This window comes from Heptranchias perlo, chromosome 4 (assembly GCF_035084215.1).
Source record: "Heptranchias perlo isolate sHepPer1 chromosome 4, sHepPer1.hap1, whole genome shotgun sequence".
Classification (NCBI taxonomy): Eukaryota; Metazoa; Chordata; class Chondrichthyes; order Hexanchiformes; family Hexanchidae; genus Heptranchias; species Heptranchias perlo.
The window spans coordinates 97,089,783-97,378,140 of NC_090328.1; the positions used below are offsets into that span (position 1 = coordinate 97,089,783).

The window sequence follows — 288,358 nt, forward strand, 5'->3', positions numbered from 1 at the left end:
CAAGTGGTGCAAATGACGGAGGAAATTTGCGTGTAGCAAATGTTTATTACTGCTGCTGTACCTTGATGAAGGAATGTTTCATAGTTCAACGAAAGTTTTGCAAACAGTTTACTTTGCTCCCAGGCAGGGGCTAAACCATTCAATTCAAATAGGAACGTCTTTTAGACATTTGAATGGCAGTTCCTTTTTGAATTTGTGATATATTTTTAATTTACTTGGTTCCGGTCAATCTTCAAAGGATTTTGAAAGTGAGGAGTCCGATCAATCCTTCTGAAGTCATCAAAAAGAGGGGCTGGAGATGCTATAGAAAGGTAGCTGCAAAGCTCCCTTTAGGGTTATGGTCAGGGACCTTGTTTCGGGTCCAGTTTTACATTGAGTTTTAGCACAAGAGAACTGACAGTTATTTCTTATTCTGAAGAGGAATGGTTAAGTCCATATATTACTGTAAATCAGTTTGTCCTTGCTGCAGGAGGGCACATATAATCTGTATAATCGAATAGTGGGTCGATTCGACCCCCGAGCTCCCTACAACGACCTAGACATTGGCCAAGTAAAGGCACACTCCAGGTTGTAGGAAGCAAATTCTTTGGCACTGAAGTCGGGGGCGTCGGGGGGGAAGGTGGATACTTGAAGCAAAGGTCCAAAAACATCATTAATCAGGATAGCTGTTTCACAAATTTCAAGCCGATGGTCGTTGGGACCACAAACTGAAACTGATGGTTGTTGGGACCACAAACTGAGTTCAGAAACTTCTACCGAGATGCCAACAGGCTAAGATCTAATAGGTTCTCCGTTAACCTGGGACACAGGTGAATAGCTACCTCTGCATGTCAGCTTCTGCATTCATTGCCTAGAATACGATGTTACACCGTCCAGGAAGAGTATGAGGCTAGAGAAACTTGGTGAAGTATTAAGCATGAAGTACTATGCACTTTTTGGTGTGCTTAAATTAACTGGGCATTTAATGTTTATTCTCAGAATGTGGGCATCACTAGCAATTCCAGTATTCATTGCCGGTCCCTAGTTGCCCTTGAGAAGGTGGTGGTGGGTCTTCTTCTTGAACCGCTGCAGTGTAGCAGTTTTGATATAACTGAGTGGCTTGCTTGGCCACTTCAGAGGGCAGTTGAGAGTCAACCACGTTGGTGTGGGACTGGAGTCACATATAGCCCAGACCAGGTAAGGGCAGCAGATTTTTTTTCAGTTAGGTTTTTACGACAATCTGACAAGCTTCATGGTCACTTTTACTGATACCAGCTTTTTATTTCCAAATTTAAAAAAACTGAATTCAAATTCTTAAACTGCCATGGTGGAATCTGAACTTACGTTCTCTGGATTATTAGTCCAGTAACACCACCACTACCCTACTGTACCCACAATTTGAACATGCCACCTGTTTTTATATTTGGTGATGACCCCCCTTCAGAATGGCACTTGTAGTTGGTGGCATTTTCACCCATTGACACTCTACTAGTCTAGGATGAAGCAGAATATATTCCAACTCAGCCTCCGCTGTGCTGGCAGGGACCCCTTTGTGGGTCAGCCCCTGGCCATATCTGCCGCGCACAGGTCCAGGATGTGATCGATGGGGAGGGTCTCGCTGTCTACTCCCCCATGTATTGATCACCTGGATGTGCCCAGGCACTCATGGAATACGATCGTGCTGTGTCTACCAGTTCACTCAAAGCTTTCCTGACCAACGAGTGCCACAAGTCATTAGCTTTTTAACGGGCAGAACGCACCATTTGATCACTTACCAGCCCACTTTGAATTTGATCAGGCCAGCTGGTTTTTACTGATGGTTCTTTCCCTTGTAGGAATAACAATACCACCCTACTGGCTTAAGCAGAACATAATCCAACTTTCACAGTCAACTCAGTTAAGAAAAAAGTAAAATGGCCAACAGAAGCCTCAGATGTCCATTACACAAAATCCCACCAGCTTTCACAGATATTTAGGGAGGGGAAGGAACTGAAAGCAAAGTCAAAATATAGCATACATTGGCTTACAATTTAGATATATTAAAAAAGAGCAAAGCAGATAGCTGAAATTGTAAAGGAAAATGTGACGCATTTATGCAAAAAACATTTTAAAATCAGGTGTGACTTTTAAATCAGTGCAATTAACACAAGATTTCAGGGTAATCTTTAATCAGCCCAGATGAAAAATTGAAATCAAAATTGATTTAAAATAGATAATCCAATATGAGAATGTATTTAAATCTTTCTTGTGCAAAACCAATTATTAAAGCAAAATCATATAGTGAGAAAACTTCAATTAAACCCATATCACAGACAGGAAAGTATCAGTGCTCCACACCATTTCTAACATTGCACCATTCATGACTGACGGCATGAGAAGTATCTCCATTATCTTTTGGAGTCATGTACACCTTCTAGATTCAGAAGATTGGTTTTGCATCACTGAAGCACTGTTGTCAAATACTGCAATTGCTGCAGCGATTCCCCAAAAAGGAGGAAACTCAGCTGGAACATGGATCAGATTCATAAGCAGAGCAGACACCAAGTTTTGTAAACACAGGTTTGTTTGCACACTGACGTCCTTTACCCTATCAGCACACAACTAGGTATCAATGGTGTAAAATAATTACAAAAAAACTCCTTGCATGAAATAAAATGGGGAATGGTCAAGGGGAGAGAAGCATTACTCAAAATTAATCCAGTTGCACAGGCAGAACAGTTTAAAACATGATGAGGATTGACAGTTTGTCCCATAGTTGAGTCTAAAAGATCCACTCGTTAGCAGCAGTAGCATCCCCGATTGTCCATGTTCATTTTGTCACTCTGTACAAACTGAAGATCAACTATGACTTGACCGCTGTCCGGTACCATGCAAGTCCCTGTCGGCAGCAAAGTTCAGATACTATCCAGTTTCTTTAGGATAAAGGGAGCTGGAAAAGAATTAGAATGATTTAGTATAAGTTTCAGACTAAAACTGTTTGAAAAGGCCAGTATAACATGTACTAGAGGCAATTATGGCGAGAAGGTGGGTCGGTTAAGTTCAGATAAATTAAAAACAGACTTGCTAGGCCCAGTGACTTTTTCTTGTTCTTACATGAAAATAAATATCATAAAAACATCAAAAATTTGGAGGTGATGTGTCAAGGGCTGAGATAACTCAATGAGCTGTGAATCTCTGTTAGAAGATTTAATTTGCAACATTATGCAAGTGAAAACTTTGAGGCTGATCACTTTTTACACACAATACGACAGGACATCTGGTGTTTAATATTAGAAAAACGCTGATTCATGCGCTGTGCTGAGTGGTAAGAGGACAGTTCCTGGCTCCTATTGGTGAGAATCTCAATGAGCAACCTATCAACCCTTTCAGGACCATAGGAAAGAAAAAGAAACCCCAAAACATTAAATAAACTCCACCCCCACCTTTCCAGGGGACCTAAGTAAAGAATCTCTCCAGCCCCAGCGTAATTTCCAATACAGATCTCCAGATCCTTCCCAGTAAGATTCCCCCCCAATCTATCGCAATATAGAATTGCACCCACACTCTATTCCGGTAGTCTCCCCATCCCCGATCTGCCCTAATGTAGAATCTTCACTTGATCTATCCCAGTACATACTCCCCCCGATCTATCCGAGTAGACCCCCCAAATCTATCCCAGTACAGACTCCACTCCCATCTATCCCAGTACATAGTTCCCACCCCTCCCATCTATCCCAGTACATAGTTCCCACCCCTCCCATCCATCCCAGTACATAGTTCCCACCCCTCCCATCTATCCCAGTACATAGTTCCCACCCCTCCCATCTATCCCAGTACATAGTTCCCCCTCCCATCTATCCCAGTACATAGTTCCCACCCCTCCCATCTATCCCAGTACATAGTTCCCACCCCTCCCATCTATCCCAGTACATAGTTCCCCCCTCCCATCTATCCCAGTACATAGTTCCCACCCCTCCCATCTATCCCAGTACATAGTTCCCACCCCTCCCATCTATCCCAGTACACAGTTCCCACCCCTCCCATCTATCCCAGTACATAGTTCCCACCCCTCCCATCTATCCCAGTACACAGTTCCCACCCCTCCCATCTATCCCAGTACATAGTTCCCCCCTCCCATCTATCCCAGTACATAGTTCCCCCTCCCATCTATCCCAGTACATAGTTCCCACCCCTCCCATCTATCCCAGTACATAGTTCCCCCCTCCCATCTATCCCAGTACATAGTTCCCACCCCTCCCATCTATCCCAGTACACAGTTCCCACCCCTCCCATCTATCCCAGTACACAGTTCCCCCCCTCCCATCTATCCCAGTACACAGTTCCCCCCCTCCCATCTATCCCAGTACATAGTTCCCACCCCTCCCATCTATCCCAGTACATAGTTCCCACCCCTCCCATCTATCCCAGTACATAGTTCCCCCCTCCCATCTATCCCAGTACATAGTTCCCACCCCTCCCATCTATCCCAGTACACAGTTCCCACCCCTCCCATCTATCCCAGTACACAGTTCCCCCCCTCCCATCTATCCCAGTACACAGTTCCCCCCCTCCCATCTATCCCAGTACAGTCTCCATCCCCCCCGATCTATCCCAGTACACAGTCTCCACCCCCCCGATCTATCCCAGTACACAGTCTCCACTCCCCCCCCCGATCTATCCCAGTACACAGTCTCCAACCCCCCCGATCTATCCCAGTACACAGTCCTCCCCCCCCCGATCTATCCCAGTACACAGTCCTCCCCCCCGATCTATCCCAGTACACAGTCCTCCCGCCCCGATCTATCCCAGTACACAGTCCTCCCCCCCCGATCTATCCCAGCACACAGTCTCCACCCCCCCCCCCCCGATCTATCCCAGTACACAGTCTCCACCCCCCCGATCTATCCCAGTACACAGTCTCCACCCCCCCCCCGATCTATCCCAGTACACAGTCCCCCCCCCCCGATCTATCCCAGTACACAGTCCCCCCCCCCCCCGATCTATCCCAGTACACAGTCTCCACCCCCCCCCCGATCTATCCCAGCACACAGTCTCCACCCCCCCCCCCATCTATCCCAGTACACAGTCTCCACCCCCCCCCCCCGATCTATCCCAGTACACAGTCTCCACCCCCCCCCCTGATCTATCCCAGTACACAGTCCCCCCCCCCCCGATCTATCCCAGTACACAGTCCTCCCCCCCGATCTATCCCAGTACACAGTCCCCCCCCCCCGATCTATCCCAGTACACAGTCTCCACACCCCCCGATCTATCCCAGTACACAGTCCTCCCCCCCCCGATCTATCCCAGTACACAGTCCTCCCCCCCCCGATCTATCCCAGTACACAGTCTCCACCCCCCCCGATCTATCCCAGTACACAGTCTCCACCCCCCCCGATCTATCCCAGTACACAGTCCCCCCCCCCCCCGATCTATCCCAGTACACAGTCCCCCCCCCCCCCCCCGATCTATCCCAGTACACAGTCCCCCCCCGATCTATCCCAGTACACAGTCCTCCCCCCCGATCTATCCCAGTACACAGTCTCCACCCCCCCCGATCTATCCCAGTACACAGTCCTCCCCCCCGATCTATCCCAGTACACAGTCCCCCCCCCCCCCGATCTATCCCAGTACACAGTCCCCCCCCCCCCCGATCTATCCCAGTACACAGTCCCCCCCCCCCGATCTATCCCAGTACACAGTCCCCCCCCCCCCCCGATCTATCCCAGTACACAGTCCCCTCCCCCCCGATCTATCCCAGTACACAGTCCTCCCCCCCCGATCTATCCCAGTACACAGTCCTCCCCCCCCGATCTATCCCAGTACACAGTCCTCCCCCCCCGATCTATCCCAGTACACAGTCCTCCCCCCCCTGATCTATCCCAGTACACAGTCCCCCCCCCCGATCTATCCCAGTACACAGTCCCCGGGGATGGTTTACTCCGCGGGCCAGGCCACGTGCGATACCCGGAACCCCACCGCGGGTCTCCAAGTTCAAGTCTTGAGTTTGCGGCCGCGCCCTCGGTACCGGCACGGGGCACCGCCTGGGCCCAAACCCGCGGGGCGGGGAGTCGAAGGGACGGGGGTGGGGGACTCCGGCCACCGCTGGTGAATGAACGTGCAGGTGGCCTGGGCCTCGGTCACTGGCTCCAAACCCTTCCCCCTTCCCCCGGTCACTCACTCGCCCGCAGGATGGCCACGTAGATGAGGAAGTAGCGGACGGACCGCAGTACATCCGCTCTCATCTTCCTGCGCAGCTCCTCCGGGTCCATCTTCGGCCCCAGCGCCTCCATCCTGAACATGGCCCCACGCCTCTGTCACCAGGCGACCTTCTCCTGACCCCTGAACCCGCCCAGCTCCGCCCCACGTGACCACCTCGCGCCAGCGAACCAATCAGCGGACCTCCCCGTGGCGTCAATGACGCCAGCGAATGTCAACCAATAGAGGCTGCAGGCGCGGCCATGCCCCGCCCCCTGCCTGGGACATGTGACCAGCATTCGGGCGCGTGGGGGTGGGCGGGATACAGTTGCATTTCATTCATAACAATCACCACAGGTCCATACATATAGTTTGTAGTAAACAGAATCTGCAGCACAGTCACCGGCCATTCGGCCCAAGTGCTCTATGCCGGTGTCTAAACACCACATGAGTCTCCTCCCACTGGATGTAAAAGATCCAGTGGCACTCTTCAAAGAAGAGCAGGGGAGTTCTTTCTCTCTTAACCAATATCACTAAAACAGATTGGACATTTTCTCATTGCTGTTTGTGGGACCTTATGGACTGTAAATTGGCTGTCATGTTTCCTGCATTACAATAGTGACTACACTTCAAAAGTGCTTTGGGATGTCCTGAGGTGGTGAAAGGTGCTATATTAATGCAAGTTCTTACTTTTTAATTACCTCTTCCCACCCTGCTGCTGTATCCCACTATTCCCTTCTCCCTCATATATGAATCAAGCCTCCCCTTAAATACATCAATGCTATATCTATCAACCAGTGTTGCCAACCCTCACAGATTGTCTGGAAGTCTCCTGGAATGGAAGATGACTCTCCTGGGTACTCCTGCTAGCAACCCAGGAGAAAAGTAAAGGTTCGCGCCTGTATTTTGTCCCTGCGTACTTCCGATCCATACTCCCACCACTACCAACGTACAAAATTGACGGGCAGGAAAAGACCAGCTGGTCCATCAATTTTGCCCTATACCATGATAGCTGGAGCATCGTAACTAAACACTGTTTCCCTCCCCACTTCCCCGCCCCCCCCAATCCAACAGCCATATAATTTCTTGGGAGAGGCAAGAAACAGAAAAACCCAGGGCCAATAAGGGAAAAAATACATTGGAAAATTCCTCTCCAACCCCTCAGGCAATTGAAACCAGTCATGGGGATCACATGGACCAAGTGTTATCTATAAAGATACTTACTTTCTATATTATGCGATCTTTACCCCAGTCGAGAATTGGTCCAGCTCCCTCTTGAAGGCATACAGAGAGTATGCAAAATGTTAATAAGAGAATAGAACTGATCACAGAAGTTTATTTACGAACTCAATATGGTTGTACTGCAATCCTGTATGTGCTACTTTTACACAAATGTTAATGTGGTGTAGCAAATGCATTATGCATTTGTACATGAACATTCGTCGATTGGGATCTCTGTGAGTTTCTGATGAGATGGGTTTGCAGGATGGCTCAGATGCCATTGAGGAAGGAGTAGTGCCAGTGTAAAGAGCATCCTCTTAGTGAAGTGATGGCCCGAGGAGGGAGGTGTTGCGATCGCTGGGGTGCTGTTTGAGTTTCAGGTTGAATTCCTGTAATGCGTCCGCTGCATTCTGTTTGCATGTCAAGGTTGCACATAACCACCAGGAGAAGGCCACAACATGCGGGGTCCTTGCTACCATGAAGATCTCTGAACAGATCTTTTATGAACTCCTTTACAAATTCTTTCAGTGGAAATTTATCCTCCCCCACTTCCACATCCCAGCATTCGCCCCTTCCAACAGCATAATCTTTCACTCACTAAAACACAGCTCATTGTTTAGATGTTAGCAGTGGTTCACTGGTAACACTCTTGCCTCTGAGTCATGAAGGTTGTGGGTTCAAGTCCTACTCCAGAAACTAAGAGCCCAAAATTTAGGATGGCACTCTAGTGTAATACTGAGTGAGTGCAGCACTGTCAGAGGTGCTGTCTTTTGGATGAAATGTTAAACCGAGGCCTCATCTGCCCTCTCAGGTTGATGTTAAATATCCCATGGTGCTATTTGAAGAAGAGCAGGGGAGTTGCCCTGGTCAAAATTTATCCCTCAATCAACATCACTAAAAAGATTATCTGGTCATTATCACATTGCTGTTTGTGGGACCTTGCTGCGTGCAAATTGGCTGCCGGGTTTCTTACATTACAACAGTGGCTACACTTCAAAACTACTTCATTGGATGCAAGTCCTTCTTTTTACAAGTAAAGACATGGGATATCTGTTGGCATTACATAAGAATGTGCCTAGCTAATCACCTGTTAAGTCAAAATGCTCTGGTATGCCATAAACAATGATAGGAACAAAGGAACAGGAGCAGACCATTCAGCCCCTCGATCCTGAACAGCCATTTAATTAGATCATGGCATCAACTCCATTTACACGCTTTAGCTCCATATCTCTTTTTACCTTTACCCAACATAAATCTATTGATCTCAGTCTTGAAAGCTCAAATAGTTCCAGTATCTACAGCCTTTTGGGAGAGAGAGTTCCAGATTTCTATCACCCTTTGTGTGAAAAGGTGATTTCCCTCCTAAATGGCCTGGCTCTAATTTTAACATTATGTCCCCTTGTTCTTGAGTCCCCACCAGAGGAAATAGTTTCTCTGTATCCACCCTCCTGAATCCTTTTACATTTTAAACACCTTGATCAGATCACCCCTCAATCTTCTATATTTAAGGGAATACAAGACAAGTTAATCAACCTGTCCTCATAATTTAACCCTCTAAGCTCCGATATCTGTGCTGCACTCCCTCCAAGGCCAATATATCCTTCCTGAGGTGCGGTGCCCAAAACTGAAAGCAGTACTGCAGATGGAGACTGACCAAGGCTCTATACAACTGAAGTATAATTTCCTCCCTTTTATAATCTAACCCCCTTGAGATAAAAGCCAACATTCCATTAGCCTTTTTGTACCTGTCTACAAGCTTTAAATAATTTGTGAACTTGGACTCCCAAATCTCTCTGCTCCTCTACAGTTGCTAGTTTCTCACCATTTAGAAAATACTCCGATTTATCTTTTTTAAGTCCAAAGTAGATGACCTCACACTGTCATAGTTTTGCCCACTCACTTAATCTATCAATATCCCCTTGCAACTTCCTGCTCCCACCTGCATTACTTACTGTGCCTCTTAACACCGTGTCATCTGCAAACTTGGATATACAACTTTCTATTCCTTCATCTAAGTCATTAATAAATGTGGTGAAAAGTTGAGAACCCAAAACAAATCCCTGGGGAACACCACTTGTCACACCCTGTCAATCTTGGAACCTACTGTTTATCCCCGCTCTGTCACCTACCTTCCCTGCTCTGTCTCCTACCTCCCAACCAATTTCCATCCCAAATCAAAAGGCTACCTCCAATTCTGTGCACTTTCATTTTTGTCAATAATCTTTCGTGTGGAACTCTATCGAATGCCTTCTGGAAGTCCATATAGGTAACATGCAAAGACATTTCCTTTTCTATTTTACTAGTGACCTCAAAAAATTCAACTAGATTAGTCAGACGTAACTTACCTTTTAAAAAAGGAAGAAAGATATTTCTTCTTTTTGCTTGATGTTGTATTAAAAAAAATCCTGTTATTTTTAGCTAATCGCAAAAATAGTTTCTCTGGGAATGTTTATTCTCAGTAATTTTCCGTGGATACACAGGGTGTAATTGCTCTGTAATCCTGAAATTAATGGTTGGGTCAGTCATAGGTCACACTTTTTTTTAATTGTTCTGCTTGTAGGTCAAGGCTGCACAGAACCATCAGGAGAAGACCACGATAGGCTGGGCCTTGCAACCATAAAGGTCCCTTATGAATTCCATTACAAATTCTTTCAGTGGAAATTTCCCCTCCCGCCCCCACTTCCAAGTCTAAATATTAAGTAAAAAGAGGCTGAGGTGAAGCAGATCGCTCTTTGGTGGAAGAGTTATGTAGATTGAGAAGTATTTGTTTATTTTCTTGTGTGGGCCTAAACCAGCCGGTATTAAGTCAACAATTTGTTTTATTTTCTTGAAATTTAAGGGTTGCTTTTAACTTTCAATGTTGGTGGAAAACAGGCAGAAGCAGATCGGCCAACTGTTATACAACCGCCGATCAACTAGTGCCCGTTACACACCCCACCCAATCTACTACTGCCTGTAATACTCCCCACCCGATCAACTACCACCCATTACACAACCCACCCGATCGACAACTGCCCGTAATACTCCCAACCCGATCAACTACCGCCTGTTACACACCCCGCCCGATCGACAACTGCCCGTAATACTCCCAACCCGATCAACTACCGCCTGTTACATAACCCACCCAATCGACAACCGCCCGTAATACTCCCCACCCGATCAACTACCGCCTGTTACACACCCCGCCCAATCGACAACTGCCCGTAATACTCCCCACCCGATCAACTACCGCCTGTTACACACCCCGCCCAATCGACAACCGCCAGTAATACTCCCCACCCAATCAACTACCACCCATTACATAACCCACCCAATCGACAACCGCCCGTAATACTCCCCACCCGATCAACTACCACCCGTTATACAACCCGCCCAATCGACAACTGCCCGTAATACTCCCCACCCGATCAACTACCACCCGTTATACAACCCGCCTGATCGACAACCGCCTGTAATACTCCCCACCCGATCAACTACCACCCGTTATACAACCCGCCCAATCGACAACCGCCTGTAATACTCCCCACCCGATCAACTACCGCCCGTTATACAACCCGCCCAATCGACAACCGCCTGTAATACTCCCCACCCAATCAACTACCGCCCGTTATACAACCCGCCTGATCGACAACTGCCTGTAATACTCCCCACCCGATCAACTACCGCCCGTTATACAACCCGCCTGATCGACAACTGCCTGTAATACTCCCCACCCGATCAACTACCGCCCGTTATACAACCCACCCAATCGACAACCGCCCGTAATACTCCCCACCCGAACAACTACCGCCCGTTATACAACCCGCCCAATCGACAACCGCCTGTAATACTCCCCACCCGATCAACTACCGCCCGTTATACAACCCGCCCAATCGACAACCGCCTGTAATACTCCCCACCCGATCAACTACCGCCCGTTATACAACCCGCCTGATCGACAACTGCCTGTAATACTCCCCACCCGATCAACTACCGCCCGTTATACAACCCGCCTGATCGACAACCGCCTGTAATACTCCCCACTCGATCAACTACCACCCGTTATACACCATGCCTCATCGACAACTGCCTGTAATACTCCCCGCCTGATCGGCTACCGCCCGTAATACTCCCCGCCCGATGGGCTATCGCCCGTTACACACCCCGCCTGATTGACATCCGTCCGTAATACTCCCCGCCTGATCAGTTACCGTCTGTAATACTCCCCTGCCGGATCGGCTACCGCCTGTAATAATCCCCACCCGATCGGCTATCGCCCGTTACACACCCCGCCTGATTGACATCCGCCTGTAATATTCCCCGCCCAATCAGCTATCGCCCGTTACACACCCCGCCTGATTGACATCCGCTTGTAATACTCCCCGCCCAATCAGCTACCGCCCGTTATACACCGCGCCTGATTGACATCCGCCCGTAATATTCCCCACCTGATCAGCTACCGTCTGTTACACACCCCGCCCGATTAGCTTCTGCCTGTTACACACCCCTGTCGATTACTGCCTGTTATAGACTGCAACCAATTGGTTACCACCCGTTATACACCCCACCCGATCGATTACTGCCCGTTATACACCCCACCCGATCGATTACTGCCTATTATATACCCCAACCGATCGATTACCGTCAGTTATACACCCCACCTGATCGACTACCGTCAGTTATACACCCCACCTGATCGATTACCACCAGTTATACACCCCACCCGATCGATTACCGTCAGTTATACACCCCACCTGATCGACTACTGTCAGTTATACACCCCACCTGATTGACTACCGTCAGTTATACACCCCACCTGATTGACTACTGTCAGTTATACACCCCACCTGATTGACTAGCGTCAGTTATACACCCCACCTGATCGACTACTGTCAGTTATACACCCCACCTGATCGACTACTGTCAGTTATACACCCCACCCGATCGATTACCGTCAGTTATACACCCCACCTGATCGACTACTGTCAGTTATACACCCCACCTGATTGACTACCGTCAGTTATACACCCCACCTGATTGACTACCGTCAGTTATACACCCCACCTGATCGACTACTGTCAGTTATACACCCCACCTGATCGACTACTGTCAGTTATACACCCCACCTGATCGACTACTGTCAGTTATACACCCCACCTGATTGACTACCGTCAATTATACACCCCACCCGATCGATTACCGCCCATTATACACTCCACCTGATCGATTACCGTCAGTTACACATCCCACCTGATCGATTACCGCCAATTATATACCCCACCTGATCGATTACCGTCAGTTACACACCCCACCTGATCGATTACCGCCCATTATATACCCCACCCGATCGATTACTGCTAGTTACACACCCCACCCGATCGATTACCGCCCATTATATACCCCACCCGATCGATTACCGCCCATTATACACTCCACCTGATCAATTACTGGCCATTATACACCCGACCCAATCGATTACCGCCCATTATATACCCCACCTGATCGATTACTGCCAGTTACACACCCCACCCGATCGATTACCGCCCATTATACACCCCACCCGATCTCAATCATCAGCAATGTGATGGAATGTGTCGTCAACAGTGCTATCAAGCGGCACTTATTCACCAATAACCTGCTTACTGATGCTCAGTTTGGGTTCCGCCAGGACCACTCGGCTCCAGGCCTCATTACAGCCTTGGTCCAAACATGGACAAAAGAGCAGAATTCCAGAGGCGAGGTGAGAGTGACTGCCCTTGATATTAAGGCAGCATTTGACCGAGTGTGGCACCAAAGAGCCTTAGTAAAATTGAAGTCAATGGGAATCAGGGGGAAAACTCTCCAGTGGCTGGAGTCATACCGAGCACAAAGGAAAATGGTAGTGGTTGTTGGAGGCCAATCATCTCAGCCCCAAGGCATTGCTGCAGGAGTTCCTCAGGGCAGTGTCCTAGGCCCAACCATCTTCAGCTGCTTCATCAATGAACTTCCCTCCATCATAAGGTCAGAAATGGGGATGTTCGCTGCTGATTGCACAGTGTTCAGTTCCATTCACAACCCCTCAGATAATTAAGCAGTCTGAGCCCACATGCAGCAAGACCTGGACAACATCCAGGCTTGGGCTCATAAGTGGCAAGTAACATTCGCGCCAGACAAGTGCCAGGCAATGACCATCTCCATCACGAAAGAGTCTAACCACCTCCCCTTGACATTCAACGGAATTACCATCGCCGAATCCCCCACCATCAACATCCTGGGGGTCACAATTGATCAGAAACTTAACTGGACCAGCCACATAAATACTGTGGCTACAAGAGCAGGTCAGAGGCTGGGTATTCTGTGGCGAGTGACTCACCTCCGGACTCCCCAAAGCCTTTCCACTATCTACAAGGTACAAGTCAGGAGTGTGATGGAATACTCTTCACTTGCCTGGATGAGTGCAGCTCCAACAACACTTAAGAAGCTCGACACCATCCAGGACAAAGCAGCCCACTTGATTGGCACTCCATCCACCACCCTAAACATTCAATCCCTTCACCACCGGTGCACTGTGGCTGCAGTGTGTACCATCCACAGGATGCACTGCAGCAACTCGCCAAGGCTTCTTCGACAGCACCTCCCAAACCCCGACCTCTACCACCTAGAAGGACAAGAGCAGCAGGCACATGGGAACAACACCACCTGCACGTTCCCCTCCAAGTCACACACCATCCTGACTTGGAAATATATCGCCATTCCTTCATTGTCGTTGGGTCAAAATCCTGGAACTCCCTTCCTGACAGCACTGTGGGTGAACCTTCACCACACGGACTGCAGCGGTTCAAGAAGGCGGCTCACCATCACCTTCTCAAGGGCAATTAGGGATGGGCAATAAATGCTGGCCTCGCCAGCGACGCCTACATCCCATGAGCGAATAAATAAAAAAATTACACACCCCACCCGATCGATTACCGCCAGTTATACACCCCATCCGATCAATTACCGTCTGTTATACACCCCACCTGATTGATTACTACCCATTATACACCCCACCTGATCGATTACCGCCAATTATACACCCCACCTGATCGATTACTACCAGTTATATACCCCACCTGATCGATTACTGCCAGTTATACACCCCACCCGATCGATTACTACCAGTTATATACCCCACCTGATCGATTACTGCCAGTTATACACCCCACCCGATCGATTTCCGTCAGTTATACACCCCACCCGATCGATTACCTCCAGTGTTCTGCTACCACCGAATGTTAAAATCAGCCTATTGTTTTGCATTTCTAACAAAGAGCAATGTCCACAGTTTGATGTTTGCAGATGCTGATGTAATGTTTTTAACATATTTGGTAAGTAGTATATACAAATATAAATGAAAGTAGACTTGCTCGCACAGAATGCAGTTTTGTGTCTAAAGTTTGAACACACATACTGGGGATGAACACTGAAGAATGTGAAGTCTGGAAACTGGTTAGCGAGGAAGAAAACAGAGAGTCGAGGTTAAGGGCAATTACTCAGAATGGAACTAGGTAGTCCTTCAGGGTTCTGGGGTCACTGCTGTTCACTGTATATCAATGATTTGGATACGGTCCTAGAAGGGGGAAAGGAACGGCCTCCAAAACTAGAGCTCCTTGGATAACTAAATATATAAAGATTAAAATGAAACAGAAAAAATAGGCTTATGATAAATGCCTGGTTCATAATTCAGTAAAGAACAAAGCTGAATACAAAATGTACAGAGGAGAGGAGAACTGGAAAAGGAAATAAGAGGGGCAAAGACAGTATATGAGAATGGATTAGTGGGTAACATAAAAGGGTCCCAAAAAGGAGATGATCTTGTAGAGGCAGACGACTTAGCTGAGGTACTAAATGAATACCTTGCATCTGTTTTCACTAAAGAAGAGAATGCTACCATTGTAGCAGTAAAGGAGGAGGTAGTAGAGAAATTGGATAGGGTAACAATAGGTGATGAGGAGGTACTTAAAAGGTTGGCAGCGCTCAAAAAGAAAAGTCACCTGGTTCAGATGGGATGCATCCTAGGTTGCTGGGGGAAGTAATGGTGGAAATTGTGGAGGCTCTGGCCACAATCTTCCAATCCTTCTTAGATATGGGAGTGGTACCAGAGGACTGGAGGATTGCAAATGTTACACCCTGTTCAAAAAAAGGGAGAGGGGTAAACCTGGCAACTACAGGCCAGTCAGCCTAAAGTCGGTGATGGGGAAACTTTTAGAGACAATAATCCAGTACAAAATGAATTGGCACTTTGAAAAATATGGGTTCATAAATGAAAGCCAGCACGGATTTGTTAAAGGCAAATTGTGTTTGACTAACTTTGATGTAGTAACAGAAAGGGTTGATGAGGGTGGTGTGATTGATATTGTGCATATGGACTTTCAAAAGGCGTTTGATAAAGTACCACTTAATATTCTTGTTAGCAAAATTGGCTAAAGCACAGAAAACAGGGAGTAGTGATGAATGGTTGTTTTTCAGATTGGAGGGAAGTGTGCAGTGGTGTCCCCAGGGGTCGGTGTTGGAGCCACTGCTCTTTTTGATATATATTAATGGCCTGGACTTGGTATACAGGACGTCATTTCAAAGTTTGCAGATGACACGAAACTCAGAAATATAGTAAACAGCGAGGAGGATAGTAACAGACTTCAGGGGGACACAGACAGACTGGTGAAATGGGCAGACACATGGCGGATGAAATTTAACCCAGATAAGTGAGAAGTGATGCATTTTGGTAGAAAGAATGAGGAGAGGCAATGTAAACTAAATGGTACAATTTTAAAGGGAGTGCAGGAACAGAGAGACCTGGAGATTCACACACACAAATCTTTGAAGGTGGCAGGACAAGTTGAGAAGGCTATTAAAAAGGCATATGGGATCCTGGGTTTTATTAATAGAGGCATAGAGCACAAAAGCAAGGAAGTTATGCTAAATCTTTATAAAACACTGGCTAGACCCCAGCTGGAGTATTGTGTTCAATTCTGGGCACCACACTTTAGGAAGGATGACAAGGCCTTAGAGAGGATGCAGAGGAGATTTACTAGAATAGTATCAGGGATGAGGGACTTCAGTCATATGGAGAGACTGGAGAAACTGGGCTTGTTCTCCTTAGAACAGAGAAGGTTAAGGGGCGATTTGATAGAGGTGTTCAAAATCATGAAGGATTTTTATAGAGTAAATAAGGAGAAATTGTTTCCAGTGGCAGAAGGGTCGGTAAACAAAGGACATAGATTTAAGGTAATTGCAAAAGAACCAGAGGCGACATGAGGAATAGGCTTTAAAGTGGCAGATAGAATTAAATGTCAGTAACAATAAAATAACTTGTATTTATATAGCTCCTTTGATATAGTAAAACATCCCAAGGCACTTCACAGGAGCGTTATCAGACAAAATTTGACACCGAGCCACGTAAAAAGATATTAGGACAGGTGATCAAAAGCTTGGTCAAAGAGACAGGTTTTAAGGAGCGACGTAAAGGAAGAGAGAGAGGTAGAGAGGTGGAGAGGTGGAGAGGTGGAGAGGTGGAGAGGTAGAGAGGTGGAGAGGTGGAGAGGTGGAGAGGTGGAGAGGTGGAGAGGTGGAGAGGTAGAGAGGTGGAGAGGTGGAGAGGTGGAGAGGTGGAGAGGTGGAGAGGTGGAGAGGTGGAGAGGTGGAGAGGTTTCAGGAGGTGATTCCAGAGCTTAGGGCCAAGGTAGTTGAAGGCATGGCCGCCAATGGTGGAGTGATTAAAATTGGTAATGCGCAAAAGGCCAGAATTGGAGGAGCACAGAGATCTGGAGGTTTGTAGGGCTGGATGAGGTTACAAATACAGGGAGGGGCAAGGCCAAGGAGGTATTTGAACACAAGGATGAGAATTTTAAATTTGAGGCGTTCCCGGACTAGGTCAGTGAGCACAGTGGTGATGGTGAACGGGACTTGGTGGGAGTTAGGATAGGGGCAGCAGTGTTTTAGATGAGCTCAAGTTTACGGAGAGTTGAAGGTGGGAGGCTGGCTTGGAGGGCATTGGAATAGTTGAGTCTGGATGTAACCAAGGCATGGATGAGGGTTTCAGCAGCAGATGAGCTGAGGCAGGGGTGGAGTCGGGCGATGTTACGGAGGTAGAAGTAGGCAGACTTGGTGATGGAGAGGTCGGAAGCTCAGCTCAGGGTCAAATAGGATGCCAAAGTTGCAAACAGTCCAGTTCAGTCTCAGGCAATGGACAAGGAGAGGGATGGAGTCGGTGGCTAGGGAATGGAGTTTGTGGTGGGGATCAAAGACAATGACTTTGGTCTTCCCAATATTTAATTGGAGGAAATTTCTGCTTATCCAATACTGGATGTCAGACAAGCAGCCTGACAAATCAGAAGCAATGGAGAGGTCAAGAGAGATAGTGGGAAGGTAGAGCTGGGTGTCGTCAGCCTACATGTGGAATCTGATGTGGTGTTTTTGGATGATATTGCCGAGGGGTAGCATGTAGATGAGAAATAGGAGGGGGCCAAGCATTGATCCTTGGGGGATGCCAGATGTAACGGTGCGAGAGCGGGAAGGGAAGGTATTGAAGGAGATTCTCTGGCTACTATTGGATAGATAAGAATGGAACCAGTTGAGGGCAGTCCCTCCTAAATGTGTAACGGAGGTGAGGCGTGGGGGGAGGATGGTGTGGTCAACTGTGTAAAAGGCTGCAGACAGGTTGAGGAGGATGAGGAGGGATAGTGCTCCACGGTCACAGTCACAGAGAATGTCATTTGTGACTTTGATGAGGGCCGTTTCAGTATTGTGGCAGAGGCAGAAACTTGATTGGAGGGGTTCAAACATGGAGTTGCAGGAAAGATGGATACGGATTTGGGAGGCGACAATACATTCAAGGACTTTGGAGAGGAAAGGGAGGTTGGAGATGGGGTGGTAGCTTGCAAGGACCAAGGGGTCAAGGGTGGGTTTTTTGAGCATGGGGGTGTTGACAGCAGATTTGGAAGAGAGGGGGACAATATCTGAGGAGAGGAAACTGTTAACAATATCAGCTAACATGGGGGCCAGGAATGGAAGTTGGGTGGTCAGCAATTTGGCGGGAATAGGGTCAAGGGAGTAGGAGGTGGATCTTATGGACAAGATGAGCTCGGAGAGGGCATGATGGGAGATAGGAAAGAAACTAGAGAAATGTGAGATCAGGGCAAAGACAGGGGGAACTTTGAGGGAAGTTTGGCTTGGTGGCTTGGGGGAAGGGAGGGAAGCAGCAGAGGCAGCTGAACGGATGGTCTCATTCTCAGTGACAAAGAAGTCCATGAGCTCGTCTCTTGTTGTTGGAGGTGAGGGTGGAGGGGGCAGGGGAGAGGGGTTTAATAAGACGGTTGGTAGTGGAGAAGAGAAGCCGGGAGTTATCTTTGCATTCCAGGATGATCCTGGAGTACTGAGCAATTTTGGCAAAGGAGAGCAGGACCCAATAGTGCTTTATGGCTAAACCAATTGTCTGCCATAAACATTCAAGTCTACACCCTTTGGACTTAAGGGAGCGGAAATGGGGGCCGTACCAGGGCGAACGGCCAGGGTGAGAGAGAGTAAGGGTTTTACTGGGGACAGGGACATCAAAGGTGGAGGTGAGGGTGTGATTGAGCAGATCAGTATTTGCAGAAATGTCGTGCTGAATGGAGGGTCAAAGGTTAGTCTGTTGGGAATTTGAAAGTGCTGCTGTAAGTGACTTGGGGGAGAGTTTTTCCATGGGGCTGACTCAGAAGGAAGTGGGGTTGGGAGGGGGAAGGTGGATGTGACTGGAGAGGGATACAAGGAAGTGGTCAGCGATGGCCTTATCTGTGATTGACGCAATGGGAGTAGAGAAATGAGATGGCAAGTTCGAGGGGGTGCCGTGAATATGGATAGGCGAATATGTGGGAGGTGATTCATTTTGGTAAAAAAATAACAGCAGTAATTATAATCTGAACGGAAGTAGGCTCATTTCTGTGGAAGAGTAGAGGGATTTGGGGATACAGGTTCACAGAAGCATTAATGGCGGATTGAAAAGCTGTTTAAAAAAGCTAATTGAATTGTAGGTTTTGTCTCAAGAAGTATAGAATATAAAAGCCATGTGATAATGATGAGCCTTTATGAAATCCTAATAAAACCTCAGTTTTGTGTGTGCAGTTTTGAGCTCCACAATATAGGAAAGATGTTGAGGATTTAGAGAGGGTGCAACACAGATTCACTAGGAGGCTGCCTAGTTTGAGGAAATACAAATACGAAGGAAGACTCAAAAAATTGTTTTTTTTTGTTAGAACAATATAATAGAAACGTTTAAATTTATGAAAGGTTGGGATAGGGTAAATGGAAGCAGACAGTTTCCAGTAGTCTGGAATAGAATGAGGGGCCATTGATATAAGAATAAATGTGAGAGATTTAGAACAGAGAGCAGGAGAAATTTCTTCACACAGAGAGTTGTGAGGCTGTAGAGTTCACTTCCAGGGTTAGTGGTTAAGGCAGAAACTCTGCCAATATTCAAGATTAGGTTGGATAGGAACAGGGCAGATAAATGTGATTAGAACTATTTGCTCGTGTGGAGGGTTATTCACTAATGCCTTGGAGGGTAAATGCTGACATGGACTGGTTGGGATGAATGGCCTGGTTCTGTGTTGTAACTTCTGTATATTTCTGTTTAATGGACCATGGGAAGTTATAACTAAATTCCATGACTATGCAGATAAAGAAAAAGTAGGAACACTTCCAGGAAAAAAAAAATGAATCTCAATAAATGGCAGCACTACATTGTTTTTTAATGACTCACCTGCAGATTTCAACTGATGTTGAAAGTGTCCTCAGATGTGTGCACTCTGAGACCTTCTATCAATAACGCTCTGGTTCATCCTGTAAAACCCCGCGATCAATATGAGAATCAGCAAAGGGTTTTCGAGGCAACTGGACCGATTGAAGCTGTTTTGGATACCGCCCAGCTGAGCCAGGCGCGAGAAAATGAATCCTTAAAATGAGGCACAGGCTCCACAGATTACCAGTGAGATTTTTTTCCTCGTCAAGTCAACAACTTTGTGAGTTTTATTATTGAGGAGCCCTGACCTATCGCCTTTTCTTTTGTTTCCGTTCAGTTGCTAGATCAGAGGCTGATCACCAAGCTAAGGTCACCTCAGTTTAAAATAGGATGGGGGTAAAATCCAACTTTGGCGGGGATGCAAAAGTAGCGGATTGTCTGCCCGTTATACACCCTACCCAATGAAGTCAATAGAAAGGAAAATCAGGAGGGGTGTATAAGGGGCGACTGATCCGCTCCCGCTCGTTTTGCCTCCGCACCAGAGTTGAATTTCACCCCCGATGATTTCATTATAGAAAAGAACCTCTGTTCACCTCTGCAGGATGATGGAACTGGTTGTATTTCATGGTGGGAGCTGATTGGTTCACAATGATGCTCATGAACTTTAACTGAATCGGCCACATATGGTCAAGCTTACACTAACCCTGGCAAAAGAACTTTCAAAAGGGAATTGGACATGTGCCTTGTAGGGATCGATGGGAGTCATAGCCCTTTACGAGCCAATGAGGAAACTCCAGGAAACGGCAGGAGAACACCCACGGAATTGCAGGGCCTTTGGTTTGAGCCCTGGATGTGCCGCAGGAAGTGAGCCGTGGCCCATGTATAGGCAGGGGGCGGCGTTTGGACCCTGCAACCTATGCGATTGAATGGGGCCCTGATCTGATCCACTGATCAGTTTAAGGATTGAGGTAAAATGATCTCGACTTTATTGATCATTAGCAACTTCGCACCTTTATTTTATATATTACTCATTGCAATCATGCCTCGTACGTGTGTGGATCTGACACCAGATTAAGTTGGTAGAATTTAGTATCAGCGTCAAGTAAAATGTAGGGGCCCCAAACCCAACCTTTACTTGGAGCCCCCACAAGGCAAACAATGCTCCTGCATTACGGCAAGGAACTCGATGAGAGAATAGTGCATTCCCGAGGTGATTGGTGGGATGACCAAATGGTACGGATTTTGACAAACACTTTCTCCTTTCGTTTCTTTCCTGTGAGTTTACAAGAGCCACAGGCAAATGGAAGGAGGTAATAATTGAAGAGGCACTTTGCTTTCCCTGGGCTGCAGTAATATTGCAGGCACAGCAATACTTCTTTAACTGATGGATTTATTTATTTTCTTGTTCAGTGTCATTAAGGATGTGTGTGACTGACTAATTTTAATTTACCGATCATCGATTATGTTTTGCAGCATTCTTTAATGTGTTTATAATTGCATACTAAGTGCTGTTTTGAGAAGAATCATGGACCCTATCCAGAATGTATTCTCCAGCTCCTAGATCTATGTAAGAGTAGATTGGGTGACCTTTTAAAATTCATTTTCAGGATATGGGTGTTGCTGGCAAGGCCAGCATTTATTGCCCATCCCTAGTTGCTCTTGAGAAGGTGATGGTGGGCCACCTTCTTGAACCACTAAAGTCCATGTAATGAAGATACTCCCACAGTGTTGTTAGGTAGGGAGTTCCAGGTTTTTCACCCAGCAACTAAGAAGGAACAGCAATATATGTCCAAGTCAGGATGGTGTGTGACTTGGAGGGCAACTTGGAGGTGATGGTGTTCCCATCCACCTGTTACTCTTGTCCTTCTAGTTGGTGGAAGTCGCGGGTTTGAGAGTTTTTTCCTCTCCAAAGGGCAGCACAACAAGCTGTCACTCATCCTATTCAATGGCCGGAAATTTGCTGGGTTGTGGCACCATGGTAATGGTGAAATAATGGTGAGCGCCATTACTAGTGCCACTAACGTCCCAGGAAATTACTGTGTTTGTGAATAACGTCACAGTTAGAGCAGCGCCATCATTTGCAGGGACTTTAGCATCACTCCACCGGACCCATCGCTGAAACCTAGGAGGGATCATTATTCAAACTCTGCCCCAGTTCAAAACAGTGTCAGGGCCAATTTGCTGTGTTAAGGCCATTATTATTGCCGTTTGCGGGAACGCCGCTTCAGAAAGACGTTGGAAAGTTGGGCTCGATTACTTCAATACTATTGGGGCAGTTATGATGCATTGATAGTTGTGGGTATAATATCCGGGTAATAAATCAGATGCAGAAACAATTTGTAATGCAAATTTTAGTCTCATAAAAAGTTTGGCTATTGGGACAACACTGGTTTTCAAATGATGATTTTGATTTATGGACAACTGATGAAATTTAACACGTGGTGCATCAAATGTTGCCATAGCAACAATGCACGGTTCTTTCAATGATAATATCGTGCTGCATTATATAAAAGTACAAAAGTGATGCACTCTCCATGGGCTGTTAATTTATTCAGACGATGGCAACCAAGTCGCTGCGAGCAGCGGGTGTTGCTAATAATCACTGTTCAGGTTTTGGAATTAATCTGGGATTTACCATCAGAGATGTTGAACCAATAACAGAAAGATTCAGGTAAATCCTAGTTATGCTTATGATTTGGCCACGATCGTGGAGGATTTGTGAATTCTCCAAAACACCATGGAAATAAGAGCAAAGTTATTTTTGGAGAATATACAAGACAGTTTGATATGTGTTAACTTGCTGTTTTCTTCCTTTATGTCAACAGCAATTGGATCTCCATCAGCACGGCTGTCTCCAAATGAAGCTGACCCGTGTGTACAGCTGGACCATGTCTAAGCGATAACGTCGCTTCAAAGCTCTTTGGACTGCTGCCAGCATCGCTGCAGCATATCGTAATGAGTTTCCCAGCAAATTTTGGCTTTGCAGCACCGAAGTGTTATTCAATCAAGTTGCTTATGCCCTCGGTTAGCCTTTCTGAAATTATAGACCTGGCTTTTGGTCCTCCGTATTTCTGAATTCCAGATCACGTCAAATGGGGTCAGGTTCCAGTAATTGTATCTAGGCCACCCACCATTACCAAGTCAAGATGGACTGCTTGTCATGGCCTCCTCCCTGATGCACTTGGACATGAAGCAGTCATGCATCATGTTTACAAACTCAGACACTGAACTACTTCAGTATTCCCAATTTTGTATTCGATTGGTTGAAGTCTCCTATCAAAATAACCCTCCTGTTTTCACATAACCTTCTTAACTCTTCATTGAACAAACTGTTTTCCATCTCATTCTGACCTGGTGGTTTGTATTTCCTATGAAAGGAAGCCCGTTTGTGCCCTCTGTGAGTCAAGCAGCCAGCCAGTAGCGTCTATAGCACTCACCCTGCTATTTGCTCCTGCTTGGAGGAGGTGATGCTTCATTGTACAGAACCTTGGTCAGACCCCCATCTGGTGTATTGTGTTCAATTCTGGGCACCGCATCTCAGGAAGGATATATTTGTCTTGGAGGGGTTGCAGTGCAGATTCACCATAATGATACCAGGGCTTAAAGGGTTAAATCATGAGGACCACTTGCATAAATTTGGCTTGTAGTTTGTTGAGTTTAGAAGGTTGAGGGGTGATCTAATTGAGGTGTTTAAAATTATAAAAGGATTTGATAGAATAGATACAGAGAAGTTATTTCCTCGAGTGGGGGAATCCAGAACAAGAGGGCACAATCTTAAAATTGGAGCTTGGCCATTCAGGAGTGAAATCAGGAAGCACGTTTTCACACAAACAATAGTGGAAATGTGAAACTCTCTTTCCCAAAAGGCTGTGGATACCTGGACAATTGAAATTTTCAAGACTTGGATCGACAGATTTTTATTAGGTAAGGGTGTCAGGGGATATGAAGAAAAGGTGGGTAAATGGAGTTGAGGTAGAAATCAGCCATGATCTAATTGAATGGTGGAGCAGACTCGAGGGGCTGAATGGCCTCTTCCTAAACATTACACACTGAACATGTGGGGATCACAGTCCACACCTTGCACCATGCACCTTGCCCCCTCACCTTGGTTTCTGAATAATAAAGAGAAACCCCGATTACCCTACTTCAAATACATCCTTTTCCAATAAATTAAAATATATTACATCTTTTCTCACACTGAAAATCATGTGGCGAATAAGCAGTCATATTTTGATGGTGTTGGTGGTAATTTCACAGGTGTGAAATGGGCAGAAATTAACATCACTTAACATTGTACAAGGACCAACAGGTTGAAGCATTGCTCAAAGTGTATCGCAAACACAGGCACAGACGAGCTTTCACTGCTAGTGATTTATTGGTCTTTGACACTTATGGAAGAAGTTTTGTGATGCTTTGTCACAGGTTTGTTACCCAAAATTCAATTGGTGTCACATTGTAGGACTTACGAGTCCATGCACTTCTCAGTGGTATGGCCAATAGATGGTGATCGATGGTGATCGATGTATGATCATGGCCAATTGCTGGTGATCGATGTATGATCATAGATTCATAGAATCATAGAATGGTTACAGCACGGAAGGATGGCCAATCGATGCTGACTGGCGTACGATTATGGCCAATCGATGCTGACTGGCGTATGATTATGGCCAATCGATGCTGACTGATGTACGATTATGGCCAATCGATGGTGACTGGTATATGATTATGGGCAATCTATTGCGACCAGTGTATTATTATGGCCAATCAATTGTGACCGGTGTACGATTATGGCCAATCGATTGCGACCAGTTTATGATTATAGCCAATCGATGTTGACTGGTGTATGATTTTGGCCAATCAATAGTGACCAGTGTATGATTTTGGCCAATCGATGCTGACTGATGTACGATTATGGCCAATCGATGGTGATTGGTATATGATTATGGCCAATCGATTGCGACCAGTGTATTATTATGGCCAATCGATTGCGACCGGTGTACGATTATGGCCAATCGATTGCGACCAGTTTATGATTATGGCCAATCGAAGTTGACTGGTGTATGATTTTGGCCAATCAATGGTGACTGGATTATGATTTTGGCCAATCGATTGCAACTGGTGTATGATTATGGCCAATCGATGGTGACCGGTGTAGATTATGGCCAATCGATGGTGATCGGTGTACGATTAGTGGAAGGGGCAGTCAAATGTTCAATGTGAAGTGATTCATCATGACGTTTCAGACAGGGGTTTGGGATAACAGCACTTAAATCCCAAGAATTGGGCTAAGTAAATGTGATGTATTTGTAATTTACAACTCGGTCCTACAATCAGTGCACAGTACTCTGCAAGTCAGCAAAAAGGTCGAAATTTGATATTGTTCAGGCAGAAGTGTTAAGTAATATTGGCCCAGAGTTTCCTGTAAATTTACACTCAAACAAATACGTATTCACAGCATAATGCCAATTTCCGGTGTAAAAGATTGACGAAATTTGGGTATAAGCGATTTATGCCCGTTCTTGTGCTACGCCCAAATTTCCTTGATGTTTTATGTTGGTCCTGCACCAGACCCTTCGTGGCTCATTAACCTGGCTCCGCCCCCATGGAAAGAGCAGAAAATATGGATTTCCTATGATAGGGCTGGTTCAAAACGGGTATAAAGGTGCAAAGCTTCAGGTGCTCAGGGACCTGTAGTCACCTGATACCGGCACAAGTCAGCAGTTCAGGAAGTATTCAGGCTTCACTCGTTCTGTGCATATTCACATCCATTTCCCAGTCTTTTGTTTTGGCATTAAAATATCTCATCTGTTGGCATTGCATAATAATGAAGGAGGAAGATGAACAGCAGAGGCAGGAGATCCAGAGAGTAAAGCAGCATGGGCGAAGGCAGCAGGCCATGCGGCATCATCACCTCCCTCGGACAGTGGAGAAGCCGCGATTGTCACACGAGGCAATGTCGGAGGAGCTGAGCATCCAACGGCTGTGGTTTACTAAGGAAGCCATCGGTCAACCCTGTGACTTGCTCTGCAATGACCTCTAGCCATGGGTGAAACGCTGCAGGTCGATAGCGATCTTGCCTCTGATTCAGAATGCCGTTGGTTCAAATCCCACCCTCAGAGATTTGAGTACAAAACCTAGGCTGACAAAATCTACTGAGGGAATGCTGCACTGTTGGAGGTGCCGTCTTTCGGATGAGACGTTAGACTGAGGCCCCATCTGCCCTCTCAGGTGGAATATCCAGTTGTCGTGGTCCATGTCGGGAACAATGACATAGGAAAAAAAAGGAGGAGGTTCTGCTAAGGGAATACCACAAGTTATGAACTAAATTTAAAAAAAAGACCTCACGGGTGGTGAGGAGGAAAGCTGTAGACTGCAGGAAGATATCAATGGACTGGTCATATGGGCAGAAAAGTGACAAATGGAATTCAATCCAGAGAAGTGTGAGGTAATGCATTTGGGGAAGGCAAACAAGGCAAGGGAGTACACAATAAATGGGAGGATATGGAGAGGTGTAGAGGAAGTGAGGGACCTTGGAGTGCATGTCCACTGATCCCTGAAGGTAGCAGGACAGGTAGATAAGGTGGGTAAAAAGGCACACGGGACACTTTCCTTTCTTAGCCGAGGCATAGAATATAAGAGCAGGGAGGTTATGCTAGAACTGTATAAAACATTGGTTAGGCCACAGCTTGAGTACTGCGTACAGTTCTGGTCACCACATTACAGGAAACATGTGATTGTACTAGAGAGGGTACAGAGGAGATTTACAAGGATGTTGCCAGGGCAGGAGAATTTTAGCTATGATGACAGATTGGATAGGCTGGGGTTGTTTTCTTTGGAACAAAGGAGGCTGAGGGGAGATTTAATTGAGGTATATAAAATTATGACGCGACTAGACAGAGTGGATAGGGAGGACCTATTTCCCTTAGCAGAAGGGTCTGTGACCAGGGGGCATAGATTTAAAGTAATTGGTAGAAGGATTAGAGGGGAGCTGAGGAAAACATTTTGCACCTAGAGGATGATGGGGGTCTGGAACTCACTGCCTGAAAGGGTGGTAGAGGCAGAAACACTCAATTCATTTAAAAAGTACTTGGATGTGCACTTGAAGTACCGTAACCTACAGGGCTATGGACCAAGTGCTGGAAAGTGGGATTAAGCTGGATAGCTCTTTTTTAGCCGGCACGGACACGGTGGGCCGAATGGCCTCTGTGCCATAACTTTCTATGATTCTATGATTCTATACTACTCGAGCCACGTGCTAATTGGCATAGGGATAAACAGATCAGGAAGGTGAATGTGTGGCTGAAAGATTGGTGTGGGAAGGAGAGGGTTCCATTTCATGGGACATTGGCACCAGTACTGGGATAGAAAGGAGCTGTGCTGCTGGGACGGACTCCACTTGAACCGGAATGGGACCAGTGTCCTGGTGGAAAAGATAAACAAGGCTGTGGATAGGACTTTAAACTTGTAAATCAGGGGCGGGGGGGGGGGGGGGGGATCTGGTGAAAATAACATAAACCTGAAGGTAAAAGAAATAGGAGATGAGAGTAAAGGTCAGACTAAGGTGAAGAATAAGGGTAACATAAACAGTCAGGGAACAGACACAGTTATGGAACATAAGTATAAAATGATTGTTAAAAATAGAGTGGAACAATTAATAGAAATAAATTAAATTGCCTGTACAGCAATGTCCAAAACAAAATGGGGGAACTGGAGGCAATAATTTGTGGTGAGGAGCCAGATATAGTAGGTATAACTGAAACATGGCGAAATAAAGAACAGGACTGGCAGTTAAATATCACAGGATGTAATGTATTTAGAAAGGATATGGGGGGAAGGGGGTAGCTATACTATTTAGAGAAAACCTAACGGCAATAGAAAAAAGGGACATCAGCAACATTAAGATAGAAACAGAATCCATATAGATTGAGCCAAATGATAAGAAGGGATCGATCACGGTAATAGGTATATTCTACAGACCACCTAATAGTGGAAGGGAAGTGGAGGAAGAAATATGTAGACAAATCTATGAAATGAGTAAAAGACATAGAATAATAATCACGGGAGATTTCAACTACCCCCAAATAAACTGGCAAGAAGGGGTAGGGAAAGGGGAAAAGGGAATGGAGTTTTTCAGTATGTTCAGGACCCCTTTCTTACCTAGTACGTAAGAAGCCAACAAGAGAGGAATCACTACTTGATCTAGTAATGGGAAATGAACCAGAGCAGATAAGAAAAGTAAGTGCAGGGAAACATCTAGGCGGTAGCTATCATGGCATAATAAGGTTTAAAATAATGATTGAGAAAGACATAAGTAAGACAAAGATTGGAAAAAAGTTAATTTTGAGGGGATGAGAATGGAACTAGGGAAGGTAAACTGGAAAAAAAATTGATAAACAAATAGAACAGCAGTGGGAAATATTTAAAACACAATCAATAGAGTTCAGGAGAAATATATTCCCCTAAAAACAAGATCAAACTAGCCAATAATGCAATACCATGGATGAATAAAGAGATAAGGGTAAAATTGAAACATAGACAATAAAGGAGAGGATGACAAAAGAGAAGATGAAGAGGTTAGGAAAGGAGTAAAAAAAAATTAGGAAAAGAAGAGCTACAAAATTAAATTAAATTATCGAGGCATATAAAAAGAAATAGTAAAATATTCTACAGACACATAAATAACAAAAGATAAAATCAGAATAGGGATAGGGCCAATAAGGGTTGCATAAAATACACTCACCAAGTAATGATAGCGAAATGGCAGAAATATTGAATAGTTCTTTTGCCTCAGTATTTACCAGGGAGACTAACAAAGTGGGTATGACATTAGAAGAAGAGAACAAAAAAGACATAAAGACATTTAAGATGGAAAGGAGGGAGATAGTTGATAAACTAATCATACTTAGAGAGGTTAAAACCCATGGTCCGTGATTGCATCCACGGATATTAAAATAAATTAGGGAAAAGATAGCAGAGGCACTATTACTTATATATAAAAAATCATTGGAAAAGAGAAAAGTGCCAGAGGACTAGTGGACAGCTAATGTGATTCCTATATTTAAAAAAGGAGTTAAAACAGGTCCAGGGAACTATGGACCAGTTAGCCTAACGTCGATGGTAGGAAAGATAATGGAATCTTTACTCAAAGAAGCAATAGAAAAACATCCAGAAACTGAAAATATACTAAAAAGTAGTCAGCACCGATTTCAAAAGGGAAAGTCATGCTTTACCAACCTTATTGAATCCTTTGAAGAAGTAACAGAAAGAGTAGACAAGGGTAATGTAGTAGATGTAATATATTTGGATTTTCAAAAGGCATACGATAAGGCCTTAGTAGACTCATGACTAAGGTCAGAGCGTATGGAGTCAGAGGACAGGTAGCAGAATGGATAGCAAGCTGGCTACAAAACAGAAAATGGAGAGCAGTGTTTAAGGGTAGCTACTCAGACTGACAAAAGGTGGAAAGTGGTGTTCCACAGGTATCAGTGCTGGGACCACAATTGTTCACAATTTATATTAATGATTTGGACTCAGGAATGAGAAGTACAATTTCAAAATTTGCAGACAATACCATATTGGGAGGTGTAGTTAATACAAAGGAAGAACGCAACAAAATACAAGAAGACATTAATAAACTTACAGAATGGGTGTATAAATGGCAAATGATTTTCAATATAGATAAGTGTGAGGTACTGCATTTTGGTAGGAAAAATAAGGAGGCCGCATACTGCTTGGATAATAAGAGTCTAAATGGGGTAGAGGAGCAAAGGGATCTAGGGATACAGTTACATAAATCACTAAAAGTAGTGATGCAGGTTAATAAGTCCATAAAAAAGCAAACCAAGCACTGGAGTTCATTTCTAGAGGGATATAATTGAAAAGCAGAGAAGTTATGTTAAACTTGTATAGAACCTTGGTTAGATCACACTTGGAGTACTCCATATTATAAAAAGGATATAGGGGCACTGGAGAAGGTGCAAAAAAGATTCACAAGGATGATACCAGAACTGAGAGGATATACTTAACAGGAAAGGCTGAACAGGCTGGAAAAGAGAAGGCTGAGGGGTGACCTGTTAGAGGTCGTTAAGATAATGAAAGGGTTTGATGGGGTAGACGTAGAGAAAAGGCTTCCATTTGTGCAGGTGTCCAAAACTAGAGGTCATAAATATAAGATAGTCACTAATAAAGCCAATAGGGAATTCAGAAGAAACAACTTTACCCAAAGAATGGTAAGAATGTGGAACACGCTACCACAAGGAGTAGTTGAGGCATAAATGCCGGCATAGACCAGTTGGGCCGAATGGCCTGCTTCTGCGCTGTAGACTCTGTAACTCTATGTAAAAGACCCCACGGCACTATTTGAAGATCAGCAGGGAAGTTCTCCCTGGTGTTCTGGCCAATAAATCCCTCAACCAATATCACTAAAACAGATTATCTGGTCATTTATCTCTATGCTCTTTGTGGGATCCTGCTGTGCACAAATTGGCTGCCGGATTTCCCTACCTTACAACAGTGACTATATTGCAAAAGTATTTCATTGGCTGTAAAGCGCTTTGGGAAGTCCTGAGGTTGTGAAAGGCGCTATATAAATGCATGTTCTTTCTTTAACTGTTGAAATGAAGGTCGCCACAGTCCTGAACTTTCACAGCTCTGAATCCTTCCAGGCAGTGATGGGGGACCTGTGCAGTATTAGTTAGGGAGCGGTAAGGACCTGCACTCGGCAGGTCACTTGACGCCCGGCTCTGAAGGACTGCGGAGTTCATGACATGAGGATGTCTGTGACAGGGTGATACATTTCTACAGGATTGCTGGCTGCTCAAGAGTGCAGGGCAGTGATTGATGGCATGGACATCGCACTCAAGACTCCCAAGGAGAAGCCAGTCAGCTACATGAATAGAAAGGGTTTCCATTCATCGACCCCTGGCAGCACACTTTGCACGTGAACGCCCAGCACGTGGGGATCTGGCATCATTCGTGATTTGGTCATTCCATGTATGTGCGGGCAGTAGAGGCCAGTTGAAGGATGGATCTTGGGCCATCAGGCACAACCCTTGATGCCGTGGCTCCTGACGCCAGTTCCCATCAGAAACCCACCAGAGGAGAGGTACAACCACGTCCATGCAGGCAGGTGGTTGAGAGGACCCATGGGGTTCACAGGAGCTGCTTCGGGTACCTGGATAGCTCTGGGGGCATCCTGCAATACTCCCCGGAAAGGGTTCTGAGGATTGCCGTCGTCCATTGTGCTCTGCACAACCATAGCCTGAGGGAAGGTTGGAGCCTGATCTATTGGGGGGAGGTGCATGTCCAAGCAGAAGATCTGAGTTGTGGGTGCCAGAGCCAAGGGGCAGTCGACGTTCACACAAGGCATCGCTTCGGGTTGCCAGGGCGGTCCAAGGGCAGGTCCTGGCAGGGGTTTCCACAAGGTCCGAACGTGAAAAAAGAGTCACGCTGAATGTGAAACTGCTTTATTACAACCGTAAACTTCAAAGCAGTGCAGTTAATTCACCTTTTGTCTCATCTTCCCGTATTCACTTACTCTGTAAAAGGGATTTTAGTGTTAAGCTCGGTTTGCACTATTCACAATTATTTACAATTGTACATTTTAACATTACAGTTTAATAAACTTTCAAAAAAACTTCAATGGACTTGAATAAAGAGCAAAACTGGCATAACAAGGTCAAATTTCTGATCCGTTTCCTTTAGCTCCTTTCGGTCTCAGGGAAATACAACGCCATTTGTATTCACCCTTCCAAAACTTTAGCACAAATACAAAGAATTGCTTGGCAAGTAAAAGCACTGAAAGATTTTTTAAAAATTATTAGAGGCATTTAGCTTGTAGGGATGTTGCTGATCACTGTACCGGTACTGTGTTATTAGCCAGCACTTTACATAATGGAACAAAAGGTTCCCATAATTGAATCATTTCTTTGCTGTTGTTTTGTTTAAGAGTACTTCTCCATTCCCTTCTCAGCCTAGTGTTACAGTACATGCAGTTACGAAGCTGCTCTCTTCAGCTCACTAGAGTTTGTCGTCTTCTCGCTCGTTAAGCAATGTGCCAAGCCCTGGAGTCCTCCTGCGATATTTGCAACGCACATTATTGAAAGATATATAGATTTTGTTTTAGATCGTAAAACTGCCCTGGAACTTTTGAAGATCTGCGGAGTGATCAGCACTGATGCCTGTGTAAAGGCAGTTCCGGAGTGAGGATCTGTCAACGTGCTTGCTGACCTTGCAAGGACGAAGGTCCCTAAGAGCCAATAATCAGAGTCTCAGCCGTGGAGATTACTCAGAGAGGTACAGGGTACCCTGCTCGACAGCTGGATCTACACGGAGCCGATGGACTGTCTGCCCCCACACACAGCAGGTGAGACCATTTCATTTCAGTGCTAAAGGGTGCAAAATAAACCATGCCAATAAGTTATTCAGGGCACTAATTGCTAAAGTCTGTCTGATTTTAGTATTGACTGACTGGTTAATATTGCCGGTAAGGCTTGTGTACTGCAGCTCAAAAGCTTTTCATTTCTAAGTTTACATGTACAGCCATCAAATTACTTTGAAAAAATGATTTAGGAATACAGATAGTGAATTCTGCCTTGTGTTAACGGTTTGGGCTGAATTGTACCATGTCATTTTAACGTCTGCGGCAAAGTCATTAACACAGTTGAAAACCTTTTGATTTTTGCATACAATGATGGCACAGTGCAATGGTTAAAAGGGAACTAAAACTGGCTTGGTCACATTTTAAGGGAGGCTCAGTGTACGTCTAGCACATTGTCAGATCTTGCTTGCTGTCAAATGCTGGAGGCTGTGAGGGGAGAATGCATTCATGTAAATGGAACAGGAAAGTGCACTGGGTTACACTCTTACTATATGACTTGAAGTGGAAAGATAAGGCTGCAGAATAAATGGAAGAAATTTCAGGAATCTATTTGATTTACAGCAGCAGTTAGAATGGAAAAGATGTGAAGCTTGAAGTAACTTAATATTTTAAAATTTTATTTCTTTAAAATTATTTATCATTTCAAATGCTTAAATTATTAATGCAGGAGACTATTTGGCTGTTGCATAATTTGACAATTGACAGTGCATTACATAGGAACAGGAGTAGGCCATTCAGCCCCGTGAGCCTGTTCCGCCATTCAATCAGATCATGGCTGATCTGTACCTCAACCCCTTCACCCGCCTTTGGTCCATATCCCTTGATACCCTTATCCAACAAAAATATATTGACGTCAGTCTTGAAAGCTTCAATTGTCCCAGCATTACTTGCTGCCTAAACATAGCACTTATAACAGACTCCAATTCAAGTGTAAAGTTTGCTGCTTATTTTTGGTTTGGTGTCCCCAGGGGGTTTTCATGTTACCAGTGGGTCAGAACATTAACTGGCTCTTTCCTGCGAGACGAACACATGACTTTCAGATTCTGTGGCTTTGTGTTGAAAAGGATCCTCATCCGCCTCGCGCTGTGCTCAAAGCCCAAGAGAACCTGGCAGGGGAAAAAAAAAATCAATGGTTGAATTATTAAATTATAGCAGTATTTATTTTCAAAGCTGAGTGCTGCTTTTTGACAACAGTTAGGTAAGGAGATGTTGATATGTACTGCAGATCTACAGAACATAATAGGCCAGATTTTGCTGTGAGTGTGGCCATTCGTTAGACTTGCTCTTGTCCATAGACTTTCTATGAGTTTTTGCACAGCAAGTTGCTGTCAACCAAATATCCGAACAGTACATCTGGGACCTGTGTGAACAAGGCAAGCAACTGTGTATCTCCTTAACCAATCAGATTGAAGAATCGTTAATGAACAGCTCAGAGTCTGAACCAGGAAGTGTAAGTTAGACTAGTGAATTCAACGTCAAATCAGGTACAGAAAGCAAAATAAATAGAGGGTAAGAAGGATCGAATTAAGAGAGGGAGATAAAAGAGACAAAGGAAAAGTAAAAAAAAGTTACTTAAATTTAAAAAAAACTCCAACAATAATTAAAAGCTGAAGGAATGAGACTCCAACCTATAAGTTAATTTTCAGTGCCAGAGAGGTTGTTTGGCAGTAATTAAAACTTACAGCGCCATCAAAAGGGTACTTAGACTGGAATGGACAAGACCTAACTTGTGGCGAGCTTAGTCCATATCTATGACGTCAGTACAGGAGCTTCACGCCGTGCAATACATTTTAATGGGGAGCCAGATGACGAGATGTCGTTTTCGCACAGCTTACGGAGGGGCAGCGCATCCCGGACAGTAACTTCTGGATTTAAACGTTTAACTGTGCATGAGCGCTTGCTGGAAGTTGCTGTCAGATTTGTGCATAAATAACGGTGAGTGCTGTTAGCATCACCGTTATTTTCACAGCAAAATCCGGCCCATTATAAATATACCCACTGTGAGATTAATATAAATAACATTGAACACCTTTCGAAGCACTCAACTCAGCCCATAATGCTAATCCACCTGGCTTTGAAGGGAATAGATTAAATATTTATGACAGGGGTCAGGAGCTCTTGTGTATTACTACACTGCACATTTGAAGTGTCCTCCAATTGGCTTTGATCCTGTGAAATGTTTACTTTAAATTTTAGACAAAACTCACAGTGAGAATATTCACAAGACAAAGAGTCTTTTGTTCCGTACTTGATAAAAAATGCATTAAACGGCTTTCATTTTGTAACTAACAAATTAAATCCACGCCATATGCAATGATCCAGATAAATACTTTAGACCATTGAGGTCAAGCCATATCAAGGAAGCCTGTAATCTTATTACTGGAAGTTTGAGTCATCAGACTATATATTCATCGTTCCGAAAGGTCATCCAGAGTGGTGAGGTTTACAGATTAAATGAGACGTCAGTAATGAAATAAATGCCAAATGAGTGCGGATTCTCATGATTTTCTTTTCATCTTATAACTTGTGCTAAGGGTGATAGTCTCTGTTATTAAACAATGGGGTTGAATGAACCCAAACTGCAACATCTAGTTTGAGTACCTACACATATCTCAAAGAAAAATAAATTGACTGACATTAGGTAGGTTTGGTTGGGCAACGTTGACCCACACGTTACAGACTCTACGGGGATAGATTTTTAACATGCGGCCCGGGCGTAGAGGATCGAGCAATGTCACCCAGGCCTAGCGGATCGAGCAATGTCACCCCGGCCTAACAGATCGAGCAATGCCGTCCAGGCCTAGCGGATCGAGCAATGATGCCCGGGCCTAGCGAATCGAGCAATGCCGCCTGGGCCTAGCGGATCGAGCAATGCTGCCCGGGCCTAGCGGATCGAGCGATGCCATCCTGGCCTAGAGGATCGAGCAATGTTGCCCTGGCCTAGAGGATCGAGCAATGTTGCCCTGGCCTAGCGGATCGAGCAATGTCACCCAGGCCTAGCCAATCGAGCAATGCTGCCCGGGCCTAACAGATCGAGCAATGTCGCCCAGGCCTAGCAGATCGAGCAATGTTGCCCGGGCCTAACAGATCGAGCAATGTCGCCCAGGCCTAGCGGATCGAGCAATGCCGACCATGCCTAGTGGATCTAACGGTTACTTACTCAATTACTCTGGTAATTCTGCCGCACTCCAATTAAAAATCAACCGATAAAAACGGTTTGATATTACACTAAGCCCCTGAGTTTAAACGGGAAGAATAGCGCAGAATTAGCTTGTGTTCTGCCCAGTGTACAGTTGGACTAAATATTATCAGATGAAGGGGGAGAAAAGATTTTTCCCTTGTACTAATTTAATTTACTTTTTGTCACTCTGAACTCCAAAGCAAAACCACAAACAATGATTCCTTCTCCCTACTTAGGTTTTATTTATTTTTTCAGAATCAATGCAAAGCATGCTGGGTAAAATTTAAATAGAATTATATTGAAAGATTAAATAATTACCTGATTAAAAAAGACTAACAATTATTCAACGACAGAGAATTCAATCCTCCAATAAAATCCAATAAAATAAATGTGTTACCTGGTGTTAAAATAGCACCAAGTGGAATGATACAGCAGTGAGTCCTCCAGTAATCTGATTTACACCACGGGCTGCATCGTTAAACTTCTAAGATCAGACGTATTGGAAAGGATCTTTACAGAACTACTTTTCTTCTTCAGAGATGTCTTAGAGCACATTGAATATATATGTATAAAAAAAATTGTTCACCATAACCAACCATATACTACAGAAGAGCAACCCATGGCAATTTCCTTAACGCCAATGGATGCACAAAGAATGGGGCTTCATCCAACCAATAAACCCGAACTCTATTCGGACAATAAAATCTAATACTGGTCTTATAAATAATCCAATTTAAATAAACAGCTTCCAAAATGATAGTATGAAAGTAAAATTAATAAAAACAACCTTCAAATATGTCACGCACAATTCTGCTGGGTAAATGGGGTTGAGGTACAGATCAGCCATGATCTGATTGGATGGCGTAACAGGCTCGAGGGGCTGAATGGCCTATTCCTGTTCCTATATTCCTATGCTTCTGGCATCTTGCAGTAATAAGAGGAACCTGCTACAATCTATAAAGGGAGCTGAAGAGACTACCTCAGACAGGATGGGTGACTAGGAATTTGGAGGAGCCAAATAGCAAGCAAGCAAGCACTATTACAGGACACAATAGCCTAGTGGTTATAACCCAGAGGTTGTGAGTTCAAATCCCACCTTGGTAAAATTATGAAACTGAATCCAATCAATCTGGTAATTTGTAGAATCTGAAAATGACCATGGAAGCTGCTGAATTGTCATCAAAACCCAATGCGTTGACTAAAGTCCTTCAACGAGGAAGCTGGAACTCCTATCTGGTCTGGCCTAGCCTACATGTGACTCCAGTTCCACACTACATGGTTGATTCTTACTGCCCTCAAGGCAACTAGGGATGGGCAATAAAATCTGCCTTGCTGGCGTCCACATTCCAAGAACAAACAATAAAAAAAGCATGGATGTGCTGCCTAGGTACTGCATTATCAAATACCCAGATTAAAAAAGTACCAGTTACCTTTTAAAAAATATAAAGGAAATAAAAAATTATTTCAGAAGATTAAAAATGGTATATAATGGGGGTGGGCTCTATCACATGCTGTAGGGTAGGCTCTGTCCTTTGTTCTCTGGTGCAGGTCTTGTCTCTGTCTCTGGCTTTTTGCTCACCAGATCGTTCTGTTTTTTTTTGATCAAGTTCAGATAGAGTTCAGAACACAATTCTAATAAAAGTTTAATATCCCACATACTCCAAACCACTGTCACATCTGAATCCCTAAAATATTACTTAAAGCTTAAGTGAAGAAAGTCCAGTGACGAGTGGAAAATAAAGCCTAGAAAATACTCTTGAAGTTAGGGCGATGAAAAAAATAATAAGTGGTCCAGGTAGAGCCATAGAACCACAGGGGTTCATGGGAGAGAAACAGGCCATTCGACCCATTGTGCCTGTGCTGGCTCTTTGCGAGAGCAATCCAAAACTAATCCCACTGACCCTACTCGCCACCAAAGACCCATATCTTCCTCTGCATCAAATATTTATAATTTTTCCCCTTAAAAGATGCGATGGTTTCTGCCTCAGCCATTCCACCTGTAAAGTATCCCATCCTCTATCAACCCTTTGTGTAAAGAAATTTCTCCTACCCACTCTCCTCACTCCCTTAGTAACAATTTTAAATTGATAACCCTTCGTCACTGACTTCCCAATCAAAAGAAATAGTCTTTCCTTAGTCAGCCTATCAAAATCTTTTATAATTTTCAAAACCTCTATTAATTCTCCTCCTAGCCTTTTCTGCTTGAGTGAAATACTCTCAGGCTGTGATAGCCTAGCAGTTATGGTACTGGACCAGCAACCTATAATGAGTTCAAATCCCTCCATTGAATAAATGTGGTAATTTGTGGGCTGGCACCAGAACAAATGACCATGAAAGTTTCATAAATATTGTACATCAAGTGCAGGTTTGGGTCATTTTCTAAGACAAACTCTGTGTTGCAGGCACCAGGTACAGGATCTAGAGCTGTGTAGGGTAGAGCAAACAGAACTGCTGACACCATTTCCTCTCCAGCTTGGACGTAGAATGTCACCTTGTCAGCAGATGGCTTCAACATCATCACTTGGATTGTCATAAAAAAAACCAATTGATTCACTGTCCTTCAAGGAGAGTTAGTGGCACCTGCAGGTTAGATCTCAGTTACAAGCACAAGAAGGAGCATCTCCCTGCTACATCTGAGGTAGTGGAGGACAAAGACCAAGGCTCTATAGTGGTCAGCTTAGTGAGCATGGAAATAAGGTAACAACTATCAGCCAGTGATTGAGAGACCCTCGTGTAAGTTCAGTATCTGCTGCTAGCACAGAACACTGGGCAGTGGGAATAGCGTGCGTGCATGCACCAGCAGAAGAACAGCTGTCTGTCTCTCATGCTACTGCCAGGACCGTGCCATAGTGAGCCTAGTTCCCAGGACCCAGCAGGCCTGGAGAGATTACCTGCAACAGCTGACGAGAAGACTGTTACCAGATCTGTCCAGTTACCAGATCTGCCCAATTATGAATGAACAGTTGTCTGCACTACAGACTACCATGGAACACATGGCAATTCCTGTGACAACTGCAGCTTAATTTTGAACACCTCTATCAGATCTCTTCTTAACTTCCTTTGTTCTAATAAAAACAGCCCCAGTTTCTTTAGTCTCTCCTCATAACTAAAGCCTCGCATCCCTGGTATCTTAGAGTCTCTTCTGTATCCTCTCTATGGCCTTGATATTCTTCCTAAATTAAGGCACCCAAATATTCTAATTATAAAATTCCAATTACAGCCAATCAATGATTGATTAGGTTTGATTAGGATTGATTAGGTTTAGCATTATCTTTTTGATTTTGTACTTGTGCTCCTGGTTTTACAGCTTTATCAACTTGTCCTCCCACTTTTAAAGAGTTTTGTACCTCAAACCCTAAGTATTTGTGCTCCTCTACTCCTTTTAAAGTTTTACCATCTAGTGATGCAGTGCAGCCTCACTATTCAAAGGTCTCAACACAGTGACTATGTATAAAAAACAGAAAACACCTGAATGGGTATGTACGCAGATTTATGTAAATAGCTTGTAGCCAAAACAATGTTTGCAATTATCAGCACTAATGCTCAGAATATGAATGTTATGTATCCATGAAATGGTTCAAAACTAGGCTTGCCAACCCTACAGGATTGTCCTGGATTTTCCAGGAGTTAAAATTTAATCCCCAGGACACTGCTGCAAGTAACCTGGGAGAAAAATCAAAAATTGTGTGTTTTTTTAATTCATAAATTTAGTTATAAAAGTATTAGAAATGGGGAAAAAGTCAAGTGTCATCCAATGGGGTAACAAAAAGTCTGTTCACTTTCCAATTGGCGTGGGAAGGCAGTGCGCTGTGAGAATAGACGTATCAGGTGATCAAAGGCGCGGGGGCAGGGCAGTTGGAGGCAGGAGGTCATGTGATGGAACCTCTGGGAATATGTCCAACCAGAGTTGGCAACTCTACTTCAAAACAGAAGCTGTGATCTAGTATTGCTTCCAAGGTCTCAGCGCCTAGAATGTCCATAATCACCTCCTGATAGGGGCTACTGCATGTACTATCCTCATACTGCCCCTAGTTTGATGGGCGCTGTTTCCTATTGGAGCTCAGCTTCACTCCGGGGGTTGTGAATCTTTGGAATTCTCTACCCCGGAGGCTGTGGAAGCTGAGTCATTGAGTATATTCAAGGCTGAGATAGATAGATTTTTGGACTCTAGGGGAATCAAGGGATATGGGGATCGGGCGGGAAAGTGGAGTTGAGGTCGAAGATCAGCCATGATCTTATTGAATGGCGGAGCAGGCTCAAGGGGCCGTATGGCCTACTCCTGCTCCTATTTCTTATGTTCTTATGTTCTCCCACAAAGAGCCAGCAGCTTGCCATGGTCATGGAGGGCACCAACCTTGTGCTCTTGCCAGCATGTCTGCTCCTGTGCACTTATTCTTGTCTTACTATCCTCATCTGCTCCTGGACCTTGTCTAGGCCCCTTCTCTATGTAGCTCCAATGCATCGTGAAACTCATGTGTTCACCGTGGCATCTTTGAAAGGATCATATAGCTTGCATGTCTATAGTGCTTCACGCCACCGTGTGTCACAGGCAACTGTTATTCTGACTAAGGTTCTTCAACAAAGAATAATGGACATCCCGCGGATTGGGAGAGATATGAAGAAATGCAAAGGGATACAAAGAAAGTAGTAAGAGTTGATAAAAGGAATACAGGAAAAGACTTGCGAGGGATATCAAGGACAACACTGAAAGGTTTTACAAGTATATTAAGAGAAAGAAGGTAGCTAAGGGTAATGTGGGCCTCTCAAAGACAGACGCAGGTGATATTGTAATTGAAAATAAGGAAATGGCAGACTTGCTAAATAATTTTTTTTTTATTCGTTCACGGGATGTGGGCGTCGCTGGCGAGGCCGGCATTTATTGCCCATCTCCAATTACCCTTGAGAAGGTGGTGGTGAGCCGCCGCCTTGAACCGCTGCAGTCCGTGTGGTGACGGTTCTCCCACAGTGCTGTTAGGAAGGGAGTTCCAGGATTTTGACTATCCAGGATAATTACTTTGTATCGGTCTTCACAGTAGAGGAAGAGGATAAAGTACCAGAGATACGAGGAAAACTAAAAATAAATCAAGTAGAGGGTCTTACTAGATTTAATATAAGTTAAAAAAATGTAATGGAGAAAATAATGAAACTGACGATTGATAAATCTGTAAGACCTGATGGTTTCATCTTTAGGGTATTAAAAGAAGTAGCTGAGGAAACTACAAATGCTTTATTCATGATCATCCAAAACTCTCTTGATTCAGGAATTGTCCCTTTGGCTGGGAAACTTGCCAATGTCACTCCATTACTTAAGAATGGTGGGAGAGAGAAACCAGGAAATTAAAGACCTACTAGTCTAATGTCTGTTGTGGGGAAGTTACTAGAATCTGTTATTAGGGACAGAATTGCTGAGTACTTGGATAAATAAGAACTGATCAGAGAGAGCCAGCATGGATTTGTAACGGGTAAGTCATGTCTAACTAACCTAGTTGAATTTTTTGAGGAGGTAACTGATGTGGTAGGTAAGGGAGTGTCTATGGATGCTATTTATATGGACTTCCAGAAGGCATTCAACGAGGTTCCACACAAGAGACTGTTAGCAAAAAAAAAAATGCATGGAATTGGAGGTAACCTATTGACATCGGTAGGGAATTGGTTAAATGGTAGGAGAGAGAGAATAAGGATAAGGGGTATGTGCCCCAATTGGCAGGATGTGATTAGTGGTGTCCCCCAGGGATCTGTACTGGGACCTCAACTTTTCACTATATTTATCAATGACTTTGATGAAGAAATAGAAAGCCGTAGATCCAAGTTTGCTGACAAGATTAAGTTCGGTGGCACAGTAAGTAGTGTAGTTGGGAATAGAAAGTTGAAACGGGACATTGATAGATTAAGTGAGTGGAAAAACTGTGGCAGATGGAGTTCAATGTGGGGAAGTGTGAGGTCATCCACTTTGGACCTAAGAAAGATAGATCAGAGTGGTTTCTAAATGTCACGAAGCTAGGAACTGTGGAGGAGCAGAGAGATTTAGGGGTCTATGTACAGAAATCACTAATAGTTAGTGGACAGGTACAAAAAATAATTTCAAAGGCCAATGGGCTGTTAGCCTTTATCTCAAGTGGGCTGGAATATAAAGGGGTGGAAGTTATGCTTTAATTGCATAAAGCTCTGGATAGATCACATCTGGAGTACTGCATTCAGTTCTAGGCACCGCACCTCAGGAAGGATATATTGCCCTTGGACGGGGTACAGCGCAGATTCACCAGAATGATACCGGGTCTAAAAGGGTTAAATTATGAGGGCAGGTTGCATAGATTAGGCTTGTATTCCTTTGAGTATAGAATATTACAGGGTGATCTAATTGAGGTGTTTAAGATGATTAATAGATGTGATAGGGTAGATAGAAACTATTTCCTCTGGTGGGGGAGTCCAGAACAAGGAGGCATAATCTTAAAATTAGAGCTAGGCTGCTGGGGCTGATGTCAAGAAACACTTTTTCACACAAAGGGTAGTGGAAATCTGAAACTTGCTCCCCCAAAAAGCTGTTGAGGCTAGGTCAATTGAAAATTCCAAGACCGAGATTGATAGAATTTTGTTAGGTAAGTGTTTTGGGGTTGTATTCTCTAGAGTTTAGAAGGTTAAGGGGTGATCTGATCGAAGTTTATAAGATATTAAGGGGAACGGATAGGGTGGATAGAGAGAAACTACTTCCACTGGTTGGGCATTCTAGGAGTAGGGGGCACAGTCTAAAAATTAGAGCCAGACCTTTCAGGAGTGAGATTAGAAAACATTTCTACACACAAAGGGTGGTAGAAGTTTGGAACTCTCTTCCGCAAACGGCAATTGATGCTAGCTCAATTGCTAAATTTAAATGTGAGATCGATAGCTTTTTGGCAACCAAAGGTATTAAGGGATATGGGCCAAAGGCAGGTATATGGCGTTAGATCACAGATCAGCCATGATCTTATTAAATGGCGGAGCAGGCACGAGGGGCTGAATGGCCTACTCCTGTTCCTATGTTCCTATGTTTTAAGGGATGTGGAACCAAGGTGGGTAGATGGAGTTAGGATAAAGATCAGTCAGATCGAACTGAATGGCGGAATAGGCTCCAGGGGCTGATTAGCCTACTCCTCTTCCTATGTTCCTAATAGTTTCCAGAGTTGGACTCTTGCTTTGCCTACAGCGAATCATTCCTGACCCTTTAAGAAAGAATGCACTTGCATTTATATAGCACCTTTCAGCTCCTCAGGACTTGTCAAAGTGTTTTACACCAATTAAGTACTTTTGAAGTACGGTGACTGTTGTAATGTAGGGAAACTTGGCAGCCAATTTATGCCTAGCAGGTTCCCACAAATAGCAATGAGATAAATGACCAGTTAATATGTTTTTGTTGTTCTTGGTTGAGGGATAAATATTGACCTTGACACCGACAGAACTCCCTAGCTCTTCTTCAAATAGTGCCATGGGATCTTTTCCACCCACTTGAGAAAACAGACGGGGCCTTGATTTAGTGTCTCATCCAAAAAATGACACCTCCGACCAAGTCTCTGGAATGGACTTGAACCCATAACTTTCATGACCAAGATGTGAAAATGCTACCACTGAACCAAGACTGACCCTTTAACAGCTCATGGCGCATTGTTAGCATTTATTTTACAACACACCCCTTTAAATCTTACCTTGGTGCATTCTTTTCAAGTCAAAGAACCTCTTCAGGACTTCATCAGGTTCACCAGGTCCTTAGCACAGTAGTCAGACTATCAGTAGCAGCCTCCTACGTCTGCTCTCCATGCTGTGGCGTTATCCAGCTGCTCGCACCCAAAACGGTTGTCTTATTCCGACTTAACAAGTCTATGCGAGTCTGCACGGGCTTAACCTTTGAACCGCGTTTGGCGTTATCGCCATTGCAAATAGAAATCGTTCAGTCCTCAGCCACTGTACTGGAATTTCAGCCTTTAATTACTGGTCAGATGCCTGATAATTGTTTCAATGCCTAGTAAGGAGGCCTTAATGCAGTCACATGTACATTGGCCACAGTAAAAATCAGGAGGCAACTGCTCATGTTGCTTTGCTACACACAAAAGTTATATATTTTTCATGGGCTAAGGCTGGACAATCTACAGGCTCTGAGCACGGACATTCCAGCCCTGAAAACCCAGGTAATTCAGTCCTATTTGTGTTTGTATTTCTTACTCTCTGGTTTGTCCTGTTTGAATTTTGTAGGCCCGAAGGTTTGGAAAGGACTGTTCTTGGTGCTATTGCCTCATTGATAGATAAATCCTAAATCAGAACCCCAAGACTGGTTAGTATCAGCAACTGGGGATTACTGGGAATGAATGGAAACAGGGATTAAACCAAGGCTCCAGCTATGTGGCCCATAGACATAAAACTTGGATGCCCCACTGAGGCCTGTTTCTGTAGATAGGTTGAAGAAGTAAAGGGAGAACACAAAATCTTTAAAAAAAACAATCTCTGTAAAATCGAGTTGTGGCTGCATGGGATTTAGAGTCCATTCCTATACTTATCAGCCACACAAGATGAATGTGAGTCTTTGTTAAAGTCAACAAAGACAAAAAATGTAAAAGGGTTTGGTGAAAGGGCAAGAGAATGGGTCTGAGGGGATAGCTCTGACAAAGAGTGGCATCCACATCCACTGGCATGATGGACTGAATGGGGAATGGGACTGAGGGGAACATAGTAACATAGGAACAGGAGTAGGCCATTCAGCCCCTCAAGCCTGTTTCACCATTCAATTAGATCTGTATCTTAACTCCATCTACCTGCCTTGGTTCCGTAGCCCTTTAATATGCTTACCTAACAAAAATCCATCAATCTCAGTTTTGACATTTTCAATTAACCTAGCCTCAACAGCTTTTTGGGGGAGAATATTCCAGATTTCCAATACCCTTTGTGTGAAGAAATGCTTCCTGACATCACCGTAGCTCTAATTTTAAGGTTATACTCCCTTGTTCTGGACACCCCACCAGAGGAAATAGTTTATCTCTATCTACACTATCAATTCTTTTAATCATTTTAAACACCTCTTTTAGATCACCGCTTAATCTTGTATATTCAAGGGAATACAAACCTACTCTATGCAACCTGTCCTCATAATTTAACACCTTTAGCTCAGGTATTATTCTGGTGAATCTGCGCTGCACCGCCTCCAAGGCCAATATGTCCTTCCTGAGGTGCAGTGCCCAGAACTGAGTGCAGTGCTCTAAATGGGGTCTAACCAGAGCTTTATTTAACTGTAACATAATTTCCACCCCTTTGTGTTCCAACCCTTGAGATAATGGTAGGGCATTGGGGAGAGTTATAGAACAAAGAGATCTAGGAGTACAGGTTCATAGCTCCTTGAAAGTGGAGTCACAGGTGGATAGGGTGGTGAAGAAGGCATTCAGCATGCTTGGTTTCATTGGTCAGAACATTGAATACAGGAGTTGGGATGTCTTGTTGAAGTTGTACAAGACATTAGTAAGGCCACACTTGGAATACTGTGTACAGTTCTGGTCACCCTATTATAGAAAGGATATTATTAAACTAGAAAGAGTGCAGAAAAGATTTACTAGGATGCTACCGGGACTTGATGGTTTGACTTATAGGGAGAGGTTGGATAGACTGAGACTTTTTTCCCTGGAGAGTAGGAGGTTTCGGGGTGATCTTATAGAAGTCTATAAAATAATGAGGGGCATAGATAAGGTAGATAGTCAAAATCTTTTCCCAAAGGTAGGGGAGTCTATAACGAGGGGGCATAGATTTAAGGTGAGAGGGGAGAGATACAAAAGGGTCCAGAGGGGCAATTTTTTCACTCAAAGGGTGGTGAGTGTCTGGAACGAGCTGCCAGAGGCAGTAGTAGAGGCGGATACAATTTTGTCTTTTAAAAAGCATTTGGACAGTTACATGGATAAGATGGGTATAGAGGGATATGGGCCAAGTGCAGGCAACTGGGACTAGCTTAGTGGTATAAACTGGGCGACATGGACATGTTGGGCCGAAGGGCCTGTTTCCATGTTGTAAACTTCTATGATTCTATGATTCTAAAAGCCAACATTCCATTGTTCTCTAGTCCTTCATAAAAATCATTTATAAATATAGTGAAAAGCTGAGGCCCCAGTACAGATCCTTGGGGGATACCACTTGTCACATTCTGCCAATTGGAATACATACCCATTATCCCTACACTCTGTATCCTACCTCCTAACCAATTCCTTATCCACATCAATAGGTTGCCTCCAATTACATGAGTCTCATTTTTATTAACAGTCTCTTATGTAGAACCTTATCAAATGCTTTTTGGAAGTCCATATAAATAACATCCATAGATACTCCCTTATCTACCACATCAGTTACCTCCTCAAAAAATTCAACTAGGTTAGTTAGACATGACTTACCCATTACAAATCTATGCTGGCTCTCTCTGATCAGTTCTTATTTGTCCAAGTGTTCAGTCACTCTGTCCCTAATAACAGATTCTAGTAACTTCCCCACAACAGACGTTAGACTAATAGGCCTGTAATTTCCTAGTTTATCTTCTCAAATAATGGAGTGACAGCGGCAATTTTCCAATCCAATGGGACAATTCCTGAATCAAGAGAGTTTTAGAAGATCTTGAATAAAGCAGCTACAATTTCCTCACCTACTTCTTTTAATGCCCTGGGTGAAAACCATCAGGTCCTGGAGATTTGTCAATCTTTAGTCTCATGATTTTTTCCATTACCATTTTTAACTTATATTAAATCTAGTAAGTTTCTCTACTTAATTTATTTTTAGTTTCCTCATATCACTGGCACTTTAGCCTCATCCTCTACTGTGAAGATACAAAGTAAGTGTTTAGCAAGTCTGCCATTTCCTTACTTTCAATTACAATATCTCCTGCGTCTGTCTTTAAGGGGCCCACATTACATTTAGCCACCCTCTTTCTCTTAACATGCTTGTAAAAACTTTAGTGTTGTCCTTGATAACCCTCATAAGTTTTTTTCTTGTATTCCCATTTTGCAGCTCTTACTACTTTCTTTTTATCCCTTTGCTGTTCTTTATATCTCACCCAGTCCGCGGGATCTCTACTGTTCTTTGCATTCGTATAAGCCCTTTCTTCTAGTTTTCTATTATCTCTCACTTCTCTTGTTAACCAAGGTTGTTTAATCACACAAGTAGAACTCATGCCCTTTAGGGGTATGTACAGGTCTTATATTCCACCAAATGCTCCTTTGAACAGCTCCCACTGTTCATCTGTAGTTTTACCTGTTAATGGTACTGCCCAGTCTGCTGTGGTCAATTTCTGCCTCATCCATCCAAATTCTGCTTTACCTAAATGTAAAACCTTAGTTCGTGACTCACTCTTCTCCCCCTTAAACCAAAAATCAAATTCAATCATGTTATGGTTAATATTAGCTAGGTGTTCCCTTACCGTTAGAGGGAATGAGACTAAGAGTATGGGACTAAGGGGATAGCTCTTTTAGCGTGCTGATGGCTTGCTCCTGTGCTGTAAAATTCTATGATTAAAATGGACTGTTAGATTGAAAAAAAGAGAACAATTGTGTTGTGATGCAATAGCAGTAAGAGAAGCCAATACACATCAGATTATTTCATTACATTGCAGTACTCACTGCTCAAATAAAAGCCTTAATGGAAAGCTACACCCTGTTTATTTCAAAGATTCCAATAACAATATACTATATCCAGTGTTCTGACCCATGGGCGGTAGCACAAAGTGGGCAATAGTGAATCTGCAGTCTGTTTTACATAGAATTACATAGAATGTTACAGCACAGAAACAGGCCATTCGGCCCAACAGGTCTACGCAGGTGTTTTTGCTCCACACGAGCCTCCTCTCCCATTATTTCATCTCACCCTATCAACATATCCTTCTAGTCTGTTCTCCCGAAATGCATCTAAGCTAATCGCCTCAACCATTCCATTTTACATTCTCACCACTCTGAGTAAAGACGTTTCTCCTGAATTCCTTATTGGATTTATTAGTGACTATCTAATATTTATGGTCCCTAGTTTTGGACACTCCCACAAGTGGAAACATTGTCGCTGTGTCTACCCAATCGAACACCTCATAATTTTAAAGACATCTACCAGGTCATCTCTCAGTCTTCTCTTTTCTGGAGAAAAGAGTCCCAGCCTGTTTAATCTTACCTGACAGTTGTAGCCTCTCAGTTCTAGTATCATTCTTGTAAATCTTTTTTGCACTTTCTCCAGTACTTCTTTATCCTTTTTGTAATATGGAGGCCAGAACTGTTCACAGCACTCTAAGTTCCATATAAGTTTAACATAACTTCTCTGCTTTTGAATTCTATTCCTCTAGAAATGAACCCCAGTGCTTTCTTTGTACTTTTTATGGTTTTGTTAACCTCCGTTGCTGCTTTTAATGATTTGTGAATTTGTACTCCTAGATCCCTTTGCTCCTCTACCCCATTTAGACTCTGATTTTCTAAGGGGTAGGTGGTCTCCTTTTATCTCCTACCAAAATGCACCACCTCATATTTATCTATATTGAAATTAATTTGCCGTTTACACACCCATTCTGCAAGTTTGTTGATTTCTTGCATTTTGTCGCAGTCTTCCTTGTTGTTAAATATACCTCCCAATTTGATTTTATCCGCAAATTTTGAAATTGTACTTCCGATTCCCGAGTCCAAATCATTTATGTAAGTAGTGAACAACAGTGGTCCCAGTACTGATTCCTGTGGAACACCACTTCCGATCTTCCACCAGCCTGAGTATCTACCATACTCTCAGATTTAGAGCTAGTTTGCCATCCATTCTGCTACTTGTCCCCTGAGTTCATGCTCAGGCCTTAGTCATGAGTCTACTATGTGGTACCTTACTGAAGGCCTTTTGAAAGTCCATGGACATAGAATTACACAGAATGTACAGCACAGAGACAGGCCATTCGGTCTATCAGGTCCATGCTGGTTTATGCTCCACACGAGCCTCCTCCCTCATTACTTCATCTAACCCTATCAGCAGTTCCTTCTATTCCTTTCTTTCTCATGTATTTATCTAGCTTCCCCTTCAATGCATCTATGCTAGTCGCCTCAACTACTCCTTGTGTTAGCGAGTTCCACATTCTAACCACTCTTTGGGTAAAGAAATTTCTCCTGAATTCCCTATTGGATTTATTAGTGACTATCTTATATTTATGGCCCCTAGTACTGGTCTCCCCCTTAAGTGGAAACATTTTCTCTATGTCTACCCTATCAAACCCTTTCATAATCTGAAAGACCTCTATCAGGTCACCCCCCAGCCTTCTCTTTTCTAGAGAAAAGAGTCCCAGCCTGTTCAGCCTTTCCCGATAAATATATCCTCTCAGTTCTGGTATCATCCTAGTAAATCATTTTTGTACTTTCTCCAGTGTCTCTTTATCTTTTTTATAATATGAAGACCAGAACTGTTCACAGTGCTCCAAGTGTGGTCTAACCAACGTTCTATACAAGGTTAACATAACTTCTCTGCTTTTCAATTCTATCCCTCTAGAAACGAACCCCAGTGCTTGGTTCGCCTTTTTTATGGCCTTATTAACCTGTGTCGCTACTTTTAGTAATCTGTGTATCTGTACTCCAGGATCCCGGATCCCTCTGCTCCTCTACCCCATTTAGACTCTTAGGGCGCTAAATTGGGCCGTGCAGCACCCATTGTTTCGGCGCTACACGGCCTCTCTGATATCCAAGGTGGCGTCATGGATGTACACGCACGTTTCCAGTGTGACGTGCGCGGACGCCATCTTGGTATAGGAGTTAACGCAGGCGCAAATACCGAATGCTGGAAGCATGTAAAGTAGGGAGAAAATGCGTGCAATCAGTGTGCAATGCTGATTTAAAGTGATATACACCATTTTCAACCATAGCACTCAACTCAACACACAGTCTTAACCCCGACCATCTAAACGTGTCTTACAGTGCCTGAAGGACCCCCCACCAGCGCTATTTAAAGGGGCTATGCAGGTGTTGCTGGATTATTGCTTCTGGCTGCTGGAAGAGTAGGAAGTGTTTTTTGAAGCTCCCTACTCTTACTGAGAGTTCCTAGACTATTTTTGAGAGTGCTTTGGCAGTTACTGCCTTATGGGTTGGAAAGTTACAACCGTGGTTGAACAACATTCCTGCCAACCATGGGTGGTCTGCTAGGGCTCCCGGTGGGCATTGAGCATGACTGGGAGCATGCAGAGAGGCCACGCATAGCAGGTCAAGCTGCAAGGAGATGGAGGACAAGGAGGCTCAGGGCACTGAGCAGGAAGCCCTACCCAATGAGGGCCTTCCGGGATCAATTCTATTACCTCAACATGGCCGAGGAGGATTGCATCCGACGCCTGAGGTTCACCAAGGAAGCCGTCACCGAGATCTGTCAACTGGTGCGGCCATAACTGCAGCCTCAGAGCAGGGTGAGGTCAGCATTGCCTGTGGCTGTGAAGGTCACTGTGGCGCTGAATTTCTATGGCTCAGGAGCATTTCAGGCCTGTGCTGGCTACATGTGCAACATCTCACAGTATGCCGTGCACTGCTGTATAAGGGAGGTCACAGACTCACTGTACCACATGAGGAACAGGTTCATCACCTTCCCTCTACACAGAAACAATCAGAATGAGTGAGCATGCATTGCTGGCTTCCCCATGGTGCAGGGTGCCATTAACTGCACGCATATTGCCCTGCATGCTCCGCACATCAACTCAGCCGTCTTCATCAACCGATAGGGCTTCCACTCCCTCAATGTGCAGCTGGTGTACGACCACACACATCGAATCTTGGAGGTCGATGCCCGCTACCCTGGGAGCAGTCACGACGCCTTCGTCATGCGGCAGTCCAACGTGCCAGCTATCTTTCACCCGACTCGACAAGTCAAAGGCTGGCTATGGGCTACAAGGGCTATCCCCTCACGCTGTGGCTCATGACACCGGTCAGGAACCCATGCACACGTGCACAGTAGGCCTATAATGAGAGCAATGCTGCCACCGCAACATCGTGGAGCACACCATAGGCCTCCTCAAACAATGCTTCCGCTGCCTGGACTGGTCTGGAGGAGCCCTGCAGTACTCCCCTGAGTGGGTGGGCAGATTTGTGGTGGTATGCTGCATGCTGCACAACCTCGCTATCATGATTGGAGAAGATCCTGAGCCAGAGGTGAAGGAATCTGAGGAGGAGGAGGCGGAGGAGCAGGAGGAAGAAGAGGCTGAGGAGGAGGAGGAGGAGGAAGGGTGGAGCCAGAAGAGGAAGTGGAGGAAGACGCAAGGGTGCAACAGGAACCATACGCCTTGTCTGCAAGGGCTCTGCGTATTCGCCTGATCCGTGCCCACTATCAATAATTTGAACTACATCCCCCAACTCACCAACAGTCCTACACTCCCCACCTTTCTGCTCCCACAAGGCAATCAAATTGCCCTCCATCTGATTACACATTGGTGTCCCTTTCATTACATAAATAAAAACCACCACCAAATGCAAAATCAAAGTCTCTATCAATGAATAAATGAAATTATGCAAACATAACAGAACTATTCACCCTTTTGCATTCCCTTAGTGCCTTTTGTTCATGTGCCTTTACCTATCCAAGTGCTCCTATGAGGTGCTTCCCCAGTGGCTGGAGCATGGGGGGTGGGAGGCTGCTGGCCTTCAATGGAGGAGCGTGCAGATGGCCTGGGAGGACTACCTTGAGCAGCTCTGGGCCGGGAGGGCCTGGCTTCAGACTGTACTATCGCAGCATGGGCTGCAGCAGTCTGGCCTGGCTGGCCGATAAGAAACAACAGGGGCACTGGCAGAGTGGCAGGGGTGGGAGCAGGAAGGCTGTTGTCCTGAGAGAGTACAGCAGGTCCGACTGCCATGGCACCACTGCCACTCTCCCGGGGTGGCGTTTCAGCAATCTGGTGCTCAGCTGGAGAACGGATTGCTGGAGTGCTGTGACGCTCTGGAAGCCCCGTTCCACAGTGGTCCCCAGAGCCATGATAGCAGCAGTCTGAGCTTCCAAGGCAGCAGTCTGAGCTGCAAATGCAGCAGTCAGACCTTGGATGGCAGATGTTTGTGCTGCAATGGAAGCTGTGACATCAGTCATCAGATGCTGCATCATGGTGGGTTCCACCGGTGCGCTGATGGAGGTGACCACCCGTTTCATATTGGAAAGGATGGACTCCAAGCTCTGCGCAAAGCTCTGTGCCAAGTTGGAGTTGGACTCCTCCATGCCCCTTCTCATTGTGCGCAGGCTTTCTGGCAGGTTTTCCAGTGCCCCAAGCATTTGGTTGTGTGCGCCCATCAGCTGTTTTCTGTAGCCTGGCCCATTGAAGTCCTCATCTGACTCCTCTGCAGCAGAACTAGTGAGCGACCTCGCCCTCCGGCGAGCTGGCACCTGAGGGATCCGTTCCTCCCGCCCCGGTTCCTGCGGACTTGTGATCGGTGTCTCACCATGTGCAGATCCCTCCTCTAACCTAACCTCTAAAGGACGCGCAGTGTCAGTCTCTGAGCTGGTGAAAGCAAGTGTCAGATCGAGTGATGGTGTGGCTTCAGTGTCCTCCTCCTCCTCCTTGGGTGCTGTCATGTGTTCTTGGGTATCTTCAATGATAAAGGTAAACAGGTTGAGTTGTAGAGCGGGGAGAGGAGCAAGTAAGACATGTGTACTGACGGCACGTGCAGCACGTGAGTCAGTAAAAATTATGGGAGGAGGGAGATGTGGAAAAGGAGAAGGAGCATTAGATATGCAGAGACCCCCCCCCCCACTTAATCGGGATCTCCAGCGTGGCATGTTGTGACGGCTGCAGCGACGGCCCACCCAATGATCCGAAGCACTGTCTCCTCTAGGGGGGTGAGGACGTGTAAGCGTCCCCATCCACCCTCAGGTCCCTCCTGCTGCCTGCTGTTATGCGCCACCTTCTCCTGCAAGACAGAGGACAATGTGTCAGCGAGTATCCTGCAAGGTGTCTGGGTGATGTGCCTGTAATGGTCGAATAGCTGCCAGTTTGTGTGACTTGTGAGTGGTGATTGTGTGGCCTGCAAGTGTGGTACTATGTGCGGGTGAGATGCAGCATGCCGAGTGCAGCATTGCGTATGGATGGGCAGTGTTTGTTGGTGGGTGGGTGACAGGGAGTGTGATGCATGGAGCAGTGGTGCAGTTGGTTGGATGTGCCACTTGACACTTGCATTCGCTCACCTTGACCACTCATGTCAAATCATTGAACTTCTTTCGGCACCGCACCCACATGCATGGTGCCATGCTCCTGGCGTTTACTTCCTGCACCACAGCCTGCCAATGCCTGTGGATCTGCAGTCTGGAGGGTCTCCAGCCACCCTGCGGGTACATGTTGGCCCTTCTTTCATCCATGCCTTCCACCAGGGCCTCCAGAGCATCATCAGAGAAGTGTGGAGCCCTCTCTCTTGCCAGCTGTTCTCGTAGCCATCTTTCCCTCCTCCAAGTAAGCTGTGTACCTGCCGTTTGAAATGTACACCTGCACCTTTAAGAGGTGCAGGCTGCTGATGACGTGCGCTCCATGCCCCATTTCCAACTTCCTCATTCTCTGTGAACCTCTCAGCAGCACGGGTTGTGCTGGCTGCACGGAGATATCATGGTAACTAGCAGGCAGCACAAAGTTCACGTGCTGCCTGCGTAGGGTCCATCGGGCGTGGGGCGGGGGGGTGGGGTATAGCGCATCACGCTACCCCTGCCCGAAACGGACCGTTATCCAATTTTTCCCCATTACCATTCAAGCAATATGTGGCCCCTTTATTCTTCCTACCAAAATGTAATACCTCACACTGATCTATATTGAAATTCATTTGCCCATTACACGCATATTCTGCAAGTTTATTGTCTTCCTGTATTTTGTCACATTCTACCGTTGTATTAACTACACGTCCTAATTTGATGTTGTCTGCTAATTTTAAAATTGTACTTCTGATTCCCGAGTCCAAATCGTTTATGTAAATGGTGGTCCCAGCACTGATCCCTGTGGAACATCACTTCCCACCTTTGCTAGACTGAGTAACTACCATTAACTCCTAATCTCTGTTTTCTGTTTTGTAGCCAGCTTGCTATCCATTCTGCTACTTGTCCCCTGACTCCACATGCTCTAACATTAGTCATGATTCTACTATGTAATACCTTATCGAAGGCCTTTTGAAAATCCAAATATATTACATCTACTGCATTACCCTTGTCTATCCTTTCTGTTACTTATTCATAGAATTCAATAAGGTTGGTCAAGCATGACCGTCCCTCTTGAAATCTGTGCTGACTATTTATTATATTTTCGGTTTCTAGATGTTTTTCTATTACAACTTTGAGTAAGGATTCCATTATCATTCCTACCACTGACTTCAAGCTAATTATTTACTTCCCTGGACTTGTTCTTTATCTCTTTTTAAACATAGGAATAAGATTAGCTGTTCACCAGTCCTCTGGCACTATTCCCTTTTCTAATGAATTTTTATTAAATATGTAATAGTGCTTCTGCTAGCTCTTCCCTAACTTCTTTTAATATGCATGGATGCAATCCATCCGGGCCAGGGGTTTTATCCTCTCTAAGTTTGATTAGTTTATCAATTATCTCCCCCCTTTCTATCTTAAATATCTTTATATCTTTTTCAATCTCTTCTTCTAATGTCATGCCCACCATGTTAGTCTCCTTGGTAAATACTGAGGCAAGGTAATTATTTAACATTTCTTCCATTTCGCTATAATTACCTGTGAGTTTATCATGTGTATCCCTTAGTGGCCCCATCCCTATCCTAATTTTTCTTCTGTTATTTATGTGTCTGTAGAATACTTTACTATTTCTTTTTATATTCCTTGATAAATTAATTTTGTAGTTTCTCTTTGCCTTCCTAATTTTTTTAAAACTTCTTTCCTAACCTTTTCATATTCCCTTTTGTCATCCTCTCCTTTGCTGTCTATGTACTTAGTGTATGCCTTTTCTTTAGTTTCAATTTTGCCCTCATTTCTTTATTCATCCATGGTGTGTCATTACTGGCTATTTTGTTCTTGCTTTTTAGTGGGACATATTTCTCCTGGACACTATTGATCACTGTTTTAAATGTTTCCCACTGCTGTTCTATTTCTTTGTTTATCAGTAAATTTTTCGAGTTTATTTTCCCTAGTTCCATTCACATCCCCTGAAAATCAGCTTTTTTCCAATTTATTACTTTGGTCTTTGTCTTGCTTATGTCCTTCTCAATCTTTAGCTTAAACCTTATTATGTTGTGATCGCTATTGCCTAGATGTTCCCCTTATGTACCATCCTATTTGTGCTTTCCACTAGGACTCTGGTCCCATTCCGGTTCAGATGGAGCCCATCCCAACGGTACAGCTCCTTCCGGTCCCAGTACTGGTGCCAGTGTCCCATGAAATGGAACCCCCTCCTCCCCACACCACTCTTTCAGCCACGCATTTGCCTTTCTGATCTGCCTATCCCTATGCTAATTAGCACATGGCTCGGTAGTAAATCTGAGATTACCATCCATGAGGTCCTGCTTTTTAATTTAGTTCCTAGCTTCTGATATTCCCTTAGCAGGACCTCCCCCTTGTTGTTCCTTATGATGATGCCGACATGGACCACAACAACTGCATCCTCCCCGTTCCTTTTCAATTTCCTCTCCAGTTGCTCCGAGATGTCCTTTACCCTTGCACCAGGTAGGCAACACACCCTCCTGGACTCTCAGTTGCGACTGCAGAGGATGCTATCCATCCCCCTGATTAAAGATTTCCCAAGACTACAGCCTTTCTATTCTGATCCTACCCCACTTTGGACTGTTTCATGCTCCACGGTGCCATGCTTACCATTCTGGGCATCCTCCCTTCAACCTTCATTGTTATCATCACAGGTATCAACTACCTCATATCTGTTGGATAGGACCAGTGTCTGCAGGACCTCTTGCTCTACCTCTCCCTTCCTTATATGTCGGAGTGTCTCTAACTCGCACTCCAGCTCAAAGACTCTGGGCTCGATTTTGCAATGGTAGTGGATTGGCAGGGGGGGGGGTGGGGGGGCGTGGGTGGTGGTGAAGGTGCGTGTGGCAAACCCGCATGAACAAAACTTACCATTTCTGCCGCCATCGCATGTCGATTGCTGATAATTAACGTCCTCACCGGGTTTCGGGGCCCGGCAGCCAGCCTGATTGACAGACTGGCTGCCGTCAGGAGCTGCGATACAAGGGGGCGGGGGGCGAGAAAGAGAGAGAGCGAGATGCATCTGGCACTGGAACGGAAGACCGGGGGGTGGGGGAGAATGGAAGATCCGGCGCTGGACTGGAAAACCTGGGGGGAGGGGGAAGATCGGGAGGACATCGGGGGAAGATAGGGAGGGGGCAGATCAGGTGTACATCGGGGAGGGTGAAGAGGGGGGCATCGGAGCGGGAGACATCGGACATCGGAGCAGGGTGCAAAGGCGCGAATCAGAAGCGGTGGGCAAGCTGCCCAGGTAAGTTAAAAATCTTTCTAAGTACTTAATCTGCCACAGGTAAAATGCCTTAAGTACCGAGGTACATTTGGCTCCTTAACTGCCATCCCACCGGCTTTAATTGCCGGTGGGACTTCCGTTTACGGGTTGCCCGTGCGCACACAGGTGGGTGCCTGGGAAATTCGGAAGTCGGCGGGTTGGAGCTGGCTTCCGAACCGAAACAGGGTTTCCATGATTTTCGGAGCCCCCCCCGCCCCCAATGCATCCACAATTGTCTCCTAAAATCACCCCCTCTGAGCCGGAGTGTCTCAAGCCAGAGACATTTACTGCAGATGTGGAAATCTGGGACAGTCTCACTGTCCACAAACATCCACATATTACAGTCCCGACACAGATCCTGTGCTGCCATTTCTAATTTATATTTATTTAATCAGTAGTTTATTGCGAGGACTAATAGAACCACTTGAGATCTAGATTATATTTAGTAAATGAATTTTGCTTGATTTCAAAATAATTAGTAATTACTTTTTAAAAAAGTTTAAGTATTTTTAATTTAAGTTTTAAACTAGTACATGCACTGCATTATCTTTGTCTACTCTTTCTGTTACTTCTTCAAAGAATTCAGTAATGCTGGTCATGCATGACTTTCCCTTCTGAAATCCGTGCTGACTATTCTTGATTATATTTTCAGTTTCTAGATGTTTTTCTATTACATCTTTGAGTAGAGATTCCAATATCTTTCTACCACCGATGTTAAGCTAATTGGTCCATAGTCCCTGGGATTTGTTTTATCTCCATTTTTGAATATAGGAATAACATTAGTTGTCTGCCAGTCCTCTGGCACTATTCCCTTTCCTATTGAATTTTTATGTATATATATCATTAGCATCACTGAGAGTAAATAATTTATCATAGAGTAATATTTATTTTTAATTCGTTAAATCCTGGTTATGGAAATGGAAAGAGATGGTTTCATATCGATCCAAGCCGTCGGCCACCTTTGTAATTAGGGAGGATGATTTTTGGTGTTCAGTTTATAAAAACTCCTTTCATTCTGAAGCATATCTGATGCTGCGGCTGCTGATTGATTCCCTGCTCAGATACTTGGAGGCCATCAGAAGTGCATTTAGCACTTATAAAATATATATAGTATATATATATGTATGTGAATAATATATATTTGTATATTATGTAGTGAAAGTATACATGTGGGTCTGCTCGTCCTCGGACAATACTGAAACGCTGGTGTATTATTTTAGGATCTGGAACTGGTGTAGTATTTTAGGATCTGGAACTGGTGTAGCATTTTAGGATCTGGAACTGGTGTAGCATTTTAGGATCTGGAACTGGTGTAGCATTTTAGGATCTGGAACTGGTGTATTATTTTATGATCTGGAACTCATGGGTTATTTTATCAACTGGAATCGGTGTATTACTTTAGAATCGGGAACCAGTGTATTATTTGAGAACCTGGAACCTGTGTATTATTTTATGATCTGGAACAGGTGTAGTATTTTATGTTGTGGAACTGGTGTAGTATTTTATGATCTGGATCAGGTGTAGTATTTTATGATCTGAATCAGGTGTAGTATTTTAGGATCTGGAACTGGTGTATTATTTTAGGATCTGGAACCAGTGTAGCATTTTATGATCTGGAACTGGTGTAGTATTTTAGGATCTGGAACCGGTGTAGTATTTTAGGATCTGGAGCCACTGTAGTATTTTAGGATCTGGAACTGGTGTAATATTTTAGGATCTGGAACTGGTGTTGTATTTTATGGTGTAGTATTTTGTGGAGTCATCTTATAGGAAGACGGCTCCCTAGAGAAAGATTAAGGGGTGAACTAATTGAGGTGTTTAAGATGATTAAAAGATTTAATAGGGTAGATTGAGAGAAACTATTTTCTCTGGTGAGGGAATCCAGAACAATGGGGCATAACCTTAAAATTAGAGCTAAGCCGTCCAGGGGTGATGTCAAGAAGCACTTCTTCACACAAAGGGTAGTGGAAATCTGGAACTCTCTCCCCCAAAAAACATGTTGAGGCTAGGTCAATTGAAAATTTAAAAACTGAGGTTGATAGATTTTTTGTTACGCAAGGGTTTTAATGATTATGGAACCAAGGTGGGTAGGTGGAGTTAAGATACAGATCAGCCATGATCTAATTGAATGGCAGAACAGGCTTGAGGGGCTGAATGGCCTACTCCTGTTCCTATATTCCTACGTTCCTATGTTCCTCCATTCCATGAGGACTGCTGTGACCAGTGAAAGTGGACCTTTGAATGAATCACTATCTTGGGAGAAAATTGGGAAAAGTTAACAGGAAAAAAAGAGGGATGTGAAATCTCACAAATCTAATTTAATCAAAATGACCTTTGTGTTTCTTCCCCATGGACAAGTTACCGACCCTGTCCAGTTCAGTTACTTCTATATTTTTTCAGAATTTTTTTATTACCAAACACAAACATATCAGCCAACGCCACCATATGGTAAGCTGTGCCGTTTAAGCTGGTTAAACTCCAGCAGTACCACTGCACATACTTGGTGGGGGTGGGGGGGGCGGGGGAGGCAGGGGGATCCTGAGTATGGGCTCTGCCAAACTACACCTAAGGGAGGTGAAATTGGTCTTGGGGCGACACCTATTTTACACCCCGTCCAATTTTCTTTCCCATTGAAGTCAATGAAGACCAATTTCATCCCTAAGGTCTCTGGATGTGTAAGTGGATGTGTCACTTCAGGGAGAGTGAGCGAACTCCGTATCATTAAAACAGAAACCATACAAGTTGCTATAGATTTTCCAGTAGCTTGACTCTTAAACAGATGATGCATGTCCACACTTCAGACACTTGACTGACCCGACCTACATTGGCTCCCGAATAACTCAATTTTAAAATTCTCATCCTCATGTTCAAATCCCTCCATGGCCTCGCCCCTCCCTATTCTTGTAAACTTTTCCAGCTCTGCAACTCTGAGAACATTGTTCCTCCAACTCTGGCCTCTTGTCCATCCCCCACTTCCTTCACCGCACTATTGGTGGCAGTGCCTTATGCTGCTAGGTGCAAAGTTCTGGAATTCCCTCCCTAAATCTCTCCACTACTCTACCTCTCTCTCCTCCTTTAGTACCGTCCTTAAAACCCACCTCTTTGACCAATCTTTTGGTCACCTGTCCTAATGTCTCCTTCTCCAGATTGGTATCAATTTTTGTCTGATTACGTTCCTGTGAAGCACTGTGGGACATTTTACTACGTTAAAGGCACTATATAAATGCAAGTTGTTGTTGTTGTTGTTGTTGTTGTAAAAATGATTGGGTCTCCCAATATTTCCTGGCAAGATGGAAGCTCAGATACATCTTGAGTTTTCTGGAGGTGTAGGAAATGGAATCATTCCTGCTGATGCAGTTGGAGAGTCTCTCCCGAGGCTGGGGTTACATTGTTGGGTGGGAGTAGGAGAGCTTTACTTTGTGACTGTCTATGCTATACCTGACCTGACAGTGCTCAGTGCCAACACTGGGAGTGCCCAGAATAGAAATATGGAAGAGAGTGTGAATCCTGTTTATGAAGGACTATAAACTGAAGCAGCTCCCAAGTGGAGCAGAGCCCTGTTGGTGAGCAGCGAAACCATCATAGAGCTGTGGATATTGAATTGATAATCAGCTATAGTATTCTAACCTCCATACAGAGTAATCTTTGCAAATCCTGTTGAAATCAAGCAGATGAACTTACAAAGTTGGAAAACCCAGCAGAGACTGCGCTACAACCGGCTTCTAGTTTACAACGACGAGGAGGAGTTTACGATTCTTTAGTTAGCTTCAGAATTATTTAATGAAGCACTGATGCGTTTAAGCGAAAGCTTGATGCATACCTGAGGGAGAAGGGCATAGAGGGATACAGGGGCAGGGTGAGAAGAGGTAATTAGAGTGGGAAGAGGCTCTTGTGGAGTATAAACACTGGCATAGACCAGTTGGGCCGAATGGCCTGTTTCCGTGCCGTAGATTCTATGGCCGGGATTTTAACCCCCAGTGAGAATGATGGGGTTAAAATTTGAAAATTTTACCTCCCGTCTCTAGTTCGCTGCGTTTCCAGCCGCCGTGATTTTTATGACAGCAAATTGTGCCATCAACGATGCTCCTGTTAATGGCAGGCAGGGACTTACTTAATAGTCAAAACTTGTGGCCCGATGACATCATTGGCGCTGCAGCATAATATTAACTTGAAGTCAGGGGAATTCAGCGCTGTCTGCAGCCCGGCAGCAGAACCATGGTGGGAGGTGCCAACTAGTTAGAAGAGTCCATGGTTAGTCTTTAAAAATTACTTCTGTTAGAACTCCTAGTGGGCCACCAGGAGCAGGCGTGCTCCCCCCAGGCCCCGCAACAAGTCCTTGGACCTCCCCAGCACTGGCCTCCCCTGATCTCTGATCGCCCTCAAAATCCCAGTCGCAGTATCCTCCCGATCTCTGATTGCCCTCAAGATGCCTCCTCCCAGTGACTACAAGGATGATACCAGAACTGAGAGGATATCCTTATCAGGAAAGATTGAACAGGCTGGGGCTCTTTTCTCTAGAAAAGAGAAGGCTGAGGGGTGACCTGATAAAGGTCTTTAAGATAATGAAAGAGTTTGATAGGGTAGACATAGAGAAAATGTTTCCACTTGTGGGAGAGTCTAGAACTAGAGGTCATAAAAATAGTCACTAATAAATCCTATAGGGAATTCAGGAGAAACTTCTATACCCAAAAGAGTGGTAAGAATGTAGAACGTGCTACCACAAGGAGTGGCTGACGCGAATAGCATAGATATATTTAAGGGGAAGCTAGAAGAGCACATGGGGGGAGAAAGGAATAGAAGGATATGCTGTGGAACATAATGCCGACATAGACTAGTTGGACCAAATGGTGCTGTAGACTCGATTTAACTCAATGTAACAATGTAACTGCAGAGGACCATTTCCACAGGTCTCGGCTGTAGCCTCCTGCTGCAAAATTCCCGCTCCTGCCCACTGGCCAGGTAGTGAATCTGGCCGGGTGTGTGGCGGTTCTCTGGGATCTTTTATTTAACTGAAGCCGTGCCGTTAAGATCGGCAGGGCCTCCACGTCCCTGAACTCTCTGGGTTCGTCGTCCACTAATGGGCTTGTGTGCACCATTCCCCCCACCACCACCCCCACCCCCACCGTAAAAATCGAGACCTGTATAATTCGATGTCAAGTCTTTGGAATAATTGCCTTAAAATATCTCTACTTGTGTATAACACAAACTGGGCTGTAACTAGTGTTCCTTTCTCAACAGACCTGCCAGAAATTGATACAGATTTAATGAGATCACAAAATGGTTTGAATGTCCTCAACCCTTTTTGTAATGTTCATTGTGTGTATTCTGTCAAGCACACGCTCAATGTGCTGTGCTTGCCGGGGCCTTCTGTGTCCCTGGTTTGTATACTGCTAGAGGAGAGAGAGGTATTTACAAATCCATGTTGAGAGATGTGAGCTGGCACTGATAGATTGGATAGTGCCAAATACTGTTGCCTACACCTCATAGACTGTAATCACCTCTGCCATCTCCCTGGAGGTTCCAACTAAAAATGCACAAGACTCTGTTGAGCTGCCGGACAGTTGGTATGAGTCTGAGTGAGGTCTTGGAAAAGCTGCAAGCAGTGAAGGCTACACTTTACCCCTAATGTCAGCTGTGGCTCTGTGGTAGCATTCTCGTCCCTGAGTCAGAAGGTTGTGGGTTCAAGCCTTATTCCTGAGACTTGAGCATATAATCTCAGCTGACACTTCAGTGTATTACCGAGGGACAGCTGAACTGTTGGAGGTGCCATCGTTTGCATGAGACGTTAAACCGAGGCCTTATCTGCCCTTTCAGATCCCATGGCACCATTTGAAGAAGAGCAGGGAAATTCTCCAGGTTTCTTGGCCAATATTTATCCCTCAACCAATGTCACTAAAAAACAGATTATCTGGTCATTTATCTCATTGCTGTTTGTGGGGCCTTGCTGTATACAAATTAGCTGCCACATTTCCCTGCATTACAACAGTGACTACACTTCAAAAGTGCAGTCTTTGCTGTAGAACGCTTTTGGAAACCCTGAGGTTATGAAAGGCGCTGTATAAATGCAAGATCTTTCTTGTTTTTCAAAGCAACACTCAGCGAGCAGAACTTACGGGAGCCCATAATAGCAGAAAAGCCCAGACACAGATTATACTTCAGGCCAGAGGCCAGTGAAGAAAGCACTGAGTGCAGATAGCAAACCAACCTTACTGACTGTTCCATTAACCTATGTAGCCATGCTACATTCCTGTTGGCTGCCAAGATCTGAATAGTGTTTTGATCTCTAGCCAAATGTGAATCTAACGCACCACGCTGTGTGCTAAGGCCTGTCTGCATTAGTTTTGCACTTTGATCGTAATGTTATATCAGGTAGAACGCAGCGTCCTGCACCTCTTGCTACATTGAATCATGCTAGTCTCTGATACCCTCTCTGACATCACGTCTATGCAGCAGGATTCTTTCCCTGATTGTGGGCCCAACATGTCAACTTGCTCACCCTGTATCCACGGTCTCTGTTACTGAAATCTCAAGGAGGAACCAATAGTGCTTTTCTTTCTGGCAGTGTCACAACTGGTGAGTACACATCTTTTTGGTAGTGCTTTAGACTGGTGATAATGTCGATTCTGTAGGTTATGGGATGCATCCTAGGTTGCTGAGGGAAGTAAAGGTGGAAATTGCAGAGGCACTGGCCATAACCTTCCAAACATCCGTGGATACCAGGGTGATGCCAGAGGACTGGAGAATTGCAAATGTTACACCCTTGTTCAAAAAAGGGTGTAAGGATAAACCCAGCAACTATAGCCCAGTCAGTTTAACCTCAGTGGTGGGGAAACTTTTAGAAACGATAATCCGGGACAGAATTAACAGTCACTCGGATGAGGGTGGATTGATTAGGGAAAGCCAGCATGGATTTAAAGGCAAATTGTGTTTAACTAACCTGATAGAGTTTTTTGATGAGGTAACAGAGAGGGTAGATGAGGTCAATGCGATTGATGTGGTGTATATGGACTTTCAAAAGGTGTTTGATAAAGTGCCGCATGGTAGGCTTATCATCAAGATTGCGGCCCATGGAATAAAGGGGGCAGTGGCAAAATGGATACAGAATTGGCTAAGTGACAGGGAACAGAGAGTCGTGGTGAATGGTTGTTTTTCGGACTGGAGGGAGGTGTACAGTGGTGTTCCCCAGGGGTCGGTGCTGGGACTACTGCTTTTCTTGATGTATATTAATGACTTGGACTTGGGTGTACAGGGCATAATTTCAAAATTTGCAGATGACACAAAACTGGAAGGGTCATAAACAGTAAGGAGGATAGTGATTGACTTCAAGAGGATATAGACAGGCTGGTGTCATGGGCAGACACATGGCAGATGAAATTTAACGCAGAAAAATGCAAAGTGATACATTTTGGTAGGAAGAACGAGGAGAGGCAATATAAACCCTAAAAGGGGTACAGGAACAGAGAAATCTGGGGGTATATGTGCACAAATCGTTGAAGGTGGCAGGGCGGGTTGAGAAAGCGGTTAAAAAAGTATGTGGGATCCTGGGCTTTATAAATAGAGGCATAGAGTACAAAAGTATGGAAGTCATGATGAACCTTTACAAAACACTGGTTCAACCACAACTGGAGTATTGTGTCCAGTTCTGGGCACTGCACTTTAGGAAAGATGTGAAGGCCTTAGAGAGGGTGCAGAAGAGATTTATTGGAATGATTCCAGGGATGAGGGACTTTAGTTACGTGGATAGACTGGAAAAGCTGGGGTTGTTCTCCTTGGAACAGAGGCGGTTGCGAGGAGATTTGATAGAGGTATTCAAAATCATGAAGGGTCTAGACAGAGTAGATAGAGAGAAACTGTTCCCTTTGGTGGAAGGGTCAAGAACCAGAGGACATAGATTTAAGGTGATTGGCAAAAGAACCAATGGTGGCACGAGGAAAAACTTTTTTACAAAGCAAGTGGTTAGGATCTGGGATGCACTGCCTGAGGGGGTGGTGGAGGCAGATTCAATCATGGCCTTCAAAAGGGAACTGGATAAGTACTTGAAAGGAAAAAATTTGCAGAGCTACAGGGATAGGGCAGGGGAGTGGGACCAGCTGGATTGCTCTTGCATAGAGCTGGCACGGACTTGATGGGCCGAATGGCCTCCTTCTGTGCTGTAATCTTTCTATGATTCTAGTGGGGCAGATCTTTCAGCTTATGCCAATACTGGTGCAGCCAACTGTTAAGTACTTGTGTGAGAGTCTACACCTGCCTGTGGTTGTAGATAACTGCATAAGTGTGAGTCAGCAATAGAATAACGGAGACTTTTATCTTGACCATGTTTTTGAGGAGAATTAAAAGGGGTTTAATCAGTCATCACTCCACTTTCCCCAGGTACAAGCCTGATTTTGTCCTTGATATTACATTGATCTGCTCAATTAGCTCATCGTGTATCTCTCCGTGTAATCATGGCTGATTGGAGGATTAATGAAAGTGCCAGGTGTGAAAGCCTTCCTGTTGATTACTTCACCCACTACGCCTTCTGTGCATTTTGGCTTCCTTAATCCTTCTCCAAAGTTAGTTAGTTACAGTTGTGATACGTTGATGTTTACAGCAGGTCAAAGGTTACACTTTGACCTCAGTGAGCTTGTTAACATTATGACTTCAGTCATTTTCTGAATTGTGTTGACCTCTAGTACACCGTAATGGGGAAATAGAAGCATAGAATGATAGAATGATACAGTATTCACTCCTTGTTACTAGGGAATTTCATAACTTCCATACCAAATTACATAAATTTATTGCATGGATATCTCAAGTGTTGGCACTTTAAGACACAATACTGGCATTCTGTCACTAGGTGTCAGTTGTGTAATTATTTACAAAGTATCATAGTATGTTATAGCACAGAAAGAGGCCATTCGACCCATCATGCTTGTGCCAGCTCTTTGAAAGAGCTATCCAATTAGTCCCATTCCCCTACTGTTTTCCCATAGCCCTGTAATTTTTTTCCCTTCAAGTATTTATCCAATTCCCTTTTGAAAGTTATTATTGAATCTGCTTCCACCACCCTTTCAGGCAGACAATTTCCAGATCATAACAACTCTCTGTGTAAAAAAAAGTCTCCTCATGTCACCTTTGGTTCTTTTGCCAATTACCTTAAATCTATGTCCTCTGGTTACCGACCCTTCTGTCACTGGAAACAGTTTCTCCTTATTTATTCTATCAAAACCCTTCACGATTTTAAACATCTCTAAATGGTACAATTTTAAAGGGAGTGCTGGAAGAGAGACCTGGGGGTGTACGTATACAAATCTTTGAAGGTGGAAGGACAAGTAGAGAAGCCTGTTAAAAAGGCATATGGGATCCTTGGCTTGATAAATAGAGGAGTACAAAAGGAAGGAAGTTATGCTAAACCTTTATAAAACACTGGATGCAGGACTTAACCTTCCCTGCTCTAAGGAGAACAATCCCAGGTTCTCTAGTCTCTGCACATAACTGAAGTCCTGCATCCCTGGCACAATTCTAGTAAATCACCTCTGCACCCTTTCTGAGATCTTGACTTCCTTCCTAAAGTGTGGTGCCCAGAATTGGCCACAATACTCCAGCTGAGGCCTAACCAGTGTTTTATAAAGGTTTAGCATAACTTCCTTCCTTTTGTACTCTATGTCTCTATTTATCAAACCAAGGATCCCCTATGCCTTTTTAACAGGCTTCTCAACTTGTCCTTCCACCTTCAAAGATTTGTTTCCGTACACCCCCAGGTCTCTCTTCCAGCACTCCCTTTAAAATTGTACTATTTAGATTATATTGCTTCTCCTCATTCTTCCTACCAAAACTCATCACTTTACACTTCTCTGTGTTAAATTTTATCTGCCATGTGTCTGTCCATTTCACCAGTCTATCTATGTCCTCCTGAAGTCTGTTAGTATCCACCTCACTGTTTACTACATTTCTGAGTTGCGTGTCATCTGCAAACTTTGAAATTATGCCCTTTATACCTAAATCCAAGTCATTAATATATATCAAAAAGAGCAGTGGACCTAATACTGACCCCTGGGGAACACCAATGTACACTTCCTTCCAGTCTCCAAAACTACCGTTCACCACCACTCTCTACTTTATGTCCCTTAGCTAATTTCATATCCATGCTGCCACTGTCACTTTTATCCCATGGGCTTCAATTTTGCTAACAAGTCTATTATGTCGTATTTTATCAAATGCCTTTTGAAAGTCCATATGCACAACATCAACCACACTACCCTCATCAACCCTCTCCGTTATTTCATCAAAGAACTCAATCAAGCTAATCAAACACTATTTGCCTTTAACAAATCCATGCTGGCTTACATTTATGAATCCATATTTTTCCAAATGCTAATTAATTTTGTCCCGGATTATTGTCTCTAAAAGTTTTCCCACCATAGACATTAGGTTGACTGGCCTGAAGTTGCTGGGTTTATCCCTCTCCCCTTTCTTGAACAAGGGTGTACCATTTACAATCCTCCAGTCCTCTGGCACCACTCCCATATCTAAGGAGGATTGAAAGATTGTGGCCAGAGCCTCCACAATTCCTACCCTTACTTCCCTTAGCAACCTAGGATGCATCCCATCTGGACCGGGTGACTTTTCTACTTTGAATGCTGGTTTCCTTTTAAGTACTTTCTCTTTATCTACTTTTATCCTTCCCTATTTCTCTACTGCTTCCTCTTTTACAGTAACATCGGCAGCTTCCTCTTCTTTAGTGAAGAGAGATGCAAAATACTCATTTAGCACCTCGGCCATGCCCTCTGCCTCCGTAAAAAGATCTCCTTTTTGGTCCCTAATCGGCCCCACCCTCCCTTTAACTACACTTTTACTATTTATGTGATTAGAAAAGACTTTTGGGTTCCTTTTTATGTTATCCGCTTATATATTCTCATACACTCACTTTGCCCCTCTTATTTCCTTTTTCAATTCTCCAATGTACTTCCTGTATTCAGCTTGGTTCTCTACTGAATTATGAACCTGTCATCTATCATAAGCTTCCTTTTTCTGTTTCATTTTAATCTCTATGTCTTTAGTCATGTAGGGAGCTCCAGCTTTGGATGCCCTTCCTTTCTCCCTTGTGGGAATGTGTCTAGTCTGACCCGAACTATCTCCTCTTTGAAGGCCTCCCATTGCTCATTTACTCTTTTACCTGGCCCAATCCACCTGGGTGAGATCCCTTTTCAACTCACTGAAATTAGCCCTCCTCCAGTTGACTATTTTCATATTTGAATTTTCCTTGTCCTTTTCCATAACTACTCTAAACCTAATGATATTGTGATCACTGTTTCCCAAATGCTCCCTCACGGAAATATGCTCCAGTTGCCCCACAAATAAGGCAGAACAATAACCACCTGCTATGTGTGAACAACAACTGGTGAAAGTGCCGTAAATAACCCACACAGGGCAGTTCCCCAACAAGCCGTGACCCAGAAAGAACACTAATCCTATTTGTAGCAAGCAATTTAATAAAATTGTCGAAAACTGAAGAGGAAAAATGATCCCTTCAGTTACCTGGGGTTTTTGAAGGCCATTTTCCCTGGCAGCAAATGGCAGCTTCTGTGTTTATGTAACCATTCAAATTCCCCAAACTATTGTAGCACCAAAAAAAATATTAATCCTAAGCTAAGGCAATCTGACTCTCCCAACTGCACCTAGGAACAGAGGAATATAGGAACATTATGAACAGAAGAGGCCATTCAGCCCCTCGAGCCTGCTCCGCCATTCAATTAGCTCATAGCTGATCTGCACCTCAACTCCATTTACCCACCTTAGCTCCATATCTCTTCTTACCCTTACCTAACAAAAATCTATCAATCTCAGTCTTGAAAGTGCCAACTGTCCCAGCATCCACAGCCTTTTGGGGGACAGAATTACAGATTTCAGCTACCCTTTGTGTGAAAAAGTGCTTCCTGATCTGTACCAGGAAAATAGAGTTTTAAGGAGTGCATGTCAGCATCAGCACTGGACAAGACTATCACATTAATGCAGGGCTCCACCAATAGCAGTGGCAAATTTTAATATGCTGGCAGTACAAAATATTTGTGAATATTCAGACTTAGCACTGACAACAAACACTTCCCATCTACTCACCGGAAAGTGCAGTCCACCACCGATACAGCTGAAGATAATTATTGGTAGCTGTCCAATTTTTAGAAACATTTCTAAATGCGAGAGTTGCTTGTTAGGAACATAGGGACATAAGAACTTAGGAACAGGAGTAGGCAATTCAATGAGATCATGGCTGATCTGTGTTCTAACTCTATCCACATGCCTTGGCTCCATATCCCTTAATACCCTTGACTAGCAAAAATCTTATCGATCTCAGATTTAAAATTATTAATTGAGCTAGCATCTACTGTTTATTGTGAGAGAGAGTTCCACACTTCTACTACCTTTTGCGTGAACTTCTCTCCTGAATGCCCCGGCTCTGATTTTAAGGTTATGTCCCCTTGTCCTAGATTTCCCCACCAGCCGAAAAAATCTCTCTCTATCTACCCTGTCAATTCCTTTCAAAATCCTGAAAACCTCAATCAAATCACCCCTTTACCTTTCATATTCTAGGGAATACAAGCCAAGTTTACGTAATCTCCCCTCATAATTTAACCCTTGGAGCCCTGGTAAATTTCTGGTGAATCTGCACCGCACTCCAAGGCCAATATATCCTTTCTAAGGTGCGGTGCCCAGAACTGTACACAGTATTCCAGATGTGGTCTAACCAGGGCTTTGTACAGCTGTAGCAAAACTTCCTCCCCTTTACATTCTAGCCCACAAGTTATAAAGGCTAACAGTCCATTCACCTTTTTGATTTTTTTTTGTACCTGACTATATTTTAATGATCTGTGTACATGGACCCCTAAATCTCTTTGGACCTCCACTGTTCCTAGCTTTTAAGAAATACTCAGATCTATTCTTTTTTGGTCCAAAATGGATAACCTCACACTTACCTGCAATGAAATCCATCTGCCACAGTTTTTCCCACTCACTTAATCTATCAATGTCTCTTTGTAATTTTATGCTCCCGTCTACACTACTTACTGTGTCACCAATCTTTGTGTCATCGGCAAACTTGGATATATGGATCTCTATTGTGTTATCTAAGTCATTAATAAATATAGTAAGTAGTTGAGAAACCAGCACTGACCCTTGTGGGACACCACTAGTCACATCCAATTCGAGTACATACCCATTATCCCTACACTCTGTCTTCTTCCATTGTCTAACCAACGTCCTAACCAGGTCAATAATTTGTCTTCAATTCCACGAGCTTTAATTTTAGCTAACAGTCTCCTATGTGAACGTAATACTTAGTAGAGAAAAGTTACTGGTGAATTTATTCTGGCAAGAACATTTTTCTTGCCAGCTGTTGTGGTACCAGATGATGACTGTGTAAATCTCATTTCATAATTTTTTTTGCTATTGTAATCGGAAGTGTTTCAGTAAGTTTTCCTTCGACTGAGATCGTAATTCAGTGCTGCAAAGTACGTGCCAGCAGCTAAAGGCTGCCATTAGCTCTCAGCCTTGGTTTCATCTAGGAACATAACAATATACAACAGCTGTTGTTGTTCTAATTGAAGACAGACTGCTACATTAAGGGAAAATCCACAGTGTAAATCAAAACGTGTGAGAAAAAGACCAGCAGGAGATATAGGCAGGGTGGTACAGTTACCCCAGATAAGAGTTCTGCACATGAATGCACGTAGCATAAGAAATAAAACAACTGAGTTTGAAGGACAAATTCAGCTTAAAGTGTATGATGTAGCAGCCATTACAGAGACCTGGGCCTGGATTTTAACTTGAAGCCGGGAAGAGAGCCGGGGGGATGTTAATCCAACGCGAAACCCGGAAGTGAAGTTGTTGGGTCAGAATCTGCGATCGCAACTTAATTGAAGGATAAAAATTTTACTTCCAGTTTTCGTGCCCCCTCAGACAGGCAGATTGACAGGCTGGCTTCCTGTTGGCCGATGAGAGATCAGTGTCTTCGGGGTTTGTATGGGGGAGGCAGTGGTGGTGGGGCGGGGGGGAGGGATCAAGATCTTTGGGGGTTGGATGGAGGGAGGGGCGATTACGGGGCAGTGGAAGGTGAGTAGTCGACCATCACTGGAAAGGTGAGAAGTTGGCCATTGCTGACGAGGTGAGAGATCGGACATCGAGGGGATTCTCGGACATCGGGTGGGGGGGGGGTTTGCCGGACATTGGGGGGGAAGCTCGGACATTGGGAGAAGGTCTCGGACATTGGTGGGGGCCTCGGATATTGGTGGGGGGTCTTGGATATCGGGAAGTGGTCTCAAACATCAGGAGGGTTCTCGGACGTTGGGAGGGGGTCTCGGACATCAGGGTGGCCTTGGACATCGGGAGATTTTTGGACATCGGATGGGAGTGTCGGACATCAGGGACTTTCGGACATTGGGTGGGGGCGTTGGACATCGTGGGGGGGGCCTCGGACAACGTGCTCCTTGTGGCCCACAAGCAGTGCAATAAAGGCACTTACTTCATGATCTGGCCCTTCTCACCTCCCTTTCACTGGCGAGATTCACAAGCCTCGGTAAACCCGTGCTGGAGACATTAAATTTAAAGTTATGTCAAATTCAATTTAAAAAGACCTACTTAACATCTCACAAGGAGATTAATTGATGATATAAGTACCGGCCTGCCAGAACAAATTAAAGTCCTGACTGCGGTCAATAGGTTACTCGCACGCATCCAAACGGGCCTGGGTTAAACCCAGAAGTGGGCCCTTTGGAGTCGGCTTGCGGTCATGCTCCAAAAATCAAATAATTTAACTAACCACCCGCCCCCCAATCCACCCGTTCTTGGGGGTTAAGATTCCTCCCTCCCCCCCCCCAACCCCCCTCCAGCTACAACCTGAGCATGGTTCGGAGCTGAATCTTCTAGGTTATAGGCTCTTTAGAAAGGACAGGGAAATTGGGAAAGGTGGGGGAGTAGCAATATTTATAAAAGACACAATTATAGCAGTGGAATGATAGGATTTCAGTAAGGGTGATCGAGCAGTGGAAACACTATAGGGTCTAAATTGGGCTGTATAGCGCCCATTGTGTAGGCACTACGGGGACTCCTGAGGACACAAAATGGTGTCCGGAATGCGCGCACGCACACTTCTAGCATGAAGTGTGCCAGACGCCATATTGGTAAAGGCGTTCGCGCACACGCAGATAACGAACAGCGGCACCTTGTAAAGTAGGGAGAATATGCGGTAGATCAGTGTGCAGTTCTGATTTAAAGACACAGATGTGATTTTGGAACTCTACGTTCCAGCCAACGCACTGTCTTAACCTCGCACAGCTGAACAGGTCTTAAACAGCATGGAGGACCCCCCAACCAGTGCTATTTAAAGGGATCATGCAGGAGTTACAGGTTGGTTGCTGGATTATTGCTTCTGGTTACTGATGCATTTGTACCTGTTTTTGGAGGTCTCCTATACTTGAATACTGGGATTAGGGGACATAGCCTAAAAATTAGAGCTGGGACTTGAAGGAGTGAAGTTAGGAAACGCTTCTACACACAAAGGGTGGGAGAAGTTTGGAACGCTCTTCCACAAATGGCGGTTGATGTTGCTCAATTGTTAATTTTAAATCTGAGATTGATAGATTTTTGTTAACCAAAGGTAATAAGGGATATGGGGCGAAGGTAGGTATATGGAGTTAGGTCACAGATCAACCATGATCTCATTGAATGGCAGAACAGGCTCAAGGGGCTAAATAGCCTACTCCTGTTCCTATCTTTCTATGTTCCTATAATAAAGTTTCAACACTCTACAGAGAGTGGGCTAGCTAGCTGACAGGTAACTAAAGGGAGAGTGACAGGGGTGGGACAGAAATGCTGTCCTCCTGAGAGAGGACAGTAGGTTCATGGTCCATGGAGCCACTGCCACTTGCTGCCTCCTGTTATGCGCCACCTTACTCGCAAGAAAGCGGGACGTGTGTCGGTGAGTGTCCTGCAAGATGTTTGGGTGATGTGTCTGTCATGGTTGAATAGCTGCCAGTGTGTGTGACCTGTGAGATGTAGGTGTGCGGCTTACAACAGTGGTAATGTGTGCAGGTGAGAGGAAGCATCTGTTTGGAAGAGTTGAGTACCGATTGAGTTTGTTGGTAGGTGGGTGATGGGAGGTATAGTACGTGGAGCAGTGGATGCGGCTAATGGGGCAGTTGGTAGGAGATGCCACTTGACAATTAACTTCAGTCACCTTGACCACTCGTGTCAAAGCATTGAACTTCTTCCTACACTGCATCCACAATCGTGGTGCTATGCACCTGTCATTGACTTCGTCCCCTACTGCCCCACTGGCTCTGGAGCATAAGTCTGGAGGGCCTCTTGTCCCTCCCCCCACCTGCAGATATAGGATGCCCCTCCTTCTATCCACCCTTTGCACCAAGGTCTCTAGTGCATCATCAGAGAACCTTGGTGCACACTGTCTCGCAGGTCCGGTATAAACTCAGATCGGCAGATTGTTGGGGTCTGGCGTGCAGATTGGAGGATGTGGCATATAATAGTGCACAACCTTTATTCAATGTTTTAAAATAACTCAACAGTTTGTAACCATAGGGATGGGACCTGCATCTGTGTTTCATGCATGCGATGTCTAATCTCCATTCAGACTCTGTGCGGACCTGTATCTTATATTTTGTGAATATCAGAGTCCTGCAAATGTTGAGCAGCCCAGTTGTTGCTCATTAAAAATGTAGCAGTCTCATCATCACCATACTGCATATATTCAGCACAGATTCACTCCTCAATTGTCTTCCACCACTTCCTGCAGCCACAATGCACTTCCCTTTAAGAGGTGCAGGCTGCCTTTAAGTGGTGTTAGCCACTTGCTGGTGAGCAGCCACTCAACAGCGCAGGTAGGGCTGGCTGCATGCAGCAATCAGGTAAATAACCAGGTAGCACAAATGTCACATGCTGCCTGCATCTCAACGACCGGGCGCAGGATAATTGTGACCCCCACGCCCGGTTTTGGGGGTTATCCAATATAACCCCTATAGGTAGAGTTAAGGAACAGCAAAGGATGCAAGACTTTGGTGGGAGTTGTCTACAGACCTCCTGACAGTAGTAATGTAGTGGGGTGGGGGTGGGAGTGGGGGTGCGGGTGTATAAATACAGAAATCAGAGAATCATGTAGCAAAAACAATGCAGTTATAATGGGAGATTTTAATTTTCACATAGACTGGGAGAAGCAGAAGAGCTCAAGTTGTAAAGGCAATGAATTTCTAAAATGTATTTAGGACAGTTTTGTGGAGCATGGCCTAGAAATTCGATGATGGTGTGCCCATTTCATAGGCGTAAAACGGATTCCAAAGTGTCCAATATGGTTTGCACCTGTTTGAGGACCCTGTGCAAAATTGGTCTGCCTGGAATGCAGCCGGTGCTGGGTTGGCTGCATTCGGGAAAACCAAGTACAAAGTGATTCATTTTGGCAGGAAAAACGAGGAGAGGCAATATAGACTAAATGGTACAATTCTAAAGGGGGTGCAGGAACACAGAGACCTGGGGTTATAAGTGCACAAATCATTGAAGGTGGCAGGACTGGTTGAGAAAGCGGTTAAAAAAGCATACGGGATCCTGGGCTTTACAAATAGTGGCATAGAGTACAAAAGCAAGGAAGTTATGTTGAACCTTTATAAAACACTGGTTCGGCCACAACTGGAGTATTGTGTCCTATTCTAGGCACCACACTTTAGGAAGGATGTGAACGCCTTAGAGGGTGCAGAAAAGATTTACTAGAATGGTTCCAGGGATGAGGGACTTCAGTTATGTGGATAGACTGGAGAAGCTGGGGTTGTTCTCTTTAGAGCGGAGAAGGTTGAGAGGAGATTTGATAGAAGTGTTCAAAATCACGACGGGTTTAGATAAAGTAAATAAAGGGAATCTGTTCCTATTGGCGGAAGGGTCGAGAACCAGAGGACACAGATTTAAGGTGATTGGCACAGGCTCGATGGGCCGAATGACCTCTTTCTGTGCTGTAACCATTCTATGATTCCATGAACATGCGGCACAACCAAAACTAAAAGCTACCACCAAAAAGGCAAGTTTGTATAATATACTTACCTGAATGTGGAGCTGAGGGGTGCAGGAGTGCACCTCCTGGCTCCACATTAAAACCTCGGGCCACTGCCGGCCATTATTCGCCTTCATTTTGGATTACTGCCTCGATTTCCTCATGTTAACCCACTCTCTTTCCCTGTATCCCCTCCCCATTACCCCTCCCTCTCCTGGTCGCCCTCTCCCAGTTACCCCCTCCCTCTCCCTGTCTCCCACCTCCCCCTCCCGGTCGCCTCCCTCTCCTGGACGCCCCCTCCCAGTCGCGCCCCCTGTCTCCCGGTCACCCCCCTGCCCTCTCCCTGTCACCCCCTTCCCTCTACCTGTCTCCCACCTCCCCCTCCCAGTGATTCTCGCCCTCTCCTGGTCGCCTCCGCCCTCTCCCGGTCACCCCCCATCCCTCTCCCTGTCCCACCCCTCCCTCTCCCTGTTGCCCCATCCCTTTCTCGGTCGACCCCGCTCCCTCTTCGGGTCACCCCCTCCCTCTCCCCGTCTCCCTCTTCCCTCTCCCAGTCGACCCCTCCCTCTCCCGGTTGCCCCCTCCATCTCCTGATCAACTCCCTCCCTCTCTCGATCACCCCCATCCCTGTCCCTGTAGCCTATCTTCCTCTCCCCGCCGCCCATTTCCCTCTCCCGGTCAGTCCTCTCCCTCTCCCAGTTGCCCCCTCCCTCTCCCGGTCACCCCCTCCCTCTCCCGGTCACCCCCACCATCTCCTGATTGCTCCCCTCCCTCTCCTGATCACCCTCTTCCCTCTCCCTGTTGCCCATCTCCCTCTCCCTGGCAACCCTTCCCACTCCCGGTCTTCCCCTCCCTCCCACTCCCGGTCTTCCCCTCCCTCCCACTCCCGGTCTTCCCCTCCCTCCCCCTGTCGGTCACCCCCTCCCCCTGTCGGTCACCCCCTCCCCCTGTCGGTCACCCCCTCCCCCTGTCGGTCACCCCCTCCCCCTGTCGGTCACCCTCTCCCCCTGTCGGTCACCCTCTCCCCCTGTCGGTCACCCTCTCCCCCTGTCGGTCACCCTCTCCCCCTGTCGGTCACCCCCTCCCACTTCCGGTCGGCCCCTCCCTCTCCCGGTTGCCCACTCGCTCTCCTGGTCGCCCCCTCCCTCTCCCTGTCACCCCCCTCCACCTTCCCTCTATCATAAGGTCAGAAGTGGGGCTGTTCACTGATGATTGCACAGTGTTCAGCTCTATTTGCAACCCCTCAGATAATGAAGCAGTCCATTGCCTGCCTGCATGCAGCAAGACCCGGACAACATCTAGGCTTGGGCTGATAACTGGCAAGTAACATTTGCGTCACACAGGAGAGAGTCTAACTATCTTCCCTTGACATTTAATGGCATTACCATCGCCGAATCCCCACTATCAACATCCCGAGGGTCACCATTGACCACAAGCTCAATTGGACCAGCCACATAAATGCTGTGACTACAAGAGCAGGTCAGATGCTGGGCATTCTGGGGTGAGTGACTCACCTCCTGACTCCCCAAAGCCTCTCCACCACCTACAAGGCACGGGTATGGTAGCATAGTGGTTATGTTACTGGACTAGTAATCCAGAGGCCTGGACTACCATTCTGGAGTCATGAGTTTAAATTCCGCCACGGCAGCTGGGGAATTTAAATTCAATTAATTAAATAAAATCTGGAATTTAAAAAAAGCTAGTATCAGTAATGGTGGCCTTGAAACTACCGGATTGTCGTAAAAACCCATCTGGTTCACTAATATCCTTTAGGGAAGGAAACCTGCCGTCCTTACCCATTCTGGCCTATATGTGACTCCAGACCCACAGCAATGTGGTCAATTCTTAATCGCCCTCTGAAATGGCCTAGCAAGTCACTCAGTTGTTCAAGAAGGTGGCTCACCATCACCTTCTCAAGGGCAATTAGGGATGGGCAATAAATGCTGGCCTTGCCAGAGACGCCCACATCCCATGGAATATTCTCCACTTTGCCTGGATGGTGCAGCTCCAACAACACTGAAGAAGCTCGACACCATCCAGGACAAAGCAGTCCGATTGATCGGCAGCTCATCCACCATCTCATATATCTACTCCCTCCACAAATGGCACACCGTGGCTATACTATGTACTATCTACAGGATACACTGCAGCAACTTGCCAAGGGTTCTTTGACAGCACCTCCCAAAACCGTGACCTCTACCACCAAGAAGTACAAGGGCAGCAGGTGCACAGGAACATTACCACTTCCAAATTCCCCAACAAGTCACACACCATCCAGACTTGAGCATGTATCGCCATTCCTTCATCGTCGCTGGGTCAAAATCCTGGAACTCCCTACCTTACTGCATTGTGGGAGTAACTTCACCACACGGACTGCAACGGTTCAAGAAGGCGGCTCACCGGCAACTAGGGATGGGCAGTAAATGCTGGCTTTGCCAGCGATGTCCACATCTGAGAATGATTTTTTTAAAAAGTAACAAACCAAAGTTAGTTAGCAATCTGACGGTAAAGAAACATCTTGTAAATAATGACCGTATTATGATCGAATGATATTAGGTTTGAGAGGGAGAAGGGAGGATCACAAACCAAGGTTTTCAATTTAAGAAAGGCAAACTTCAAAGGGATGAGAGATGAATTGACCACAGTGAACTGGGCTGAACTGGTAATAGGGAAACCTACAGACAAACAGTGGGAAGTATTCAGTAAGATATTTGGCACAATACAAAGCCAGTAACATAGCACTAAAAGGCAAAGGCTCCACTTGTGTAGTTTAGCAACCATGGTCAGCAAATGAGGTAAGAGACCTAGAATATCAAGCTAGAAGGAAATGCAAGGAAAAGTGGAAATCCAGCAGACTGGGAGAGCTATAAAAAACAACAAAGAGATAAAAAGAAAGAAATAAGAGGTGCAAAAAGGGAATATGAAAAACCATGCAAGAGATATCAAAGCTAACAGCAAAATTAAAAAAACATATATTAAGGAATGGTAAAGGTGAACGTGGGCCCATTAAATACGGATGCAGGTGAGACTATAATGGACGATAAGGAAATGGCAGACTTTTTAAATGAGTATTTTGTATCTATTTTCACAGTAGAGGAAGAGGACAAACTACCAGCAGTATAAGGGAACTTAAAAATAAATCAAAGGGATGAACTTATTGGATTTAATATAAGTAAAAAAAAATGCTATTGGAGATAACATTGGAATTACGATGGACAAATCTCCAGGGCCTGCTGGTTTCCACTCCAGGGTATTAAAAGAAATAGATGAGGAAATTGCAGATGTGTTAGTCCTAATTTTCCAAACCTCTCGAGATTCAGAAATTGTGCCTTTGGATTGGAAAATTGCAAATGTCACTTCATTATTTAAGAAGGAAGTAAGGGAGAAACCAGGGGCTCGATTTTACCAGGCCTGCGGGTTTCCGGCGGGTTAGATTTCGGGAGCGTGGTCAACACGCTCGGCGAAATTAGTGGGTTGCCCGCGCGATCGTAGCAGGCAACACACTAATAGGAATCAATTACCTGCTCCTCCGGGGTCCGCGCTGCTGGTCTGCGCGTCGGGCGGGCTGCGCATGCGCAGTACGATCTGTCAGCTGGAGGCTCTCTAGTTAAAGGGGCAGTCCTCCACTGACAGATGCTACAACCAATGGAACAAATTGCAGCATGGAGCAGCCCAGGGGGAAGGCTGCTCCCAGTTTAATGATGCCTCACCCAGGTATCATCAGATGGGGTGAGGAGGAGGGGGAGGACAGAGATCTTCCCCCCGGCGGGCGGGAGGAAGCGGCCTGCCTCTGCCACCAAGAAGGCCTGGCTCGAGGTGGCAGAGGGGGTCACCTGCGCCACCAACATCTCGCCCACCTGCATACAGTGCAGGAGGCGCTGCAATGACCGCAGTAGGTCAGCCACAGTGAGAACACGAAGTCTTTCCCCTACACTCCGTCTGCCACAACACTGCCCCCACCCCACATCTCCTTCGGCACCGCCAACACTACTCTGTCACATCACCCTTCATACCCACTCAAACCCCATCCTCATCTTACCTCCACCTACTCACCTCGCCAGTACTCATCCTGCCACTACCACGCAACCCAATCCTCATACAATCTCATGGCTCCATCCCATACTCACCCTCTCGTGCATCTCCCTCACGGCCAGCCTCACTCAACCTGCCACCACCTGTGCTGCAGCCACAGGGCATGCATCACATATGTGCAGTAGGCAGCGTAAGGCAAACGTGTCATGAGCATGAAGGGGGTGCACAAGGGTGTCTGAGGGTTTGCCATGGGTGTTACCTATATTGAATTTCAGAGCAACAAACATCACACATTATATTGGCACCACCACTGCCATGTCTCCGCGAATCCTGTCCTTTGTGTTCAATAATGCCCGCTCCTGGGTATCACTATGAGGACCCACCACTGATGCCACCCATCGTGTTACTGCAGAGTAGGTGCAGGTGTATTTGCAGGGCTCTTCCGCGCAGACGACTGAGAGACATCGGCGGTGTACCCGGCTGCACCCTGGAAGGATGCAGAGGAGAGGTTGTGGAGGGCAGTGGTGACTTTGACAGCGACAGGTAGGCAGTTGGTGCTGGGGCCAGCCAGGAGCAGTTCGGCATGAAAGAGCCTGCAGATCTCCACGACTACATTTCGAGCGAATCTGCGCCTCCGTGTGCACTGCTGCTCGGAGAGGTCCGGGGAGCTGCGCCTCGGTCTGTGGACCCTGTGACGAGGGTAGTGCCCTCTGCGATGCGTCTCTCTCTGCGGTAGCCCTCCCTCCTGCTGTGCAGGTGGGCGTGCAACAACACCGTGTTGGGGGGCTCCACGTCTCTGCGGCGGACGGCGTGGACTGCGAGGCTGCTGGGGTTGGTCATGCTGTTCGTCCTCCGAGGGTGTCCACGCACCACCCATCTGGCAGGTGTTGGTCTGAGGGGTTGTGCAGGGTAGGTGGGTGGTTCCCCGGACTGGGGCTGCGGTTTTGTGTCGGTCTGTCCTCTGGCTTGGCGGGGGGTGGTGGGGGGCAGGGGTTGCCCTATGTGACGCGGTGGCCTCCTGCGTGGGTGAGGGCTCTCCCCCGTGGAGCGCACCTTGTCACCTGCCACAGGCTGCTGGCTGCAACACGCCTGGTTGGAGGGAGACTGTTTCCCCCAGTGTGTGATACACTCTGCGATGAAGGTAAAATCCCACACTTCCTCTTTTGACAGCTGATTCAGCTCATTAAATGACCTCAACAAGCAAGGTAAGTACTCTCAAGTGGAACCCCGCTGGCTTTAATTGCCTGTGGGATTCCCACCAGCGGGGGCCACGCACGCAGCCCCGCACGTCATCGGGGAACCCGGAAGTGGTCGGGATCGCGGCACGATCCGGTCACGTGACCAAATATCGGGATTTTCGGGGCCCCCCCCGCTGGAAACCCGCAGGAAACCCGACGCTAAAATCGAGCCCCAGGTAACTACAGACCCACTAGTTTAATATCAGTTACTGGAATCTATCATCAGAGACAGAGGGGATAATTTTAACCTAACTCACTGGGTGAGAAACCCACGGGATCGAGCGGATCGCTGGTTTTACACTCTGTCCAATATTACTCTCTGTTGACTTCAATGGAGAATAAAATCGGGCTGGGTGTAAAATCAGCATTGCACCCGATCTCGTCAGTTTCCCGATGGGCGGGTTAGGTTAAAATAGCCCCCAGTGTGACTGAGCACTTGGCCAAGTATGAGTTGATCAAAGAGAGTCAGCATAGATTTGTGAAGGGTAGGTCATGCCTGACTAATCTAGTTGAATTTTTTGAGGTGGTCACTAGCATGGTGCCAGGGGATTGTCTATGGATGTTGTCTTTATGGACTTCCGGAAGGCATTTGATAAGTTTCCACACAGGAGATTATTAGCAAAAATTAAAGTGCATGAAATTGGAGGTAACCCTTGTGATGTGGGTCAGTAATTGGTTGGAAGATAGGAGACAGAGAGTAGGGATAATGGGATGTTCTCTGATTGGCAGGTTGTGACAAGTGGTGTTCCCCAGGGATCTGTACTGGGCCTTTAGCTTTTCATCACATATACCAGTGATTTGGATGAAGGAATAGAGAGTTGTATATCCAAGTTTTCAGATGACTCCACGCCAGGAGGCACAGTGTGTTGTGCAGGTGGGAGTAAAAAATTACAAAGGGATATAGACAGACTAAGTGAGTGGTCAAAACTAAGGCAGATAGAGTTCAATGTGGGGGAGTGTGAGGTCATCCACTTTGGATCCAAGAAAGATAGATCAGATTATTTTCTTAATGGGGAGACTGGGGACTGTGGAGGAGCAAAGGGAGTTGGTTGTCCATGTACACAAATAACTAAAAACTAAAGCACAGGTACAAAAAAAGATTTTTAAAAATCAAAAAGGCTAATGGAATGTTGGCCTTTATCTCAAGGGGGCTGGATTACAAAGGGAGGAAGTTTTGCTTCAGTTGTACAGAGCCTTGGTCAGACCCCATCTGGAGTATTGCGTTCAGTTTTGGGCACTGAATCTCAGGAAGGATATATTGGCCAAGGAGGGGGTACTGCGCAGATTCACCAGAATAATATCAGGGCTTAAAAGGTTAAATTACGAGGATAGGTTACATAAACTTGGCTTGTATTCCCTTGAGTTTAGAAGATTAAGCGATGATCTAATTGAGGTGTTTAAAATGATAAAAGGATTCGGTTCAGTAATTACAGAGAAACTATTTCCTCTGCTGGGGGTATCCAGAATAAAGGGTTACAATCTTAACATTAGAGCTAGGCCATTTAGGAGTGAAATCAGGAAGCACTTTTTCAGACAAAGGGTAGTAGAAATCTGGAACTCTCTCCCCAAAAGGCTGTGGATGCTGGGTCAATTGAAATTTTCAAGACTATGATCAATAGATTTTTGTTAGGTAGGAATATCAAGGGATATGGAGCAAAAGCAGGTAAATGGAGTTGAGGTGCAGATCAGCCATGATCCTAATAGAAGGGCGGAACAAGCGAGAGGGGATGAATGGCCTACTCCTGTTCCAATGTTTCAGTCAGCCATTAAGTAGGTGTGCTTCAGTACATGGAAAAGTTCAGACAACCAAAAGTAAAAGGAAACCTGTTTCTGTACCAAATCCCAGTATGTAAAGATCCTGTCATCAGCTTGCCAGAGGTACACGTCTGAGATCAATTCCAGACGGCATGATTTTCAGACAAGCTCCAAGCAGTGCTGGAAGATAACTCAAGTCTGTTCCTCACACCCAATTCCATTATCCCTCTACATATCAGGCAGAGCATCTGAAATCCAAGAACAATTATCAAAAGTTCCATTTGGCAATTTGAGGTCAGGTGCAAGAAAGCTATTTAAGAAAGAAAGAACTTGTATTTATATAAAGCCTTTTACGACCTCAGGATGTTCCAAAGCGTTTTACAGCCAATGAAGTACTTTTGGAGTGTGGTTACTCTTGTAATGTAGGGAAATGTGGCAGCTAGTTTGCACATAGCAAGGTCCCACAAGATGTTAAACTAGGCCCTGTCTACCTGTTCAGGTGGATATAAAAATACCATGGCATTATCTGAAGAGCACGGGGTAGATTTACATCCTTACTGCCTGGGATTTACATATTGGCTGAGTGAAACACAGAGAGGAAAATCTGGCACGGAGAATTTAAACGAAGGAAGCAAAATCGGATGGGTTCTGTAGCAGGTGTGTCATCCTCCCCACTACTTTTCCTCTCCACCCGAACGGTAAAGACTAAAGACTACCCACAGATGTCCTGGCCAACATTATCCCCATAATCATCACCACCAACAACAGATTAAATGGTCATTTGTTCATTTGCTGTTTGCGGGGATCTTGCTGTGTGCAAATTGGCTGATGTGTTTGCCAACATAACAGTGACTACACTTCAAAAAATAACCCATTAATTTGAAAGCGCCTCATGATGTCTTGAGGATGCAGTGAGGCACTGTGTAAATGCAAGTTCTTTCTTAAAATTGGACCTTCAACAATATTGAATCGCAGAGCACTAGCATTTGATTCTCCTTCTCGTGGGAATTATTGGATTCTGCAGGTCTGGGGGGTGGGGTGGGGGTGGGAGTAGGGTTTGGCACATTTGTGTCCCTCTAGTTTTTGCATGAGTTGTCTTTGAGGGATAAAGTGATATACATACTGACTAATTAATCAGCGGGGGTGATTACTGGGAGTACTGATGACACAAAAGCCCAGCCTTAATTAAACCTCACTGATAATCTGGCTCATCATCCTCACTGTGAATATATCTGCATATATTGAAAAGCAGATTTAATTATTTTTCTATTGTACCTTAGCCAGGCTATTTGTTCGGTTCCCTAAAGTAGTCCTATCTTGAAAGAACTGCATCACTTGGCAGCTTAATTTCCATTTACTGTATGCAATATTGTATTAGGTAGCTTATTGCCTGCCGCAGATTGTTATGGAGATGAACCCACTGAAGAAGCCTCACCATCTCTTTATAAAACAAACAAACAGCCTCTTCCTATTGATTTTGTGGATTTATTTTTTGTTTAAACACTGACTGCTAAATGTTGGGAAACTGGGAGAAATTAAATGTGACATTGAGAGAGCCATATTAATATATACAGTTTGTAATAATCCTAAAGTGCTGGACTGTGGGAAGGTGGAGTCATATTTGGGTTACGGGAGGGTGATGTCGGGTGTATACGGAAAAACCCGGATTTTTCAGTGATGAAGGAGAGAAGAGGGAGAGGTGAAAGGTGAAATACTATTGCAGTTGTTGATTTGTATCAAAGTATAAAGAAAGAAAGACTTGCATTTATATAGCACCTTTCGCAACATTTACAGCCAATGAAGTAGTTTTGAAGTACAGTCATTGGTGTAATGTAGGAAATGCAGCAGCCAATTTGCGCACTGCAAGATCCTACAAGCAGCATTGACATAAATGACCAGACAATCTGTTTTTTTAGTGATGTTGCTTGATGGTTAAATATTGGCCAGGACACCGTGAGAACTCCCTTGATCTGCTTCGAAATAGTGCCATGGGATCTTTTATATCCACCTGACAAGGCAGATGGGGCCTCGGTTTAATGCCTCATCAGAAACATGGCACCTCTGACAGTGCAGGACTCCCTCAGTACTGCACTGAACTGCCAGCCTAGATTTTGTGTTCAAGTCTCTGGATTGGGGCTTGAACCAACAACCTTCTGACTCAGAGGCGAGAGTGCTACCACGGAGCTGAGCATGGCATGACACCTATAACTGTTACTGGTTATTATTGAGTACACTCTGTTCTATGTTCACAATTGTGTTTGGAGCTTTTTGCAGAGTAAGTTGAAGCCTCTGATATCCGTTGCTCACAAGTACTTCATAAATTGAAATGGCACAATAGCAGGAGCTATGACTGTAGTACTATTTGTTTTAATTCAACCTCCAGTTGTTGGGTTCAGAAACTCTGACCCCTCAATTAACCTGCCAACAAACATGGGTGTGTTAACATCAAGAGAGAAAGCAAAAGTACATTAAAGTTAATGAGAATTAGGGACGTAGGAACAGGAGTAGGTCATTCAGCCCCTCGAGCCTGTTCCGCCATTCCTTTAGATCATGGCTGATCTGCACCTCAAAACCATTTACCCGCCTTTGCTCCATATCCATTGATACACTTACCCAACAAAAACCTATCAATCTCAGTCTTGAAAACTTCAATTGACCCAGTATCCACAGCCTTCTGGAGGAGAGAGTTCTGGATTTTCACTACATTTTGTGTGAAAAAGTGCTTCCTGATTTCTCTCCTGGATGGCCTGGCTCTAACTTTAAGATTATGCCTCCTTTGGATATTTTCTTTGATTTTTGAAAAGTGTCCTGCTTATGAAACTAATTTTTAAGGCTATGGGGTTAAATTCGAATCCGGGCATGGGTATCGCAGTGCGTGATTAAATCACACCCAGTCGTTGCGGTGCAGGCAGCTCGTAACATTCGTGCTGCCTGGTTATTTACCTGATTCCTGCGAGCAGCCAAGTCTAGCTGCGCTGTTGAATGGCTGCTCACCAGCAGGGTGGGGGGGGGGGAGGTGGTGGAGTCCCGATATTGCGAATATTTAAGTGGCTAGCCCCGCTTAAAGGCAGCTTGCACCACTTATTTGCAAAATCTAAGATATGGGTCCGCACGGAGTCTGAATGGAGATTAGACATCGCATGCGTGAAACACAGATGCAGGTCCCATCCCTGTGTTTACAAACTGTTGAGTTATTTTAAAACATTGAATAAAGTTTGCGCACTACTAAATCCCACATCCTCCAATCTGCACACCAGACCTCACCGATTTGAGTTTGTACTGGGCCCGTGAGAGAATGTGCACTAAGGTTCTCTGATGATGCACTACAGGCCTTGGTGCAAGAAGTGACCAGAAGGAGGGGCATCCTATATCTGCAGGGGGGCAAGAGGCCCTCCAGACATATGCTCCCGATGCAGTGGGAGGCAGTAAGGGACAAAGTCGATGCCAGGTGCATAGCACCAGGAACATGGATGCATGCAGGAAGAAGTTCAATGCATTGACACGAGTGGTCAAGCTGAGTGAGGTCAACTGTCAAGTGGCATCTCCTACCACTGGCCGCATCCACTGCATCACGCACTACACCCCCATCACCCACATACCAACAAAACTCTTTCAATCAGTACTCAACTCTTCCAAATAGATGCTTCCTCTCACCCTCACACATTACCACTGTTGTAAGCCGCACACCTACAACTCACAGGTCACACACACACTGGCAGCTATTCAACCATAACAGGCACATTACCCAAACATCCTGCAAGACACTCACTGACACACATCCCACTTTCTTGCAGGAGAAGTTAGCGCATAACATGAGGCAGCAAGTGGCAGTGGCTCCATGGAACATGAACCTGCTGTCCTCTCTCAGGATAACAGCATTTCTGTCCCACCCCTGTCACTCTCCCTTGCTGTTGCCTTTCAGCTAGCCATCCCATTTTAGGGATGGGCAATAAATGCTGGCTTTGCCAGTGACGCCCACATCCCATGAACAAATAAAAAAAAACTCTTTGTAGAGTGTTGAAACTTTATTATTGGAACATAGGCAGATAGGAACAGGAGGAGGCCATTAGCCCCTCAAGCCTGTTCCACCATTCAATGAGATCATGGCTGATCTGTGATCTAACTCCATATTCCCGCCTTACCCCCATATCCCTTATTACCTTTGGTTAACAAAAATCTATCAATCTCAGATTTAAAATTAACAATTGAGCTAGCATCAACCGCCATTTGCGGAAGAGAATTCCAAACTTCTCCCACCCTTTGCGTGTAGAAGAGTTTCTGAACTTCACTCCTTCAAGTCCCGTCTCTAATTTTTGGGCTATATCCCCTAGTCCCAGTATTCAAGTATAGGAGACCTCCAAAAACAGGTACAAATGCATCAGCAACCAGAAGCAATAATCCAGCAACTAACCTGTAAATCCAGTTCCAAAATCATATCTGTTCCTTTAAATCAGCCTTGTACACTGATCTAATGCATATTCTCCCTATTTTATATGCTGCCGGCGTTCATTATCTGCACGTGTGCAAATGCCTTTACCAATATGGCGCCTGGCGCAAGTCATACCAAAAGCGTGCGCGCACATTCCGGATGCCATTTGGATCCTTAGGAGGCCACATAACGCCTACAAAACGGGCGCTATGCGGCCCAATTTATAGCCCTATCTTTACATTACAGTTAAACAGCTGGAGATTCCTCCATGATCGTGACCAACATTGAGTGAGATTGCGGTGGAAACATTAGGAAAATGGGGTGAAGGGTGAGGCCTACCAATGTCTCAATTTCCCTGCCCCTGCCAGGACAACCTGCCACATGCAAATGCCAGAGGGGTGTAGAGCCCTTCTCCTGCCCCAGTTCCTTCCTGTCCATACCAGTTATCACCGCTCCCCAGAACCGTGTGGTGGAAGGTGGTGGGAGGTCCACGGTAACAGTCATAAAGGCCCTGATTTTTTTATGACGGACAAAGAGGGCCTAGTAGAGGCCTCCTCCCATCCAATGTGGCCCCCAGTACTCACCTTTGTTGGCATCGATCTCTACAAAGGCTGAAGCTCATTCCTTCTTCGGTCCAATGTAAAATAAATTGGGAAGTTTCAAACTTATTGTCCTAAAAGCATTAATTGTCAATCTCAGTCAGAACAGTCAGAGAACAGCAGGTGTGGGAAATAGAAAAACTATTACATTGGAGTAGTAGTAGGTGCTCTCCTGAGGGGCTGAGGCATGTTGTTGGGGCAGAGTAGAGGGAGCTTTATACTGCATCTGGCTATGCTTTTCCTGACCTGTTGGTGTTTGATGCAGATACAGGGCATAATACAATTCAAAGTATAATGAATACAAGTATAATGAATACAAGTATCAGTTCAATTATGAGAATAATGCAAATATCTATTGAATAGTGAGATTAATGCAAGTATTAATTCAATAGTAAGATTAACGCAATCATCAATTCAATAGCGAGATTACCACAAGTATTAATTCAATAGTAAGATTAACGCAAGTATCAGTTCAATAGTGAGATTAATGCAAGTATCAATTCTCTGCAGTTAAATGGAAGAATCCGAGGATAACATGGTCCAAGTTCGCAAAGCCCACAAAGTTGAAAAAATGGTGTCAAAGTGGCTTCGCCTTACACGAGATAATTCACAGAGGTGAGATCTATATTTGTTTTTTAAAACCTGATTGTTTTCTTGTAGGTTGTTTGCTAAAATGCATGTACTTATACAGTCAGGGACCCTTGGTCAACGTATCACCCACTAACTTGACCAGTATGAACAATCAATCTGTTTCCAGTGTGCCCTACATACACATTACAGTTTACAGAGTGGGTACATTGTTCACATCTGCAGAGCAACTCATTCACATTTTATACCTTGTTCACTTCTGTAGTGGAATTCATTCATATTTTATACAATGTTCCCATCTCTAGAGGAATTCATTCATATTTTATACATTGTTCACATCTGTAGAGGAATTCATTAACATTTTATGCCTCGTTATCATCTGTAGAGGAATTCATTAACATTTTATGCCTCGTTATCATCTGTAGAGGAATTCATTAACATTTTATGCCTCGTTATCATCTGTAGAGGAATTCATTAACATTTTATGCCTCATTATCATCTGTAGAGGAATTCATTAACATTTTATGCCTTGTTATCATCTGTAGAGGAATTCATTCACATTTTATACATCATTCTCCTCAGTAGAGGAATTCAGTCACATTTTATGTGTTGTTCCCATCTGTAGAGGAATTCATTCACAATTTATATATTGTTCTCATCTGTAGAGAAATTCATTAACATTTTATATATATTTTTTTTATTCGTTCATGGGATGTGGGTGTTGATGGCGAGGCCGGCATTTATTGCCCATCCCTAATTGCCCTTGAGAAGGTGGTGGTGAGCCGCCTTCTTGAACTGCTGCAGTCCGTGTGGTGAAGGTTCTCCCACAGTGCTGTTAGGAAGGGAGTTCCAGGATTTTGACCCAGCGACGATGAAGGAACGGCGATATATTTCCAAGTCTCACATCTGTAGAGGAATTCATTCATATTTTATACCTTATTCCATTCTGTAGAGAAATTCATTCACATTTCATATCATGTTCCCATCTGTAGAGAAAGTCATTCACATTTTATACCTTGTTCCCCTTTGTAGGGGAATTCACTTATAAATTACACCTGATTCCCATCTGCAGAGGAATTCATTCACATTTTATGTATTCTTCCCATCTGTAGAGGAATTCATTCATAATTTACAACCTTTGCCCATCTGCAGAGGAATTCATTCGCATTTTATAATTTGTTCCCATCTGTAGAAAAATTCATTCACGTTTTATATATTGCTCACATCTGTAGGGGAATTCATTCACATTTTATAAATTGTTCACATCTGTAGAGGAATTTATTCACACTTCCTTCATTACTCACACCTGTAGAGGAATTCATTCACATTTCATGTCATGTTCCCATCTGTGGAGAAATTCATTCACATTTTATACTTTGTTCCCCTCTGTAGAGGAATTCATTCACAATTTACACCTGCTTCCCATGGAGGAATTCATTCACATTTTATATATTGCTCACATCTGTAAAGGAATTCAATCACATTTTACGGCTTGTTACCATCTGTCAAGGAATTCATTCACATTTTATACATTGCTCACATCTGTACAGGAATTCATTCACATTTTATACCATCTGTAGAGAAGTTCATTCACCTTTATATCCTGTTCCCAACTGTTGATGTATTTGTTCACATTTAATACCTGGATCACATCTGTAGAAGAATTCTTTCTCATTTTATATTTTGTTCCTAACTGTAGAGAATTCCATTCACAATTTACACCTTGTTCCTATTTAGAGGGCAATTCATTCACATTTTATATATTGTTCCCATCTGTAGAGGAATTCATTCACATTTTAGAACCTGTTCCCATCCGTGGAGAACTTCATTCAGATTTTATACCTTGTTACCACCTTTAGTGGAATTCATTCACATTTTATATATCGTTCTCCTCAGTAGAGGAATTCAGTCACATCTAATATATTTTCTCATCTGTAAAGAAATTCATTCACAATTATACATTGTCCATAGCTGTAGAGGAATTGATTCACATTTTACAGCCCTGTTACCATCTGTAGACGAAATCATTCACATTTCCTACATTGTTACCATCAGTAGAGGAATTCATTCACATTTCATACATTGTTACCATTGGTAGAGGAATTCATTCACATTTTATACATTGTTACCATCTTTACAGGAATTCATTCACACTTTATACCTTGTTCACATCTGTAGAGGAATTCATTCACATTATACATATTGTTCCCATCTGTAGAAAATTTCAATCACATTTTATAGATTGTTAACATCTGTTGAGGAATTCATTCACATTGTACACCTAGTTCCCATCTGTAGGGGAATTCATTCATGTTTTATATATTGTTCACATCTGTAGAGGAATTTATTCCCATTTCCTACATGACTCACATAAGGTAGAGGAATTCATTCACAATTTACAACCTTGTTCCCATCTGTAAAAGAATTCATTCACATTTTATACATTGCTCACATCTGTAAAAGAATTCATTCACATTTTATACATTGCTCACATCTGTAGAGGAATTCATTCACATCTTATACCCTGTTACCATCAGTCAAGAAATAGATTCACATTCTATAAATTGTTAACATTTGTAGAGGAAATCATTCACATTTTACAGCTTGTTACCATTTGAAGAAGAATTTGTTCACATGTTATATATTGCTCACATCTGTAGAGGAATTCATTCACACTTTATACCTTGTTCACATCTGTAGAAAATTTCAATCACTTTTTATAATTTGTTCACATCTGTAGAGGAATTCATTCACATTTCATATCATGTTCCCATCTGTGGAGAAATTCATTCACATTTTATACCTTGTTTCCCTCTATAGGGGAAATCATTCACAATTTACACCTGGCTTCCACCTGTAGAGGGATTCATTCATATTTCATATATTGTTCCCATCTGTAGAGGAATTCATTCACATTTCATATCTTATTGCCATCTGTAGAGAAGTTCATTCACTTTTTATACCCTGTTCCCAACTGTAGATGTATTTGTTCACATTTAATACTGGGATCACATCTGTAGACGAATTCATTCACATTTCATATTTTGTTCCCAACTGTAGAGAAATTCATTCACAATTTACACCTTGTTCCCATTTGTAAGGACATTCATTCACATTTCATATGTTGTTCCCGTCTGTAGAGAAATTAGTTCACATTTTATACATTACTCACATTTGTAGAGGAATTCATTCATATTTTATACCTTGTTACCAACTGTAGAGGAATTCATTCACATTTTACATATCGTTCTCCTCAGTAGAGGAATTCAGTAACATCTAATATATTTTCCCATTTGTAGAGAAATTCATTCACAATTTATACCTTGTTTTCATCTGTGGAGAAATTCATTCACATTTTATAATTTGTTGCCATCTGTAGAGCAATTCATTCACACTTTATACCTTGTTCACATCTGTAGGGGAATTCATTCACATTTTATATATTGTTCCCATCTGTAGAGAAATTCATTCACATTTATAAATTGTTCACATCTGTAGAGGAAATTATTCACATTTCCTTCATTACTCATACCTGTAAAGGAATTAATTCACATTCTGTGTCATGTTCCCATCTGTGGAGAAATTCATTCACATTTTATACCTTGTTTCCCTCTGTAGGGAAATTCATTCACAATTTATACCTTGTTCCCACCTGTAGAGGAAATCATTCACATTTTACAGCTTGTTACCATTTGTAGAAGAATTCATTCACATTTTATATATTGCTCACATCTGTCATAGAATTCATTCACATTTTATACATTGTTGCCCTCTGTCGTGCAATTTATTCAAATTTTATATTGTTCTCCTGAGTAGAGGAATTCATTCACATTTTTATATATACTTCCCATCTGTAGAGGAATTCATTCAAATCTGACACCTTTCCTATCTGTAGAAGAATTAATTCACATTTTATACATTGCTCCCTCCTGTTAAGGAATTAATTCACATTTTATTCCTCGTTCCCATCTGTGGAGGAATTAACTAATATTTTAAAGATTGTTCCCATCTGTGGAGGAACTGATTTTGTTTTATTCCTTGTTCCCATCTGTGTACAAATTCATTCACATTTTTCAGCTCATTCTAATCTGTAGAGGAATTCATTCACATTTTATACCTCATTCTAATCTGTAGAGGAATTCATTCACATTTTATATATCGTTCACATCTGTAGAGGTATTCATTCTCATTCTAACAGTCATATAGTGTTTGGACTGTATAGTTAACGAGCAAAAAGGCAATGAATTCCTTGAAGTTAAGAAGTTTTCTGATCACAAGCAGCAATTGATTTCCCTTTGACAACAGGCTGCATTTTGTACCCTGAAGGAAAGATAATCACTAATGAGTATCGAAGCACATGCAGTAAAAATAAAAAAATACCATTGATTAATGGTTTGAAGCAGATTTATGCTGCCACAGTCCACATGTTTAGCATGGTGTGAAGTGGTTTTGGCTCCACACTGATACTAAACTTGGAATGTAAATCAGGTGTGAAGTATTTGAAATGACTGAAGCGAAGCAGAGTGAGGCTACCTCCCACAGGGAGGCTAGCTCCGCTACATTCTGGTGTAAGGTCAGGCCCTGGCTCTGGATTCTGGCTGCACATAATTTCAAACTACAGCAACATTGCAAAGCAAAGCCACTTTGCGCTGCCACTACGGTTGTAGTGTTTATGAACCCTTAAAGTTTTGTGACTAATCTATATATCATTAATAAGCTTGTGTAGGCCACACACTTGCTGCCTACAAAATTTTAAAATTTTCATAGTGTTTTCAGATTTCTCAATGGTTTCGCCCACTCCCTACCTCTGTAATCTCCAGCCCAACAACCCTCCGAGATCTCTGCGCTCTTCCAATTCTGGCCACTTGTGCATCCCCGATTTTAATCGCTCCACCACTGGCGGCCATGCCTTCAGCTGCCTCGGCCCTAAGCTCTGGAATTCCCTCCCTACCCCTCTCTACCTCTCTCTCTTTCTTTAAGATGCTCCTTAAATCCTACCTTTTTGACCAAGCTTTTCTTCACCTGTCCTAATATCTCCTTAGGTGGTTCGGTGTCAAATTTTGTTTGATAATTGCTCACGTGAAGCATCCTGGGATGTTTTACTACATTAAAGGTGCTATATATATGGAAGTTGTTGTTGTTGTTACTAGAATCTGTTGTTAGGGACAGAGTAACTGAGCACTTGGACAAAAATGAACTGATCAGACAGAGCCAGCATGGATTTGCAAAGGATAAGTCGTGTCTAATGAACCTTCTGATGAGATAACTAACGTGATAGTTAAGGGAGTGTCTATGGATGTTATTTATATGGACTCCCAGAAGGCATTTGATAAGGTTCCACATAAGAGACGGTTAACAAATATTATAGCACGTGGAATTGAAGGCAACCTATTGACATGGGTAGGGAATTGGTTCGGAGGTAGGAGACAGAGTACGGATAATGGGTATGTACTCCAATTGACAGGATGTGACTAATGGTGTCCCCCAAGGATCTGTACTGGGGCCTCAGCTTTTCACTATATTTATAAATGACTTAAATGAAGGAATAGCCATATATCCAAGTTTGCTGAAAACACCAAGTTAGGTGGCACAGTAAATAATGTAGAAGGGAGCAGAAAGTTGCAAAGGATATTGATAGATTAAGTGAGTGGGCAAAACTGTGGCAGATGGAGTTCAATGTGGGGAGGTGTGAGGTCATCCACTTTGGACCTAAGAAAGATAGATCAGAGTATTTTCTAGATGGTGAGAAGCTAGGAACTGTGGAGGATCAGGGAGATTAAGGGGTTCAAGTATAGAAATCACTAAAAGCTAGTGGACAGGTACAAAAATAATTAAAAATACTAATGGAATGTTGGCCTTTATCTCAAGGGAGCTGGAATATAAAGGGGTGGAAGTTATGTTACAGCTGTACAGAGTGCTGATTAGACCCCCATCTAGAGTACTGCATTCAGTTCTGGGCACCGCACCTCAGGAAGGATATATTGGCCTTGGAAGGGGTGCAGCAGCAGATTCACCAGAATAATACTGGGGCTAAAAGGGTTAAATTATGAGGACAGGTTGCATAGACTAGACTTAAATTCCCTTGAGTATAGAAGATTAACGGGTTATCTAATTGAGTTGTTTAAGATGATTAAAGGATTTGATAAGGTAGATAGAGAGGAACTATTTCCTCTGATGGGGGAATCCAGAACAAGTTGCATAACCTTAAAATTAGAGCTAGGCCATTCAGAGGTGATGTCAGGAAGCACTTCTTCACACAAAGGGTAGTGGAAATCTGGAACTATCTCCCCCAAAAAGCTGTTGAGGCTAGGTCAATTGACAATTTCAAAACTGAGATTGATAGATTTTTGTTAGGCAAGGGTACTATTGGTTACGGAACCAAGGCAGGTAGATGGAGTTAAGTTACAGATCAGCCATGATCTAATTGAATGGCAGAACAGGCTCAAGGGGCAGAATGACCTACTCCTTTTCCTATCTTCCTATGTTCCTAAGTCTTGCTGACCAATTGCATCTCTTCCCGTCAACTTCCACTAGCTTCCCATCAGTCGGCACATCAATTTCAAAATCCTCATCCTCATCTGCAATCGTTCCCTGCTCCCGCTCCCATCTCCAGCAGGCCCACATCCCACGGCCATCCACTGATCTTCCAGCTCTGGTGTATTGTGCATTTCCCTCTTCCCCCACCTCACACTGGCGAAAGAGCAACATCCCTCTTGCTCTCATGCTCTTGAGCTTTCTTCTTGACCCTCCACCTTGCTACATCTTTCTCCAGTTTCCAAAATCTCCTTTCAAACCTACCTCTTCAACTGCACCTTTGGACCACCAACCCACTAGTTCCTCTCCTCTCCTGCTCAAGTCATCCCCACCCATGAAGAACTTTGAGATGTTTCATTATGTTAAAGAGGCTATAAAAATGCAACTTGTCAAGAGTTATGTTGGTCACATATGTGACTGTTAAGTAAAAGTCATAGAATCATAGAATGTTTACAGCACAGAAGGAGGCCACTCGGCCCATCGAGCCCGTGCCGAGTCTTTTTAAGAGCAATCCAGTTAGTCCCATTCCCCGGCTCTTTCCCCGTAGCCCTGCAAATTTTTTTCCTTCAAGTATTTATCCAGTTCCTTTTTGAAAGCCATGATTGAATCTGCTTCCACCACCCTTTCAGGCAGCACATTCTAGATCATAACTACTCGCTGAGTAAACAAGTCTTTCCTCATGTCGCCTTTGGTTCTTTTGCCAATCACCTTAAATCTGTGTCCTCTGGTTCTCTACCCTTGCCAATGAGAACAATTTCTCTTTATTTACTTTATGTAAACCCTTCATGATTTTGAACACTTCTATCAGATCTCCTCTTAACCATTCCTGCTCTAAGGAGAACAACCCCAGCTTCTCCAGTCTATCCATGTAACTGTAGTCCCTCATCCAGGGAACCATTCTAGTAAATCTTTTCTGCACTCTTTCAAAGGCCTTCACAACCTTCCTAAAGTGCGGTGCCCAGAATTGGACACAATACTCTAGTTGTGGCCGAACCAATGTTTTATAAATGTTCAACATAACTTTCTTGTTTTTGTGCTCTATGTTTCTAGGATCCCGTATGCTTTTTTAACAGCTTTCTCAACCTGTCCTGCCACCTTCAAAGATTTGTGTACATACACCCCCAGATCTCTCTGTTCCTGCACCCCCTTTAGAATTGTACCATTTAGTTTATTTTGCCTCTCCTTGTTCACCCTGCCAAAATATATCACTCACACTTCTCTGAGTTAAATTTCATCTGCCATGTGTCCGCCCATTCCACCAGCCTATCTATGTTCTCTTGAAGTCTATTATTATCCTCCTCACTGTTTACTACACTCCCAAGTTTTGTGTCATCTGCAAATTTTGAAATTGTGCCCTGTGCACCCAAGTCCAAGTCATTAAAATATATCAAGAAAAGCAGTGGTCCAAGTACTGACCCCTGCGGAACACCACTGTATACCTCCCTCCAGTCCGAAAAACAACCGTTCACCACTACTCTCTGTTTCCTGTCACTTAGCCAATTCCGTATCCATGCTGCCACTGCCCCTTTTATTCCATGGGCTTCAATTTTGCTGACAAGCCTATTATGTGGCACTTTATCAAACACCTTTTGAAAGTCAATATACACAACATCAACCGCATTGCCCTCATCAATCCTCTCATCAAAAGACTCAATCAAATTAGTTAAAAACAATTTGCCTTTAACAAATCCCTGCTGGCTTTCCTTTATTAATCCACACTTGTCCAAGCGACTATTAGTTTTGTCCTGGATTATTGTTTCTAAAAGCTTCTCCACCACCGAGGTTAAACTGACTGGCTTGTAGTTGCTGGTTTATCCTTACATCCTTTTTTGAACAAGGGTGTAACATTTGAAATTCTCCAGTCCTCTGGCACCACCCCCATATCTAAGGAGGATTGGAAGATTATGGCCAGCACCTCTGCAATTTCCACCTTTAATTCCCTCAGCAACCTCGGATGCATCCCATCCGGACTGGGTGAAATTCGAATTTGGCAGCGGCACAGAAACTTCAATGGAAAGGAAAATCTGGAGGGGGATGATGGGTGGCCGATACGCTACCAATGAAGTTATATTTCACCCCCATTGTGTTAATAGGAAACTCCGAGTATAGCTTCTATTCCAGTGTACAATCAGAGGGAAGGTCTGGTCAGATATCTGAGGGGCTTTAGGGACGAGGGCCGGGGGCCTTAATTGATATGAAGAACAGCGAACAGCCTGTGGAAGGGAACCAAAGAGCTTTGGGGATGCAAGGTAAAATTTGGGGGCAGTGCTGGGAAGCCCCAGGTGGCAGGGAGCAAAGGTAAATTTGAGCTTTGAAAATATAAACTTTTAGTGGGAGAAATAAAGGGGGCAATCTTAACCTAACCCACCCATTTGGTGACCGATGGGATCGGGTGCAATGCTGGGTTTACATCCGCCCAATTTTACTCTTCATTGAATTCAACGGTGTAAAATCGGCATTGCACCTGATCCCGTGGGTTTCCCGCCCAACAAGTTAGGTTAAAATTACCCCCAAAGCGTGCAGTGATAAACTTTATATTTTACAAGCATATCTCCTGTGATATTTACCACAGTGACGACACATGACGCCAAGAAACGGCTGAGTGCACTGGACACAATAAAGGCTACGGGCCCTGACAATATCCCAGCTTTAGTGCTGAAGACTTGTCCTCCAGAACTAGCTGTACCCTTAGATAAGCTGTTCCAGTACAGCTACAACACTGGCATCTACCCGACAATGTGGAAATTGCCCAGGTATATCCTGTCCACAAAAAGCCGGACAAATCCAACCCAGCCAATTACCGCCCCATCAGTCTACTCTCAATCATCAGCAAAGTGATGGATGGTGTCGTCGACAGTGCTATCAAGTGGCACTTACTCACCAATAACCTGCTCACCGATGCTCAGTTTGGGTTCCGCCAGGACCACTCTACTCCAGACCTCAAATACAGCCATGGTTCAAACATGGACAAAAGAGTTGAATTCCAGAGGTGAGGATGCCCTTGGCATCAAGGCAGCATTTGACCGAGTGTGGCATCAAGGAGCCCTAGTAAAACTGAAGTCAATGGGGAATAGGGGGAAATCTCTCCAGTGGCTGGAGTCATACCTAGCACAAAGGAAGATGGTAGTGGTTGTTGTAGATCAATCATCTCAGCCCCAGGACATTGCTGCAGGAGTTCCTCAGGGCAGTGTCCTTGGCCCAACCATCTTCAGCTGCTTCATCAATGACCTTCCCTCCAACATAAGTTCAGAAATGGGGGTGTTCGCTGATGACTGCACAGTGTTCAGTTCCATTCGCAATTCCTCAGATAATGAAGCAGTCTGTACCCGCATGCAGCAAGACCTGGATAACATCCAGGCTTGGGCTGATAAGTGGCAAGTAGCATTTGTGTCACACAAGTGCCAGGCAATGACCATCTCCAACAAGAGAGAGTCTAACCACCTCTCCTTGACATTCAATGGCATTAAAATTGCCGAGTCCCCTACCATCAACATGCTTGGGGTCACCATTGACCAGAAACTCAACTGGGACCAGCCATATAAATGCCGTGGCTACAAAAGCAGGTCAGAGGCTGGGTATTCTGCGGCGAGTGACTCACCTCCTGACTCCCCAAAGCCTTTCCACACCTACAAGGCACAAGTCAGGAGTGTGATAGAATACTCTCCACTGGCCTGGACGGGTGCAGCTGCAACAACACTGAAGATGCTCGACCCCATCTAGGACAAAGCAGTCCGCCTAATCAGCACCCCATCCACCACCCTAAACAGTCACTCCCTCCACCACCGGCGCACCGTGGCTGCAGTGTGTACTATCTACTGGATGCACTGCAGCAATTCGCCAAGGCTCTTTCAGCAGCACCTCCCAAACCCGCGACCTCCACCACCTAGAGGGACAAGAGCAGCAGGTGCATGGGAACACTATCAAGTCCAAGTTCCCCTCCACACTATCCCGACATATTTTGCCTTTCCTTCATCATCACTGGATCAAAATTTTGGAACGCCCTACCTAACAGCTTTCACCACACGGACTGCAGCAGTTCAAGAAGAAGGCCCATCGCTTTCTCGAGGGCAACTAGGGATAAGCAATAAATACCAGTCTTTCCAGCGATGCCCACATCCCGAGAATGATAAATAAAACAATTAGAATGTTATCAACAAAATGTAACAGGGAATGTGTGATAGGCAAAATGTGACAGGAAATAAAAATGACCTCTACAGGAAGTGAATGCTAAATGCGTGCCTTTAAACCTAGATTATTATATTTATTATATAGATATAAAAAGGCAGCTAACAATTTTGGCAATTAGTGTTCTCGGTTGGGAAAGAAAGATAATTTTGAACGGCGTTGGGAGGTGCAGCTTAGGATTTGGTCACATGGGCAGAATAAGCCAATGAGAAGTTAATAATTTAAGAAGACTGTAAAAATGATTGAAAACAGGTGAGTTATAGTCTCAGAAAAGGCTTTACAGCAACTGTTGACACGCTGATGTGCTGAAAATAGAAACTTGAGGAAAAGTCGTGATGCAGAAAGTAAGGTGGACGTGTGCAGGAAGTGCGTGCTTTTCAAAAAACTCTCAATGTGTTATAGATATATAAGGGTCTCACCGTGGTGCCCTGCTTTGCTGCAATTACAGATCAGAGAATCAGTCCAAAGTTGGGAGCGCCGCGAATCTAGAATCTAGCACACTGACTCTGAGCCCAGTTTTCTGATATCGTTGGTGAGACTCCATACCCAGAGCTTTGCCGCACCAAATTAACCTTTTGAATATTGCATCTGACTTTTCAATATAACCTTTTACTTAAATAACTTTCTATAATATTATAATAATAATATACATTATATGCTAAACATATCCTGCGTTTATAAGGCTGCCTTTCCTCACGTAAGCATTGCTATTTTTGTATAAAATGCCTTGTAAATAGAAAAAAGAACCGTTTCAAAAGCATGGAACACTTTCAGCTGCTCAGAGTTTTGATTTCCCCTTGTCTATAATACAATAATAATTGTGGCTATTTGTTGTATCCTTAAAAGCCTCTATGAATTATTTATCTGCAAAAGCCCATCTCAATCTCCCTACCAGGAAGCGAAGCACTTCCGACAGATTGATGTCAGATTAAGTTTAATCGAATTCAAACAACTACTGCTCTATTCTGGCTCTTTGCTCTAATCCAGACTGTTCTATGGTAAATACTCGTGCATTTTAAGCAGTTATTTTCTCCCATGACCACCACCCCATCCATGCTACACAGGTCAACAAAACACCATAACTAAGACATTGGGCAGTAAACCCTGCAGGCCGTCAACCAGGTCCTCTGACCTTTGCACCCAACTTCCTGCCACGCGAAGTTCTGCGCTGAGAATGCTAAATCGTAAAACTTATCCTTGTATCTCATTGCTAGAGGGTTAAATTATGAGGACAGGTTGCATAAACTTGGCTTGTGTTCTCTTCAGTTTATACGGTAGAGAGGTGGTCTGCTTTAAAATGTTACACCGTCCCCACTTACTCCGGATAGCCATCTATAACGGGCAAATGGGGCTGACCATTTCCCATTATTAAAGGCATGAATTATAAAGGCGCCGCTTAAACCATATTACGAGTGCCAACTATTACAGGCAGTTCCATCAGCTGTTCACACCTTGTTAAAATGTGATTACCTGTCATTAAGTCCTAACCCCCCATGGCCTCCAGAACTCTCGCCACTGCTACTAGCCCTTCTTGCCGCCTTACTAAGCTAGACACCTTCCGCCTCCATTAAAATTAACATGACAGTCTGACTGCCTCTTAAACGGATTGAGGTCTTCCTCACAAATTAAACTTGGAGATTAAGAGCTGACAGTGAGATTTCAAAGTCCTCATCATTATCTTAAAATACCTCCATAATCAATTTCCTGTTTGGTTCATTACTGCGATGTACCTGTTGTCATTTAGGCATTGAATAACGGAACAGTAAATGTACACAAAGCGGGAAGTGGAGAGACGTGCTTTTTAGAAGTTAAAATTGAATTGAACTAATTTTTAATTTTATTTTAAAAACTTTAATAAATAACATTACCACGTTATACCACCCATCACGGACAGCATGCATGTGCCCGCTATATAGGGTGGGACTGTATGGAGAAACAAGGGGACAGAATCTTAAAATTAGAGCTGGGCCCTTTAAGAGGGAAGCACTGTTTCACACAAAGGGTAGTCAAAATCTGAAATTCTCTGCCCCAAAATGCTGTGGATACTGGGACAATTGAAATTTTCAAGATTGAGATCGATAGATTTTTGCTGGGTAAGGATATATAGGGAAATGGAGTTGATGTATAGATCAGCCATGATCTAACTGAATGGCAGACCAGGTCGGAGGGCCTGAAAGACATACTCCTGTTCCCATGTTCCCATGCTTTTAAGTTTAAAGTTTACTGCAAGTGCATCTATGTTTGGGCACTGGGAAGAATGGTACAATGAGAGAGCTTTAATATGTTGTATCCTGATTGGAGTCCCACTTTTTGCTGTGCCCAAAACTCAGACAGAGCATGGGTCAGAGGTTCTATAATTTTGGGGCCACCACCTTCAATTCTGCTGCCCCCCCCCAGGAGCTTCTGCCCCTTCAACGTCACTTGCCAAGGCTTACTGGGATTCTCCACCCTGATACTGGCAGGCTCCCTCTTGACAAGGGAATCCTTAAAAATAAATCAGGGCTGGGGTGGATACAGAGGAGGGGGGAGCTCCCCCTCTGCCGTACAATGTCCCACCTCTCAGGAAGGCAAAATGGAGAAGCTAGGCCTACATAGGAAACATAGGAAGATAGGAAACATAGGAACAGGAGTAGGCCATTCAGCCCCTCGTGCCTGCTCCGCCATTTGATAAGATCATGGCTGATCTGTGATCTAACTCCATATACCTGCCTTTGGCCCATATCCCTTAATACCTTTGATTGCCAAAAAGTTATCTATCTCACATTTAAATTTAGCAATTGAGCTAGTATCAATTGCTGTTTGCGGAAGAGCGTTCCAAACTTCTACCACCATTTGTGTGTAGAAATGTTTTCTAATCTCACTCCTGAAAGGTCTGGCTCTAATTTTTAGACTGTGCCCCCTACTCCTAGAATCCCCAACCAGCAGAAATAGTTTCTCTCTATCCACCCTATCCGTTCCCCTTATTATCTTATAAACTTGAATCAGATCACTCCTTAACCTTCTAAACTCCAGAGAATACAACCCCAATTTGTGTAATCTCTCCTCGTAACTTAACCCTTGAAGTCCGGGTATCATTCTAGTAAATCTACGCTGCACTCCCTCCAAAGCCAACATGTCCTTCCGAAGGTGCGGTGCCCAGAACTGCTCACAGTACTCCAGGTGCGGTCTAACCAGGGTTTTGCATAGCTACAGCATAACTTCTGCCCCCTTGTTCTCCAGTCCTCTGGATATAAAGGCCAGCATTCCATTAGCCTTATTGATTATTTTCTGCACCTGTTCATGACACTTCAATGATCTATGTACCTGAACCCCTAAGTCCCTTTGGACATCCACTGTTTTTCACTTTTTACCATTTAGAAAGTACCCTGTTCTATCCTTTCTTGATCCAAAGTGGATGACTTCACATTTGTCTACATTGAATTCCATTTGCCACAGTTTTGCCCATTCACCTAATCTATCAATATCGCTTTGTGATTTTATGTTTTCATCTACACTGCTTACAATGCCACCAATCTTTATGTCATCGGCAAACTTAGATATGAGACTTTCTATGCCTTCATCTAAGTCGTTAATAAATATTGTGAATAATTAAGGCCCCAAGACAGATCCCTGCGGGACTCCACTAGTCACATCCTGCCAATGTGAGTACCTTCCCATTATCCCTACTCTCTGTCGCCTTTCGCTCAGCCAACTTCCTAACCAAGTCTGTACTTTTTGCTCGATTCCTTGGGCTTCTATCTTAGCTAACAGTCTCTTATGTGGGACCTTATCAAATGCCTTCTGGAAGTCCATATAAATAACATCCATTGACATTTCCCTGTCCGCTATTTTAGTCACCTCTTCAAAAAATTCAATCAGGTTTGTCAGGCATGACCTACCTTTCACAAATCCATGCTGGCTCTCTCTGATTAACTGATTAACTACATTGAGATCCCATAGAGGAAGAAGGTGGGAGGTGGATAAAATTTGAAAAGATGCTGAAAATGATTGATAAATAAGATCTTGTTTTGTTTCTGATTTAAGGAATCGAGCCACAGCTGATGGAGCGTCTGCTAACACGAACCAATTAAGCTTCCCATTAAAAGTGACAGTAAAGATTCACAAAGATACGCCCTCGGATCATGGATTTGTTTTATCAGAAGAAACACCAGTGTATGTGAAGTCTGTCACTGCAGGTAAATACCCAGGGGATTGGAGAGGAGGGGAGGGAAGTGTAGGGATGGGGAGGGGATTAGGGGTAGGATTACTGGGGGCTTTTTAGCTCTTGCCTTATGAATGCCATTGCAACACCTTCCACATCAAGCCCTGACCCTGTGTCACAATCCCTCCAGTACCTGCACAGTCGTCCAACAACACTTTACCAACTTTACCACCATGCCAACATTTGGTCTTGGACGGTAGTGCAAAATGGGCGGTAGCGAATCGGCAGCCCGTTTCGCTCTTGCCCGTTTCACTCCCGCCCAATTCACCCCCGCCCTGTCTCACTCCTGCCCCGTTTTACTCCCGCCCTGTCTCACTCCTGCCCCAATTCACTCCCACCCATCTCACTCCCGCCCTGTTTCACTCCTGCCCGATTTTCTATTCCATTGAAGTCAACAGCAAAGAAAATCGGGCGGGAGTGAATCGGGCGGGAGTGAATCGGGCGGGAGTAAAACGGGCGGGAGTGAATCGGGCTGCCGATTCGCTACCGCCTGTTTTGCTCTGCTACACAAGATCAATTTCACCCCCATTTTCTCTTGTTCAAGATACAACTGGTTGTCCACTTCTCTTCCCCTTCATTGCACTGTTTTTTTAAAAATTTGTCCTCTGAATATGGGCAACACTGGCAAGGCCATATTCGTTGTTCATCCCTAATTGCCCTGAGAGGGTGGTGGTGGGCCTTCCCTTGAACTTCTCCCATGGTGGTGTTGCATCGTAACAAGAGGAGGCCATTCAGCCCCTCGAGCCTGTTCAGTCGTTCAATTAGATCGTGGCTGACCTGTACCTCGACTCCATTTACCCTCCATTTGATCTATATCCCTTGATACCCTTACCGAACAGAATTGCTAGGTAGAGAATTCCAGGATTTTGACCCAGCATGAGGAAGTTCTTTCCCAAACTTTGTGGAATTGCTTTCAGCAGCACTAGATTTTGTTATGTTTGTGTCGTTATTCCATTGTCATTCTCTCCTCACCTGGTGCATCTAATTTTACACAGTTACAATGACGAGAGATTCTGCCCTCATCTTTGTTTTAACTTGAACAGTCGATAAGAAGCAGAATGCCTGCAACGTAGTTGGCAATGAACAAACATAATGAAAGGACCATTTTGTGTACACGCTGTAATGTTGCCAGGGATTCTCTGAAGCAGAATGATCCCAGTTCCCTGTGCTGATCCCCATAGCCCTGCTGCTGTCTATAGCCAATAATTTAACTGAAGGCTGGTATGTCCCCTTGTCTCCAGCTCCCGGTGCAAATTCGCCTTTTTCCCTTGTATATTGAACATAGCAGGGTACAAATTGGTGTCTGCTGTATCCGTTTTTCAGTCCTGCTCCTGATCTCCAACAGCGGCATGGCTGCTGCTATATTGGGCCCCGCAATTTTTAAATGGCGGCTGCCTGAAAGCAGCGGTGGATCAGTTTAAATATGCAATAAGAAAGAAAGAAATAAAGAGCGACTTGCATTTATACAACGCCTTTCACGACCTCAGGATACCCCAAAGCGCTTTACAGTCAGTGAAGTACTTTTGAAGTGTCGTCACTGTTGTGATGTAGGAAATGTGGCAGCCAAATTGCGCACAGCAAGATCCCACAAACAGCAATGAGATAAAGACCAGATAATCTGTTTTAGTGGTGTTGGTTCAGGGATAAATATTGGCCAGCACACTGGGAGAACTCCCCTGCTGTTCTCCGATTATTGCCATGGGATCTTTTACATCCACCTGAGAGGGCAGACAGGGCCTCGGTTCAACGTCTCCTCCGAAAGACAGCACTCCCTCAGTATTGCACTGGAGTGCCAGCCTAGATTATGTGATCAAGTCTCTGAGGTGGGACTTAAACCCATAACCTACTTACTCAGAAGAGTGCTACCAACTGAGCCACGGCAGACACATTAAATGAAAGGTCACAGGCCAGTTTCAGGGCTTTTCTGCAGATTTTGTGAAAAACTAGGTAGAGTGTGCTTCAGTTCTACAGAGGCCTGACCAGCGGTCCTTAAAGGGACTGCTGGAGATCGCTGAAGAAATGGTAGGGAAAATGTTTTTTTTACTTTCCCTCCGGTGGAGCTGGAAGGAGCAGAGGCATTTCTCCCGGCTCCACAGCAATACTGTGGGCCACTGCCAGCCCACACGAGGCTCCTCCGCCTCCCCAACTAGACTTATTTGAGGGCCGCTGCTGGTGAGGCAGGGTCAAGATTCAATCTCCAACATCGGGCCAGCTCCCTCTGGTGGCGAGGTACCGCACACCCAGCACAAGGCCTTCCACACATTTGGGGGTGATTTCAGGAGGCAATTGCGGGCGCGTTGGGGTCTCTGAAAATCGCAGAAATCCCGTTCGGGTCCGGAAGCCGGCTCCAACCCGCTGACTTCCGAGTTGCCCAGGGCGACTCGAAAACGGAAGTCTCGCCGGCAATTAAAGCCGGCGGGATGACAGTTGAAGAGCCAAATGTACCTCATTGAGGTACTTAAGGCACTTTACCTGTGACAGATGAAGTAAAGGTAACAATTTTTAACTTACCTGGGTGGCTTGCTCACCGCTTCTGATTTGCGCCTGGTACCAGGCATGAAGGGCCGGATCAGGGAACAAGAAACTAAATAAATTAAATAAAAAACCATAGTCGGAAGTGAAAACACTAAATGAACCTACCTTTGCACCCTGCTCCAATGTCCGATGTCTCCCCCCACCCCGATGTCCCCCCAATGTCCCCCTCTTCACCCGCCGATCTCCCCCCGATCTCCCCCCCCGATCTCCCCCCGAACTTCCCCCGATCGCCCTCCCGATCTCCCCCCGAACTTCCCCTGATCGCCCTCCCGATCTCCCCCCGAACTTCCCCTGATCGCCCTCCCGATCTCCCGCCGATCTCCCCCCAATTGCCCTCCTGATCACCCCCACTGATCTTCCCCTGATCGCCCCCTCGATCTTCCTCGATCTTCCCCGATCTTCCCCGATCTTCCCCCCGATCTCCCCCCGCTCTTCCCCCCGACCGTCCCCCGATCTTCCCCTCCCCCCGATCTTCCCTTCTCTCCCCCCATGATCTTCCCCTCTCCCCCCGATCTTCCCCTCTCCCACCCCCCGGTCTTCCATTCCAGCGCCGGATGACGTCTCTTTCTCGCCCCCCCCTCGCGTTGCAGCTCCTGACAGCAGCCAGTCTGTCAATCAGGCTGGCTGCTGGGCGCGAAACCCGGAGAGGACGTTAATCATCATCAATCAACATGCGATCGCGTCGGAAATGGTAAGTTTAGTTCATGCGGGTTTGCCACGCGCACCTTCACCACCACCCCCCCCAACACCCGCTGCCAACCCGCCAGTATTGCTAAATCGAGCCCAAGGTGTCGCACACATGGCACAAGGCCTTGCATACCCAACACAGGTCCTCGCACACACAAGGCGTCGCACACACAGCACAAGGCCTCGCGCACCCAGCACATGGCCCCACGTGCCTGGAACAAGGACTCACACACCCAGAGCTCATAACTGGAATTCAGTGCTTGTTCCCCTCCCCACAACTTTCCATCTGTTAAAAGTATGTGGACAGAAAGTTGCCTGAATTCCTGACATACACTCCTGGCACATGACACCCTGCCCAGGAGCGCTGGAGATGCCCCATGGATTTTTTTTGTTGTGGTTTCATTAGTTTATTCTCTTAAAGGGACATCACTGTTTTATCCAAACAGGGCAAATACTTCACGTCATTGTGTTTTTGTAAATACGATGCTGTGGGCACTCTAACTCCTAGTATGACTGTTGTCACTTTTCTCCTGCCTCTGAATTACCGTTATACCACAAGTGAATAAAACAGCTGCATCTCCGTCTGACAGCCGCTGGTGACCAGCTATAACTGTCCTGTGGAATTGTTCATTAGAAAGTCACCAGCAGATTGAGAATAATCGAGTTTGATCCACCTCTGTCCACAACCTGGGAGTGTCACGAGTTCCCTTTTGACTTCATAACTGCTTCGATGAGACAAACTTCAGGCAGGAAAATATCCCGAGGACAATTTGCAGCATGTTTGTGAGTCACCAGTGTTCTGGAGGCAGTTGCAAATGGTTTCACATTGAAGTCTTGAGTACTGTTTGAAGAGAGTTTTTACTGACTGGAATAATTGTGGAAAATAAACCTGGCTTGAAGAGTGGTGAGATTGCTGGTTGTTGGAAAAAGGATCGGGAATAATTAATATAATGAAGCAGAAACTGCTGGAAATACACCATAGGCCAGTCAGTGTCCTTTTATAAATTGAATAGGTTTTGTCTTGAGCAGTTTGCAGGTTGTCTAACACATTCTCTTCCTCTCTCTGTGATTGGGGTATCTGTTGCCTCCTCTTCTCTATTTGTTTCTTTTTCACTTCCCCCTCCCCCCTGCATATGGGTGCGATTCTCCTTCAGATTCCAGCTGTGACAAAGGGTCGATGTATGAAACATTGTCCCGTCTTTGCTCTTTACAGATTCTGACAGGCCTGCTGTGTATTTCCAGCATTTCGGGTTTTTCTTTCTTTTTATCAGCGATAATTAATGTCGATCTCATTTTGATGATCTCTTTTGCTCCATAGGTGGTCCAGGAGAAGGGAAGCTGTTCCCAGGAGATCAGATCATAAAGATTAACAATATGCCCATCGACACTATTTCCCGGGAACACATTGCAAATATTTTAAGGTGATGATCCTTTTCAAACAAGTTCTATTCATTAGCAGCAACTGAGGGCCCCCATCTCAGGACTGCACGAGAAACACAAAGGGCCTTTAGCACCAAACCCATCCATAGAACCTCATCGATCGAGGAGGTGTGAGGAACTGTTTGTTCTTAATTGTACAGGGAGGTCGTAATGGGGATTGTATAGGGTGCCCCATATCTCCTTAATTATACAGGAATTCACCCAATTTCCAACAGGATTCTCTGTACAATCAGTGAGCTATGTACATAGCTGAGTACTCCATTATTCACACTGAATACTCCATGACAAGCACAGCCAAATATTCCGTTATATACAGAGCTGAGTACTCCGTTATATACAGAGCTGAGTACTCCGTTATATACAGAGCTGAGTACACTATTATATACAGAGTTGAATACTCCATTTTATACAGTCAAGTACTCCCTTAAATGCACAGCTGAGTACGCCATTACATACACAGTTGAGTACTCCATTATATAAATGGTTTTGTTACTCCATTACATACACAGCCAAGTACTCCATTATATAAACAGTTTCTTTATTACATACACAGCCATGATTTACACTGCTGATTATTCTATTAGATATGCAGTTGGGTTGACATTTCTAAAACTTTTGAGGTTAGTTAGAGAATGAAAATTTCATGAACCAAAAAGAGACTCATATACTGTGCAGATTCATCAATCACGGAGCCTCACTCATTGGACCGCTTCTCTGACCAATGCTTCCAGCAGCCAGGGCTCGGTGCTGGGAGGGCAGGATCACTAAAGAAACTCTATTTTACAGCAAACAAAGTCTGTTTACTCAGCAAACAGCAAACAGAGTCCATTTAAAAAGAACCAGCTACAACAAACAGAACCCATGACCGAAACAACAGCAAAGTCTCCTGATAAAAGCAGGATTATTTCTCCAGCAAAATGGAGTGGAGGATAGTTGCAGACAAATTCTGGGTGTGAAATCAATCCCAGTCACTTACAGCAGAGCAGTCTCCAGGCGTGATTGGGTAATCCCCCCACGTCAATCATCTCCATTCTGGCTGAGAACAGTGGTGTCACTATATGCAGCCTCACTGTGAACCAGAAACTCTTCCGATGCTGAAGTTAGTGTAAATGCATTATTAAATGAGAGGGCAAGTGAGGTAGGCTGAGTAGGATAAATCATACAGGTGCCTGCTGCCGTAAGTTTTAGCATATGATCTTCTGATGTGATTTCCCAGCGGGTGAGACTCCATGCCAGGAGCACGATTTTGCAAAATTTAGCCAGGCGTCTTTTTCTCCCTTCTGTACTTGTATGGCTTTAATGCTTTTCCAATTGTTTGTTGCAGGCTATCTGATAACTCAGTTACGGTCACCGTGCTTCGAATTACCTCAGTAAGTACAAAGTTTTTACTTTTAGAAGCAGAGGTGTCCAGCATTATTAGTGATCGTCAGGGCGAAGTTACTGTGATGCAATGGGAGAAGTCCCGAAGAAATTGGCCCTCCATGTTTCAGACTGTGTATAATCAGTAACTAAACTCTTCAGTCACATACCTGTACTGACAGTTTTGAATGACATGATGCTCCTCTGAGCTCTAGGTGCGATGGATCAATAGCTGGCACCTATGCTGGTGTCATCCATATCTGCAGTTGACATGTGCCAGGACATAGGAGCATAGGTACAGACCATTAGTGGACATTGGATGAGTTTCACTGCAGTACTGAGGGACTGCTGCACTGTCTTTCAGATGAGACATTAAACTGAGGTCCCATCTGAGGTTGTGTAAGGTGCTATATAAATGCAAGTCTTTTCCTTTCCTTATTGTACCCAGTTCCATCTCAATCTCCCTGAAATGTTTGTCTCTTCATTCTCAGCTGCCAGATTATTCAAAGTATGAGTAAAAAAGTTTGAACCAGTGCAATGAGCCTAGATTTCAACATGGTGAAGATGCAATATATATCTACATATAATATATTAAAAATCTCGGGCCGGATTTTCCTGCAAGCGGCGAATGAACGATGCCCGCCATGGACTTACCCATAGCCTTTTCGTTGGCTTTTGCACAGCAAGTTCCTCTCAAGGGGCGCTCAATCCAGTGCAGCACCCTCTCTTGGGCATATGGGAGCTGTGTGAACGGGGCAAGCAGCTGTCTATTCCCATAACTGATCAGATTGAAGCATGTTAATAAGTCATGCAGACACAGAACCAGAATGTGTAAGTTAGAATAGTGAATTCAATGTCAAAGTGAAATAAAGAGAGGGAAAGAAATATTGAATTAAGAGACACAGATAAAAGAGACAGAAAGAAAAAGTAAAAAAATAAAAATTACATTTTCTTTTTAAATCTCCAACAACAATTAAAATCTGAAGGAATGAAATTCCACACTTGTAAAAGTTAATTTTCAGTGCCAGAGAAGTTGTTTGGCAGTAATTAAGACTTACCACGCCGTTAAAAGGGTACTTAGACTTAAGATGACTTGACATACCTTTTTTTGGCAAGATTAATTCATATCCATCAGGTCGGTGCAGAAGCCTCACACCGTTCCATTCGTTTGAATGGAGAGCCAGCAGGTGAGATGTCATTCTCGGTCCAAGGCGGGCACCGTTCATTTGCCGCTTGCAGGAAAATTCGGCCTGAGATTTTTAATATATTATGTGTAGATATATATTGCATCTTCACCATGTTGAAATCTAGGCTCATTGCACTGGTTCAAACTTTTTTACTCATACTTTGAATAATCTGGCAGCTGAGAATGAAGAGACAAACATTTCAGGGAGATTGAGATGGAACTGGGTACAATAAGGATTTCCACGTTTAACTGCACATGTGTGGTCGCCAGAAGTTGCTGTACCAGATGCACAGAAATACTGGTCAGCTTCACCATTATCTTCACTGGAAAATCCAGCCCTTAACGTCTGTGTGCACTTACTGTTAACTTTTTTCCATTATAAATTTCTGTGTCCACATTTATAATGTAACTGCCTGTGCAAGCTACAATTACACTCTCCTGCTGCTGGAGGTGCTGCAGTGCCATCACTGGGGGAAGGTTGTAGTTACAGCATGCCAAGTTTACATAGGCAGTTTTCATTATAAATGTGGACGTCAGAATTTATTATGAAAATATAAAAATAAGGACAGAATGTATGACTTCAAAATGGGGAATGAGTCATGTATGCACAACCTCGTCCAATTATCCTCCACCCTCTGTTCTTGCCTCACCTGAAAGCTATACTTGATCTTGACTCCTTGTGCGCAATGACAAGGGAGATCGACTAATGTCCATATAAAATTCTTGGGCCTAGAACACCTGTCACACATGAGAGTGATATACTGGAAAGTCTAAGTCATGCTTGCACCAATTCCGCCATCCCATCCTCCCAGTGGGAGCCACACTCAAAGGTAGTGTGGGTCGGAGTATTGGGACCACCCTGTTATAACTTTGTCTCTAACCTGTGCTCCCTGCCATGGCATCTCCCCACTGGGAGCACAAGGTCGCTGGATTAACCCATGGAAGCTTATCAATGAATGAGAAATATCTGAAGAAAAATAGAATAAAAGAGAGGAAGTAAGAAAGAAATTACATTTATGTAGCACCTTTCATATCCTCAGGACCATCCCTTAGTGCATCACAGCCAATTACCTACTTTTGAAATGTAGTCACAGTTTGTCATGCAGAGTGTTTAGGGTGAGATGGAAGTAAGAAGGCAAAAAGAGGATAAGGTGTGAAGAAACCCTGCACGACGACTCCTCCAGCGTTTCCACTCACCACAGCCATGACTCTCCCCCAGCCACGATGGCCAGTACACTTTCTTCCACAGGGGTAGAGGGTATGCAGGCGGGCTCGGCCCTCCTCTGCTGTCAGCCTCCTGTCTCAATTTTGTGTGGAATCTGCTCCTTCAAGAAAGAATGTGTTAATGACATCCTTGTGAGGTGTTTAGAGAATATGCCTGTCATGGTCAAATATTTGATACGCAGTATGTAAGATGTTAGATGTGGGGAAGTGAGGATTGCAATAGTGGCAAGTGTGTGAGTATGAGGAGAAGGAGGTGGAAGTGTGGTGCAGTGATTATCGGAGAGGGAAGGGAAGCGGGGGGTGGGGGGGGATTATTGAAAGTAGAGGCTAGAGGTGTAAGCAGAGAGTAAGAGAGCAGTATTCTTACCGTGACAACTCTGGTGAGGTCATTGAACTTCTTTTAGGCATTGAAGCCATGTCTTGGGAGCTAAGCTCCTAGCATTGATGGCCTGAATCATTTTTAATGAGCTGCCAGCACCAATTAATCGTGGTCTCTGGGACCAGATGAACAGGAATGTACAACACGTGCCCCAACCCCTGCACTCCCCTTTTGGGCGCAATTGAATTTCTAGGCCTCAGTGTCACCACAGAACATCAGTGAAGGAGTTCCTCAAATAAAACTCAGTGTCATCACAGAAAGTCATTGCTGTAGTTCAACTGTATTATTTTCTGTTTGTGTTCAGGGGCCCAAATCATCGTTCATTACTGAAGAAAAACGTGCTAGGTTGAAAAGCAACCCAGTCAAAGTGCGCTTTGCTGAGGAAGTGATCGTCAATGGCCACACACAGGTTTGTGCCTCCTGCAGGTGTTTGGCCCATTGCCAGGTCCAGCCATACCATAATCATTCTGGATTAGTTCCAACCCGTAGCTGGACTGGGCACCTTTTGCTTTTCTACAAAACACTGGATGGCAGATTTTCTAGATGTGCCCTGCCAGCCTAGAACCTCGGCTGTCGGGGGTGCGTAATAGGGAATCATGGGCGTCCCCTCCAATGGAGATACCCCTTCTCTCGACAGCCATACCACGGCAGGGGCGGGGGAGGGCTGATTTCCTCTGTGTAGATGTAATGAAGCCGTATATCTGTTTATAAAGGAAAGGTTTATGATTACACAGAACCGCAAGAATTGTACCAAAAACATTTGACTTTTTCTGCTTTGACTAATGAAAGCAATCCTTTCCCTTGAGCCCCGTATTGTTTTTCCAAGTTTGGTTGGCTCCAGCAGGTGACGTACAAAGTCCACCGGGGGGCGATTTTAATGGCGGTTGCGGCTCAGCCACCCATTATACACCCCGCTCAATCTTACTTTCCAGAACACTTGGACATTGAGAGGAATGGCCGTACTAAGTAGCTTAAGTAAAAAAGGGGACTATTCTCTTTGATTGCTAATTATAGAAAACTAAACAACAACAATAAGAATTGATACAGGCCCAGCGACCTTGGCCAGGATTGGATGACAAGGCTTCTTGCTCTAGCGGGACAGTGGACGAGAACTGAGGTCTTGATTTTCTTTGCTGATGCAGTTACCAACAATTTACGGTTGATTTAATTTAACCATAAGCATGCGATCAGATTTCCTTACTCTAAACCAGCCTTGTATCTTCGAACTGAATTGACTTTCTGCCCTGCATTGAATGAAGTCTGAGGCATCAACCCCAGGTCGTCAGCGCTGAACCCGACGAATTTTCCAGTGTCATGACCATTTAGATATCGACAGTGGGCGCCTGGTGGTATTGCCTGCTGCACTTGGGGGCTCATCACTGGCGGTGGTGGACAATGGCTGCCCTTGCATGATTCAGATATCTGCTGCAGCTTAAAGGGCCGGGCAGCCTCCAGAGAGAGATCCATGTTGCTGCCTCCAATGACGATTCTGCAATAAAGCAACAAGGAATTGGCAGTCAACAACCCCTCTATTGATGTCAGTGCCTGTGGTGGCCATTAGGATTTTATTTATGCAGCCCACATGACGTCACGCCGTAATTACCGTCTCATTTAAATATGCCCGCCTCTTCTTGGGCGGGAAGTTCCAAAGTCTGGTACAAATGACGACAAAGGATCAGAATGGCTGTATAAATGGGCAGGGATCTGGCAGTAAGGGTCTCTGCTCAATTTCTTCCCCTGTTCACCCCCCAACAAGGGCCAATGCAGAAGGAAATACTACTCTAAGGCCTCTCCCATTGAGAGGCAAGCCCCAATTTAATATTGTTGCTGCAAAACTCCATTCATAGCAGAGCAATAAATCTATGCAGTTTGAAGATACAAGACTAGGTGGAATTTCCAGCCCACTTGATGTGGGGAGGTGTGGGAGTTGGAATTGGATTTATCGTGCATGTGAGGCTAGATTCACCAATTCTTTGTTCCCTTTGATGCAAATAAATCAATTATCATCTGGGAGCATGATTGATGTATATGCATCCTTTGGATGAATGGTTTCAAAATCAAGGAAATGGTAGTGTGACTGAAATTAGTAAGGCCTGCCCCTTATATTTAAATTGATTTTTTTTAGTTAATGAATGTCACTTCTTAAGAAAAATGGAAAGGATTTCCATTTCCATTAAATTCTTTGAGAGTTCAAATTTAGTCATAAACTGCAAGAGCAAATATTGATTAGCCTATAGCCATCCGCCGAACTACGGCCCCCTACTGGAATTTCCCATTGTCCTTGGAATAGGATGGAATTCTGGCGGAACTGGGTCTGGCCTAATTTCCTGTGTCCCCCCCTCCGTCCCCAGCACTTACACCAAAGGCATGCCTAGGGCTGAATTGGAATATTTTCAGTAAGATGGTGATGGTTGTGATGTGACTTTGCTTTTTTGTTGCAGTAAATAATCCTAACACTTTTTGTGTTTTGTCCTTCCCACAGGGTAACTCGCTCCTTTTCATGCCCAATGTTCTCAAGGTGTATTTGGAAAATGGACAGACCAAAGCCTTTAGATATGAGAAAAATACAACTGTGAAGGTAATGAAGACTCTGCTGGTTTCCTCGCTCCTTGCTGTGCATTTACCCCGTTGTTGATTTTGCCCAGTGAAACTCGTATTGATTTACTTTATTGATCTATCCTGGGAAAAACTGAACAGAAAATCTCAGTGCAGTTGTCAATGAGTCCAGGAGATAATAAAGTGTCTCGCCTCTATCATTTATTCTGTTGCTGCTGAAATAGCATAGCTGACGTTGAAGTAGCAGAGACACTATGGTAATGGCTTTTAGTTCTGTGCTGACTGCTGTTATATCTATCTATCATAGAATCATAGAATTGTTACAGCACAGAACAAGGCCATTCGGCCCATCAAGCCTGTGCCGGCTCTTTATAAGAGCAATCCAATTAGTCCCATTCCTCGGCACTTTCCCCATAGCCCTGCAAATTTTTTCCCTTCAAATATTTATCCAATTCCTTTTTGAAAGCCACGATTGAATCTGCTTCCACCACCCTTTCAGGCAGCACATTCCAGATCATAACTACTCGCTGCGTAGTAAGATTTTTCCTCACGTCACCTTTGGTTCTTTTGCCAATCACCTTAAATCTGTGTCCTCTGGTTCTCGACCCTTCTACCAATGGGAACAGTTTCTCTTTATTTACTTTATCTAAACCCTTCATGATTTTGAACACTTCTATCAAATCTCCTCTCAACCTTCTCCGCTCTCAGGAGAACAACCCCAGCTTCTCCAGTCTATCCACATAACTGAAATTTCCCATCACTGGAACCATTCTAGTAAATCTTTTCTGCAACCCTCTCTAAGGCCTTCACATCCTTCCTAAAGTGCGGTGCCCAAAATTGGACTCAATACTCCAGTTGTGGCTGAACCAGTGATTTATAAAGGTTCAACATAACTTCCTTGCTTTTGTACTCAGTGCCTCTATTTATAAAGCCCAGGATCCCATATACTTTTTTAACCACTTTCTCAACCTGCCCTGCCACCTTCAAAGATTTGTGCACATATCCCCCAGGTCTCTGTTCCTGCACCCACTTTAGAATGGTACCATTTAGTTTATATTTCCTCTCCTTGTTCTTCCTGCCAAAGTGTATCACTTCGCATTTCTCTGCATTAAATTTCATCTGCATGTGTCCGCCCATTCCACCAGCCTGTCTATGTCCTCCTAAAGTCTATTACTATCCTCCTCACTGTTCACTCCACTCCCAAGTTTTGTGTCATCAGCAAATTTTGAAACTGTGCCCTGTATACCCAAGTCCAAGTCATTAATATATATCACAAAAAGCAGCTGTCCTAGTACCGACCCCTGGGGAACACCACTGTATACCTTCCTCCAGTCTGAAAAACAACCAGTGAGTTGTTATGATCTGGAATGCATTGCCTGAAAGGGTGGTGGAAGCTGATTCATTCATGGCTTTCAAAAAGGAATTGGATAAATGTTTGAAGGGAAAAAATTTGCAGGGCTACGGGGAAAAAGTGGGGGAATGGGACTAACTGGATTGCTTGTACAAAGAGCCGGCACAGGCTCAATGGGCCGAATGGCCTCCTTCTGTGCTGTCCAAAAAAATATCTAGCTATATATATATCTATATATATTACTGAAAATCTAATATGTCATGCTTTTCTGTCACCATTTAACATTGTAAATTGATATGTCAATATTTTCCATTCAATTTTGCTATGTCAACTGCTACAATGTATTTTCAAGTTCTGGGCATTAGGTGGCTCTGTGGAGTGATGTATTTCTTCCAACTCTGTTGAATATAAAAGACTCTAGTATTCATTAACTGACCAAGGAAATTGCCACGGGCATTTATAGATACATAAAAAATGAATAATACTGAGTTGGAATTGGATTTATCGTGCATGTGAGGCTAGATTCACCAATTCTTTGTTCCCTTTGATGCAAATAAATCAATTATCATCTGGGAGCATGATTGATGTATATGCATCCTTTGGATGAATGGTTTCAAAATCAAGGAAATGGTAGTGTGACTGAAATTAGTAAGGCCTGCCCCTTATATTTAAATTGATTTTTTTTAGTTAATGAATGTCACTTCTTAAGAAAAATGGAAAGGATTTCCATTTCCATTAAATTCTTTGAGAGTTCAAATTTTGTCATAAACTGCAAGAGCAAATATTGATTAGCCTATAGCCATCCGCTGAACTGTGAAATGAGGTAACATTACAACAGTGACTACAGTTCAAAAGTAGTTAATTGGCTGTAAAGCGCTTTGGGACATCCTGAGGTCATGAAAGGTGCTATATAAATGCAATTTATTTTTTTAATGCACATGAACAATAAACAGAAGAGCAGCCAAATGAGTCGCACACCAAACAATTCAATGAACAAAAATTGATCTATAAGGAGGGAGGCTTGTTTGTCAGCATTTGTTTTTTTTGTGTGATTTTGAGGGTAATATCCGATGGGGTGTCAGTTCACTGCATAAGTGGATGAAAGCATTTGTCCACTAGCACAGAGGTTTTGAGTGGTTAAATTCTGCAGTGAACATAGAGATTCATACCTCATAATTAAAATAAAACAATTCTGAAAATGCCCTTGCATAATGTATCCAGCCGATTAAGAAAAGCTTTTAAGAGCTTTTAGACATTGGCATAACAGGACAGGCCATGGATATCAGGAAAGGGAAACGAGAATTACTGTTTATTCATCACATTGGACTTTCTACTGGCAGCTGTGAGAAACAATGAGTTGACATATTAAAGGAAATGCTCACCATTTGTGAAGTACAGATAATTGCCTGCTTTATCCATCCTGAGGCTCCTCTGCAAATAACTTTTTTGGGTGGACTGGATGAAGCAGTCAGTTATTATATTGGATAGTGCAGTGGCTCTATGCACAGAATAGTGCAATGGATTATTATACTGGTTAGTGCAGTGGATTATTATACTGGTTAGTGCAGTGGATTATTATACTGGTTAGTGCAGTGGGTTATTATACTGGTTAGTGCAATGGGTTATTATACTAGATAGTGCAGTGGGTTATTATATTGGATAGTGTGGCAGATTATTATGGTGGTTGGTGTTGTGACCAATTATGCTAGACAGTGGGTTAGGACAGTAGGTAGTGCAGGGGATTAGGACAGTGGATAGTGCAGGGGGTTAGGAGGGTTTCTAGTGCAGTAGGTTAGGACAGTGGATAGTGCAGGCGGTTAGGAGGGTGGGTAGTGCAGTGGGTTAGGACAGTGGATAATGCAGGGGGTTAGGAGGGTGGGTAGTGCAGTGGATTAGGACAGTGGATAATGCAGGGGGTTAGGAGGGTGGGTAGTGCAGTGGGTTAGGACGCTTTTATGTGTCTACAAAGTGCCTATAATCATGTTCCCTGAGATGTCTTCTTGTATGTGAGAAGAGTTGTATGAATGCTAGGTGTTGCTGTGTAACTACAGCATGAGTCCTCGATTGGGTCACGTGGAAATCTAGAAAGTCAATGAGAATTGAACTTCTTCCCCTTTTGTCTCTAATTGACAGGATATCATTCTAACCCTGAAGCAGAAGCTGTCCATTCGCTATATTGAACACTTCGCTCTTGCTTTGAAGGAGCGCTACAGTGTCACCAAAGTCTATCTCCTACATGATGATGAGATCATTGAGCAGGTACGGAGAGGATCAGGATTCTGTGCGCTGGGGATGGGATCAATAGTGTTGGTCAGTTTGGCTACTTTCCAATACATTTTGAGCAAGACCAAAAGAACATAAACCAATTGGCATGCAGGCAGTTACAGAAGCCCTTTTGAAGATAGTCAAAAGAGTTTACAATCTCTTGTGATGTGGAGGGAAAAAGTTACCCACTATCTGTACCTGCAGAGTAAAACCCTCAGCCACCTATATCTTTCTACTAAATTATCTAACATTGATCTGCTGATGATTTCACCAAGTCTGGCTCTTTTTTAATTTCATTCCTTCGGCAGGAACCTAGAGAAAATGTTGTATTCAGGGAGGTTTTGTAAGTGAAGTCCATATAAAAGCAGCAGCATTTGTTTGTATCAAAATCAGGGACGGTATTGAAATCCAATGTTGCTGATCAATATCAGATTGAATTAGAGTCACTTCAATAGGACATTTAACAAGATGCCAATTACTCTGTTTAATCTGTTCAACTGCAAAATACATGTGGAGACATTTTCAAAGCTGAAAATACTGTGTTGATTTGGGAGCCTACTACATATAGTGTTGGATCCGAAACAGTTAAAGAGCGCGCTGTATAAGGGGGGGCTGGGCCTCTCTTCACAAAGGGAAGCCTGCTTGGCTGCCAGCAGTAAACCTATCCAGAGACAAGGCACTCCTCCCCGCCCGCAACTTCACCCAATGAGAGGATGCTTCCTGTTAAGACATAAGCCTAAAGAAAATGATCTATTAATTATTTTCCAGATGTGATAGTAATAAATGAAATACTGGTGTAAATGTTTTCTCTTCTTGTCTCAGGTAGTCCAGAAGCGAGAACCCCATGACTATCGGTGTCTCTTCAGGGTGTGTTTCCTACCAAGAGATCCACTAGAGGTTTTACGAGATGATCCAGTTACCTTTGAATACCTTTACATGCAGGTATGTGTTTGTGTTGAAGGATCATAGTGGACCCCTTTATAAAGATCATGACTATGACCAGCTGTTTCACCTTGTCCAAAACAGTAGAACCAGAGGAAACAGCCTGCGCTTGAAAAGGGGGTAAATTCAAAACTAATCTGCGGAAACAACGGAGGTGATTTTAAACCCCAAGAGAGGGTGTGTTGGGGGCGGGTGGGAGTTGAAAATAGTTGTTTTTTTGGGTCGCAACCGTAAAACTTTCGGACTTTGCATTCCCAGTGGGAAGCCTGTACTTTTACACGCTGACATTAAACCTGGAAATAAAGCCAGGTTGCGGTCGCGACCCAAAAAACAACTATTTTCAACTCCCTCCCGTTCCCAACCCACCCGTTCTTGGGGTTTAAAATCACCCCCAATATTTCAGTGAGTGAATGGTCAATCTATGGAACAGGCTACCTAGGGAGACGGTGGAAACAGCTAGTATTGATTTATTCAAATACAAATTAGATAGATTTCTTTCAGAAAATAACATTTTGGGATACAGTATATGAGTAATGTGAGACATGACATGTGGTAAGTATAACATGCTTGGGAGGAAAAAGTGCCTTTGGACCTATGGTTCCCAAAGCTCTCCACCACTGGAGTTTTCCTCGTCTCATGTCTGGGTTTGTTGCAGACTAATTGATAAGATCGATTGCTATGATTAGTCAAAAATTCCATTATCATTGTATCATGTGGCTACCAGGATGGTAGAAGGTGAATTATATGGACCTTGGTCTTTTTTCATCTTGCAATTCCTATGTTCCTAAAATGTCCTATATTTATGGACAAAGCTATAGTTGACTTACTATTGGTTTGGTGACGCTCCTGTGAAGCGCCTTGGGACATTTTACTATGTTAAAGGCGCTATATAAATGCAAGTCATTGTTGTTGTTATGGTGATGAGTAACTTCAGTTATGTGGAGAGACTAAAGAAACTGGACTTATTCTCCTTACAGCAGAGAAAGTTAAGGGGCGATTTAATAAAGGTGTTCAAAATTATGAGTGATTTTGATAGAGTAAATAAGGAGAAATTGATTCCACTGGCAAGAGGGTCGGTAACCAAAGGACACAGATTTAAGATAATTGGCAAAAGTACCAGAGAGGAGATGAGGAAATATTTTTTTACACAGCGAGTTGTTATGATCTGAAATGCAATACCTGAAAGGTTGGTGGAAGCAGATTCAATAGTAAAAGGAAAAGGAAAAATCTGCAGGGCCACGGGGAAAGAGCAGGGGAATGGGACTAATTGGATAGCTCTTTCAAAGAGCTGGCACAGGCATGATGGCCTCCTTCTGTGCTGTAAGATTCTATGGAAGCATTTATAAATGGTGGTAAATGGTGGACATTTTTCTAGGCGGTCGTGTGTGATGACTTAGGTGGTCTTCTCTTTTACAGAGTTGTAATGATGTGCTGCAGGAGAAGTTTGCCATGGAGATGAAATGCAACACTGCTATCCGTCTCGCAGCACTGCAGATTCAGGAATGCATCCTCAGCTCCAAGCAGTCTCAGAAAGTCTCCATGAAGTATATTGAGTAAGTCAACATGCCCGCAGGATTGAACTTGTGCATTGCTTCAGCTGCATTTAAAAGTCGCACGTTACACCAAGTTATGTTCATACTACACTGTGGTTAAACAAAGCTGTGCGCCTACAATTCCCAATCTTGTCCAGACTGTCAGGGCAAGATGCCAAGTGGGACCAAGGAAGGCAGAAAAAACAGAGCACAAGTACCATATGTTTGTTACTATATAGCAGGATTGTCGAAGGTGAGGGAATAGGTTGCATCACCACCCGATAATCTAGCCAAAGAACGATGGTGCATGCGAACTTCCCAGACGGGAAAAATAACCAAAACTGGGGAGAATAAGTTTGCTAAAGACGCACTCTGAACCAAAATCTAAATCTGTTGAATATTCAAATTTAGCACAGTTGGGTCACTTCAGGTTTAGAGGTGTCCTGTCCTTGTCAAATGACCAATGGTTGCGATGGGTCAGGGGTGGTTGCGATGGGTCAGGGGGTCCCAATCTTTTGTCTCGATAGCTGTATTGACGTGTACCATGGAGGTTTGGGACCACAAATAAATCCCTGTTCTCATTAATAATTTCATGCCTTGATGTCAAGGGCAGTCACTCTCACCTTACCTCTGGAATATAGCTCTTGTGTCCATGTTTAGACCAAGGCTGTAATGAGGCCTGGAGCCGAGTGATCCCGGTGGAACCCAAACTGAGCATCGGTGAGCAGGTTATTGGTGAGGAAGTGCTGCTTGAGAGCACTTCTTCCATCACTTTGCTGATGATTAAGAGTAGGCTCATAGAACAGTAATTGGCCAGGTTGGACATTCAGGGGATCTGACAGAAGTGCTGAAAGCAAGGCAAGTGAGTCCTGAAAAGGTGAGTCTTGCCTTTCTCTTCATTGAGCCTGGAGGTTATGTAGCTGCTGTTTGCCAACAGAAGACCCCAAGGCCAGGATCTAGGCCCACAACCTCTTGGGCAGGCTGAGCCTGTGTTCCTGCACCCCTGCTTCTGGGTGCAAGGCCCTGCCAGGAATGTGGGCCTGAGCTGGAGGTGTGACTGGACCGTTTAAATAACCTGACCCCCCAAATTCAGGCACGGTCAGGTTAGGAGGGGCACGGTGCACTGCGGTTACGCAAAATCTAACAGTGTTGCTGGGGTGTTCAGCAAAAGTTGGTTGAAATTTCTCCCAGTCTTCTGCTATTAATTTGACAGCAGCTTCTCTGGGGGTTCTGCCAGTCTCTTACTAAATTTATGGCTGGAGACCAGGTGAGGTGAGAGTGACTGCCCTTGACATCAAGGCAGCATTTGACCGAGTGTGGCACCAAGGAGCCCTAGTAAAATTGAAGTCAATGGGAATCAGGGGGGAAAACTCTCCAGTGGCTAGAGTCATACCTAGCACAAAGGAAGATGGTAGTGGTTGTTGGAGGCCAATCATCTCAGCCCCAGGACATTGCTGCAGGAATTCCTCAGGGCAGTGTCCGAGGCCCAACCATCTTCAGCTGCTTCATCAATGACCTTCCCTCCATCATAAGGTCAGAAATGGGGATGATTGCTGATGATTGCACAGTGTTCAGTTCCATTCGCAACCCCTCAGATAATGAAGCAGTCCGTGCCCGCATGCAGCAAGACCTGGACAACATCCAGGCTTGGGCTGGTAACTGGCAAGTAACATTCGCGCCAGACAAGTGCCAGGCAATGACTATCTCCAACAAGAGAGAGTCTAACCACCTCCCTTTGACATTCAACGGTATTACCATCGCCGAATCCCCCACCATCAACATCCTGAGGGGTCACCATTGACCAGAAACTTAATTGGACCAGCCATATAAATACTGTGGCTACAAGAGCAGGTCAGAGGCTGGGTGTTCTGTGGCGAGTGACTCACCTCCTGACTCCCCAAAGCCTTTCCACCATTTACAAGGCACAAGTCAGGAGTGTGATGGAATACTCTCTACTTGCCTGGATGAGTGCAGCTCCAACAACACTGAAGAAGCTCGACACCATCCGGGACGAAGCAGCCCGCTTGATTGGCACCCCATCCACCACCCTAACCATTCACTCCCTTCACCACCGGCGCACTGTGGCTGCAGTGTGTACCATCCACAGGATGCACTGCAACAACTCGCCAAGGCTTCTTCTCCCATACCTGCGACCTCTACCACCTAGAAGGACAAGAGCAGCAGGCACATGGGAACAACACCACCTGCACGTTCCCCTCCAAGTCACACACCATCCCGACTTGGAAATACATTGCCGTTCCTTCATCGTCGCTGGATCAAAATCCTGGAACTCCCTTCGTAACAGCACTGTGGGAGAACCTTCACCATACGGACTGCAGCGGTTCAAGAAGGCGGCTCACCACCACCTTCTCAAGGGCAATTAGGGATGGGCAACAAATGCTGGCCTCGCCAACGACGCCCACATCCCATGAACGAATAAAAAAAAACCCTGCAGAGATTAAGGGTCATGATACCAGGAATCATCAGTGTAACTTCATGCAGTGAGACTCATCGTTAGCGAGACTCATCATTAGCGAGACTCATCATTAGCGAGACTCATCATTAGCGAGTCTCATTGTTAGCAAGGCTCCTTGTTAGAGGGACTCATCCTAACGAGACTCCTTGTTAAATGAACTCATCCTTAACGAGACTCATCGTTAGCGAGACTCATCGTTAATGGGACTCTTTGTTAATGTGACTCATGGTTAGCTCGACTCATCTTTAGCTGAACATCTCGTTAGATAGAGTCCTCGTTAGCGAGACTCCTCGCTAATGAGAGTCCTCTTTATCGAGAATCCTCACCAACACAAAATTACCCCTAGAGTCCTTATTAAGTGAGATTAATCTTGCATTCTCATATTTAACCCTCTGCACTTGATGACTTCCTCCCTGGCACGCTATAATTTTTCAGACTTCATTAAGGCCCGATTGTTACTCAGGGCATGGATCAAATGGACAGGGAGCCGAGGCAAGCGCCAAACTTCCCTGACCTCAACAGCGTGAGGCCCGGGCAATTTTCACTCCTGGGCCTCATCGGCATGACCTCGGTCAGTTGCCCGCCTGGCGAGAGGGAGTGCAGTGTCAGGCGACATTCTACCTGGCCCCCCACCAAAGGAAAGTTTTAAAAAATTGTTTAAAAAACTTACCTGTTTGGGTCTCGTCTGGCACCTGGTCCTCTTCTCGCTGTCCTCACCTGAGCAGGAAGGCCACAATGGCTTCACCGCGCAGGCCATGGTTAACCATAGCAGTCGGGCCCTGATGACATCATCGTGGCCTGACCTACATATTCAAAGAAGGACCCCGCCAGTTTTCTTGGTGTCTGAGAGGAACATAGAAATTGCCAGACAAAAAAAGACCAAGGTCCATCTAGTTCACCTTCTACCATCCTGATAGAACTATAATGGAGTTGTTGAGTAATCGTAACAACCAATCTCTATCAATTAGTCTACAACAGACCCAAACATGAGGCGAGGAAAACCCCAGTGGTGGAGAGCTTTAGGAACCATTGGTCCAAAGTCACCTGTTCCTCCCAAGCATGTTACACTTACCATGTTGACTTCAGATAGATTTTTCACCCATTGACTAATAATGGCCCTGTGTCATCAATCAGAAAATCGAGTTTCACAATGAATATTTGAAGTGGCAATTCTCTGTACAATGACAGGTACAGACGCTGAAACAAAAGGATTCACAATCCACTTAGTGCCAAGGTGCAGTTATGACATTATTGGAGTGTTCTATTGGCTAGGTGTCTGGGCCTTGGACAGTCTCATGATTATTTTAGGTGCTAGTAGCAGCTGACTGTAGGAGGGGTTATAGGGGGAAGAGGAGGGGAGGGGACGGGGTCTTCACTTCTCTCTCGGGTGAGCAGAGGATATTTAGGACACATTGAGGCAGGCTGAAAAAGCTGGAATACACTGTGGTTTTCAGCTAAATGTTCTTCAATGGGAATGAGCTGACTAACAGGGCGATTTCATCTACACGATGGCGTCCCAATTAACAATAAGGCTCCACATCGTTAATTCTCTGATCCGGCATTCCGAGTGGGAGGTCACATCCAAAGGGAGAGCAGGTCGGAAGTAGAGCTACAACACTGTAGCTCTGATTCCCTGAACTGCGCTTCCTGAAAGCACAGCGCCTGTTGGGAGTGCATGATCACGGAATTAACCATTTTAATAAAATTTAATTTATTGTCAACAACTTGTAAATCGATTTCAAAAGCAGCATTCACTAAAGGGACTGGGTAGTAAAGAACATTAGCAAACCATCATCTCAAATCCAACCTGAACTGATGAGGTGTAAGTCTCCCGTCTCTCTCTCTCTCTCTCTCTCCTTCTCTCTCTCTCTCCGTGTCTCTCCCCCTCTCTCTCATTTCACCTCTCTCTCTGTCTGTCTGTCTGTCTCTCTCTTTCTCTTCATCTCTTTCTCTGTCTCTCTTCTCTCTCTCTCTCTGCCTCTGTCATTCCCCTCTCTCTCTGTCTCATAGAATCATAGAAAGTTACGGCACAGAAGGAGGCCATTCGGCCCATCGTGTCCGTGCTGGCCAAAAAAGAGCTGTACAGCTTAATCCCATTTTCCAGCACTTGGTCCGTAGCCCTGTAGGTTACGGCACTTCAAATGCACATCCAAGTACTTTTTAAATGAGCTGAGGGTTTCTGCCTCTACCACCTTTCAGGCAGTGAGTTCCAGACCCCCACCACCCTCTGGGTGAAAAAATTTATCCTCAGCCTCCGTATAATCCTTCTACCAATTACTTTAAATCTATGCCCCCTGGTCACTGACCCCTCTGCTAAGGGAAATAGGTCCTCCCTATCCACTCTATCTAGTCCCATCATAATTTTATATACCTCAATTAAATCTCCCCTCAGCCTCCTTTGTTCCAAAGAAAACAATCCCAGCCTATCCAATCTTTTCTCATAGCTAAAATTCTCCAGCCCTGGCAACATCCTCGTAAATCTCCTCTGTACCCTCTCTAGTGCAGTCTCCCTAGAGAGCATCTCCTCTCTCTCCCTCTCCCTCTGTCTGTCTTTCTTTCTTTCGAATCATCTCTCTCTCTCTCTCTCTCTCTGTCTCTCCCCCTCTCTCTTGTGTGAAATGAGTTTGAGCAGCCTTAACCCAGTCACTTTTAAAGGCAGCGCACTAACAATCCGGCTTGTGTGCTCAAAAACTGAACAGGTGGTAAACTGAGGTTAGAGGGAGATTTACTCAACATCTGCCCATGCTATACCTGACCTGGGAGTGCTTGATGCATAGAGCACTCACTTCCAGTCCCACACTCTTTACTTCCTGTTGTCATGATATTTGGTCACTTTTGTGTCAACATTTCCCATTGTAAATTGCTATGTCAACTGTCACAGTGTAGTTGCATACTCAGGTCGCTAGGTAGCTCTGTGGGGCAAGATTCTCTGTCCCAACTCTGCCACTATCGTGCATATAAAAAAATTATTATTAATCAACTGACGATGCGATATTTACTAATATTTTTTAAAAACTGTACACTTAAGTGATATTGTCATTATTTGCAGGAAGGATTGGGGAATTGAGAGCTTTGTCTCACCAACTCTGCTTCATAACATGAAGGAAAAAGATATCAGAAAGGCCATTAACTATCATCTGAAGAACAACCATAGCTTGATTGCACCAGGGCAAAAGGTAATTTTTTATAACTGAATATCCAGAGGTATAAATTACTCTCTTTGCTAATGTAGCTGAATAATAAGTCAGTGCAACTTGTCTGGCTTTATATTCCTGCTGACTATCATTAACTTTAACAAATGGAGGAAAATAATTTCCTTCCCACTGAGTTCCTATCTTGCACATTGTTAACCCCTAAAGTTATGTTTAACACTTGCCTGTGGCAGTTGTCACTACAATGACAGTCTGCCCTCTACATAGGGTTCTCAGTTGGAGTTTGTAGTCTGTTTACATACAATAGTTGCTGCATTTCAAAGTAAGTCAGAAGTGTGATGGAATATTCCTCACTTGCCATCAGAAGCTCAACACCATCCAGGACACAAATCAATGCGTTTGATCGGCAGCCCTTCCACCACCTTAAACATTCAGTCCCTTCACCACCGGCGCACTGTGGCTACAGTGAGCGCTATCCACAGGATGCACTGCAGCAACTCGCCAAGGCTTCTTCGACAGCACCTCCCAAACCCGCGACCTCCACCCCCTAGAAGGACAAGGACAAGGACAAGGGCAGCGGGTGCACGGGAACAACACCACCTCCAAATTTCCCTACAAGTCACACACCACACTGACTTGGGCATATATCACCGTTCCTTCATCGTTGCTGGGTCAAAAGCCTGGAACTCCCTACCTAACAGCACTGTGGGAGAACCTTCACCACACGGACTGCAGCGGTTCAAGAAGGCGGCTCACCACCACCTTCTCAAGGGCAGCTAGGGATGGGCAATAAATGCTGGCCTTGCCCACATCTCGAGAATGAACTTAAAAAAAGAAACAATTGATTGTACTCTGAGACGCTTGTGGGAGTCTGACAACGTGCTATATAAATGCACGTCTTTCTGTAATAAAAGGGCCTTCTGCCATCTCACTTAAGTTAAACTAAACAGAAATTAAATTGGCCAATATGTGTCGTAGGTAGAAAGGGCAAAGGTTTTGTCCTATGAACCATGTCTGCAGAACACAGACACCTTCCTTCAGATTGTGCAAAATCTCGGTCCACCAGCTCCTTCTACGATAAACGTGGGTGTCTATCTCTTGGGCTGCTGTTATGTCTCTGTGCCAGCTCTGAGGAGTGGCTAAGATCTGCCCTAAGCTCCGTTAGCCGCTGATTCTTGTGTACTGGGACTTTAGGCCCAATTTTAAGAAGAGAATAAAATAATTAAGAAACAGACTGCAGTTGCTATCAGGACAGGAGTTCAGCCATCAAGCTCAGGGTAGCTTAAGCCAGCTGCTGATTTGAACAAGCTGGTGAAATGGCAACTTACCCTGATAACCATTTCTTCCATTCTGTGAAAATATGGGCACAAGGCAGGACTGTTGAACATTATATGACTGCAATTTAATGCAGGGGAGAGGATAATGGCAATTTTTGAAAGCATGCAAGCACACTAGTTTTATGCACAAGGGTTGGTATTTCCCTCCATTCTTAAATGTTGTTGAAAAAGCAGAAGTGTGCAACGTCAGTGGAAAGTGTGAGGAGACCATTCATCCATCTTTACCATGGGCTTGAGGATTCCTTGCCCGTCACGAATGGGTTACCGAGTATCTGTGAAATGTTCATTTGTTGCTTGTTGAAGCTTCATTAACTTCATTAATGATGAATCTGTGCTGTGTTCCACAGCTGCACAGTCAGATCGCAAAGTCAGGATTTCACTTCAGGTCAGACCTGAAGTTGGTGAATTATCAAAAGGGGATTTGACTTAAAAATCTTTCTCTTCTCAGTTTTCTCCCCATACTTCTCCTGAAGGTGTTTACTCATTCCTAGGCTATGGTTGTTCAGCCACTGGTCATTCCTTGGTACCTTGCCCAAGTGGCCATTACTCACATGTGAAGTCTGGCAGTGAGTGCCTGCCAGTTATTCAACTGATGGGGCAACACAGCCGAGCCCAATCCTACCCTCACCTGAAATCCAGCAGGAGTTACTGGGCAGCGATCAGGGGCCGGATCCAATTTCCTGCCCCTTAATCCATGGCCTGAGGCCTATTGTAAAGAAAGAAAGACTTGCGTTTATATAGCGCCTTTCAGAACTTCTGGACATCCCAAAGCGCTTTACAGGTAATGACATACTTTTGAAATGTGGTCACTGTTGTAATGTAGGAAACGCAGCAGCCAATTTGCGCACAGCAAGGTCCCACAAACAGCAATGAGATAGCAACATAGGAACAGGAGTAGGCCATTTAGCCTCTCAAGCCTGGTCCGCCATTCAATGAGATCGTGGCTGATCTGTGACCTAACTCCATATACCCTCCTTAGTCCCATATCCTTTAATGTCTTTGGTCAACAAAAATCTATCAATCTCAGATTTAAAATTAACCAGTGAGTTAGCATCAATTGCCGTTTGCAGAAGAGAGTTCCAAACTTCTACCACCCTTTGTGTGTAGAAGTGTTTCCTAACTTCAATCCTAATTTTTAGGCTATGTCCCCTAGTCCTAGACTTCCCAACCAGTGGAAATAGTTTCTCTCTATCTACCCTATCAGTTCCCCTTAATATCTTGAAAACTTCAATCAAATCACCCCTTAATCTTCTAAATTCCAGGGACTACGACCCTAGTTTGTGTAATCTCTCCTCGTAATTTAACCCTTGGAGTCCAGGTATCATTCTAGTAAATCTACACTGCACTCTCTCCTAGGCCAATATATCCATCCTAAGGTGCAGTGCCCAGAGCTATACGCAGTACTCCAGGTGTGGGCTAACCAGGGCTTTGTGTAGCTGTAACATAACTTCTGCCCCCTTGTATTCTAGTCCTCTAGATATAAAGGCCGGCATTCCATTAACCTTTCTGATCATTTTCTGTAGCTGTCCATTTCATTTTAATGATCTATGTACATGGACCCCTAAGTCTCTTTGGACCTCCATTGTCACCATTTAGAAAGTACTCCGATCTATCCTTTTTAGGTCCAAAGTGGATGACCTCACACCTGCCTACATTGAAATCCATTTGCCACAGTTTTGCTCATTCACTTAATCTATTAATATCTCTCTATAATTTTATGCTTCCATCTACACTGCTTACAATGCTGCCTATATTTGTGTCATTGGCAAACTTAGATATATGGCTCTCTATCTCATCATCTAAGTCATTAATAAATACGGTGAATAGTTGAGGCTCCAACACAGATCCCTGTGGGACACCACTAGTCACATCCTGCCAATTTGAGTACCTGCCCATTATCCCTACTCTCTGTCTCCTGCTGCTCAGCCAATTTCCTAACCAGGTCAATAATTTGCCCTCAATTCCATGAGCTTCAACTTTAACTAACAGTCTCTTATGAGGGACTTTATCGAACGCCTTCTGGAAGTCCATATAAAAACATCCATAGACATTCCCCTGTCCATTACTTTAGTCGCCTCTTCAAAAAATTCAATCAGGTTCGTCAGGCAAGACCTACCCTTTACAAATCCATGCCAGCTCTCTCTGATCAACTGAAAATTTTCAAGGTGTTAGTAACTCTATCCTTAATTATAGACTCTGGTAATTTCCTGACAACAGATGTTAGATTAACTGGTCTATAATTCCCTGATTTCCTTCTTTCACCTTTCTTAAATAGCAGAGTGACATGTGCAATTTTCCAATCTATAGGAACGGTTCCTAAATCGAGAAAACTTTGGAAGATTATAGTTAGGATCTCTGCAATGTTCTCACTGACTTCCTTTAAAATCCTGGGATGGAAACCATCTGGTCCTGGGGATTTGTCACTCTTTAGTGCCATTATTTTCTTCATTACTGTTAATTTGCTTACGTTAATTATGGTGAGTCCCTGAACCTGATTCAAAATTAGTTTCCTTGGGGTGTCCGGCATGCTATCCTCTTCCTCTATTGTAAATATTGATGCAAAGTAATTATTTAACATGTCCGCCATTTCCTTATTTTCATTTACAATATCACTATTATCAGTTTTTAAGGGGCCCACAATGCTCTTCACCACCCTCTTTTTCCTAATGTAATTGTAAAATTTTTTGTGTTGATTTTGATATCCTTTGCAAGTTTCTTTTCATACTCCCTTTTTGTAGCTCTTACTATCTGTTCTGTCACACTTTGTTGTTCTTTGCATCTCTCCCAGTCACCAGGATCAGTGCCATTTTTTGCACTTTTGTATGCTTTTTCTTTTAGTTTTATGTTGTCCATGGCTTTTTTTTGGCAAGAAGAGCTCTTGCCCCTTAGCGGTATAAATTAGTTTTGTATCACGTTAAATTCTTTTTTGAACACCTCCGACTGATCTTCTGTCATTTTACCCATTAACAGATTTACCCAGTTTACTATGAACAGTCTCTGTCTCATCCCATTGAAGTTGGCCTTACCTAAATTTAGAATCTCAGTAGCTGATACGGGTTTCTCCCTTTCAAACACAACATTGAACTCGATCACCATGAAGCCTTGGTGATAGACCAGATGTGAGACTTGAAGCTCAGCTTAGAGGACACCAAGGCATGCTTGATTTGAACTTGAGTTTGCAAGGCTCAGCTACTCGTTGGATAAACCCACTGAGCCATTGGTGAAGCATAGGAGCAGATTTTGAATTGTTGGCACAGCATTGGTAGAAGTGAACTGTACACAGGACTGTACATTTTTGCCAGAGAGCATGTGTGGATATATTGCAGTGGAGCAGAAGGAGAAGGAGAGGGCAGCTGGATGTACTGAGGATATGGAAAGTGCACAGTTCACAGTGGGTAGTATCCTGGGCAACTGGTCTACCATGATAGAGTTAATACCAAAGTGTGGTAGGGGGCCAGTGAATGGCTTCCCAGAGAGGCAGTGTTTTCAGTGTGCCACCTAGTCCTTGAATACTGGCACCGACAGTCAGTCTTCCACGCTGTGAACGCGACCGTGGTGCATTATCCCTCCTCCTCCACAGCCATTGACATGGTCAACCACACCATCCTCTTCCTTCACCTCTCCACAGCCATTGACACGGTCGACCACTCCATCCTTTTCCTCCTCCTCCGCAGCCATTGGCACGGTCGACCACATCATCCTCTTCCTCCTTCGCAGCCTTTGACGCGGTCGACCACACCGTGCTGTCCGAGATGCGATGCTCCTCCAAAAGCTGCGCGAAAATGGCATCTTGCGCCTGACTCACCATTCAAATGTATTGAACGGCATGAAGTTCCTGTACTTACCCCATAGATACAGACTAAACTCGCCAAAAAAAGATAGGGCTTGTCCATTCTAGTCTAAGTACCCTTTTAACGGCATGGTAAATCTTAATTACTGCCCAACAACCTCTCTGGCACTGAAAATTAATTTTTATAAGTGTGGCGTCTCATTCATTCAGCTTTTAATTATTGTTGGACATTTAAAAAAAATTTAAATAACTTAAAAAAAAAATTTCTTTCTGTCTCTTTTATCTCTGTCTCTTAATCCAACCTTTCTTTCCCTCTCTTTATTTCACTTTCTGTACCTGATTTCACATTGAATTTAATATTCTAACTTACACTTCCTGGTTCAGACTCTGTGCTGCTCAGTAACAATTCTTCAATCTGATTGGTTAAGGAGATACACAGTTGCTTGCCCTGTTCACACGGGACCCAGATGCCCTGTAGAGGGAACTCCGCTGTTTGGCTGTCCCGCTGACAGCAACTTGCTGTGCAAAAGCCTATGGGCAAGTACAAGTTTAATGGATGGCTGGTGCTGTTCGTTCGCCGCTCAGAGCAAAATCCGGCCCATTGAGTATCTTTGAGAAACTGAACATGAATATATATCAGTTATGTTATAGTAAAACTTGCTCATTAGCAATTTGTAAAGCAGTTATTTAAATTCATACAATAAAGATCAAAAGTAATGCGTATTCATTGAGTAGACTTTCCATTTAGTTTTTCCAAATCAGAGGAAGCTTGCCTCACCCTCTTATGCTAATAGGTCAGCTGGATTAAATTGCCGAATAATAAAATTATGGAACTAAATACGTGAAGACTGCAAATTAACTAGATATCTGCAAATGTAGAACTGCAATTATGTCTGGGGAGGAGATACTGGAAATCGTGTTTTATGCATTGAAGAAGAGAGTTGTTGTTGTGTGATATTAATTAACATTTAAGAGTGAATTTGATGAGCGTGCAATCACAGAGCCATACCTGCTGGGAATGTATATCACAATCTCCCAATAGACGTTCCCCCCTGGCTCTGTGCTGGGACCACATATCGGCAGATCGTAGACCTGCTTCTCTCGATTTCCCAATAGACGTTCTCTGCAGGCATGGCTCCGTGTTGGGACCACATTCGGCAGATCGCGCGTGTGCTTCCCACGATTTTCCATTTGGAGCCGTCTGGCCGATTTTTAATAGGTGCTTCCACACGTGTGGCACTGTGCTGGGAGCACACTTTCATTAAAATTTACCTCTTAATATAATTGTATTAAAATTTATTAAAAGATGTTCTTTACTCTGTTTAAAGCAACTGATATCGACAGCACAGGCCCGGCTGAATTACCTAAACATATTGGGTAACCTTCGAACATATGGAGGGAAAACCTTTAATGCAACCCTAATGGTACGTATGGAAAAGGGAAAGCAGGTTCCTTTTAAACCCAGTTTTTGTTTTCTTAAATAAATATCTAATGAAATGTGGTTTCTTTAGCTGCAGGACAGAGAATCTTTTATTACATTGTTGGTAGGAGCCAAGTATGGTATCAGCCAGATTATTAACAGCAAGCTCAATATTATGAACCAGCTAACAAACTTCAACAACATCAGGAAGCTGGAGCTAACGTTCGAATGTGACAAGGTCAGCATGGTAAACATCTACCTCCTGGATGTGAAGGTAAAGGATGTGTGTGCTAACTCCTAGCCCAAACATTGGCGCTGTGCTTTATCTCATATGTACTTTAACTCTGTCAAAGCTCAACTGTTGTGCCCTGTGCTGCACTAATTCATGCTCGCCCAGCATTCCTGTCCTCAGTCCTCCAACATGTTGAATTTAAACTGCTCAGGGCAATTCTTACCCTCACCCGCCTGGTGGAAACCGGGTGGGTAGCAGTTAAAATGGTCCCAAGTTACTTACCTGGAGCTGCCAGGATCTTGATGTCATCGGGATCCGACTGCAATTTTAACTTGGGCCTGAGTGGGGAAGCTGCTGCATATTTTCCGCCAGGCCAATAACAGGACAGAAGCGGAAAGGCCTCAGAAGAGAAAGGAAGACTTAAGTGCTTTTTATCCTTTGTGGGGACAGGAGCAGCAGAGATGCTCCTCCAGGCCCCACACAGAAAGCTCAGGACTCCCCCGCCCCGGACTCCTCACCCCTCTTCCCGAACACGAGAGGCCCACGGAACACGATCCTGCCACCCACTGACATGGAGGTGTGTGGCCTGATGTGGAGCAGTGTGGTCTGATATGGGGCTATGTGGGCTGATTTGTGGCTTTGTGGGCTAATTTTTGCTTTATGGGCTGATTTGCATCTTTATAGGCTGATATGGCGCTGTGTGGGTTGATATGGTGCATTGTGGGCTGAAATGGGGCTATGTGGGCTGATATGAGTGCCGTCAATTCATCCACCCTGTTGCGAATGCTGCGTGCATTCAGATAAAGTGCCTTTAATTTTGCCTTTTTGACATTTTTTCCTATTTTGACCTTATTTGCTGCTGGCCTTTGTTTCTGCTGCCTTCCAATTTCACTTACCACTTTTCTGCCTTCCACTTCCAGCTTTGTTACTCTCCCTTCTGAATCTCCTCTCAGGTTCCCATCCCCTTGCCAAGTTAGTTTAAACCCTCCCCAACAGCACTAGCAAACATCCCCGGAAGGATATTGGTCCCGGCCCTATTGAGGTGCAACCCGTCCGGCTTGTACAAGTCCCACCACCCCCAGAACTGGTCCCAATGCCCCAGGAATCTAAAGCCCTCCCTCCTGCACCATCTCTCCAGCCACGCATTCATCTGCTCTATCCTCCTATTTCTATACTCACTAGCGCATGGCACTAGGAGTAATCTGGAGATTACTACCCTTGAGGCCCTGTTTGTTAATCTTTTCCTAACTCCTTAAACTCTGCCTGCAAGACCTCATCCCTCTTTCTACCTATGTCATTGGTACAGATATGGACCACGACCTCTGGCTGTTCACCCTCCCCACCGCAGAATGTTCTGCAGCCGCTCGGTGATATCCATGACCCTGGCACCAGGGAGGCATCATACCATCCTGGAATCACGTCTGCGGCTGTAGAAATGCCTGTCCTCGAATTATGGATTCCCCTATAACTAGTGCTCTCCTGACCTTTCTCCTCCCCCCCTGTATAGCTGAGCCACCCAACCAAAACTTAATACTGGTTGGAGAGTGAGATGCCCTCAGGGGACTCCTGCAGTGCCTGCCTGGTCCTCCTTGTCTGTCTGGCAATCACCCAATCCCTCTCTACCTGCACCCTCTTAAGCTGTGGGGTGACCACTTCCTGAAATGTGCTACCACGTAGCTCTCAGCCTCGCGGATACATTGTAGTGATGCCAGCTGCTGCTCAAGCTCCGAAATCTGGAGCTCAAGCTCCGAAATCTGGAGCTCAAGCTCCTCCAACTGATGACACTTCCTGCACCTGTGGTTGTCCGGGACACGGGAAGCATCCTGGAGTTCCCACATGGCACACGATGTGCATTCCATGGGACTAAACTGCCCTGCCATGCCTCATTTTCTCGATTTATTTTGGGGCTGTGTTGGCTGATTTGGGATATTGTGGGATAATATGTGGCTGTGTGCGTTGATATGGGCAATACGGGGTGATATGGGGCTTTGGAGGCTGATATGCAAGGAGAGATTACTACAATCTTGGCATAGGACCTTAAGGTCAAATTTTTAACTTCAGTAATTGAACAGAAATGTGAATAAGAACTAAAAAGTTAATCTTAGGTGTAGACATTTTTCATGTGTTGGCTGATATGGAGCTGTGTGGGCTGATATAGAAACATAGAAAATAGGAGCAAGAGTAGGCCATTCGGCCCTTCGGGCCTGCTCCGTCATTCAAAATGATCATGGCTGATCGTCGAACTCAGTACCCTGTTCCCGCTTTTTCCCCATATCCCTTGATCCCTTTAGCATTAAGAAATATATCTATCTCCTTCTTGAATACATCTAATGACTTGGCCTCCACTGCCTTCTGTCGTAGAGAATTCCACAGGTTCACCACCCTCTGAGTGAAGAAATTTCTCCTCATCTCGGTTTTAAATGGCATACCCCGTATCCTGAGACTGTGACCCCTGGTTCTGGACGCCCCAGCCATCGGGAACATCCTCCCTGCATCTAGTCTGTCTAGTCCTGTTAGAATTTTATATGTTTCTAGGAGATCACCTCTCATTCTTCTAAACTCTAGTGAATATAGGCCTAATCGACCCAATCTCTTCTCATACGTCAGTCCTGCCATCCCAGGAATCAGTCTGGTAAACCTTTATTGCACTCCCTCCATGGCAAGGACATCCTTCCTCAGATAAGGAGACCAAAACTGCACACAATACTTCAGATGTGGTTTCACCAAGGCCCCGTATAACTGCAGTAAGACATCCCTGTTCCTGTACTCAAATTCTCTTGCAATGAAGGCCAACATACCATTCGCCTCCCTAACTGCTTGCTGCATCTGAATGCTCGCTTTCAGCGACTGGTGTACAAGGACACCCAGGTCTCGTTGCACCTCCCCTTTTCCCAATCTATCATATGTGGCTGTATGGGCTGATATAGGGCAATGTGGGCTGAAATGGGGCTTGTGGGCTGTTTGGGGCTTTTTGGGATGATATGGGCAATCTAGGGTGATATGGGGCTGTGTGAGTTGATTTGGGGATTTGTGTGATGATATGGAACCTTTGGGCTGACATGGGGCTGTGTAGGTTGGTTTGGGGCTGTGTAGGTTGGTTTGGGGCTTTGTGGGCTGATTTGGGGCTTTGTGGGCTGATTTGGGGCTTTGTGGGCTGATTTGGGGCTTTGTGGGCTGATTTGGGGCTTTGTGGGCTGATTTGGGGCTTTGTGGGCTGATTTGAGGCTTTGTGGGCTGATTTGGGGCTTTGTGGGCTGATATGGTGCTGTGCAGTCTGACATGGAGCTGTGTCGGCTGATATTGGGCAGTATGGATTGATATGGGGCTGTATAGGCTGATATTGGACAGTGTGGACTGATTTGGGAATAATATGTAGTTGTGTGGGCTGATTTGGGGCTTTGTGAGCTGCTGTGGGCCGGGTGGTCTGATATGGTCCAGTATTGGCTGATTTGGGGCTCGTGTGGGCTGGTATGGGGCTCGTGTGGGCTGGTATGGGGCTCGTGTGGGCTGGTATGGGGCTCGTGTGGGCTGGTATGGGGCTCGTGTGGGCTGGTATGGGGCTCGTGTGGGCTGGTATGGGGCTCGTGTGGGCTGGTATGGGGCTCGTGTGGGCTGGTATGGGGCAGTGTGAGCTGGTATGGGGCAGTGTGGGCTGGTATGGGGCAGTGTGGGCTGGTATGGGGCAGTGTGGGCTGGTATGGGGCAGTGTGGGCTGGTATGGGGCAGTGTGGGCTGGTATGGGGCAGTGCGGGCTGGTATGGAAAGTGTAAGGTGACATGGGGCTTTGAAGGCAGGTATGATGCAGTGTGGGCTGATTTGGGACATTGTGGGATAATATGGGCAATGTGGGTCGATATCGGGCTGCGTGGCTTGATTTCGAGCTTTGTGGAATGATATGGGCAATGTGGGTTGATATGGGGTTGTTTGGGATGATATGGGGTAGTGTGGGCTGATATGGGGCAGTGTGGGCTGATATGGGGCTGTGGGTGCTGATATAGTCTGATATGGGGCAGTGTGGGCTGATATGGGGCAGTGTGGGCTGATATGGGGCAGTGTGGGCTGATATGGGGCAGTGTGGGCTGATATGGGGCAGTGTGGGCTGATATGGGGCAGTGTGGGCTGATATGGTCTGATATGGGGCAGTGTGGGCTGATATGGGGCAGTGTGGAGTGATATGGGGCGGGTTGGGCTTTTTGGCTGACATTGGGCAGTGTACATAGAAACATAGAAACATAGAAAATAGGAGCAAGAGTAGGCCATTCGGCCCTTCGGGCCTGCTCCGCCATTCAAAATGATCATGGCTGATCGTCTAACTTAGTACCCTGTTCCCGCTTTTTCCCCATATCCCTTGACCCCTTTAGCATTAAGAAATATATCTATCTCCTTCTTGAATACATCTAATGACTTGGCCTCCACTGCCTCCTGTGGTAGAGAATTCCACAGGTTCACCACCCTCTGAGAGAAGAAATTTCTCCTCATCTCGGTTTTAAATGGCATACCCCATATCCTGAGACTGTGACCCCTGGTTCTGGACTCCCCATCCATCGGGAACATCCTCCCTGCATCTAGTCTGTCTAGTCCTGCCTTCAGGCAGTGTGGGCTGATATGAGGACGCATGGATTGACGTTGGAGGTTACTTTGAGGGCTGCCACTGCAGTGTGATCTATGTAACTGATTGAAATTAACAGTCTTTCACTGAGATTTGCAGCTTTCCCTCTAATCATAAATTAACAGCAGGGTGAATAGGTGAGAATATTTTCTAATTGTTTCTTCAGTGAGGAAAGCATTAATTGTTTCTGAAAGAAAGAACTTGCATTTATAAAGCACTTTTCACAACATCCCAAAGCACTTCACAGTGAATTAAGTACTTTTGAAGTGTAGTCGCTGTTGTAATGTGGGGAATTGCAGCAGCCAATCTGCACATAGCAAGATCCCTCAAACCGCAATGGAGTGGGACTTGAACCCACAACATTTATGACTCAGAGGCGAGAATGCTACCACTGAACCAAGGCTGACATCTACAGTATAGACTGCCAACAAAAATCACTGACAATCAGTCAACAAGCCCTTAACAAGCTTTTTTTTTGTATTTACATCTCAGCCTTTTACATTCAGGGAGGAATTCCCATTTGGGTGATTCAGAATCCAATGCACAGCCCTTTTAATGAAAACAGTGAGATTTCCTTCCCAGTTTACAAAAAACAATCTACACCGTGCGGAAAATACTTTACACTGGGCCCAAAATTACAACAAGGGGATAAAACTAAACTATGAACAAATGATTCAGGGGAAACACGGCAGGGTGATCAGCTTCTGAAAGAGTACGATAGGTGAGTGCTACACTGCCAGTTTATTCAAAAGCCATTAGTATTTGGAATGCAGCAGATTGGAGCTGGCAGTTTGCCTATGGTCGACATGCTTCCGCTAGGGGCTGATACATTTTCCACCTGGTGGGGGGGGGGGGGGGGGTGGAACTTCCAATTGCTGCTAAACTCCCACCGTCGCACCACTCCAAATCCCAGGGGCAGGGTCATTTAAAGAGCTGGGGCAGGCGCCCACGGTATGGAGGTTGTGGAAACTTGGAGCAGCTCCCTGCTACTCTGAGGGGGAGCAAGTCGCTGCTCGGACTGAAGGGAAGGTACCGCATATTTTTTTTGTCAAGTCCCTTGACTCCTGGCCTCCGTTGCGATGGCTATCGGTCCTTTTGGGACTAGTTGCCCTTTGCCTTTTTGACTGTGGGCTCTAGTGTCAGCCAACAAGGGTCCCTATGGCCTTTGTCAGTGGACATAGGCCCCATTGGGCTTAGCATGACACTTCTGCTGGACTTCTGGGAAACCTGGGAATGTCCCCAAAGTGTTGCAATGACATACAGGTAGGCAAACAGGTGGAAGTGCCCACCCTTCCTTGGAGGATAATTGCTAGATGGTCTTAAAGGGGCAGAAACCAAATTGATTCAGATCCTGCCACAAATTCTGACCTCCCCCCACCAGAATTGCTTCACAATTGCACAAAAACCATCGTTAACTTCAGCATACAATGTCTCTTCCAGTGTAGGGCAAGGGAAAAATAAAATCTCAAAGTGAAGGATTAACAGATTCATTATCCTGAATTATTTTTCTTCCTGATAAATGAAGGGCAAATCTTCCTTTAAAGACTGGGGAACATTGTACCTGGTAAGGAGATTAATGTGAATGCTCTAATTGATCATTTATGGTCATGTGTGTCTCTCACCTGCACTGTATTTTTGATTATCATTGCATCTATTCAATGTGAATTAAATAATGCTGTGCAAATACTGGTCAGTGAAACAGTTGGTACCAATAGAAGTCTAGCGCTGTGTTGGTGGAAGGGTTAAATTACTGACTGTGTGCTTCTATTTACAGTCCCTGACATTGTTACTGGAATCTCACCATGCCAAAGACCTTGTGTGTTTGATTGCTGGGTATCACAGGCTGTATGTGAACTCCACAGAATCTGTATTCACCTGGCCTGGCAATTATCAAAGTCAGCCGCTAACAAACGAGGAAGGTAATACTTTAGTTATTGTTTATTTTTAAACAGGAATTCCAGTTTTATTCTTGTAATTCTTTTAGCCCAAGAAAGTAAGCTTACAACTGTGAATTTTGATTCCATTGTCACTGGCCACAGCCAGAATTGTTTTTTACGATATTTGTTAGCATTGCAAAGGGGTGTTCTCAATGTATACAGGGGCTGATCCTTTCCCTGAACAATCTTGGTTAGTGTCAGACTTGGCTCAGTGGTAGCTCTTTCACCTTTGAGTTAAAAAGTTGTGGGTTCAAGTCCCACTTCAGCAAAAAATCTAGGCTGATACTCCAGTGTAGTACTGAGTGAGTGCTGCACTATCGAATGGTGTTGTCTTTCAGATGAGGCATTAAGCTGAGGTGCTGTTTGGGTGGCTTTAAAAGTTCCCATGGCACTACTTGAAGATGAGCAGGGGAGGTGTCCTGGCCAACAATTATTTCTCAACTAAAACAGATTAACTGGTCATTTATGTCACTGCTGTTTGTGGGAGCTTGTTGTGTGCAATTTGGTTGCAGCGTTTCTTACATCACAACAATGACTACACTTCAAAAGAATTAATTGGATGTGAAGTACTTTTGGATGTCCTGAGGACGTGAAAGGCGCTATATAAATGCAAGTTCTTTCTTTCTTAGTGGCGTGATACTGCTGACTGTGATTGATGTTACACCCCAAAAAATACCAGGGCAGAAATTGCACAGAGCAGTGTGGCAATGATCGTTGCAGCTCCTGTGAAATAAATTTACAAATGTACTTACTGCAGGTTCTGTGGCGTCGACTTGCGTGATTTTGAACTTTTAAAGAAATGTGCACAATCAACCTAGCCCAACCTAGCCTAGTGTAAGTTGATTCGTATGGAACAGTCTGTGAGAATAAAAGAGACACCCACAAAATCTGTCAGGAAGAGAAGTCACGCCCACAATAAAACAAGCAGACTTCATTCATTTAAAGTTAGTGTTCTGGAAATCATTGTAAATAAAAAAACATTTTTTTATATAAAAAGCCAAAGAAATAATTGAATTAAATTAAAGAGACAGAAGGCAAAAGTAAAAATAAAATTCAATTTTTAAATTTAAAATGTTTTTTTAATGACCAAGAACTATTAAAATAAGAAAATAAGGAATATTTGAGACTTCACATTTTAAAAATTTAATTTTTAGCTGTTTGGCAGTCATAGAGTTATCACGCATTTAAAACTTAGTTTAGACCTGGTATTTTCAAGCGTACCTTTTGGCGGCGTAATTAGATATATTCCAGCTGGGTGGATGAGCAAGTTTGCGATTTTTCAGTGATTTCTCTGATTGTAGTGTGTGATGGCCGTTTAATTCGCAGCTGTCAAATCGCTGGCGAACCAATAGGAGCATGTTCACGATTTCCGTGTTTTAGTGTGCATGTGCAAACGTGGGAACTTGCTCCTTCGATTCGCCATAGAAAACGGAGAGTGCTGTTCAGCTCCTCCGTTATTTCAGGAGCGATTTCTGCCCCAATGTTTGCAAGACGGTAAAGAAAATAAAAAGGAAACTGCATTAGGACTGCTGTCCTCAGCTCTCCTAGTGGCCTAGTGAAGGCACCATTCATTATAGCACAACCAATATAGACCACAGGGCTCCACATTCCATTCTGGATCTGTGCTGAGTTGGCTGATCTTAGCCAGAGCAAGGATTCAGGCCTCTTGGTAGTTGGGAAGGGGAAACATTTTTAGCCAAGATTTTCGCTCTTTATTGAAATCACACCTGTGTGAGATTATCAACTGGGTAACAGATTGGGCTTGGTTGTGACGCTGTCCACGGTGGAATACCCTGCTGCACTCACTGTCTGGGCTTGCCAGTGGGAGGGGGTGGGTACTGGAGGACACCTGACACTGTTCAATAGCGAAGGGATGAAATTTGGAGGAAACCAAGAATCCTGCTTTTTGCTGGCCAGGGGCTCTGAGATGCACAGGTCATCTCTTAGAATACCATAGGAAGGTCTTGAGAATGAGACTTGAGGGGTGCGACGTTGCTCATCTTAGCTGATGCAGCAGTAGGGGCATCGCAATTGGGCTCAGCAATCCCACGTTAGGGAGTGGAAAATAATTGGTCACGGTCCCTCCCCCCTCCCCCCATGGAATGTGTGCACGAATCGACATTGGCCGAGGATAGAATCAAGCTTTGCTATAATGCCCTTCATGTCCGAATAGCCTTCCAATAGTCACTATCTGGCCTCATGCACAAAGAATGATCTCTTGAATGGGTTACCCCCAGCTTGGGTCACTGCCTTTGAGAGAGGGTGGCGTAGGAGAGGACCCATAATGGACTATCAGTGAACACCATCTAATGTACATAAAAAGAACTTGCATTTATATAGTGCCTTTCACAACCTCAGGACGTTCCAAATTGCTTCACAGCCAATTAAGTATTTTTGACATGTGGTCACTGTTGTAATGTAGGAAACGCGGCAGCCAATTTGCGTACAGCAAGGTCCCACAAACAGCAATGAGATAATCACCAGATAATCTCTTTTTTTTTACAATGTTGGTTGAGCGATAAATGATGCCCAGGAGTACTCCCTGCATTTCTTCAGGTAGTGCTAAACCAGTGTTATCCAATACATTAGCTACCAACCGCATATGGCTAATTGGAAATCCAAATGTGGTTAATTGCATTTCTGATTAGTAAATAAAAAGATGAGTAATAGACACCGTTGTTAGGCATATGATTTCTCGAGGGCAATTAGGGATGGGCAATAAATGCTGGCCTCACCAGCGACGCCCACATCCCGTGAATGAATAAAAAATTTTTAAAAATTTCAATACTCATTCGCATGGCACTTGCATGAGTACTTTAACCTTTTTGTGTGTTTGTTGATAAAATGGTGAGATGAAAAGCAGAGCTTGCTATTATTTTTTGATGGTTGTGAGTGCTTTACTTCCTTGGTTACTGAATGGTGGTAGATGTTTGTTAAATAAGTACATGCATGTGAAGTACATTTACTTGTATTGTTTGAGTGTATGTAAGGCATTTTCTATTAAAATTAGTGTATGTGGCTAAAACAGTGTAGCCGTAGCCAATTTCTATTGGACAGCACTGAGCTAGGGGATCCTTTACGTTCACCTTAGAGGGCAGATGGGGCCTCAGTTTAACATCTCATCCAAAAGACAGCACCTCCGACAATGCAGCACTCCCTCAGTACTGTACTGAAGTGCCAGCCTAGACTCAAGTCCCTGGAGTGGGACTTAAACCTATGACCCTCTGACTCAATGGAGAGAGTGCTACCACTGAGCCAAGCCTGACACTTCAGTGTCACTTAAACTAACAGCATGATCACAGGATAAAAGTGTCCCTGCACAATCCTGTCACAATTTATTATTTGAATACTAATTCCACCTTGGTTTATGGGACACATGAACCAAATCTCTTGATGCAACTGAGTGGATTATTTTAGTTCTAAACACATCAAGACTGAAAATAACCAGATCAAGTTGTCAAAATACTAAATGAAGACCTGTTACCTTAGAATCAGAAAACACTAAAAATACACAGCTGGTGTGTCAGCTTCATCAGAACTTCATAGCCCATCTACATGTCAATAGCCTGTCTTTTCTCTTTTCAGATGCTGACAGACCTGTTGTGTATTTCCAGCATTTTCTATTTATATTATAGATTTCCAACATTCTTTCTATTTGCTTTAGCTTCAATCCATTTCCAGGAAGGAAAGGGTCAGTTTATAAACTCTGCACCTCTTTGGTTTAAATGTAAATTTCCTGATGTTGTGAGTCACTCACATGTTCAGTAGACCTGCTGTTTGACTAATGTTGCTGAGTAGCTTTGGTTGCCTGCTATTCATTGAAGCAGCAAGCATTTTGGGCTTGACAAATATTAACACTTGTGACGTATTTGTATATTTGTTATATTTAATGTAAGATGCACAGGGTAGAAGATAAAAGGAGCGTAGAGCATCATTATTGTCAGATTCTTAAAGAATGTTGGACAGATTATCAGAAATCAGTGTTAATGTAACATTCAATTCCTTTAACTATTGCAGTCAAAGTACTGCAGTGACCTAAACCACCCAAAACAGAACACCATATGGACACCCTTCACTCCCATACCAATCCCTTCATTAGTCAGATCAGATCTGTAGAATATTTGCGATATTGTGTCTCCTCGGTATCATTTTGAGAAAGTACCACTTTGCAGTGAAGTCATGTTGGAAAGTAAACTCATGTCAGTTTGAGTAAGTTGCCATTTTGGAGCGATACCAGTAACAGCGAGCTGAAGCAAGTCTGAGGGAGACGAGTCGCTCATTGTTCTGTCATGGCAAATATTTTCCGACAGCATTGCTCACCTTGAACTTAGTGCCAGTGAAGTGAATGCTAATTGCTGGTAAGATTTATCGGTGTTTCAGACTGTAAGGACACACGTTTCACGATGCATGCCCCGAAGGAATATAGGAGTAGTCCAGAAAGTTTAAAGAAGGAACCTCACCCTTAGGGTACCTTTCAAAAATCAAACATTTATCAAGAGTTATAATTAGCTAGATCCTCTCTTTTTTGGTCTATTTTTATTCACTTTAAAAGTTACTAATATTCCTTTAAATAATGAGTAGTGAGTGATGACACTATTGAGGGACCTGCCTGGGACAGGCACTGAGTTTGAGTGGTATGAAGGAGCTGAATTAACACTCTCAGTTAAAATGACATAATTATTGAAACCCTCCCAGTTAAAGGCCACATTTTGGGTGATGTGAATTCATTTTTCTCACACTAACTCCTCCCAGACTGTACCACTTCTCCTCCTGAAGTAATTAGCGCTCATTTAAACAAAATATTTTCAACAAAAATATATATAATGGACAGAAAGAGAGAGTGCAAAAGTTAATTGCAATCCTTTGCAATTTTTAAAATAATATAAAGTATTCCTGATGGCAGAATTCTTTAAAGAATTTTTAGCTGGTTCCCCCTCTGATGGTAGATGTAACTTTCTCACTGTTCAGGTGATGAATCCAGAGGATTAAGCGACTCTGAGTCATCGTCAGACATTGACTCATCGTTGGACATGTCTATAGAGCTCCACAAACTGAGAAATGGATTCATACAGCCTCTGACTGAAGAAGACGAAGATATTGAGAACTCGGAAAGCGAGGCTACAGATAGTGACTACATACGGGATGATGTCCTGGAAGAGACCAGTTGCAGTACAGGGGATGTGTCTGACCTGAACGATGAAGCAACAAGTCAGGGAGGAGTCACTTGTGAAAGAAGCTGTTCTGCCGACTCAATGGAAGAACTGCAGACGGAGACTTCAACGAGCAGCACATCGTGTCCACAATCGCACAGCGAGATTTCTGAAGATGACGACAAAGATTCTGTCGCTGGGGGGAGTGAAAGTGAGCCAATTACAAAGATGCACTGTACGGCGGAATCTAATGCCAGCTTTCCTCAGCCTTCAGCAGAATCTCTGACCTCCGTGTCTGAATATTGTATCAGTGATGCAAAGGAACCAGAGACTTGCCCTTCACCTGACTTTAGCCAAAGCGAGAACTCCTACACCACAGAAAGTTGCAGCCAGTGTCCTGAAGATGTCGATGGGAGCAGTGCACAAAGGAACGGGTCTTGGAGTTCGATAGGTCACAGCCTACTAATCGAGTTACCACCCTTTCCTCTTCCAGAGGAAGCAGCTGCCGATGGGGATCTATCTGGTGAGGTTCTAATTGTCCCTATTCTGGACCCTCCTCCTGGCTTTGGGGACAGCAGTTCTGAGGATGAATTTTTTGATGCAGCAGAAAAGTTCACTGCGATTGAATCCCCAATTGACATCAAATTCAATGGAACTGGAACAGGTGGGTCTGACTGATGACAATCAGTTATCCATTCTGCATGTCACATTCACTTACTCCAGAGGGCAAATTGATTTGAACAGGAAGTATATTTAAACATATTGATTTAAGAAATAGAAATTTGGAACTCCATCCCCAAAAGGCTGGGGATGCTGGGACAGGCTGGGAGCTTTCAAGACTGAGACAAATAGATTTTTGTTGGGTAAGGGTATCAGGGATATGGAGTAAAGATGGAAAAATGGAGTTGATCTAATTGAATGGTGGAGCAGGCTGGAGGGACTGAGTGGCCTCCTCCTGTTTTTAATGTTCCTAAAAAGAAATATGATTAATTTCAACGATTTAAAAAAAAAAATTTGTCCATTTTTATTCTCTTTAAAGTTACTAATTTTCCTTTAAGTATTGACTGGCGATGGCACTTTTGAGGGACAGGTACTGAGTTTGGGTGGTGTGAAGGAGCTGAATTAATACACACAGTTGAAATGATGCAATTATTGAAGTTAAAGGCCGTATAGAATCATAGAATCATAGAAGTTTACAACATGTCCATGTCGCCCAGTTTATACCACTAAGCTAGTCCCAATTGCCTGCACTTGGCCCATATCCCTCTATACCCATCTTATCCATGTAACTGTCCAAATGCTTTTTAAAAGACAAAATTGTACCCACCTCTACTACTGCCTCTGGCAGCTCGTTCCAGACACTCACCACCCTTTGAGTGAAAAAATTGCCCCTCTGGACCCTTTTGTATCTCTCCCCTCTCACCTTAAATCTATGCCCCCTCGTTATAGACTCCTCTACTTTTGGGAAAAGATTTTGACTATCTACCTTATCTATGCCCCTCATTATTTTATAGACTTCTATAAGATCACCCCTAAACCTCCTACTCTCCAGGGAAAAAAGTCCCAGTCTATCCAACCTCTCCCTATAAGTCAAACCATCAAGTCCCGGTAGCATCCTAGTAAATCTTTTCTGCACTCTTTCTAGTTTAATAATATCCTTTCTATAAGACATCCCAACTCCTGTATTCAATGTTCTGACCAATGAAACCAAGCATGCCGAATGCCTTCTTCACCACCCTATCCACCTGTGACTCCACTTTCAAGGAGCTATGAACCTGTACTCCTAGATCTCTTTGTTCTATAACTCTCCCCAACGCCCTACCATTAACGGAGTAGGTCCTGGCCCGATTTGATCTCTTGAATGAAGTGAATTCAATTTCCTCACACTGTTGGGCTCATTTGAAAAGGAGTGAAACTCAAGAAATGGATCTTGTTCTAAGAATTTCTAAGGTTCTAACCCAGTGGCTATCAGTCCCCGGTAAAGTCATTTGAATTCAAAAGGAATAAACAGTCAAGGTAAAACAAGAAAATTATATTCTACTGAAAAAATTTAATCGAAATTCCTAGCCGGTAACCAAGAAATCTTTAAAAGATGGCTTATTGTGAACATATAGCTGGAGTCAATTAAGTATTCAATGCTATGGAGTGGGGCTTGAATCCATGGCCTTCTGACACAGCAGTAGTGCGACTACAGAGCCAAGGCTGACCTATAGCAGTTATGGTGCCGGACTTCAACCCCAGAGGTTTGTGAGTTCAAAACCTACCATTGCAAGCTGTAAAGTTGGATAGCGGATATGGAGATAATAATTCCACATATTGGCCTTGATTTTTACTGGGATTGTGTTCAGGGCCGGCGGGGGTGCGGGCGTGAGAGAAACCCCCACGGGGATCTCAGTATACTGCAGAGGCCATTTTAACTCCCAGTCCTCATTTAAATAATGTAGGACAGTCTCCCTCCTGAAACCTGCAGAACTGATGTCAGGGCTGGAGCGTGGGAGCAGGAAATCGCCTTCGAAGCCTTAGGACCGGGGAGGGGGGGTCCAAGGGAATGGTCCTCTGCGCTGGGCGAGGGCTTTTGCAGCCAATGCGAATACACAGAGGGAGAGGCAAGGCCGGGGCTCGGGAGGCCCAAGGTCTCCTTGCAGGGCCCAGGAGGAGCACTCCTGCTCGTCCTGACCCACAAGGATTTCTCAAAAAAGTAATTTTACAAAACTTACCGTGGCCTCTTCTGGCTGGTTGGCGTCTCCCACCAAGGTTCGGCTGTCGGCTTTGACACCAGGTGGGCCTCCCTTTGACTTGACGTTAAAGTCACATCACGGCACCTATGATGTCGTTGGGCTACGACATTTAAATTTAAACTAGGTCCCCACCTGCCTGGAGTGGGAGCTTCAGCTGACCAGAAAGTCGGCGAAGGTGAAATGGCGCCGGGCGGGAATCGAGCGACCTCAGGCTAGTTAGTCGACTCAGCCAAATCCTAACCCCTCCAATGCGCCATTTTCGCTGGGTGAGGGGGGTTACAATCGAGGCCATTGATTCACCACCCACTTCAGTTAGTTCTGAGTTGTCTGTTCACCATAAACCCAATGGATCATTCACTGAAGATTTATTCAACACTAACATAACGTAACAAGGGGAGAGGAAGGGGTTAAACGGAGTTCCATGGGTACCTCACACCGAGTACATTTCTATGTGCACTTCATATTGAGTACAGTTTCATGAGTACTTCACATTGTGTACAGTTCTATGGGAACTTCACATTGAGTAAATTTCCATGGCCACTTAATACTGAGTAAATTCCCATGAGTACTTCACATTGAATACAGTTCCATGGGAACTTCACATGGAGTACAGTTCCGTGGGTACTGCATATTGAGTACAGTTTGATGGGTACGTCACATTGAGTACACTTTCATATGTACTTCACACTGAGTATAGTTCCATGTGTACTTCACAATGAGTACAGTTCCATGTGTACTTCACACTGAACACAGTTCCATGGGTACGCCATCTTGAGTACAGCTCTATGAGTACTTCATATTAAGTACACTTACATTTGAACTTCACATTAAGTACACTTCCATTGGTAGTTCACAATGAGTACACTTTCACGTGTACTGCAGACTGATTACAGTTCCATGGCTACTTCATATTGAATACTGTTCCATGGGTGCATCACACTGAGTACAGTTGCATGGGAACTTCGTATTGAGTAGAGTTCCAGGGGGACTTAATATTGAGTACAGTTTCATGGGTACCTTACACTGAGTACAGTTCCACGGGGACTTAATATCAAGTACAGTTCTTTGTGTATTTCACTCTGAGTACTGTTTTATGGGTACTTCATATTGTGTACAGTTCCATGGATTCTTCCTATTGAGTACAGTTCCATGGGTACTTCCTATTGAGTATAGTTCCATGGGTACTTCAGATTGAGTACAGTTTCATGTTACCTCATATTGAAAGCAGTTTTATGGGTACTTCACGTTGAGTACAGTTTTATTGGTACTTCACGTTGAGTACAGTTTTATGGGTCCTTCACGTTGAGTACAGTTTTATTGGTACTTCACGTTGAGTACAGTTTTATGGGTACTTCACGTTGAGTACAGTTTTATTGGTACTTCACGTTGAGTACAGTTTTATTGGTACTTCACGTTGAGTACAGTTTTATGGGTACTTCACGTTGAGTACAGTTAAATGGGTAATTCATATTGAGCACAGTGATAAGGGTACTTAACATTGAGTATAGTTTTACTGTGTACTTCACATTGAATACAGTTCCACGGGTACTTCACATTGAGTACAGTTTCATGTGTGCATCACATTGAGTATAGTTCCATGTGCACTTAACATTGAATACAGTTTCAGGTGTACTTCACATTTAGTACAGTTTCATGGTTACTTTACATTGAGTACAGTTCCAGGGGTACTTTACATTGAGTACAGTTCCATGAGAACTTCACATTGAGTACAGTTTCATGGTTACTTTACATTGAGTACAGTTCCATGAGAACTTCACATTGAGTACAGTTTCAAGGGTATTTCACAGTGAGAACAGTTTGATGGGTACTTCACATTGAGTATAGTTCCATGTGTACTTCACAATGGGTATAGTTTCTTAGGTGCTTCACATTGAATACATTTCCATGCGTACTTCACATTAAGGGTGACAATTTTGTTGGTCCTTCACATAGAGTACAGTTTCATGGTTACTTCATGTAAAGTACAGCTCCAGAGTTACTTCACATTCAGTACAGTTTCATAGTTACTTCATCGTGAGTAAAGTGATAAGGGTACTTCACATTGAGTACAGTTTTATGGGTACCTCACTTTGAGTATAACTTCTTGTGTACATTACATTGAGTCCAGTTCCATGTGTACTTCACATTGAGTCCGGTTTCATTGGTCCTTCACATTGAGTACAGTTTCATGGTTACTTCATATTGACTAGAGCTCCAGGGTTACTTCAGATTCAGTACAATATCCTTGTTACTTGATATTGAGTGAAGTGTCATGGGTACTTCGTATTGAGTAAAGTTTCATGGGTACTTCGTATTGAGTGAAGTTTCATGGGTACTTTGTATTGAGTAAAGTTTCATGGGTACTTCGTATGGAGTGAAGTTTCATGGGTACTTCGTATTGAGTGAAGTTTCATGGGTACTTCGTATTGAGTGAAGTTTCACGGGTACTTCGTATTGAGTGAAGTTTCACGGGTACTTCGTATTGAGTGAAGTTTCATGGGTACTTCGTATTGAGTGAAGTTTCATGGGTACTTCGTATTGAGTGAAGTTTCATGGGTACTTCGTATTGAGTAAAGTTTCATGGGTACTTCGTATTGAGTAAAGTTTCATGGGTACTTCGTATTGAGTGAAGTTTCATGGGTACTTCGTATGGAGTAAAGTTTCATGGGTACTTCGTATTGAGTGAAGTTTCATGGGTACTTCGTATTGAGTGAAGTTTCATGGGTACTTCGTATTGAGTAAAGTTTCATGGGTACTTCGTATTGAGTAAAGTTTCATGGGTACTTCATATTGTGTACAGTTCCATGGATTCTTCCTATTGAGTACAGTTCCATGGGTACTTCCTATTGAGTATAGTTCCATGGGTACTTCAGATTGAGTACAGTTTCATGTTACCTCATATTGAAAGCAGTTTTATGGGTACTTCACGTTGAGTACAGTTTTATTGGTACTTCACGTTGAGTACAGTTTTATGGGTCCTTCACGTTGAGTACAGTTTTATTGGTACTTCACGTTGAGTACAGTTTTATTGGTACTTCACGTTGAGTACAGTTTTATTGGTACTTCACGTTGAGTACAGTTTTATGGGTACTTCACGTTGAGTACAGTTAAATGGGTAATTCATATTGAGCACAGTGATAAGGGTACTTAACATTGAGTATAGTTTTACTGTGTACTTCACATTGAATACAGTTCCACGGGTACTTCACATTGAGTACAGTTTCATGTGTGCATCACATTGAGTATAGTTCCATGTGCACTTCACATTGAATACAGTTTCAGGTGTACTTCACATTTAGTACAGTTTCATGGTTACTTTACATTGAGTACAGTTCCAGGGGTACTTTACATTGAGTACAGTTCCATGAGAACTTCACATTGAGTACAGTTTCATGGTTACTTTACATTGAGTACAGTTCCATGAGAACTTCACATTGAGTACAGTTTCAAGGGTATTTCACAGTGAGAACAGTTTGATGGGTACTTCACATTGAGTATAGTTCCATGTGTACTTCACAATGGGTATAGTTTCTTAGGTGCTTCACATTGAATACATTTCCATGCGTACTTCACATTAAGGGTGACAATTTTGTTGGTCCTTCACATAGAGTACAGTTTCATGGTTACTTCATGTAAAGTACAGCTCCAGAGTTACTTCACATTCAGTACAGTTTCATAGTTACTTCATCGTGAGTAAAGTGATAAGGGTACTTCACATTGAGTACAGTTTTATGGGTACCTCACTTTGAGTATAACTTCTTGTGTACATTACATTGAGTCCAGTTCCATGTGTACTTCACATTGAGTCCGGTTTCATTGGTCCTTCACATTGAGTACAGTTTCATGGTTACTTCATATTGACTAGAGCTCCAGGGTTACTTCAGATTCAGTACAATATCCTTGTTACTTGATATTGAGTGAAGTGTCATGGGTACTTCATATTGAGTAAAGTTTCATGGGTACTTCGTATTGAGTGAAGTTTCATGGGTACTTCGTATTGAGTGAAGTTTCATGGGTACTTCGTATGGAGTAAAGTTCCATGGGTACTTCGTATTGAGTAAAGTGTCATGGGTATTTCGTATTGAGTAAAGTTTCATGGGTACTTCGTATTGAGTGAAGTTTCATGGATACTTCGTATTGAGTGAAGTTTCATGGGTACTTCGTATTGAGTGAAGTTTCACGGGTACTTCGTATTGAGTGAAGTTTCACGGGTACTTCGTATTGAGTGAAGTTTCACGGGTACTTCGTATTGAGTAAAGTTTCATGGGTACTTCGTATGGAGTGAAGTTTCATGGGTACTTCGTATGGAGTGAAGTTTCATGGGTACTTCGTAAGGAGTGAAGTTTCATGGGTACTTCGTATTGAGTAAAGTTTCATGGGTACTTCGTATTGAGTGAAGTTTCATGGGTACTTCGTATTGAGTGAAGTTTCATGGGTACTTCGTATTGAGTGAAGTTTCATGGGTACTTCGTATTGAGTAAAGTTTCATGGGTACTTCGTATTGAGTGAAGTTTCATGGGTACTTCGTATTGAGTGAAGTTTCATGGGTACTTCGTATGGAGTGAAGTTTCATGGGTACTTCGTATGGAGTGAAGTTTCATGGGTACTTCGTATTGAGTAAAGTTTCATGGGTACTTCGTATTGAGTGAAGTTTCATGGGTACTTCGTATGGAGTGAAGTTTCATGGGTACTTCGTATGGAGTGAAGTTTCATGGGTACTTCGTATTGAGTAAAGTTTCATGGGTACTTCGTATTGAGTGAAGTTTCATGGGTACTTCGTATTGAGTGAAGTTTCATGGGTACTTCGTATTGAGTGAAGTTTCATGGGTACTTCGTATTGAGTAAAGTTTCATGGGTACTTCGTATGGAGTAAAGTTTCATGGGTACTTCGTATTGAGTGAAGTTTCATGGGTACTTCGTATTGAGTGAAGTTTCATGGGTACTTCGTATTGAGTAAAGTTTCATGGGTACTTCGTATTGAGTAAAGTTTCATGGGTACTTCGTATTGAGTGAAGTTTCATGGGTACTTCGTATTGAGTGAAGTTTCATGGGTACTTCGTATTGAGTAAAGTTTCATGGGTACTTCGTATGGAGTGAAGTTTCATGGGTACTTCGTATTGAGTGAAGTTTCATGGGTACTTTGTATTGAGTGAAGTTTCATGGGTACTTTGTATTGAGTGAAGTTTCATGGGTACTTCGTATTGAGTAAAGTTTCATGGGTACTTCGTATTGAGTGAAGTTTCATGGGTACTTCGTATGGAGTGAAGTTTCATGGGTACTTCGTATGGAGTAAAGTGTCATGGGTACTTCGTATTGAGTGAAGTTTCATGGGTACTTCGTATGGAGTGAAGTTTCATGGGTACTTCGTATTGAGTGAAGTTTCATGGGTACTTCGTATGGAGTAAAGTGTCATGGGTACTTCGTATTGAGTAAAGTTTCATAGGTACTTCGTATTGAGTGAAGTTTCATGGGTACTTCGTATGGAGTGAAGTTTCATGGGTACTTCGTATTGAGTGAAGTTTCATGGGTACTTCGTATGGAGTAAAGTGTCATGGGTACTTCGTATTGAGTAAAGTTTCATAGGTACTTCGTATTGAGTGAAGTTTCATGGGTACTTTGTATTGAGTGAAGTTTCATGGGTACTTTGTATTGAGTAAAGTTTCATAGGTACTTCGTATGGAGTAAAGTGTCATGGGTACTTCGTATGGAGTGAAGTTTCATGGGTACTTCGTATTGAGTGAAGTTTCATGGGTACTTCGTATTGAGTGAAGTTTCATGGGTACTTCGTATTGAGTGAAGTTTCATGGGTACTTTGTATTGAGTGAAGTTTCATGGGTACTTTGTATTGAGTAAAGTTTCATAGGTACTTCGTATTGAGTAAAGTTTCATGGGTACTTCGTATTGAGTGAAGTTTCATGGGTACTTTGTATTGAGTGAAGTTTCATGGGTACTTCGTATTGAGTGAAGTTTCATAGGTACTTCGTATTGAGTAAAGTTTCATGGGTACTTCGTATTGAGTGAAGTTTCATGGGTACTTCGTATTGAGTGAAGTTTCATGGGTACTTCGTATTGAGTGAAGTTTCATGGGTACTTCGTATTGAGTAAAGTTTCATGGGTACTTCATATTGTGTACAGTTCCATGGATTCTTCCTATTGAGTACAGTTCCATGGGTACTTCCTATTGAGTATAGTTCCATGGGTACTTCAGATTGAGTACAGTTTCATGTTACCTCATATTGAAAGCAGTTTTATGGGTACTTCACGTTGAGTACAGTTTTATTGGTACTTCACGTTGAGTACAGTTTTATGGGTCCTTCACGTTGAGTACAGTTTTATTGGTACTTCACGTTGAGTACAGTTTTATTGGTACTTCACGTTGAGTACAGTTTTATTGGTACTTCACGTTGAGTACAGTTTTATGGGTACTTCACGTTGAGTACAGTTAAATGGGTAATTCATATTGAGCACAGTGATAAGGGTACTTAACATTGAGTATAGTTTTACTGTGTACTTCACATTGAATACAGTTCCACGGGTACTTCACATTGAGTACAGTTTCATGTGTGCATCACATTGAGTATAGTTCCATGTGCACTTCACATTGAATACAGTTTCAGGTGTACTTCACATTTAGTACAGTTTCATGGTTACTTTACATTGAGTACAGTTCCAGGGGTACTTTACATTGAGTACAGTTCCATGAGAACTTCACATTGAGTACAGTTTCATGGTTACTTTACATTGAGTACAGTTCCATGAGAACTTCACATTGAGTACAGTTTCAAGGGTATTTCACAGTGAGAACAGTTTGATGGGTACTTCACATTGAGTATAGTTCCATGTGTACTTCACAATGGGTATAGTTTCTTAGGTGCTTCACATTGAATACATTTCCATGCGTACTTCACATTAAGGGTGACAATTTTGTTGGTCCTTCACATAGAGTACAGTTTCATGGTTACTTCATGTAAAGTGCAGCTCCAGAGTTACTTCACATTCAGTACAGTTTCATAGTTACTTCATCGTGAGTAAAGTGATAAGGGTACTTCACATTGAGTACAGTTTTATGGGTACCTCACTTTGAGTATAACTTCTTGTGTACATTACATTGAGTCCAGTTCCATGTGTACTTCACATTGAGTCCGGTTTCATTGGTCCTTCACATTGAGTACAGTTTCATGGTTACTTCATATTGACTAGAGCTCCAGGGTTACTTCAGATTCAGTACAATATCCTTGTTACTTGATATTGAGTGAAGTGTCATGGGTACTTCATATTGAGTAAAGTTTCATGGGTACTTCGTATTGAGTGAAGTTTCATGGGTACTTCGTATTGAGTGAAGTTTCATGGGTACTTCGTATGGAGTAAAGTTCCATGGGTACTTCGTATTGAGTAAAGTGTCATGGGTATTTCGTATTGAGTAAAGTTTCATGGGTACTTCGTATTGAGTGAAGTTTCATGGATACTTCGTATTGAGTGAAGTTTCATGGGTACTTCGTATTGAGTGAAGTTTCACGGGTACTTCGTATTGAGTGAAGTTTCACGGGTACTTCGTATTGAGTGAAGTTTCACGGGTACTTCGTATTGAGTAAAGTTTCATGGGTACTTCGTATGGAGTGAAGTTTCATGGGTACTTCGTATGGAGTGAAGTTTCATGGGTACTTCGTATGGAGTGAAGTTTCATGGGTACTTCGTATTGAGTAAAGTTTCATGGGTACTTCGTATTGAGTGAAGTTTCATGGGTACTTCGTATTGAGTGAAGTTTCATGGGTACTTCGTATTGAGTGAAGTTTCATGGGTACTTCGTATTGAGTAAAGTTTCATGGGTACTTCGTATTGAGTAAAGTTTCATGGGTACTTCGTATTGAGTGAAGTTTCATGGGTACTTCGTATTGAGTGAAGTTTCATGGGTACTTCGTATGGAGTGAAGTTTCATGGGTACTTCGTATGGAGTGAAGTTTCATGGGTACTTCGTATTGAGTGAAGTTTCATGGGTACTTCGTATGGAGTGAAGTTTCATGGGTACTTCGTATGGAGTGAAGTTTCATGGGTACTTCGTATTGAGTAAAGTTTCATGGGTACTTCGTATTGAGTGAAGTTTCATGGGTACTTCGTATTGAGTGAAGTTTCATGGGTACTTCGTATTGAGTGAAGTTTCATGGGTACTTCGTATTGAGTAAAGTTTCATGGGTACTTCGTATGGAGTAAAGTTTCATGGGTACTTCGTATTGAGTGAAGTTTCATGGGTACTTCGTATTGAGTGAAGTTTCATGGGTACTTCGTATTGAGTAAAGTTTCATGGGTACTTCGTATTGAGTAAAGTTTCATGGGTACTTCGTATTGAGTGAAGTTTCATGGGTACTTCGTATTGAGTGAAGTTTCATGGGTACTTCGTATTGAGTAAAGTTTCATGGGTACTTCGTATGGAGTAAAGTTTCATGGGTACTTCGTATTGAGTGAAGTTTCATGGGTACTTCGTATTGAGTGAAGTTTCATGGGTACTTCGTATTGAGTAAAGTTTCATGGGTACTTCGTATTGAGTAAAGTTTCATGGGTACTTCGTATTGAGTGAAGTTTCATGGGTACTTCGTATTGAGTGAAGTTTCATGGGTACTTCGTATTGAGTAAAGTTTCATGGGTACTTCGTATGGAGTGAAGTTTCATGGGTACTTCGTATTGAGTGAAGTTTCATGGGTACTTTGTATTGAGTGAAGTTTCATGGGTACTTCGTATTGAGTAAAGTTTCATGGGTACTTCGTATTGAGTGAAGTTTCATGGGTACTTCGTATGGAGTGAAGTTTCATGGGTACTTCGTATGGAGTAAAGTGTCATGGGTACTTCGTATTGAGTGAAGTTTCATGGGTACTTCGTATGGAGTGAAGTTTCATGGGTACTTCGTATTGAGTGAAGTTTCATGGGTACTTCGTATGGAGTAAAGTGTCATGGGTACTTCGTATTGAGTAAAGTTTCATAGGTACTTCGTATTGAGTGAAGTTTCATGGGTACTTCGTATGGAGTGAAGTTTCATGGGTACTTCGTATTGAGTGAAGTTTCATGGGTACTTCGTATGGAGTAAAGTGTCATGGGTACTTCGTATTGAGTAAAGTTTCATAGGTACTTCGTATTGAGTGAAATTTCATGGGTACTTTGTATTGAGTGAAGTTTCATGGGTACTTTGTATTGAGTAAAGTTTCATAGGTACTTCGTATGGAGTAAAGTGTCATGGGTACTTCGTATGGAGTGAAGTTTCATGGGTACTTCGTATTGAGTGAAGTTTCATGGGTACTTCGTATTGAGTAAAGTTTCATAGGTACTTCGTATTGAGTGAAGTTTCATGGGTACTTTGTATTGAGTGAAGTTTCATGGGTACTTTGTATTGAGTGAAGTTTCATAGGTACTTCGTATTGAGTAAAGTTTCATGGGTACTTCGTATTGAGTGAAGTTTCATGGGTACTTTGTATTGAGTGAAGTTTCATGGGTACTTCGTATGGAGTGAAGTTTCATGGGTACTTCGTATGGAGTAAAGTTTCATGGGTACTTCGTATTGAGTGAAGTTTCATGGGTACTTTGTATTGAGTAAAGTTTCATGGGTACTTCGTATTGAGTGAAGTTTCATGGGTACTTCTTATTGAGTAAAGTTTCATGGGTACTTCGTATTGAGTGAAGTTTCATGGGTACTTCGTATGGAGTGAAGTTTCATGGGTACTTCGTATGGAGTAAAGTGTCATGGGTACTTCGTATGGAGTAAAGTTTCATGGGTACTTCGTATGGAGTGAAGTTTCATGGGTACTTCGTATTGAGTGAAGTTTCATGGGTACTTCGTATTGAGTGAAGTTTCATGGGTACTTCGTATTGAGTGAAGTTTCATGGGTACTTCGTATGGAGTAAAGTGTCATGGGTACTTCGTATTGAGTAAAGTTTCATGGGTACTTCGTATTGAGTAAAGTGTCATGGGTATTTCGTATTGAGTAAAGTGTCATGGGTACTTCGTATTGAGTAAAGTTTCATGGGTACTTCGTATTGAGTAAAGTGTCATGGGTACTTCGTATTGAGTAAAGTGTCATGGGTACTTCGTATTGAGTAAAGTTTCATGGGTACTTCGTATTGAGTAAAGTGTCATGGGTATTTCGTATTGAGTAAAGTGTCATGGGTACTTCGTATTGAGTAAAGTTTCATGGGTACTTCGTATTGAGTAAAGTGTCATGGGTATTTCGTATTGAGTAAAGTGTCATGGGTACTTCGTATTGAGTAAAGTTTCATGGGTACTTCGTATTGAGTAAAGTGTCATGGGTACTTCGTATTGAGTAAAGTGTCATGGGTACTTCGTATTGAGTAAAGTTTCATGGGTACTTCGTATTGAGTAAAGTGTCATGGGTATTTCGTATTGAGTAAAGTGTCATGGGTACTTCGTATTGAGTAAAGTTTCATGGGTACTTCGTATTGAGTAAAGTTTCATGGGTACTTCGTATTGAGTAAAGTGTCATGGGTATTTCGTATTGAGTAAAGTGTCATGGGTACTTCGTATTGAGTGAAGTTTCATGGGTACTTCGTATTGAGTGAAGTTTCATGGGTACTTCGTATGGAGTAAAGTGTCATGGGTACTTCGTATTGAGTGAAGTTTCATGGGTACTTCGTATTGAGTAAAGTTTCATGGGTACTTCGTATTGAGTAAAGTTTCATGGGTACTTCGTATTGAGTGAAGTTTCATGGGTACTTCGTATGGAGTAAAGTGTCATGGGTACTTCGTATTGAGTGAAGTTTCATGGGTACTTCGTATTGAGTAAAGTTTCATGGGTACTTCGTATTGAGTAAAGTTTCATGGGTACTTCGTATTGAGTGAAGTTTCATGGGTACTTCCTATTGAGTGAAGTTTCATGGGTACTTCGTATTGAGTAAAGTGTCATGGGTACTTCGTATTGAGTAAAGTTTCATGGGTACTTCGTATTGAGTAAAGTTTCATGGGTACTTCGTATTGAGTGAAGTTTCATGGGTACTTCGTATGGAGTAAAGTGTCATGGGTACTTCGTATTGAGTGAAGTTTCATGGGTACTTCGTATTGAGTGAAGTTTCATGGGTACTTCGTATTGAGTGAAGTTTCACGGGTACTTCGTATTGAGTAAAGTTTCATGGATACTTCGTATTGAGTAAAGTTTCATGGGTACTTCGTATTGAGTGAAGTTTCATGGGTACTTCGTATTGAGTAAAGTTTCATGGGTACTTCGTATGGAGTAAAGTGTCATGGGTACTTCGTATTGAGTGAAGTTTCATGGGTACTTCGTATTGAGTGAAGTTTCATGGGTACTTCGTATTGAGTGAAGTTTCATGGGTACTTCGTATTGAGTAAAGTGTCATGGGTACTTCGTATTGAGTAAAGTTTCATGGGTACTTCGTATTGAGTAAAGTTTCATGGGTACTTCGTATTGAGTGAAGTTTCATGGGTACTTCGTATTGAGTAAAGTGTCATGGGTACTTCGTATTGAGTAAAGTTTCATGGGTACTTCGTATTGAGTAAAGTGTCATGGGTACTTCGTATTGAGTAAAGTGTCATGGGTATTTCGTATTGAGTAAAGTTTCATGGGTACTTCGTATGGAGTAAAGTGTCATGGGTACTTCGTATTGAGTGAAGTTTCATGGGTACTTCGTATTGAGTAAAGTTTCATGGGTACTTCGTATTGAGTAAAGTTTCATGGGTACTTCGTATTGAGTGAAGTTTCATGGGTACTTCGTATGGAGTAAAGTTTCATGGGTACTTCGTATGGAGTAAAGTGTCATGGGTACTTCGTATTGAGTGAAGTTTCATGGGTACTTCGTATTGAGTAAAGTTTCATGGGTACTTCGTATTGAGTAAAGTTTCATGGGTACTTCGTATTGAGTGAAGTTTCATGGGTACTTCGTATGGAGTAAAGTTTCATGGGTACTTCGTATGGAGTAAAGTGTCATGGGTACTTCGTATTGAGTGAAGTTTCATGGGTACTTCGTATTGAGTAAAGTTTCATGGGTACTTCGTATTGAGTGAAGTTTCATGGGTACTTCGTATTGAGTAAAGTTTCATGGGTACTTCGTATGGAGTAAAGTGTCATGGGTACTTCGTATTGAGTAAAGTGTCATGGGTATTTCGTATTGAGTAAAGTGTCATGGGTACTTCGTATGGAGTAAAGTGTCATGGGTACTTCGTATTGAGTAAAGTGTCATGGGTATTTCGTATTGAGTAAAGTTTCATGGGTACTTCGTATGGAGTAAAGTGTCATGGGTACTTCGTATTGAGTGAAGTTTCATGGGTACTTCGTATTGAGTAAAGTTTCATGGGTACTTCGTATTGAGTAAAGTTTCATGGGTACTTCGTATTGAGTGAAGTTTCATGGGTACTTCGTATGGAGTAAAGTTTCATGGGTACTTCGTATGGAGTAAAGTGTCATGGGTACTTCGTATTGAGTGAAGTTTCATGGGTACTTCGTATTGAGTAAAGTTTCATGGGTACTTCGTATTGAGTAAAGTTTCATGGGTACTTCGTATTGAGTGAAGTTTCATGGGTACTTCGTATGGAGTAAAGTTTCATGGGTACTTCGTATGGAGTAAAGTGTCATGGGTACTTCGTATTGAGTGAAGTTTCATGGGTACTTCGTATTGAGTAAAGTTTCATGGGTACTTCGTATTGAGTGAAGTTTCATGGGTACTTCGTATTGAGTAAAGTTTCATGGGTACTTCGTATGGAGTAAAGTGTCATGGGTACTTCGTATTGAGTAAAGTGTCATGGGTATTTCGTATTGAGTAAAGTGTCATGGGTACTTCGTATGGAGTAAAGTTTCATGGGTACTTCGTATTGAGTAAAGTGTCATGGGTACTTCGTATTGAGTGAAGTTTCACGGGTACTTCGTATTGAGTGAAGTTTCATGGGTACTTCGTATTGAGTAAAGTTTCATGGGTACTTCGTATTGAGTAAAGTTTCATGGGTACTTCGTATTGAGTGAAGTTTCATGGGTACTTCGTATGGAGTAAAGTTTCATGGGTACTTCGTATGGAGTAAAGTGTCATGGGTACTTCGTATTGAGTGAAGTTTCATGGGTACTTCGTATTGAGTAAAGTTTCATGGGTACTTCGTATTGAGTGAAGTTTCATGGGTACTTCGTATTGAGTAAAGTGTCATGGGTACTTCGTATGGAGTAAAGTTTCATGGGTACTTCGTATTGAGTAAAGTGTCATGGGTACTTCGTATTGAGTGAAGTTTCACGGGTACTTCGTATTGAGTGAAGTTTCATGGGTACTTCGTATTGAGTGAAGTTTCATGGGTACTTCGTATTGAGTGAAGTTTCATGGGTACTTCGTATTGAGTAAAGTTTCATGGGTACTTCGTATTGAGTAAAGTTTCATGGGTACTTCGTATTGAGTAAAGTTTCATGGGTACTTCGTATTGAGTGAAGTTTCATGGGTACTTCGTATGGAGTAAAGTTTCATGGGTACTTCGTATGGAGTAAAGTGTCATGGGTACTTCGTATTGAGTGAAGTTTCATGGGTACTTCGTATTGAGTAAAGTTTCATGGGTACTTCGTATTGAGTGAAGTTTCATGGGTACTTCGTATTGAGTAAAGTTTCATGGGTACTTCGTATGGAGTAAAGTGTCATGGGTACTTCGTATTGAGTAAAGTGTCATGGGTATTTCGTATTGAGTAAAGTGTCATGGGTACTTCGTATGGAGTAAAGTGTCATGGGTACTTCGTATTGAGTAAAGTGTCATGGGTATTTCGTATTGAGTAAAGTTTCATGGGTACTTCGTATGGAGTAAAGTGTCATGGGTACTTCGTATTGAGTGAAGTTTCATGGGTACTTCGTATTGAGTAAAGTTTCATGGGTACTTCGTATTGAGTAAAGTTTCATGGGTACTTCGTATTGAGTGAAGTTTCATGGGTACTTCGTATGGAGTAAAGTTTCATGGGTACTTCGTATGGAGTAAAGTGTCATGGGTACTTCGTATTGAGTGAAGTTTCACGGGTACTTCGTATTGAGTAAAGTTTCATGGGTACTTCGTATTGAGTAAAGTTTCATGGGTACTTCGTATTGAGTGAAGTTTCATGGGTACTTCGTATGGAGTAAAGTTTCATGGGTACTTCGTATGGAGTAAAGTGTCATGGGTACTTCGTATTGAGTGAAGTTTCATGGGTACTTCGTATTGAGTAAAGTTTCATGGGTACTTCGTATTGAGTGAAGTTTCATGGGTACTTCGTATTGAGTAAAGTTTCATGGGTACTTCGTATGGAGTAAAGTGTCATGGGTACTTCGTATTGAGTAAAGTGTCATGGGTATTTCGTATTGAGTAAAGTGTCATGGGTACTTCGTATGGAGTAAAGTTTCATGGGTACTTCGTATTGAGTAAAGTGTCATGGGTACTTCGTATTGAGTGAAGTTTCACGGGTACTTCGTATTGAGTGAAGTTTCATGGGTACTTCGTATTGAGTAAAGTTTCATGGGTACTTCGTATTGAGTAAAGTTTCATGGGTACTTCGTATTGAGTGAAGTTTCATGGGTACTTCGTATGGAGTAAAGTTTCATGGGTACTTCGTATGGAGTAAAGTGTCATGGGTACTTCGTATTGAGTGAAGTTTCATGGGTACTTCGTATTGAGTAAAGTTTCATGGGTACTTCGTATTGAGTGAAGTTTCATGGGTACTTCGTATTGAGTAAAGTTTCATGGGTACTTCGTATGGAGTAAAGTGTCATGGGTACTTCGTATTGAGTAAAGTGTCATGGGTATTTCGTATTGAGTAAAGTGTCATGGGTACTTCGTATGGAGTAAAGTTTCATGGGTACTTCGTATTGAGTAAAGTGTCATGGGTACTTCGTATTGAGTGAAGTTTCACGGGTACTTCGTATTGAGTGAAGTTTCATGGGTACTTCGTATTGAGTGAAGTTTCATGGGTACTTCGTATTGAGTGAAGTTTCATGGGTACTTCGTATTGAGTAAAGTGTCATGGGTACTTCGTATTGAGTAAAGTGTCATGGGTACTTCGTATTGAGTGAAGTTTCATGGGTACTTCGTATGGAGTAAAGTGTCATGGGTACTTCGTATTGAGTGAAGTTTCACGGGTACTTTGTATTGAGTGAAGTTTCATGGGTACTTCGTATTGAGTAAAGTTTCATGGGTACTTCGTATGGAGTAAAGTGTCATGGGTACTTCGTATTGAGTAAAGTGTCATGGGTATTTCGTATTGAGTAAAGTGTCATGGGTACTTCGTATGGAGTAAAGTTTCATGGGTACTTCGTATTGAGTAAAGTGTCATGGGTACTTCGTATTGAGTGAAGTTTCACGGGTACTTCGTATTGAGTGAAGTTTCATGGGTACTTCGTATTGAGTGAAGTTTCATGGGTACTTCGTATTGAGTGAAGTTTCATGGGTACTTCGTATTGAGTAAAGTGTCATGGGTACTTCGTATTGAGTAAAGTGTCATGGGTACTTCGTATTGAGTGAAGTTTCACGGGTACTTCGTATTGAGTGAAGTTTCATGGGTACTTCGTATTGAGTAAAGTGTCATGGGTACTTCGTATTGAGTAAAGTTTCATGGGTACTTTGTATTGAGTGAAGTTTCATGGGTACTTCGTATTGAGTAAAGTGTCATGGGTACTTCGTATTGAGTAAAGTGTCATGGGTACTTCGTATTGAGTAAAGTTTCATGGGTACTTCGTATTGAGTGAAGTTTCATGGGTACTTCGTATTGAGTGAAGTTTCATGGGTACTTCGTATGGAGTAAAGTTTCATGGGTACTTCGTATGGAGTAAAGTGTCATGGGTACTTCGTATTGAGTGAAGTTTCATGGGTACTTCGTATTGAGTAAAGTTTCATGGGTACTTCGTATTGAGTGAAGTTTCATGGGTACTTCGTATTGAGTAAAGTTTCATGGGTACTTCGTATGGAGTAAAGTGTCATGGGTACTTCGTATTGAGTAAAGTGTCATGGGTATTTCGTATTGAGTAAAGTGTCATGGGTACTTCGTATGGAGTAAAGTTTCATGGGTACTTCGTATTGAGTAAAGTGTCATGGGTACTTCGTATTGAGTAAAGTTTCATGGGTACTTCGTATGGAGTGAAGTTTCATGGGTACTTCGTATTGAGTGAAGTTTCATGGGTACTTCGTATTGAGTAAAGTGTCATGGGTACTTCGTATTGAGTAAAGTGTCATGGGTACTTCGTATTGAGTGAAGTTTCACGGGTACTTTGTATTGAGTGAAGTTTCATGGGTACTTCGTATTGAGTAAAGTTTCATGGGTACTTCGTATGGAGTAAAGTGTCATGGGTACTTCGTATTGAGTAAAGTGTCATGGGTATTTCGTATTGAGTAAAGTGTCATGGGTACTTCGTATGGAGTAAAGTTTCATGGGTACTTCGTATTGAGTAAAGTGTCATGGGTACTTCGTATTGAGTGAAGTTTCACGGGTACTTTGTATTGAGTGAAGTTTCATGGGTACTTCGTATTGAGTGAAGTTTCATGGGTACTTCGTATTGAGTGAAGTTTCATGGGTACTTCGTATTGAGTAAAGTGTCATGGGTACTTCGTATTGAGTAAAGTGTCATGGGTACTTCGTATTGAGTGAAGTTTCACGGGTACTTCGTATTGAGTGAAGTTTCATGGGTACTTCGTATTGAGTAAAGTGTCATGGGTACTTCGTATTGAGTAAAGTTTCATGGGTACTTTGTATTGAGTGAAGTTTCATGGGTACTTCGTATTGAGTAAAGTGTCATGGGTACTTCGTATTGAGTAAAGTGTCATGGGTACTTCGTATTGAGTAAAGTTTCATGGGTACTTCGTATTGAGTGAAGTTTCATGGGTACTTCGTATTGAGTGAAGTTTCATGGGTACTTCGTATTGAGTAAAGTGTCATGGGTACTTCGTATTGAGTAAAGTGTCATGGGTACTTCGTATTGAGTAAAGTTTCATGGGTACTTCGTATTGAGTAAAGTGTCATGGGTACTTCATATGGAGTAAAGTTTCATGGGTACTTCGTATTGAGTAAAGTTTCATGGGTATTTCGTATTGAGTAAAGTGTCATGGGTACTTCGTATTGAGTAAAGTTTCATGGGTACTTCGTATTGAGTGAAGTTTCATGGGTACTTCGTATTGAGTAAAGTTTCATGGGTACTTCACTCAATACGAAGTTTCATGGGTACTTTGTATTGAGTAAAGTTTCATGGGTACTTCACATTGAGTGCAGTTACATGTGTACTTCACACTGAACACAGTTCCATGGGTACGCCATCTTGAGTACAGCTCTATGAGTACTTCATATTAAGTACACTTACATTTGAACTTCACATTAAGTACACTTCCATTGGTAGTTCACAATGAGTACACTTTCACGTGTACTTCAGACTGATTACAGTTCCATGGCTACTTCATATTGAGTACTGTTCCATGGGTACATCACACTGAGTACAGTTGCATGGGAACTTCGTATTAAGTAGAGTTCCAGGGGGACTTAATATTGAGTACAGTTTCATGGGTACCTTACACTGAGTACAGTTCTATGGGGACTTAATATCAAGTACAGTTCCTTGTGTATTTCACTGAGTACTGTTTTATGGGTACTTCATATTGAGTACAGTTTTATGGGTACTTCACATTGAGTACAGTTCCATGGTTACTTCACATTGCATACATTTCCATGGGCATTTCACGTTAAGTATAGTTCCATAGGTGATTCACATTGTGTACAGATCCATGGGTAATTCACATTGAGTACATTTCCATGTGTACTTCACATAGAGTACAGTTTCATGGTTACTTCATGTGGAGTACAGCTCCAGAGTTACTTCACATTCAGTACAGTTTCATAGTTACTTCATATTGAGTAAAGTGATAAGGGTACTTCACACTGAGTACATTTTTATGGGTACCTCACTTTGAGTATAATTTTTTTTTTATTCGTTCATGGGATGTGGGTGTCACTGGCAAGGCCAGCATTTATTGCCCATCCCTAATTGCCCTTGAGAAGGTGGTGGTGAGCCGCCTCCTTGAACCGCTGCAGTCCGTATGGTGAAGGTTCTCCCACAGTGTTGTTAGGTAGGGAGTTCCAGGATTTTGACCCAGCGACGAAGAAGGAATGGCGATATTTTTCCAAGTCGGGATGGTGTGTGACCTGGAGGGGAATCTGCAAGTGGTGTTGTTCCCATGTGGTTGCTGCCCTTGTCCGTCTAGGTGGTAGAGATTGCGGGTTTGGGAGGTGCTGTCGAAGAAGCCTTGGCGAGTTGCTGCAGTGCATCCTGTGGATGGTACACATTGCAGCCATTGTGCGCCGGTGGTGAAGGGAGTGAATGTTTAGGGTGGTGGATGGGGTGCCAATCAAGCGGGCTGCTTTGTCCTGGATGGTGTCGAGTTCTACCACTTAGAAGGACAAGGGCAGCAGGTACATGGGAACAACACCACCTGCATGTTGCCCTCCAAGTCACACACCATCCTGACTTGGAAATATATCGCCGTTCCTTCGTCGTCGCTGGGTCAAAATCCTGGAACTCCCTTTCTAACAGCACTGTGGGAGAACCTTCACCACACGGACAGCAATGGTTCAAGAAGGCGGCTCACCACCACCTTCTCAAGGGAAATTAGGGATGGGCAATAAATACCTTGCCAGCGACGCCCACATCCCATGAACGAATATAAAAAAATACAGTTTCGTGTGTACTTCACACAGAGTACAGTTTTATGGGTACTTCACATTGAGTACAGCTTCATGGCTACCTCATATGGAGTACAGTTCCATGGATACTTCACATTGAGTACTGTTCAATGAGTACTTCACATTGAGTACAGTTCCATTGTTACTTCCAATTGAGTACAGTTCCATGGGTACTTTACATTGCGTACAGTTCCACAGGTACTTAATGTTGAGTTCAATTCCGTGGGTATTTTATATTGAGTACAGTTTCATGGGTGCTTCATACTGAGTACACTTCCAGGGTTACTTCACATTCAGTACAGTTTCATGGGTATTTCATATTGAATGCAATTTTAGGGTCCTTCACTGTAAGTATAATTTCTTGGGTACATTACTTTGAGTAAAGTTTCATGGGAATTTCACATTGAATACAGTTTCATTGGCACTTCACATTGGGTACTGTTCCGCAGGTTCTTCATACTGAGTACGGTTTAATGGGTACTTCATATTAAACATAGAAAATAGGAGCAAGTGTAGGCAATTCGGCCCTTTGGGCCTGCTCCGCCATTCAAAATGATCATGGCTGATCGTCTAACTCAGTACCCTGTTCCCGCTTTTTCCCCATATCCCTTGATTCCTTTAGCATTAAGAAATATATCTATCTCCTTCTCGAATACATCTAATGACTTTGCCTCCACTGCCTTCTGTGGTAGAGAATTCCACAGGTTCATCACCCTCTGAGAGAATAAATTTCTCCTCATCTCGGTTCTAAATGGCATATCCCGTATCCTGAGACTGTGACCCCTGGTTCTGGACTCCCCAGCCATTGGGAACATCCTCCTTGCATCTAGTCTGTCTAGTCCTGTTAGAATTTTATATGTTTCGATGTGATCACCTCTCACTCTTCTAAACTCTAGTGAATATAGGCCTAATCGACCCAATCTCTCCTCATTCGTCAGTCCTGCCATCCCGGGAATCAGTCTGGTAAACCTTTGTTGCACTCCCTCCATGGCAAGGACATCCTTCCTCAGATAAGGAGACCAAAACTGCACACAATACTCCAGATGTGGTCTCACCAAGGCCCTGTATAACTGCAGTAAGACATCTCTGCTTCTGTACTCAAATCCTCTTGCAATGAAGGCCAACATACCATTTGCCTTCGTAACTGCTTGCTGCACCTGAATGCACGCTTCCAGCGACTGGTGTACAAGGACACCCAGGTCTCGTTGCACCTCCGCTTTTCCCGATCTATCACCATTCAGAAAATTAACTGCCTTTCTGTTTTTACAACCAAAGTGAATAACCTCACATTTATCTACGTTATACTGGATCTGCCATGTTCTTACCCATTCACCCAACTTGTCTAAATCACATTGGAGCCTCTTTTGCATCCTCCTCACAGCTCACATTCCACTCCAGCTTTGTGTCGTCTGCAAATATTAGGCACAATCGCATGGGTACTTCATATTGAGTACAGTTTCATGGGTATGTCACAGAGTGCTGTTCCATGGGTACTTAATATTGAGTATATTTCCATGGGTTCTTCATATTGAGTACATTTTCATGGGTACTTCATATTGAGCACAGTTTCATGGGTACTTCGCATTGAGTACAATTCCTTGGCTATTTCAGATTGAGTACAGTTCCATGGGTTCTTCACATTGAGTGTAATTCCATGGTTACTTCACATTGAGTACAGTTCCATGGTACTTCATATTTATATGGGCATGGTAGCACAGTGGTGGTTATGTTACTGGACTAGTAATCCAGAGTCATGAGTTCAAATCCCGCCACGGCAGCTGGGGAATTTAAATTCAATTAATTAAATAAAATCTGGAATTAAAAAAAACTAGTTTCAGTACTGATGGCCATGAAACTACCAGATTGTCAAAAAACCCATCTGGTTCACTAATGTCCTTTAGGGAAGGAAATGTTCCGTCCTTACCCGGTCTGGCCTACATGTGACTCCAGACCCACTGCAATGTGGTTGATTCTTACTCACCCTCTGAAATGGCCTAGCAAGCCACTCAGTTGTACAATCTCGCTACAGAAAGTGACAAAAGGAATAAAACCGTATGGACCGCCCAGCATTGGACCACTAGGCACTGAACACGACAAAGGTAAATCAAGCCCAGTCGACCCTGCAAAGTCCTCCTCACTAACATCTGGGGACTTGTACCAAAATTGGGAGAGCTGTCCCACAGACTAGTCAAGCAACAGCCTGACATAGCCATACTCACAGAATCATACCTTTCAGCCAACGTTCCAGACTCTTCCATTACCATCCCTGGGTATGTCCTGTCCCACCGGCTGGACAGACTCACCGGAGGTGGCGGTACAGTGATATACAGTCAGGAGAGAGTGGCCCTGGGAGTCCTCAACATTGACTCTGGATCCCATGAAATCTCATGGCTTCAGGTCGAATATGGGCAAGGAAAACTCCTGCTGATTACCACCAACCGCCCTCCCTCAGCTGATGAATCAGTCCTCCTCCATGTTGAGCACCACTTGGAGGAAGCACTGAGGGTAGCAAGGGCACAGAATGTACTCTGGGTGAGGGACTTCGGCAAGAGGGCTCGGTAGCACCACTACTGACAGCTGGCCAAGTCCTGAAGGGCATAGCTGCCAGACTGGGCCTGCGGCAGGTGGTGAGCGAATCAATACAAGGGAAAAATCTACTTGACCTCATCCTCACCAATCTACCTGTCGCAGATGCATCTGTCCATGACAGTGTTGGTAGGAGTGACCACCGCATAGTCCTTGTGGAGACGAAGTCCCATCGTCACACTGAGGACACCATCCAACGAGTTATGTGGCACTACCACTGTGCTAAATGGGATAGATTCAGAATAGATCTAACAGCTCAAAACTGGGCATCCATGAGGCGCTGTGGGATATCAGCAGCAGCAGAATTGTATTCCACCACAATCTGTAACCTCATGGCCCGGCATATTCCTCACTCTACCATTACCAACAAGCCAGGGGATCAACCCTGGTTCAATGAGGAGTGTAGAAGAGCAGGCCAGGAGCAGCACCAGACGAACCTAAAAATGAGGTGCAAACCTGCTGAAGCTACAACACAAGACTACATGCATGCTAAACAGCGGAAGCAACATGCTATAGACAGAGCTAAGCGATTCCACAACCAACGGATCAGATCAAAGCTCTGCAGTCCTGTCACATCCAGTTGTGAATGGTGGTGGACAATTAAACAACTAACGGGAGGAGGAGGATCTGTGGACATCCCCATCCTCAATGATGGCAGAGTCCAGCACGTCAGTGCAAAAGATAAGGCTGAAGCGTTTGCAACCGTTTTCAGCCAGAAGTGCCGAGTGGATGATCCATCTCGGCCTCCTCCCGATATCCCCACCATCACAGAAGCCAGTCTTCAGCTAATTTGATTCATTCCATGTGATATCAAGAAATGGCTGAGTGCAATGGATACAGCAAAGACTATGGGCCCCGACAACATCCCAGCTGTAGTGCTGAAGGCTTGTGCTGTAGAACTAACTGCGCCTCTAACCAAGCTGTTCCAGCACAACTACAATACAGGCATCTACCTGACAATGTGGCAAACTGCCCAGGTATGTCCTGTCCACAAAAAGCAGGACAAATCCAATCCAGCCAATTACCGCCCCATCAGCCTACTCTCAATCATCAGCAAGGTGATAGAAGGCATCGTCCACAGTGCTATCAAGCGGCACTTACTCACCAATAACCTGCTCACCGATGCTCAGTTTGGGTTCCGCCAGAACCACTTGGCTCCAGACCTCATTACGGCCTTGGTCCAAACATGGACAAAAGAGCTGAATTCCAGAGGTGAGGTGAGAGTGACTACCCTTAACATCAAGACAGCGTTTGACCGAGTGTGGCACCAAGGAGCCCTAGTAAAATTGAAGTCAATGGGAATCAGGGGGAAAACTCTCCAGTGGCTTGCACAAAGGAAGATGGTAGTGGTTGTTGGAGGCCAATCATCTCAGCCCCAGGATATTGCTACAGGAGTTCCTCAGGGCAGTGTCCTAGGCCCAACCATCTTCAGCTGCTTCATCAATGACCTTCCCTCCATCATAGGGTTAGAAATGGGGATGTTTGCTGATGATTGCACAGCATTCTGTTCCATTCATAACCCTTCAGATAATGAAGCAGTCCATGCCCGCATGTAGCAAGACCTGGACAACATCCAGGCTTGGGCCGATAAGTGAAAAGTAACATTCGTGCCAGATAAGTGCCAGGCAATGACCATCTCCAACAAGAGAGAGTCTAACCACCTCCCCTTGACATTCAACGGCATTACCCATCACCGAATCCCCTACCATCAACATCCTGGGGGTCACCAGTGACCAGAAACTTAACTGGACCTGCCATATAAATGCTGTGGCTACGAGAGCGGGTCAGAGGCTGGGTGTTCTGCTGCAAGTGACTCACCTTCTGACTCCCCAAAGCCTTTCCACCATCTACAAGGCACAAGTCAGGAGTGTGATGGAATACTCTCCACTTGCCTGGATGAGTGCAGCTCCGACAACACTCAAGAAGCTTGACTCCATTCAGGAGAAAGCATCCTACTTGATTGGCACCCCATCCACCACCCTAAACATTCACTCCCTTCACCACCAGCACACTGTGGCTGCAGTGTGTACCACCTACAGGATGCACTGCAGCAACTCACCAAGGCTTCTTCGACAGCACCTCCCAAACCTGCGACCTCTACCTCCTTGAAGGACAAGTGCAGCAGGCACATGGGAACGACACCACCTGCACGTTCCCCTCCAAGTCACACACCATCCCGACTTGGAAATATATCGCCGTTCCTTCATTGTCACTGGGTCAAAATCCTGGAACTCCCTTCCTAACAGCAGTGCGGGAGAATCTTCACTTCACGGACTGCAGAAGTTCAAGAAGGTGGCTCACCACCACCTTCTCAAGGGCAATTAGGTATGGGCAATAAATGCTGGCCTTGATAGCGACGCCCACATCCTATGAACAAATTTTTAAAAAAGTTTCATAGGTACTTCACATTGGGTACTGCTCCGTGGGTTCTTCATACTGAGTACAGTTCCATGGTACTTCACATTGAGTACAGTTTCATGGGTACTTCACATTAAGTATAGTTTGATGGGTACTTCACATTGAGTATAGTTTGATGGGTACTTCACATTGAGTATAGTTTGATGAGTACTTCACATTGAGTATAGTTTCATGGGTACTTCGCATTGAGTATAGTTTGATGGGTACTTCACATTGAGTATAGTTTGATGAGTACTTCACATTGAGTATAGTTTGATGAGTACTTCACATTGAGTATAGTTTGATGAGTACTTCACATTGAGTATAGTTTGATGGGTACTTCACATTAAGTATAGTTTGATGGGTACTTAACATTGAATACATTTCCATGGGTAATACACATTAATTAGTTTCGTGGATAGTTCATATTGATCACAGTTTCATGTGTACTTCACATTAAGTAGTTTCATGGATACTTCACATTGAGTACAGTTCCATGGATACTTCATATTGAGTACATTTCCATGGGTACTTCATATTGAGCACAGTTTCATGGGTACTTCACATTGTGCACAGATCCATGGATACTTCACATTGAGTACAATTTCATGGTACTTCACATTGAGTAGGGCTTCATGGGTACTTCATATTGAGCAATTTCCATGGGTTCTTCACACTGAATAATGTTCCATGGGTATTTCACATTGGGTACAGTTGCAAGTGTACTTCACCTTGTGGACAGCACATTGGGTACAGTTCCACGGGTACTTCACATTGAATACAGTTCCATGGGTACTTCACAATGAGTATAGTTCCATTGGTAGTTCACATAGGGTAGTGTTCCATTGGTAGTTCACATAGGGTAGTGTTCCACTTCACATAGAGTACAGTTGCATGGATACTTCAGATAAATCCTCAATCAGATCATCCAAATCAGTTAGCATCAGTAAATTGAGTTGTCTGCAAAATAAAGGGAAATGAGATTAACCTTCACCCTGAACTCTTCAGTGGTGTTTGTCACAGTGAATCCTTTGCATCTTCTTTGTGTCTCCCTTATTCTGTCACTCTGACATTTTCGTTTTTCTCTCTTCCGCACATACCTCTCCTCTGATCTCTCGTTGAACCTCCCCTGTTCTCTCACCATTGACGTATCCGTAGAATCTTTCCCCTATCTGATATCTCTTTCTCTCTTTCAGTGCTCATTCTCTGTCCTTCTTTGGGCCAGTCGCTCTGTTGCCAATCTCTCTGTCTCCATATTTCTCCCTGAAATGTCTTTTGTCCATCTGTCTCTCCCCCAGTCTTTACATACATCTCTTCCCCTCTATTGTCCCATATATGGCAGATATTGATCTCTCTCTGTCTGATTTCTTTCTTTCTTTCTCCAATATGAGTACCCATCGATCCGTACTCACTCACAAGGGACTGTATCCAATATAAGTATGCATGGAACTGTACCCAATTTGAGAACAATGGAACTCTACTCAATTTGAACATCCATGGAACTGTACCCAATGCAACTACCCTTGGAACTGTACCCAACATAACTACCCATAGAACTGTACCCGGTGTAACTACAATGGAACTGTACCCAATGTAACAATTGATGGAACTGTACCCAACCTGACTACCCATGGAACTGTATGCAACGTGATTACCCATGCAACTGTACCCAATGTAAGTACCCATGAAACTGTACCCAATGTTACTACCCATAGAGCTGTACCCAATTTGGGTATGGCAGAACTGTACCCAATGTGAAGACCCATGGATCTATACCCAATGTGAGTACCCATGGAACTGTACCCAATGTGAGTACCCATGCAACTGTACCCAATCTAAGTACCCGTGAAACTGTACCAAATGTAAGTATCCATGGAACTGTACCCAATGTGAGTACCCATGGAACTGTACCCAATGTGAGTACCCATGGAACTGTACCCAATGTGACTACCCATGGACTGTACCCAATTTGAGTACCCATGGAACTGTACCCAACATTAGTGCCCCTGGAACTGTACCCAACATTAGCATCCATGGAACTGTATCCAACATTTGTACCAATGGAACTGTACGCAACATTAGTACCCATGGAACTGCACCCAACATTATGTGCAGTGCTGTACAACTGTATTTCCTTCCAGCCTCCCAGTCCTGACAGCAGAAGGCAACTGGCCGACATTTCAAAATTTAATTGCAGCTAAAGCGACAAAGGTAACCGAGCAGGGTCGCCAGGCCAAGGTGGAACAGAAGGCAGCCAGACCGTATTTGAGAAGTTATCCTTAGCGGGTGTCAGGAGGATTAGCTGATACTTTTCTTTCTGCCGACAGGGAGATTGGGCAGGGTGCTCATGGAAGTCGGTGTGGAACAAGAGATTGGAGGGAAGAGAGAGAGAGAAAGGGAGACGCGGGGCTAGAAAGAGAAATGGGGAAGAGAGTAGGAGTTGAGAGAGATGGGGGGGTAGATGGGGCTAGAGACAAAGAGAGCAAGAGATGGAAGGGGAGAGAGAGAGAGAGAGAGAGAGATGATGAAGTGGGGGGAGAGAGAGAGAAAGCCAGACATGAGGCTAAAAGAAAAGGAGAGAAAAACAATGGAAGGCATCACAAAATGAAAAATAGAGAGTTCTATGGGTACACACATTGGGTACAGTTCCATGGGTACTCACATTGGGTACAGTTCCATGGGTACACACATTGGGTACAGTTCCATGGGTACACACATTGGGTACAGTTCCATGGGTACACACATTGGGTACAGTTCCATGGGTACACACATTGGGCACAGTTTCATGGGTACTCACATTGGGTACAGTTCCATGGGGACACACATTGAGTACAGTTCCATTCGTACTCAAATTAAGTAAAGTTCTATGGGTACTCACATTGGGTACTGTTCTATGAGGCCAGCCAGGACAGCTTTGGAGTAATTGAGTCTGGAGGTGACAAAGGCATAGATGAGGGTTTCAACAGCAGATTGGCTGAGGCGGGGGCAGAGGTGGGCGATGTTATGGAGGTGGAAGTCAGCTGTGATGGAGATGATTAGGGGTGGGAAGTTCAGCTTGTGTTTGAAAAGGATGCCAGTGGCCGGGGGCGGGGGATGGTGGGGGTAGAATCTTTGACAGGGTCGGAGATTCTAGCAGCAGTTAAAGATGATGGCTTTTGTCTTCCCAATGTTTACTTGGAGGAAATTGCCGCTGATCCAAGTCTGGACGTTGGACAAGCAATCTGACAGCATAGATGCAGTGAAGGAGATGAGAGAGGTGGTGGTAAGGTCGAGTCGGGTGTCATCAGCGTACATGTCGAAGCTGACCCCATGTCTGCAGATCATGTTGCAAAGAGGCAGCATGTAGATGAGAAAGAGGTTGAGGTATGGGAGTGGGAAGAGAAACCATTGCAAGAGACGCTGTGGCTATGATTAGATAGGTACACGTAGAACCAAGTGAGGTAGTCCCGTTGAGCCGGACAATGGAGGAGAAGTTTTGGAGGAGGATGGTGTGATCGACGGTGTTAAAAGCTGCAAAAAGGTCGAGGAGGGATGAGGCACCATTGTCACAATGTCAGAGGATGTCATTTGTGATTTTGGTTAGGACTATTTTGATGCTGAGGGTGGGGTGGAAACCTAAATGGAGGGATTGAAACAGGGGGTTGGGGGAGAGATGGGCACAGATCTGCAAAGGAGTTTGGAGAGGGAAGGGAGGTTGGAGATGGTGGGATCGAGGGTGGGCTTCTTGAGGAGGGGTGATGATGGCAGATTTAAAATTTCTTATATGAACATCTTCTGCATATTAACAGTGACTGACAAGTTGAACATGTGATTTACCATTGGCAATTGGGTCTGGTCCGGGGTATTGGAATGGATCCAGCAAACAGCAGGAATTGAGTTAATAAAAGGGATGAATCAAGTCTTCTATGCTCTGATCTATACAACGGTCTTTGCAAAAATGTTGTTGTAGAATCATACAGCACAGAAGGAGGCCATTCGACCCATTGTGGCTATGACGGCTCTTTGAAAGAATCCCACTTTGGAGTCCCAATTAATCCCACTCCCCTGCTCTTTCCTCATAGCCCTACAAATTTTCCTTTTTAAGTAAATATCCAATTTCCTTTTGAAAGTTACTATTGAATCTGCTTCCACTATCCTTTCAAGTAGTGCATTCCAGATAATAACAATTCGCCACTTCATCTCTCCCATGGTTCGTTTGCCAATGATCTCAAATCTGTGTCCTCCTCCCAGTTGAAACAGTTTCTCCTTATTTATTCTATCAGGTGCTTGAGAAGGGTGAAAGTTGCTCCATCACAGATGGATCCTGACTGCCTAATCTACGTTCAGTAACACTAACAGATTCTAATTGGACGGAAACCTCTGAAGCAAAATTGTGATCACCTGACAACTTGATTTTGATTTGTTAATTTCTACAAAATAAGGGTTATTATCATGGAAAGAGGGAACTACGGACCTGGGTTGGCAGCTCACTCAGAGAGGGCATAAATGGTAGTCATGGGAAATATAAAAATTGATAATGGTGCAGAAGAGAGTAGTTTTCTAAGGCTGGAACTAAGGTGTGTTGTTGGGGCAATAGAGACTTTTACTCGATTGTGTTAAAACTGATGGAGCAGTGTGCGATTCTAAATGTTTAATTGGCCGTACTGACATACACCAACTTGACAAACTCAAACATTCCATGTACACAAAAAAAGTACAAGATATAGAATCAGAATTGTTACAGCATAGAAGGAGGCCATTTGGTCCATCGAGCCTGTCCTGTCTCTTTGTAAGAGCAATCCAGTTAGTCCCATTCCCCCGCTCATTCCCCATAGTTCTGCAAATTTTTTCTCTTCAAATATTTATCCAATTCCTTTTTGAAAGCCACGATTGAATCTGCTTAAAAAAGTTTCTCCTCATGTCACCTTTGGTTCTTTTGCCAATCACCTTAAATCCTCTGGTTCTCGACCCTTCCGTCAATGGGAACAGTTTCTCTTTATTTACTTTATCTAAACCCATCATGATTTTAAACAATTCTAACAAATCTCCTCTCAACCTTCTCTGCTGTAAGGAGAACAACCCCATCTTCTCCAGTATATCCACGTATATGAAGTCCCTCATCCCTGGAACCATTCTAGTAAATCTTTACTGCACCTTCTCTGAAGCCTTCACATCCTTCCTAACGTGTGGTGCCCAGAATTGGCCACAATACTCCAGTTGTGGCCGAACCAGTGTTTTATAAAGGTTCAACATAACTTCCTTGCTTTTGTACTCTATGCCTCTATTTAAAAAGCCCAGGATCCCGTATGTTTTTTAACCGCTTTCTCAACCTGTGCTGCCACCTTCAAAGATTTGTGTACATATACCCCAGGTCTCTCTGTTCCTGCACCCCTTTTAGAATTGTACCATTTAGTTTATATTGCCTCTCCTCGTTTTTCCTGCCAAAATGTATCACTTCACACTTCTCTGCATTACATTTCATCTGACATTCCACCAGCCTGTCTATGTCGTCTTGAAGTCTATTGCTATCCTTTGCATTGTTTACTACACGTCCAAGTTTTGTGTCATCTGCAAATTTTGAAATTGTGTCCTGTACACCCAAGTCCAAGTCATTAATATACATCAAGAAAAGCAGTGGTCCCAGCACCGACCCCTGGTGAACACCACTGTATACCTCCCTCCAGTCCGAAAAACAACCGTTCACCACTACTCTCTGTTTCCTGTCACTTAGCCAATTTCATATCCATGCTGCCACTGCCCCTTTTTATTCCATGGGCTTCAATTTTGCTGACAAGCCTATTATGTGGCACTTTATCAAATACTTTTTGTAAGTCCATATACACCACATCAACCGCATTGCCCTCATCAACACATTTTGCCTTTAACAAATCTGTGTTGGCTTTCCTTTATTAATCCGCACTTGTCCAAGTGACTATTAATTTTGTCCTGGATTATCATTACTAAAACCTTCCCCACCACCGAAGTTAAACTGATTGGCCTGCAGTTGCTGTGTTTATCCTTACACCCTTTTTTGAACAATGGTATAACATTTGCAATTCTCCAGTTCTCTGGCACCACCCCTGTATCTAAGGATGTTTAGAAGATTATGGCCAGGATCTCTGCAATTTTCACCCTTACTTCCTTCAGCAACCTAGGATGCATCCGATCTGGACTGGGAGACTTATCTACTTTAAGCATAGCCAGCCTTTCTAGTACCTCCTCTTTGTCAATTTTCACCCCATCCGGTATCTCAACTACTTCCCCTTTTACTGTCACTTTGGCAGCATCTTCTTGGTAAAGACAGATGCAAAGTATTCATTTAGCACCTCAGCCATGCCCTCTGCCTCCATGCGTAGATCTCCTTTTTGGTCCCTAATTAGCCCCACCCCACCTCTTACTACCCGCTTACTGTTTATATGCCTATAGAAAACTTTTGGATTCCCTTTTATGTTAGTCGCCAGTCTATTCTCATACTCCCTCTTTGATCCTTCTGTTTTCTTTTTCACTTCTCCTCTGTACTTTCTAGCCTGGTTCTCACTTGTATTATCAACCTGACATCTGTCATATGCCCCTTTTTTCTACTTCATCTTACTCTCTATCTCTTTCGTCATCCAAGGAGCTCTGGCTTTGGTTGCCCTACCTTTCCCCCTTGTGGGAATGTACCTAGACTGTACCTGAACCATTTCCTCTTTAAACGCCACCCATTGTTCGATTACAGTTTTGCCTGCCAATCTTTGATTCCAATTTTTTTTTATTCGTTCATGGGATGTGGGCGTCGCTGGCAAGGCCAGCATTTATTGCCCATCCCTAATTGCCCTTGAGAATGTGGTGGTGAGCCGCCTTCTTGAACCGCTGCAGTCCGTGTGGTGAAGGTTCTCCCACAGTGCTGTTAGGAAGGGAGTTCCAGGATTTTGACCCAGTGACGATGAAGGAATGGCGATATATTTCCAAGTCGAGATGGTGTGTGACTTGGAGGGGAACGTGCATGTGGTGGTGTTCCCATGTGCCTGTTGCCCTTGTCCTTCTAGGTGGTAGAGGTCGCGGGTTTGGGAGGTGCTGTCGAAGAAGCCTTGGCGAGTTGCTGCAGTGCATCCTGTGGATGGTACACACTGCGGCCACAGCGCGCCGGTGATGAAGGGAGTGAATGTTTAGGGTGGTGGATGGGGTGCCAATCAAGTGGGCTGCTTTGTCCTGGATGGTGTCGAGCTTCTTGAGTGTTGTTGCAGCTGCATTCATCCAGGCAAGTGGAGAGAATTCCATCACACTCCTGACTTGTGCCTTGTAGATGGTGGAAAGGCTTTGGGGAGTCAGAAGGTGAGTCACTCATCGCAGAACACCCAGCCTCTGACCTGCTCTTGTAGCCACAGCATTTATATGGCTGGTCCAGTTAAGTTTCTGTTCAATGGTGACCCCCAGGATGTTGATGGTGGGGGATTCTGCGATGGTAATGCCGTTGAATGTCAAGGGGAGGTGGTTAGACTCTCTCTTGTTGGAGATGGTCATTGCCTGGCACTTGTCTGGTGCGAATGTTACTTGCCACATATTTACCCAGGCCAGATCTGTTCTCAACCCACTGAAATTGGCCCTCCTCCAATTAAATATTTTTACTCTAGATTTGCTCCTTGTCCTTTTCCATAACTAATCTAAACCTTATGATACTATGATCAATGTTCCCTAAAAGTTCCCCCACTGAAACTTGGTCCACTTGACCCACCTCATTCCCCAGAACCAGATCCAGCAATGCCTCCTTCCTCGTTGGACCGGAAACATACTGATCAAGAAAGTTCTCCTGAACATACTTCAAAAATTCCTCCCCCTCTTTGTCCTTTACACTACTACTACCATCCCAGTCTATATTAGGATAGTTGAAGTCCCCCATTATCACTGCTCTATAGTTCTTGAATCTCGCTGTAATTTCCCTGCAAATTTGCTCCTCTGTATCTTTCCCACTAGTTGGTGGCCTATAGAATACACCCAGTAGTGTAATGGCACCTCTATTGTTTCTTAACTCTAACCAAATAGATTCTGTCTTTGATCCCTCAAGGACGTCCTCTCTCTCCAGCACTGCAATATTCTCCTTAATCAATACTGCCACTACCCCTCCTTTCTTTCCTTCCTATCTTTCCTGAACTCCTTGTATCCAGGAATATTTAGTACCTAAGCCTGCCCTTTTTTGAGCCAGGTCTCTGTTATCGCCACTACATCATATTCCCATGTGGCCTGCAGCTCACCAACCATTTTTACCACGCTTCGTGCATGCACTCTAAAGCTATCTTCGACCTTCTCGTATTCTCTCTTAGTCTGATTCCAACTAATACTGTACTAATTCTTACTGCTATCTGTCTCTCCCAATCCTATGTGCACTTTACTTTTCCTTTCTAATGCTACATCCTGGTGCCCATCCCCCTGCCAAATTAGTTTAAACACCCCCTCACGGCACTAGTGAATCTCCCCGCAAATACATCGGTCCCAGCTCTGTTGAGGTGCAACCCGTCCATCTTGAACAGGTCCCTTCTGCTCCAGAACTGGTCCCAATGCCCCAAGAATCTGAAGCCCTCCTTCCAGCTTGTCTCTAGCCATGCATTAACCTGCCGTATCTTCCTATTTCTGTACTCACTAGCATGTGGCACTGGGAGTAATTCAGAGATTACTACCTTTGAGGTCCTGCTTTTTAACTTCCTCCCTAGCCCCTGAAACTCTGACCCCAGGACCTCATCCCTTTCCTTTCCTATGTTGTTGGTACCCACGTGGACCACAACTTCTGGCTGTTCCCCTTCCCCCCGCAGAATGTTCTACACCCTCTCCGTGATGCCCTTTACCCTGGCACCAGGGAGGCAACACACCATGCGGGACACACGTCGGCAGACACAGAAACGCCTGTCTGTCCGACTATCAAATTCCCTACGGCTACTGCATTTCTACACTTCACTGTGCTCCCCTCTGCAGTCCTTTTCCCTGTGGTGCCATGCTCAGGACTGCCCTCCTTCGAGGTATCATCACCAATGCTGAATACCGGTTTGAGAGTGCCACACACCCAGAAGATTCCTGCACTGCCTGCCTCTTCCTTTCCTTTCAGATGGCCACCCACTTGCTATCCTGAACTCTCTGTGGCTGCAGGGTGACCACCTCCTGGAACATACGATCCAGGAAACCTTCAACCTCCCTTATGCTCTGCAGTGACTCCAGCTGCTCCTCAAGCTCAGAAACCCTCAGCATGAGCTCGAGCAACTGGAGGCATTTCCTGCACATACAGCCCTCCAGGACACATGAAGCGTCCTGAAGTTCCCACATGGCGCAGGAATTGCAAGCAATGGGTCTCAGCTGCCCGTCCATTATATTTAGAAACCTCTTTTTTTCTAAACTCCCTTTAGATACTCTTGTTATTAATTTACTTACTGCTTACTTACCCCGATTAACCTACCCTTTTATTCCGGGTCTCTCAGAGCTCTTCCTGTCTGTTCATTGTCCTTCCCTTTCTACACCTAATTCCCCCTCTCACCAAATTCTTAAGTTCCCACTCTGTTCGCAATCCACTCCATTCGCTCTGTGCTTCAGATGTGCAAAAAAAGCTGTTAAAGAAGTTATATACTTGTATCAAAGCTGCAAATAATCTATAAGAAGAAAGAAAGACTTGAGTTTACATTGTCCCTTTCACAATCTCAGGACGTCCCAAAGCACTTCACAGCCAATGAAATTCTTTTGAAGTGTAGTCACTGTTGTAATGTAGGAAACACAGCACCCAATTTACACACAGCAAGGTCTCACAAATAGCAATGACACAAATGACCAGGTGCCTAACAGAGCAAGGGGGAGCATTAGAGGAAAATCCACCCGAAGGTATTCGCAGAATCATAGGGATACTCATTACAAGGAGAGATGTTAACCTTAGAAGGATACTAAAGGTGTTTGTCACATTCACTATAAAGTAGAAAGGAACATAGCAGCAGGGATAGGCCATTCAGCCTCTCCAGCCTGTTCCGCCATTCAATTAAATCATAGCTGATCTGTATCTCAACCCCATTTACCCAACTTTGCTCCCTATCCACTATCCTAATAAATTTCACTTAGAATAGAACAGTTCCCTTTTGCACAGCTCTACTGGTATACTCAAAAGTGTATTCTAAATATACTATGAAAATCAAATGGCAATGGAGGCCAATGATTGTAAGTATATAAGGGCTCAATGAGAGGTGTGCAGAAGAAAATCGAACTGCTCAAACGATGTTAATTAGCGGAGCAATCAATGTGTTACTTGGTATTTGCAGGAAACATTAGTGCTACATCAACAATTTAAATGTTTTTCATTTTCTTGGCAGATTTGGAGCCCGCCTATTGTAAGGGGATTGAAGGGAAATGGAACATGCGGACAATTCCAAGTCTTTATGGCACCGGAATGGACATCAAGACTGTGGAAAGCATGAAAGATGAAAATGAAGAAGCAAAATATGCAACAAATACGGAAAAAGGACATTTCACACCCAAGGACCTTCTTTATGATGTAAAAGCTGCTCTACCCCAGTGTTATTCATGCAAAGGTGAAGATCACATATGCTGCTATGAAAGGGAGAATCTTGTATCAAAAATGCAGCAATCACCAACTCTATCATCTCTGACGCGTACTGAGAGTGAACCTGCCTTGTTGGAAACTAAGCCAATTGGTCCATTAAAGTCCATCTCCGTCTCTGCCAATAAAAAGGCCACATCAGATTTAATGGAGATGGAGCCTGATACCATGGAAACCAAATCAGTTACAGAAGCAATAACAGTCAATACTCCGGTTTCAGCTATACGTTACCCATGTGATTCAGACACTAAAGAGGGCTACATTCGAAGAGTAGGCTGTTCTGAAGGAGGACAGAACATAAACAAACCTCTCCTTAATGTGAAGCTGCCTGGAACAGATTGTTCCAAAATGGAGGAGTATGCAAGTGCTTCAGGAATAATTCTGGAACTTGGACATATGTGCTCAAAGAATCCAACAGAAGATAAGACGTCTAATGTTACCCCTATATCTTGTACTGATAAACCACAAACCCTGCACACCATTAGCATGGAAGTCAAAGAACAAGATAAAGCAATTGTTGAAAACAGTATGGTCCTAGAAAAGGGACATGATAAATGTGCTCAATGGGCAGACATAGATCGAAATGGAACTGCACTCAGACAAACCTTATATCAAATAGACTCCAAAGAGAATACGTTCACCTTCAAGGAAGAGATTGACAATGTCAATATAACTTCACAAATATATTTGGTGATGCCCAGTGTGGATCAGATAGCATTCCCAGAAAAGTTGGTTCTGGAAGAAGAAATCTCCAGCAGGAGGGACTCATCTGAAAGAGACAAAGAAAGTACAGACGTTTACTCTCTTGACATGTCCAGGCTGCTTCTGAATTTAAACCGCGTATCCTTTAAGACATTTGGCATGGTTAAACATTTGTCATCGCCAGCCTTAGAACCAAAGAAGGAAATTTTTTCTGTGAGGTCCCCTACCATTTCTGAACTTCACACTGAACCTGCAGAAGACAGCTCGAGGGACTGTTCATCAAAAACAGAACAGAACACCAACCAGGATGAGTCACCTCTGCTTCCCACACAAATAAATATAAATGAGTTCAGTGCAACAATACTTTGCCCACAAGATAAAAACCCTTCTCAGGAAATATCTTCACCAACAAAGTTCCTTTATGAAGTAGACCACTCAGTGACTCAGGAATCTCCAACTTCAACTCGACAAAATAAATGTTTACCAGACAAATCCATCGGTCTCAAACAACCAGAAGATAAGCTGAATGTTGGCTCCAGAATCTCAGCTGCCCTTACAACTGATGTGGGTAAGCAAGCAAATGAACAGTTCTCAATGGGAGGAAAGGAAACATGTGGCTGCCAGGTGATTTATGGGAACTGTTTTAGAGCATTGGGCACTGATGTTAATGATGAAAACAAAGATCTAGAAAATTCCGCACAGCAATCTTCACCGAGGACCACTCCACCTGCTTCAGGAAATGCCTTGTCCCTATACCACAGCACATTGGTTAGACAAAGTGTTGAAACCATGCTTACCAACTGCTACTTTGGTGTTCCTAAAACTGATGCTACAGCAAGGCACAAAGGTCCTGTTCTGTCACAATTCAAGGATAAAAGATACAACATGCCAAATGGATTCAGGCTGGTGGAAAGTGATATCATGGAACTATTCAATGTTTTGAAGGAATGCCCCAGACAAAGTCATGTGGAAGAAGAATGTGCAATACTTCTTTCTTCAACCAAGCAGACACTCTACACCGAATGCAGAAAGCTGATGTCTGCCTGTCAGAAGGGCATAAAAGTAGACCAGGCCCCTGATGAGATGCTCCTGGGAGTTTCAGAAAGTTTCCATGCCCTCACACAGCTAACAGCGACATGCCTCCAGTTCACAACCTGCATGCATTGTACAGAGCGTCATGTGAAAGTGGTCAGTAACTTGAGAGAGGTTATCATGACTTATAAAACTTTTGTGCAAGTTTTTGAGGATGCATGCGGCAGAAGGTCAGATGATTTGAGCGTGAAACTACTGGCTCAACAGTGTACTGCACTAAATGCTGGGGTTTTCTGTCTGACCCAGCTATTCAAAAGTGATTCACCTTCACAATAGAAAATAGAGTTTGTGAAGTTTTTGGGCCATGAAAGAATACAATTAAAAATCCCAAAAAATATTGGAATTGTGCACCAAGTACATTACAGTGCATTGAGTTCATCCCTTGCAGACAAGAAGTATGTAGTACAATACGATAAATTGTTATAAGTTATGTGGCCAGTGCCAGCCAATAAGAATTTAGTATTAATGATGCAAGGCAATGTCTTATTTGGGTGTTAACATCGAACTTTTGGCAGCTGATTGCTCATGCAGGATTTCCATATGCATCATATAGAGAAACTGATCACTGAGTTAGAATGCTGATCTTTCACCCATAGAACCAAATTTTATGTCCAGCCGTTGCGTTAGGGTGAAAACCTCTTCTCACCGCTGGCTGTAAGGGCCTTTGGTTTAACATGTTTAGGTGGTTCTCAATCAAGTTCCTAGAGGGAACAAAGTCATGGCACAAAATTCTTTATTATTTGGTCTGAGTTGACACTAAATTGGCAATCACTCACAGAGGGGTCAAACTGATGGCTCCTGTATGAATGAAAATGTTCTGTGCACGAATGTGCGAGTGCATGTGTGTGTGCGCATGTGTGTATACATGTGCGTGTATGGTTGTGCGTGTGTGTGTGCACGTGTGCTGAGGGGGTGAGGGTGTTCTAAGGTTGTTATTAAAGTAGCAGAGTAGAGGGAATATAGCGATTATAGCTCAGCTTCTAACTCAAGCACTGTCGGTCTTGGGAGTGTTTGATATTAGCACTAGCTGCAATAAGCTGAAGAATGTTCCATTATTTGATGTTGACATTATTCATCTTGATGGAGAAAAACATGGTATTAAAAAATACTGGTTCTATTTCCATTTTATAGCATTGAGTGGTGGGAGTTAGATTTCCTCATGAAGATTTGAAAATAGGCTGCATCTTCCATCACCGGCTAAGATTTACCTGAAAGCTTTCTCCATCCAGTTGAAATAATAGTTGTGTGATTTATATCTACATGGAAGGGAGCCAAAGAGCTGGTTCATTTTAGGGTAGAGGTTAAATGGACCAATGTGGGAAGAGAAACTGATTTTCGTTATTGTGAATATGACTATAAGCCAAGAACTGCCGTTCCATGGTGAGAAAGATCATTAGCTCTCTCACTGGTTTATATAAAAACTTGGCTGGCAGCTCATCAGCCTTTTGTCATACCAGTGCTCAGGCTGACACTTATTTCATGATGGAAGCCACTACTTGTCATGTACAAGTCTGTAGTAAAAATTCTAGATTGTTCTGTAGTTCCACTTATGATTTGCGAGTCTGGGGGTGACTCCATGATGCACTGCTCGCCCGGGGAGTGCACTTCAGGACACATCATGCCTGCAACTGGGACTTTCCAGCCATTAAAACTAATCTACTGAACATCATGGGCTGCAATCTCTCAGCCTATCCTCCCCATGAGCACCAGTCCCTGGTTGGGGTGGAGAGTGTCGGATTAGGGAATCACCTTTGTGTTGTCCTGTAGTATATTGTGGTAAGGGATGCCGGGACCGCTTTTAATCAGCACCAAAGCATGGCACAAAGGATTGTCCTTGTTTTTCATTCGTTGGCTCAAAGCTTCTAGAACCTCCTCAACGATACCTTGCTGGAATAAGCATTATGTTCCATAACAGAGTATAAAATAAATATTTCTATTGTTCAGTACATGCTCTTGAAGAAGTACATCGTTATACATGTATATAATATACATATAGGTTCTTTACCAATTTCAGGTATTTTGTCGAATTATTTTCTTTCAACTGTAATTCACATAAGTTGACCTTTGCCCCTACAATCTGAAAATTGCCCCCTTTCAGTGTTTTGCTGTTGCAGAGTTGTATGACCCGAGAATTAGCAATTACCCTGCTCACAATCATTTTCTCACTAAATACTGAGGATGAATTTCTGCTGGGGGTTTCCCGCAACTGTGGCGGGAGAGCCGTGGACAGCCCAGAAAATCGCCGTAAACACAGTTTATGCTATTTATTCCAGTATTTCCCTGACTTTTCCACCAAACTTATAGCGGACGAGTGGGATAATCCCCTGCAGATATTCACTCCATTGGCTCATGCTATTGCTATGGTATTAATTTCACAATAGTGGATATTAAACTCAAATTAGGTTTTACCGACTAGCAAACTAACATTTATTTATATTTGTCAAATAGAACTGTGAAGCACAAATAGTATAATGTACAAACATAAATACAACGATCAAAGTCTGTAATGGATCAATTAATCTTTGTAATAGGTTCTTCGGAAGGAATAAAACAGTCCTTTTAGTTCTGGTTATTGATGAGCATGAATTCAATAGGTTTCATCGTCTCATTCACAGGTTTCCAGACAAACAGGTCAGTTAGCAAAAATACAACAGGGCAATGACAATGGGCACATAATTAATTAATTAAAATTACAGGAAGCACCTGCTATTTACATTGATGCAGCCATTAGTAATTTAAATCAGTGAACCAAACCAACCTCGGTTCAAAAGTTGCCTTCTGCTTCTTTAAAAATGAAAAAGGGTAAAATTACAAATATCATGAGAAAACTATTTCATATTTTTGTGATGTTGGAAATCTGTATTTGCACAATGTGGTCTGGCACCCATATATTTTTGTGGAATTGCTTTCCATTTTTCAGTTATTTTTCCTCTCCAGAAAGTGCTGGTCCGTGTTGGAATGGAGTTCCATGGGCCATGGTGCTCCTCCAGTACCTTGGCCAAGTGACCAGTTTTTGTGTGGATGGAGAATGAGGGTCAGAAGGTTATCCTGGCCACGGGGCCATCTCCATCCCCTTCCCACGTCTGATATTGCACAGGTTTGGCCGTGTAGTTAGGGGGGAGGTCATGGAGTAGCAATCAGAAGTGTGAACCCAGCCATTCTCTATTCCTTAGCTCAGGGGTTTGAGGCCAATTATAATGAGCCTCCCCCTTGATGACTTGACTGAGATTAGCTAACTCGACACAGAACCAGGATCAAACCTGTGACCTTCCTAATCTAAATAGCTCAATACCTTACACTGGGCCATCACTGAAGAAGCAAAATAATTATTTTATGTCAATATTGAGCACCCTGAAAAGTGTTTTTGTGCTGAGGCATGGTTGACCATGATATTTTTGCATAGTCATGGTGCTGTAGGACCAAACATTATTAATAAGGTAGAGGAAAAGCTAAAAACGATCCTTATTCCCCCTCAAAAAATCAACAAACACTTTTGCCTTTTCTTAAATTTTTAAAAATTGGAACTACCTTAGTACTTCATTGGCACTGTCTTCTCATCTCTGGTGCCTATGTTTTGGTCCAGCCCAGAAGAGTGGGCTTAAGGTCTCAGCTTTACTGGCTAGAAGAATCTTAAGCGAGTAGTTGCAAGAGTTTCGACAGTCCAGATGCAATCCATAGTGGGCTCAAGTGTGTAGCACAATATTACTCATTATTCAGCTCAGACTGACACTAAATTGAAAATATCATGTAGCAGTCATTAGTATGATCTTAAAATTCTCATCCTCGTGTTCAAATCCCTCCATGGCCTTGACCTCTGTAACCTCCTCCAGCCCTATAACCATACAAGAACTCTGTGTTCCTCCAACTCTGACCTCTTGTGCATTCCCCACTTCCTTCCCCCACCTTCAGCTGTCTAGGCCCTAAGCTCTGGAATTCACTCCCTAAACCTCTCTGCCTCTCCACCTCTCTCTCCTCCTATAAGACACTCCTTAAAACTTACTTCTTTGACCAAGCTTTTGATGTGGTGTGGGAAGCAGGGGTTTCAATTCATGGGTCACTAGCACCAGTACTGGGGAAAAAGGGATCTGTTCCATTGGATCTGGCTCCACTTAAACCGGGCTGGGACCAGAGTCCTGGCGAATCGAATAACTAGGGTGGTAGATAGGGCTTTAAACTAATAAGAGGGGGGAGGGTACAGGTAAGGGTAAATTTATAAATCTAAAGAGAAAAGTCAAAATTGTAGAGCAGAGTAGCGATTTGGGTAAAATCAAGCAGAGTGTGTCAGGAAGGGACAGAGAGATTAACAATGGTAACAGGGCATTAGTGACTAAGGTCACATCAGGGAAAAATAGTAAAAAGTTAAAATTAAAGGTGCTTTATCTGAATGCACGAAGCATTCATGACAAGATAGATGAATTAATGGCACAAGTAGAGATAAATGGGGTTGATCAAGTAGCCATTACTGAGACATGGTTGCAGGGTGACCAAGATTGGGAACTAAATATTCCAGGGTACTTGACTTTTAGAAAAATAGGCAAAATGGAAAAGGAGGGTGATAGCCCTAATAATAAAGGATGAGATAAAGGCAGTAGTGAGAAAGGATCTTAGCTCAGAAAATCAGGATGTAGAATCAGTGTGGGTGGAGCTTAGAAATAACAAGAGGCAGAAAACACTGGTGGGAGTAGTTTATCGGCTCCCAAACAGTAGTCATAGTGTTGGACAGAGTATCAATCAGGAAATTAGAGAAGCATGTAACAAGGGTAATGCAATAATCATGGGGGAATTTAATCTTCATACAAATTGGGCAAATCAAATTGGCAAAAGTAGTTTGGAGGATGGGTTCATGGAATGCATTTGACACAGTTTTCTAGAACAGTATGTCAAGGAACCAACTAGGGAACAGGCTATTTTAGATCTAGTATTGTGTAATGAGACAGGGTTAATTAGTAATCTTATAGTTAAGGATCCTCTGAGGTGGAGTGATCATAATGTGATAGAATTTCATATTGAGTTTGAGGGTGATGTAGTTAAGTCCGAAACTAGGGTCTTAAATTTAAACAAAGCCAATTACTTAGGTATGAGGGGCAAGTTGGCTAAGGTAGATTGGGAAATTAGATTAAAAGATATGAAGGTAGATAAGCAATGGTGAACATTTAAAGAAATAATTCATAATTCTCAATGAATATACATACCCTTGAGGAATAAAAACTCCATGGGAAAAGTGATCCAACTGTGGCTAATTAGAGAAGTTCAGGATAGTAATAGATTAAAAGAAGAGGCTTACAATGTTGCCAAAAAGAACAGTAAGTCTGAGGATTAGGAGGAGTTTAGAAATCAACAAAGGATGAGCAAGAAATTGACAAAGAGGGAGAAAATTGAATATGAGAGTGAACTAGCAAGAAATATAAAAGCAAATTTAAGAGCTTCTACAAGTATGTAAAAAGGAAGAGATTAGTGAAAGTAAACGTGGGTCCCTTAGAGGCAAAGACAGGAGAAATTATAATGGGGAATAAGAAAATGGCTAGAGACTAAGAAATGTTGGTAGTCAGAGGGATTTGTGTGTCCTTGTACATGAATCACAGAAAGTTAACATGCAGGTACAGTAAGCAATTAGGAAGGCAAATGGTATGTTAGTCTTTATTGCAAGGGGGTTGGAGTATAAGAGTAAGGAGGTCTTGCTGCAATTATATACAGTTCTGGTGAGACCACATCTGGAGTACTGCACACAGTTTTGGTCTTCCTACCTAGGGAAGGATATACTTGCTTTAGAGAGGAGGTGCAACAAAGGTTCACTGGATTGGTTCCTGGGATGAGCAGGTTGTCCTATGAGGAGAGATTGGGTAGAATGGGCCTATACTCTCTGGAGTTTAGAAGAATGAGAGGTGATTTCATTGAAACATATAAAATTCTTAAAGGACTTGAGAGGGTAGATGCTGAGAGGCTTTTTCCCCTGGCTGAAGAGTCTAGAATTAGAGGTCATAGTGTCAAGATAAGGGGTCGGCCATTTAGGACCGAGATGAGGAAAAATTTCTTCATTCAGAGGGTTGTGAACCTTTGGAATTTTCTACCTCAGAGGGCTGTGGATGCTCAGTCGTCGAGTATATTTAAGACGGAGATCGATGGATATTTGGACACTAAGGCAATCAAGGGATATGGGGATAGGGTGCGAAAGTGGAGTTGAGGTCAAAGATCAGCCATGATCTTAGTGAATGGCAGAGCAGGCTCGAGGGGTCGTATGGCCTACTCCTGCGCTTTTTCCTTATGTTCTTATGTCACCTGTCCTAATGTCTCCTTCTTTGGCTCGGTGTTAATATTTGTCTGATTATGCTCCTGTGAAGCGTCTTGGGACATTTTACTGTGTTAAAGGCACTATATAAATGCAAGTTGTTGTTGTTATTGTTATAGTTAGTATAGGAAATGGGAAAAGTCCCACAGGTGCAGTACAGAATGATCTTCCAAGGCTGAGATTAAAGCATGTCCTTGGAGCATAGTAGAGGGAGCTTCGCTTTGTATCTGTACCATACCTGACCTGGGGTTGCTTGATGCTGATGCTGGGGTGTGATTGATTTGAACCCTACCCGCCCGGCAGAAACTGGGCAGGGGAGGGGAAGTTCAAAACGAGCAGGTTACTTACCTACTCAGAACTCAACCCTTTCTCGCCATTTCCGATGTTAACCTGCAGGCGGATGACGCGGCCATCTAAAGCAGGCCGGAGCATCATGACTTTATGCAAATCGGGGTCCTATTACGTGATTGGGAGCCCAATTGCCTTTTAACCGGGGCCTGAGCGGGTAAACCACCACGACTTTCCTGCCAGGCTGAAGCAAGCCTACAGTCAGAAAAGGCCATTCAGTTAAGTCTAAACCGCTACATTGTGGGGTCAGGAGTGCTTCTTTGGGTCCCACAAAGTTGCAGCCTCCCCTGCCCTGGAGCTCCCCCTTGTGAGACCCTTCTGAAAATCCCTCCCCGTCACTTAACAGCATGCTAGTAGATGTCCCTTTTCCTGCCGGCAGCTATTCAGGGCGGGAAGTGGAATGGCAACATTTAAATGAGGCCTGGGAGTTAAAATACCACAGGCCTGAAACTTAGGCCAGCGATTGCGTTTTGCATTCACCCCATACTCCCACCCAACTGAAACCTGCTCGGGGTTAAAGTTGACCCCTGTGTGTCTCACTATAATGAGCACAAATTCATCTAACCTTGCAACAAAAAAAATTAAATCCCTGAGGATCCTACTGGCGATTCCTCTCATTGGACTCCCAAACAAGTAGTGAAAAATGCTATCCTGTATTGATCATATTTGGAAAGTGCTCCAACACAAGTCTACAAATGGATATGATGCAAAATCAGTGCAAAAATGTAGTACCAATTTAAAAAAGGAAATATAAAATCAGGCCCTATGTAAGTGTATGTGATTATCCTCTGCTCATTAACAAGTGAAGCATGGCTGTTCTTAATATGCTTCTCTCCTGTGTTCAGTAGTACGTTAATTTGCCATGTTGCTGTGGAATTTGTACCACCAAAGTCTTTTATTAAAGCATTGAAATGAGAGAGCGAGGGAATGCTTTTATTGGACTGACAAACGTTTGATGCAATGTTTTTAGACACTTGAATATGTACAATGCACTTTGCACCTTTTCCTATTGACCTGATCTGAGAGACAACATCGTCACTCTTTCTATAAGATGTATAATCCTATGTAAAGCTTTGGATAAGCAGTCTTGGTAATGGGAAATGTACTTGGTATGGCTTTGCATTTGCAATGAGACGATAAAAGACCTCATTTACTGTGATAAGCTGCATAGCAAAAATATTATCTTGTATGCTCTTAGATCCAATTAAAACATTTCAGGTATGTTTGTTATTTGACAGTCTCCCTGATACGAGTAAATGATATTTTGATGCGACGCAAATGTCTTGCTTAAATTAGTAAGCAATTTATTTTTAAATGTACAAATTTAAGCCGGTGAATCTATTGTGGAATGATTGATTCAATCGGGGTCACCGAGGGAGTTGAGACAGTGCACAAACTGGAGTTGGAAATCCTCAATAAACTTCTATTTTCTATTATTGGAAATCAAGACAATGTGTGTGTTTGTGTGTGTGTGAGTTTCTGCTACTGAGTGCCTGACACATCTCTCTGTGCACGAGGAGCACAATAGAAATCTAAGCTGCTGTTTCTACGATGTACAGACATCGCTATCCTTTTCCTTGTGGGGCAGACAAATATTGATATGACTGGATTGGATGAGCCTTCAGTGGAAAATAAAATCGGGCGGCCGATTGGATCATGTGTGGACTTGAGTCCGACATATGATTCCAGCGTATCTGGCATTCAACTATAGGATCTTAGGAACATAGGAATTGCTGGACAAAAAAAGACCAAGGTCCATCTAATTTGACATCTACCATCCTGGTAGTCAGATGATAAAACAAAAGTAGAGTTGTTAACTAATCATAGTAACCAATCTCTATCAATTAGTTTACAACAGACCCAGACATGAGGCAAGGAAAACCCCAGTGGTGGAAAACTTTGGGAACCATAGATCCGTTGTCACCTGTTCCTCCTAAGCATGCTACACTTACCAAGTCATGTCTCAAATTACTCATACGTTGTATCCCAAAATGAAATTTTCTGAAAGAAATCTATTTAATTTGCATTTGAATTAATCAATTCTAACTGCTTCCATCATCTCCCTAGGGAGCCTGTTCCATAGATTGACCACTTGTTCAATGAAATATTGGCCTCGATATTAATCCCCCATGACGAGCGGGAGAGGGTCAGGGGGGATGCTTAAAGAGTTAAATATGGGGAACACCACTGCAGCCCGCCGCATGCGTGCCTGATGCCTTTTTTATGGTGACAGATATCGGGGCGTCCGCATGCGCGCTGTGGAGAGGCTGGACATTTAATTATCGTAATTAAGTTAGGCTCCCACAGTGCAATTGGGAGCCCAATTTAAAATTCACTGTTGCTGTGCGGGTTTCCCAGGGGTCAGCAGTGAAAGGGGATGGGAACTGCAGAGATGAGTGCCTTTTTCAGCGCTCCTTGTGGGCCAGGAGGAGCAGGAGTGTTCCCCCCGACCCCTCAAGGAAACTTTCGGCACCCCCAGCCCTGATCGCTAGTCCCCCCACCACAGCTCTCCCGATTGCCGACCTCCCCCCAGCCCTCCCAATAATGGGCCTCCTCCCCCTTCCCGATTGCAGACTCTCCTCCCCCCTCTTGATTGTGGGCTCTCACCCCCCTCCCGATCGTGGGCTCTCTCCCCATCCCGATTGCAGGCCTAACGGACCCCTCGATTGCCGGGGACCGTCCTCAATGCAGTCTGGCTGATATTACAGAGATCGTCTGTGTCTACCTGAATGAGCCTGTGCCATAAAAATTGGGCGGTCACCTTTGTAGAGAGAGAGCAGTGTGGGCAGAAGACTGGGGGCTGCAGGTCCGCATGGAGTAGATGGCAGCGCTGTCCTATTGCCTCTTTGATGAAAGACACCCTTCCTATACACATCTCCTCAGCAAGGTCCTCATATGACCTGTGCTGCCTGTATATTCTCCAACAACAACAATGTGCATTTATATAGCACCTTTAACGTAGTAAAACATCCCAAGGTGCTTCACAGCAGCATTATCAAAAATAATTTGACAGCGAGCCACATAAGGAGGTATTAGGGCAGGTGACCAACAGCTTGGTCAAAGAGGTAGGTTTTACAGAGCATCTTAAAGGAGGAGAGAGAGGTAGCGAGGCGGAGAGGTTTACGGAGTGAATTCCAGAGCTTAGGCCGAGGCAGCTGAAGGCACGGCTAGAATTGGCGGAGTGCAGAGATCTTGGAGTGTTGTCGGGCTAGAGGAGGTTACAAAGGTAGGGAAGGGGCGAGGCCATGGAGGGATTTAGAAACAAGAATGAGAATTTTAAAATCGAGGTGTTGCCGGACCAGGAGCCAACGTAGGTCAGCGAGCACAGAGGTGATGAGTGAACGGGACTTGGTGCAAGTTAGGGTACAGGCAGCAGAGTTTTGGATGAGCTCCAGTTTACAAAGGGTGCAAGGTGGGAGGCCGGCCAGAAGAGCATTAGAACAGTTGAGTTTATAGGTAACAAAGGCATAGATGAGGGTTTCAGCAGCAGCTGATCTGAGGAAGGGTCGGAGATGGGCAATGTTACGGAGGTGGAAGTAGACAGTCTTAGTGATGGTGATGTGGAGTAATATCTGGTGTGTGACTCTCCTTTCCTTCACGCTCTGCTGTTCCTCCTCCATGATAATGGCACACAATGGTATACCCATAGGGAATGCCATACCTGCTCCTGTGAAGCCCTTACTATGGGTAGGAGGTGGGGGGGGGGGTGAAAATCTCCCTGTGGTCTGACCCTGTCAGAAACAGTGAGAAGCAAATCCAGGTCTGCGTAGACAGAATGGCAAAAAACGTTTGCTGCAAAAAAGTGTTTCTCAGCTGCAGAAATCGCTAATCAAACCCTTCACATTCTTCAGGCTCACAAACTTCTCACTTCTGCCTGATCTTGGCACCAGCTGCACCTTATAAATCTCAGTCTCACTTACCCTGGGTGTTTCACAAGTGTAAACGCAGGAAACTGGGAGCTGCAGTGCCACTGGCCCTCATTACAATATGTGTAAATCAGGAAACTTGGGACTTGGTGCGAAGGGCCAAAAAGCGCAAGGGGTTTTGGCAGTGTGGGGGAGGGAGGGTTGGGGGAAGGATTTGATGACGGAAAAGTGGCGTGAATGGCTTCTGCCTGATCTCCCTGCTACAAAAATTTACTTGCCCTGATTATACACCAGAAATATGCCGAAAACAGTTAGGAAATTCACCCCCATCATCCTTAGACAGGGGGTTCAGCTTCCACTCTGTCCATCAACGTCCTTCTCCACTTCCCTCCCACCACCATCAATTCCAAGGCTTTTTGCTAGCTATCTGACTTCCTATCCGACATCAAGTCCTAGATGATTGCAAAACTGACCATCTTGGCTCCTTTTGACCTGTGCACCTCTAGCTCCAGGCCCATCAACGCCCTGCTGCTCCCTCAGGCTGAATCCAGTAACGTGAATCCTCTTTCACTATGAGCTGAACATTTTACATTTGGTCAGGGGAGGGGGTGAAAATCAGATTAAGGCAGCCCTTAAAGGGATGTGACCACTTAAAAGGTAAGTCAACGCAAATGGAGATAAAAATGTTGATAGCAATTATAAAGGTTGCTAATATTTTTAATGTATTTTTCAGACTTTGCAAAGTGTGCAAGGTGGGAGGCCGGGCAGGAGAGCATCAGAACAGCCCTTCAGGCTTTAGACCCTTACGCCTGTTTTAGGTCCCATTGCTGAAATTGGGCCTGCTCTGCTCGGGATTCTTCAGATGATCCCTGCGATCGCCAATGAAAGGTAAGATTATTTATCCATGAAAAGAAATTCTAAAATCATTGCTGTGGAGCCAGGAGGAGCAGGAGTGCTCCCCCTACCCCGCCCCCATTGCCGCTCCACCCCCTCCACCCCTTGCACCCATCCCACTCCTCTTCATCTAACCCTATCTGCATAACCTTCTATTCCTTTCTCCCTCATGTGTTTATCTAGCTTCCCCTTAAATGTATCTGCTATTTGCCTCAAATACTCCTTGTGGTAGCGAGTTCCACATTCTACATTCTAATGTTAATGAGGGTCAGCATACAGATGAGGAAGGGGAAGGGGCCAAGGATAGATCCTTGAGGAATTCCAGCGGTGACTATGCTGGAGCAGGAAGAGAAGCTTTTGCTGGAGAGTACTGGCTGGGTTGGGACAGGTGGGAGTGAACCATGTGAGACCAGTCACACAGAGCTGGAGGAGAGGCGATGGAGGAGGATTTATCTACCAGCATGAAAATGATGATTGGAATAGCAGCAGCATTCAATGTTAGTGCATTGTTTTGTTTCTGTGACGACCTTCTGGAATGCTCAAGATATTCTCTCCACATGCTGGTCTTACGATGGGTTATGCTTCAATGCAGTCAGCAATTTAAAAATATTACACTAAGAAATGTCAGTGACTGCACTCTACTTTTAAAATTTAACTGCCTAGTAACCAATGTTAAATAATGACTTGACCTTTGAAATATATCGCTCTTATCAGTGCAGTGTTCCTTCGCTCTCAGATTCCTTCCAGGGATCACTTGAGCAGTGAATATGAAGCTTTTGCTGCATTCCGTGCTCTGCCGCCATTTTCACGGGTGAGAAGCAGCACAAAGACGACCTTTTATTAAAAAATACATGACTGTAGCCAGGGAACGTAAGTGCTGTTGCTAGGCAATATTCCCAAAGCCTTTGATTGGCACTTTAAAAAATATTATAGACACAGCCTGGGTTGGACCTGTGTGGGGTCTGGGGCTGGATCTGAGTTTGGGGATATGTATGAGGCCTGAAGAAAAGCTGTTAGAGCGAATTGAAGATTGAATGGGTAAGTTGATGATTTTTTCAGAAATGTTCATTTTTGCATCTGTTTATTATGGTTATAAATTTAATGTACAATTGCCTAGGTGGGCAACTAACATGGCCACTGAAAGAAACTTTAAAAAAATCAGCAAATGGACCTGTTTGTTTTTTTCTGAATAAAAACTTTTGTCCATTTTTTTGGTATGGAGTCTTTTAAATTTAAGCCAATCAGGATGCAGTGCATTGATTGCTGTGCAATTTGAGCCAATCAGGGTGCGCTTCATTGATTGCCGTACAATTGGAGCCAATCAGGATACTTGTACCTTATGGTACGAGTACAACAAGAAGAGCGGGGTCCACAAAGTGCATCAGCGTTTTGAGCACTAAAAATTGCACTGTTGCCTGCCAACCCCCCTGCCCCCCCTTACTTCTTTTCACCATTTTGAATTCTGCTAATAGACCATTAAATCCATGAGCAATCTCTTAGTAGTTTGAACCTTTGACCTCTACTTTTGCTTTCCCTCTTTGTTTTGCTCTGCCTGCTCAGCCCTAAATGTATGTCTAATAAAAAGGGACTGCAGCAATCTCATGGGACTAATTCTGATGAAGGGTAACCTCTTCCTCTTTCAGTTGCTGATATCTCTGTAACCTCCTCCAGCCCTAAAACCCTCCAAGAACTCTGCATTCCTCCAACTCTGGTCTCTTGTGCTTCCCCTACTTTCTTTGCCCCACTATTGGCGGCCATGCCTTCAGCCGTTTAGGCCCTGAGCTCTGGAATTTCCTCCCGAACCTCTTCGCCTCTAGGAACATAGGAACATAAAAAAACAAGAGTAAGCCATTTAGTCCCTCAAGCCTGTTCCTCTATTCAATGAGATCATTGTAAACAATTTTACAACACCAAGTTATAGTCCAGCAATTTTATTTTAAATTCACAAGCTTTCGGAGGCTACCTCCTTCCTCAGGTGAACGATGTGGAAATTCCACATCGTTCACCTGAGGAAGGAGGTAGCCTCCGAAAGCTTGTGAATTTAAAATAAAATTGCTGGACTATAACTTGGTGTTGTAAAATTGTTTACAATTGTCAACCCCAGTCCATCACCGGCATCTCCACACAATGAGATCATGACTGATCTGTGATCTAACTCCATATACCCGCCTTAGCACCATATCCCTTAATTCCTTTGGTTAACAAAAAATCTATCAATCTCAGATTTAAAATTAACAATTGAGCTAGCATCAACTGCCGTTTGCGGAAGAGAGTTCCAAACTTTAACCCTTGAAGTCCAGGTATCATTCTAGTAAATCTACGCTGCACTACCTCCAAGGCCAATATCTCCTTCCTAAGGTGCGGTGCCCAGAACTGAACACAGTACTCTAGGTGTGGTCTAACCAGGGCTTTGTATAGCTGTTGCATAACTTCTACCCCCTTGTATTCTAGTCCTCTAGATATAAAGGCCAGCATTCCATTTGCCTTTTTGATTATTTTCTGTACCTGTCCATGATATTTTAATGATCTATGTGCATGGACTCCATGGTTCTTTCTACCTCCAGTTTTGAGCTTTTCAACGTTTAGAAAGTACTGTGATCTACCCTTTTTAGGCCCAAAGTGGATGACCTCACACTTGCCTACCTTTTTTTTATTATTCATTCATGGGATGTGGGCGTCGCTAGCAAGGCCAGCATTTATTGCCCATCCCTAATTGCCCTTGAGAAGGTGGTGGTGAGCCGCCTCCTTGAACCGCTGCAGTCTGTGTGGTGAAGGTACTCCCAAAGTGCTGTTAGGTAGGGAGTGCCAGGATTTTGATCCAGCGACGATGAAGGAACGGCGATATATTTCCAAGTCAGGATTGTGTGTGACTTGGAGGGGAATATGCAGGTGGTGGTGTTCCTATGTGCCTACTGCCCTTGTCCTTCTAGGTGGTAGAGGTCGCGGGCTTGGGAGGTGCTGTCAAAGAAACCTTGGCGAGTTGCTGCAGTGCATCTTATAGATGGTACATACTGCAGCCACAGTGAATCGCAGTGGAGGGAGTGAATGTTTAAGGTGGTGGATGGAGTGCCAATCAAGCGGGCTGCTTTGTCCTGGATGGTGTTGAGCTTCTTGAATGTTGTTGGAGCTGCACTGATCCAGGCAAATGGAGAGTATTCCATCACACTCCTGACTTGTGCCTTGTAGATGGTGGAAAGGCTTTGGGGAGTCAAGAGGTGAGTCACTTGCCGCAGAAAACCCAGCCTCTGACCTGCTCTTGTAGCCACTATATTTATGTGGCTGGTCCAGTTAAGTTTCTGTTCAATGGTGACCCCCATGTTGATGGTGGGGGAATTCGGTGATGGTAGTGCCATTGAATGTCAAGGGGAGGTGGTTAGACTCTCTCTTGTTGGAGATGGTCATTGCCTGGCACTTGTCTGGCGCGAATGTTACTTGCCACTTATCAGCCCAAGCCTGGATGATGTCCAGGTCTTGCTGCATGCGGGCATGGATTGCTTCATTATCTGAGGGGTTGCGAATGGAATTAAACACTGTGCAATCATCAGCGAACATCCCCACTTCTGCACTACAGCCGGGATGTTGTCAGGTTCCATTGCCTTTGCTGTATCCAGTGCACTCAGCCGTTTCTTGATATCACGTTGAGTGAATTGAATTGGCTGAAGACTGGCTTCTTTGATGGTGGTGATCTCGGGTGGAGGCTGAGATGGATCATCCACTTGGCACTTCCGGCTGAAGATAGTTGCAAACGCTTCAGCCTTGTCTTTTGCACTCACCTGCCATCATTGAGGATGGGAATGTTCACGAAGCCTCGTCCTCCCGTTAGTTGTTTAATTGTCCACCACCATTCGCAAGTGGATGTGGCAAGACAGCAGAGATTTGATCTGATCCGTTGGTTTTGGGATCGCTTAGCTGTCTATAGTATGCTGCTTCCACTGTTTAGCACCTCATTTTTAGGTACACCTGGTGCTGCTCCTGGCATGCTCTTTTACACTCCTCATTGAACCAAAGTTGATCTCCTAGTTTGATGGTAATCGTAGAATGAGGGATATTGAAATCCATTTGCCAGTTTCTTCCATTCACTTAATCTATTAATATTTCTCTGTAATTCTATGCTTCTACCTACACTGCTTACATTGCTGCCTTTCTTTATGTCATGTCCGCTTTTAAGATGCTCCTTGAAACCTATGTTTTTTAAGTTCGCTCCTTATTTAAGTCGCAGCCAATTAGATGGAAAAATAATGGCATGGGTGATCTGTTAATGATGTGATTTATGCCCAACACACGACTCTCAGCCATGGCTCATGGTAGCACTCTTGACTCTGAGTTAGAAGGTCGTGGCTTCAAGTCCCACTCCTGCGACTTGAGCATATAATCTAGGCTGACACTTCAATGCAGTACTGAGGGAGTGCTGCACTGTCGGAGGTTCTGTCTTTCAGATGAGACATTAAACAGAAGTCCCTCTCAGGTACACGTAAATGATCCAAAGGCACTATTTGAAGAAGAGCAGGGGAGTTCTCACTGGTGTCCTGGCCAACATTTATCCCTCAACCAGCACCACTAAAAAAATTACCTGGTCATTATCATATTGCTGTTTGTGGGACCTTGTTGTGTACAAATTGGTCGCCGCGTTTCCATTACAACAGTGATGACACTTCAAAAGTAATTCATCAGCTGTAAAGCGCTTTGGGACGTCCTGAGGTTGGGAAAATCGCTAAATAAATGCGAGTTAGAGTTTCAGTTATAGACCCTACATCAGATTTGCACCTGTCCTCTTCCCAGATAGGGTTGTCAACACTTCAGGATTGTCCTGGAGTCTCCAGTAATTAAAGATTAAACTCCAGGACACTGCTGTGAGCAACTCAGGAGAAAAATTAAAGGCGCATTAAAAAAGTGTTCTTTAATATTTTCTATGAACACTTTTATTTATTTGTTTTAAAAATATTGGAGATGGGGAAAAGAAGCGTTTTGTAGCAATCAAGAATCATCCATTTGGGTAACTCTCCGACATCTCCTCCTACCTCCCCATGGACCATGATCCCACCGCTGAACATCAAGCCATAGTTTCCCAGATCGTCACTGACCTCATCTCCTCTGGAGATCTTTGCTCCACGGCCACCAACCTCAATGTCCCCCAACCTCACACAACCCGCTTCTACCTCCTTCCCAAGATCCACAAACAGGAATGCCCGTTTCAACCTGTTCTTGCCCCACAGAACTTATTTCTTCCTATCTTGGATCTATTTTTTCCTTCCTTGTCCAGTCTCTTCCAACTTACATCTGCAACTCTTCCGATGCCCTCCGCCACTTTAACATTTTCCAGTTTCCCAGCCCCAACCATCTCCTTTTCACAACAGACGTCCAGGCCCTCTACACCTCCAACCCCACCAGGATGGCCTGCGGGCTCTCCGCTTCTTCCTTGAACGGAGGCCCAACCAGTGCCCATCCACCACCACCCTCCTCCGCCTGGCTGAATTTGTTCTTGCGTTGAACAACTTCTCCTTAGACTCCACTCACTTCCTCCAAATAAAAGGTGTCGCTATTGGAACCCGCATGGGTCCTAGCAATGCCTGCCTTTTTTGCGGGATATGTGAAACATTCTTTGTTCCAGAACTACTCAAGTCCCCTCTCTCATCTCTTTTTCCAGTACATTGATGACTGTATCGGTGCTGTTTCCTGTTCTTGCCCCGAACTGGTAAATTTAATCAACTTTGCTTCCAATATTCACCCTTCTCCCGCCTTCACACGGTCCATCTCCGACTCTTCCCTTCCTTGACTTCTCTATCTCCATTTCTGGGGATAGGCTGTCAACCAATATCTACTATATACCCACCGACTCCCACAGCTACCTTGATTACACTTCCTCCCACCCTGCTTCCTGTAAGGAGTCTATTCCATTCTCCGAGTTTCTCCTTTTCCGTCGCATCTGTTCTGACGATGCCACCTTCCACAGCAGCACTTCTGATGTCTTCCTTTTTCCTCAACTGAGGTTCCCCTCCACTGTAGTTGCCAGGGCCCTCGACCGTGTCGCTCCCATTTCCCGCACTTCTGCCCTCACCCCTTCCCCTCCTTCCCAGAACCACGATAGGGTCCCCCTTGTCCCCAGCTTCCATCCCACCAGCCTCCACATTCAACGGATCATCCTCTGCCTCCTCCAGCGCAATGCCACCACCAAACACATCTTCCCCTCCCCTCTCAGCATTCCGAAGGGACCGCTCCCTCCATGACACTGGTCCACTCTTCCATCACCCCCAACACCCGCTCTCTTCCCTACGGCACCTTCCCGTACGAGCACAGGAGATGCAACACCTGCCCTTTCACCTCCTCCCTTCCCACCGTCCAGAGTCTCAAACACTCCTTCCAGATAAAACAGCGATTTACTTGTACTTCTTTCAATTTAGTATGCAGTATTCGAAGATCGTCTTCGACCTGAAACGTTAACTCTGCTTCTTTTTCCACAGATGCTGTCTCACTTGTTTAGCTTTTCCAGCATTTTCTGTTTTTAATTTCAGATTTCCAGCATCTGCAATATTTTGCTTTTCAATGAATAATGAAGAGAGTTTGCTTTCCAATTGGTGGGGGAAAGCAGTAAACTGTGAGGATAGACGTTTTAGGCAGAAGCATGAGGGCAGAGCGGTTGGAGGCAGATCACGTGATGAAACCTTCAGATTAGCAGCGTCTGCAGTTATTTTCCTCTAAATCCTGTAAACTACAATAGATGCCAAGCAGAGAATAATGATGTGAGGATTTACATACCAGGGGTACATGCCAGAAACCGCATGAGACACATATTTTGATTTAAACAGCAGCGGCAGTCACGTGACTATCCGCGGGTGGCGTAGTAGACGGTTTAAACGGTGCGCGCGATGTCGTCAGCGCGTCCGTCGTTGTTTACCTTTGTTAAGGGCGGGGCGAAATGTGCGGACGCACGCGCGCTTGCTCCCACCCGCGGGTTGGCTTTACGTGTTGGCGTCATAAGTTGACGGCGCCCCGAGTGTGGGGCGGAATGGGACGTGTGGATGGAGACGTTGCAGGGTGAGAGGAGAGTCAAGGAGACGGAGGTACTGAGCGGCGATTGACTAGGGGGCTGAACGGGGAAGGGCGGTCCGGGAGGGAAGTGGGTTTGTAGGTGACAGTTCATACGTGAGGAGGAGGGAGTGTAGTTGGAGGTGTGGGTGTCCAGGAGCCGGGCTGAGAGCGGAAGGGCAGGGCCTGTCCCGCTAACGGGGCCTGTCGATCGAGTAGGCGCGACTCCAGGGACACCTCCTGGGCAGGGAGGGAGGGAGGGGAGATCGGTCGGGTTATAGGTTACCGACACGCATTGCCCACAGGTTTCAACCCCTATGTACTGCAGAGCGGGACAGGGGACAGGGGGCGGCCATTCAGCACCAGCAGAGAGGGGCTCAGTGAGGGGCAAGGGGAGTGTGGGACAGTAGGATTAGTTTGGGATTGATACAGGGCGATGGGGAGAGAGTATAGAGCAGTGGGATTAGTTTGTGTTTTAAAGAAAAACTGATCAGGAGCTGCAGACCATGTAGATGTATTAAAGTGTGTACCCAAAAACATAACATCTCTGAGAACACTGTGAACTAAGCAAAGGTGGATGTCTGATCAGTCTGCTCGTTTTATGGAGGTATGTGATGTTGGTACACTTTTAATGGAGTAGTTTGTGAATATTTAATATGCCTATATGCTGGCAGCTGAGATGCCTGGATGAAAAAGCATTTGAAACCTGCACTGAGACTCTTGAAATGATGGTGTATTTAAAGCTGTTTTCACTCCATTTGTAAGGCAGTTCCTGTGGTACATAAAGTCAATAGCTACACAATCTAGACACACACCAGAAAATGTCTTGTGTTTACATCTCTGCCAGTAAAAGTTTCAGCTTTTGATTTGTTTTCAGAAGAATTTTCTTCACTTTACATGGTGTCAATCTCCTGAAAATTCACAACAAAAGAGAATGTTTTTTTTTTGCTAGTGCAGCTGGTTTTGCCTTCTCAAATGAAGTACATCACTCTTGGAAGACTGGCATTTCTGTTAATGAGGGGCTCTCATTTGGGAGGAACAAATATAGATCGACCAACTACAGAAGCTGTGCTGAATCTCTGACTTGTCAGCATTCAGTATATTTCCACAGCATAAGTATTGATCTATTATTCTAGAAAACCAGTTCCTTGGCAGCAGTCTTTTAGAAGCTGATGAAGAGGAGCAAATTTAGCAACAGTTTATATAACACCTTTTGAGTCCCTCAGCCCATCAGCTGCTGAAACCCTCACTTCTAGATTTGACTATTCCAATGCTCTCCTAGCTGGCCTCCCATCCTCCACCCTCCATAAACTTCAGATCATCCAAAACTCTGTTACCGATACTCGAACTCTCAAGTCCCGTTCACCCATCGCCCCTGTGCTCGCTGACCTGCATTAGCTCCCGGTCCCCCACTGCCTCAAATTTAAAATTCTCATCCTCGTGTTTAAGTTCCTTCGTGGCCTCGCCCCTCCCTATCTCTAACCTTTTCCAGCCCTACAACCTTCCATGAGCATAACAGATGTTTGAGCTTTGGCAGACATTAATGCTATTTCTGCCCCAGACTGAGTAACAAAGAAAGTTTGCAATTTTTGTTTACTTACTAGTTGTTTCAGAAATGTCTCAGCATCACATAGCTGTTCTGAAGTGTCAATGTCTATAATATAGGCAAATGTGGCAGCTGTTCTTTGCACAGCAAGCAATAAGGCATTCTGTCCAAAAGTCATTGATTCTACATATGGCTTCTTTTGGTGGTGTGATTGACAGAGTGCTCTGCATAGAACATCAGACACCTGTCCCATCACTTCATTTTGTGCATGTTGCAGCATTCCTTAACATGGAATCATAGAATCTTACAGCACAGGAAGCCATTCGGCCTGTCGTGCCTGTTTGAAAGAGCTGTCCAATTTAGTCTCACAACCCAGTTTTTTCCATTTAACCTTGCAAATTAGACCTCCAAGTACGAGTCCAGTTGCCTTTTGAAAGTTCCTATGGAATCTGCTTCCCGCACCCTTTCAGGTAGTGTGTTCCAGATTTTAACAACCCTCTGAAAAAAAATTCTCATTTCCCCTCTAGTTCTTTTGCCAGTTATTTTAAATCTATTACCTCTGGTTACTGACCCACTTAGCAGAGGAAACAGTTTCTCCCTATTTGCTCTATCAAAACCACTCATAATATTGAATAGCCTCTGTTGGGTCTCCCCTTAATCTTCTCTGCTCCAAGGAGAACAATCCCAGCTTCCCCAATCTCTCCACATAACTGATGTCCCTCATCCCTGGTATCATCCTGGTAAACAACCTCTGTACACTCTGCAAGGCCTTGACATCCTTCCTAAAGTGTGGTGCCCAGAATTGTATACTATACTCCAGCTGAGGCCTAATGGTGATTTGTAAAGGTTTCTGAATATGCACCCCCAGATCCCACTGGACTTGCACCCCCATCAAAATCGTACCATTTAGATTACACAGCCTCTCCATGTTGTTCCTCCCAAAGTGCATCACTTCACACTTATCCGCATTAAATTGCACCTGCCGTGTATCTGCCCATTTCTCCAGTCTGTCTCTGTCCTCCTGATTTACTAGGTTGCCAAGTTTTGTATCATCTGCAAACTTTGAAATTGTACTCCCTACACCCAAGTCCAGGTCATTTATATATAACAAGAAAAGCAATGGCCCTAATACCAATCCTCGGGGGACCCCACTGCATGCATCTTTCCAGTCAGAAAAACATCCATTCACCACTACTCTCTGCCTTCTATCCCTTAACCAATTATGTACCCAAGTTACCACTGTCCCTTTAATCCCATGTGCTTCTATTTTCCAAATAAGTCTGTTATGTGGTAAAATGCCTTTTGAAAGTCCATATATACAACATTTACTGCACTACCTTTGTCAACCATCTCTGATACTTCATCAAAGAACTCAATCAGATTAGTCAGACACGATCTGCCTTTAATAAATCTGTGCTAGGTGTCCCTTATTAACCAGTGCTCCTCCAAGTGAGTATTAATTTTGTTCTTGACAATGGTCTCTGGTAGTTTTCCCATCACTGATGTTAGACTGACTGACCTGTAGTTACCAGTTTTAGTCCTCGCCCCTTTTTTTGACCGATGCATAGTACTCATTCAATACCTCAGTCATGCCTTCTGCCTCCACAAGAAGATTTCCTTCTTTATCCCTAATTGGCCCCACCATTGCTTTAACTATCCTTTTTTACTTTTTATATGTTCAGAAAAGATTATTGGGTTCCCTTTTATGTTACCTGCTAGTCTTTTCTCATATTCTCTCTTTGCCTTTGTATCCTTTTTCAATTTCTCCCAGGTTTTCTAATGTATTCTGTACCTGACATTTGCCAAAAAACCTCCTTTTTCTGTTTTATTTTAACCTCTATTTCCTTTGTCATCCTTTGCCAATCTTTCCTCCTTGTGGGAATATGCTTGGTTTGTACCTGAACATTTCCACCTTGAAGGCCTGCCGTTGCTCATTTATTGTTTTCTTGGCCAATCTTTCTTTCCAGTCCACCTGTTAACATGCCCATGGATAAAGACATAGGTTGGGATTGTGACCATCAGCAAAAGTCATTGAGTAATGCTGCTGTAGATTTATACCTGTTCTGTAGCTGTCTAATATTTTGCACCAACAGGCTGTTTTGCAGAATATCTGTGTGCAAAATTCCAATTGAAATACACACGAGTACTGAGTCCCCAAACTGGGATAGGCTGCCTGAATGGCACTGACATCTCTGGCCTTAATGACTCAAAAAAAAATCACTGGGAAACAATGGAATTTCTCTCAACTTAATCAGGTTACAATAGGCTTTGCTGATTAGTTCTTTCCAGGTCACACTAGTTATTGGAGGAAGGAATGCTCAGAAGTCAGTGTGTTATATATGAAAGCTTGTAGGGAAAGTGCTGTAATGCCTACTGGTTCCTTGTAAGAGGATGGCAGTTTGTGTGTACTTCCCTTCATTTTTTCACCTGTTTATATTTAAATGAAAAATCTGTTGGCTATGGAGTTACTCAGCTCACTGTTCTCGGAAGCAGCCCAATTGGGACTTTTGCATTTTTTTTTGCCTATCTATAATTCAACCTTTCTGAAAGATGGGCAAATTCAGTAGACTAGGAAGTTTGTAGATTATAGTAATTTATTGACTACCGAGCAGCTTAACCAATTTTTTTTTTGTGTGCGCTGAATTCTTTCTTGTAATGGCAAGTCCAAGTATGCACCTGCCCAATGTCTATGTATTTTGGCTTTGACACCCCCCTTGAAACCTACCTGTTGGTGGGTTAACGTGTCATATCCAGTGCCCAGCTAGAGTCAACACGCCACCTCAATCTGCCCTATATGTCCCTGTTGGCAATGAGTCTAATCCACTGAGCTATACATGGTGCTCCAGTAGGTGGCGAGGACATGTCTGCGTCCAGATTATATGGAGTGTATTCTGTGGCTGCTCCGGAATCTACAAACTTGGAACACCATACCTTGCTAACCTGTTCTTGTCTGGAGAAGCATTTTTTTTTTCGTTCATGGGATGTGGGCGTTGCTGGCGAGGCCGGCATTTATTGCCCATCCCTAATTGCCCTTGAGAAGGTGATGGTGAGCCGCCGCCTTGGTTCCAGGTACACATTTATTGTGATGTGGAGATGCCGGTGATGGACTGGGGTTGACAATTGTAAACAATTTTACAACACCAAGTTATAGTCCAGCAATTTTATTTTAAATTCACAAGCTTTCGGAGGCTACCTCCTTCCTCAGGTGAACGATGTGGAATTTCCACATCGTTCACCTGAGGAAGGAGGTAGCCTCCGAAAGCTTGTGAATTTAAAATAAAATTGCTGGACTATAACTTGGTGTTGTAAAATTGTTCACATTTATTGTGTATGAGTTGAGCTTGTCTGTTTCCTTAAAGCAGGATAGACAAGTCAGTTATTTTCTGCAAAAATTGATGCATTCTCTGTAGTAACTCCTGAACGGAAAAACATTGCAAAAAAAATCCTCAATTTTTATTGGTATACATGGCAGCAGAAATAACATTCTAGTAAAGTCAATAAATACAATATAGATTATAGAACTTCTGAGATGCTGTGTCTATGTCATGCTGTGTGGCTAACCTTAATGGACAGGGATTGATTATCTCGCAGATCCCAGTTTGAAAACCTATGAGGTGAGGTAATCTGCTAGAGTTTTTATGCCTCGGAAATAAGTTTCAGACTTGAAACACAATTTCCCAAACACTAAGGCACTCGGGGATCGATACTGTCTAATACAATTAGACTTCAGTTGGTTGTGATTACTTACCTGTGCTCAATCTTTAGCAGGAAGCACAGTTTATTTCCTGGAACAGATATGTAATCATGACCAGTTAACACTATCTACTAATATATCTACCATAAGTGAGGCAAAGTTATTACAAAAGGAAAGAGCACTAAAATTGCTCAGTCACTGGAGACATTGAGGATTGTAGCTAAGGCAGGGACCATTGCATCTTTTAAGGGTCAGTGGGATTATTTTTAGATTGCTCTAGCAAAGCTGGCACAGACATAATGGGCCAAATGACATCCTTCTGTTCTATAAACCTCTTTGGTTCTGTGTCTTGTTTTATGATGCCATAGGTTTGTTGGAATTGAATCCTGGAATAATGTGAGTCTGATCACAGATGTGAAAACACAAAGTTGGGATTAGCCTTTTTGTGTTTGCTCATCTCTGAACTTGGATCTTGCCCTTGTCAGGGAATATAATCATGAAGACCCTTGGTTGCTCTTAATAGTTCTGCTTTTATCAAACTACAGATAATTCTGTGACTAGTTTGTGCTATTTAATTGTTAAGTTTTTTTTCGTTAAAAAAAAGTTTTCCAGAGCTTGCTGATGGCTCGGTTAGTAAATGCCGTACATGGTGTGATACTGAGTCACAGTGAAAGTTTCTTCTTTCTGCTTAGCTGATCTAGGCACTGAGGAGCCCATCATTTGAGGGGGCGGGGGTGCGGGTAGGGGTATCTGCCAGGGTTCCCACTTCTGATTGTGTTCAGTGAAAATTACTGGAAAGTGGGCATCAAGTGAAGACGTGATTGTGAAGCCCTGCTCATTTTTGAATTGCCCATCGACCGTTACGAAGAATGGCTACTCTGGCTGGCTACAAGCACCCATAGGACATACTCTATTGCTGCTCTGTCCTGCAAAATGAAGAGGTGAAGAAATGCAACAGGAATGGTTAAAAAACGTGGTGTAGCTTTAAGAAGCTCTCACTAATAAGTTTCACTAACATCCTTTCTCTCACAACATGGGACATACTCCAACATGAGTCACTGCATTTAGGAGAAATATGGAGGGGGCATGAATTTGTTCAGTGATTGTACATACTTGCTGTTCTGTCCCTCACTGCGGAATACTTCAAGTTTTAATGATTGCTACAAGCATGTTCAAAAACTTCTTTTTTGATTCAACACACTGCTTTATGAAAGTGACTGGATTGTAACAGTGCAGGTATTTCTACTATTTTTTTTAAAAACGTTCCATTAACAAAGCACTGCTTTGCTTCTAACATTTGCTACTTTACCATGTTGATTAGTGCAGACTGATCATCAGGCCACAAGCCAGTTCCTGACAGAACCATAGTGCTAATCTACAAGGTCACACTGACTTCTGGATGTCATATTATTCATGTCTTTTTAAAAAAAAATTGGCTCTAGTCAAACTTTAATTTAAAAAAAACTCTTACAAGTATAAATATCTAACATAAGTTAAAGCAACTTTACCATTGCTCCCACCTGTTGTTCTGTCTGGTGAATAGCAGTATCCAGCAGTTGCTGAGCTTTGTCACTAAGAGATGGTATTAGCATTTTTTTTAAACGTACAATTTACAGCACAGCAACAGGATATTCAGCCCAACTGGTCTGTGCCACTGATTATGCTCCACACAAGCCTCCTCTCAGCCTACTTAATTGAATCCTATCTGCATATGCTTCTATTCCTTTCTCCCTCATGTACTTAGGTAGCATCCCCTTAAAGGCACCTATTCTATTCACCTCAGCTGCTCCATCTGATAGCAAGTTCCACATTCTAACCACCCTCTAGTTAAAGAAGTTTCTCCTGAATTCCTTATTGGACTTATTAGTGACTATCTTATAATTATGGCCCCTAGCTTTGGTCTCCCCGCAAGTGGAAACATCTTCTCTACGTCTACCCTATCAAGCCCCTTCATAATTTTAAACTCCTGTATTAGGTCACCCCTCAGCCTTTTTTCTAGAGAAAAGAGCCCAGCCTGTTCAGTCTTTCATGTTAGTTATAACCTCTCAGTTCTGGTATCATCCTGGTAAATCTTTTTTGCACCTTCTTCATGGCATCTATATCCTTTTTGTAATATGGAGACCAGAACTGTGCACAGTATTCCAAGTGTGGCCTAACCAAGGTTCTATGCAAGCTTGACTCAACATTGATTTCAATAACCTCAGATCATAACCACTGCTCCCATTTTTTTCAGACAGCAAGTGCTGGTAATGGTTCTGCTTTTGCCATTTACAGCTCTTCTAGACCCATCTTTTTGTTTCTTTACTTGTCCCATTACCATCCTACTCGCTGTGCACCATCATCCCTTTTGTCATTTAATGACGCCTGCCCTCCAGAGACCTTCCCTTTTTTGTTCTCTTCTCTCTCTCTCTTTCCCCCCCCCCCCCTGCTTTTTTTACTGGCTCTGTACTTTCTGTACTTGCTTAAAAACTGTTTAATCTTCAACTTCTTCCAGTTCTGATGAAGGGTCATTGACCTGAAACATTAACTGTTTCTTTCTGCACAGATGCTGCCTGACTTGCTGAGTATTTCCAGCATTTTATGTTTTTATTAACATAACTTCCCTGCTTTTCAATTCTGTTCCTCTAGAAATGAACCCCAGTGCTTTGTTTGCATTTGTTTCGACCATGTTAACTTGCGTTGCTACTTTTAATGATTTGTGAATGTGTACCCGTCAATCCCTTTGCTCCTCTTCCTCATTTAGACTCTTACTTTTCAAGGAATATGTGGCCTCCTTATTCCTCCTCATTTTTTTTATACTGAAATTCATTTCCAATTTACCTGCCCATTCTGCAAGTTTATTAATGTCATCTTGTATTTCGTCACAGTCTTCCTCGGTATTAACTATACCCCCCAATTTGGTGGTGTATACAAATTTTGAAATTGTACTTTCCATTCCCGAGTCCAAAACGTTTATATAAATGGTGAACAACAATGATCCCAACACTGATCCCTGTGGAATACCACTTCCCACCTTCCGCTAGTCTTGAGTAAATACCTTTAACCCCTACTCTCTGGTTTCTGTTTTGTAACCAGCTTGCTAACTATTCTGCTACTTGTACCCTGACCCCACATGCTCTGACCTTAATCAAGAGTCTACCTTATCGAAAGCCTTTTAAAAATCCAAGTATATTACATCTACTGCATTACCCTTGTCTACTCTTTCTGTTACATCGAATCATAGAAAGGTTACAGCACGGAAGGAGGCCATTCGGCCCATCAAGTCGGCGCTGGCTCTATGCATGAGCAATCCAGCTAGTCCCACTCCCCTGCCTTATCCCCGTAGTCCTGCATGTTTTTTCCTTTCAGGTACTTAATCCAGTTCCCTTTTGAAGGCCATGATTGAATCTGCCTCCACCACCCCCTCTGGCAGTGCATTCCAGATCCTAACCACTCACTGTGTTTTTAAAAAAAGTTTTTCCTCATGTCACCTTTTGGTTCTTTTGCCAATCACCTTAAATCTATGACCTCTGGTTCTTGACCCTTCTGCCAGTGGGAAGTTTCTCTCTTTCTACTCTGCCTAGACCTTTCATGATTTTGAATACCCCTATCAAATTTCCTCTCAACTGTCTCTGTTCTAAGGAGAACAACCCAGCTTCTCCAGTCTATCAACACAACTAAAGTCCCTCATCCCTGGAATAATTCTAGTAAATCTCTTCTGCACCCTCTCTCTAAGGTATTCACATCTTTCCTAAATTGCGGTGCCCAGAACTGGACACAAAAGTCCAGCTGTGGCCGAACCAGTGTTTTATAAAGGTTCATCATGACTTCCTTGCTTTTGTACTCTATGCCTCTATTTATAAAGCCCAGGATCCCGTATGTTTTTTTAACCGCTTTCTCAACCTGCCCTGCCATCGTCAACGATTTGTGTACGTATAACCCCAGATCTCTCTGTTCCTGTACCCCTTTTAGAATTCTGCCCTTATATTGCCTCTCCTCATTCTTCCTACCGAAATGTATCACCCTGCATTTTTCAGCGTAAAATTTCATCTGCCACGTGTCTGCCCATGCCACCAACCTGTCTATATCCTGTTGAACTCTGTCATTATCCGCCTCACTGTTCACTACACTTCCAAGTTTTGTGTCATCTGCAAATTTGGAAATTGTGGCCTGTATGTCCAAATCATTAATATATATCAATTAATATATCTCCATCTTCAAAGAATTCAATAAGATTGGTCAAGCATGACCTTCCCTTTTGAAATCTGTGTTGATTATTCTTTATATTTTCGGTATCTAGATGTTTTTCTATTACATCTTTGAGTGAAGATTCCATTATCTTTCCTACCACTGATGTTAAGCTAACTGGTCTATGGATCCAAGGACTTGTTCTGTCTCCCTTTTTGAATATGGCAATAACATTAGCTGTCCTCCAGTCCTCTGGCACTATACCATTTTCTAATACATTTTTAGAAATATATAATTTTTATTAGAATCTGGCAATCGTTAGTCTGCTCACACTGTTGCATGTTAACAGAGTTCTTCACCTTTCCAAATGATGACTGCAGTAATCCAAAAGCCCAATTTTGACTGGGTGGTGTTTTGTGCAATTGCTGCAGTTTTGCAGCCTACCCTATTATTCTTTTCCTACTCTGTGTCTGATCCTTCACTTCATTGTATCCTTTGCCTCCTGATCTGAATGGGTCAGGGAGATGCTTGAAACAGTGCTGTAAACAAATAAATGGCAGGGCTTGAATCTGGCAAACTCCCACATTAGACAGGGCTAGTGGTACTCTGAGTTCACCAAGTGGTTTTAAAAAGCTCACTTTACTAAAATGTTGGAATTCCTTGGTGGGTCAGCCTATATTAATGTAGCGTACAAGTATATTGATCAGGAAAAAGCTGACTTGGCCAACTGTTCAATTTGCATTTATAATTTAAAGCCAGAGATTTTCAATTTAGACAGAACATGGCCCATTTATGACCACTAGTGGCTGTAGAAATAGGTGACTAAATTACTTTAAATATCCAGTTATCCAGCAGCTATATTAATTTTCCATTCCTCTGATTCTGGCCTCTTGTGCAACCCCCATCCCCCCACCATTGGTGGCCGTGCCTTCAGCCGTCTAGGCTCCAAGCTCTGGAATTCCCTCCCTAAGCCCCTCTGTGGCACCACCTCCCTCTCCTCGTTTAAGACCCCCCTTAAAATCCACCTCCTTGACCATGCTTTCGGTCAACCCTTCTAATGTCTCTTCGGCTCGGTGTCCATTTATTTGATTTACCCTCTGTGAAACACTGGGAAGTTTTTCTACATTAAAGGCGTTATATAAATGCAAGTTGGTGCTGTTATACTCCTGGTCAAGTTATTGTAGAATGCACTTTCTGTTTTCTGAATGCTGATTGCTTTTGAGGTTGGACTGATCAATTATTTTTCCCGACATTCTAATCAAACTTGAATACCCATTCTTCAAGTATCGCTTAAACCCTACTTCAGATTTCAAGCTGTTCTAAATCACTTGTGTGTGTTTTGGATTATAAAATCTTTTAGTTTCCAGGCCCAAAATAGGAAAATATGCTGGTTGTTTGTGATATATGCTTGTGTAAATGGTCAGCATTGTCTCCTATAGCAAAAATGCACAAACTTCATGTTAATAGAGGAAAATTGAAAGTCATGAAATGGGAACAGGTTCAGACCCAGAGCATGTTCTGTTATTCTATTAGATCATGGCTGATTTGTACCTCAATTCCATTTACCCGCATTTGCTCCATCTCCCTTGATGCCCTTACCCAACAAAAATCTATCTATCTATCTCAGTCTTGACAGTTTCATCTTGGGGAATTATGGTGTAAAGTTGAAATTTCTGTACCTGTATATCTAATTGTATGACTGCCTGATGGAGTTACCTGTTTTATTATTATGTGGGAAGATTTTCAGCATTGTTTATGGTTATAGTTTCCAAATGAGTTTTCTTTTAAAGGTAGAATTATATATCAACCAAATTGTTACAAGGGTCTTGTTTGGAATGGTTATGCTCCTCACGGAATCAAACTAACTAACTAAGCTGTACAATTGATTGCTGCTCTTAAATCCACAGTAAGAATCATTAGCCTTAATAGGAAGATAAGTAATCAAGGCATCCCCAAATTCCTCACTTATTCCTTCTAATACCCTTGAGTGGAAGCTGCATGGACCTGGAAATTTGTTTGGTTTCGATCTTGTATCGTAGTACATTTTTGAATTCAAGTGACTGTTACTGAAGTTGTAACAGTAACCCGTGCTGCTTTGTCATACCCTGGCACAAGGTCTCCTCACATGGCCTTGACATATAGGTTCATACCCAGCACAGGAAGAAATCAAATGATTCTTGCCCTGAAGTGCAGTCAGTGACTGGCTAGCAGAAAAAGCCTCCGATAAATGAGGCTGCTGCAACAAGTGGATAATTAACGCACACTTTAGCAATCCATACCTTTTTTGGATAAATTTTACTGACTTGTAATTGGGAGTCCAGATTTATTTTTTTATTCGTTCATTGGATGTGGGTGTTGCTGGCGAGGCCGGCATTTATTGCCCATCCCTAATTGCCCTTGAGAAGGTGGTGGTGAGCCGCCTTCTTGAACCGCTGCAGTCCGTGTGGTGAAGGTTCTCCCACAGTGCTGTTAGGAAGATGTAGGCTTATCTATTTTATAAATATGCTCAAGCATCGTAAACAACTTATGGCAGTGTATGTATGGATTCATCTTTTGCTGGGGATGTGAGAACAGTAGCTCATGATACGAATAGTATAAGTCAACACTAGTAGTAGAAGAAGATGCTGCTGCCAGAGTCTCAGTAAAGGAAGAAGCAGTTGAGATACTGGATGGGCTAAAAATTGATAGAGGCGGTACTAGAAAGGATAGCTGTACTTAAAGTAGATAGTCCGGATGGGATGCATTCTAGGTTGCTGTGGGAAGTAAGGCTGGAAATTGCAGACCTACTGGCCATAATCTTTCTAACATCCTTAGATACGGGGGTGGCGCCAGAGGACTGGAGAATTGCAAATGTTACACCTTTGTTCAAAAAAGGGTGTAAGGCTAAACCCAGCAACTACAGGCCAGTCAGTTTAACCTCGCTGGTGGGGAAACTATTAGAAACGATTATCCGGGACAGAATTAACAGTCACCTGGACAAGTGTGGATTGATTAGGGAAAGCTAGCACGGATTTGTTAAAAGCAAATCGTGTTTAACTAACCTGATAGAATTTTTTGATGAGGTAACTGAGCGTGTAGGTGAGGGCAATGCGATTGATGTGGTGTATATGGACTTCCAAAAGGCATTTGATAAAGTGCCGCATAATAGGCTTGTCATCAAGATTGAAGCCCATGGAATAAAGGGGGCAGTAGCAGCATGGATACAAAATTAGCTAAATAACAGGAAGCAGAGAGTAGTGGTGAACGATTGTTTTTCGGACTGGAGGGAGGTGTACAGTGGTGTTCTCCCAGGAGTCTGTATTAGGACTAGGCTTTTCTTGATATATATTAATGACTTGGGTGTACAGGGCACAATTTCCAAATTTGCAGATGACACAAAACTTGGAAGTGTAGTGAACAATGAGGAGGATAGTGATAGACTTCAAGAGGATATAGACAGGCTGGTGGCATGGGCGGACGTGTGGCAGATGAAATTTGCAGAAAAATGCAAAGTGATACATCTCAGAGGAAGAATGAGGAGGGGCAATATAAACTAGAGGGCACAATTCTAAAAGGGGTACAGGAACAGAGATCTGGAGATATATATGCACAAATCGTTGAAGGTGGCAGGGCAGGTTGAGTAGGCGGTTAAAAAAGCAAAAAGGATCCTGGGCTTTATAAATAGAGGCATAGAGTACAAAAGCAAGGAAGTCATGTTGAGCCTTTATAAAACACTGGTTCGCCCACAACTGGAGTATTGTGTCCGGTTCTGGGCACCGCACTTTAGGAAAGATGTGAAGGCCTTCGAGAGGGTGCAGAAGAGATTTACTAGGATGATTTCAGGGATGGGGGATTTTAGTTACGTGGATAGACTGGAACAGTTGATCCTTGGCACAGAGGAGATTTGATAGAGGTATTTAAAATCATGAAGGCTCAAGGCAGAGTAGATAGAGAGAAACTGTTCCCATTGGCAGAAGGATCAAGAACCAGAGGACGTAGATTTAAGGTGATTGGCAAAAGAACCAAAGGTGACATGAGGAAAAACTTTTTTATGCAGTGAGTGGTTATGATCTGGAATGCACTGCCAGGCAGGGTGGTGGAGGCAGATTCAATCATGGCCTTCAAAAGGGAACTGGATAAGTACTTGAAAGGAAAACATTTGCAGGGCTACAAGGATAGGATGGGGGAGTGGGACTAGTTGGATTGCTCTTTCATAGAGCCGGCATGGACTTGATGGGCCAACTGGTCGTCTTCCGTGCTGTAACCTTTCTATGATTCTAACACAATTTTGATTATTTACTCTAGGTTTTACAGACTGGCCTTTCACTGCTCAAGAGTATGTGACTTGTTTCCATGTACAATGTCTGGCTGGTGTTTCGAAAGGTAAAATACAGTGAACCTTATTGTAATGCGCTTATATTTTTAATAACCAATGCTCGGGTGTGGTTCTGTGGCTAATGGCTGCCCTTCAGTATTCTGTCCAGTTTTGCCGACACTTCAAATGTGAGCCTAGACGTTGAGTGACGATGGGCTGTTCAACTGTATGGGACATCACAGCCAAGCCCAATCTGTCCTCATCCACTCTGTTCCAGAAAGCATTTTCTTTTAATTAGCTAATCCTAGACTAGTGTCATAACCTTTGTAAAGTGACCTTTCTCCCTCATGATGCGAAGCAACGCAATAGAACTGGGTGGTAAGAGAAGAAATAATTTAGTGACTTGGAACCGAAAACAGATTTTTTGTAAGTAAAGTCCTGACATGTTCAAGATTATAACATATGCTTGAGATTCAGATGGCTGTAAAATTCTCTAATCCTCTTGCACGGGGGTATCTAAGCTGCAGCTTGTGAGCCTGGCCAATCTGTTCCATGAATTTCAGGAAATTTGGTTCTGTTTCCTTTCTGCTGCTTTGTCCTGTTTGAATTTTGTGGGCTTGAAGGTTTGGAAAGGGATGTCCTTAACGCTGTTGTCTAGTTTTGTCCCCTCCCGAAGGTTGGTGTCAATAATCCTCTCCTACTACAATCAAGTGGCCAGTCTTCAAGTAGGAGCCCAGACAGTAAACAAACTAATCAACCTGAAAACAGCAAAGTCGAGCCTAGCCTGCCATCATCTGACTTCCTTCATCTGATTTTATATACTTTCCAGCAGGTGACACCGGATTGTGATCGTAATTGGGAATCTTGATTGATTATTTTCTTTTCTGCAATGTCCCAGAGACACTGGGGCAAGTTGTGCTGCCTTTTCTGCAAAAGTATAGTAATTTCTTCCTACATCCCTAAGTAAAACCTCATGGTTTAGTCTCAATCTTTTTTTAATTGAAGTTACATGCTTTTTTTTAAAAAACGAAGTTGACAATTGTGGTGCCAGTGACAAAAGAAAAAAAAAATCAAAACATTCTTAAAATTGCTGGGAGTGTGTACCAGGTCTGCTGTCTGTGGGTTTCTGCTGACATTCATAAACTACTCAAGTGTGCTGTTTGCATCGTTGACCTCAAGTATGTGGCAACAAGCTACTGGCCATCTGCTGCTTTTTAGATAATATACAATAAGTACAGTGCATTAAATCCTGCTAACTAATGTGTAGCTCATTCATATCTTTGCTCTAACATTGTTAAACAATTACCCTTTTTAATGTTTTCCCTGCTCAAGGACACAAGTACTTTGCAAATGTTGGTAGAAATTTTTTTCCCCTCAGGCCTCCTCTTCTCTTCCCCCACCCCCAACCTCTGCAGTGTGTGTATGTGTGTGTGTATATACGCACATCCGCTGAGGGATTCTTGAGGCTGCACTTTAATCTTGGGGTTCAATGACAGTTACACATATGCAGTTTATGACTGTCACCTGTAAACCAGCTCTAGCTGGGTTTTCTTAGCCATTGTCTTTGGTCGCCACCACAAACTCCGTTCCCTAGCCACCAATTCCATCCCTCTCCCTGGCCACTGTCACGAGATTGTTCGCAGCCATGGCGTTCTATTTGACCTGGAGATGAGCTTCTGACCCCCATGTCCGCTCCATCATCAAGACTGCCTACTTCCATAGTCACACATAAACCAGACCGGGTAAAGACGGCGGTTTTCCTTCCCTAAAGGACATTAGTGAATCATTGGGTTTTTAAGACAATCCCATGGTCACTTTTACTGATTTTTGTTTTTACTATTTCCAGATTTTGTTTTTAAACTGAATTGAAATTCTCAAACTGCCAAGGAGGGATCTGATCTCAAGTTCTCAGGATTACTAGTCCATCAACATAACTACTATACTCTTAATATTAGTATTTTATTAAGTCAAAGAAAGTATGAAATATGGCTGCACAAAGGCTAGCTGCTTTATAATTAGAAGTCTTGAGCACAACATATACAAGTTATAAATGCACCTGAACCACCTTTGGCATCTCCCTGATCCAAGTACACGCTGAAGAGGTTGCAGAGGGATTGATGGGGTCTCCACATTTCCTGGATCTGTTCTACGGTCCAGTTTTGGTGGGCTTCTGTTGTTGGGAGGATGAAGTCCATCACAGGAATAATATGGTTTGTCGGGCACCGTTGGAGGTTCTTTTCGATCCTGATATTGGCCATTTGATTTTGACCTCAGATACAGGGGTATATTCTGGTCGGGTAACATCTAGCAGGGTTGTTGCCATGTTCCATTTCTATGCAGATGCTTTGAAAACAACCCAGTCAGAGAATTTTTTGCTTAAAACCAAAAGTTACTGAAAGCAACCTTTTTTTTAAACTGGTACAGTGGAAAGATGTTGGAGCCTCTTTTCTCCCTTCTGCATTGGCTTTTCTGGATGCCATTCCTGAAAACGGGCTGGATATCTGTAGCTTATTCGACCTTGGGCTGCATCACACAGAGCCCATCCCTATTCTCACCTGACATCTCTACACCGTGTCACCTCCAGCAGGGGTCGCTAGGTGATGGGAGAAATTATTTTTTAAAAAGTTGATCTTTTGCCACTTGAATGGCAGGGATACGATGATTAGTGCCACTTCTGTTTCATGTGACAGTGCATCAAAGCAGGAGTTCACCCCAAGGGCAGTAAATTAAGCCCAACTGCAAGCAGATGAATCAACTTATCTATAGGCATGCGAGGGGTTAATATCCTGTAGCGATGCAGTATTATTGTGAAAGGATTCTGCGAGCATCTTATTAATATTCAAGTGTTTGTATATAATGGAGTCACGAATATAATATGAAATTGTGGCTTAGCATTTTCCTTCAATTGAATCTGGAACTAGAGGGTTGGCAATTTTGCAGGGCTGAATGCTTATTTTCTGTACGATGGGATGAGTCTAGGTCTGCAGGAAAATAACAGTAAAAGTCATAGTATGCCTGTGACACGAAATCATATTCAAAGAACTGGATAGGGTACATTATAGTTCATGCAAGGTTGAGGCTAGGTCAATTGAAAATTTCAAAACTGAGATTGATAGATTTTTGTTAGGCAAGGCTATTAAGGGTTACGGAACCAAGGCGTGTAGACGAAGTTAAGGTACAGATCAGCCATGATCTAATTGAATGGCAGAACAGGCTCAAAGGGCTGAATGGCCTACTCTGTTCCTATGGCAGATAGAAAAAAGAAAGAACTTGTATTTATATAGCTCCTTTCACATCCTCAGGGCATTCCAAAGTGCTTTACAGCCATTGAAATACTTTTAAAGTGTAGTCACTGTTGTAATTTGGGAAACGCAGCAGTCAATTTGTGCACAGCAAGCTCTCACAAACAGCAGTGCGATAACGACCAGATAATCTGTTTTAGTGATGTTGGATGAGGGCTAGATATTGGCCAGAATGCCAGGGAGAAGTCCCCTGCTCTTTGAATAGTGCCATGGGATTATGGGACCATGAGTACTGCACTGAAGTGTCAGCCTGGGTTATGTGCTCTGGACTGGGGTTTGAACCCACGACCTTCTGACTGAGCAAAGGCTGACAGGATCCTTTTGTATTCAGCCTACAAAATAAGTGGTGAGTCCTCAAAATAATTCATTGGCTGTGACGTGCTTTAGGACATCCTGGGGATGTGAAAGGCACTATGTAAATGCAAGTTTTTATTTAAAGGCTGAATAGAAATGTGCAAAACCTTTATATTTGCTGTATCATAAAAGAATTTATATTTATATTTTTATCAGTGATATCTAAACTTTCCAACTTTTCTCTCTGCAGGACCATGTGGCTAAATGGGAACAGTTTGATTGACTCAGAAGGATAAGCACTTGAGACGTATGGATACTGAAGTGAGAAACAGACCAAAGGACCTCGTCTTATCCGGGTCTAAACAAGAATTGACGCAGCAGATTTCTTGTGTGGGACCTGCAAAGTATTATCTCTGTGGTTATTTTGCAGCCTTCACTAACATTGCCATCACCTTCCCCATCCAGAAGGTCTTGTTTAGGCAGCAGCTGCACGGACTAACAACAGTGGATGCCATCCGGCAGTTGCAGCAGGATGGCTTTCGCAATCTGTACCGAGGGATTCTGCCTCCACTCCTGCAAAAGACCACGACTGTGGCATTGATGTTTGGCTTGTACGAGGACTTCTCCTGCCTCTTGAAGAGAACCACTGATGCTCCAGAGTTGATGACTCGCAGTGTGTCAGCAGTATTGGCGGGGACTGCGGAGGCAGTGCTGACACCGTTTGAGAGGGTACAGGCCTTGTTGCAAGATCACAGGCATCATAACCGATTCACAAATACCTTCCATGCCTTTAAAGTTTTGAGAGCCCATGGTTTCAAGGAATATTACAGAGGCCTTGTACCAATACTGCTCCGCAATGGACCTAGTAATGCATTGTTCTTTGCTTTGCGAGGGCCGATCAAGCAGTGCCTGCCAGAAGCCACTACATACAGTGCTAACGTACTCAATGACTTCATCTGTGGAGGATTTCTGGGGTCGATGCTTGGAATAATGTTTTATCCAATTAATGTGGTGAAAGCGCGTATGCAGTCGCAGATTGGAGGGGAATTTCAGACTTTTACAAAAGTCTTCATGAAAATCTGGAGTGAAAGGGATGGCAAGCTGTCCCACCTAATGCGAGGTGTGCACCTCAATTATCATCGGTCAGTTTTATCATGGGGCATAATCAATGCAACCTATGAGATTTTGCTTAAGTTGCTCTGAGAAAACTTTGCAAAGTCCAGTCGTTAGCTGGAGCAACATTTTGAGCTCCGTTCTTTGGGTCTGGTATTTAATGTCTTCTCTTAAACCAGTTAATGTGCAAAGTTCCTCTTCAGTCCTGTCAGTCGAATGTACTTTGAGGCAACTTATTTTTATGGGTGGTGTGGGAAGGAGTGTCCAACCTGAAGTAAAAGAGACCATGTGTCTATTTGTAAAATACTTTAGATCAAGTTTGGGAGCATTCTGGAGATATTGGGCTTTCATTTTGTATTGGAGGGAGAATAAGAGTCACAAGTCAGGTGATGAGTGACAAGTATTTCAAAGTGACAACTCCATTAAACCTACCTCAGAGGATGGTTCATATTCCTTGGCCCCTGGAAACTGTAATTATTTCCCCCCCCCCCCCCTTATTCCTTGTCCTACTATCTGTTTTCAGAGCAACTTCAAAATCTCCATTAAGAGCTAAAACTTGTGTGTGGTCCTAAAAGAACCTAGGCTATTTTTAATAGAAACTTCAGAACTGTATTTTCAAACTTCTGAGACAGTATGTTGATGTCTACCTGTTCTTTCTATACTGTTAAGTTGTTGTCTTAAGCTACATGTTCTACAGCTTTGGTTTGCCTTCAAGGTGGTTTATATGCAGTATATCAGTGGATGTTTGGGCAATATTATAGTGCTCCTTACATCATGTGTTGGTCACCTTGTGATAATATGGAAAATGTCCCATGTATCTGTTTGCCTTGTTTCCAGCTGTTAGCTCAGTGCTGTGTCTGCTGGCCTCATTTATCGCTTCACTGAAACGCACAGTCCAGTATTCTTATCAAAATGCTGTTTTCAAGTGACCTTTAATTTTTAACTGTCATTCTTTGTTAGATTAGTAGACAGTATTGTAAAAATATGAATTCAAGTGCAAAGTTCAGTTTCCAGCGACTACTCAAATACTTGGATTGAAGCAGACTAGCATAATATAAGTGTTTCAGCATCCCAGCCCATATTTGCTTAACTTCTTGTATATAAATATTACATTTTTATCTTGTTGAGTACATAATCAACTTTTGCACCTTTTTTGCTGAAAATTATATTAAAATGGATATGGGTACTGGGTGGTCAGATCTTCGATTTTGTGTTTTATCTGTTGCTTCGAAGTTGTTGATGATCTAAACAAATGTCTAACCTTTGGTAAAACTTGGTCTTGTCATGAAGATGTTTGAGATGAGCTTGATGGGGGGTGCAGTGGCAACAACTCTCCCCCCCCCCCCCCCCCCCCCCCCCCCTTGCGGGAATTGCTGATTTCAGTGTTGTCATGGGGATCTACGCAGCAGGGATCAGGAGGTGCCTCTCTGCAAGGAGAATTCCAGTGAGCAGCTTGTGTCTCTCTTGGTTGCCAGTTCAGAGCATTGTTATATAGCTGGAAGCAGATTACCCATCTGCCCACTTAGCCATAGCTGGTCCAAGCCTTGGGGGGAGGGGTGGAAACAGAGAGCAAAAAAAAGCGTAAAATCTTTCCCCTCACCAAAACGCAGTGGTTTTCCAAGTTGTGCGTGCTTACTTTTCGCTCTCTTAACGTGCAATAGATTAAATGAGAATGGAAAGTGCAGTGCAGAAAATCATAAGTTAAGAGACCAAAGGATGCCCTCGGAGATGGCAGCTGGTGGAATTGGCCTTGCTCAAGTCCATCATTGAGCAAGAAATTAATTAGGGACCTCGTACACTTTCTGGGTCATTTGAAGTTAGAGAGAAATATAGTAAGACAGGCGAGAGTTCCAGACCATGAAGCCTCGATCGCTGATAGAACCAAAGGATGGGGGACGGGGTGGGTGAGCAGTCCAGACTCTGAATAGCAGATGGTGCAAGCTGCGACATGGGGCTGGAGGAGGTCGCAGAGATGGAATGGCTTGAGGGCATGGAAGAGTTTGTTAACGTGAAAACTATTTTATGCAGAGACGGGAAAAGCAGCTGACATGACGGTGAAAATTGTTTCCATTCCTGTCAAATTTTACATGCGAGACTGCAATATAGTGAAATACTTCAAAATGGGTCGGGGAAAGCAGCTTTACTGGGCACTCAAATGGGTACGGTGCCAATAAACACCACAAAAACAGGTCATGCTCCAGGATTTGAGTGTGAAGGAAAATTAGGTACACCAGGGGATGGTGTACAAGTGATAGTAAGCCTGGATTTAAATGTCTGAAGATTGTAGGGGAAGAAAGACAGAGGTAAGGAGTTCTAGTTTCAAGCACTTGGAAATGAAGAGTTTGAGTACGAGCTATACGGCGAGTCTTGATGTCAATACAATGGGGATGATGGGAGGCGAAAGTGTGTGTAAGTCACTGCATTTGGCGCTTAGAAGGAACAAGATGGGTGTAGGAGCACTTGCCATAGAGGTCACCAAGGATTTGCTTACTGGGTGATGAGCTTTTTCTTGTAACTGCAGGGATTAACTGTCTGGGAAAATTGAAAGACACCAAATTATCATCATCTTTCCCCTCCCCACATTGAAGGGCATTCAGGGAGATTAAAGTGTGATTCAACCATTGTACTGGAAAAGGGCAGGAGGTTGTGAGCACTAAATATGTGTGATCTGAACGAAGTTAAATATTGAGTGCAATAACAAGCAGAAGAGTGGATTGAATTGGATGAAAACAGAAGATCATATGACAGGAATAAGTGGAAGAGAAGGAATCATCAGTTAATAGAAAAAGAATGAGTGAAAAAGAATCTGCCACATAGATGAAGAGGTTTAAGAGGAAAGCAGATAGCTGTGAACTTGGCTTTGATGAGAGGCCTTATGACAACTTGTTCAGGAGTGCACGGTCTTGTCGAAGGCTTTGCCAATGTTCAGGTTACATCGAGATATGATAAAACTACAGCACAGAAACGGGCCTGGTCTATGCCGGCATTTTATGTTCCACACGAGCCTACCTTCCTACTTCCTCTAACCCTATCACCTAAGTATTCAGGAGCAGAGTAATATAGGTCACAAGATCAGAGCAGAATGGTCATACTGAAAAATCATACTGGTGATCAGGGATTCGGAAATAACTTTTTTTTAAAGGTGGTGGATAATTTGAGAGTTAACAGCATCTTTCATAACTTGAAAGTACTGCTGTGTAGACAGTGGAGCAAAAAGTAAGAAAGAACTTGCATTTATATAGTGCCTTTCACAACCTCCGGACATCCCAAAGTGCTTTACAGCCAAGAAGTACTTCTGAAGTGTAGTCACTGTTGTAATGTAGGGAGACACAGCAGCCATGTTGTGCACACCAAGGTCCAACAAACAGCAATGCGATAATGACTAGATCATCTGATTTAGGTGTTGGTTGAAGGATAAATATTGAATAGGACACTGGGGAGAACTGCCTTGCTCTTGATCGAATAATGACATGGAATCTTTTACAGTCACCTGAGAGGACAGATGGGGCTTCAGTTTAACGTCTTAATCTGAAAGAAGGCACCTCCGACAATGCAGCACTGGGGTGTCAGCCTAGATTTTGTCTCTGGAGTTGTGGGCTTGAACCCTCAACTTTCTGACTCTGAAGCGAGTAAGGAGAACAATCCCATATGTCATATATATTGTGAATGCTGCTTCTCATTGTATTTTGCAATATAATTAATGCCTGAAGCAAAAGAATGCACAAATGTGAAAGGTGCTATATAAATGCAAGCTTTTTTTTCTTTTAAGGGGTGATTTAATAGGTGTTCAAAATTATGGGTAGAGTAAATATGGAGAAACTCTGCACTGGTGGGTGGGTCAGTAACCAGAGGATTCGGATTTAAGATAATTGACAGCAGAACCAGAAGGGAGATGAGATGTTTTGTTTTACGCATTGAGTTGCTATGATCTGGAATGCGCTGCCTGATAGGGTAGTGGAAGCAGATTCAATAATAACGTTCAAAAGGGAATTGGATAAATACTTGAAGTGGAAAAATTTGCACGGCTATGGGGAAGGAGCAGTAGAGTGGGACTAATTGCATAGCTCTTTTTAAAAAGCTAGCACAGACACGATGGGCTGACTGGCCTTCTGTGTTGTAAGATTCTATGATTATATATAATTAGAATATTTGTAATTAAAAATATCTATAGAAAATTCTTGAGCTGGTAAAGCTATCAATCCCCAAGTACAGTGAAATCATTGGGTAACACCTTTTATTGTAACCCTGCTAATTCTTTCTTGCTCCAGGGGTGGCGCTGTAACCTCTTGGCCTGTTCTAACAAACCCAGCTAAAAGATATTTCAGTAAAATCACAGGAAATTTACTAGTAATATTATTAAACATTAATACGATAACTTGGAATCCACAATGAAAACTACCAAAGCACCAGCAAATTGAGCATCAGCACAGAGGGAAATCTACCAATTAAAGCAGATGGGAACCAAACCTGTCACTTGAAAGAAAAGATGGATATGTTGCTTTGAACTGCTATCTTTAATTTTTTTTATATTCCTTCTCAGTACGTGAACATTATTGGCAAGTCTGTCATTTATTGCCCATCCCTGGTTGACCTTGAGAAGGTGGTGGTGAGCTGCCGCCTTGAACCACTAGTGAAGGTACTCCCACAATGCTGTTAGATAGGGAGTTCCTGGAAATTGACCCAGTGACAATGAAGGAACAGCAATATATGTCCAAGTTGGGAAGGTGTGTGATCTAGAGGAGAACTTGAAGGGGGTGGTGTTCCCATGCAGCCGTGCCCTTGTCCTAGGTGATGGAGGTCTCTGGTATGGGAGGTGCTGCCGAAGAAGCCTTGGCCTTTCTCCCATTTGTAGCATAGCAAACCCATAAAAAAACAATTAATAAAATCCTTCATATGATTACGTATATCGTATACATTGGTCAAAAAACATTAATGCTTACTCCTGGTTTGCCAGCACCACCTATTGTTCATTTAGGCTTTGCTGCCTAAATTTTGCTCCCAGAAGCAACCTCTATCACACACTGTGACTCCAAATCTCACGTGCCAGTTCGCTGACCCCACTGGCTGCATATGTGATGCTGCAGAGTTTTTCTTCCCACTTTCTTCTTTTCAATCTTATTTCAAATCAGCCACCATCATTGCAGATACTCAGTGGCGATGCTGCTGTTCTGATTTATTATTCCCCCATTACCGCTGCAACCGGAATACTGGAACTTATGTCACTGGTATTTTGCGAAGATTCAATTCCCTATTCACCCCCTTGCAATCGGGACATTCGTGCTGGCTCTGATTTTCCTTCACAAGGCGTCATCTCTCCAAAGCCTTATTTTGAACAGAAAATATGATGGGTGAAAAGTTTTTCAGAAAACATTGAGTGATTTGAATGGTTCATCAACAAACTGATAGACATCACTGCGGGAGGGATAGCTGGGATCTGGCAGCAGTTGGGGAGGGGGCTGAGGTTTGGGGCCTAGGATTTGGCAGCACTCAGGAGAACGGGTCTGTGCACATGTCCATGCATTGCTGAGGTACCATGGGCAAGTTTGGTCATTTAATTTCATAATTACTATTTTGTATTATAAATTGTATTTTTAGGAACTAGTATGGCCCCTCAGATCTTTGAAAACATTTTTGAATTATTTTTTGGTAGTTTCTGATTGTTCATTGGCTCTGTTTTGGTGTGGAGACAGTGAGCAAGATATTCCTGATCGCAGTAGTGTTTCCATGGAACGGGAAATTAAGAGCACAATTAAGCTACAACTGTAGTGTTGGTGCAAAGTCTGACCTTGCACCAGAACTGAGTGGACTGAGACTCCCTGGAGTGCAGAGTTTCACTCCAGACCCAGTTTGGACCTTCACACCTGATTTATATAACACAAATTCAGTGTCAGTGTGAAGCCGAAAGCACTTAACACTAACGCTACCCTTGCACTGTAAATAACCTGCAACCTACTTATGTATCAAAGATTTTCCCATAGTCTACAGATGTGTGACAATAGATAAATAAATAGTAGATATTGTGCCTCAAATGCTGGTGAGAAAAATAATGGTAAACTATAAAAAACACTTCTGCTGGATAATTCAGTGCATTAATGGGTCAAGGCAATTTAATACCTGAAGAATGCTGTACACTCTCAAAATTCCCACAGTAGAAAACACATTAGGAACTTTTGTTAGAGGGATGACAATGGGGCAGTAGTGCAAAATTCCTAACATTTTATTTCATATCTGTGGGGTGATGTAGCTTTAGAACAAATTGAAATTATTTTTTTGTTAGAAAAGACTCCACCAGATGGTGCAGTTTGCCACATTGGCCAGATGTTCAGAGCACAGACAGAAATTTGTGGTTAGCTCACACCCTAATTGTATAGCTGAAAATAAACTCAGTGGTAGCACTCTTGCCTCTGAGAAGGTCGTGGGTTTAAGCTACTAAGGCTCCAGACACATACTTTCCTCTTCAAATATTATGGGCAAGAAGCAAAGACCATCATGCGCTATGATTTTGGTCAAGCTGACAGGTCTGTGTCTTTCTATTGTTCATACCTTGAACCAAATTCTGCTCTGATACCAAGTAATCCAGAGCTTGAAGACCATTCCTGTAATCTTCTTTAGAGAGGGTTTTTTTTTTATTCGTTCATGGGATGTGGGCGTCGCTGGCGAGGCCAGCATTTATTGCCCATCCCTAATTGCCCTTGAGAAGGTGGTGGTGAGCCGCCGCCTTGAACTGCTGCAGTCCGTGTGGTGAAGGTTCTCCCACAGTGCTGTTAGGAAGGGAGTTCCAGGATTTTGACCCAGCGATGATGAAGGAACGGCGATATATTTCCAAGTCGGGTTGGTGTGACTTGGAAGGGAATGTGCAGGTGGTGGTGTTCCCATGTGTCTGCTGCTCTTGTCCTTCTAGGTGGTAGAGGTCGCAGGTTTGGGAGGTGCTGTCGAAGAAGCCTTGGCGAGTTGCTGCAGTGCATCCTGTGAATGGTCCACAGTGCGCCGGTGGTGAAGGGAGTGAATGTTTAGGGTGGTGGATGGGGTGCCAATCAAGCGGGCTGCTTTGTCCTGGATGATGTCGAGCTTCTTGAGTGTTGTTGGAGCTGCACTCATCCAGGCAAGTGGAGAGTATTCCATCACACTCCTGACTTGTGCCTTGTAGATGGTGGAAAGGCTTTGGGGAGTCAGGAGGTGAGTCACTCGCCGCAGAATACCCAGCCTCTGACCTGCTCTTGTAGCCACAGTATTTATATGGCTGGTCCAGTTAATTTTCTGGTCAATGGTGACACCCAGGATGTTGATGGTGTGGGATTCGGCGATGGTAATACAGTTGAATGTCAAGGGGAGGTGGTTAGACACTCTTGTGTTGGAGATGGTCATTGCCTGGCACTTATCTGGTGCGAATGCCACTTGCCACTTATTAGCCCAAGCCTGGATGTTGTCCAGGTCTTGCTGCATGCGGGCTTGGACTGCTTCAGTATTTGAGGGGTTGCGAATGGAACTGAACACTGCAATCATCAGCGAACATCCCCATTTCTGACCTTATGATGGAGGGAAGGTCATTGATGAAGCAGCTGAAAATGGTTGGACCCAGGACACTGCCCTGAGGAACTCCTGCAGCAATGTCCTGAGGCTGTGATGATTGGCCTCCAACAACCATTACCATCTTCCTTTGTGCTAGGTATGACTCCAGCCACTGGAGAGTTTTCCCCCTGATTCCCATTGACTTCAATTTTACTAGGGCTCCTTGATTCCGCACACGGTCAAATGCTGCCTTGATGTCAAGGGCAGTCACTCTCCCCTCACCTCTGGAATTCAGCTCTTTTGTCCATGTTTGAACCAAGGCTGTAATGAGGTCTGGAGCCGAGTGGTCCTGGCGGAACCCAAACAACATCGGTGAGCAGATTATTGGTGAGTAAGTGCTGCTTGATAGCACTGTCGACGACACCTTCCATCACTTTGCTGTTGATTGAGAGTGGACTGATGGGGCGGTAATTGGCTGGATTGGATTTGTCCTGCTTTTTGTGGACAGGGCATACCTGGGCAATTTTCCACATTGTCACGGGTAGATGTCAGTGTTGTAGCTGTACTGGAACAGCTTGGCTAGAGGCGGTTAGTTCTACAGCACAAGTTTTCAGCACTACAGCCGGGATGTTGTCAGGGCCCATAGCCTTTGCTGTATCCAGTGCAGTCGGCCATTTCTTGATATCGCGTGGAATGAATCGAATTGGCTGAAGACTGGCTTCTGTGATGGTGGGGATATCTGGAGGAGGCCGAGATGGATCATCCACTCGGCACTTCTGGCTGAAGATGGTTGCAAACGCTTCAGCCTTGTCTTTTGCACTCACGTGCTGGATTCCGCCATCATTGAGGATGGGGATATTTGCAGAGCCTCCTCCTCCCGTTAGTTGTTTAATTGTCCACCACCATTCACGACTGGATGTGGCAAGACTGCAGATCTTTGATCTGATCCGTTGGTTGTGGAATCGCTTAGCTCTGTCTATAGCAAGTTGCTTCTGCTGTTTAGCATGCATTTAGTCCTGAGTTGTAGCTTCACCAGGTTGGCACCTAATTTTTAGGTACGCCTAGTGCTATTCCTGGCATGCTCTTCTACACTCCTCATTGAACCAGGGTTGATCCCCTGGCTTGTTGGTAATGGTAGAGTGAGGAATATGCCGGGCCATGAGGTTACAGATTGTGCTGGAATACAATTCTTCAGCTGCTGATGGCCCACAGCACCTCATGGATGCCCAGTTTTGAGCTGCTAGATCTGGTCTAAATCTATCCCCTTTAGCATGCTGGTAGTGCCACACAACACATTGGATGGTATTCTCAGTGCGAAGACGAGACTTCGTCGCCACGAGGACTGTGCGGTGGTCACTCCTACCAATACTGTCATAGACACATGCATTTGTGACAGGTAGATTGGTGAGGATGAGGCCATGAAAGTTTTTCCCTCTTATTGGTTCACCCACCACCTGCCGCAGGCCCAGTCTGGCAGCTATGTCCTTCAGGACTCGGCCAGCTCGGTCAGTAGTGGTGCTACCGAGCCACTTTTGGTGATGGACATTGAGGTCCCCCACCCAGAGTACATTTTGTGCCCTTGCTACCCTCAGCGCTTCCTCCAAGTGGTGCTCAACATGGAGGAGAACTGATTCATCAGCTAAGGGAGGGCAGTAGGTGGTAGTCAGCAGGAGGTTTCCTTGCCCATGTTTGACCTGATGCCATGAGATTTCATGGGGTCCAGAGTCAATGTCGAGGACTCCTAGGGCCACTCCCTTCTGACTGTATAACACTGTACCGCCACCTCTGGTGGGTCTGTCCAGCCGGTCGGACAGAATATACCCAGGGATGGTGATGGAAGAGTCTAGAGGAGATTTATTAGAATGGTACCAGGGATGAAAGACTTCAGTTGTTAAATGTAAATTACCTTTTTTCAAAACTTAATTAAGACATGTTGTCGTTCTTGCTTTGAAAGTCTAAAATACTTCACTGTACTATGCTAGTGATCCATGCGGTGTGGGAGGTCAGGGGCTGTGATCATGACTCTCCACACCACTTTCCCCCCCCCCCCCCCCCCCCCCAATAATTTTGAGGGCGGCCAACGCATCCATCAATTACGCTCCCAGGAATCTCTGCCACTTGTCTTCGGACAGTGGGATCGGCCTGCAAGTCTGTCCGGTTCCTGGCTGAGCCTTTGGGCTGGGTAAGTCAGTGTTCCCCGGTTACTAGCTCGGTCCCTTCCTGCCAAGTCAGCCAAATCTCATGTCTGACCCCCGCCACCAGTCGGCCAAACCTTGCTGCATCCATGTTAGCACTGTGTTGCATGGTCACGTGGTTAACTCTTGGGGTGAATTTCCGCAGGGGTTCTGCTTATCATCCACTATAAATTGTTGGAAGAGCCGTGGAAACCCTAGAAAAATGGGAGAAACCTCCATGGAAATGCCTCTATAATGCCACTCTGAAGAGGCCTACCAAGTCTTCTGCTGTAAACTAATTGATATAGGAGAAGGCCAACATCACCACCTTGTCAGGACAACTAGAGATGGACTACAAATGCGACCTTGGCAGTGGCACCCACATCCCAAGAACAAATTTTTAAAAGTAAAGAACACTTGGGAAAGGTTTGAGTGCAAAATTCTGTTTTATATGTAGCATCTTGTACAATTTATTAAGGAAAGCCAGACTTCGAGGCTAAAAAAGCATCACGTGATAAAACTGTAGAGCTCTGCACAGTAAGGTAAGCTGACACCATTCTCCATGTGTAATAAACGGACAAGCTGTTTAGAGGTGAAACTGAGGCCAGAGTAATAAAAAGACCATATAAAATTTCACAACAGGTGTAAAATATGTGTTTTGTAAAAGTGAATAGTAAGGTGTTGAACTTTGTTCAGTGTCATACTCTAACCTCTGTATTAGAAGGTTGTGGATTCTAAGTTCCACTCCAGAGACTTGAGAACAATATCTAGGCTGACGCTCACAGTGCAGCACTCCCTCAGTACTGCACTGCAGTGGTGCCGTCTTTCGGGTGAGACGTTATACCGAAGCCCTGTCTGCTCTCTTGGGTGGATGGTCTCAATCTTAGTGACAAAGAAGTCCATGAGCTCTTTGTATTTGTTATTGGAGGTGAGAGTGGAGAGGAGGGTCAATTGATGTTGAGAGAATGTTTCCTGGAAATGCTAAAAAAAATTTTAAGGTGACGGTTTCAAGACTAGGAGCTCAAGAGCCAGTTACATCCAAGAGAAGATGTCAAATTGAGTAGGTAGGATGCTACAGTCTCCACCTCACCCTAGGCTTTCTACGTGATGCTTTGTACTTGAGCATACAGGACGAAAGTATTAGTATGTGATTCCGTCAGCTCTGCTAAGGAGTGGGTAAAACAACTTTACAGTGAGGTCTCTGACAGGAACGGTATTTCGCTCTTACCTTCCAGAACTGATGGAATGTTCTCACCACCTTCAGATATGGAAAGGAGCCCCAGAGGTGGTCCTTGTATTTTAAATGAAACAATGCCAGTCTTGAGGTTTACACAACTCCAGCACAATTATTAAGCATCTATACTGAGAATGAAGCCACAGCCAAACTATTTCAGGTGATTGGTTCAGTCTTTGGTTTCTTTTATTGGTAACATTGTGTTTGCTGACCATTCTTGATTGGTTAGTTTAATATTCTGCTCATGTTTGGTCAATTTAATGTGCTGCTCATGTTTAATTGGTTAGTTTGATGTGTTGCTCATGCTTGATTGGTTATTTTGAGACTTCCTGGCTATTGATTTCAGGGTTTTTGATGATTTATGAATATGAGGTTTGCGCAAATCAAAAGAAGTGTGCTGCCAAAGTGTGACAGCTGAACTGTGATACAGGAAGTGTGCTGTGACAAACAGGAAATGTGCGCTATTGTTCCATTTTTATTATATTGTTAGCAGATCCCCTGTGGCATTGCTTATTGTGAATCAGCGGGTACACAGTTTTATACTGACAGGAATGTTATGCCATTTAACGCACAATGTATTATCAGGGCCATTGATTTACATTGACTGAATAAGTCAGATTGCGTTTTTTGTTAAATGGGACTTTATCTATGATCGAATTGGCCAAGTCTGTCCATTTCTCTGCGAATATTGTAAATCATCGTCCATGGTTACGTCCCTATATCTGTGTATACTCAATTTTTAAACTTTATTTTTCTTTCAAGACCATTATACACAGTAGGATAATAAACAGGATGTAGCAATCTGGAGGATCGGGCAGGGAGAAGCTATCTAGGAGGTGATGGAAGACATAGAATTGAGGGAGTAAGGGTGGGACTGGAGATTCAGGCTGTTACATCAAAAGGACAAACATCCTGGCACTTAGTGATAAACTAACGATGATGCATGATGGGAAATATTGCACATGCTCAGATTGAGCTTCCCAGGGACATACAGGCACAGAGTGATATTTCTGGGATAAATATCAATGGCTGGCTTTGGGAGAAGCTGAGGCCATTAAATAAAGACTTTAATGAAAGTACTCAAATAAACAAAGGACATTCTTTAGGTAAGTTTAATCTTGTTATTGAGAAATACGATTTTCTTTTATGTTTTAGTATCATCACATTCTTCCCTTGGACAATAGTGTGAAGTAGTGGAAGGATTCGCAGGCTGATTAACAGTCTGACAGGCTGTGATGTGAACGCTCCTTCCATGGTCGTAACCATCTTAAAACCAGCCGATAGGGTGGTTAGTCCTATACGGAGGGAGGGTTTTATGGACTCCCACAACCCATACTATGGGGGGGGGGGGGGGGTCCACCCGCACCCACGCGCACCCACTGGATGTGATTATTCCACTGGATGTGAACCCAGATTTCAGAACCAGAGCTCTGGTCTCCACTCACTGGGGCTGCCTGGAGTGGGGTTTGAACTCTGCACCTTCTGACTCCGATGTATGAATGCTACTACTAAGCCAAAAGGTCACTCCCACTTTATTATGCTATACATTTTTAGAATCATAGAAAGGTTACAGCATGGAAGGAGACCATTCGGCCCATTTTTTAAGAACCCCTAGTCAGCAGACTGAGGAAGAAAAAATGTCATGAAAACATTTCAGTAAGTATTCTGGATGATTTGTTTGGTTGAGTTCCAAGTTTGGTAATTATTTTCTTGAGTCTGCATAGTTACAGAACTGTGATTTAATTACTTTTTAAGCCAAACAAAAAGTATGAAGCCATAGCATAACACTAGAGTGTAACAAAGAAAGTATGGCATCAGAGATTTACATACAGGAACTGGATGCAATGGTACTGTTTTTAATATATTATAGATATAGACCAGCATAGAGAACAGCAGTAGCCACCACATGGCTCATGAGCTGCATGTTTCTTTAGTACCTCGGGTGCAGCTCTTTGAACTTTAAATGGGATTTCATTTTAATCCTGAGGCCTGGTAATAATCCGGAGTCATGATTTCAAATCCCACCATGGCAGCTAAGGAAATTAAATTCAGTTAATTAAATAAAAGCTGGAATAAAAAGCTAGTTTCAGTAATGGTGAACATGAAACTACCGGATTGTCATAAAAACCCATCTGGTTCACTAATGTCCTTTAGGGAAGGAAACCTGCCGTCCTTACCTGGTCTGGCCTATGTGTGACTCCAGACCCACAGCGATGAGGTTGATTCTTAACTGCCCTCTGAAATGGCCTAGCAAGCCATACAGTTGTACAATCCCACTACAAAAAGTAATAAAAAGAATAAAACTGGATAGATCACATGGCATCGGACTACTAGGCACCGGATATGACAAAGGCAAAGGCAAATCAAGCCCAGTCAACCCTGCAAAGTCCTCCTCACTAACATCTGGGGACTTGTGCCAAAATTGGGAGAGCTGTCCCACAGACTAGTCAAGCAACAGCCTGACATAGCCAAACTCTCAATCATATCTTCCAGCCAACGTCCCAGACTCCCATTACCATCCCTGGGTATGCTCTGTCCCACCGGCAGGACAGACCCATCAGAGGTGGCGGCACAGTGGTATACAGTCAGGAGGGAGTGGCCCTGAGAGTCCTCAACATTGACTCCAGACCCCATGAACTCTCATGGCATCAAGTCAAACATGGGCAAGGAAAATTCCTGCTAATTACCACCTACCGTCCTCCCTCAGCTGATGAATCAGTCCTCCTCCATGTTGAGCACCACTTGGCGGAAGCACTGAGGGTAGCAAGGGCACAGAATGTACTCTGGGTAGGGGACTTCAATGCCTATCATCAAGAGTGGCTAGGCACCACCACTACTGACCGAGCTGACCGAGTCCTGAAGGACATAGCTGCCAGGTGTCGTCGACAGTGCTATCAAGCGGCACTTACCAATAACCTGATCACCGATGCTCTGTTTGGATTCCGCCAGGACCATTTGGCTCCAGACCTCATTACAGCCATGATCCAAACATGGACAGACGAGCTGAATTCCAGAGGTGAGGTAAGAGTGACTGCCCTTGACATCAATGCAGCATTTGAACGAGTATGCCATCAAGGAGCCCTAGTAAAATTGAAGTCAATGGGAATCAGGGGGAAAACACTCCTGTGGCTGTAGAACCAACACAAGGGAAAAACCTACTTGGCCTCGTCCTCACCAATCTACCTGTTGCAGATGCATCTGTCCGTGACAGTATCGGTAGGAGTGACCACCGCACAGTCCTTGTGGAGACAAAGTCCCATCTTCACACGGAGGCCACCATCCAACGTGTTGTGTGGCACTACCACTGTACTAATTGAGATAGATTCAGAACAGATTTAGCAGCATAAAACTGGGCATCCATGAGGCGCTGTGGGCCATTAGCAACAGTAGAATTGTATTCCAGCATAATCTGTAACATCATGGCCCGGCATATCCCTCACTCTACCATTGCCAACAAGCCAGGGGATCAACCCTGGTTCAATGAGTGTAGAAGGGCATGCCAGGAGCAGCACCAGGCGTACCTAAAATGAGGTGCCAATCTGGTGAAGCTGCAACACAGGACTACATGCATGCTTATATAGCGAAGCAGCATGCTATAGACATAGCTAAGTGATTCCACAACCAACAGATCAGATCAAAGCTCTGCAGTCCTGCCACATCCAGTCATGAATGTTGGTGGACAGTTAAACAATTAACGGGAGGAGGAGGCTCCGTGAACATCCCCATCCTCAAAGGAGGCAGAGCCCAGCACAAGCGTGCAAAAGACAAGGCTGAAGCATTTGCAACCATCTTCAGCGAGAAGGGCCGAGCGGATGATCCATCTCGGCCTCCTCCCAAGATTCCCACCATCACAGAAGCCAGTCTTCTCCCAATTCGATTCACTCCATGTGTAATCAAGGAACGGCTGAGTGCACTGGATACAGCAAAGGCTTGGGCCCCGACAACATCCCAGCTGTAGTGCTGAAGACTTGTACTCCAGAGCTAGCCGCGCCTCTAGCCAAGCTGTTCCAGTACAGCTACAACACTGGCATTTACCCGACAAAGTGTAAAATTGCCCAGGTATGTCCTGGCCACACAAAGCAGAACAAATCCAATCCAGCCAATTACTGCCCCATCAGTCTACTCTCAATCATCAGCAAAGTGATGGAAGGTGTCATCGACAGTGCTATCAAGCGGCACTTACTCACCAATAACCTGCTCACTGATGTTCAGTTTGGGTTCCGCCAGGACCACTCGGCTCCAGACCTCATTACAGCCTTGGTCCAAACATGGACAAAAGAGCTGAATTCCAGAGGTGAGGTGAGAGTGACTGCCCTTGACATCAAGGCAGTATTTGACCGAGTGTGGCACCAAGGAGCCCTAGTAAAATTGAAGCCAATGGGAATCAGGGGGAAAACTCTCCAGTGGCTAGAGTCATATCTAGCACAAAGGAAGATGGTAGTGGTTGTTGGAGGCCAATCATCTCAGCCCCAGGACATTGCTGCAGGAGTTCCTCAGGGCAGTGTCCTGGGCCCAACCATCTTCAGCTGCTTCATCAATGACCTTCCCTCCATCATAAGGTCAGAAATGGGAATGTTCACTGATGATTGCACAGTGTTCAGTTCCATTCGCAACCCCTCAAATAATGAAGCAGTCCGAGCCTGCATGCAGCAAGACCTGGACAACATCCACGCTTGGGCTAATAAGTGGCAAGTAACATTTGCGCCAGATAAGTGGCAGGCAATGACCATCTCCAACAAGAGAGAATCTAACCGCCCCCCCCTTGACATTCAACGGAATTACCATCGCCAAATCCCGCACCATCAACATCCTGGGGGTCACCATTGACCAGAAACTTAACTGGACCAGCCATATAAATATAGTGGCTACGAGAGCAGGTCAGAGGCTGGGTATTCTGCGGCGAGTGACTCACCTCCTGACTTCCCAAAGCCTTTCCACCATCTACAAGGCACAAGTCAGGAGTGTGATGGAACACTTTCCACTTGCTTGGATGAGAGCAGCTCTAACAACACTCAAGAAGCTTGACACCATCCAGGACAAAGCAGCCCGCTTGATTGGCACCCCATCCACCACCCTAAACATTCACTCCCTTCACCACTGGCGCACAGTGGCTGCAGTGTGTACCATCCACAGGATGCACTGCAGCAACTCGCCAAGGCTTCTTCGACAGCACCTCCCAAACCCGCGACCTCTACCACCTAGAAGGACAAGAGCAGCAGGCACATGGGATCAACACCACCTGCACATTCCCCTCCAAGCCACACACCATCCCGACTTGGAAATATATCGCCGTTCCTTCATCGTCGCTGGGTCAAAATCCTGGAACTCCCTTCCTAACAGCACTGTGGGAGAACCGTCACCACACGGACTGCAGCGGTTCAAGAAGGCGGCTCACCATCACCTTCTCAAGGGCAATTAGGGATGGGCAATAAATGCCAGCCTTGCCAGCGACACCCGCATCCTATGAATGAATTTTTTAAAAAAAAGTTTATGTAATCTCTCCTCATAATCTTTGGAGCCCTGGTAACATTCTGGTGAATCTGCGCTGCACTCCTTCCAAGGCCAATATATCCTATCTAAGGTGTGGTGCCCAGAACTGTACACAGTACTCCAGATGTGGTCTAACCAGGGCTTTGTATAGCTATAGTAAAACTTCCTCCCCTTTATATTCTAACCCTCTAATTAAAAAGGCGAACATTCCATTAGCCTTGTTGATTATTTTTGTACCTGACTACTACATTTTAGTGATCTGTGTACATGGACCCTTAAATTTCTTTGGGCCTCCACTGTTCCTAGCTTTTCACCATTTAAAAATATTCAGATCTATCCTTTTTTGTTCCAAAATAGATGATTTCACACTTACCTGTGTTGAAATCCATCTGCCACAGTTTTTCCCACTCACTTAATCTATCAATGACTCTTTGTAATTTTATGCTCCCGTCTATACTACTTACCATGCTACCAATCTTTGTGCCATCGGCAAACTAGGGTATATGGCTCTCTATTGTGTTATCTAAGTCATTAATAAATATAGTGAATAGTTGAGACTCCAGCACAGACCCTTGTGGGACAGCACTAGTCACTTCCTTCCAATTTGAGTACATACCCATTATCCCTACTCCCTGTCATCTACTGCCTAACCAATCTCCTAACCAGGTCAATAATTTGCCTTCAAATCCATGAGCTTTAATTTTAGCTAACAGACTCTTATGTGGAACCTTATCGAATGCCTTCTGGAAGTCCATATAAACTACATCCATAGACATTCCTCCGTCTACTACTTTTGTTACTTCCTCAAAAAGTTCAATTAGTTTTGTTAGACATGTCCTACCCTTTACAAATCTATGTTGGCTCTCTCTAATCAGCTCAAATTTCTCTAAGTGCTCAATCACACTGTCCTTAATTATAGATTCCAATAACTTCCCCACTACAGATGTTAGACTAACAGGTCTATAATTTCCTGGTTTCTCTCTCACACCTTTCTTAAATAATGGAGTCACATTTGCAATTTTCCAATCTAAAGGGATAATTCCTGAATCGAGGGAGCTTTGGAAGATTATGGCTAAAGCATCTGCAATTTCCTCATCTACTTCCTTTAAAACCCTGGGGTGGAAACCATCAGGTCCTGGAGATTTGTCAGACTATTTGCCATATTTATTCTAATACTGTTTTCTTGCTTACGTTAACTTTATAGAGTTTCAGTCCTTGATTCATTATTATTTTCCTTAGAATGTCAGGTATATTATCGTCTTCCTCTACTGCAAAGACTGACACAAAGTAATTATTCAGCAAGTCTGCCATTTCATTATTTTCATTTACAATATTACCCGCATCTGTTTTTAAAGGGCCCACATTACCCTCGACTACCCTTTTTCTTCTGATATAATTGTAAAAACTTTCTGTGTTAATCTTGATATCACTCGCAAGTTTCTTTTCATATTTCCTTTTTGCAGCTCTTACTATCTTCTTAGTCTTCCTTTGCTGTTCGTTCTTTCTATCTCTCCCAGTCCACTATTCTTTCCACTTTTGTATTCTCTTTAGTTTTACGTTATCTCTCACCTCTTTTGTCGATCTTGGCCGTTTTATTTGGTAAGTGGAGCTCTTGCTCCTTAGGAGTATATATTGGTCCTGTATTAAGCTAAATTCTTTTTTGAACACCTCCCACTGTTCATCTGTAGTTTTACTGATAACAGTTCTGATCACATGCTGTTGTCAGTCTCTGTCTGATCCCATTAAAGTTAGCTGTACCAAAATCTAGAATCTTAGTAACTGTTAAGCATCTCCTTTTCAAACCTAAAGAAATTAATGGGACTGAAAGCCGATAAATCCCCAGGACCTGATATTCTGCAACCCAGAGTACTAAAAGAGGTAACCATGGAAATAGCGGATGCATTAGTTGTCATCTTCCAAAATTCTATAGATTATGGAACAGTTCCTGCAGATTGGAGGGAGACGAATGTAACTCTACTATTTAAAAAAGGGAGAGAAAACAGAGAACTACAGACCAGTTAGCCTAACATCAGTAGTAGGGAAAATGCTAGAATCTATTATAAAGGACGTGATAACAGGACAGTTAGAAAATATCAACGGGATTGGACAAAGTCAATATGGATTTATAAAAGGGAAATCATGTTTGACAAACCTACTGGAGTTTTTTGAGGATGTAACTGATAGAATAGATAAGGGAGAACCAGTGGATGTGGTTTATTTGGATTTTCAGAAGGCCTTTGATAAAGTCCCACATAAGAGGTTAGTGTGCAAAATTAAAGCACATGGGATTGGTGGCAATATACTGGCATGGATTGAAAATTGATTAACAGACAGGAAATAGAGAGTAGGAATAAATAGGTCTTTTTCCAGGTGGCAGGCAGTGACTAGTGGGGTACCGCAGGGATCAGTGCTTGGGCCCCAGCTATTCACAATCATAGAAGTTACAACATGGAAACAGGCCCTTCGGCCCAACATGTCCATGTCGCCCAGTTTATACCACTAAGCTAGTCCCAATTGCCTGCACTTGGCCCATATCCCTCTATACCCATCTTACCCATGTAACTGTCCAAATGCTTTTTAAAAGACAAAATTGTACCCGCCTCTACTACTGCCTCTGGCAGCTCGTTCCAGACACTCACCACCCTTTGAAAAAATTGCCCCTCTGGACCCTTTTGTATCTCTCCCCTCTCACCTTAAATCTATGCCCCCTCGTTATAGACTCCCCTACTTTTGGGAAAAGATTTTGACTATCTACCTTATCTATGCCCCTCATTATTTTATAGACTTCTATAAGATCACCCCTAAACCTCCTACTCTCCAGGGGAAAAAGTCCCAGTCTATCCAACCTCTCCCTATAAGTCAAACCATCAAGTCCCGGTAGCATCCTAGTAAATCTTTTCTGCACTCTTTCTAGTTTAATAATATCCTTTCTATAATAGGGTGACCAGAACTGTACACAGTATTCCAAGTGTGGCCTTACTAATGTCTTGTACAACTTCAACAAGACATCCCAACTCCTGTATTCAATGTTCTGACCAATGAAACCAAGCATGCCAAATGCCTTCTTCACCACCCTATCCACCTGTGACTCCACTTTCATGGAGCTATGAACCTGTACTCCTAGATCTCTTTGTTCTATAACTCTCCCCAACGCCCTACCATTAACGGAGTAGGTCCTGGCCCGATTCGATCTACCAAAATGCATCACCTCACATTTATCTAAATTAAACTCCATCTGCCATTCATCGGCCCACTGGCCCAATTTATCAAGATCCCGTTGCAATCCTAGATAGGCCGCCCATTGTTCAATAACAGTTTTGCCTGCCAATCTTGGATTCCAATTTACCCGGGCCGGATCTGTTCTCATCCCACTGAAATTGGCCCTCCTCCAATTGAGTATTTTTACTTTAGAGTGGTCCGTGTCCTTTTCCATTGCCATTCTAATCCTTATGATACTATGATCACTGCTCCCTAAATGCTCCACCATTGACACTTGGTCCACTTCGCCCACTTCATTCCCCAGAACTACATCCAGCAATGCCTCCTTCCTTGTTGGGCTGGAAACATACTGGTCAAGAAAGTGCTCCTGAACACACTTCAGAAATTCCACCTCCTCTTTGCCCCTTATACTATTACTATCCCAGTCTATATTAGGGTGATTGACATATATCAATGATTTGGATGAGGGAACCAAATGTAATATTTCCAAGTTTTCTGACGACACAAAACTCGGTGGGATCATGAGTTGTGAGGAGGATGCAAAGAGTCTTTGAGGCGATTTGGACAAGTTGAGTGAGTGGGCAAATACATGGCAGATGCAGTATAATGTGGATAAATGTGAAGTTATTCACTTTGGAAGGAAAAACAGAAAGGCAGAGTATTATTTAAATAGTGATAGATTGGGAAATATTGATGTACAAAGGGACCTGGGTGTCCTTGTACAACAGTCACTGAAAGCAAACATGCAGATGCAGCAAGCAGTTAGGAAGGCAAGAGGATTTGAGTACAGGGCCTTGGTGAGACCACACCTGGAGTATTGTGTGCAGTTTTGGTCTTGGAAAGGATATACTTGCCATAGAGGGAGTGCAGCAAACGTTCGCCAGACTGATCCCTGGGATGGCAGGACTATTATATGAGGAGAGGTTGGATCGACTCGGCCTGTACTCACTCGAGATTAGAAGAAAGAAAGAGAGGGGATCTCATTGAAACATATAAAATTCTGACAGGGCTACACAGACTGGATGCAGGGAGGATGTTTCCCCTGACTGCGGGGTCCAGAACGGGGGGGTCACAGTCTCAGGATACGGGGTAGGACATTTAGGACTGAGATGAGGAGAAAACTCAGAGGGTGGTGAACCTGTGGAATTCTCTACCACAGAAGGCTGTGGAGGCCAAGTCACTGAATATATTTAAGAAGGAGCTAGATAGATTTCTAGACACAAAAGGCATCAAGGGGTATGGGGAGAGAGCAGGAATATGGTATTGAGATAAAGGATCAGCCATGATCATATTGAATGGCGGAGCAGGCTTGGAGGGCCGAATGGCCTACTCCTGCTCCTAGTTTCTATGTTAACATTGAATTCGATCATATTATGATCACTGTTAGATAAATGTTCCCTTCCTGTTAGATTATTAACTAAGTCTGGCTGATTACTCATTACTAAATCTAGTATGGCCTGCCCTGTTGTTGGTTCTAGAACATATTGCTCCAGAAAACTATCTTGAATACACAAGAAATTCACTACCTTTCTGACTTGAGCTACTCTGCTCTTCCTAATCTACATGAAAATTAAAGTCTCCCATTAAAGTCTGCTTTTGCTACAAGCCTCTCTAATCTCTGAATTAATACATTCTGCCACTTCATTGCTGCTATCTGGAGGCCTGTAGACAACTTTCATTACAGTTTTAAATCCTTTCTTATTCTTCAATTCTAACCATTGAGTCTCTGCTGATTGCTTTCCTTTACCTATATCCTCTCTCACTAATGTTTTAATAGTATCTTTAATCAATAAGGCTTCCCCTCTTCCTCTTCCAGTTTCTCTATCCTCACTAAAGACCTTATAATGTGGAATGTTTAACTCCCAATCATGACCAGCCTGCAGCCATGTCTCAGTAACGGCCACCATCTCACACTCTCTAAGCTGTATTTGAGTCTCTAATTCACTCAATTTATTTCTTGAACTCCATGCATTAGTATATAAAACTCTTTTTTGGGCAAGAGACCCTAACCTGTCCTTCTGCCCTAATGCTGGCTTTCTCACACTATTTAACTTAACGTGTTTCTTATTTTTCACTCCTACTGTAACTACTTCAGTTATTTTAGTATTCCCTTCACCTGGAATATCTATGTCACTGTTTGTGACCTGAACTCTGCTCTTAACCCTTTTTAAAAAAATCTTTAAACTGTCATTTTTACTACTGTTTCTGACTGAGCCATCCCCATGCCCCCCCCCCCCCATTTATTAGTTTAAAGTCCTTTTTACCATCCTATTTATCGTTTCCGCTAGGACCTTGGTTCCAGCCCGGTTCAGGTGCAGCCCATCCCAATTAAATGGAATCCCTCCTTCCCACATCATTCCTTTAGCCACGTGTTCACCTTCCTGATCTGTTTGTCCCTGTGCCAATTAACACCTGGCTCAGGTAATAATCCTGAGATCCCTTTTAACATCTTCCAGTTCTGAGAAACCTGAAACATTAACTCTGTTTCTTTCTCCACAGGATGTTGCCTCACTTGCTGAGCTTCTCCAACTCTGTTTTTCTCCAATTTTCTGTTTTTATTTCAGATTTCCAGCTTCCGCAGTATTTTGCTTTTGAATCCTGAGATTACCACCCTTGAAGTCCTGATACTCCCTCAGCAGGACCTCCTCTCTTTTCTTCTTATGTCATTAGTCCTGACATGGACCACGACAACTGGATCTACCCCCTCCCTTTTTAAATTCCTTTCCAGCGGCATCGAGATATCCCTTACCCAGGCACCAGGTAGGCAACACACCCTTCGGGACTCTCAATCGTGGCCGCAGAGAATGCTATCTATCCCCCTAATTATTGAATCCCCTATAACTACTACATTTCTATTCTGTTCCTCCCACCTTTGGACAGCCCTCTGCTCCACAGTGCCTAGATCAGCATTGTAGCCATCCTCCCTGCAGTCTTTCTCCTTATTTTCACAGGTATCAAGTAAATTGTAACTGTCGGATAGGACCAGTGTCTGCGGGACCTCCTCCTCTATCTCCCCTTGGTTCCCCCTACCCCGCTAACTGACAGTCATACTCTCCCCTTCCTGCACCTGTGCTTTCCTCTGAGATGTACTCTGGAGAAAACTATCTAGAAATTCCTCCCCCCTCCCTTATGTGTCGGAGTGTCTCTAACTCGCCCTCCAGCTCAAAGACTCTGAGCTGGAGTGTCTAAAGGCAGAGACATTTCCTGCAGATGTGGCAATCAGGGACAGCCTCATTGTCCACAAACTCCCGCATATCACAGCCCCGACATTTGGTCTGCACTGCCATTTCTAGTTTTTATTTATTTATTTGTTGGTAGTAATTTATTTCTAGATATAATAGAATTACTTGAGATCAAGATTATATTTAGTAGATGGATTTAGCTTGATTTCAGATCATTTGTAGCTAATTAGTCTTGTAATATCCTCTAAATTCCTATTCAACATTTATGCATACCAGATTTTTATTCAATGCAATTCAGATCCCTTTAATGTTGGTATCCTCTACTTAGTTAATTTTAATTTTATTCCCTTAGATCTAATGAATTACTCTTATTTATTTATTTATTTATTTATTTATTTACTTACTTACTTACTGTTGCCCCTTGGTTTAAATTACTTAGCACCTCCGTCCCCTTTATTCCCACTCTCACTAAATTCCCATCATCACTCTGTTTAGCAAGCCACTCAGTTTAACAGATTCACCCAATTCTCACCCAGCTCTCACCTAGTTCCTTGGATACCAGTCTTATATTCAACTACCCTGCCCTTCACCCCACTGCAGTCCCAAGGCACTGCACAGGAGCAATTATCAAACAAAATTTGACACCAAACCACATAAGGAGGTATTAGGACAGGTAAACAAAAGCTTGGTTTAAGGAGCGTCTTAAAGGAGGAGAGGTTTAGGGAGTGAATTCCAAAGCTTAGGGCCCAGAGAGCTGATCTCTCTCTCTCTCTCTCCCTGACTGAGTTAGAGTACTGTTAAATTACTTAACAGCAATCAGACATTGTAGCCTTAACGAGACATATGGCTATATTTTACATAGTAGAATGTTCCTGATCTTATGAAACGGTGCATCCTCTGACTTGGCATGAGTAAGGAAGGCTTTGAGTAAATGTGGTGTCAATTACTTGGAGGACCTAGTAGGGGATCCAGGAAAAGTTACCTGGCTTAAAGAAAAGTACAGCATGAATATTACAGTAAAGTAGCAGCACAGCATATATATCGACATGAAGGTGAGTAGTAAATGTTAAATATATACGCAGGAGTGATGTTCTGACACAGAGAAAAATTAACAAAGATCATAGAAAAGATACAGCACAGAAGGGGGCCATTCGGCCCATCATGTCCGCTCCGGCTCGAAGAACAACCAGGTGCCCATTCTAATCCCACCTTCCAGCACCCGGTCCGTAGCCCTGCAGCTTACAGCACTTTAGGTGCATGTCCAGGTACTTTTTTAAAGAGTTGAGGGTCCCTGCCTCTACCACCAATTCGGGCAGCGAATTCCATACACCCACCACCCTCTGGGTAAAAAAGTTTTCCCTCATGTCCCCTCTAATCCTTCTGCCAATCAGCTTAAATCTATGTCCTCTAGTTCTTGAAACAGGTACTTCCTGTCTACGCTATCTGGGCCCCTTATAATTTTGTACACCTCAATCAAGTCACCCCTCAGCCTCCTCTGCTAAAGGAAAACAACCTCAGCCTATCCAATCTCTCCTCGTAGCTACAATTTTCAAGCCCTGGCAACATTCTTGTAAATCTTCTCTGCACTCTTTCCAGAGCAATTACGTCCTTCCTGTAATGTGGTGACCAGAACTGTGCACAATACTCCAGCTGTGGCCTTACCAGCGTTTTATACAGTTCCATCATTACATCCCTGCTTTTGTATTCTATACCTCGGCTAATAACGGACAGCATTCCGTATGCCTTCTTCACAACCTTATCTACCTGTACTGCCTCCTTCAGGGACCTGTGCACATGCACTCCAAGGCCTCTCACTTCCTCTACTGCGTATTCCCTTTTACTGTTTGCCCTCCCATGTGCATTACCTCACACTTCTCTGGGTTGAACTCCATTTGCCACTTTTCCGCCCACTCCACCAACCCATTGATATCTTCTTGGAGTCGACAGCTATCCTCTTCGCTATCAACTACACGGCCAATTTTTGTGTTGTCTGCAAATTTGCCAATCATGCCCCCTACATTCAAGTCCAAATATTAATATATACCACAAACAGCAAGGGGCCCAACACTGAGCCCTGTGACACACCACTGGAAACGGATTTCCATTCGCAAAGACATCCATCGACTTTTACCCTTTGTTTCCTGTTACTGAGCCAATTTTGGATCCAATTCACCACACTTCCCTGTATCCCATGGACTTTTACCTTTCTGACCAGTCTGCCATGTGGGACCTTGTCAAATGCCTTACTAAAATCCATGTAGACAACATCCACTGCACTGCCCTCCTTGTCACTTCCTCAAAGAATTCAATCAGATTTGTAAGGCATGACCTTCCCTGAACAAATCCATGCTGACTATCCCTGAATGACTGTGACATGCCTTTCCAAGTGACAGTTTATCCTATCTCTCAGTATTGATTCTAATAGTTTGCCCACCACCAAGGTAAGATTGACTGGCCTATAATTGTTCGGCCTTTCCCTGGTACCCTTTTTAAACAATGGTACTACGTTAGCAGTCTTCCAGTCCTCCGGTACCTCCACTGTATCTAGTGAGGATTGGAAAATGATCCTCAGAGCATCTGCTATTTCCTCCCTGGCTTCCTTCAATAGCCTAGGAAACAATCCATCCTGCCCTGGTGACTTATCAACTTTCAAGGATTCCAGTCCCTCTTGTACTTCCTCTCTCGTTATGTTTACCTTATCCAATAGTTCACACCTCTCCTCTTTAACTACTATGTCCGGATCATCCCTTTCCTTTGTGAGACAAAATACTCATTTAAAAACCTACCCACGTCCTCTGCTTCTACACACAAGTTGCCCTCATCATCCCTGATAGGTCCCACCTTTTCCTTAGCTATCCTCTTTTTCTTAATGTACTGATAAAACATCTTTGGGTTTTCTTTAATCTTACTAGCTAATATTTTTCATGCCTTCTCTTTGATTTCCTTATTTCCTTTTTACGTCATCCCTGTACTTTCTATACTCCTCTAGGCTTTCTGCAGTATTAGGTTTTCTGTGACAGTCATAAGCTTTCTTTTTCTGCTTTATCTTGCCCCGTATACTTCTAGACAACCAGGGGGCTCTAAATTTGGCAGTGCCAGCCTTTTTCTTTGAGGGGACGTGTCTGTATTGTACCCGTAGAATTTCACTTTTTAGTGCCTCCCACTGGCTTGCCACTGATTTCTCCTCAAGTAGTTGTGTCCAGTCCACTTCTGCCAAATCACCTCTTAGTTCTGTAAAATTTGCCTTCCCCCAATTTAAAACGTTTACTCCTGATTTAACTCTGTCCTTTTCCATAATAATGCTAAAACTAACTGAATTGTGGTCACTATCCCCAATATGGTTACCCACTGTCACTTCACCCACTTGCCCATCTTCATTTCCCAGGACTAAATCTAGAATTGCATCCCCTCTTTTTGGGATTGTCATGTACTGGCTAAAAAAGTTCTCCTGGACACCGATCAAGAATTTTGCGCCCTCTGTGCCCCTCACACTGTTTGAATCCCAGTTGATGTTCGGGTAGTTGAAGTCCCCTACTATTATTGCCCTCTTATTTTTGCACTCAGAAATTTGCCTATATATTTGTTCTTCTATCTCCCTTTCGCTATTCGGGGGTCTATAGTACACTTCTAATAGTATGACTGCCCATTTTTTATTTCTTAGCTCATCCCATATGGCCTCGATTGATAATCCATTTAGCATATCATCCCTTCTCACAACTGTAATTGATTTTTTAACCAATAATGCTACACCCCCCTCATTTTTATCACCCACTCTATCCTGCCTGAAAACTCTATATCCAGGGATATTAAGCTGCCAATTATCTCCCTCTTTAAGCCAGGTTTCCGTTATAACAATGATATCATGCTGCCATGTGTCTTTCTGTGACCTTAGCTCATCTGCTTTGTTTGTAATACTCCTTGCATTGAAGTATATACCCTTTAACCCCGTCAAATTCCTGTGCTGAACACTATTTAACCTTTGGGTGATGTGGGGTGTAGTGCTTGGTGCAGTTGGTAGGAGATGACACTCGACAGTTGACCTCACTCACCTTGACCACTCATGTCAAAGCATTGAACTTCTTTCTGCATTGCATCCATGTTCATGATGCTGTGCGTCTGGTATTGACTTCGTCCCCCGCTGCCTCCCACTGCCTTTTGAGTATATGCCTGGGGGGGCCTCTTGCGCCCCTGTGGATATATGATATCCCTCCTTCTGTCCATCTCTTGCACCCAAGGTCTCTAGTGCATCAGCAGAGAAACTTGTTGCATGCACTCTCGCAAGCCTGGTACCAACTCAGATCGGCAAATTGGTGAGGTCTGGCATGCAGGTTGGAGGATGTGGGATTTAGTAGTGCGCAACCTTTATTCAATGTTTTAACATAACTCATTAGTGTGTAAACATAGGGATGGGACCTGCATCTCTGTTTTACGTGTGCGATGTCTGATCTCCGTTCAGATTCCTTGCAGACAGTAGGCTGTTATATTTAGCAAATAACAGGTACCAGCTATCTTTAAGAGATTTCTAAGAAACATCCTCCCTTTCAGGGATTGAGCTCCCTCTGCTGGTGGAAAGTGCGAATTGCATTGATTCCATGTGCAAGGCCTGGAAATGAAGACTGATTGCAGGTAAGTCCTGGGGTGGGCCGAAACTTGCATCCTGCCTGCGTAGGGTCCATCGGGCGCGGGGTACAAGCACATCGCGCTACCCCCGCCCGAAACTGATCCTTCTCCAATTTTTGCCCCGCTGTCGTTTGAATGAGATGTTAAACCGAGACCCCGTCTGTTCTCAGTTAAAGATCCCACAACATTATTTAGAAAAGAGCAGGTGAGTTCTCCTGGTTTCCTGGCCAACATTTATCCCTTAGCCAACACCTTAAACAGATGATTTGGTCGTTTATTCACTGCTGTTTGTGGGACCCTGCTGTTTGCAAATTGGTTGCTGCGTTTTCCTACATTACAACAGTGACTACAATCGAAAAGTACTTTATTGGCTGTAAAGCAGTTTGAGACATTGTGAAAGGCGTTATATAAATTTAAATTTTTCCTTTTTTTTGGTGTTCTAAATATTACTTCATAGGCAGATGATCACTGGTGTCTAGATAAAGTGTCGATGGCCTTTCATACACAGTTAGGAAGCAAGGCAGAAGTAAATCTGTTTTGATTGCTTTCAGGATAAGCAAGAAGTCTGTTAAATGATCTATGCTCACTTTGCAATCAATTGAAGGTATACATGCAAATGGGTTTGAGTCTCGTGGAGTTCAGGAAACCATTACTTTGAGTTGAAAAACATGGAAGATATCTTTTGATTTCCCGGTTTTGAACTTCAAAGGGCACGAGAGGTATATCCCAGATACCATGGTCCTAGCTTGCCAGATCATCTGAGCCCATTGAGATAGAGGCTGAGACTCAGTGTTGGTGGAGTAAAACTCACATATAAGTTCTGTTACAGATGCTGGTCCATGGTTAGTGTCAAATCAGTGACAACGGTTTCTGTCTGATCCCTGATAATGCTCAGTACCAGATAGTAAATGTGCAAAGACTCTTTTTTTGCTTCCTAAGGAGCAAGGGCTAACTTACAGGAAGCACAAGATATATCTGGTGAAGTCCTAGAATATAACACACCTGTAATAGTGGATTTAATAATGCAATAGCCGATGGAAAAGTGTGCTTATATACTCATAATATCCCACCTGCTCTCTTCACAGAGCAAGGAGAACCCAGAGGTTAATCAGTGCATCCAAACAGCCCCTTTCACCTGAGCACCAACCATTACCACACCCACTTTGTGCGCGGTGTCTATCTCAAGCATAGGGTGAGGCGCTGGGCACTGACGATGAAGTGAATAGCACTGGTGGGTGTTGACCAGGCACCCGCCATCCAGCAATGACATGCATGGAGTAAAACAGAAGCAGTCAGGTGGCACTCATGTCAATTCTGTACCCTAAGTAACACACGAGGTGTACCAACACTGAGTCCCCAGCCGCTCCAGCAAATGCTAGACCAGATGCAAATTCATCATGGCTAGTCTCAAATACATGTAATGGGATGCCTACACCTCTGCTGAGCACCAGTTGACACCGCAGCCATTCACCAGTTGTATTCTCTCACCTACGACAGCACCAGGATAACCAAGACAGAGAATTTACAACACAAAAGGGCCAAATGCAGCTTCAAAATAAGTAAACACAAGCACCACAAATCATAATAAAATGAATTTCCCTGTAATCTATCTTGTGATCTGTTATTCTTTCACTGTACAGAAGTGAAAACTCCAGATGTTCAAAACCCAAATAAAGTGGCTGTCGCCTCATAAAAGCTGGGAGCAGTAGTGACTCCATTGGCAATATTAGCAATGAGCCCCAAAGGAGACCCTAGACTTGTTGTAGATTCATCATGGCTGGTCTCAGATACATGTAATGGGTTGTCTATATCTCAGTTGGCAATGCAGCCATGACAGTTGGTTGACTGTGCTGCAGCTCTTCATGGACCTGGTGGCACACCTCAATCACAGCCTTCCTGGTCAGCCTGAACCTGCTCATGTGCTGCTTGTCCACCATGATCAGGTAGCTGGCTGTCTTGAGGTAGACCTATCACCTGCGCTGAATCATGCACCTCCTATGCCTTCTGGGGTCTGAGGTCATCATCTTTTCCTGCTCCACTGCGATACACCAGCCAAAGCCAGCTGCACCCATGCTTTAAGGCAGAAAACTCCTGTATACTATTCACTTCTTTCGCTGCTGTGATGTGTGGAAAATCTCCCTTCATTAAGTGCACGACTCCATGAATGATCTGGAGTAAAATTCTCAGTTCTTGACTTGACTACAGCTGCAGAGAGCTGCACAGTTAGTGAGGTGTTAACAAGTGAAAACTGGCTTCTATTCTGACTGTAGCTAGTGTTCATTAGTCCAGGGTACAAATCCTCTGAGCACCAATAAACAGAGACAAATTTACCATTAGTGCTTTCTACTGTAATTATAAATTTTTTACTCAATCCTACTTTATTGCTAATTTTAGCCAAGGCAAGAAAGTCAGGCCCCAGGTACCATTTTTTAAACAGGCTGATGATGGTTGATGTCAGACAAAGCCCAACCCCACACAAACTACTACAAGCACCTCCAAAAAGGAGGACGGAGTGATAGACTGGGAGGTCTGTCAGATTTCAAAGCTGAGAAAAAGACACTATATTTTCAACATTTATTTATAGGACTTTATTTTAGTTCCTGTAGGCTGAGGGGCAATCTCTCAACTGCCTATATCTCTCTGCCGACTGGTTTTCTCTGCATTGAAGAGGATACACATTTCTGTCTGGTCTGCAAAATGTCACTTCAAAGGCAGTTGAATCATTGCTGTCTCTTGTTTCGTTGGCTACAAGAGACAGAGCAAATCAGTTGTGATTGTCATAGCTGGAGGGAGATGTCATGCAAGCAAGGCTCTCATAGTTTGGCTTTCTCCTGGAAATCAAACAAAAGATAATTACCGATAAGAAAGACCCTACATTTTTCCCATTGCAGCATCCAATTGGTTCTTAAATGATTCCAGGGATTTTGTCTCCGCTACTCTATCCGGGAGTTCATTCCATGTGTCGATCATTCTTTGTGTGAAGAAGTACTTCCTAATATTAGTCCTAAATTAGCCTTTTACTAGTTTGAACCCATAACCCCAGTGTGATAATGACCAGATAATCTGATTTTTGTGGTGATGGTTGAGGGATAAATATTGGCCAGGACACCGGAGAGACTTCCCCTGCTCTTCTTCGAAATAGTGCTATGGAATCTTCTACATCCACCTGAGAGGGCAGACGGAGCCTCTGATAATGTCTCATCTGAAAGACGGCACTTTCGACAGTGAGCACTCTCTCAATACTCCTCTGGAGTGTCAGCCTAGATTATGTGCTCAAGTCCCTGGAGTGGGACTTGAACTTACAACCATCTGACTCAGATACAATTTGAAGTAATTTTCTAGATTTACCTTTTCCATACTGTTTACTACCTTACATCTCTCTATGACATCACCTCTCAGATGACTCCTTTCAAGGATGAATAGCCCAGGTTTCTCCAGTCTTTTCTAATAACTCAGACCCCATAACTTACTCTGGTAGGTTTAAGACATGTTTTGGAGAGGAAGGGCACTGACAGTTTTGAAGTTCACTCTGATGGACGGCTCGGTAGCCAGGAGGCTTCTGCCAACTCTGGTTCCACCATACAACAGTCTGTGTAGAGGTACACACATGAAGATTCTATGGGGACAGACTAAACATCACACCATAGGTTTCATGCTGGTCAACATTTGGTATTATGTGGAGAGTTAGCAAAGTGTTGTATCTTTTATTAGTTTTGCACCCAAGCAGGTGTAAGAAAAAGTCTGTAATCAGGTGAAATCTGCTGCATTGATTTTCTGTTTAATTTTTACTTTCAGTAACCTGATTTGTGATTTATGGCCTAAGTCACGTTTATTCATCCACTAGCCACAGGCTAGAACACGAGGGGGCTTGTGTCAATTGCAGTGAGCAAATTACCGTAACAAGGCTTTCTGTTCCACCTCTGGGCATGCTACATTCTTGGATATTAGGCATATAACATCACACTTTGGGCTTGCCCTATGTATGTGGTCCAAATGCTGATCATCAGTCAAATATCCAGTGAAGCCATGAAATTGTAAGAAGAAAGAGGACACCACTAATAAAATGATGGTCAGTCTGTCCAAACTAAAGAAAGAACTTGCATTTATATAGGGCCTTTTATGTGCTCAGGACATTACAAAGCACTTTACAGTCAATGAAGTACTTTTGAAGTGTAGTCGCTGCTATAATATAGGCAAACACAGCAGCCAATTTGGGCTCAGCAAGATCCCACAATCAGCAATGAGATAAATGATCAAATAATCTGTTTTAATGATCTTGGTTGAGAGATAAATGTTGGCCAGGACATTGGGAGAACTCTTCTGCTCTTCTTCAAATGGTGCTTTGGGATCTTTTACATCTACTTGAGAGGGCAGACGGAATCTCACTTTAATGCCTCATAGACATTGATAAATTAAGCGAGTGGCCAAAACTGTAGCAGGTGGATTTCAGTGTGGGGAAGTGCAAGGTCATCCACTTTGGATTTAAGTAAGATAGATCAGAGTATTTTCAAAATGATGAGCAGAGAGATTTAGGGATCCAAGTACGGAAATCACTAAAAACCAGTGGACAGGTACAAAAAATAATTTAAAAGGCTAATGGAATGTTAGCCTTTATCTCAAGGGGGCTGGAATACAAAGGGATGGACGTGTTACATCGAAACTACAGCACAGAAACAGGCCATTCAGCCCAATGGGTCTATGCCGGCGTTTATGCTCCACACGAGCCTCCTCCCTTCCTACTTCATCTACCCCTATCAGCATACCCTTCTATTCCTTTCTCCTTTGTGTGCTTATCTAGGTTCCCCTTAAATGTATCTATGCCATTTGCCTCAACCACTCCTTGTGGTAGCACGTTCCACATTCTTACCACTCTTTGGATAACGAAGTTTCTCCTGAATTCCCGACTATTTTATATTTATGATCTCGAGTTTTGGATTCCCCCACAAGCGGAAACATTGGGCTAGAAATTGGGCCGCGTAGTGCCCATTGTTTCAGCGCTAAGTGGCCTCTCAAAGTGCCAAGATGGCGTCTTGGCTGCTCATGCACGTTTCTAGCGTGATGTGCGCCCGACGCCATCTTGGTATAGATATTAGTGCGTGCGCAGATAGCAGCATGTAAAGTAGGGAGAAAATCATACAATCAGTATACAACGTGGATTTAAAGTGATAAGTTCCAAAATGGTGTCTATCACTCAACTCAACGCACAGTCTTAACCACGCACACCTGAACATGTCTTAGAGTGCCTGGAGGATCCTCCACCAGCGCTATTTAAAGGGACCATGCAGGTGTTGCAGGTTAGTTGCTGGATTATTGCTTCTGGCTAGTGGTGGAATAGAAAGTGTTTTTTGAGGCTCGCTATACTTACTGAGAGTTGCTAGAGTACACTTGAGAGTGGTATAGCAGGTACTGCCTTACGGTTCGGAAAGTTACAACTGTGGTTGAACAAGATTCCTGGCAACCATGGGTGGTCTGCTAAGGCTCCTGCTGGGCATTGAACATGACTGGGAGCATGCAGAGAGGCCACGCACAGCAGGTCAAGCTGCGAGGAGGGGGAGGAGGAGGAGGCGCAGGGCTCTGAGCAGGAGATCATATCCAATGAGGGCTTTCCGGGACCAATTCTCTTACCTCAACATGAGCGAGGAGCATTGCATCCAATGGCTGACGTTCACCAAGCAGGCCGTGACGGAGATCTGTCAACTGCTGCAGCCACAACTGCAGCCTCAGAGCAGGGCAAGGACAGCATTGCCTGTGGCTGTGAAGGTAGCTGTGTGGCACTGAACTTCTATGGCTCAGGATCATTTCAGGCCTCAGCTGGCGACATGTGCAACATCTCACAGTATGCAATGCACTGCTGCATAAGGGAGGTCACAGATGCACTGTACAAGATAAAGAACAGGTTCATCATGTTCCCTCTTGATAGTCACAAGCAAAATGAGCGAGCACGGGGGTTCGCTCGTATTGCTGGCTTCCCCATGGTGCGGGGTGCCATTGTCTGCACAAACATTGCCCTGCATGCCCCGCATATCAACTCGGCCGTCTTCGTCAACTGAAAGGGCTTTCACTCCCTGATCGTGCAGCTGGTGTGCGACCACATACATTGAATCATGGAGGTCAATGTCCTCTACGCTGGGAGCAGTCACAACGCCTTTGTTACGTGGCAGTCCAACGTGCCAGCTATCTTTCATCTGGCTCGGCAGGTCAAAGGTTGGCTACTGGGCGTCAAGGGCTACCCCCTCATGCGGTGGCTCATGACTCCAGTCAGGAACCCACGCACACGTGCGGAGCAGGCCTACAATGAGAGCCATGCTGCCACACGCAATGTCATGGAGCACACCATGGGCCTCCTGAAACAACTGCCTGGACCGTTCTGGAGGAGCCCTGCGGTACTCCACTGAGCAGGTGGGAAGATTCGTGGTGGTATGCTGCGTGCTGCACAACCTCGTCATCATAAAGGACCTACCCTTGCCACCGATGATCAGAGAAGACCCTGAGACAGAGGTGGAGGAGGAAGAGGAAGAGGCTGAGGAGGAAGAAATTGAGCAGGAGGAGGAGGGAGAAGGGCCGGAGGAGGAAGTGGAGGAAGACTCAAGGGTGCAACAGGGAACACACACCTTGTCTGCAAGGGCTCTGCGTGTTCGCCTGATCTGTGCCCGCTATCAATAACGTCAACTACAGCCCCAAACTCACCAACAGTCCTATACTCCCCACTTGTCCACTCCCATAAGACCATCAAATCGCCCTCCATTTGATTGCACATTGGCTTCCCCCTCGGCTCATCACAAATAAAAACCACCACCAAATGCAAATTCAAAGTCACATTTATCAATTAACAAACCAAATTATGCAAACAGAACAGAACTATTCACCCTTGTGCATTCCCTTAGTGCCTGTTGTTCATGTGCCTTTACCTATCCAAGTGCTCCTATGAGGTGCATCCCCAGCTGCTGAAGCATGGATGTTGGACAGCTGCCGGCCTTCAATCGAGGAGCGTGCAGATGGCCTTGGAGGACGACCTTGAGCAACTCTGGGCAGGGAGGGCCCGACTTCAAACTGCACCATCCCAGCCTGGGCTGCAGCAGTCTGGCCTGGCTAGCTGATAGGCAACAACAAGGTCACTGGCTGAGTGGCAAGGCTGGGAGCAGAAATGCTGTTGTCCTGAGAGAGGATAGCAGGTCCGACTGCCATGGCACCACTGTGCAGTGCCTCAGCAATCCTGGTGATCAGCTGGAGAACGGGTTGCTGGAGTGCTGTGACGCCCTAGGAGCTACCGCTACGATAGCAGCAGTCTGAGCTTCCATTGCAGCAGTCTGAGCTTCAACGGTAGCTTGAAGACCTTTGATCACATCGGTTTGTGCTGCAATGGAAGCTGCGACATTGGCCATCAGACGCTGCATCATGGTGGGTTCCACAGATGTGCTGATGAAGGTGACCACCCGTTCCATGTGGGTAAGGATGGACTCCAAGCTCTGCGCAAAACCCTGTGCCAAGTTTGAGGTGGACTCCTCCATGCCCCTTGCCCCTTGACATTGTGCATAGGCTTTCTGGCAAGCTTTCCAGTGCACCAAGCATTTGCTGGTGAACGCCCATCAGCCGTCTTCTGTAGCCTGGCCCATTGAAGTACTCATCTGACTCCTCTGCAGCAGAACTAGTGAGTGACTTCGCCCTCTGGCGAGCTGGCACCTGTGGTATCCGTTCTCCCCACCCCGGCTCCTGCGCACTTTTCCCGGTGTCTCACCATGTGCAGATCCCTCCTCTAACCTAGCCTTTAAAGGATGCGTAGTGTCAGTCTCTGAGCTGGGGGATGCGAGTGTCAGATCGAGTGATGGTGTGGCTTCAGTGTCCCCCTCATCCTCGGACGGTGCCACCACGTGTTCTTGGGTATCTGCAATGACAAAGGGAAACAGGTTGAGTTGTGGAGCGGGAAGAGGAGCAAGTAAGACGTGCATGCCGACAGCATCTGCGCCACTTGAGTCAGTAAAGATTATGAGAGGAGGGAGATGTGGGAAACGAGAAGGAGCATTAGATATGCAGAGACCCCCTTCATCAGGACCCCAGTGCGGCATGTGGTCACAGGCGCAGTGATGGCCCGCCCAGTGATCTGCAACACAGTCTCCTCCAAAGGGGTGAGGACATGTAGGCGTGCCCATCCTCCCTCAGGTCTCTCCTGCTGCCGGCTGTTATGCGCCACCTTCTCCTGCAAGACAGAGGGCAGTGTGTATCCTGCAAAGTGTCTGGGTGATGTGCCAGTGTGTGTGACTTGTGAATGGTGGTTGTGTGGCCTGCAAGTGTGGTGCTATGCGCGGGTGAAATGCAGCATGCCGAGTGCAGCATTGCGTATGGATGGGTAGTGTTTGTTGATGGGTGGGTGACGGGGGGTGTGATATGTGGAGCAGTGGTGCAGTTGGTACAATGTGCCACTTGACTCTTGCTTTCACACACCTTCACCTTCTTTCGGCACTGCACCCATGTGGGTGGTGCCATGCTCCTGGCGTTCACTTCCTGCGCCACAGCCTCCCTATACCTGCAGAGCTGGAGTCTGTAGGGTCTTTTGCCACCCTGCGGGTACATGTTGGCCCTCCTTTCATCCACCCCCTCAACAGGGCCTCCAGTGCATCGTTGGAGAAGTGTGGGGCCCACTGTCATACCGGTCCCGCCATCCTTCCGGCCATCTTTCCCTCCTCCCAGTGGACTGTGCTTATGCCATTTAAAATGTTCCTCCGCACTTTAAGAGGTGCAGGCTGCCGATTCGGGCTTCCTGATTCTACCTGCGCTTCTGAGAGGCTGCTAATTATCATGCTAATTAGCAGGCAGCACAACGTTCATGTACTGCCTGCGCAGGAGTCACCGGGCGCAGGTAATTAGCACATTGCGCTGCCTGGGCTCAATTATTGGTCTTATCCAATTTAACCCCCTATGTCTCTATGTCTACACTATCAAACCCTTCCATTATCTTAAAGACCTCTATCAGGTTTCTTTGCTAAAGAGAAAAGCCCCAGCTTGTTCAGCCTTTCCTGATAAGTACATCCTTTCAGTTTTGGTGTCATCCTTGAGAAACTTTCTTTCACCCTCTCCAATGCCTCTATATCCTTTCTATAATACATGTTTTCTATAATATAGAGACCACAACTGTGCATAGTACTCCAAGTGTGGTCTAACCAAGGTTTTATAGAAATTTAACATAACTTCTCTACTTTTCAATTCTGTCCCTCTAGAAATGAACCCCAGTGATTTATTTGCCTTTTTATGGCCTTAATAACCTGCATCACTACTTTTAATGATTTGTGTATCTGTACCCCTAGATCCCTTTGCTCCTCTACCCCATTTGGATTCTTATTATCCAAGCAGTATGTGGCCTTCTTATTCTTCCTACCAAAATGCACCACCTCACAATTACCTACATTGAAATTTATTTGCCAATTACACACCCATTCTGCAAGTTTATTAATGCCCTCTTGCATTTTGACACATTATTCTTTTGCATTAACTACACCCCTCAATTTGGTGTCCACCACAAATTTTGAAATTGTACTTCTGATTCCCGAATCCAAATCGTTAATGTAAATTGTGAACAACAGTGGTCCCAGCACTGATCCCTGTGGAACACCACTTCCCAGGTTTGCCAGTCTGAGTAAGTACCCTTAACCCCTACTCTCTGTTTTCTGTTTTGTAGCCAGCTTGCAATCCATTCTGCTACCTGTCCCCTCTCTCCACATGCTCTGACCTTAGCCACAAGTCTACAATGTGGCACTTTATCGAAGGCCTTTTAAAAATCCAATTATATTACATCTACTACATTACCTTTGTCTACTCTTTCTGTTCCTTCTTCAAAGAATTTAATAAGGTTTGTCAAACATGACTTTCCCTTCTGAAATCCGTGCTGACTATTCTTTATTATATTTTCGGTATCTAGATGTTTTTCTATTACATCTTTGAGTAAAGATTCCATTATTTTTCCTACCACTGACATTAAGCTAACTGGTCTATAGTTCCCTGGACTTGTTCTATCTCCCTTTTTAAATATAGGAATTACATTAGCTGTCCGCCAGTCCTCTGGCACTATTCCCATTTCTAATGAATTTTTAGAAATATGTAATAGCACCTCTGCTATCTCCTCCCCAACTTCTTTTAATATTCGCAGATGCAATCCATCCAGACCAGGGGTCTTATTGTCTCTAAGTTTGATTAATTTATCAATTAACTTCCTCCTTTAAATGTTTTTATGTCTTTTATGTTCTCTTCTTCTAATGTCATGCCCACCTTGTTAGTCTCCCTGGTAAATACTGAGGCAAAAGAACTATTCAACTTTTCTGCCATTTCGCTGTCATCGCCTGTGAGTTTATCTTGTGCATTTCTTAGTGGCTCCACCCCATACTGATTTTTCTTTTGTTATTTATGTGTCGGTAGAATACTTTATTTCTTTTTATATTCCTTGATAATTTAATCTTGTAGTTCCTCTTAGTTTTCCTAATTGTTTTTTTGACTTCTTTCCTAACCTCTTCATATTCCCTTTTGTCATCCTCTCTTTTACTGTCTATGTATTAAGAGTATGTGTTTCTCTTTAGATTCAATTTTACCCTTATCTCTTTATTCATCTATAGTGTTTCATTATTGGCTAGTTTGTTCTTGCTTTTTAGTGGAATATATTTTGCCTGAACTCTATTGATCACTGTTTTAAATATTTCCCACTGTTGTTCTATCTCTTTGTCTGTCAATTTTTTTTCCAGTTTACCTTCCTCAGTTCCATTCTCATCCTCTCAAAATTAGCTTTTTTTCCAATCTATTACTTTGGTCTTTGTCTTACTTATGTCTTTCTCAATCATTATATTATGATCGCTATTGCCTAGATGTTACCCTACACTTACTTCTCTTATCTGTTCCAGTTCATTTCCCATTACTAGATCCAGCAGTGATTCCTCTTTTGTTGGGCTTCTCACATACTGGGTAAGAAAGGGGTCCTGTACACACTGTAAAACTCTATTCCCTTTTTTCCTTTCCCTACCTCTTCTTGTCAGTTTATTTGGGGGTAGTTGAAATCTCCCATGATTATTATTCGATGCTTTTTACTCATTTCACAGATTTGTCTACATAGTTCATCCTCTACTTCTCTTCCACCATTAGGTGGTCTGTAGAATATACCTATTTATGTGATCAATCCCTTCTTATCTTTTGGCTCAATCCATATGGATTCTGTTTCTATCTTAATGTTGCTTATGTCCCTTTTTTCTATTGCCGTTATGTTTTCTCTAATTAGTAAACAGCTCCCGCACCCTCACTTCTTCCTTCCCTATCCATTCTAAATACATTATATCCTGCAATATTTAACTGCCAGTCCTGTTCCTTATGTGGTCATGTTTCAGTTATCCTATCACATCTGGCTCTTCGCTATGAATTATTGCCTCCAGTTCCCCTGTTTTGTTTCAGATGCTGTGCACATTGCTGTACAGGCAATTTAATTTGTTTCTAGTAATTGTTACCCTCACTTTATTTTTAACACTTATACTTATGTTCTATAACTGTATTTGTTCCCTGACCGTTAATGTTACCCATATTCCTTAGCTTGGTCTGATCATTACTCTCTTTTCCTATTTCTTTTTTCTTCAGACTTATGTTATCTTCACCAGAGCCTGTCTTATTAGTTTAAAGTCCTATTCATAGCCCCATTTATCCTTTCCGCTAGGACACTGGTCCCATTCCGGTTCAGGTGGAGCCCATCCCAATGGTACAGCTCCTTCCTGTCCCAGTACTGGTGTCAGTGTCCCATGAAATCTAAACCCTCCTTCCCACACCTCTCTTTCAACCACACATTCACCTCCCTGATCTGCCTATCCCTATGCCAATTAACACGTGGCTCAGGTAGTAATCCTGAGATTATCACCTGTGAGGTCCTGTTTTTTAATTAAGTTCCTAGCTTCTGATATTCTCTTAGCAAAACATCCTCCTTTTTCTTCCCTATGTCATTGGTCCCAACGTAGACCACGACAGCTGGATCCTCTCCCTTACTATCCAAGTTCCTTTCCAATCGCTCCTTTACCCTTGTACCAGGTAAGCAACCCACCCTCCTGGACTCTCGGTGGCAACTGTAGAGGATGCCATCTGTCCCTCTAATTATAGAATCCCCTATGACTACAATCTGTCTATTCTGATCCTCCCCACCTCGGACTGCTTCATGCTCCAGAGTGCCATGGTTAGCATTCTGGCTATCCACCCCGCAGCCTAAATCCTTATCCTCACAGACGTCAAGCACATTGTCCTTGTTGGATAGAACTAGTGTCTGTGGGACCTCCTTCTCTACCTCTCCCTCCCTTTTGTGTCAGAGTGTCTCTAACTCGCACTCCAGCTCAAAGACTCTGAACCAGTATGCCTCAAGTCAGAAACATTTACTGCAGATGTGGCAATCCAGGACAGTCTCACTGTCCACAAACTCCCACGTATTACAGTCCCGACACACAACTTATTTATTTATATATTAATTACTATTAATTTAATCCTAGAGCTAATATAAATATTTAAGGTCTAGATTATATTTAGTTGATGGATTTTAGCTTGATTTTAAATTAATTAGTAATTAATTATTCTGAATATTTATTTATTTAACTATTTATTAATATTTTACAGTTAAAGATAGAGTGTGTGTAGTAAATTAAAGGCTTAGTCTAATTTCCTCGGGTTCTGCCGCTCCCCACTCTATGCTGACTATGATATCACCTTATGAAATTTCTCCCCGAGTTTGTTTCTCCCTGCTGGGCTGGGGTGCTGCTGGTCTGCTTTTTAAACTGCTCCAGTTTCCCCTCTTTTTAACTGCTGGGCTGGGCTACCGCTCTGCTCCTTTTTAAACTGGATTAGACCCCATCTGGAGTACGGCGTTCAGTTCTGGGCACCACACCTCAGGAAGGATATATTGGCCTTGGACAGGGTGCAATGCAGATTCACCAGAATGATACCAGGGCTAAAAGGGTTAAATTATGAGGACAGGTTGCATAGTCTATGCTTGTATTCCCTTGAGTATAGAAGATTAAGGGGTGATCTGATTGAGGTGTTTAACATGATTAAAGGATTTGATGGGGTAGATAGAGAGAAACCATTTCCTCTGGTGGGGAAGTCCTGAACAAGGGGGCATAATCTTAAAATTAGAGCTGGGCTGATGTCAGGAAGCACTTCTTCACACAAAGGGTAGTAGAAATCTGGAACTCTCTCCCACAAAAAGCTGTTGAGGCCGGATCAATTGAAAATTTCAAAACTGGGATTGATAGATTTTTGTTAGGTAAGAGTATTAAGGGATATGGAACCAAGGTGGGTAGATGGAGTTGAGATACAGATCAGCCATGATCTAATTGCGTGGTGGAACAGGCTCGCGGGGCTGAATGGCCTACTTCTGTTCTTATGTAGCTGGGCTACTAGCTAGGTTGATGAGTCTCCAGGAATTGAAGACTAATCTCCTGGACACTGCTGCAAGCAACCCAGGAGAAAAATCACAGGGGCTTTGAAAAAAATGGTGGTTTTTTTTCATTTTCTTTGAACACTTTTGTCCATTACTCATAAAAATATTGTAAATGGGAAAAAAGGCTGTTTGACTGTGCTGGGCCATTGGAGGTGGGAGATCATGATGACACTTCCAGGAATACGTCCAACCAGAGTCGGAAACCCTACTACCACGGCTGAAGATAGTAAATTTGCTCCTTAGTGTCATGGGTTCCCCCTGGTCATGAAAGGCTCCTGGGGGCCCCTTAGGTTTCAATGGTCATTTCTCCTGCAGAGCTGGAGGTGATGCCTGATCATTAACCGAGTGATTTGGCTCCAGCCTTACTGCATGGGTAGAAGGAACCGTCTCCAAACCCTTACCACTGGTCACCCTGCTGCTAACACCCCCTCCCCCACTGCTTCTCTTCTCTTCAGTCTGGTCCATTAGAGGAGAGAAAGGGAAAAGTGCTGGGGTTGGGGGGGGGGGGTGGGGGACAGGACTACCCTGTATTTCTTCCCTTGTCCTTTTCTCTCTTTGTCTCTGCCTGAGTCCATTGATTAAATCGCCCCGCCCCGCCCCAGGCTCGAGACCCACCCCCATGTCGGCAGCTCTCGGGCTCCGGACCAATAAGACCCGAGGAAGGGGGCGGGGCGGGGCGGCCATGCTAATCAGGCGGCGCCAGTATAAAAAGGGGCGAGGCGGCGGCGGCCGCTATTGTTCGTGGTGTCGGCGCATGAGGAACGGTCGAGGGTCCGATCAACAGGCCGTAGGCAGGTAAGGCGGGGCCGGCGGCCGTTATATCCCATCCCGCCGGCGGTGGAGCGGCCTGGGCCGAGGGAGCACACTGTTAGATTTATAAATTGTTATGTGTTCAACAGCGACAGGCGAGGGAGCCGCTCCGCTCCGACCCGACCCGACCCGGCTCTGCCCCCATCGCCTTTTGTCTGGAAATTCCTTCATCATCAGTCGGCTCCACGAGTCTGGAGATCCCGCTCTCCTTTAATTGGGGGAAGAGGGGGGGGGGGGGGAAAGAGTTAAAAAATAGGCATTGGGGAGGGAGGGAAGAGATTAAAGTATATGGGGGTGGAGGGAAGAGTGATTAATGTATATGGGGGTGGAGGGAAGAGTGATTAATGTATATGGGGGGGGAGGGAAGAGTGATTAATGTATATGGGGGTGGAGGGAAGAGTGATTAATGTATATGGGGGTGGAGGGAAGATGATTAATGTATATGGGGGTGGAGGGAAGAGTGATTAATGTATATGGGGGTGGAGGGAAGAGTGATTAATGTATATGGGGGTGGAGGGAAGAGTGATTAATGTATATGGGGGTGGAGGGAAGAGTGATTAATGTATATGGGGGTGGTGGGAAGAGTGATTAATGTATATGGGGGGGGGGGAGGGAAGAGTGATTAATGTATATGGGGGTGGAGGGAAGAGTGATTAATGTATATGGGGGTGGTGGGAAGAGTGATTAATGTATATGGGGGTGGTGGGAAGAGTGATTAATGTATATGGGGGTGGAGGGAAGAGTGATTAATGTATATGGGGGTGGAGGGAAGAGTGATTAATGTATATGGGGGTGGAGGGAAGAGTGATTAATGTATATGGGGAGGGGGTGGAGGGAAAAGTGCTTAATGTATATGGGGGAGGGGGTGAAGGGAAGAGTGCTTAATGTATATGGGGGGGGAGGGAAGAGTGCTTAATGTATGTGGGGGAGGGGGTGGAGGGAAGAGTGATTAATGTATGTGGGGGTGGAGGGAAGAGTGATTAATGTATATGGGGGTGGAGGGAAGAGTGATTAATGTATATGGGGAGGGGGTGGAGGGAAAAGTGCTTAATGTATATGGGGGAGGGGGTGAAGGGAAGAGTGCTTAATGTATATGGGGGGGGGAGGGAAGAGTGCTTAATGTATGTGGGGGAGGGGGTGGAGGGAAGAGTGATTAATGTATGTGGGGGAGGGGGTGGAGGGAAGAGTGCTTAATGTATGTGGGGGAGGGGGTGGAGGGAAGAGTGATTAATGTATATGGGGAGGGAAGAGTGCTTAATGTATATGGGGAGGGGGTGGAGGGAAAAGTGCTTAATGTATATGGGGGAGGGGGTGAAGGGAAGAGTGCTTAATGTATATGGGGGGGAGGGAAGAGTGCTTAATGTATGTGGGGGGGAGGGAAGAGTGCTTAATGTATGTGGGGGAGGGGGTGGAGGGAAGAGTGATTAATGTATATGGGGAGGGAAGAGTGCTTAATGTATATGGGTGGAGGGGGGAAGTGTGCTTAATATGGGGGGTTGGGGGAGGAGTTCCTCAAGGGGATGAAGTCCAGTCTTTCTCCCCATTCCTGGTGGTGGTGTGTCCTGTGATCCTGGCCCATCTTCCTGGCTGGAGAGTTTCAAGTGACATGAAGTTTCTCTTGAAACTGGTATGCCCCTTTGTCATGCTGCAAATGAATAGATTTAATCCCAGTCCAATTTGTTTTTAATAGATTAACTGAACCAAAATGGCAGACAAACCAGACTTCAGGGAGGTTGCCTCCTTTGATAAGAGCAAGTTGAAGAAGACCGACACTGAGGTGAAGAACACTCTCCCCACAAAAGAAAGTAAGGAACCTCTGACTACATTCACCTCTTGGCCCCCTCACTCCTACTGTCTAAATTGGGTCCAAGTCCTGCTGTTCTGAGTTTAATTTCCTTTTTTTTTAATCTCAGCTATCGATCAGGAGAAGAAGGCGGACAGCAGCTAGTTTCGTGGACACTCCTGTCTGGAATCTCATTCCGTCCATGGCTGGAAGAATCTCTTTGGGGCTTTTTTTTAAAAAAACAACTAAATCCCTGATCTATACTGTGAACTGAACTACTGAAGGAGGTGAAGCATTGCCAAAAGGGACCCAGAAGCTGCTGGTCCCCTGCTGAGACATTTCTGACCATAGCCCTTGATTTCTCCAGTGCTGTAAAGAAAACAAATAATGAATAATAAAAATTCAATTTGTGCAGAATCTTGTGTCTTGCCCTTGCTTTAAACAAGAGTCCCAGATAGAATAGAACTGAGTGACACAAATTGTAAATCGGCCCTAGTCTTGAAGCCTGCATTCAGGTTAACAGATTAAAGTGACATTGTTCCAAAAAATTAAATCTTTATCAGGGACCCCAACCATAGTGGGGCTTCCGCCTGCCTGCAATGGCTGTCTTGCCCCCAGCCAGGATCTCCTTGCAGACAGTGGCACCGCCTCATCCGATTCAAAGTTGAAAGGTAGACCCTGTGCGGGCAGTCAACTGCTGTCTAATCTGAAGCTCTTAACATTCAAATCTTTTTAAAATCGCAATGGTGCACTGCAGTGGCCCATTTCCCATCGTCCTGCTCGTACTGTCCATGATCTGCCTGTTAAATGATCGGTAAGATTTATGGCTGATTGGAATCCACTTTCCTTTTAAGCAGTCAAGGAGGTCAATTCACCAGTGTGTTTGGCTTAGTTGGTAATACCTATGTATCAGAAGGTTGTGGGTTCAATCCTCCCTCTAGGACCTCTTCTAGACTGGCACTCCAGTGCAGTGCTGCACTGTCTAAGGAGCTATTAATGACTCTTTGCTCAGGCACTGTCCCCCTCAATCACCATAATTATCCCTATTCTCAAAATAATCACCCTTAATCCATCTATCTGCCCCAGCTACCATGTCATCTCTAATGTCCTTGAATGTGTTGCTGCTCCATACCTCTTGATTCTGAGACTCCCTGTTTGAACTTTCAGTCTGGCTTCTGCCCTGCTGATGGCAGAGTGCCCAAGCCAAAGTTGGGAATGGTCTCTTCTGACTGGCTTTGGTGCATTATCCCTCCCTTGCACTGCTATGTTTGATGTGGTGGACTTCCTATCTTTTCCCATGAATTCTGTGTAGGGCTGTCCTTGTGTGGTTCTGCACTGAACTGAATGCAGCTACCAAAGGCTTCTCTAGAGTTATTTCTGGAGTCCCTAAAAGATGTATTCTTGGCTTTCCCTCAACCATTATGAAAAACAAACTAGCTGACCATTCATCTTATTGTTTGTGGGATATTACTGTGTGTAAAATGGCTGCCACATTTACTCACACAACAGAATAATTAAATATATGCAAAATGCTTGGAGATGTTTGAGGCAAGTGATAAGGCATATTTTTATTTGTCTTGCATGACTTCTGCCAATATGATACAAAAGATGTCACCCTCTTGTCTATTGAAGTGTGACTGGGTCAAAGGACAACTGTAAAGTTTTCAATTTAGTCGTCAGATTTAATCCAAAAGCTGTAAATTTATATGCTTATTGCCTTTGGAAGGTTTTTGCAAATGATGCCAGGCTTCCTGAGATTTATGTCTTATGCTTCTTCATTCAAGTGCCACCCTCTTAATATCTAAGCTGCTTGAGAAGTAAAAGTAGTCTGTGTCCCTGTATAGTATGCGTGGCAGATTATGGTTTACTTAAATCAGAGTAAGTGAAATGTTAAGTTCAGCACTAGCAAATGGGCTCACTTCATGTTCCCAAGTACTTTCAGTAACAAACTGCTGTGGGTGGAGCAACAGTAAAAGTAACTCATGGAAAAACTATTAATATCAATATATTTTGCATGATTTATAATTAATTCATCTTCCCCTATGCATTATGCATCTGGGTACAAGCACTTACTGGCAGACTGAAATGTGAATTGGATATTAAGACAATTTTATACATGGTTCCTGCTGGGGTTCAGTTCCACGAGACTGGGAATCCTCTGGCCATCCTTCATGAATGAGTGTTTGCAGCTATTTGAGTGTTTGCAACCAAACCCAATCCCTTACTCAGTACAAACATAGAAAGAAAGAACTTGCATTTATATAACGCCTTTCAAAATCTCAGGATGCCTCAAAGTGCTTTAAAGCCGACGAACTACTTTTGAAGTGTCACTGTTGTAATGTAGGAAACGCGGCAGCCAATTTGTGCACTGCAAGGTCCCACACACAGCAATGAGATAAGTGACCAGATGATCTATTTTTTAAGTGATGTTGGTTGAGGGATAAATGTTGGCTAGGATACTGAGAGAAGTCCCCTGCTCTTCTTCGAATAGTACCGTGGGATCTTTTATGTACACCTCAGAGGGCAGATGGGGCCATGGTTTAAAGTCTCATCTGAAAGACAGCATCTCCGACAGTTCAGTGCACCCTCAGTACTGCACTGAAGTGTCAGCCTAGAATATGTGCTTAAGTCTCTGGAATGGGAATTGAACCCATGACCTACTGACTCAGAGGCGAGAGTGCTACCACAGCCCAGGCTGACATATACACTGTTCTCCTGTAGGCACCATTACAAAGTGAGAGCAGTAGAAACTCTGGTCTTCTCTTACCTGAGAAGAGTGAGGTCAATTGTTTGGTCTGTGGAGAGCAGGGACTGAATCTGGGACTTTCCTCGTTAGAAGATACAGGCCAATTCTGAAATCTTACTCCTGGTGGCCTAACAGTTATGTTAACTGCACAATCCAAAGGCCCCAGGGCTGTGGGCTACTGTATTATTTTAATATTAGTTTGACATAAAGGCAGGACATAACTCTCCAGTTCATCTCAGTAATGACTGCAAACTAGAATAATATTCAAGCTTTCCTCCCTCTACTGAGCTGTATCCTTCTATGAACCCTTTGGCTTACTTTAGCAAATACTTAAGAAATGGTGAGGTGAAGGGAAAGGGATAAGAATTATGGTGTCTTGGATGTCATTGTGTCAGAGAACAGTTCTTAGGAACATAGGAATTGCTCGATGAAAAAATTCCATGGTCCGTTTAGTTCGCCTTCTACCATCCTGGTAGCTGTATGATACAACAATAATGGAATTGTCATAGAAATCAATCTCTATCAATTAGTTTGCAACAGACCCAGACAGGATGTGAGGAAAATCCCATTGGTGAAAAGCTTTGGGAACCATGGGTCCAAAGTCACCTGTTCCTCCCAAGCATGTTACACTTACCTTATGTCATGTCTCGAATTATTCATATATTGTATTCCAAAATGTTACTTTCTGAAAGGAATTTGTCTAATTTGCATTTGAATGAATTAATACTAACTGCTTTCACCATCTCCCTAGGGAGCCTGTTCCATAGATTTATCACTCGTTCACTGAAATAATGGGGGAAATTTTAACTTAACCCACCTGTCGGAAAACTGACGGGATCGGGTGCAATGCTGGTTTTATATCCCGCCCAATCTCACTCTCTAATGGAGTGTAATATTGGGCGGGGTGTAAAACCAGCATTACACCCAATCCCATGGGTTTCCTGCCCGGCTAGGAAGGTTAAAATTACCCCAAATTTTTCTGCAGATTAGTTTTGAATTTAACCCCATTCAATTGCAGGCCCTGTCCTCTGGTTCTACTGTTCTGGACAAGATGAAGCAACTGGTCATGATCTACATTATCTGGTCCCTTTAGAATCCTAAAAACAGCAATTGTTTCACCTCTCAATCATCTCTTTTCCAGTGAGTACATGTCCAATTTACATAATCAATCCTCATTACTCCATTACTCCATCCCCTCAATCATTCTGGTTGCTCTCTTTATCCTTTCAATAGCTGCAATATCCTTTTTGTACCGTGGCGACCAGAACTGAACACAAAGTTTTAAGTGTGGTCACATCAATGATTTATAAAGTGGCAGTTTTACCTCACTATTTCAGCTCAATGTTGACCTTTAAATACATCCCAACATCTGATTTGCTTTACTCACTGCTACCGAGCAATGTTGTGATAGTTTCAATTTATTGTCAATCAGGATCCCCAGTTCTCTTTCATTTTCCATGCAGCAGAAAACAGTAGCCATACTGTTGGACACAGTATTAATCAAGAAATAATAGAAGTTTGAAACAAAGGTAATGCAATAATCGTGGGGGACTTTAATCTTCAGAGACTGGACCAATCAAATTGGCAAAGGCAGTCTGGAGGACGAGTTTATGGAATGTATTTGAGACAGTTTCTTAGAACAATACGTCATGGAACCAACCAGGGAACAGCTGTTTTCAATCTTGTATTGTGTAATGAGACAGGGTTAATTAGTAGTCTCACAGTAAAGGATCATCTGGGGAAGAGTGATCATAATATAGAATTTCACATTGAGTTTGAGAGTGACGTACTTAAGACCGAAACTAGAGTCTTAAACTTAAATAAAACCAAATACATAGGTTTGAGGGGTAAGGTAGGTTGGAAAATTAGATTAAAAGATATCACAGGGAATAAGTATTTGCAAGCATTTAAAGAAATATTTCAATATTCAATCATCCGCAAAGTGATGGAAGATGTTGGGGACAGTGTTATCAAGCTGCACTTACTCACCAATAACTTGCTCACCGATGCTCACTTTGGGTTCCGCCAGGAACACTCGGCTCTGGACCTCATTATAGCTTTGATCCAAACATGGACAATGGAGCTGAGTTCCAGAGGTGAGGTGAGAGTGACTGCCCTTGACATCAAGGCAGCATTTGGCCAAGTATGGCATCAAGGAGCCCTAGTAAAATTGAAGTCAATGGGAATCGGGGAAAACTCACCAGTGGTTGGAGTCATATCTAGCACAAAGGAAGATGGTAGTGGTTGTTGGAGGCCACTTATCTAATTTGCTTTTACTTAACACCTCCTTCTCCCTCTGCATCTAATTCCCACTCTCACCAAATTTCTATTTTAAAGTCCATACTCTCTTCTCAGCTCACTCTGTTACTGGCTTACTCAGCTCTCTGTTCACACTTTTCTAAGCTCACACTGTTCTCGGCTCACTTCTCTATTCACACTTTTCTAAGCTCACACTGTTCTCGGCTCACACTTTTCTAAGCTCACGCTGTTCTCGGCTCACTCTCTGCCCGGCGCACTCTGTTCGGCACTCACTGTGTTCCCGGATCACTCTGTTCCCGGCTCACATGGTTCTCAGCTCATATGGTTCTCAGCTCACTCTGTTCTAAGCTCGCTCTGTTCTCAGCTCATTATATTCCCAGCTTACTCAGTTTTCAGTAGACTCCATTCTCAGCTCACTCTGTTCCCAGCTCACTCTTCTCCCAGCTCACACTATTCCCAGCTCACTCTTCTACCAACTTACACTATTCCCAGCTCACTCTTCTCCCAGCTCACACTGTTCCCAGCTCACACTACTCCCAGCTCACTCTGTTCCCAGCTCACACTGTTCCCAGCTCACTCTGTTCCCAGCTCACACTGTTCCCAGTTCACTCTTCTCCCAGCTCACACTGTTCCCAGCTCACTCTTTTCCCAGCTCACACTGTTCCCAGCTCACTCTTCTCCCAGCTCACTCTATTCCCAGCTCAACATGGCAAAGATTACTGGTAAGCCCAAAAATTGGGAAAACTTTAAAAACCAGCAAAGGATAACTAAAAGAATAATAAAGAGAGAGAAAATAAATTATGAGAGTAAACTAGCAAGAAATATAAAAACTGACAGTAAAAGCTTCTACAAGTATATAAAAAGGATGAGGGTAGCTAAAGTAAACATTGGTCCCTTGGAGGATGAGACTGGGGAAATAATAATGGAAAACAAGGAAATGGCAGAGGAATTGATCAGTTATTTTGTATCTGTCTTCACAGTAGAACACACTAATAACATACCAATAATAGTAGAAAATCAAGGGGCAAAGGGGAGGGAGGAACTAAAAACAATCACTATCACTAGAGAAAAAGTACTAGGTATACTAATGGGTCTAAAGGCTGACAAGTCCCCTGGACATGATGGCCTGCATCCGAGGGTCTTAAAGGAAGTGGCTACAGAGATAGTGGATGCATTGGTTGTGTTCTTCCAGAATTCACTAGATTCTGGAAAGGTCCCAGCGGATTGGAAAACCGTAAACGTAACACCCTTATTCAAGAAGGGAGTGAGACAGAAAGCAGGTAACTATAGATCAGTTAGCCTAACATTTGTCATTGGGAAAATGTAGAATCCATTATTAAGGAAGCAGTAGCAGGACATTTGGAGACTCGTGATACAATCAAGGAGAGTCAACATGGTTTTATGAAGGGGAAATCATGTCTGACAAATTTATTAGCGATCTTTGAGGAAGTAACGGGTGGGGTGGATAAAAGGGAACCAATGGATGCAGTATATTTGGGTTTCCAAAAGGCATTCGATAAGGTGCCACATAAAAGATTACTGCACAAGATAAGAGCTCATGGTGTTGGGGGTAATATACTGGCATGGATAGAGGATTGGCTAACTAACAGAAAACAAAGAGTCAGGATAAAAGGGTCATTTTCAAAATGGCAATCTGTAATGTTGTCTTATGAGCAAGGATTGAACAGGTTGGGTCTATACTCGTTGGAGTTTAGAAGAATGAGAGGAGATCTTATTGAAACATAAGATTCTGACGGGACTCGATAGGGTAGATGCTGAGAGGATGTTACCTCTAATGGGGGAATATAAAACTAGGGGGCATAGTCTCATAGAGTCATAGAGTTATACAGCAGGATAGAGGCCCTTCGGCCCATCGTGTCCGCGCCGGCCATCAGCCCTGTCTACTCTAATCCCATATTCCAGCATTTGGTCCGTAGCCTTGTATGCTATGGCATTTCAAGTGCTCATCCAAATGCTTCTTGAATGTTGAGGGTTCCTGCCTCCACAACCCTTTCAGGCAGTGAGTTCCAGACTCCAACCACCCTCTGGGTGAAAAAGTTCTTTCTCAAATCCCCTCTAAACCTCCCGCCTTTTACCTTGAATCTATGTCCCCTTGTTATAGAACCCTCAACGAAGGGAAAAAGCTCCTTAGTATCCATCCTATCTGTGCCCCTCATAATTTTGTACACCTCAATCATGTCCCCCCTCAGCCTCCTCTGCTCCAAGGAAAACAAACCCAATCTTCCCAGTCTCTCTTCATAGCTGAAGCGCTCCAGCCCTGGTAACATCCTGGTGAATCTCCTCTGCACCCTCTCCAAAGCGATCACATCCTTCCTGTAGTGTGGCGACCAGAACTGCACACAGTACTCCAGCTGTGGCCTAACCAGTGTTTTATACAGCTCCATCATAACCTCCTTGCTCTTATATTCTATGCCTCGGCTAATAAAGGCAAGTATCCCATATGCCTTCTTTACCACCTTATCTACCTGTTCCGCCGCCTTCAGGGATCTGTGAACTTGCACACCAAGATCCCTCTGACCCTCTGTCTTGCCTAGGGTCCTCCCATTCATTGTGTATTCCCTTGCCTTGTTAGTCCCTCCAAAGTGCATCACCTCGCACTTTTCCGGGTTAAATTCCATTTGCCACTGTTCCGCCCATCTGACCAACCCATCTATATCGTCCTGCAGACTGAGGCTAACCTCCTCGCTATTTACCACCCTACCAATTTTTGTATCATCAGCGAACTTACTTACAGAATAAGGGGTCGCCCGTTTAAGATGAAAATGAGGAGGAATTTCTTCTCCCAGAGGGTCGTGACTCTTTGGAATTCTTTACCCCAAAAAGCTGTGGAGGCTGAGTCATTGAATACATTCAAGGCTGAGTTAGACAAATTTTTGATCAGCAAGGGAGTCAAAGGATATGGGGAAAGGGCGGGAAAGTAGAGTTGAGGTAAAAATCACATCAGCCATGATCTCATTAAATGGCGGAGCAGGCTCGAGGGACCGAATGGCCTACTCCTGCTCCTATCTCTTATGGTCTTATGGCCCCCCCTGATCACTCTGTTCTCAGCTCACTCTGTTCTCATCTCACTCTGTTCGCATCTCGCTCTGTTCCCATCTCGCTCTGTTCCCAGCTCACTCTGTTCTCATCTCACTCTGGCCCCAGCTCACTCTGTTCTCATCTCACTCTGTTCTCAGCTCACTCTGTTCTCATCTCACTCTGTTCTCATCTCACTCTGTTCTCAGCTCACACTGTTCTCAGCTCAATTTGATCCAAACTCACTCTGTTCCAAACTCACTCTGTTCTCAGCTCTATTTGATCCAAGCTCACTCTGTTCCAAACTCACTCTGTTCTCAGCTCTATTTGATCCAAGCTCACTCTGTTCCAAACTCACTCTGTTCTCAGCTCACTCTGCTCCCGCTCAACTTGTTCGCGAGTCACTCTATTCTCGGCTCACTCTGTTCTCGGTTCACTCTGCTCCCGGCTCAATCTGTACCCTGCCCACTCTGTTCTCAGCTCCCACTGTTCTCAGCTCACTCTGTTCTCAGCTCACATTATTCCCAACCCTCTTTATTCTCAGTTCACAATCTTCTCAGTTCATTCTTTTCTCAGATCATTCAGTTCCCAGCTCATTCTGTTGCCAGCATTCTCTGTTCTCAGCACATACTGTTCTCAGCTCAATCTGTTCTCAGCTCACACTTTTCTCAGCTCACTGTGTTCCAAGCTCACTTGCTTCCCATCTCACTCTGTTCTCAGCTCACACTGTTCTCAGCACATTCTGTTCTCAGCTCACTCTGTTCCCATCTCACTCTGTTTTCAGCTCACTCTGTTCTCAGCTCACTCTGTGCCCAGCTCACTCTGTCCCATCTCACTCTGTTCTCAGCTCACACTGTTCTCAGCACATTCTGTTCTCAGCTCACTCTGTTCCCATCTCACTCTGTTTTCAGCTCACTCTGTTCTCAGCTCACTCTGTGCCCAGCTCACTCTGTTCCCATCTCAATCTGTTTTCAGCTCACTCTGTTCCCATCTCAATCTGTTTTCAGCTCACTCTGTTCCCATCTCAATCTGTTTTCAGCTCACTCTGTTCTCAGCTCACTCTGTGCCCAGCTCACTCTGTTCCCATCTCAATCTGTTTCCCGCCCACTCTGTTCCTTTCTCATTCTGTTCTCAGCTGACTCTGTTCCCAGACCACTATTTCCTCAGCTCATTCTGTTCTCAGCTCATTGTGTTCTCAGCTCATTTTTCTCTCAGCACACACTGTTCTCAGCTCACATTGTTAGCAGCGTACACTGTTCTCAGCTCAGACTGTTCTCAGATCACTCTGTTCTCAGCTTACACTGTGTCCAGCTTTCTGTTCCCGGTACAACCTGCCCCATGCTCAGTCTGTTCTCGGCTGCCACTGTTCTCGGCTCCCTCTATTCTCGGCTCCCTCTGTTCTCAGCTCCCTCTGTTCTTGGCTCACTCAGTTCTTGGTTCACTCTGTTCCCGGCTCAATCTGTTCCCGGCTCACTCTGTTACTTTCTCATTCTGTTCCCAGCTGACTGTTCCGAGACCACTATTTCCTCAGCTCATTCTGTTCTCAGCTCACATGGTTCTCAACTCTCTCTTTTCAGCTCACTCTGTCCCCAGCCCACTCTGTCCCCAGCCCACACTGTTCTCAGCTCACACTGTTCTTAGCTCACACTGTTCTTAGCTCACTCTATTCCAAGCTCACTCTTATCAGCTCACTCTGTTATCAGCTCATTCTGTTCCCAGATCAGATTGTTAGCAGCTCTGAGCTCACTCTGTTCTCAGCTCACGCTGTTCCCAGCCCATAAAGTTCTCAGCCCACTCTGCTCCCTGGTCACACAGTAGCATAATGGTTATGTTACTGGACTAGTAATCCAGAGGCCTGGATTAATAAATCTGGAGTCGTGAATTCAAATCTCCACCACGGCAGCTGGGGAATTTAAATTCAATTAATTAAAATAAAATCTGGAATTAAAATACTCGTATCAGTAATGGTGGCCATGAAACTACCGGATTGTCGAAAAACCCATCTAGTTCACTAATGCCCTTTAGGGAAGGAAACCTGCCGTCCTTACCCGGTCTGGCCTATATGTGACTCCAGACCCACAGCATTGTGGTTGATTCTTAATTGCCCTCTGAAATGGCCTAGCAAGCCACTCAGTTGTAAAATCTTGCTTAAAAAAAGTCATAATAAGAATAAAACCGGACAGACCACTAGGCACCGGACACGACATAGGCAAACCAAGCCCTGTCGACCCTGCAAAGTCCTCCTCACTAACATCTGGGGAATTGTGCCAAAATTGGGAGAGCTGTCCCACAGACTAGTCAAGCAACAGCTTGGCATAGCCATACTCACAGAATCATACCTTTCAGCCAATGTCCCAGACTCTTCCATCACTATCCCTGGGTATGTCCTGTCCCACCGGCAGGACAGATCAACCAGAGGTGGCTGTACAGTGATACACAGTCAGGAGGGAGTGGCCCTGGGAGTCCTCAACATTGACTCTGGACCCCATGAAATCTCATGGCATCAGGTCAAACATGGGCAACGAAACCTCCTGCTGATTACCACCTACCGCCCTCCCTCAGCTGATAAATCAGTCCTCCTCCATGTTGAACACCACCTGGAGGAAGCACTGAGGGTAGCAAGGGCACAGAATGTACTCTGAGTGGGGGACTTCAATGTCCATCACCAAGAGTGGCTCGGTAGACCACTACTGACCGAGTTGGCCGAGTCCTGAAGGACATAGCTGCCAGACTGGGCCTGCGGCAGGTGGTGAGCGAACCAACATGAGGGAAAAACTTACTAGGCCTCGTCCTCACCAATTTACCTGTCACAAATGCATCTGTCCATGACGGTATTGGTAGGAGTGACCACCACACAGTATTCGTGGAGACGAAGTCCCGTCTTCACACTGAGGACACCATCCAATGTGTTGTGTGACACTACCACCGTGCTAAATGGGATAGTTTCAGACCAGATCTAGCAGCTCAAAAATGGGCATCCATGAGGCGCTGTGGGCCATCAGCACAGTGTTCATTTCCATTCGCAACCCCTCAAATAATGAAGCAGTTCGAGCTCTCATGCAGCAAGACCCGGACAACATCCAGGCTTGGGTTGATAAGTGGCAAGTAACATTCGCGCCAGACAAGTGCCAGGCAATGACCATCTCCAACAAGAGAGAATCTAACCACCTCCCCTTGACATTCAACGTCATTACCATCGCCGAATCCCCCACCATCAACATTCTGGGGGTCACCATTGAACAGAAACTTAACTGGACCAGCCATATAAATACTGTGGCTACAAGAGCAGTTCAGAGGCTGGGTATTCTGTGGCGAGTGACTCACCTCCTGACTCCCCAAAGCCTTTCCACCATCTACAAGGCACAAGTCAGGAGTGTGATGGAATACTCTCCACTTGCTTGGATGAGTGCAGCTCCAACAATACTCAGGAAGCTCGACACCATCCAGGACAAAGCAGCCCACTTGATTGGCACCCCATCCACCACCCTAAACATTCACCCCCTTCACCACCGGCGCACAGTGGCTGCAGCGTGTACCATCCACAGGATGCACTGCAGCAACTCGCCAGGCCTCACCGACAACACCTCCCAAACCCCGTGACCTCTACCACTTAGAAGGACAGGAGCAGCAGGTACATGCGAACAACACCACCTGCACGTTCCCCTCCAAGTCACACACCATCCTGACTTGGAAATATATCGCCGTTCCTTCATTGTTGCTGGGTCAAAATCCTGGAACTCCCGACCTAACAGCACCGTGGGAGAACCATCACCACACGGACTGCAGCGGTTCAAGATGGCGGCTCACCACCACCTTCTCGAGGGCAATTAGGGATGGGCAATAAATGCTGGCCTCGCCAGCGATGCCCACATCCCATGAACAAATAAAAAAAAACACTGTTCTCTGCTCACTCTGTTCCCTGCTCACTCTTTCCCTGCTCACTCTGTTCCCTGCTCAATCTACTCCCTGCTCACTCTGTTCTCTGCTCACTCTGTTCCCTGCTCACTCTGTTCCCTGCTCACTCTGCTCCCTGTTCACTCTGCTCCTTGCTCACTCTGTTCCCAGCTCACTCTGCTCCCTGCTCACTCTGCTCCCTGCTCACTCTGCTCCCTGCTCACTCTGCTCCCTGCTCAATCTACTCCCTGCTCACTCTGCTCCCTGCTCAATCTGTTCCCTGCTCACTCTGTTCCCTGCTCACTCTGTTACCTGCTCAGTCTGTTCCCTACTCACTGTTCTCAGCTCACTCTGTTCTCTGCTCACTGTGTTCCCAGCTCACTCTTCTCCCAGCTCACACTGTTAGCAGTGCACACTGTACCCAGCTCACACTGTTCCCAGCTCACTGGGTTCTCAGCTCGTTCTGTTCTCAGCTCACACAATTCCCAGCTCATTCTGTTCCCAGCTTTCTCTGTCTCCAGCTCACTATTTTCTCAGCTCACCTTGTTCTGAGCTCACTCTATTGTCAGCTCACACTATTCCCAGTCCACTGTTTCCTCAGTTCACCCTGTTCACAGCTCACACTGTTCTTTTCTCACTCTGTTCTGAGCTCATTCTGTTCTAAGCTCACTCTGTTCTCAGTACGCACTGTTCGCGGCTCACTCTGTTCTCAGCTCTCTGTTCTCAGCTCACGCTATTCTCAGCTCACTCTGTTCCCAGCTCACTCTGTTCCCAGCTCACTCTTTTCTCTGCTCACGCAGTTCCCAGCTCGCACTGTTCTCAGCTCACGCTATTCTCAGCTCACTCTGTTCCCAGCTCACTCTGTTCTCTATTCACTCTGTTCTCAGCTCACACTATTCGCAGCTCACTCTGTTCTCAGTACACACTGTTCTCGGCTCACTCTGTTCTCAGCTCTCTCTGTTCTCAGCTCACGCTATTCCCAGCTCTCTCTGTTCCCAGCTCTCTCTGTTCCCAGCTCACTCTGTTCTCAGTACACACTGTTCTCGGCTCATTCTGTTCTCAGCTCTCTGTTCTCAGCTCTCTCTGTTCTCAGTTCACCCTGTTCATAGCTCACACTGTTCTTTTCTCACTCTGTTCTGAGCTCATTCTGTTCTAAGCTCACTCTGTTCTCAGTACACACTGCTCGCGGCTCACTCTGTTCTCAGCTCTCTCTGTTCCCAGCTCACTCTGTTCCCAGCTCACTCTTTTCTCTGCTCACGCAGTTCCCAGCTCGCACTGTTTTCTCAGCTCACGCTATTCTCAGCTCACTCTGTTCTCAGCTCATTCTGTTCTCTGTTCACTCTATTCCTGGCTCAATCTGTACCCTGCTCTCTATTCTCAGTTCATTCCTTTCTCAGATCACTCTGTTCCCATCTTATTCTTTTGCCAGCACTCTCTGTTCTCAGCACATACTGTTCTCAGCTCACTCTATTCTCGGCTCACTCTGTTCCCGGCTCATCCTGTTCCCTGCTCACTCTGTTCTCAGCTCACACTTTTCCCAGCTCATCCTGTACACAGCTCACTCTGTTCTCAGCTCACTCTTTTCTCAGCTCACTGTGATCCAAGCTCACTTGCTTCCCATCTCACTCTGTTCTCAGCTCACTCTGTTCTCAGCTCACTCTGTTCCCATCTCATTTTGTTCTCAGCTCACTCTGTTCCCATCTCATTTTGTTCTCAGCTCACTCTGTTCTGTTCTCAGCTCACTCTGTTCCCAGATCACTCAGTTCTCCGCTGTCTCTGTTCTGAGTTCATTCTGTTCTGAGCTCATTCTGTTCTCAGCTCATTCTGTTCCCAGATCACTCAGTTCTCAGATCACTCAGTTCTCCGCTGTCTCTGTTCTGAGTTCATTCTGTTCTGAGTTCATTCTGTTCTCAGCTCATTCTGTTCTCAGCTCATTCTGTTCTCAGCTCATTCTGTTCCCAGATCACTCAGTTCTCAGATCACTCAGTTCTCCGCTGTCTCTGTTCTGAGTTCATTCTGTTCTGAGTTCATTCTGTTCTCAGCTCATTCTGTTCTCAGCTCATTCTGTTCCCAGATCACTCAGTTCTCAGATCACTCAGTTCTCCGCTGTCTCTGTTCTGAGTTCATTCTGTTCTGAGTTCATTCTGTTCTCAGCTCATTCTGTTCTCAGCTCATTCTGTTCTCAGCTCTCTCTATTTTCAGCTCACTTTTCTCCCAGTGCACACTGTTCTCAGCTCACATTATTAGCAGCGCACACTGTTCTCAGCTCACACTGTTCTCAGTTCACACTGTTCCCGGCTCTTGCTGTTCTCAGGTCACTCTGTTCTCAGCTCACTGTTCTCAGCTCTCTCTGTTCTCAGATCATTCTGTTCCCAGCTCACACTGTTCTCAGCTCATGTAGTTCCCAGCTCACACTGTTCTCAGCTCACACTGTGTCCAGCTCTCTCTGTTCCCAGTACAACCTGCTCCATGCTCAGTCTGTTCTCGGCTGCCACTGTCCTCGGCTCCCTCTGTTCTTGGCTCAATCTGTTCCCGGCTCAGTCTGTTACTTTCTCATTCTGTTCCCAGCTGACTCTGTTCCCAGACCACTATTTCCTCAGCTCATTCTGTTCTCAGCTCATTTGGTTTTCAGCTCTCTCTGTTTTCAGCCCACTCTGTCCCCAGCCCACTCTGTCCCCAGCGCACACTATTCCCAACCCACACTGTTATCAGCTCATTCTGTTCCCAGATCAGATTGTTAGCAGCTCTCAGCTCACTCCGTTCTCAGCTCATTCTGTTCACAGCTCACTCCGTTCTCAGCTCACTCTGTTCACAGCCCATAAAATTCTCAGCCCACTCTGCTCTCTGCTCACACTGTTCCCTGCTCACACTGTTCTCTGATCACACTGTTCCCTGCTCACACTGTTCTCTGATCACACTGTTCCCTGCTCACACTGTTCTCTGATCACACTGTTCCCTGCTCACACTGTTCCCCGCTTGATTGGCACCCCATCCACCACCCTAAACATTCATTCCTTCACCACCGGCGCACAGTGGCTGCAGTGTGTACCATCTACAGGATGCACTGCAGCAACTCGCCAAGGCTTCTTCGACAGCACCTCCCAAACCCACAACCTCTACCATCTAGAAGGACAAGGGCAGCAGGCACATGGGAACAACACCACCTGCACGTTCCCTTCCAAGTCACACACCATCCTGACATGGAAATATATCGTCGTTCCTTCATCGTCGCTAGATCAAAATCCTGGAACTGCCTACCTAACAGCACTGTGGGAGAACCTTCACCAAACGGACTGCAGCGATTCAAGATATGTAGGCAAATCTCAGAAAATTGTGCAAATAATAGGGTAATAATAGTGGGGGATTTCAACTTCCCCAAAATTAACTGGGATACTCAGAGTGTAAAAGGCTTAGAGGGTACAAAATTCTTAACGTGCATCCAGGAGAGCTTATTGAGCCAGCATGTAGAAAGTCCTACAAGAGAGGGGGCGGTACTGGACCTAATTCTAGGGAATGTGGCCGGCCAAGTGGAAGAAGTGCTAGTAGGTGAGCACTTTGGTGACAGTGACCATAATTCGGTGAGATTTAAGGTGGTCATGGAAAAGGACAGGGAGGGGCCGGAAATAAAGGTTCTAAATTGGGGGAAGGCCGATTTTAATAGGATAAGGCAGGATCTGGCCAAAATGGACTGGGATCAGCTGCTTGTAGGAAAATCCGCATCGGAGCAATGGGAGTCTTTCAGAAGGGAGATTGAGACCATACAATGGCAACATGTTCCCGTAAAGGTCAAGGGTGGTTCCAAGAACTCCAGGGAACCTTGGATGTCAGGGGATATACGGGAATGGATTAGGAAAAAAAGGAGGGCTTTTGGCAGATACAAAAGGCTAAAGACGGAGGAAGCCCTAGAGGAGTACAAAAAGTGCAGGGGGATACTTAAAAAAGAAATTAGGAGATCAAGGAGGGGCCATGAAATAACACTTGCGAGCAAAATAAAGGAAAATCCTAAGATGTTTTATAAGTATATTAAGGGTAAGAGGATGACTAGGGAAAAAATAGGGCCCATTAGGGACAAAAATGGCAATCTGTGTGTGGAGCCGGCAGATGTAGGAGGGGTTCTAAATGAATTTTTTGCATCTGTTTTCACTATGGAGAAGGACGATGTAGACATAGAAATACGGCAGGGGGACAGTGATATACTCGAACATATTAACATCGAGCGGGAGGAGGTATTGGCGGTTTTAGCAGGCCTAAAAATGGATAAATCCCCAGGCCTGGACGAAATGTATCCCAGGCTACTGTGTGAGGCAAAGGAGGAGATTGCGGGGGCTCTGACACATATATTCAGAACCTCTCTGGCCACAGGGGATGTGCCAGAGGACTGGAGAACCGCTAATGTAGTACCATTATTCAAGAAGGGGAGTAGGGAAAAACCGGGGAACTACAGGCCAGTGAGCCTAACATCAGTGATAGGAAAATTATTGGAAAAAATTCTGAAGGACAAAATTAGTCTCCACTTGGAGAAGCAAGGATTAATCAGGGATAGTCAACATGGCTTTGTCAAGGGAAGATCATGTCTGACTAATTTGATTGAATTTTTTGAGGGGGTGACTAGGCGTGTGGATGAGGGTAACGCAGTGGATGTGGTATACATGGATTTCAGTAAGGCCTTCGATAAAGTCTCCCACAGGAGACTGGTCAAGAAGGTACGAGCCCATGGAATCCAGGGTGCCTTGGCACTTTGGATACAAAACTGGCTTAGTGGCAGAAGGCAGAGGGTGATGGTCGAAGGTTGTTTTTGTGACTGGAAGCCTGTGGCCAGTGGGGTACCACAGGGATCGGTGCTGGGTCCCTTGCTGTTTGTGGTCTACATTAATGACTTGGATATGAATGTAAAAGGTATGATCAGTAAGTTCGCTGATGATACAAAAATTGGTAGGGTGGTAAATAGCGAGGAGGATAGCCTCAGTCTGCAGGACGATCTCGATGGGTTGGTCAGATGGGCGGAACAGTGGCAAATGGAATTTAACCCGGAAAAGTGCGAGGTGATGCACTTTGGAGGGACTAACAAGGCAAGGGAATACACAATGAATGGGAGGACCCTAGGCAAGACAGAGGGTCAGAGGGATCTTGGTGTGCAAGTTCACAGATCCCTGAAGGCGGCGGAACAGGTAGATAAGGTGGTAAAGAAGGCATATGGGATACTTGCCTTTATTAGCCGAGGCATAGAATATAAGAGCAAGGAGGTTATGATGGAGCTGTATAAAACACTGGTTAGGCCACAGCTGGAGTACTGTGTGCAGTTCTGGTCACCACACTACAGGAAGGATGTGATCGCTTTGGAGAGGGTGCAGAGGAGATTCACCAGGATGTTACCAGGGCTGGAGTGCTTCAGCTATGAAGAGAGACTGGGAAGATTGGGTTTGTTTTCCTTGGAGCAGAGGAGGCTGAGGGGGGACATGATTGAGGTGTACAAAATTATGAGGGGCACAGATAGGATGGATACTAAGGAGCTTTTTCCCTTCGTTGAGGGTTCTATAACAAGGGGACATAGATTCAAGGTAAAAGGCGGGAGGTTTAGAGGGGATTTGAGAAAGAACTTTTTCACCCAGAGGGTGGTTGGAGTCTGGAACTCACTGCCTGAAAGGGTTGTGGAGGCAGGAACCCTCACAACATTCAAGAAGCATTTGGATGAGCACTTGAAATGCCATAGCATACAAGGCTACGGACCAAATGCTGGAATATGGGATTAGAGTAGACAGGGCTTGATGGCCGGCGCGGACACGATGGGCCGAAGGGCCTCTATCCGTGCTGTATAACTCTATGACTCTATGACTAAGGCGGCTCACCACCACCTTCTCAAAGGTAATTAGGGATGGGCAATAAATGCTGGCCTTGCCAGCAACACCCACATCCTATGAACGAATAAAAAAAACTATGTTCTCTGCCATTTCCTTGGAGCAGGTGATAGATTATTTCACCCTCTGTGAATTACCCAGTGTTTCACCAACAAATTCTTATTCGTATATCTTGGCTTTATGGTGTGAACCTGTTCAAAGCATTGTGTCCTGCAGAATACACACTGTGGGTTTCTTGGGTGCCGTGGATTTTGACAGGCCTTTAAAGGAAGAGGTAAAACATCACTGCAACAGAGAATCTTCGCAAACCCCCAATGGAAGAAAGAGCCTTGGATGGAGCCAGATCTCTGACAGCTGTCAGAATAAGCTGCAATTATCTGAGCAATGTTCCTTGCTAACATGAGTCTCTCGTGACTTCCAGATTTTCTGTGGACATACTGAGTAAATAAAGTGTAATTACGATACGCACCAAAGTCCCTGCATAAAAATAATGCTAAAGGATTGTTTTCCAGTGACATTTGCTGGAAAGTCCATGTGTAAGAATGTTGGATGGGGACAGGATCAGGCTTGGCTGCAATGCCTTGACAGTCAAATAGCCCATTGACACATTCCTGTGTGAAGATGGTACCAGAGAGCTTCTGGTACCTAAGAAACAGTAACCAAAATGAGCTGCAATCTCCAGCAGAGGAGGGGCAAGGGGAAAAAAAATCAGAGGAGAGACAAAGACACCAATTCCCACTATTTAACCTGGAATTAACATTTGTGGAAAGATTGACCGAGCAAAGATTTCTAATAAAATAAAAAGGAAAAGCTGGAAGACTGAAATTAAAAAAGAATGGAAAATGCTGGAAACACAGCAGACCAGTCAGCATCTGTAAAGAGAAAATACCAGGTATGATGTTTCAAATGTAACCTATCATCAAGGATCCGTGCCCAATATATCAGACCCTGTCTTTTCTCTTTACAGATGCTGACTCACCTGCTGTGTATTTACAGCATTTCTGGTTTTGTAACAAGTTTTCTCCTGCCTTTCTAAGTTATTTGCAAAGCAGCGACAACTTGGCTCAGCGATAACAATTCTCACCTCTGAGTCAGAAGGTTGTGGGTTCAAGCCCTATCTCAGGGACTTGAGCATCACTCTTCAGTGCAGTACTGAGGGAGAGCTGCACTGTCGGAGATGCCGTCTTTCAGATAAGGTGCTAAATCGTGACCTCGCCTGCTTGTATAGGCGGATGGTAAGTTCTCCCGGTGTTCTGGCCAAAATTCCTACCTCAACCAATGCTATCCCAGGTAAACAGATTAACTGGTCATTGTATGATCGTGCTGTGAGTACCTTAACTGCTGTATTTGCCTACAGAATGACAGTGACTGAACTACAACTGATCATGTGCTTCGGGATGTCTTGAGGATGTGATAAAGCACTTATATAAATGCAAGTTTGTTCTTAACAGTAGAAGATGAAAAAAGAAATTGCAGGTTGGGAACTCATCCATGACTTGCAAACTGTAAGCTCTGCTTATAAACGATTACAGCAAACCGAACCAGTTCAGGAGTGTCGTCGCCTGACCTCAGCTCTCAATGAGCAGAGAGGTTCCTGGAACAAGCTCTCTGAATCAGTAAAGCGTTCCATTCCCATGCAACATTCCTTTAATTATTCTCTCTGAGGAAATTAAACCAGCCTCTCCATTGACTTCCTCCGATGAGTCAGAACATGGGAAAAATGGCACTCCTGGTGTGGAATTAGAGCCTCAAAGTACTCGTACAAAAGTAGGGAGGGTTGGGACTCACCAATGAGAATAATCTGAGATTTATGAGCCAAAAATTCTAGTGTAGGACAGGTAGGAAAGGAACAAAACTGTAACAAAGAGGCACTTCAGCTCCCGCCCACAAAATCATTTTAGAACCTTAAATAGATGTGCAATATCCAAATCTGCCACGTTTTACTGCAAAGAGATTTTGCCTCTTCTCAGATGAGAGCTGAGGTGCCTCTTTGATACAGTTTTGGGTCTTTTCTACCTGTCTTACTCTAGATATTCTTGGCTCATACATCTTAGATCATTCCCACAGATGCATCGCAACTCTCTATTTTCAAGAATATCTTCACTAGCCTGAATATATATTTACAGAGAGAGTAGAAATTCTATCATTTAGATCCTCAAAAGGGGAAAAAAACCCTTGTTGCAATCTAATGCCATGAGATTTCTTTTATAGATAACTTATATATGCATTTCTTTTGTAATTGTTTCTAACTGAGGCTGCTACCTTGTCTACCAATTGGATTAGCTATTGTCTGCTGGGGTTCATTTCTAAAGGGATAGAATGGAAAGGCAGAGAAGTTATGTTAATCTTGTATAGAACCTTGGTTAGACCACATTTGGAGTACTGTGCACAGTTCTGGTCTCCATATTATAAAAAGAATATAGAGGCATTGGAGAAGGTGCAAAAAAGATTCACAAGGATGATACCAGAATTGAAATATACTTAGCAGAAAAGGCTGAAGATGCTGGGGCTCTATTCTCTAGAAAAGAGGGGTGACCTGATAGAGGTCTTTAAGATAATGAAAGGGTAGACATAGAGAAAATGTTTCCACTTGTGGGAGAGTCCAAAACTAGAGGTCATAAATATAAGATAGTCACTAATAAATCCAATAGGGAATTCAGGAGGAACTTCCTTATACGAAGAGGGGTAAGAATGTAGAACACTGTACCTCAAGGAATAGTTGAGGCAAATAGCATAGATGCATTTGAGGGGAAGCTAGATAAGCACGAGGGAGAAAGGATTAGAGGATATGCTGATAGTGTTAGATGAGGAGAGGTGGGAGGAAGCACGTGTGGAGCATAAACGCCGGCATAGACAAGTTGGGCTGAATGGCCTGTTTCTGTGCTGTAGACTCTATGTAACTCTATGTAATATTATGAGAAGTTCCAGCACTTAAATATCCTCAGAAACAGTTCCCTGGGAACTTCCTGCATTTGAATAACTTTCCATCACATTCGAAAATAACCTGCAGTCATACACATAACTCAACAAATGACAGTCTGTAATTGTTTGAAAGTAGCTCGGCATCTCTCAAACTTTGCATTTATATAGTATCTTTCATGGCCTCAGGACGTTCCAATACGTACAACAAAGTACTTTTGAAGTGTAGTCACTGTTTTAATATAGGAAATGCGGCAGCCAATTTGTGTAGAGCAAGGAGCCACAAATAGCAATGAGACGGACCAGCACATAATTAGTTAGTTGGCTGAGAGATGGATATTGGCCAGGACATGGGAGAACTCCCCGGCTCTTCTTCAAATAATGCCATGAGATATTTTACGTCCACCTGAAAGGGCAGAAACTGGAGGCTGGTGCCGATCGAGGTTGCATAGGGTTGCCAACTGTGCTTGGAGGCATTCCTGGAGATTTGATCATGTGATGTCTGTAGTTGTTATTACATTTACCTTATAAAGGTTGGGTCCCCTGTAATTGAGTATCTTTGCGCCAGTCACCAGTCTCCCTTTCTCTAGGGTTCCCAATCCTCCCGGAATGACTGGGAGTTTCCTGGAATCGGGGGTTCCTCCCTTGAACGCTGCGTCCAGCAGCCCGGGAGAATTACAATTTCAATTTCCCACTGCATTGTGCCCCACGCCGCTCGGTGATGTCATCCGCAGAGAGCCGCAACCGGCTGATGTGGTCGGAAATCAGCAATCACGGGTATCAGCAATCGGGGAGTCTCTGAAATTGGGGGAGGGGCTCTGAAATTGGGGGAGGGGCTCTGAAATCGGGGGGGGGCTCTGAAATCAAGGGCAGCTCTGAAATTGGGGGTGCTCTGAAATCGGGGGAGGGCTCTGAAATTGGGAGGGCTCTGAAATGGGGGGGCTCTGAAATCAGGGGCAGCTCTGAAATTGGGGGGCTCTGAAATTGGAGGGGCTTGAGAGTGGAGCGAAAGGGAGGGAGACTGGGGAATGGGGAACCACAAGCAAAAATACTCAACTACAGGGTACCCAACCTTTATAAGGTAAACGCAATAACATTTGTAGGAGTCATGTGATTAAATGTCACATGATCAGATGTCATGTGGTCAGAATATCATGTGATCATACCTCCAGGAATACCTCCAATCAGAGTTGGCAACCCTATCTCTCTCCCTCCGCCTGACTCCTAATCCCTGACCCCCATTCCCCAGTCTTGCTATCTCCCCCCGAGCCCCTATCTACGACCCTCGGTCCCCTGCCACTCTCTCTCCCTGCCCTGAGTCTCCAAACCCCTGACCCACCCCAGTCCCCGGTCACCCACTCTTCCCTCGACCCCCACCTTCTCTCCACCCAGACTGCGGTCTGTTTCTCCACCAGCCCATCCCGTTTCCCGTCACCTCTAAGCGGGGGCCAGTCTTTTTGCTGCAGCGACTGCCGGTGACATCACAGAAAGGGGGTGGGGGGGAGGAAGCTCTCAGGGGGACTGCTAGCAACAGTGCCCAGGAGATTCATGCCCCATTCCTGGAGACTCCCGGGCAATCCAGGAGGGTTGCCAACCCTAGATGTCCGTGGACCTTCTCTCAATCATGGCTGAAGGCAGAAGCACAGTGATGAGAAGCATAAGCGGGGAAAGGGGGCAGAATATTCGAAACACCGGCCTGAAATATGATCGGGATACCACGCATGGATTTTAAAACATTTTGTGGAAATTTCAGGAAAATGACAAAACACACAAATTCTGAAAACATCTTGAAGAATGCCCTTTTTTGCGAAATGAGTAAACCATCCTCTTGAACAGAAGCAGAGCAGTTGATGGTCCTTCTGTGGGTCAGGCCCCTGAAGCCCCTCTCTGTCGCCATACCTCGACAGCTGGTCTCTGCAGCACGTCACCAAGATACAATGGCTCTTCGCCTGGAGTCATGCTGATTAAGAAGAATCTTTTTGCTGAAGTTAATCTGGAATGCAGAATCTCCAAACACCCCTATCTTATGAAAGAAAGGGTCTGAATTACACCCTTTACACCAGCTTCAGGAGTCACCTTGTGCTAATAATACATCAGAGGTTTTAGCTTTCTGTCAAACATTTTCCTCATGATGACATTTACTAATCCCTTTCATAACCAAGATTCCAGTGCGTTGAATGTGTGACTGATATTAAGTATAGATGAACAATATTTGACAGTCAGCAAAGGAATTGCGATTCATTAAAGTTGTTTGAGCAGATGAAGCACCTTTTGTTAAATTCACAATTAATTTTTGCACAAGTATAATTCTTTGAAGAGAAGATGCTCACTTTCACAATCAGGGACCAAATCATTTTGAGAGATAACAACAGTGGGATGGATAATCAGCAAGGATATTTCATTGCAGTGCAGTTAGTGAAACACATACCAATTCACTGGAGAAAAATGACCGCCAGCCGGGGGTTTCCCAGGAGTGAGATGCTACATTCTTTTCATCTTGAGGAACTCGCGATTTTAAATATCATAATGAAACTGTAGCCCCGAATTTAACCCAGGGCGGGGATCGGGCGTGCAAGGGGCAGGGTAGAGGGCAAGCTCTCGTGATGTTTCGAGGGGCTCGAATTTTAACTCCTGGGTCTCATTTAAATTTGATGGACGATCGTGTGCAGAATCGGACAGCCCTCCCAATCTCATGCAGGTTCCAGTGTGACGCCTGAGGCCTACTTTAGGAAGGTTGCATCCTCTGCCTGCACAATTCTTCAAGATTTTTGGGCCAGACTGCTGAGTCGTGGGGCTGTCTCCACTTTTCTGTTGCCTCCCTGGAGGTTCTAGTCGAAGAAGTGAGGGTCAAGAGAGAGCAGCACTTTCCCCAAAACCTGCAAGGACATCCCTAAGGCCACCATGAAGCAGGCGTGGACAGAGGCCACTGGGAAGGTCATTGCCAGCAGCATCACCCCAGGACCTGGGTTCAATGCAGGAAGAGGTTCAATGTCTCACAAGAGCACCAAGGGTGAGTACAGCTCTCACCTCCACCTCTCTATTAACAACACCTCACAACACTGCTGTCTCCCCTCCCCCATCACTCTGAATGATTCCCTCCCCTCCATTACATCCTTCAACATACAATCACAAGGGCACACTGTAACACTCCTCTTTCTCATTCCACACAGACTCACCTCTTCCTTTCCTCTCTTCACACCACACTGCAGCATACACTTCCCTTTACATTCAACACCTCCCCATCCTCATGCCATCTTGCTTCTTCTCCATCTCTCACCACATGCAGTATATACACAAGCCCCACACACCTCCACTGACCTTCTCAACACACACTCACTAACTCTCTGCCTCCCTTTCTGATGGAGAAGACCACACATACTGCCAGGGACAGGAACCGGATGGGTGAAGGAGTTCCCAACATCATCACCCTCACACAGGCAGAGCAAGAAGCCCTTGAGATCACTGGCCCAGGCAGAGTCATGAGCATCGGGGAAGGAGAGGCGGCCGCCATACTTAGAGTGGGTGTCTGCAAATTACTGGTATCCCTACATTCAACTTAGCAAGCTTAGCAACTTCAACTCATATTGTCAAGACTATCACCTCTTCTATCTCCCACTCTAACTCTTGTCTCTTTCCTCTTTTTTATAGGTCCTCCACAGCACATTCAGTCAGCCCTCTACAGCTCGGTGCTTCTTTATTTCTGAATAAAGCTTCACAATACACACATTTTAAAACATTGTGACTCAGAACTGGTTCAATCTAGTCATGTAATTAATGAAACATGTGGTTGTCCTTCTTACATCAGTTACGTGGCACCAGCACTGCATAATGTTCCCCAATAACTGGCAGCTTCTAATTATATCAATATAATTACAGTACCAGTACTTTAGTGCTTATGTTACTGGACTAATAATCCAGAGAACATGAGTTCAAATCCCACCACGGCAGTTTGAGAATTTGAATTCAGTTTTAAAAATCTGGAAATAAAAAGCTGGGATCTGTAAAAGTGACCATGTTAGATTGTCCTAAAAAAACAACTGGTTCACTGATGTTTTTTAGGGAATTAGGCCAGAGCCGGGTTACTGGTCCAGTAACATAACCACTACACTACTGTAAATTAACCTTTTTAGAGAGGTGCGTCAATGCACTTTGACCCATGGGTAGGTTCATATCTGTCAGCCTTTTCTTTCTATTTGAGCTCATCATGGCGAGGGGGAATGGAACTCTTCCCCATGGTACCTAACTTTCATCTCTTACATCAGCCATCCCTAGGGGTGACATCGCAAATTAGTGCCCAATTAGGGCAGTTGGCTCATGCCAACCAGGAACTGGATTGAGATTGTCCAAACTCATTCGTCAGAGCCCCTTTATACACTCTATCCCTATCAATATCAATCTGGGCTGGATATGAACCCTGGTCAGAGGTAAAAGGTCACCATCTAACCCACTGCATCACCGAGTTCCCCTCTGGACCTTTTCTGACCAGCTGGAGGCTCAATGTCTGAGTTTTGATCCTTCAAGCTGATACAGAACAAATAGCATCCTCTGGCCTGGAATTTGTACCAACACCTCAATCAGATCACCCGTCAATGGTTTAAACTCAAGGGAATACAAGCTAAGTTTATCCATCCTGGCCTAATAATTTAATCCATTAAGCTCTGGTATCATTCTGGTGAATCCCATGCGATTCTGGTGTTATCCTATCCCGTGTGATTCCGGTATCGTCGTATCCCGTGTGACTCTGGTGTCCTCCTATCCCGTGTGACTCTGGTATCGTCCTATCCCGTGTGACTCTGGTATCGTCCTATCCCGTGTGACTCTGGTATCGTCCTATCCCGTGTCACTCTGGTATCGTCCTATCCTGTGTGACTCTGGTATCGTCCTATCCCGTGTGACTCTGGTATCGTCCTTTCCCGTGTGACGCTGGTATCGTCCTATCCAGTGTGATTCTAGTATCGTCCTATCCAGTGTGATTCTAGTATCGTCCTATCCCGTGTGACTCTGGTATCGTCCTATCCCGTGTGACTCTGGTATCGTCCTATCCCGTGTGACTCTGGTATCGTCCTATCCCGTGTCACTCTGGTATCGTCCTATCCCGTGTGACTCTGGTATCGTCCTTTCCCGTGTGACTCTGGTATCGTCCTATCCCTTGTGACTCTGGTATCGTCCTATCCAGTGTGATTCTAGTATCGTCCTATCCAGTGTGATTCTAGTATCGTCCTATCCAGTGTGATTCTAGTATCGTCCTATCCCGTGTCACTCTGGTATCGTCCTATCCCGTGTGACTCTGGTATCGTCCTATCCCGTGTGACTCTGGTATCGTCCTATCCCGTGTGACTCTGGTATCGTCCTATCCCGTGTCACTCTGGTATCGTCCTATCCCGTGTGACTCTGGTATCGTCCTATCCCGTCTGACTCTGGTATCGTCCTATCCCGTGTGAC

At 44.2% G+C, this 288,358-nt stretch overlaps 4 protein-coding genes across 11 annotated transcripts; 3 read left to right on the forward strand and 1 right to left on the reverse strand.

Annotated features, from left to right (window-relative positions):
• Positions 1-2,130: 2,130 nt before the first annotated feature.
• Positions 2,131-6,319, reverse strand: tomm5 (translocase of outer mitochondrial membrane 5 homolog (yeast)). Its single transcript, XM_067982242.1, has 2 exons — positions 6,140-6,319; positions 2,131-2,908 (listed from the first exon to the last, which is right to left on the reverse strand). Exons 1-2 carry the CDS (start codon positions 6,258-6,260, stop codon positions 2,874-2,876), a joined length of 156 nt encoding a protein of 51 aa, XP_067838343.1. The 5' UTR covers positions 6,261-6,319; the 3' UTR covers positions 2,131-2,873.
• An 80,332-nt stretch (positions 6,320-86,651) lies between these two features.
• Positions 86,652-189,966, forward strand: LOC137321131 (FERM and PDZ domain-containing protein 1). The gene is made up of 16 exons (XM_067983357.1): positions 86,652-86,752; positions 101,468-101,619; positions 106,186-106,288; positions 107,632-107,677; positions 110,760-110,864; positions 112,938-113,033; positions 116,496-116,621; positions 117,450-117,569; positions 118,986-119,122; positions 124,627-124,753; positions 131,185-131,280; positions 131,368-131,550; positions 137,892-138,036; positions 143,023-143,868; positions 179,880-182,177; positions 185,557-189,966. Exons 1-16 carry the CDS (start codon positions 86,652-86,654, stop codon positions 185,646-185,648), a joined length of 4,773 nt encoding a protein of 1,590 aa, XP_067839458.1. The 3' UTR covers positions 185,649-189,966.
• A 4,141-nt stretch (positions 189,967-194,107) lies between these two features.
• LOC137321133 (mitochondrial nicotinamide adenine dinucleotide transporter SLC25A51-like) lies at positions 194,108-219,934 on the forward strand. 8 transcript variants are annotated; one of them, XM_067983361.1, is made up of 3 exons: positions 194,108-194,126; positions 214,030-214,107; positions 217,886-219,934. In XM_067983361.1, the coding sequence occupies exon 3, from the start codon at positions 217,945-217,947 to the stop codon at positions 218,836-218,838; it is 894 nt and encodes a 297-aa protein (XP_067839462.1). In that variant the 5' UTR covers positions 194,108-194,126; positions 214,030-214,107; positions 217,886-217,944; the 3' UTR covers positions 218,839-219,934. The 8 variants fall into 8 exon arrangements, with proteins under 8 accessions (XP_067839462.1, XP_067839460.1, XP_067839466.1 ...); XM_067983359.1 differs by lacking the exon at positions 194,108-194,126 and adding an exon at positions 194,142-194,353; XM_067983358.1 differs by lacking the exon at positions 194,108-194,126 and adding an exon at positions 200,279-200,373.
• Positions 219,935-260,311: 40,377 nt separating this feature from the next.
• LOC137320562 (thymosin beta-10) lies at positions 260,312-262,624 on the forward strand. Its single transcript, XM_067982243.1, has 3 exons — positions 260,312-260,409; positions 262,115-262,229; positions 262,338-262,624. The coding sequence occupies exons 2-3, from the start codon at positions 262,130-262,132 to the stop codon at positions 262,370-262,372; spliced, it is 135 nt and encodes a 44-aa protein (XP_067838344.1). The 5' UTR covers positions 260,312-260,409; positions 262,115-262,129; the 3' UTR covers positions 262,373-262,624.
• Positions 262,625-288,358: the final 25,734 nt, after the last annotated feature.

What these genes read in the sequence shown, in the direction of transcription:
- tomm5 (XM_067982242.1), bottom strand. Translation starts at nt 6,260, where the DNA reads ATGTTCAGGATGGAGGCGCTGGGGCCGAAGATGGACCCGGAGGAGCTG. An exon ending in CGTGGCCATCCTGCGGGCGA is followed by an intron (nt 2,909 to 6,139) that starts GTGAGTGACCGG and finishes ATTCTTTTCCAG; the next exon opens with CTCCCTTTATCCTAAAGAAA.
- LOC137321133 (XM_067983361.1), top strand. Translation starts at nt 217,945, where the DNA reads ATGGATACTGAAGTGAGAAACAGACCAAAGGACCTCGTCTTATCCGGG.
- LOC137320562 (XM_067982243.1), top strand. Translation starts at nt 262,130, where the DNA reads ATGGCAGACAAACCAGACTTCAGGGAGGTTGCCTCCTTTGATAAGAGC. An exon ending in CACTCTCCCCACAAAAGAAA is followed by an intron (nt 262,230 to 262,337) that starts GTAAGGAACCTC and finishes TTTTAATCTCAG; the next exon opens with CTATCGATCAGGAGAAGAAG.
- LOC137321131 (XM_067983357.1), top strand. Translation starts at nt 86,652, where the DNA reads ATGGAAGAATCCGAGGATAACATGGTCCAAGTTCGCAAAGCCCACAAA. An exon ending in TCTACCTCCTGGATGTGAAG is followed by an intron (nt 131,551 to 137,891) that starts GTAAAGGATGTG and finishes TTCTATTTACAG; the next exon opens with TCCCTGACATTGTTACTGGA. An exon ending in TCTGACCCAGCTATTCAAAA is followed by an intron (nt 182,178 to 185,556) that starts GTGATTCACCTT and finishes AAGAATCTTAAG; the next exon opens with CGAGTAGTTGCAAGAGTTTC.